At 45.5% G+C, this 288358-nt stretch overlaps 6 protein-coding genes across 8 annotated transcripts; 3 read left to right on the plus strand and 3 right to left on the minus strand.

Annotated features, from left to right (window-relative positions):
- Nucleotides 1-31595: 31595 nt before the first annotated feature.
- Nucleotides 31596-133157, plus strand: asap2a (ArfGAP with SH3 domain, ankyrin repeat and PH domain 2a). Of its 2 annotated transcripts, none has more exons than XM_088626579.1 (28): nt 31596-32265; nt 72565-72637; nt 93241-93386; nt 94082-94156; nt 104477-104526; nt 107393-107522; nt 108404-108489; nt 108575-108650; nt 109609-109695; nt 111233-111336; nt 111762-111831; nt 113113-113200; nt 114191-114239; nt 114414-114580; nt 115303-115436; nt 116228-116322; nt 116770-116959; nt 118682-118767; nt 119025-119140; nt 120420-120487; nt 120612-120719; nt 121841-122096; nt 122801-122953; nt 123622-123790; nt 124307-124365; nt 124736-124824; nt 128549-128668; nt 130165-133157. In XM_088626579.1, the coding sequence occupies exons 1-28, from the start codon at nt 32140-32142 to the stop codon at nt 130237-130239; spliced, it is 3045 nt and encodes a 1014-aa protein (XP_088482705.1). In that variant the 5' UTR covers nt 31596-32139; the 3' UTR covers nt 130240-133157. The 2 variants fall into 2 exon arrangements, with proteins under 2 accessions (XP_088482705.1, XP_088482706.1); XM_088626580.1 differs by having other exon boundaries at nt 121844-122096.
- Nucleotides 133158-135685: 2528 nt separating this feature from the next.
- Nucleotides 135686-145681, minus strand: itgb1bp1 (integrin beta 1 binding protein 1). 2 transcript variants are annotated; one of them, XM_088626573.1, is made up of 7 exons: nt 145140-145681; nt 142200-142319; nt 141147-141225; nt 139348-139478; nt 138079-138171; nt 137293-137442; nt 135686-136332 (listed from the first exon to the last, which is right to left on the minus strand). In XM_088626573.1, exons 2-7 carry the CDS (start codon nt 142269-142271, stop codon nt 136261-136263), a joined length of 597 nt encoding a protein of 198 aa, XP_088482699.1. In that variant the 5' UTR covers nt 142272-142319; nt 145140-145681; the 3' UTR covers nt 135686-136260. The 2 variants fall into 2 exon arrangements, with proteins under 2 accessions (XP_088482699.1, XP_088482698.1); XM_088626572.1 differs by having other exon boundaries at nt 145226-145676.
- Nucleotides 145682-147302: 1621 nt separating this feature from the next.
- On the plus strand, nt 147303-161890 carry cpsf3 (cleavage and polyadenylation specific factor 3). Its single transcript, XM_088626575.1, has 18 exons — nt 147303-147492; nt 148464-148527; nt 148654-148751; nt 149427-149555; nt 150005-150182; nt 150610-150699; nt 151663-151813; nt 151900-152075; nt 152720-152878; nt 153898-154044; nt 155500-155652; nt 156604-156712; nt 156834-156932; nt 157915-158009; nt 158682-158769; nt 159500-159569; nt 159822-159918; nt 161507-161890. Exons 1-18 carry the CDS (start codon nt 147422-147424, stop codon nt 161606-161608), a joined length of 2076 nt encoding a protein of 691 aa, XP_088482701.1. The 5' UTR covers nt 147303-147421; the 3' UTR covers nt 161609-161890.
- Nucleotides 161891-163348: 1458 nt separating this feature from the next.
- iah1 (isoamyl acetate hydrolyzing esterase 1 (putative)) lies at nt 163349-168381 on the plus strand. Its single transcript, XM_088626576.1, has 6 exons — nt 163349-163505; nt 163966-164018; nt 164358-164509; nt 166082-166243; nt 166897-167018; nt 167798-168381. Exons 1-6 carry the CDS (start codon nt 163443-163445, stop codon nt 167981-167983), a joined length of 738 nt encoding a protein of 245 aa, XP_088482702.1. The 5' UTR covers nt 163349-163442; the 3' UTR covers nt 167984-168381.
- Nucleotides 168382-169796: 1415 nt separating this feature from the next.
- Nucleotides 169797-195717, minus strand: LOC148675336 (disintegrin and metalloproteinase domain-containing protein 17-like). Its single transcript, XM_088626577.1, has 19 exons — nt 195308-195717; nt 190461-190593; nt 189496-189629; nt 187585-187673; nt 187267-187447; nt 185454-185590; nt 184287-184373; nt 182596-182706; nt 181431-181575; nt 180029-180117; nt 179238-179390; nt 178320-178519; nt 177200-177303; nt 176348-176482; nt 175636-175769; nt 174421-174499; nt 173784-173872; nt 173509-173565; nt 169797-173011 (listed from the first exon to the last, which is right to left on the minus strand). The coding sequence occupies exons 1-19, from the start codon at nt 195465-195467 to the stop codon at nt 172559-172561; spliced, it is 2670 nt and encodes an 889-aa protein (XP_088482703.1). The 5' UTR covers nt 195468-195717; the 3' UTR covers nt 169797-172558.
- A 7494-nt stretch (nt 195718-203211) lies between these two features.
- Nucleotides 203212-223597, minus strand: LOC148675337 (14-3-3 protein theta). The gene is made up of 6 exons (XM_088626578.1): nt 223439-223597; nt 222057-222586; nt 211921-212044; nt 206692-206855; nt 205535-205630; nt 203212-204302 (listed from the first exon to the last, which is right to left on the minus strand). The coding sequence occupies exons 2-6, from the start codon at nt 222348-222350 to the stop codon at nt 204243-204245; spliced, it is 738 nt and encodes a 245-aa protein (XP_088482704.1). The 5' UTR covers nt 222351-222586; nt 223439-223597; the 3' UTR covers nt 203212-204242.
- Nucleotides 223598-288358: the final 64761 nt, after the last annotated feature.

Below are 288358 nucleotides of genomic sequence, written 5' to 3' on the forward strand. Positions count from 1 at the left end.
ATAACACAGACGCACTTTGTGCATGGACACGTGCCCTCGATGGGAACACTATTAGAGTTCAGTCAATGGAAAAGAGCAGCGGTGCTGTTTTAAGTGGTGCTGGCTTACTACACAACAGAGTGGTATCTTTTTATCACTGTATAGCAAAGGTCATTATTGGTGGGTATTAAAAGAGTTTGATCTTTAAGCCTATTTCTAAGAAACAGTAACAGGTGTGAGCTAGGATTTATTCCATGCTGAAAAGAAACGCAACGTTTTGGCTGTGGAGCCTTCTTCGGGTTCTTCTTTTCTTCTCTTTTCAGCATGGAATAAACCTTTACTTGATTTTTTTTTTGCAGCCTACGCATGCAGACGCAGCTCCCTGCTTGAACTTCTGCAGGTGTGAGCTCGCCAATTAAGGCACTGCCTCTTGTTACAGGAGGGGTTGGAGGTGGCTGATTGTTTACAGCATTTCATTCTGATTCGCTGAATACAGCTAGAAGCCAAAAGCCAGATTGGGAAGAAAGGAAATAATGGTACATGTGTTGGAGTTGGCCCGCCGTTCCCCTGAGCTGAGCATTGTAATATATTTTCAGCTCGTCACTGGCAAGAGTGGCATGGGCATGGAGGCCGCCTTGAATTATGTGCTTTTCTTTTCTGTGCGCTTTCCCTTTGTCACAGTACAGTTCCCAGGGTCTGGTACTGAATAGGAGAGAGAAAAAAAAACTTCAAATGGCTCCGAACGCAAGCAAGGTGACTCAGCCCGTCCCCAGCTGGAAGCAGGGATGAAGCGGGCTGTTCAGTGTGGAGTGAGTCATGGAGAGGAGCTCCGAATTGGGCACTCAGGACCAACTGTGCGCGCGACACACAGACATCGGGGTAGCGCTGACAGAATATTGAGTGTTTTCAGTTCCTAGTCCTTGTTCTCTGCCGTGCAGAGCAGCGGTTTCTGGGAAACTCTTTCAGAAAGTAGCAATGAGGAAATTTTGAAAGGAAGTTTTGCTTTCTGATGTACAAAATCTCTTTGGGCTTTGCTGGAAAGGAGTGTGCAGGGTTCACAATATTTTCATGGAGATTTTCAGGTGTGTGTACCGAAATCAAATGTTCGTTTTATGCACAAGCCAGTCATTTCTGTAAAGCTCCTTTGTTAGGGAAAAAATATGCTTTATCAGTCAACTCACCTAGAAAAGATTAATTATGCAGGATTGGATTCTTTTTGTAAGACAGTTATGTCATAAAATGGTGTTTTCAGTTCAAAAAAATTTAAGTTGCAACTGAAACTTGTTAAATATACACACCTGTATAAATTACTTCACAAATCTGCTATTTTTTCTTCTGAGGTGTTCAGCAAAGACTAAAATTATCCCATGATGTATTGAGATAGCAGTGCCCCTACCTAATTAAATTATGATACTTTCGGGACTCCCTCGCTCATTCCTAGTCGCATTAAATCCAAAAAATTATTTACTTAACCTGAGGGGGTGAGGACTGCTGTCACCCGAGAAAAGAAGGATTTTTATTTAATGCGACGAACGTGATCACAGGTCTGTTATACTTCCCTGTGTGAATGTAAAGACAGATCAGTACAGAAAAAACCTTTCATTTCTACATCAATACACTGAAGGAAAACCTTTGTTAACCGTGAGCCCTGCTGACAAAGAGATTTTCTTTGAGCTACAGTAGCTGTCTTGAAGACCTAATGCTTCTTACATCGTAAGAAATGCAAAGACCAATCACGGCGACTAATCCTCTGACCTGGAAGATGCCGTGTCCCGCGCTGGGCCCTTCATGTTAGCAGGCCACACAGATGAGCTCCTGGGGGGGTGTTGTCCAGTGAATTCCCTCTTTAGCTGGACTGCAAGGAAGAGCAGCACCAACCCGGTGTGGAAACTAGGAGGCAACGAGCCTGTCAGTGGAACCACATCTGCTCCATACTCATCCTGCTCTGTGGAAGCACAGGGACGGAGCCATTACAATGACCCGTCACCTTAAATCTCCTGTTCCCAATGACCCGTCACCTTCATTCTCCTGTTCCCAATGACCCGTCACCTTCATTCTCCTGTTCCCAATGACCCCGTCACCTTCATTCTCCTGTTACCAATGACCCGTCACCTTCATTCTCCTGTTCCCAATGACCCGTCACCTTCATTCTCCTGTTCCCAATGGCCCGTCACCTTCATTCTCCTGTTCCCAATGACCCGTCACCTTCATTCTCCTGTTCCCAATGACCCGTCACCTTCATTCTCCTGTTCCCAATGGCCCGTCACCTTCATTCTCCTGTTCCCAATGACCCGTCACCTTCATTCTCCTGTTCCCAATGACCCGTCACCTTCATTCTCCTGTTCCCAATGGCCCGTCAACTTCATTCTCCTGTTCCCAATGGCCCGTCACCTTCATTCTCCTGTTCCCAATGGCCCGTCACCTTCATTCTCCTGTTCCCAATGACCCGTCACCTTCATTCTCCTGTTACCAATGGCCCGTCACCTTCATTCTCCTGTTCCCAATGGCCCGTCACCTTCATTCTCCTGTTACCAATGACCCGTCACCTTCATTCTCCTGTTACCAATGACCCGTCACCTTCATTCTCCTGTTACCAATGGCCCGTCACCTTCATTCTCCTGTTACCAAAATACTTGTACAGTTGGCACTGAACACATAACTCATTTTCCACGTCAGACACATTGATGCAACCACATTCCCCACAATGACAGAAAAACCAAACCATTTTGGACAGTAACCATTTTGGACAGCTGTTGTAAGGTCCAAAATGAATTACTTCTTTTTTTGAGAAGGATATGATTTAAAACTGCGCAAGACATTTGTAGTACAAAGAAACCGGTCTGTGACTAATTGTGACGTCATCAATGGAGGAATCCCTAATCCTGATCCAGGAAACACTAGTGGGGTGTTTTATCCCCAACTGGCAGCCCCACTGAAGCTCAGCAGGTGTGAGCCTGGTCAGTACCTGGATGGGAGACCTCCTGGGAAAAACTAAGGCTGCTGCTGGAAGAGGTGTGAGTGGGACCAGTAGGAGGTGCTCACCCTGCAGTCTGTGTGGCTCCTAATGCCCCAGTATAGTGACGGGGACACTATACTGTAAACAGGCGCCGTCCTCCGGATGAGACGTAAAACCGAGGTCCTGACTCTCTGTGGTCATTAAAAATCCCAGGGTGTTTCTCGAAAAGAATAAGGGTGTAACCCCGGCATCCTGGCCACATTTCCCATTGGCCCTTACCAATCATGGCCTCCAAATAATCCCCATCTCTGAACTGGCTTCATCACTCTGCTCTCCTCCCCACTGACAGCTGGTGTGTGGGGAGCGTACTGGCGCACTATGGCTGCCGTCGCATCATCCAGGTGGGGCTGCACACTGGAGGGGATCCCCATTACCTGTGAAGCGCTTTGTCCAGAAAAGCACTTAATAAGTGTAAGGACTTATTATTATTATTATTATCATCAACTTTGTAGACTAGCTCTCTTGGCAGGCTGGTGTTGGGACCTGTTTTTTTTCACCAAGTTTCATTATTTTACGCATTCTGGCCCCTATGGTTGGTGTCAGAGCTCAGCGGGACCAATCCCACACAAGCTGCCGTCCCAGGTCAAAATGGTGTTCTGTGGTGTTTGTTGTTGTAGTCTGGAGCTCCATGCTTGTGATGGTGGTTGGAAATATCAGAAAACCCCGAGATGGCATCTCCTGCCTTTCCCCGTGGCAAGGAGTGACGTCATTCTCAGGAGCTCAGATGACGATCTCACAATCTCAAGCCACTCTCCCAGCCCCTCCCGCCTTTCAGCTAAAACCCCTCCTGTCCCCTGTTGTTCTGTTTTACTCATTGACAACTGGAGGATCTCCCTCCTTCTTTCTTTGTCAATTCTCCTGCAGTACTGTATGTGCCTTTAGGAAAAAGTCAAAAGGGTGGAGATAGATATGAGCAAATAGTTGGCTTCACTATGTTTTTTTAATCATGACAAATATTAAAGTGCAGCAGAGTGCAATAATGCAAACAACCAGGACAGCATTGATAATTCTGTAATTTACTTTAGATAACTGCTTATAATTATATGTCACTTCTTCTTATGAATGAGTTTTGCATGAGCACTTTTCTAGTCGGGCAACTGTTGGAAATATTTTCTCAGCTGTAAAAAATCACATTCATATGAATCATTTGGAATACCATCAGGCCCAGAATATTAGAATATTAGATTCTAAGTGCTAATGGTACCTTTAACTCTTTGTACTTTCTAGACTTTTTTCTATATATTAATTTAATACATCTGTTTGCTGTTTTTAATACCAGCAAAACCTTTATTTATCAAAACCTCCATTGGAATATCCCTTGGCCTGTCTAATATTTTATTTTTACCTGTGCTTATTGTTTGTTATATTCCTTATTTGTAACTGGATCCTTTTTTTTATTTTTTTTATAGAGTGCTTCCTTTCTCCTTAGATTTTTCTTAATTAGTTTAAACATTTGGGCTCATCATCTCCTAAGGTCTTTATGTTTGACATGGTGCTTCACTATCCACCCTCAAACACTTTCAAAGATTAAAAATCCTCCAGCTGTCAATATGAAGCCCCTCCCAGCCCTGTAGCTACTCTTCATCCGCTTATCAGCGCATTGTGGACAGTTTCAACAGCTGCTGTTTACGACATGTGGTTTGTTTCTAGTTTTTACAGCTGTGGGGCTGTACTCCCCACATACTTTACTTTCCAAGTATTGCCTCTGGCCTAATTAAGGGGCATCTAACTTGTCCTTGCTCTCGAACGGTGGCCCAGGGCATGTTTCACAAAGCAACATGGTACATTGCAGAAAACACCGTCATCGAGGAGGAAAGTGGTTGGTATTTAAAGTTAACATAAGGTGTTTTTCGGCAGGACTGTGGCTCTGCCTGCTGCCTCACGGCTCTGGGCTGGGGCACCTTTCTGTGTGGAGTTTGCATGCTCTTCCCGAATTCATGTGTGTTTTCTACTTTAATCCCCCTTGCCTGTCGGAGTAGCCACAGTGCAGACCCCAACAGGCTTTGGATGATTATGCAATAAGTAACGTGTTTTTTCAACCAGGCCCTGAACTGGTAATATTTTGAAGGCATGCCTTCTGGGTCTTTTCCCAAGCCTGTCGAAACAGTGTAGAACGGGATTACCTCACTGCAAGACTCTTGTTGGCCAATGTGAAGTGTCATGAATCCAAAACACCCGAGTTAGTTTTTCCTTACTCCCATTGAAGACTGAACATTAAATAATGGTTTGCGTTGGTTGTTATTTTCCACAGAAGAAGAAGTGATGTTCGGAGTATAGCCAGGTCGCTGAAGCAGGAAATTCAGGTTATAAACAGCATTGCTTTATCATTGTTATGGCTACAGCAAAAGGTTAATTTTCAAAACAGTTACAGTATGTTTCTCAGTGATGCTTTGTAATGGTGTCTGTGTTGCAGCTTGCTATGTATGACCTGGTCAGTCCTGTTTTCCACTAGCTTGTGGAGAATTTTGTCCAAGTTTAGGCATGTGGACAGCACAATATTAAATCCATCTAACATCAATGGTTCACTGAAGAAGACAGACAGACATTGTAATGTGTCATTCTTTCATTCATTTTTACAAAAGTATTTGAAATTGTTTGCCATCCAGTTTTACTCTTCCTGAAACAGACAGTATCATTTACTGATGAAGTTATTTGTGGATTGGGCTTGCAGATTGGGGAGTTTAAGGAGGCACTCTGTACTTACATAAAGCACTTGCATGACAAACCATTCAGAATAAAGATTTTATTCATGAATTATCCAGGAAGGGGAACCAGCCAACAAAACTACATTCATAAATGTCTTTGCTGCTTATTTTTTATTTCATTACTTGGTACCCTTCTAACAGTAGCAACCAATTCAATCCACACAGTTAGGCCTCCTGTGTTGCCGTTTCCATAGCAACACCCCTCTGGCTGCTGCTGCTGCTGCTGCTCCTCTAACTCCATTAGAGCAGTTTGCGGTTTTTAATCCCGCCCTCTGTGCCGAAGAAAAGAAAAATCCTGGGAGAAAGACAAAGACCGTCCAACATTAAAATGATTAACATCTCAGATGGAGCTCAAGACTGTGGCCCCACAATGGCTAGGCTCATTATGAGGATGGCTAAAGCCTACCCAATGCAAATGAGTGTTTGTGAGTCAATAGAAGAGTAGCCTAGCTCACGACTACAAAGTGTAGTGGTCTTACTGCTCCCCCCCAAGACAAGACAAGGGGGCGAGGGGGGTGCGGATCTCTTTTTCTCTCAGCAGCTGCTGGCCTTAGTGTTTTCAGGCTGACTTCCACGGGAGTAGTCGCTAAAAAGTTTCATGCTGATGCAAACTCATTCTGCCTTCATGCCAGCTCCTTGCAACCCTCATTTACATTTCAAATCCACCCGTGCTGCCAATTCAGGAACGAGCACCTCTGAGACCTCCTCAGGCCAGTTCACACGCTAGCATTTTCAAGCTGTAACCTACTGTATGATGAGCTCCCATTATCTGAAAATGGGATAACTCCGTTTCCAGCTGCACTGACACCAGAGCTCTTAACCTAGTTACCCTGGAAGGTTGCATGTTCCAATCCCAGGTGAAACACTGCTGTTTTACTCTTGAGTGAGGTACTTTAACCTGCAGATTCAAAACCAGCCGTTATTACAGTAAAAACAGAGGTTCACTTGCAGAACACCGAAGTGTAGCTCCTTCTACACCTAAGCATGTCTTCTTTTTTGTATATTTGTGTAGATTTTCTCTCTTGTTAATATACTGGTCATCTGTGACAACACAGCTAGGGAACGCCGAGAAGAGAGAGCAACATGAACGTCCATCACTCCTGATCTCCCCCGACCACAGTCAAACTGTCTGACTTGACAGTTAGCTGTATAATGAGGAGAAATGTAAATCTGCTTCTTCAGCGAGACCCGCCAATGTTGCTACATTTAAGAACAGCCTGCTCAGATGAGAAAAGATTCCAACCCACACCTAACCAGTTGTCCATCTATCCTTTTTCTCATCTGCTTATCCAGGAGAGTGTCACAGGAGGGGTAGAGCCTAATCTGGCAAGGAAAGAGCACAAGGATGGGTACAGCCCATTACAAGTGTACATTTTACTCTCGTTGTGCTTTGAAATGCACTCTTCAATGCAGATTCTTTCTAACCCTGAAATATAAAAATAGCTTTGGAGTCCCCCCTTTAACCTGCCAGCAACACCTCTAGATTCTGGACTTGGAAAACTGCAAGTTCGTGGGTTCAAATCCCAGCTGAGACACTGCTGTTGTACCATTGAGGTATTTCATCCAAATTGTTCCAGTAAAATACCCAGCTATATGGTATAAAGGGGTGTAAACATCTGTTGCTTTAGATAAAAGTGTCAGTCACTACAATAAACTAGTGATTATGTTCCTCGCTGCTTTCCGTGGCACTTCGGGTTTTGCTAAACTTTAAAGTCTCTCCGGCTTTAAAGTTCTGTCGCTTCCATATCGCGCTCCCTGCGGAACAAACGAGAACAGCCTGAGGCCATTTAGCAGTTTCTGGCCATTACCATAATCAAAATGATCAAACGGCGTTCACTCTCCATGCACACCAGCTGAAAATAATCAAGATTAATATTGCTTCTTAAGAGCGGTTTTGAAAGTGCTATAGACAGTGCATTAGCGTACATTCCTGTTCGGAAATGCTAGCTTTCCGAGAACTTTCTGACAGGGACGGAACCAAGTCTGAAGAGCGGTTTCAGGCTCATCGTAGCCCTGTGCAGCTTAGTCAGACTTTCTGATGTTACCCGTACGTCTGTGATTCCTGCGCTTCTCACACAATACACTAGCTGTCAAGAATCAGTTGGTGGTGAACTAGGACCCTGTGCGGGATTGAAGCTGGGGTCGAGGGAGAGATTGTGCGTAAGATCAGTCCAATCCGTTAGGCAGGTCCGTAAAAAAAAAAAAAGGGGGTCGTGGAAAAGCAAGAGGCGAGAAGAGTTTAGCTCAGGCGAGTAGAACTCAACAGCGAGGATGGAAAGGTGCGGCAGAAAGGTTTAAGTGGGGAGAAAAGGGGAAGGGGGTTGGATAATTGATTAATTGCGGTGAACAGTACACGTTGGAATGCGGCGGCAATGCGTGGATGCGCGGTGACTCTAACAGTAACAGGAGGTGGTGATTTTACAGGCAAGGCCGAGTTACCCGTTACCAAAAAACGCGGCGTCTGACCAGGTCGACGTGAGCGTGTGATTTACCTCCCTGCTCGACCCACCGCGCACGCACAAGCCCCTCGTGTTTCATTTTTCTCCAGCGCTTCATTGCAACAGGAAGCGATCTTGGCGAAGCTCCGAACCACCTTTAAAGGCGCTATATAAAATCAAGTTTATTATTATTATTATTATTATTATTATTATTATTATTATTATTATTATTATTATTATTATCTTCCTCTGGCGACCGTCTCATTATCGGCTAGTTGCAGTCACGGCTTACATCCTCAATACAAACAAAATTGTGTGGTTGGGCTTTCCTCAGGCTTTACCGAAACAAAAAATTGAGTCTCGTTGTACCTGCAGTAGCGACGCGTTACCTTCTACATAAAATCGTTGAAAGGTGAAACAAAAACAAGAGCCGAGGCCCGTTTTTAATTTCTGCAATTGCCTCCCGGGTGTCTGAAGAGTGCTGCTGTGCTTTTTCAGGCTGTTCAGGGAAACACTGATACCTTGCGTCTGACCTCATGTCTGCTGACTGCAGCTCCTTGCAGAATAACAGCTGCACCACAAAACCACATAAGTGCAAGGAGGCAGAAAGGAGGGAGTAAGAGAGAGGTGTTCTGTGACAGACACGGATGTGGTCATGCATTCCTGGAGAGGAACAGGGCAAAGGCTTATATATAATTATTCAATGGCTGAGTCTGGAGCCAACATAATGTACTGGGAGTGAGGTGGTAGTAGCAACGTGTAGTACCTACCTCTTAACATCTGGCCAAAGATGATCTTGTCAGTCAATCTTGACTGGATTTCAGTCAAGTGATCCAGATCATCAACCCTCTCTGCCTCTCTCTCCTGAGCTCTCCTGAGAGCTTTTGGTCAGACTGAATAGATAAAAGCCACAGGCAGTATATATTGGGTGACTCCCTGATCCTGGGGGCTCCAGTATGAGCCGGGTTGTGTCACCAGTCTGAGGTGAGGATTACTTAACCTGGGCTTTGCTGGCCCTCCTTCAGACAGTGACCTCTGCAGCTTACAGTGATGTCAGCGCTGGTCAGCGCTGACTCTCCTGCCGGAGGCTGTGGAGCCCGGAACACAGCAGGGTGATGAACTGGTCTGCAGGGAGCTGCATCAGAGGAGATGTCCAGGTGTCTCATTCTTTCCTACACAGGGCAGGAGAGGTGAGTCTTCAAGCAATTCTTGAAGAAAAAATGTGTGGGAATATAATTTAAAAAATATTAAATTATAAATTTAAGATACAACAAGATACCTGGTGCCGTTCATCCTTTTATACCCAGTCTTTCCTCACATTCTTCAAGGTTTAACTGAACGAATATCTGTTGTAGTCTGTGTCTTTGTTATTGTTGGCTAGGAATTTAAGATTTAGCATTAATTTAAATGAATGTTATGAAGAAAATTATGAGAAGGAAAAGAGAATGAATGGTTTTATGTACCCAGGTTACATTTATGCTTATAATATTGGGATTTGACAGATTTCAAAGTCAGTAACATCATGTTCAGTGTCATCAGATGGACAAAAACAGTGGAAAATACCCTTAACCCTAAGAAAAATGCATTTAATTCTCATCACATAACTCGAAATAACAAAGGATAGAAAACAATAATGCTGTTTTAGCTCTAGCTTCTCAGACAAAATGAAATAACAATAATAATAATATTAAGATCATTAACAGCTGACTCCTCAAAACATTTATTTTACTAAAAGTACAGTTGTATGCAAACCACCTCAGATTATAAATTAATCAAATAGACTGACTAATAGAACTCAAAGGAACGAATAAGCATGAGTGGGCCCTCTAGGAACTGAGTTAGAGACCAGTTCTCTAAACAGTATCTGTGGTTCTGACAGCTCAAATGATGAGGCCCTACAGATGGGCTTTCAGCATTAACAGCCATCACCTGCTAAATGTCTTTCCTTAACACACAATGAATTCCAGGGTCCGTATGCACTCCATAGCAGCACTGTAACCCTGATTTCTGCAGCAAGAAGAGTCAATTTCAATGCCTGTTAGCTGTACATTCTTTTCCTGTATCTTGCAGAAACACGTCACTGACAGCCTCTGTGCCGGCATTTTTATGTTAAGAGGCAGTAAATGTAATCATCTTGGATGAGATTAGTTAAGATCTACATCAAATACAGCCTTAAATAGGTGTATCAAGACAGCTGTCAGGGTGTCATTGAATTACTGCAGCACACTTTCATACAGCAGCTGCATTGCCAAAGAAGGCCTCCATTATTAAATCCATTACACTAATTGGATGAGATGAATGAAGACATCCAGGCCAAGTCCTCTGAGACATAGTTCACCTTCCCTTCGGTGGCTGTTTTTTTTTTCAAGAAAATTCATGGGAAAAAACTAATACTAGCTTGAAATGCAACGACCTGCGACGTAGTGAGAAAAAAAAGTCTTCTTACTGTGGACGTCAGGGCTGCAGTTATACAACAGCGGTCACGCTTTTTGATTCTGGATGTTGTTGTTGTTGTTGTTTTTTTCACAAAGTATAAAACTAAGAAATACAAGAAGTATAACTGTGAGAACGCCCTCCAGCCCATCTTGCTCGTGGGGTTGCTGGGACTTGAACGTTGTGTTCGAAGTGCCTCTCGCTCAGTCCGTTTCTTGAAGGCTCCCAGAGGAATGGGCCCCATCACTCGGAAGCTTGTACTGGAGAAGCCTTGACACTGTGAGCAAACAAACGTTACCTGGCTTTCAGTCGCAAACGCTCTTCCTCTGAACTTGCACTCTAGACAGGTCAGACATCTTTCCATATAACTATGTGTGTTAAGGAGGAAAAAACCTGATTCCAGATTCAGAACTACCAACAATCCACCCAAATACAGGATTATGTTTTACCAGGAGCTACTGAAGCACGGAGTGGTTTTTTTCCCCAATGCTATCATATTATGCTGTTTTAAACAGTAGCATTCTATATTTTATAGAGGAGCAGTGAGGTCTGAATGGAGCTGTATTCTCCATTATGTGAGGGAAGAACGATACTTAAGTCTCAGACATGTCGTGATTTACCATCACAGTTAGCAAGGCGAGAGCAAGAAATTTTCTCACTTCCAGGCTGATGTTCATTCAGGTGCTCTTTCTGTCCTTCAGCTGCAAAAGTTGTCCTGTTAAGAGCTGTAGTAGTCTTATGATTTAATTTCCTTTTTTTTTGTCCTCCTTACTTTGGGGCACATTTTAAACGTGATGTTGCAGGGGCCTTAATCGGGCTGGAGGAGGGATCAATAGACGCCCCCGTAGAAAGGGAAGTTTGAAAATCTTTTAAAAATCGAAAGCAGTATCTTCAAAGAAGTATTGTTCTCTTTTGTTCACTGTTTTAAAACATTTTGAAGAATCACTAGTAAACTGAGACTGTAGCCATGTGTACAGTCCGTTTCTGGTATTTTTTATGTGTAACTATGAGCATTGCGCTGTGACCCTGCTACATGATTTGTGGTGCAGACAAGAAGCGGCATGTCGAGATGAAGTTAAAACCAAAAACACCTAAATATTGTGCAAATGGTTTTAAAAACTAGGCCGCCTGATGAGCATTTACATGAGAATGGTCTCAAAATGGTCTACCGCTGGTAGGTGAGTTGTTTTGTGTGGTAGCAGTTTTTGAATAGTACAGACTGACAAACTCCTGTATAGAGTTTGTTATTTGAATTGCTTCACTCTGCTGACCATGGTGTTTAAGTTGTGCTGCGCTAAAGAACAAACCCTACTGAACAAAATGCTCACTCAAAACATTTCAGTTCACACTCTGTGTATTGTAGGGCTCTGCCCATTCAATTAAACAGAGACCAATGAAGCCAGACAAACCAACACACAGGCCTGGAGGGGACTCTGTAACGACGAACGGCAACAGAAATGCAGTGTGGAAAAATTGAGAGAGAGTACAGAACACTCTCAGAGTGAACAGCACATTGTATCGCCAGTTACAATCCAATGCAACAGTGAAATACACATAGTAAACAAGGTTGATTCACTATTTATAAACATATGTGACAAACAATTGTCTTGTGGTAGAGGAGTTTAGAGGGGTTTAATGCCATATGTACATGTGTACGCTGGAATTCTTATTTGCGCTGATCTCTCAGGACATGCACGGAATAGTAGATGACACAGTACGACAGACAACACCACACAGTGTACACAACACATTACAAAATGGTACATTTGTGCATGTGTTGTGTATGTCCATTCCACTTATTATGGACACTTTTAACAATCAAAAGGACTATTCAAGCTCAGTAAATAAAGCTAGAAGAATCAAGAGTCTCTGAATCTAAAATGGTCAGACTGGTCAAAAAACACATTCCAAAGGCTATAGACTGATAAAGGCAGAGGTTGATTGTAATTCAATGCTTTGTAATGACATGAAGAATTAATGTGCAGAAGATGTAATCTTTATGGGAGACTTCAACATTCCACCCACAGACTGAGAAAAACCTATGGGAATGTAGGCAACAAAATCCAGAATAGTAGACATAGTTAATGACAAGGTATCTAACCCATTTGGCTGGAGAGAAAGCAAGAATAAACCAAACAATAAGAATAAATCAAAGCAAGAATAAATCAAACAATAAGAATAAATCAAACAATAAGACAAAATCAAACAATCAAGAGACTGTGATGCAAACACATGTGAGAGCATTATTGTAGAATTGTGTATACATAGTATTGTGTAGTTTAAAATATTCTTCTGAGCTCTGAAGTATATGTTAAAATTGTACAAGTGGAGCCTAACATACAAAAAACATGCAACTTCCAGGAAGCAGAAGGAGTGAAACAAAGCATAAGAAGTAATAGGGAATAAGATTGATATCCAATTGGTGCATCAGGCAGCAAAAGGACAAGGTTCAGTTTTAAACAGTTCACCTTATCTTTGACTTGCAGGATTTGTCTTGCTTGTCCTTTGCATCTTGATCAGGTTGATGTGTTGTGAACTGAGGTGGACTTTACTGCTTACAGCATATATTCAGCAGTGGGCAATCCACATGCCAGAGCAAACTCTTGATTGGCAGATTTTCCTGACCATTTACACTGTCCTTTAACACCAGACTTTGTTATTAGAGAGGCTTTGATGTCATGTGTAAATCCTAGGATTTCAGCACATTCATGAAGCTTTCTACTTGCGTAGTGTTGCCTGTTGCCAGACATGACTGTCAGGAAGTCAATGCCTTCAATGAAGGCAGATTTCATCAGCAGGATCACAGTTTCAGAGTTGTGCTCTATGTTAGGACAATGTTGAAAAATCCATAATAGACATCTACAACTAGTATATATTCTTTACCTTCAAAATTGTCTGTAGACAGTTTGAAATCATAGTTCTGGCAGATTATGTGACATCAGCAGTTCCATTTGCTGTAACTGTTTTTCCTTTGACATTTCAGGTACTGAGGAGTTCATACTTGGTAAAAAACAGATCTCTCTCTTGCTCTTCTTTGACATGTCTGAATGCTTAGATGACCTTCATTTATTTCTCTAAGTATTTCACTGCACATTTTCTGAGCTAATACCAACCTCCAGGAGGACCATGTTATCTTACCACCTATCCTCTTCTCTGACAATTTAGTAAGATTTCCAATCATTTTGGACTTTTATTTTTGTTACCGTATCACAAAGCTGTAGAAAGCCAAAGATTATAAAAAAATAAAAGAAAGTGAATACCGTTTGAGGATGGGGAAGTTCATCAATAAGGAGTGCATTGTGTATCATAATACTCAGACACTACCTAGGTCTGGATGATTTCAAACTGAGCAGCTGGGCAAGGATGTAGAAACTGGTTAGGGCTGCCAATGTCAGGCCAACACCTACTTTAGATGAGTTTCAGAGTTCAATGGCCGAGATTGGAGAAAATGCTATGTGTTACAGTACATCTAACACTGGCCTAACATGGCTCAACGCCCAATCCGTACCATCCCTGCTGTGAGGGAAGGTGGTGGCGGCGTTATATTAAGTTTTCGATTTTTCACGACAGGGTCCGCTGCCACTTAACGTTTTTCACCCATAGAGGTGTTGGGTTTGAACTCTGAAGATTAAACTAATTTTCGATACATCATGTGTGATTCAAGAAAACATGACATCGTTGGGAGTGACATTCCTTCTGCAAGGCTCCTGTGATATCCTGACACCAGAACTACATTCCTTAGGTACAGGAATGTGGGCATTCTCCATTCTAGAGCAGGGTGGTGTGTGGACTGCACTGAGACGACACTGAATTGCATAAGTATCAGACTTTGAATATCGGAAGAACTGTTTTATATTGCAGTTCAAAAGAAAGCCTAGCTGATCATTGATGACCCCTTCCACCCTCTTCATTCCCATATCCTTGTGCTACCTTCAGGGAGGTGGTTGAGAATGCCTGTAGATAAGAAAATAATATATACAAGAAATCATTTTTCCCTGTGCAATCAGTATATTAAATACAGCAAAGTGACTGTTCCCTTGAAGCCATTGGATTATCTTTAACGGTAGTGACATATGGACAGAGAGAGATGTGTAAGTACTTTTACTACAGTATGTATTTTTGCATGTCTATGACTATTGTTTTTTTAAAATGTGTATTTATTTCCACCCTTTTGGACAGACAATGAAGTTATATCATATCTTGAATCTCTAGATGTATACACTGATCCTACTTTGTATATGGCCAGGAGCCATATCACCCTGCAACTCACAGCTGGCAGCCCCACTGGGGCTCAGCAGTGTGAGCCTGGTCAGTACCTGGATGGGAGACTCCTGGGAAAAACTAAGGTTGCTGCTGGAAGAGGTGTCAGTGGGACCAGCAGGGGGCGCTCACCCTGCAGTCTATGTGGGTCCTAATGCCCCAGCATAGTGACGGGGGCACTATACTGTAAAAAAAAGGCACCGTCCTTCAGATGAGATGTAAAATTGAGGTCTTGACTCGCTGTGGTCCCAGGGCGTTTCTCAAAAAGCGTAGGGGTGTTACCCCGGCGTCCTGGCCAAATTTCCATTGGCCCTTACCAATCATGGCATCCTAATAATCCCCATCTATGAACTGGCTTCATCACTCTGCTCTCCTCCCCACTGAGAGCTGGTGTGTGGTGAGTGTACTGGTGCACTATGGCTGCCCGCATTATCCAGGTGGGGGCTGCACACTGGCGGTGGTGGAGGGGATCCCCATTACCTGTGAAGCGCTTTGAGCGGAGTGTCCAGAAAAAAGCTATATAAGTTTAAGCAATCGTTATTATTGTTATTATTATAATTAGTATTATTACTTTGAAGATATAAAATCACAGCAATTGCCTCCCCACTGCATTGTTGTAAGAGAGTGACAGCACTTAGCTTACTTCGTTCCTGGAATGCAGGAATTCTCAATAAGGATTAAGTCCTGTTGATTGATGGATCCCTGTATGAGCTGCTTGCTGTCTGTCTGACAACATGAGGACCTAGGACATTTACAAAAGCAAAACAGATCAAAACAAACCCCTTGGAGCGATGAACATCATATCCTTAAATCATATCCTGCTAAAGTATAGGAAATAATCTGCAAATGAACAGTGAAACAAACAGACAGAGGTTAATGTCTACAGAACAGGCTTCCCTCTGTCTGGTCCCTGGGACCAGTGACCACTGGTCTTCATTCCAGCAGAGCTCTGGCAGCACTCATCCATGACTTCATTGATCACAGCACTTGTTTAGGTTTTTCCCGTAAATTGGTCCAGAATGTCAAAAATACCCAACTTCAAGGTTCTGTTTTCAACAACGTCGTCATACAGGACTTCACAACCTCCGGTCAGCCTGACGGCTGCTTTATTTCGCTTTATTACTTGGAGACGAACAGACACAGGTGGGAATGACACTTTGTCAGGCGGTTCATTTTGTGCTGCAGAGCTCCAGTTGGCTACATTCCACAGCTCGTGCACCTCAATGGGGGCAGTTCTGAAACTCAGAAAACGACACATTGTTGATATTCATTCCAAATCCCCCATCTGACCCGTTCGGAACTGAAAGCAAAGTTTCAAACGTGTCCTAAATCGAGAACTGAAACCAGCTGGCGTGCAATAAAGATTGTTGTTGCGCTTGCTGTGATTAGTCAGCTGCTGGAGCCGGTTAGCTCGTTTGTAGGTAGATCTCCGAAGACTGGCGGCCATGACGGTCCCATAGGATCTTTAATGACTTCAAGTACTCTGGACCTCAGTGCAACTTCTCACCTGAAGGATAGCGCATTATTGTCCACAGTGTCCACGGTCGGTCTATTGAGACATTGGTTTGGAAATTCTGGCTCAGCAGAAAGTGAGTCTCCTACTAGTCCAACACTTACAGCAGTAACCTAGTTTTTATTGGAGGAGTCTTATTTTAGCACTGACCAGACCCAGTCCTGGCCAGCTCCTGAGATCTGACAGGATCAGGCGAGATGATGGAAGCGCTGCTGTGAGAGAGAGAGAGATCTTTGCCTGGCTTAGAGCCCAGCTTTTGAAAGTAGGCCAGGAAATGAAGAGCTGGTAAAATTCTGAACTCACTGACATAAAATATTCTGTAGTGCATTTTGTGTAAAACAATCACCTCCAGAGTGAAGTTCTGGGAGAGAAATGGACAAACCCATGAAACTGCATCTTTTTTTCATACTAAGCTAACGTACTGTAACGCATACGGCCACCACTGGTTGTGCGAGCCGGCTTACCAGCGCGGCGACGTCACCGCCCTTCCCTGTGAATAGCAGGGACCTCAGCCGTCAGGCTGATGGGAGAGGTCCCTTTGGCTCAAGAGGCTGGGTCCCTGTTGAGTGACTCTGGAGGCCCGAGTTTGAGTCCCTGACGGTGGGGGGGCCGATCTGAGGCGGAAGCGGCGAGGGCGCATACCCACGTGAACCCCGGAGCGTTACAGTACTCTTTAAGATGCATGGAAACTGGTTTAGAGAAACAGTTTCTCTTGACCAAACCAAGGACACTTCTGTGCCCCACTTTTCTCTCCCTTCAGCAGAAAAACTAAACACAATCGAAAGAGTAATAAGGTTTACCATTTTTATAAATTGTAAATAAAAAATGTCCTAAAACTTACATCTGTGATGTAAACAAAGTGTCACTGTGAGCCTTTTTATTTTCACTAAATATTCAAAATTCACTAAAATCTTTATTATCAGACTGCCTAGCCATGGTATACATCTTTCCTAACACGGGGCAGTCAGTTTGTCTACATTTGTCAGCGACATTCTATCATTTTGCTGACTTTGAGCTGATTAAGGCCGACGGCTTGTGTGACTTCTATGGGTCTCAGGTTCGGGCTAAGGACTGACAGTGACAGAGTGACAGTCTCTCAGAAGAGGCCACAACATCCTTAAATTAGCAGGGAGAAAGGATCTCATTTACAGTCTGAAAGGGACAGCAGGAGACACAGGATGTGAGAACCAGAGCAAGCTCAACAGGAAGCAGCCTTTCAAAGCCAAATGAAACAGAAGAGAACTGAAGTATTTCCTTAGGTTAGGATTTTGCCAATACAAGCTCTGCGCCCTTCAGAGAATCTGTGGTATTTGAATGATCTGTTAAGCAGTACATACTGTACAAGATACTGAGCCGATACTTGTCATCTTCCGATACAAGGGAGTTGAACCGAAAAACAAGTTCAGGCGAAATGCCTGCTCATGCATGTCTTGGAAGGGAAGTCTGCTTTCATATTCCTCATGTAAAAGCTACAGGTGAGTGTCAGGACAATGGCATTGACAAAGGTCAAGCCCAACAAGTGCAAGTCTCCTTAGCTTGCGTCATGGCGGAGAAGGGAATAAATGTGTGCTGGTAGCTCAGATAAGACTGGCAAACTGACTTCACAATGACACAGGCTTGGTCTGTGTGGAAGCGCAAAGATTGAATGACTGTTGATGAGGGGTCCTGAATTAGATACTGCATGCTAACACAGAAATCAAAAAAGAAAGATTGTGAATGTGGTAGTGCTCCTCATTATAACCAGCAGAGGAACTGGAACAAAGGTGTCTGTGACCTAATTCCCAACATCAGCAACAGAGGAAGTTGTCAAGGTTACCAGGATAGCAACTGTGCTGGAGTGGGCCCTGCCTATATCAACAGACCATACTGTATATTAACCAAGAGCAAAATTAAACATGTTCCTTGAGTTGAAACACAGCCCACTGTACAAAACATGGATAAACACTATTGCATTGCTTTCAAAATGAGAAAAGTTGTCATAAAATAAAATACAAAGGAGCAAGTAAAGGCTTATTGCATGTTTTTTCTTTAGGTCACCTGAAGAAGGCTCCACAGCTGAAAGGTATTTCTTTTCTTCTCAGCATTAAATAAACCTTTACTTGTTCCTTTGCAGCCTAAGCAGGCCGACGCAGCTGCCCACCTGAACTTCATAAAATTAAAGCAGTCTTTTTGGCAGTACATTTAATTCACAGCCCAGTGACAATGTTTTAATCATCTTGTAAACAGAGGACTGAAGAGAAGCAAAGCTGGCTCTGGTCAGTGCTGGGGTGGGAGACCTCCCAGGAAACCCAGGTGGGTAGTGGACCTGTAGGAGGCGTTCTTTCCTCTTGACCAGACGTTCCAAACCAACGTCCCAGTATGGGAACCACAGGGGACAACTGTGCTTTAAGTAGTTTAGGATGAGATGTTAACACAGGGCCCTGACTACATGGTCATTAAAGTTCTCACCGCTCTGTTCAGAAGAGGAGGGATGTCCACCCCAGAGTCCAGGACCATTTCACCTTTGGGTTTGCACAAGTTGGCCTTCCTTAATTCAATAAGTGAAAATCCCTCAGTTCTCTATCTCACCAGCTGTCCACTGGGGCACCCATGTGCTGCACTTCAGTGGTGGAAGAAGTGGATCCCCTCCTGTATGTGAAGGATACCTTTTACCATTATAACCATTACAGTACAGAAGAGGGATCAGATTGTCCTTGGCCTTTTTAAATGTACAAGGTCCAGAGATAAATAGAGCTAAGGTACCAGACCACAACATGACTGTTTGTGGCAAACAATGTGGTTCTGAATTAAAATACATTTTACAAAAGCAGAAAAGTGACCAGATATCTACACCCACGCTGTGAGCCGGAGGTACGAGGCCATGAGACAGCCAGAGCTCTGCACCAGCCACACAGCCCTGTTGAAGGTAAGGGGGCAACTGGTTGCCGGAGAGAGGCTGCGGGTTCCCAGACATGTCTTGGAAAGGATGCAGCCAACAGAGCTCGACAACAAGTGAGAGGACCTCAACTGGATGGCCGTGCGCCAGAGGATGGCAACCAGAGAGGTCCTCGACAGACACTCGCTCACCAGGACACGGATCGTCAAGGAGACGCAGGAGCACGTGTTCTGGAGCCGCCCCTTCGCCAAAGCGGTGTGGGGCAGAAGGGACAACACTCTGCAACTCCTGGGAGCGGGAGTGGTGCTAAGATACCAGTGCCTCCTGCTGGGGCTGGCACAGACAGGACTGGCCAAAGGGGCACAGTACTTGCTTTGGCCGCTGGTGTCCCTATCAAAACAAGGGCTGGGGAACGTGAGGACCACTCTCATCCAGCCCAGCACAGAGACAAGAGCGAGGGAGCTGGAGGAGAGGATCCTCGTGAACCTCAGAGGGAGGATGAAGCTCGAGGTCGCCAAGTGGGGCCTCTCCACGGCGAAGGAGCCCTGGAAGAGACTGTGGGCCCTGTACAGGGACTAAGGAGGAAAACCCTGTTCCCTGAGCTCCTGCGGAGGACTGGAGAACTGCGGTTTCAGAGCCGGGACAGGGGAAAGAGACATGGACAACAGCAAGCGTATTTTTACTGTGCAAATCCAGCCCCAACATCCACTTGCATGGATTGAAAAGGGACAATAACCTTTTCGATAATGTAGCAAAGATTGTATGGTTAGTTAGAGTGTGTACGCATTGTGAAATTGATGCATATCGTGCAATAAAATTTAGTTTGATAAAAAAAAAAACAGAACACATTACCCAACCATAGTTATTCTTAACTGAAAATGAAATCTCAGATTCCACACAGGGTTTACAACAAACCTCTTAAGCAATACTACAAACATGCAGCAAAAGAGCAGCACTGGAACTTTATAGTTTAAATGCAAAGACTTACATCTGAAACCCAACATAGTGCATCACTCAGTCCAAACCATTATTACTGTCAACCACAACGGTGGCAGAATTGTGTTCTTTTCATCTGCTGGGATTGTGAAGCTTGTCAAGACTGATGGGAACATTGATGGAGCAAAATACTGGTTAAATCTACTTCAGAGTGGGTTCTCGGAATAAGAAGGTAAATGTCCTTGAGAGGCTCAAACAAAGTCCGGATTTGAATCCAGCTGAGGTGAGTCATTGTGAAGACTCTGAACACTGCTGGCCATTAGCAATCCCCAGGCAATTTGAGAGAACTTGAGCACAATCTGCCAGGAATGGGCAAAACATGCAACAAGCGAGTATATAAAGTTAGTAGACACACACCCAAAAAGACTTGCAGCTGTAATTGCTGCCAAACGTGTTTCCTCAGAATATTGAGTTACTGTCCTTTGTTGGACTGTTATTTTTTTTTACATTGATTTCTCCTCTTTTTCCCGGTGCTGCCAATTATTTAATTAATTAATTAAGTAGAAGAGGTGGGAGTGTTTAAAAGGGGAAGACAACACGGCAAACTGGGGGGCCTGAGAGATCGGATATGGGGAACAGAGATAGTGGAGCAGTGTGGGGTTTTGGGGATGGGGAAAGAAGTGTTTTGTTTTCATTTTGGTTGGGTTAGTTAGTGTAGGTAGGTGACTTTTTCTTGGTACGGCCTTACTGTTTAGGCATGAACACCTTTTTTTCCCAGTTCTAGTCTATCTAGTTTATTTTTCTTTTATAGCCAGTTAGCTTTCCTTGTTTTTTTTTTCTTTTTTGTCTTTCCTCTCTCCGATTTGAATACAAACGTTGACTTCTGGTTCCCTGGATTTGTGATGATAATAAAATTGATTTGCTTTCCCAGGGGAATCCGATCTCTCGCGGGTTCTTTTTATGTTGTGGCTTTTGGTCAAACCCTAGACATATTTTTAAGGTCGTAACACAGGGGTCTGATTACTTTTGCAATCTTCTTTTTATTTTTTTCTCTTTTTGCTGACATTTTCTGTAGCTTATCTTATCCCTTTGAAGTCTTCAGTTTGAGAATTCAGTTTTCATTAAAAGAGCTTTAACAAAACGTACAGTGGTAATCATAATTTCACAAAACAAGACACCATAGGAAGTATTTCTCAGAGTATTCCTGCACTTTTGCAGAAACTACACTGGTCAAACTGCTCTTACAAGCAAAACAAATATCTCCCTTAGGAACTTTTGTAATGCCTGTGACGTGAAACGTTCTGGTTAAAACAGTTTAGGGTAAGTTCAAATAATGGAACCACATTCAAGTACTTCATGAGAAGAGGAGATATTTAAGGTTATTCATCCTGTGTAAAACAGCCTTGCATGACAAGCATGACCCCATCATGACCACAGTGCTCGGGACCTCCAGTGACATTCTGAAAGAATAAGGATATTAATAGTTCATTTCTATGGACAACAGATGTTCCCAGTCATTTGTACAGCTGGAGTTCCATAGCTGGAAGTTGACTGGGCAACTAACCCACGGATTCTGAAGTACTGCGTGTGGCAGCGAGACAAAATTAAAAACTCCTTTTCTGGCAAACTTGTCTCGCTGATGTCTTTAAACAATGTGAAATCACTAGCGAGCATCAATTAATAGTTTGATGCCTTTCAAATGTTAACTTTGTATTCTGCCCACTCACATTCACATAGATCTAGGCTCTCTTTTTTTTTTAATATTACATTAGCAATATTGAAAATAGCATTTGTTGTGTTAAAAAAAGGCTTCCCTGTTACTGTATGTATTTACTACACCTCCAGACTCTTGTGAGTTGGGAAAGCCGTTGTGATTTGAGGCCACCACTGTACAATAAACACATCTGAATGGCATTTAACGGAAGGATATTGGAGGAATATCCAAAAAATTAGTTTTATATACTGTAAACCACTAAATATTACTTAAATCATAGTTGTCTATATTTGGGGCCCAATATCCAAAGTTATAGAGATTGATTACTACATATTTACTCATTGCCTTTTGTCACACTTAAAAAATTACCAATATTGCATGTGAATTTCAGTATAGTTATGGCCTGAACTGAGCAATGTGTGCTGTGAATCTATGGATCTTCTAGCCTCTAAATGAGTGCCCTGGTCTGGTTTCTGCTCCCCTTTTAGACAGGTTGTCTTTTTTGTATCATTCATTGCTTTTAGACACTGCATTTATTGACACCGGCACCGTGTCTCTGTTGCTACAAATATATTTTCTGAGAAGTGGAGTCCAGCGCTCAACATGGGGTCTCAGCGGCGATCTCAGCCAAAGCACAATTTCACCATTCACCTCTTGCCCATATAGAGCACGGTATAGAAAGATTCTGCTCTCTCAGGCTGGGGCAAGAAATATCCCATTTGGCAGGGATTGGAGTTGCTGGCTGTTGTGCTATGCAGCTGTTAAAATACGATCCCAGTGAAATATGTTTATGTGCCATTCCATTTACGGCACAAGAGAATCCCTTTATATAGAACATTATGTCAGACTATCACCCACTCGCTGTTCTGCCTTGGAAACGGCAATGCGACAATCCATCCCAGACACAAAGGCGGGACTCTGCCATCCGACTGCATCTCTTCGTGTTTCCCTTTCTCTTCTCCTTTGCAGATACAGTAAAGTAGTTCAGTGCCTGTGCCTGCTGTATATAGGTTACTCCTGCAGATCCCAGTAGCCTCCTTCCACATCTTTTACGGTCAGCTCTGGATTCTCATTTTTACAGTATGTTATACTTGTGTTTTTAGAACACAAAATGCCAAACAACAAAATATAGAGTAGCGTCTGGTTCCAATCAGGGAAATCTTATATTTTCTAACAGATAACCGCTTTTAATTTTATGCTGAATACCGTCTGTGTAAAATAAACTAGGGCTCAGGGAGGCTCCTTAATAATTAAACTGGAAGTGTGAAGTTTGTTGTTTTGTGTTTCTGTGCCAAAGTTGCTCCATGTTTTTGAGAACATGCTGTGCACGTTCTAAAAATATTCCATACTATTTATGATGATAAAAGTCTTTTCCAGCTTCATTGTAGTTCAATCCACTGAGCATCAAAAGGAACTTGACTCATGACTTATGCATGTTTGCTTTTAGAAAATTCAAGTCTTACGCATGGATCCTAACTAAATATCAATTTTTCAATCAATGGGGGAGGCGCAGCGGCACCGGAGACATTGCTGACTTGCAGCCCCGGGGCCCTGGGTTCAATTCCTGACATGGGGTGCTGTCTGGGTGGAGTTTGCATGTTCTCCTCATGTCAGTGTGGGTTTCTTCTTTCTTCAGAGACCAAAGGCATACTGGTAGGTTCATTGGCTTCAGAGAAAACTGGCCCTGGTGTGAGTGTGTGTATGTCTGGTTGTCCACCCCGTGATGGACTGGCGTCCGGTCCAGGGAGTACCCTGCCTTGCACACGTTGCTCCCTGGGCTCCTGATGCCCCCAACTCTTTACTGGAAAAAGCATTTCGAAAATGGATGGTTGGATTCACGACTGACTGTGATACATGAGAGACTTTGACTGTCACATTCACCTCATTAGCTAGTGAGTTGATTGGACACAGGTGATGAGGTGATTTAACCTGTCGAGTGCTGCCTGGTGAAAACACAAGACGAGACCAATCTGGTGTCTGCTCTAAGTCAGTACCCTGTCACTTCCTGTCTAGGATGTTCATACTGTAGCTAACGATCTCTAACCTGCCAAGACGTTACGGTGAAACACAGTTCATAAAAGATCATGGCCTCTTTGGAAAACCACAAGTCACAACACATTGCAAAGTGAGCGGAGGTCTACATTAATAGGGGGAGATACAAATGTGCATGGTCTAAGCAGGAGAGTCGAATTCCTGCAGAACTACACTTGCAGTGATTTGTAGCAGCCCGACCACATGGAGCTGTATTGATCCAATTCATAGACCTTCCTGTATTTAGACTTTTTTTTGTAGCTCTTAATAGGGATTGTGATTGGTGTTCACCCTATGGCAAATCGTGAGCTTCAGAACATTCAGGTGTGCTAACAAATTGGACAAAAGCAGAAAATTGTTTGAAATGTTATCATTCCCATAAGTTCCTGCGTCATAAACTGAGATTTTCAATCAGAAATAAGGGAGAACATTCTTAATTAGGAATTCGAGAAGACTGCATAAATTTCTGTAATCTAAAGTAGTGGAAGCAATGTACTTTAGCTAGGGTATTTTTAGAACTAAGGACTGTGTTTGGAAAAAAGCCTAAATAAGAAAACAGATCAATTGCATGCATCGGTTAGCACTGGCGATTAAGTGCCCCAAATGGACTGAAAACCAGCAGACACAGAGGTCTCCTAGGACCCAGATTGACAACCACTGCTCTATAGTATGCAGGAGGACTGCAATAAGGAAAGAGAATGGGCTGGTTTAATGAAAATAGAATTCTAGAGCAAGCTACATTAGTCACCATGCTAGACTAACACAGTTTCACCTTGCATGACAAATAGCGCCTTCTTCCAGAGCTAAGAGACCCCACATCCATCCTTTCGCCCTCTGCACCAGCTTGGCGTCACAGTTCTTTCCAGACAAGCTGTAAGCCTCAACAACTGTACCCATCTCCAGGAGTACTTGAATATTCTGTGGTCCTACAGGCTGTGTAAACCTGCGTCCGAAAAAATCGGAATTTGTTAGTGTTGACATTGTGACTCTAACCTTCCAGATACGAGGCTGGTTTTCCTGGGAACCCGGCTCATCAATCAGGCCACCCCTCTGCCTTGAAATCACACTCCAGATACTGGCGGCTCACAGAAGCCTGGGTCTGATATTACAGTGCTGTCCCATTGCACAGCTTCAGCCGTATCACAGCCCACTTTGAAATAAGTGGTAAACATAAGGAGAATGGGTGTGCTGCCTTTCTAGACTTGTTTACCTGGTTTCAGAACTGCTGCCGCCCACATTTTCCCTCTCTGCTTGATATTACAATCTGTAACAGCCGCAAAGTCCGATACTTACAGAAAAGCAGTCCCCAAGTTCTCCCAGAGGCTTGACTCCCCTATAAGTAATGAAGGAAATTCAAGTTCAGTTTTACCTTCTGCTGGGTGATCAGTGAGGCTAACTAAACCCCGTTCATTTTGTTTCCTCTGTCCACCCCCACACGAAGAAATATCCTGACTTCTAGTGCCTCTGCATCCTGTGTCTTAAAGGATTTGCAGCTACTACACAGCACAGAAGTAAAATTCCAAAGCAGGGAAATGCTCCGACTGCTCGGTCTTTGTTTCATACTGCTTATGTGAGGGGTCCGTCAGGCGATGGCTTTGAGGGAGTAGAAGCAGACCTCAAAGTAGATGTCAGATTCCGTTTTTTTATCTAGAAAAGCCCATGGTCATTGTGAAGGCAATTTGGCAGTGTTGCCAAAATCAAATTTTCTAACCCCAATACAAAGCATGTGTTGTCCAATACCAACAACAGGAGACAAGAACATCTTTTTCTTTAGAGGGGGGTCCATTTGCTGTCCATTTCCGCCCCTTTCCACTTCCACTGGTGCACTGTGTACTGTTCTACAGGGTTGGAATTTTTTTAAACACACCCCAAACTGCAGGGAGCTTGGAGCAGCTGGTACAGTAAGTCTCCGGGCTGTTAACTAGGGGGTTGTGGGTTTGAGTCCCTGCTGCAGACACTGCTGTTGTAACTTGAGTGAAGTATTTACCCAGATGGCTCCTGTCCACCCAGCTGCATGAATGGGAACAGGCATGGGTGAGGGTAGGGCCTGTGACAGGCTTGTGTCCCATCCAGTCCTCTCCGATTGCTTTACTCCTATTATCCAGGGTGAGCTCTGTCCTGATGAGCCATTGTGTGTGGTTTGAATGGAATTACAAGGACGAAAATGTTCTTTAGGGGTAGATAGCTATTTTGTTTGCAAAAGTCAGAAAAAAGCCATCAACAGCTTTGTGCGATCCCGTCACAAAATCCTTTCTCCTGGGACCAGCACTGTCTTATGTAACAGAAGGATCGGATTTTCCTTCGCCAGCTGTAGTTTTCCTGTGTTTCTAGGACAACAAGCAAGTTCTCGTGATTTTATGTGGGTAGATCACGACTTGTAGCCAGTTACACTTATCAAGCTGTTTTAAAAAATCTGATAGGTGAGAATGTCACAGATCTGACACTCCTACAAAATGACGGTCTTGGCACATCTGACTTTTGAATGACGTTTCCACATCACATGATCAAGACAATCAGATACTGGGCAACGAACGGGCCTAACAGCTATATTTATGAGTACTAACGATGCTTTTACCATTTGTTCGGAATCCGATGGGATGATTTGCTCTTTAGTACTTAGTTTCTCTGACGTTTCTTTGATGTTTTTTTTCTGACTAACTTTTTTTTCACCCACAAAGGCGATGGGTTTTAAGCGCCTAGGTTTTGATGAACAATATCCACTGTAAGAAACATGTTCGCGTCATTTGTAGTTCTGCACAACCGGACCTTGTCGAATATTTTGCAAGGCGCTACATGTGCATGGCAGATGTGCGCTCGAAAAGAGTTTGTATTCTATATACAGGACATTGCGAAGGCTCTGTAAAGAAAGTCAGCTCCGGTTTCTCTCATCTTTCCGAGCCAGAACTGTTACACATCAATTGCCACATGTTCATGGTTTGTGCGGTATGTGAGGGCGAATGTCCCATGAATCCCTGAACAGCAGCGTTTTAAAGGCTTTTTTGGCGTTCTGCAACCTGCTTCTGCACTTGCACCAGGGATAGTGTGTGAAATGTCCCACAGAGGACGAGGCTGGAGGAAACAACAGGACAGTCGGCTATTTTTCATTACAAAGCCAAAGCAAGCGAATCCTTCCTTCTCTGGAGTGACTCATTTCTTCAAACTGCTAAATCCTGAGTGTGGGTAGATTCTTCCCAAGTTCAACTCACAACGGAATTAGGTCTCGTCCACGGTAATGTTTAGCTACCAGCAGAAAAAAAGCACAACTCCCGGGAGACGAGTGCCCCAGACATTCCCAATGGGAATTTAACCCCCTGTAATTCTGATGTGTGCTTCTACAACATCAAGGAATATTTGTATTGCTATCATAAATTATTATTTGGCTCTTCAGGTAAAACACTTTACAGGCCAGCAGCCATGTCACCCTGCAACTCACAACTGGCAGCCCACTGAAGCTCAGCAGGTGTGAGCCTGGTCAGTACCTGGATGGGAGACCTCCTGGGAAAAACTAAGGTTGCTGCTGGAAGAGGTGTTAGTGGGGCCAGCAGGGGGTGCTCACCCTGCGGTCCATGTGGGTCCTAATGCCCCAGTATAGTGATGGGGACACTATACTGTAAATAAGAGCCGTCTTTCGGATGATATGTAAAACCGAGGTCCTGTGGTCACTAAAAATCCCAGGCTGTTTCTCGAAAAGAGTAGGGGTGTAACCCCGGCGTCCTGGCCAAATTTCCCATTGGCCCTTACCAACCATGGCCTCCTAATAATCCCCGTCTCTGAACTGGCTTCATTACTTTGTTCTCTTCCCCCCCCACTCGGACGTCAGCCGGGGTGACGTGCCGGTTGGAGTATGCTTGGTCACACTTAATGGCAACGTCAGCTCAAAGATTTGGCTCAAACCACCAAATGGAGACGGGCGTGCCGACAAGCAGACCCCGCTGATGCGGGATTAACGCTCGGATGAGAGAGAGGTAAAACACTTTACCCTGTACTATCACCATAAATAGAGGCTGCAGAAAGCAAATATCTTAGATAGAGGTGGCAACACAGGTATCCATCTCTGACAGAGCAGTCAATCTCCTGTTACCTGCAAACCAGCGTGACAGACAGTCTATCTGTTGATGGTGTGAAGTACAGAGCATATAAATTTGCCAATTCACCCACCATCTGAGCAGCACACGGGTTGAGAGAGATTTTGTTTTATATTGCCTTTCAAAAGCTTGTTGTGACAGTCAGGTCTAACTGAGAAAAGAGGCAGATATGAGTCATCTGGCTCTTCGCAAACAGTGAAGGCCTTTTCATGGGACAGTACACTCTTTATCAGTGTGACAGACAAGAGGCCAGCATTCTGCCCACGATCGGATAAGCACAGCCTCTGACCACATCTTCGGCAAGCGGAAAGAGCCTGTAAAGAGCCTGATAGATCAGGTCAAGGGTGCTACTGTTCAGGATTTTCCACCCAAACTACATAAATATTAAAAAGATATTCAGCCCTGTACAGTATTCTAACACCATACATTGGACCACTGAAACCATCCCAAAATATATCTCAGAGGAGCTGGGAAGAAAGTCTTTCGTCACCCTGCTTTGCGACAAAAAACAGTTCAATTCCACATTAGTTCGGTCAAGTACTGGAATCAAGATGATTTAGGTATGTTTTCAGGGGGGTGAGAAAAAAATGCAAAGGATTTGGCAGTTTAAATAATGCTTCATACTAAATAAGGACTTTTCATCCCAGCAGAGAGAGTTTGCTCAATGAAAATAAAGGAAACCAGAGGCCGCCATCAGAAATGCATCAATGACTAACAAAGAACTCTCTTTAAGAAACATGACAGCATGACAGTTTTATCTTATCCATGTAGTTCAAATGTTGGCATCTGCACTACTGGACTGCTTCAGGAGTACTAGGCAGCACAAGACTTAATGAGTGTTATTTCTTTTTTGTAAGAACAGCTACAAAGGGACAACCTCATGACAAAGAGGCGCAGTCGGTGACGATAGAGGTGTGAGCGATAAAAATTACAGGTATTAGAGAGAGAGAATAGCGTACGTTTGTCAATGTCAGAGAAGGATCTCTGTAACAAAAGGATATCAAGCTTCTCAATTAAAAAAAAATGACTTGAAAATGATTCCAAAAGGAGAACGAGCCATCCAGACTAATGAAGTCAGGTCTGAGGAGACACCTACTTCTCATACACTGCCAAGAATCTGCAGCTGGACGGACGTCTCTGGAGCAGACAGATGTGGCACAGCTTTCCAGAAGCTACAATAAATGAGTTAAGAAAAGCAGAATGGGGCAGAAGAAAATATTTGCAGTTGTTTAACCGTTTCTAGGACATCTATCATGATCAGTGCTGACTTACACATATAACCCTCCAGAATCAGTGAATTAAAACGAGGGTGGAGTCTAGGGCCAGGATAGTGGTCCAGTCCTGGTGCCGGAAGGCCTGTTGTATGCACAGATTTTCATTTCATGGGCTTTTAAACAACCCAAATTAGCTCACTATTGGTTGAACTGGACCAGTTTAACAATACTTCTCCCAGCTTCAGGACAGGCCAGGACACCATCCTTCTGAGGATCAGGAATGGACAGCTCTGCTCTAATCAATTAAAGAGGGGAACAATAATACAAATGCACTAAAATGAAAGGGTGAATAAACAAAAAAGGGGAAGACATTTGCCTTTTCTGGTGATGTCCGACAAAATTGGCCTGTGACTAACTGCATTTAACTGCTCCTTATACTCTCTAAGCTTTGGACAATTGGAGTCGGGACCTTCTGAATTAACAAGACACTACACATGGCTCATGCACTGGTCAAGACAGACTCGGAGATGAAACCCTGCAGAAGAGCCCCAAGCAGATCTCTTCAATGCTTCTAACGCCTTGATCTCTCTGGGACCTCCCTGATTGCTGGGAAGCGTTAATCCATCGGAAATGGAGCTTATCATGATGTTCGTCTTCCATAAAGCCCATGAAATATCTAATGCACGACTGGTCTTCACGGGTGGTGCAGTCTTTATGTTACACCATCTTTAATGCAGTCGGAGCAGTTGGGAAGGGATATATAACAAGCTGCATCACAAGCTCCTGTTGGAAAAAAAAAAGTATCTGGAATGGCGGTTCTCATTCTGGATTCATACATTTCAATGGGACATGAACAAATCTATACACTTTCTACGGGGAGTGTTTAAAATCAGCCCCGAAGCCCAGTCCATTTCCCGTCTTCCTCAATCCAAGACTCTGCGCCTTTACCTTCGCTGAAACATCCGGGAAAGCACTCGTCCTCTTCATGGAAGACGTTATAGCGTTTTCACAGCCTGGAGGACCGCTCGGTCTTCTGGTTTTCGCTTCAGCTGAGCTCTTCCTTCATGAAATGGACTGACCCTTCAGTCGACCTGTTTCAGCTCTTGAACAGTGAGGCGGGGGCGCGGGATTCGAGTAGGGGAGTTTATTGCCATGTGCGCATTAGAATTCGTTTTCGCGCTGATCTCTCGGGACACACACACGCACACCGCAACAGACAACACCACACAGTGTAGACGGCACATTACAATAAGTATGTAGTCGTGAGGAAAAAAACGTAGCAGGCCACGCAAAAAGTGCCGAGGGCAGATGTGTGTTGAGTTTGATATTAGCAATGTGACCTGCTCAGTCTCAGAACTCCTCTCGCCTAGGATTCGTGTTTCTTCAATACCAGGTAGAATTTAACCCACGAGTACACCAATCAGGGAGATTCCGTATTATTATGGAAATGTGGAACAGTGTCTCTCCCAGCTGTGTCCATATCTCATTAGTTAATAAATTATCGGGATTTGTTTTTAAAAAGTAGGGAAAACAATTTTAAACTAAGGTGAACAGAGACGTTCGCTGCATTTCTTGGACACAGTGTCCAGAAACGAAATTTCCGAAACTGAGATCTGCTGGAGGAAAACTTGAATCAATCAAGATATTAGTTAAATGAACGGCTCAATAATTGTAACTAAATAGGAGCGCGGGTGTAACAAAAGTCGGGATTCTTTTCACCGCTGTGAAACACTGCCCTATGCGCACCGACACAACCCGCAAGTGGATAAGCAGCCGGAATTAGGATGAGTGAACTGGAAATTCTACAAAAGGTGAAACCTGACTCTGGGAATCAAGACCTACAATTTATTCCGCCATAAGTCACAGCTCTCACGAGAAACAGTGATGCCGACTTTGCAATCAGCAGTGAAACTCTAACTTGAGTTTATGCATGAGGGCCAACAATATACATTAACATTAATCTCTCTGATGTATTTCAATTTTTTTTTTTAATAAACGCCACCGGGTTGTGTACGAGCGCGGCTGGACGAAAACTCAGCTTTATGGCGACCGCACTGATACAGTATTGAAGACTGCAACGAGCAGTTCTCAACCCGCAGAGCTGAGCTCGAGGAACGCCACGAGCCCCCCCTCCCCTCCTCGCAGACCAGCGGCGACCCGCCGCTCCAGCCGAGCGCAGGGTCCCGCGCGTCCCCGCGCGCACCTGGTCCGAATGACCTCTGATAACCCCGGACACTCCGCCTTGAACGAGACTCTCCGGCAGGCACGGAATTCCGACGGCGGCTCCGCCTCCCGTGGGCTGTGATTGGACAGGTGCGGCCAGAGCCGTCGCTCCCTATTGGCTGGCTAATCCTCATTGACTCTCCCCCCTTCACCTCGCTCTCTCCTCCCCTCCCTCCACCTTCACTTTGTCAATTTCTGCGCCTTCATTGAAATCCCTCGGTTCTCGGGCTGCGAAGTTTACAGCCTGCGTTGTGGTTTTTCAGTAGGTGGCGGAGAGCGGGGACAGATAAGGGAGAGGGAAGCTCCCTTTTACGCGTCAACTCTCCCAGTGGCGTGCGGACGAACCACCCCCCCTCCCCACCACTATACACACACACGGCCGACGGGGAACAGTGCGTTATTGTTCATTTCGCTGCTGAATCTGGACAGGGGACCTCGCCTGGAGAGACTCCAGAAACTCGCCAAATAGTGTGTGGCCGCGGGAGTTGTGCGACTTGCTCTTGAACGCCGTGGAGTGCAGGGGGTGGATAACTTCTGCTCCCAGCAATGAATCTCTCGGAAGCGCTCGACCAGACTCACCTTTGATGGTTTTTCCTGCGAAAGTGGTAAAGGGGGGAAAAACACTTATAGTTTTATTTGCCTTTTAATGTTGGTTTTTTTTTATTATTTCGGAGTAATTAACAGCCGCTAAAAAAAGGGAGGGGGAATACAGATAAAATGCCGGACCAGATTACAGTGTCGGAATTTGTGGCGGAGACGAATGAAGATTACAAAGCGCCTACAGCTTCCAATTTCACCACTAGGATGTCTCATTGCAGGAATACGGTGACGGCGCTGGAAGAGGTGAGAGTCCCCGTCTCTCTTAAGTGCCGTTTATACGGCGGCTCAGCTCGCTGTATTTAATGAATGCAATTTGCCAGACAAGTGCGCCGACCTTTCCTAACTGCCTGAACCGCTCGTCTCTCCACACTCCGTGAACTGCAGAACTGACCTGACATTGTTCTGCTTGACGCATGTCCCGCGTTTGTGCATTTTGTGTCTGTTTTAATTGGGTTTGCTTTCCCCCTGGACAAGCTGACACCGGAGATCCGTGTAGCTCACGAACTTGCAATCGCGAATTCTTCGGTATTGATGAAATATCGTTTACAAACAGATGAACCAAGGCACTTTATCGGAGAGTCTTGTCCCTGACGAAGCTTTGTGTGGGTGTCTGTGGATCAGACAATTCATGTCAGCTATTTGCGTGTCCCGTCTTAAATCTGAAGGTTTAATAGTTCTATTATGTAAGATAGAAGTTGACGAAATGTTGCCGTGTGTCGTCTTGTCGTCTCTGTTGTGTAAAGACGAGTCTTGTGCCGTGGGTATGTACTGTATATGCACATTATATAAACGACAGGTACACGGGAACCGCTGATTGTGTGAGATAAAAGGTTTAGAAAGCGGCGTATTTCCCTTCTCATGCAAATATGTTACGTCAGTTTGGACCTTTACGTTGTTTAATCCCCTTTTACGCGTTAAAGCCCGTGCGTGCGGCGGACAGTATCTCCGCTCCGGCTGGTCGTTCGTTGTTTTTTTTTTTTGTGCCTCCGAGCGCCTTTCCCTGCAAGTGGAGGATCTCTGCCCTCGAGTGAGAGGAGGAATACACTTCCGCTTCTCCGAGCCGAGCCCAGTGCCGTCCCTCGCGCCGGGCCGGACCTCGCCCCGCGCGCCCCGCGCCGCGCCGCGCGCGAGAGGGGCTGCCCTTCTCCGGCTGCGGTGTCACTGCCGCTCCAGCTGATCGCTCTGCGAACCCCCCCCGTCCCCCCCAAAATGGGTCCGCTTCTTCGAAAGACCGATTAATGCCGCACAGTAATTCGTTTTGTTTGTTTGTTTTACCCCCTTAAAGATCTCGCCTTAACTGTTCCATTAAGGACCTTTGGCGTGCGCACAGAAACTCACTGGACGTCGAGACTGGCACAAGAAACACTGTCTCCCCCACTTTGGCCGTATTTCCGACGAGATCGTGTTTAGTGTCATCGGTTTTTAGTACCCAATATCACCCCCCCCATCCACCACCTTCGGAGTTTCTTGAGGGAAAATAAGAAATATTCCTTCTGACTCGAAAGACTCCAGGCGATTAGCTGAACCCCCTGTGCGATCTGGTCCGTGTCTCAGTAGCTCGGTGTTCTTCCCTTGCTGGGAAAGGGTTCTCGCTGCTGAAGGATGTTGTGTACACTCTGACATGTCTCCGGGGAACTCGCTAACTGTCCTGGAGGAGAGGCAAACCGAAGGACAAGTTGGACCGCGGCTTTGTTGATTTCCTCGTGTTGCACCGCACAACACGTCTGGTGTTGGCGAGCGGCGTGCCTTGGCGACAGATGGACCTCGTCTGAAGACATCTGTGGCGGTGGTGTCAGAAGTTCCACACGTTTCTCGAGCAGCAGGGACGGCATTTCCTTACCGTCCGCCTCACTTTGTCAGTATTCCCAAGCAGGAGATGATACGGATGACGTTAAGTATTAGGCTGCTGACGGGAGAACTTTCAGAGATGATGGCTTCAGTTGTCTGTCGGCCATAACTGCGGAAAGTCCCATCGCCTTTTCATAACCTCATCGCGCCGGGTCCTGGTCGAGCCAGAGCCTATCCCGGGAACAACTGGGTGCAGTACACCCTGGGCAGGAAAACCAGTCCATTGCAGGACACCCACAGGCACACGCACACACCAGACCTAATATTCCCAGAAGCCCGGTTTGTCTTTGGGCTGTGGGAGGAAGCCAGAGCACCTGGAGGAGACATGCCAACTCTGCCCCAGGACCTGAAACCAGGATCCCAACCCCGGGTTAACCACCCCCCCCCCAGTGCCTTTTCTTACACTTATTTCCCGAAAAATGTAGATGACCATCCAAATGAAAATGTTTCTTTTAATAAAGCAAAAAGCACAAGGCCTTTTGAGGTTCACAAGATGAAGCTACCGTATGTGGAAGTGCTTTTAAACCCAAGAACCGGTGGCCCTTCTTTACTTAAAGAGTGGTAGGAGTGTGGGACAAATTACCCATCCATGTTGTTGTAGTGGAGACCCTGGTGTCTTTCAAGGAATGGACGGAGATCCTTGGGTAAAATAACTACTAAAACCCTTACAGGCCACATGACATCTTGTGTGTGTGTGACCTCCTGTATTCTAAAATCTGAGACTTGTTTTTTTAATAGTAATGGCAGACAGTTGATATTTGTAGTTACAGCGCTGGAAAGTTATATTAAAACTTTAGCATGCTGGAACAGGTTGATTCCGGTGCTCATAAAGTAGAAAGAATTTCCTGAACTCCTCTGGGGTTTGCTGTGCGTAAATGGGAGTTTCTGATCCAGCAATCCCGATCGAATTCTTGTATCCCCAGTTCCCGTCCGTGGAATCCCCGGGAACTCAACGAATTTCTCCAGCTTGGACTTCTGAACCCCACACACACTGCTGTAAGACACACTTCTTCTGCACTGGCCATGGTATCGTGTGTTGACAAAACATGAGAAAGCTTGAAACACGTTATGAATAAATTACATGCTGCAGGGTGAATTGCAGAGACACTTTAGTTTTTTTTAATGAAAAAATGGAACTGGTGTAGTATTGCATTTAAATCGGTGCGGTCAGAAATGGGATGTTTTACACAATTTGGATGCTGTGTCAAACACAGAACACAGCTTGTGCAGTCACAAGAGTGCAGTTTCTTCGACTTTTAGAGCAGGGTTTGCAAACACAAGAACTGGTTTTATTGCAACTGAGCTCTTGATCTTTGGATGATTGATCCCTTTAATTGAATTTCTTTCTTGATTCGGCGCTTTCAACCCGTGTCTGTTCCCCGCCTTTGTGTTCAGAACTACTTTGCCGTGCGTTTTTGTGAAGACGGGGAGCAAAACGTGCTCAGCTTCCCCGAGTGCTGGCTGATGCTCTTTCCTGTCTGCGCAGCTCTCGGTAGGCGACTAAGGACGCCTGTTCACAGGTGGGAATGACTTAGTCCGGCCTCACATTTCCATCAACAGGAAGCCAGTACTCTGCAGTGGTCCCATAACAAAACACACCTGGATGAGGGCAGGTGTGAAACCCAGGCACTGCTTCAGCATTAATACCAATTAACAACCCCGTTTAAGTTCTTCTTAACTGGAAAAAAAAAAGATCCCGATCAGATGAGGCTAATTGAGCTAAGTTAAGGAACAGAAGAACAGGGTACGATAATGTTGTGTGGTGTTAGGCTCTTTATTTTAAAATTGGAAATATTTTCAATCTATTCTTTAGGCTGTTTTTTAAGAGCCAAAAATGGGTCAACCAGTTATCAGGTTTATCTCAGGTTCAGTTTAAGAAAACCAGAGTTTTTCATACGCAGTGTAAAGGTCTACCCTATAGTTCCTGAGGTTGGATAATTTCCGCTCAAGAATGCGGTGCAGACTGCAATGTGACGTTTTCACGCGATATTTTATACGTCCCTTTGGAGGTGCTGGGTTTCCAGTTTTGCTTAAATGATTAAGAAGCGGCCCAACATGTTGGCCCCTGAAACATGTCACTGCCGTGGACCGAAAGGGAAATCAAAGTCTGATTTTGGCAGCTCTCGCTGACAAGTCACACCATCGGGGAAGTTATTGCAAAGCTTGTGTCAATAAAACTAGGCCCGAAACCCTTAACCTTTCACAGAGTTGAGGCGGTAGCCTAATATTGATTCAGGACTCTAGGGGTGGAGACTCGCACCGGAGGGGGGGCGGTTGGCGCTGATTTGACCTCCGTTGGCGATCTCTGCCGCGAGCAGAAAATTCAAGCAACCCGGAAGAATATTCATATCTTGCTGTCGATGTTGACAGGCTCAGAGAGTTCAGATAAAAAAATCAAAAGGTGATTCAGGTTTGTGGAATTGCTTTGTGTCGTTTTTCCCTAGGCAATCGAAATAGGTTGTTATGTGAGCTGTACTGAGTAGAGAAATATGCGGCTGGACTGGTTTTCCTAACTGTAACCTCTCCTGAGTGGAGCGCCGAACACAGGAGTGATTGTCTCAGGGAAGAGTACTGCATCTTCCTTCCCAGTGAGGTGCTGTGGCTCTGACGACGGAAGCACTGCCCTAAACGTATATGCGTATCGTCCCAGGTCTGTGCTTGTTTACAGAGCTAAAAAGCAATTGGGAGTTCTGCCAGCTGTCAGAATAGCAAAGCTTAAAGCTTAAAACCTGTGCGATGTTGACATTTAAAATGCTGGGGTCAGGGTGAGGATCAACGCAGGCTTTTTCCCCCCACAATATTATCCAGAACGTTCCAGCATCTTTAGAACAAGTGCAGTCTTTGATCATTTCTTAGCGTTTCCATCTTTACGTGGAGATTGAAGTATTGTGCGTATTCTACTCCTTCTTTAAAGTTCTTTTTGCTCAGCAGTTTGTGTTGGTTTTAAATGAACCAAGCAGAGTAGGGTGGCGCGGTGTTGCCTCGCAGCTCTGGGGCCCTGGCGGCAATTCCGAACCCTGGGGTGCCGTCTGTGTGGAGTTCGCATGTTCTCCTCCGGTCGTGTGCGTTTTCTCTGGATGCCCCGGTTTTCTCTCATACTTTGGGAAACGTTCTGGAAGGTTTATTGCCATGTAGGAAAATTTGGCCCTGGTGTGAGTAGGGTGGGTGCCCTAAGATGGACTGGCGTCCCATCCAGGGTGTACCCTGCCCAGTGTCCCTTGCTTCCTGGGATAGGCTCTGGCTCTCCCTCAGCCCTGAATTGGATGAAGCAGTTAGGAAACGGATGGATGGATTATCGAACAGAACAGTAAGACGGAAGCTGACGGTACCCCGTGACTTCTGGTGTGTTCACAGAGAGAAGGTTTCCGGACCATGTCCTGTGTCGCAGCGCGGCTGACTTGTTGGATGTCCCTCTTCAGAGAGCGACTTCCCTAAGGGCCTGTTAGGCTTCGAGCTTTGATGCCCTTTTTATTGACAGGGAAGCATGAAGCCCCCGCTCTGTATAACATTAGGCATTGTGGACGACGTCTGTGGTCTGTGTCGAGGAAAATGAAGCTGCAAAAAGTGTCCAAGAGGGACGTCAAGGCCTCTCTTATCTGATGTCGGCTCTTCTTTTCCCCCGGTCTGCAGCAAGTGTTGGCAGTGCGCAGCTCCTACTGTAACTTCCATGGGATTCGCCTCGACTGCCATTTTGATTCTTTTAAATCCGTCTTTTTTTTGTTCTTTAAGATTGGATATGTAGAACTGTGGTCGAACCAGGCAGCGCTCTTAATGAGATTCTGTTCGGTGGGTGAACTAGTCTGTTAAGAGAGGGACATTTGAAGGCGGGGAAACATTTAAACTCTTACCCGTCGGTTTTGGGTGGGTTTTTTTTTGTGTCCTAGCATCATCTGTGATGTTCGAGTTTTTTTTGTCCGTCCGCTCGTGCGAAATGAAGTGTAGACTGCCGCGTTTTGTGTAAACAGAAGGGATGCTGAAAGAACCATCTCCAAAAACGAGGATGAACATGAGTAAAACAAGTAAAGGATCATTCCAGGCTGAAAAGAAATGCAACCTTTCTGCTCTGGAGCCTTCTTCGGCACCTTCACACACCTGAAGAAGGCTCCACGGCCGAAACGTTGTTACTTTTCTTCTCTTTTCAGCAGAGAATAAACCTTTACATGTTCCTTTGCAGCCTGCGCATTCTGACGCAGCTCCCTCCTTGAACTACAAGTAAAACAGGGTTTGTTTTAAAACTCCAAAGGGATATGCCTCTCTTAGAAATACACGCTTTCACATTTTCTTTAAACCTCTCTTTTAGAAGGTGCGCTCTCAATCGGAGAGAGCCTGTCTTTCCACATGCAATTGATATTTCAGAATACACTGGCGATTTTTAGTTGTCGGTGACTCACAAGTTTGTCATGCCATCAGAAAAATGCAATGCATCATTGCTTCTAGGTTGGTATTATTCCAGGTGCTGCAGGAAAGTTCGGAGGTCAGCATAGTTATTGCAAGCCGTTGCTTTCCTTCCGATCTCCGTTCTCGGAATTAAAAATTAGTAGCACCAGCCTACAGATCTGAAAGGTGTTAGGCACTGTAAAGATTTTTTTTTCTGAGTTGCTGAACGTGCAGTATATATCCTATGATCTCCACCCATGTTAGGTTCTAGATTTTAAGCTTTATTAAGCTGAGGCTTTAAGCTGTTTGATCATGAGCTGTGAACTAGAAAAGCAAGTCTGGGTTTCGACGAGAAGGTAGGCTAATTACGGTACCTTACTGTGCTTGTTATAAAAGCTGAAGGCTCAGTCCCTGTCAGGTTGAAAACCATTGTTTGTATAATAAGAAGTAACCTGTGAAACTCAATTTTAAAATTCTTGAAATTGAGAGGCGGTGGTTATTCTGTGAAAGTATGAATTAAACCAATAAAGGAAAACACTCTTTTCATGACGTTGTCACAATAGCTGTTCATTAACAGACCGTAATCGATAATTTAATTTCCCATCCCTAACAAAATTCCTGCCTGGAGGCACTGTAACTTGGCTTGGTCGTATCCCTGGGAGAGAAAAGCACTATTCAAACGTACGTTTGTTCGCCAGATAAGGTGTGGGAGAGACTCTGGCTTTTTAACTTGATTCTTGGGGCAAAAACAATTAATGAAACCACCATCCCCACAGACTGTGAGGGCTGTTGATCATGCGCTTGTTAAAATAAGCGATTAATTCTGGGGGTAGTGAATCAGGGTGAAATCTGCACTGACAGATGGTCGTTTTCTCTTTTTTTCTTCACCAGGGTCTGCTGATCTGTCAGGCCTTGTGCTTTCATGATGCAAGCAGGCTGGACAGAAGCTTTTCTGATTTTTTTCTGATTTTCTATTTAAAGAAACCTCTTTGTTATCGACATGCCACTTCACAACGTAAATTAATTGATGCTCTTAGTTTCAGCCTTAATTCTAATCTCCAATAATCACTTAAAACGCAATGACTTGGAGTATACTTACCTCACCTCAAGGCTGCCTCTGAAGTGGAAACGTGTAATTTCGGTGTCCGGTGGTGTATTTCAAGGCAAGCTAGCTGCAGTCAGCCTTGCGTTATATGACGGAATAATTTCTCCTTGGATAACAGACTTGAAATCTAGACAGAAGGCAAGTCCAGTCAGGTTACACATGCTTATAACCAAAGTTCGACAAACATCTAATAAAATCTGAGTTTTTTTTAATTCTGCAATGGCAGCAGAAATGTGGGACTGTTGTGCTTTTTCTCTTTTCTCTCATTCATGATGGGATTCTGCAATGCTCTGCAGACGTTCCTGTGCCTGTACTATACTAGGAGAGCAAATGTGTATTATTTGACTCATCCCATAGTCTTTTTTATACTCTGATAGTTCTGTCTGTCAGTCTCAACTGGGACTTCAGGTTGAATTAGTACTTTTATCTTGTGATTAAAAGATGTGTAAGAGCTCTCTTGAACTCCAAATCTAGCAGTTTGCAGACCACCTTCTTAATGCACACAAGTACGTGTGTGTGTGTGTGTGTGTGTGTGTGTGTGTGTCCTGCAACGGGTTGTGTCGGCTTTTCTCTCACTTATGTGATATGTCGTGTAGATCTTGAATAGAAGAAGAATGAGCTGGGCCATTTTGTCAATGCACGCGTAATGCATGAAGTTCTGTATGTCTACAGAGTGACATGTTGTCAGAAAGACCAGAGGACCTGCTGAACAAAGTGTTTTCAAGAGGACACTGCTGTTTCCTCCAATTCTTTTGTTAAAGAGGCTGCTGCCTCGGTCTTGCAGTGGATGTGAAATTGTAAATATCATGTGACTGGGAACTGGAAGGGCATTCTTGCTGTGCTGTTCATCTTTCTCCGTTAACTTGGTCCATACATTGAGCAGCAGCCCCTTTCCTTGTGTCACGTTGCTGCCATTTGTTCTTCTGCAGGTGTTATAAATATTTTTTTTTAGTCCTTTTAGTACTGCTAAACTCTTAGGCATGGTTTAACTGTATGCAACAGTGCAGCTCATTGGCTGACATACCTGTGAATTCCTGGGGATGTGCGCAGGGTATTCACAGTACCGTCTAGAAAACGCTGGTTAACCTAGACAATGTGTTTGTGAGGCAGGGGGAAATGGGAGCACCTAGGGAAACGTGCAGACTCCACACAGAAGGTACCCAGTCCAGAATTAAACGCAGGACACGAGCTGTGAGGCAGCAAAACAACAACCAGTCGTTGCGCCATGCGGCCCAGAAGGGATCCTGGTTGTTCTGATTCTGGAAGACTGGATCTTTGAGCATTCCGAAATGATTTCCTCTCCCTGCGTGCCTAGCTTGTCAAAGAGGCTATGGAACATGAAAGCGTAGGACATCACAAATTCAAACGTCATCAACAATATGAAAAGAAATGTGCAACTCAGAGCTGCTATATCTTAAGGTGCTGGCTTTTGAGAGACTCTCCGAAATCGTGTGTCTAAGTTGATAGTACGGTAGGTCTCTTACGTGATGAATTTCTTGAATATATCATTTTTTAGGGTGCTGGTAAACAAAAATCTCATTTATGAGATCTCATTTATCATGTGGCATTGGTGCAGTGAACTGAGTCAGTTTTGGTAACTTATAAGTAACTTGGAGTAAAAGTCTCCTATAAGTTTGGAGACTTAAATCATTCTGTGAGCCACGATACTTTAAAACGAATTAAGAGCCTAGAATGATCCTGTCATTCAGAAATGACTTGAATTGTCTATCCATGATCATTTGTTTTTTGTAGTTGTTGGTTTTGAGAGTACATATGAAAGTATGTTTTCTTTCTTCTGAGCTTCATGCTGTAATCTTGAACAGTGCTGCAAAATCAGTAACTGTGACTACAGAAATGTTGATCGATTATTAAGGAGTAACTTTTTTTTTTCTTATTTCCACATTAGAAGTCAGAGTGACCTGGAATTGAGTCCTGAAGTAAAGAAAACATAAAACTCAAAAAACATCCATATGTATTTGTACCACCTTCAGGAACCTCAGTACTTTGCAGTATTTGCTTTTAATGAACACTGAGTTCAGTGGCTCAAGGTGAAATGTTTTAGGCTCGATCGTCTTTGTAGAAGAGCTAGTTGCTCTGACTTGCTTTAAAGAACATCCATCGATTTAGAATTTATACATAGATGTGACAATTCCTACGGATTGTAAGAACAGCAGTTCTTTTCGTGGTATAGGCATACTGTAGTACGGACTCATAACTGGAGGGCTGCAGGTTCAGTTCCCAGGTGGGGCACAGCTGTTGTGCCCTTGAGAAAGATACCGTGCTCAGGGTGCGTCAGGAAACGTTTGCCCAGCTGTAGGAATGGTTACAAATGCAGGTTACTTTAGATAAGAGTCAAATTAAATTACATTTGTTCTTATCTTTAAACACTCTCTGACTAAGGCATCTCAGAATTGCACAATAGGCCACCTCAATCCTACAGTTAAGACAAATAATATCCAGTGAGCTGTGAAATTACATTGAGTCGGGATTTTTATTTGCATGACCATGTCAGGAATAATTCTCTTTAAATGTGGCCTTTGACATTCTGTTTTCTTGTGACTTCCCCTCCTCTCATGCTCCCTCCCCCCTCTCAAAATACTTCTTTTGATCTACTGAGCAGACAGGTTTAATGGTAGCTGGCCGGCTGGGGACGGGAACTGGACCCTGCTTTAGTGTGATCTGCCCGACGAGCAGGGCACGCTGGAAGAGCTCTCCCGCAGCAGACTAGCACCAGAGAAGAAGTAAAGATGATCTAGGAAAGTAGGGAAGAAACCAATACAATGTGGTTCAAAAGTGCAGGTCTGTCCAAACCCATTGCGCAGAAACTAGGAAAAAACGAATGACCATCAGCTTTGAGCCGAAGCTCAAGAAGCTTGAGGCCGGGACATTCAGGACGTGTTTTAAATCGGTGCTCATAAAGCCATGCTACGCTGTTTTCTCTGTGGCTGTGAGCTGTGTGCACAGCAGCACTGGGATGACCAGAGCGTGTGACCGTTGGGGTGCTTTTGTAGAAGCGTCTTTTCAATCGGCGAGTCACGGCCGGGCCTCCAAGGATGAAGACTGAACGGTCCAAATCGGTATTCTTCAGGCTGAATCGTAATCGTGGTACCGTATCTAAACCGTGGCCCAAAGCTCGTCTTCGGCTAAGGTGTGCTTCAGCAAAGCCTGCTGTTCGGCAGGCTGTATGCGCTGGGGTTCATGCTGCGGGGCTGGTGATCACACGAGCTGGCCGTGCAGGGAGTGACTGTACGTCTAATAGAACAGCATTTAGAACCGCAGAGGAAGGTTTATTCCCTGCTGAAAAGAGAAGTTAAGAAGCACAGCGTTGTGGCTGTGGAGCCTTCTTCAAGTGAAGCGTTGGTGAAACGTTGCGTTTTTTTTCTTCTCTTTTCAGCAGGGAATAAACCTTTACTTGTTCCTTTGCAGCCTCCGCATGCTGACGCAGCTTCTGACCCGAATCATTTGGAAACTGCTTTCAATCTGAAAGTCTGAAGCACCAGTGGAGTGTTATAGCCTGTAGAATTAGATGCCACGACTGTACAGCTATTCCTTTCATCAGCATAGATGACGCATATTACTGAATTTAGAAGCTCATCTTTTGCAAGCGTGCAATAATTTACAGGCAATGCGCAAGAACAGGGTGGAGGCGAGGGGGTTAGTGCTGCTGTTTCACAGCTGCTCTGTCCAACCCGTGTGATTCTGGATGAGGGTGCCCTGATGAGGGCGAAGTGTGCAGGTTTCTCTGGCTTCATCTCCCCTCCTGTAGACCTGCTGACCGGAGGTCTCCGACTTGGCCGCTGTCCCCTCTAGAATGTAGTTGCACCACGATCCCTATGTTTCTGGGACGGGAGTCAGACTCCCACCCGCCCCTGGCGGGAATAAGCGGTTTTCCGATGGAGGGCGGGTGTCGGCATGTACCGAGAATGCAGCCGGCGAAGTTGGTGCTCTCCTCGTGTTGCCAGACGGACCGGGAGAGCGGGGGGTGTTTTTGCAAGCCCTGACCTCGCTGTGCAAGATCCGGCACGGCTTTCGTAGGGAGACTCCTGGAGCATTTCGCTGCCGTTGTGCTCGGTGAAAACCTGGCCTGAGTCTGCTGATATTTGCTTCATATCCGGTACTGAAGGCTGGGCTGGAACACTGTTGCGCAATTAAAAACGCGACTGGCCTTTCTACGTATACGTCCGCCTCCTTTTTTGAATCGCCCGTGGGGTTCGGAAAAATGGATCGGGGCGTCCTGGCACAGTGTGACATTTTCACTCCTCACGCGGCTTTTTAGCTCTTGCTTGGATTGCTCAGAGGGGACATCTCAGCAGTGGGCTGGATAATAAGCTTTTCTTCCACGCTGACTGGGTGGAAATGGGCTGGAAACATTAGGGGAATCTCTCGGGCAGTCCCAGCCTCTCCAGCAGCGGTCCGGGTGCTCCAGTTCTTGTTTCTGTCTTGGCGAAGAATGGTCGTGTTCACAACAGAACCGGAAATGTCTGCAAAAATGAGCATGGATGTTGTCAATATAGCTAAATTATCAAAATAATAAGCGGTGTGACACAGTGCACCCCCGGTGTCTCTTCTTACTTCCTCAGTTCTTACTTCTTCCTTTTGTTGTCCCAGATGGGAAATTTGCTTTGCAGGCAGGTGAAAGACAGAACGTGAAACACAATACATTGAACTCAACACAAACCCATTAACAAGTTAAGAGACTTTGCACGTATGATGGAAAAGAAAAATATAAGTATATCCATAAAATATACAATCAGTTGTCCAAATGAAGCAGGTTAATAGCCATTTACTGTTCTTGAATCTGGATTATTTAAATCGACACCCAGATGGTAGGAGCTCCAGCCGTGTAATATCCTGTTTTCTGTACGGTGTAGAATGCAGACTTACTGTAGAGGGGTTTGCCTTTGGGGGCGAGGCAGGGTCTGACTAGGCAGCCCTGGGCTGTGGTTTGCAGAACTTCCCATAATGCATTGTGGGTCATTAGTATCCAACAGCGACTTGCCATTACATCTCGTTAAGATATTTTTCTCTACAGTTATTCCCATTTGGTAACCTGTGGTAGTAAAAAGAGACTTTAATTCATGTTTTCTGTCAACATTGTTTTTAATGGTAAAGAAACTGTTTTTTTTAAACAATTCTTCTTGCATGTTATTTAGAGCAGTGCGCTTCAGGGAATGAAATCCACAAAATGACCTAATAGAACCTTAAAACTGTGGTCCGTTCCACATCTTCTGCTTTGAAAGACTGGATTATGTCTCTTCCTCATTCTCTCCAGTGCACCGGTGCCGCCTTTCCAGCTAACGAAAAAGTGAAAACGAGAGGAGAGCGTGTTTTTCATTTTGCGCGTTGCAGGTGTCTTTTTTTTTTCCCTCCCCCATTCGTTTCAGTTTTCTTTACTTTAACGGAAGTCATTCCCGGGAGGGGGGGTTATGAGGTAGCCGCTCACTCTGTGGAGTGCTCACAGGCCAGTGTGGATCGGGAACAGGACTAGGAAAACAGCAGTCTCCTGTTGACTGAGAACGTTTACGGTTGGGTTTGTAAAACTTCCCATTCCTTTCATCCGGAAACAGAAGATCAGAGCGAGTGCACTAGAGAGGCAGGTCCTGAGAGAATGTGTGGATTCATGTAGTCATTCCCGCTGAAAGGCCTTAAACTCCCTAAAATCCCTGCAGCCCACTCAGGAGGTAAAGATGGCAGCTTGTGTCATTTGTAATGGAGTTCAGGTGGGGAGCTACGTCAGCATGCATGGTCTGCAAAGGAACAAGTAATAGGCTTATTCCATGGTGAAAAGAGAAGAAAGAAAACGCAACGTTTTGACTGTGAAGCCTTCTTCAGGCTTCTCCTGTGAACCTGAAGAAGGCTTCATAGCCAAAACGTTGTGTTTTCTCTCTTCTCTTTTCAGCATGGAATAAACCTGTTACTTGTTCATTCGTGTATAGGTTGGAACATTGCTTCTTTTATCAGAACAGCGTGCACCTCAATTTTTTTGCACGTTTGTTAAAAAAAGTGTTAGATGGTGGCTGAGTGGAGAGAGCTGTCAAAGTGTTAGGCTGTCTTTCTAGCTGTCACTCTGAAGACGACTGTGTTATGTATTTAACTTCAGGAGCCCGGGGCAGAGACTGCGGGAGGGACTCTTGTCACCTTCTAGAGCAGTGGCGGAGTGGAGCTGTGGTTAGGTCTCTGGAGTTAGCCAGAGGGTCGTGGTTTCGAACACTACGTGGCAGAAAGTTTAGCTGTATATAATCCAGACCTTTTCATTGCCAGGAAAATGACCATTTGAGCTCCGTTTTACAATCCCCTTCCAGCAGCCGATGAAGCTTGTGTGCTGTACCCAGTGCATGTCAGAAATGTGAGAGGTGCCATCTTGCAATTCAAAAGGCACAGCATACAGCAGGAGTCTGAAAATCGGTTCCTGCAGGGCCTGGTGTCTTCCAGTCTTTGTTCCGCCCACGTCCCCACTCGCACAGTGGGTATAATTATTCAGTTACATAATTGTAGTACTTCTAATCAGGTCTTGCAGTAATAGGTAACTATAGCTTGGTGAAGTGAATGTTTTGTCTTGTCATCAATAGAAAACCTTAACAACAGTCCAGTACCTGTCCAAATAAGAAAATAATGAGGGTAATTGATGACTCGGGTTGGAACACAAACCAGAAGACACAAGGCCCCCCCAGGACCTGAGTTTGAGACCCTTGATCTGTGGTTAAAACGAGCCAGGTTCCCCCAAACCAGCTGTACAGCTGTGTCAAAATCTAAGAATATGTAAAGAAAAATTGAATTCTCTTATATGGCACTTAGGCTAAAGGTGCCAGCTAAATAAAATAATAGTGATAATGATAATAGTTACTAATATGAACAACACATGACGTGTGCCATAATGCTGTACCCTGTAGCACCCGATGACAGTCATCCCCTTAGGGACTGGAGATGCTGGCAGGCTTTCTGCCCGGCCCAGTGGTGTGTTGCTCCAGAGCTCCCAGGCTGGGCAAAGCCCTGCTGCGTGTGGACAGGCGAGGACCGGTGTGGGTCTGCTCTGTCCGGTCGATTCTCGTTGGCCTGCCTGCTGGAATACAGGTGTGGGAAGAGCCTTTTAACAGACCCCACTCAAAGAGGATTGAGAAACGAGAAACAGTCCGGAGCCCATTGCCTCGGAGCTGTAGTCGGGCGTCTTTATTAGGAAGAGCCGAGGCTGTAGGCCATGTTGGCCTGCCTTTCACCCAAAGAAGCTTATAGCACTTAATGAAATTAAAATTGCAGTGGCTCCTGGCAGGATCTCCACTGTCCTCTCAAAATAATTGTTTTAGCTTCTGCACCGACTGGGGAGCTGTTAGAGTAGAACATTTTTCTCCCCATGCAAGCTAAGGCTTATTTCATCATTTAAACTCAGTGCATCCTTATTGTTGGCATTTCACACTCCTTTCCCCATCTTCTAGAAAAAGGACAAAGAGTTTTTCTTTAATATTTAAAGATGAAGGAGAGCCAGTAAAAGAGCTGGCTAGGAGCCTTATGTGAAATTGAACATCCAAAGGAAAGCACAGGTCCTTCCCTGCCCTTTCTGTGGGAAGCTGAAGAAAATGCAGTGGAGTGCTCTTAATGGAGTTAGTCCACAACACAAGTATCTCTCCAGGGTGTCTGCATTGTTGGAAGGAAGGGCCCCCACCAGGGACAGGGAAGGTCACGTCTCCGTCTGGACGGGTTCAGGGCAGCGCACAAAACCGCTCAAATGGCACAGCTACAGCAATATGCCTCCGATTTGTATGAAGACGTTAAGCAGAAGAGTGAGGAGGAAATCTTGTTAATTGGGTGAGCCACACGGCATTGATCGGGGCAGGTCACCGCTCAGACAACCTTTGTTCACGGCCAAAGACAAATGCGTCTTGTTAAGTGTTGATGTAAGGTTTGAGGCCCACGATTATGGTCGCTGCCAAAATCATTTCAGCGCACATTTTCTCCAGCCTCCTGTGAAGGGGAAAGTAGTCACTCCTTTTCCTTTTTAATGAGCTCACTTATTGATTAGTTTTTCTAAGAAGGGGAAGAAGACTTTCTCCTTTCCCTTTCGAGTTTATTTCTGGGTTTGCAGAATGCACTTCAGAGAGCTTTCCCAAGGGTGCAGGTGTTATTGAGCGTGATGCTCCGTACCGAGCTTGTTGGAGTTATTTTATAATTTCACAGAGATAGTGCTGTTAACTTCTTCCTTTTCAAGCCAGTGCTTCGGCGTGATGCCTCCCAGCTCTGGCAGCTGACTAAGACTTCTATAATATGCTTGAAATAAACCTGATTATCCAGACATACTGTTGCCAGGAGAATTAAGCTTCGATGCCGATGAAGCTCGTGTGCTGTAACCACAATGTGAAGAGATTTTGTTTTTGTTACAAATGCTGTCTTGTTATTCAAAACACACAGTATACAGCCAACTCGTTTCCCACAGGCCCTGATAACTTCTGGTCTGTGTTCCACCAGAGCGCTGATACAGAGCCGGCCTGATTATTTAATAACAGTTCTTGATAAGACTTCTGACCTGGCTTGAAGGTGTTTTACTGGTGACTGTGTGCTTTTACCAAAGTTTGTTTTCTATAATCGGTAAAACATCATAAGAAAAACCCTTAAAATGTAAAAAAAACAATTTAATAATTCTGACTGAAAATAAGCCAAAGGTAAGACAGTTGTTTAATTGACTACTCAGGTTGGGCCACATTGTTATATCCTAAGGGTTTCAGGTTTATTCTGTATACACCCAATCCTATTGATGGGGTATACATTACACAACGTTCAAGGATAATGACAAAGGTGTTTAGAGAGTATAAAGCTCTCCTATACCACATATGCTCTATATTGTGGGGATACCTAGTGCACCATGCAAATCAACATAAACCAAGTAACAGGAACCGAACATAAGAAACCACGACCGATACAGTACAGCACTGTGTTGACTGTTTTCTGTTATAAACGGGAATATTATTAAAGGTGAACGTGAAGTGACTCCGTTATTGAGCGCAGTATCCTCCAGGAACACGTGCTGCAGAAGGAGAGATGCGATGGCAGGAAATGCAGAGGAAAGTATGAGAATTCTGAATTGTGTCACCGCAGATGTTCTAGAAGCTTCAGGCTTCTAAGAACGTCCTAAGGAATTCCTCCGGGGGGCCGGGTTTCTCCTGACACGGCGAGGGGCCGAGTCCACAGATAGGTAGCGAGGGGTGTACAGGGTAGACACAAGTAAATAAACACCTACAACTTCACTGAGCTCCGTTTGAGCCTGGAGCCATACGGGAAACTTTTAGGTGTTGGTAAAATATGGCTGAAATATAAGCAAGACAATTATTTAATGGATAACTCATGTTGGGCTAGCAACCAGAAGACACTAGGCCCTTGAGTTTTGAAAACCCATTCATATATAGTGGGGGGTTTTCAGGTTTATTCTTCTGTGTACACACAATCCTCCTTATTCCCCACACCGGCTATATGAAGGGGATTCGGGGCGGCGTCTTTCTGACATGGCCTGTCCAGTCACTCGTTTCGGTGAGTTTGTACCACCCCAAGAGAAAACCTATCGGGTGCTCTTCCTTGGCTGAAAGGAATGTCCTACTCTGACAGACTAAAAGAACTGAGCCTTTTTTAGTCTTGAACAAAGAGGATTAAGAGGGGACCTGAATTAAGATGCAACCCCGCGACTTTTATCCAGTTGTATTTCCTCAAGATAAGCAGCAAAACCTAAACCAGAGGATGCAAGTGGAAAACTGGAAGTGCGTTCGAAACCGGCCATTAAAAGGGCATTCAGTTCTGTACACCAGGGATTGTGGGATTGTGGATCAAGCAACTTGGCGATTGTTTTTGATACAGATCCTGGCTCCTGACATGAATCTGCTAGACGGGATCCACTGATCTGTCAGCTACTAACTACCCAAAACAGGCTAGGGCGAAATGGCCTCATCTCTTGTGTGAAATCTTTCTCGTGTTCCCATGGGCTGCTGTCACTCAGACCGAGAGGATGGATATCTTTTATACAACTTTTGAATTGCTCTGCTGCCTTCCATAACCTCATTCGTGCCTTGCCAGTGCGGTTCATCCTCGCAGGACAAGCAGATTGTGCTTCATAACGTGCCTGTTGGAGTCCGTGCCTATCGCCGTCCGAGATGTTTTTGGGGTGTGGACAGGTGGGGGGAAGGGGAGTAGTTTGTTCTGGTGACCTGGTTTCACCAATGTCAGCCAGTCCAATTCTGGCGAGCTAGCGATAGAATATTTTGTAGTCTGATCTCCAGGCTGTGCACTAGCCAGATGGCAGACGGACCACAGTACGAAGCTGAATTAGGAGATAATTCTTAATTTTATTCCTAGACATTTTTTTAAAGTTCAGCTTTAGTTTAGAACAGGATTAGGGCTTGATATCAGTTGAAAGTCTGAAGGCGTAATTCTTCCTCGCCTCTGAAGCTGTGGTACGTCGGATAAAGATTTTTAGGAATTAAAGCAGTTGCCTTATTATTAACGTTTGCCTTTTTGAAACTAAAATATTATATTAATATTATATATGTTCTGTTGACAAAGAACAGGAATTGATGTCTTAAGAACGTCATGTAGTCCTGCACCTTGAATCGCAGGCCTAATTTTGGACTGTGGAGTGGAAAACAATGTTCGGACATTAAACCAGAGAGAAACAGGATGTTGACTAAGTGCGAGAGGAGGCAGGAGGATGGAGCTGAGCAGCGGGTTAACGCTGTGTCTTTATTCCGGCAGCCTGTGCGCTCCCCCGACCGAAAAAATAAAACACTGGCACTGAAAGAAGCCAATCCCCAGATCTCGGCGATAAGCAGCCCATTATCTTGAGCTGAAAAGGTTTACTGGCTACACTGTGGGCCGACTGTGCTATTTGGTCCGGGTCTTTTCTTTCCTCTGTGTAAAATTAGCTTAGGCCCCAGGCTTCTTTTGATTGGAGCGCGGAAGTGTGGAAGACTTAGGCGCGGAAGGGCTCGGCCTGTCCTTAATTATTCGTCGATGAACACTTTTGAGCCCAGGTTAACGGAGTGTTACCTGCTCCTCTCCGTCGCGGAGGCTGTGGGCGGTTCAGGTTTTGCCGTCGCGTGAGAGGCAGGACGGGCTCTGGCGCAGAGTGAACCTGGGGGATAGGAGACGCTGAAAAGATATTCCCTTTCTTCAGTTCATTAAACTTTATTTGTCGTTAGACTTACACAGGTGCATGGTGGAATGAAAAGTGTTTCTCAGTAGTCTCTCGGGTGCAGTGTATATATATATAGTCAGGTGGGGAGCTGCGTCAGCATGCGTAGGCTGGAAAGGAACAAGTAATAGGTTTATTCCATGCTGAAAAGAGAAGAAGGAAAACGCAACGTTTCGGCCGTGGAGCCTTCTTCAGGTGTGATCCTGCTGATCTGATCCTTCTTCACACCTGAATAAACCTATTACTTGTGTATATATATATAAAGAACAGCAGACAAGACAATAGACAGTAAAAACAATAGCAATAACAGTGTAAACAACAGGATGGTACCAGTGTGACAGTACCCATATCGGTTAAAAACTGTGCAAAAGTACACAAACGGAGCACATGGCGATGATCAAATAGTACAACTACAATCAAGTACAGTTTTAAGTTTTATACGCTTGCCAGAGAAAACCGGAGCAGCCCTGTGGTTAGAGGACGATAGCGACACGGTGGAGAATCGATCATGAGAAACTGGGTTAAGACCGTGAATGTTGAACTCCTGCCTTGGCTTCATGGGGTGAAGCCCTGGAGCACACCAGCACAAGCCTGCACTGATGCCGAGGAGCTTGTGGCGATTGTGATTGTTGGGCAACAAATGTTGAACCAGTTTTGTTTTACCCCTGACTTTCCTGTCAGGAAGAGAAGTACCTGACATCCCAAGTGAAATGGGCGGTCGGCAGAAAAGCCTTTTTTTTCCCCAATTCTGGGAGAAGGCGTAGCAGGTCTGCTTTATAATGCGGTCGCAATTCTGGCCGGCGTTGGACTTCGGGGGGGGATCTTCACACCCATAAAAAAAAATTGGAGTGACCTAGAATCCATTTTTCGGCAGAAAGCTTGTTTGAGCTGCGCCACGCCGTGTCGTTTTGTTTAAAGGAGGGGCTGTGTGTGTTGGACCTGTTCATTCGTGACCCAAGAATTACCCAGTAGGAAAATTCAAATGAATTCCGCGGCCTTGAGTGCGGAGCAGCTCTCGGACCTGTGTGCCAGCAACGGGGAGATTTTATCAAGACCCCGGGAAGGGCTTACTCTGGCCGCACTGAAACAAAAGCACAGGGCGCAGTTCACCGAGATGTCCTTCGGAGACGGACTGGCACAAGGTGGAAGAAAGGAAATGTTGTACCGCTTACCTCAAGCGATGATTTCCTTGTTAGGCTCGATTTCCGAAGCTCGGGGGTTACAGCCTACAAGGAAACGGATGCCAGGAAGCAATAAGACCCTTTCTGGCACGAATCGCAGTCCGTGCTGTGCACATTTGGCCTCAATTTATATTTCTGTTTCCCCACACAACTCTTTCACTGACCCCCTGCTATTTACAGACTCCACAAAGCACTCCTTCACCCAACTCAAAGCAAATAAAGTGGTTTTGTCTTTCACGCCCATTGTATAGACCGCTTACAGTATTACTTTCCTGGGCTCCCATTTGGCTACTAATACTTGACTGTTTTATCCAATTGTCGTTAAACTCCAAGTTCAGTTGTGGTTTTTTTTTTGTGCATCTTGCTTTAAAAACTTTCCAATTAGACGATTTTAATTTAGGGAAAACACATCGGCTTCCGCGTTTTATTGAGTGTTATTCCCGCTGGAAGGAACAGCTGTGTGCTGTGCAGTTTTATTTGGTGTTGGTGAAGGGGCCCGCAGGTATTCAGAAGCCGTTTGCATGGAATATTCCGCCACCTCCTCCTGAAACGTTTTGTTTTTGAGAAAGAATCTAGGAAAATTATTTGAATATGCTTTATATTTTTATTAGACTCATATGATGAAATCTAACTTTTAAAGGAGTTATAGCTATCGCACCAAAAGGAGAAGCTTAAAGTTGAGTTTTTATTGTGTTGTTCCCGATATACGAGGTTTCAGGAAATTGTAGCTGATCATTTTCATTCCTTGGTTTTGAAGCATGATATCACGCGAACTTCACTTTAAGAGTGGCCTTTGTAAACGGAGGATGTTTAGGTAGTGCTGAAATTGACGGAGGTGTGGATGATAGATTTACAATTCTAAATAGTGCAGAAAATACTGAAATACGCTCTTTCAGAAAATCTTACGAATGCGAGCGGTCTGTTCGTTTCTCGGTACCGTTCAGTTCTGATTCAGTAGCCGGTTCAAGCCCCTTCAGTGTGTTTCCAGTTCCCAGCAAGTGGGCACCCACAGCGCACACCGTGACGAGAGTGTGTGTAAACCAAGTACCTGGGGGAGATGTACTGTTTCTTATTTCATTTTTAAGACGTTGTTTGATATGTCCTTGTGGAAGGGCTAAAGTCTCTTGAAGAGCATGTACGGCTTCTTAATGCCCGTGTGCGCTCGATGGTACCGTTTCGGTGCTCTGTCGTGTCGCCTGCAGCCGGTGTTTTCGCTGTTCCGCAAAAGCTGCAACGATGTTCAGAGAAGACGGGGTGACGCTTCGCTTCTGCCTGTTCCAGGGGCCCGCGGTGCTGTTCCGTCATCTTGTTAACCCCTGGCAGCAGATTGTCTTTGTCGTTTAGCTAGCTGCCCTGTTATCTGCTCATTCTGCTCATTAATACACCACGGGGGCCCTGCCGGTCAGGTCTCTGTAGCTCGGAAAGGGAGACTGCCTCGGGGGCCGGCTGCGCCCTTTCCCGGCCTCCGCCTGCTTAGACAGGCCGGCCAGGAAGTGGGTCAGAGCTGCTGACGGGTTCGGTGCGAGTGCCGAGCTCGGTCCTGTCGGCCCGGTCCCGTCACTGCTGAGCGCTCGCCTGGACGGTACTGGCGCCGCGCTTTAGGCGCTTTGTCGTGAGCGCTGCCCCCTTGTCCTGGCGGGATCGCAGCTCGACTTGAGGGGACCTGTCACGTCTTGCCTTGCTCAGCAGGGCAAGTGATTTAATAGGTGTGGTAAATTTTAATTGTTGCGGAGAGATCTCCTCATCAGAACGGAACGTGTTTGTACTTAAGGAACTGTTTGATTATCTTTCAGTTCCGTCATCTTAATTTCTTAACTTTCTCACTGGAGTATTTCTTTGATTTTGTTTTTTTTTTTTCGCCTCCGAAACATCAATTCTAAGTTTATTAACACTTTATTAACTTTTATAAGATTTTGTCTGTCTCGTCTCACACAGAAATAACAGAAACATGGTGGGTACATTATGTAAACCTGCTCCTATGGTCTGTGCACCTTCTGTTTAGTTTTGACTCTGGTATTTTTTAGCTAGGTTTACTTTTCACAGTTTAACTCTGTTCAGAATGGGGGGGGGGAGACATTTTAAGCACAAATGTATCCGTCCTGAACTTTCAGAAGAGCTCTTTTTTGGAATCTCTCTCTGGGGTCTTGGGGTGAGGCTGAGGTATTGAGGTTAATTGACACTGAAGTTCCTGCCTTCTGGCACTGCTGTCGAGTCAGGAGGCAGGTTCCACCACAGGGCAGAAATGGAACTTTCTCATGACTGACTTGCTTGATTTTAGTTTGGACTGCTTTCCCCTCACTCTAAAGTGCTTATTGTGTTGAATGAGCTTCCATCCAAGCGTTCTGGAAACTGTGTGTCCAGAATATTTGAAGAGGCTGTGCGTTTCCTTCCCTCCCCCCGTTGTGTGTGAAGCGACAGAAGACCTTGGTGTTCCTAACCAGTGGATCTCAGCCCAGACTGTGCGGTAGAACTCAGCTCATGGGGGATCCCCAGTCCTGCGGGTTTAATCGGTAATCAATACAGTCGGCAATGTCGAAGCCCCTGGAAAAACTGGCACCGTGATCAATCAGACACGTGGTGCGTCCAGTCAGGTAACTTTGAGGGCATTTGGGAAACGGACAGAAAATACCAATCTACTTTCAAAGACTGGAGTTCCTTTTATTGAATTGCTTACTTGCTTGATTGGCCAGTAGCTTACGCAGGTGTTGCCCATCTTCATACAGAAGGCAATTTAGGCTGTTTTGGGTGCTGGAGCTCTCTAGGATCAGGATTGGAGACCCTAGTTCATAAAGCTGCTTGGTAAGAAACAGAAAGATGCATCTCACTGCCGTCCGACAACAGGGGGTTGCAGACTCAGGTGGCAGTTATTTGCCCCTGTATGTGGTCGTTAAGAAGCCCTTAAGGCCGGTCCAGCTGGGAGATGATGGACAAGGCCGCCAAGGCCAGCAGTATGTCTTTTCCCTTCCCGATTGGCCACCTAAGCTCGGGAGAGCCCTGTGCTGATGGGACAGCGGTTCGTCGTGTTGGAAGCAGGTCTTTTAACAAAGCGAATGAGCCTGGCGGAAGAAGGTTTCCTGAATCTCGCCGACGTCCTCTCCCGTGTATCCCGTGTTCAGACCTCTGCAGTGAGACTTGGCGTGTCTCCTGCGGAAGGTCACCTCTCTTCCGTGTAGAAAAGTGAGTTCGGAGCGAGGTGGAAGTCTAGTTTCGGCGGGACGCACGCTAAAGGAACGAGACAGAAAAGCTTGGCACGTCCCCCTCGCCAGGGGGATGTGCAGATTTGTGAAGCGTTCCATATCGTTTCCCCCCAGATGGGCTGTGTGGGCCCAATGGCCTCCTCTCGCTCATACCCTTCGTGTTCTCGTGGGGTCGGTGGAGCGATCTGGATGGGAACTCGAACGGGTGTTTGAAATTCTCACTTAAGCTTCCAGTGCAGGCGAATATTTTCACCACGTGTTGGAAAATATTCCTCGGATGTTGCTCTTCGTGACGGACATTGTGCTGTTCTGGTGGGAAACGGAGCGTGCGCTGGTTTTCTCCAGCCGATGTCCCTATGTTGTGCAGCGGGAGGAGTCCTGCTGTATGTCTCGGAGAGAGGCCAGGCCCCATTCCTTGAGGCCTGATATTCAACTCGGTTTCTTTTTGTATAGCGCCTTTCACGACAAGGTTGCCCCAAGGCGCTTAACAAAGCAAGTGACCCTACGTGTTGTGAATACAGAACAGAAGAGACCAGAAGACAAAGGAGGAGAGGAGCCAAAAACTCCTAAGTAAGGAGAAAAAAACCCTCCAGGGGTCCATGGTCAACTGGCTGCCCAACCCCTCTGGGCATGCTAACATTATACAATTATATGATAAGCATATGATCATCTTGGCCAATTCAGTCAGCTAATTGAATTATTAAAGGCTTGGCGAAAACAAAAAAAAAAGAAGAGTGATCTGAGTAGGAAGGCGAAGCGAGGAGAGCTGATGTCTGTGGCGCAGCGCTGGGACGGCGGCGCTGGTGAATAATTCATACTTCCTCTGTAGCAGGCGGGCTCCTGGGGAAAGACGGTGGCGTTGTTTTTCTGGAGATAACTGACAGCGGTCTTGAGGGAGGGGGCTGTCTGCACGGCCGGAGCCGTCGGCCGCCGACCGTGTCCGTGTGTCCGGGCGCGAGGCCGCCCGTCGCTCCTGACGGGGCCGCCCGCGCTCTGAAACACAATCCGGGGGGTTAACGGCGGTAACCTTTGGGCCTCTGAATTGCCAATGCACGACATCTGCGCTCGCAGCTCTCCTGTTTTGCTTCCGAGATGCATCCCGAATGGAAGGAGGAAAGAAAGCCATGCGTGGAATTGTGCAGGAGAAGAGTTGGGATTTTCATCCGTGCGGGTGCAGTAAACGATCTCTCTCAATTATTTTTAGGCCCTTGAGTTTAGAACAATGACATGTCCGTTGCACCTAATGAAACCCTTTTTTAAATAATAAGACTTCGTTGCTGCTTTGCAGCCCTGGGTTCAGTTCTGGACCTGGAATATAGTACAGTACGTACAATAAAATGTTTTATTTATAGGTAATTCCATGAGCACATTTGATCCTTTTAGAATCATTCTTTGTAGTCAGCTCAGTGGTTTCTGGGAGACTGTAAGTACTGGAACTCGGTTAAAGTAAATTTCATTCTGTTAAAATCAGTTCCTCGGAGGCGGTGACTACATGAAGTCTGACCTGCTAAGCTCACCCAACTCGTTTGCCTTCTGGCCTGTCCTGCCCTTGGGCGGTCTGACTTCAGTATTTGTTTTCTTCAGCATGTCTGTTTAGAACAGACCACTGTCATTCTGGTGCCATAGTGAGGTTCCACACAACAAGCAAATGGAAGCATTTTCTTCATCGGAGGACTAAAGCTGACTGTCCCAGTCCTTTTGGGAGGGCACTGTACAGTACATGAGTTAAGTAGCTTTGAGGTGCTGTGAGTGGTATAGAAATGGTTTCCTGTGCTCAGTGGCAGATGGCTGGGTTGATTTAGCACCAACAACATGGATAATACACTGCACTACACCATAATACCCAAACAGCCCACAGCCAATACCAGGCCGAGTAATAGTTGTTGTTTTCAAGGGCTTCTGATGTTTCAAAGTCTGTTTTTCAGTTCTGTAGTGTGAGCCTCGTATGCTTTTCCCCCCCTGGTCTTACCTGCAAGTGACGCTGGACTGGAGCAAAGAGGAGAATTCTGGTCCGCGCCTGCAGAAGGCGGCAAGATATTTGGCTTCTTTAACAGAAGGCTGGATATTTTTTTCTACGCGACAGAAGGCAAATAAACGCGGTCCTCCCATCATCGGACAGCTCGCTCTCCTTGCTCCTGGTGAGGACTGCGCCAATCCGCCGCCCGTCCTGCGGGGTCAGAGGGCAGGGTGGGTCGGCACCCTGGGGTCACAGGGCGGCGAGCGCGAAATGAGTCGCAGCAGAGCGGCCCCTTGCTTGGAAAGGCCCGGCCGTCCGGTTTCAGGCCTTCGAGCTGCCCTTCACTTCAACCAGAGGCGTCTCCTGTGCACACTTCAGCTTTGGCTCCGACAGTGTCCGGCTGTAAGACTACTGCACACTCACGCGCGGCTCCACGCGGGAGAAAGAGCCCCCTTTGACAAGTGCCGGCCCCGAGAGAGAAGAGAGATGCGGAGGTTTAGGCGCTCACCGTTTGGTCTGCGGGTACCGCGTGATCGCGATATTCCAGGACATCTGGGCTCGGCCTGGGCTTGGCCAGGGAAAGGCTCCGGGCTCGCGGGGAATTAAAAGGCTGGAAAGGCAATTAAATGAATTCAAGTTTTACAGTAGGTTAACTAATGAGGAGGACATAAGCTCTTAAGACCAGTTCAAATACAATTAGCTAATTAAGGAATGATGCCAGATATTGAGGCGAAAAGTTCTCTTTTGCGTTCTTGATGGCGAACCCTTTTTCCTTTCTTCTCCTTTAAAGGCGTTATCTGAAGGAAGTACGGTCAGTAATGACCATTTCTATGGTAAGACACCAAAGTATGCTTTCCACAGAGGTCACTGGGAGAACTGACTCCAGTCGCAGTAGCTCATGCACTTGGGTGTAACATTTTTTAGATGGAGTTGAGTTCCAGAGCTGCTGTTTACGGGTCTGTTTTCAGATTTTTTTTTTTACTGACGCCGCTCTCTGTGGAAGAGGATACAACAGCTACAAATAAATATATAAGTCACAAGTAGCCTGTGCGAATAGCTTTGTTGCGTTTCACATATAAAACTATCGAGGCAAGTTGCTAGTGGGTGGACAGTTTTGAAGGGCTTGCCAGGGTAATCTGTACATTGCGGGCATTGTGAAAGTACCTCCCTCTGAAACCTGCTGCATTTTCAGAAAAAACCAGGAAGCGGCTGCATTTGACCCATATTCCAGCTCTCTCTATCCATATTTTACTGCTGTTTAACATTTTTTTATGTGCGTGCGACAAAACGTCCATCGCAGTTCTGTTTCCATGGCTCCGTACAGGAGAGTTCGCCAGGTGCAACTGGTGTCTCTGTATTGAATTTGACCGTTATACAGCTGTTGACACTGCTGTATACAAGCAGTGTTTGAGACTATTATGTTGTATGTTTATATGCCAATAAGTAAAGCCACAACAGAAACAAAGTAGCCCTGTGTTTATGGTACAGTGACTAGGAAATGCAGAGCCTATCCTTGACCTTTGTACTGTTTTTGTTAAGAAGTGTTAGCAGGGCACAAACTTGAGTCGGTTGATATTTTGCAGCTGATAGATGTGTTAGTAGGTTTTGCTGAGGCATATTTCTTTCAGTGAATTATACACGGGCAATAAAGAGTGCTGTACTCTTACCAGTTCGCGGACATATTTTCATTTAGGGGCTGTGCAGTCCTTTCGTCTTTGTTTAATCACATCTAATTTTCTGCATGAGCAGCGCCCAAAACATTGTTGCTTCGTTAATTGTGCCTGATGGGCAAAACTGCGCATCTGGGGTTGTGTGTGCGCAGATATTTGATAGATGCAAATGTTTTTACAAAGACCCTAAAAGCATAAAATATAAAGAAATGTGCCCGTTGAGAGAATGCTGTTGTAATGAAGTTTGGTAATAACCCCCTAAAAAAAGGGTGTTAAGAGTTGCTAGTAAGGCAGTACTCGCAAAGGGAAACTACTTGTTTTTTTTATTAACCTGAAGGCGTTTTCCTTCAGTAAAGGAAGAGTGTGAGCGTTGTCGGCTTTAGCCCTGTGTTGTGTCAAGGGGAGGTTCTTTCATGTTAGTGGCAACGCGAATGTGTGGGAGAGAGACGAGCTCAGTGGTGTGGCCTGTGAGGGCCGGCCCTGTGCCAGTTTCACTGACGGAGCAGGCCCAGTCAGATGGTGCGAGTGAGAAGGACTAACTCTTTATTTCAAACGACAAACATCAGATTAATGGAGCCGCTTAGCCGATCTGTTCTCTTCCGTCATCAGATTTGAAATGCCGTTACGTGTTTGCAGGGATGTAAAAGCGAGACCCTTTTCCTTTCCTTATTTGAGCGCGAAAGAAAAATGCACACCAACAAACATGATTTCTTGTGCGAACGAGCACAACGCACCACTGGATTTGCTGAAGTATTGTGAATAAATACTGTACCTTTGGCGAAGGTACATTGCTTTGTTTTCTTTTCACACTCTAATTTTGAGAAGCTATAAGGGAATATTTTCATTATCTTAATAATAATAATAATAATAATAATTGCTTACACTTATATAGCGCTTTTCTGGACACTCCACTCAAAGCGCTTTACAGGTAATGGGGACTCCCCTCCACCACCACCAATGTGCAGCATCCACCTGGATGATGCGACGGCAGCCATAGTGCGCCAGAACGCTCCCCACACATCAGCTATCAGTGGGGAGGAGAGCAGAGTAATGTAGCCAATTCATAGAGGGGGATTATTAGGAGGCCATGATTAGTAAGGGCCAATTGGAAATTTGGCCAGGACACCGGGGTACACCCCTACTCTTTTCGAGAAGCGCCCTGGGATTTTTAATGACCACAGAGAGTCAGGACCTCGGTTTTACGTCTCATCCGAAGGACGGCACCTGTTTACAGTATAGTGTCCCCGTCACTGTACTGGGGCATTAGGACCCACACAGACCACAGGGTGAGCGCTCCCTGCTGGCCCCACTAACACCTCTTCCAGCAGCAACCTTAGTTTTTCCCAGGAGGTCTCCCATCCAGGTACTGACCAGGCTCACACCTGCTTAGCTTCAGTGGGTTGCCAGTTGTGAGTTGCAGGGTGATATGGCTGCAGATCTGATCTTAGATCAGTTTGCCCTGGAAGAACATGGTGAGTTGATTTGATGGGAGCAAAATATACAAATTATAATCGTAGGAATAATAGGGCCTTAAAGTACTCATATTCAAAGGTGCAGGTTCATGCTTCCCGTATTATAAAAGAGGTTTGTGAGTGCTGGGTTTAATTTAAATGAATGCAAGTTAATCATCCCGAGGTTTAATAACTTGGTGTTTAATTGAAGCTAATCTTTTTACCTACCAGTATGACCCAATCCTTTTAAAGTCCTAAAAATAGCTGCTGACCACAGTATCCGTTTCATCCATCATCATTCTTCCTCAGTTCCCTGGCACAGCGATATTAAGTTTTGAAAAGTGCAGAGCTTTGTGGGGGGGGAAAAGCACGACATAAGCAAAAGTTATGTTTTTTTTTTCCCTCCGCAGTTGCTTTTTGTTTTTGTGAATAAACTGCTGTCTCCGCTTTCAGAGGTGGCCGTGGAGTTTCTTTGGCAGGGGAGCATGTGTTATTTCATAGCTGAACTGAATTTGACATTTCTGGCTGCTGTCCATTTCTGAGCTTAGACTTGAGCTGTTTTTTAATACCTGACAGCTTGGCTCAGCTGATCGGTTATCTGGTTTGAAGTTCAGCCCGTCCCTGTTTAAACAGAGGGAAACAGCCTGCCGTCAAATAAAGTTGTGAATATATTTAGAATAAGTAAAAAAAAAACATACAGCATACTAAATAGCGAATCTGTAGCATATCAAGTAATGTTCACTATTCTGACTTGCTCTTCCTGATGACATTCAGCTTTTTGGAAGTCTTGAGCCATCAAGTGAAAAAACAGAACGTTATCATTAGTTGATGGATATGCTGTAGTATGGTGGCACAAGCAAGATATCAAAAGGATCTTATCAAGAGTACTTGACGGCATTAGCGACGGTTATCCTTTACAATTAATATAACTGAGTGGAGGTAGGCTAGGCTTTTTGGCACATCTCTTCATAATAACAAATAATGTTCAATGGGACGGTCAACCGGACACTGAATTTCGATCTCCAGACGCGCCATGGATGATGCAGTCCGTAGAAGGAGGAAAAAGTGTGGGTTGCTTTGTCTCCACGTGGTCCCTGCTCCTTCTTCACGAGGAGGACTCTCGTGAGGAAAGTGAGCTGTGTGTGAGCTGACTCGCACTGCCGTGCCAGACCCTGAGCTCTCTGAATACAGACAGAATGTGGTTTTAGAAGGTGTAACCTGCTGTTTCTGACAGAAGTATGAATGAGATGACCAGAACTAACAGGAAGGATTAAATCAAGATAGTTCTATCTCTGGATTGTTTTTTTTTTTCCAATTTTCCCTGTAGGAGTAATGTTCCTGTGCGGATATTTTCTTCCTTTCCCTAAGTCCTGCAGGAATCCCGATGAGTCAGAAGTGCGCGCGCTGACCGTGTCGCGGTCGGCAGTTCAAAGAGCACGGCGGCGGGGCGGTCTCTGTGCAGCCAGGGGCGCTGAGTCCACAGAACCGCGCTAGATCACAGCTGCTTTGTTTTTCCACTGGGAGCTCCTAGACATGCTGTCATCAAATTGTTCCGCAGCGAGAACAATGAGGCAGGGTCCCAGCGAGCAGTCGGCCGGAAAAACCTTTGGGAACCGGGCCAACAAAAAAAGGCCCTCAATGCATCTCAACCACTGACTTTCCTCCCTTATTTAAGGGAGATGTTATTGATCTTTGAAGAGTTTATGATCTCATCCCTTCCCTGTCCTCCATGCCCAGTTCGTGGGGCACATGTGCGTGGCACTTTCTAGACGAGTGTTTGGGTGCATCCTCTTTCATCTGTTGTTTCCCTTTGTACCTGAACATAACGTTCAAAGTCACCCTGGATCAGGGAGTCCGCTCGACTAATAATAATGAAAACCAGCTTGGGGATGAGTAGCAGGTGTCAAAACATTCCTCCCCCGCAGAGAATTGTCACTGTAATGTTGTCACGCGACGCGCAAGCTGTTTCATGAGATGGCCGATTCCTACAAAAAGCCTGGTCCTCGCTTTTCCTCTTGAGCTTGCGTGAAAGGTTTGGCTGTTTTTTGTGCCCTTAAAACGGTAGTGGAGTTGTAGAATTTCTCTCCTACTAGAGTTGGGGAAAACGATAGATTTAACCATTTCCGAGAACTAATGAAGATCTCCTCCCCCGTTGAGCCTGGAGAATTGCGTCTTGTTCGGGATTAAATCTGGCCTCTGCCAGGAGAGGGGAACAATGGGAGCACTGTGGTGAGGTCGTGACTGGGGAATCTCCTGGTCAGTTTGCTCTTTACCTCATTACTTTAATGTGTTTTTCAAAATTCGGCACAAGTGCTTAAAGTGCCCAATCAGCCCAGTCGGCACAGAGTAGGAGATCAGAGAGCGGACGTTAAGTGCTGTGTCGGTTTTTGCAGCTGTCTGCCTGCTGCCATGTGAAAGATTGAGGATTTAGGTCAGTCTAAATATTTCAGTAGGTACCCACACTGCCTTCACACTTCGTGGAATCACCGGTGTATGTACAGCCCAGCGGTAAGGGGTTTAAAGCCACTATTATTTTAATGAAGCTAATCCTGCCTTAGGATGGGCAGGGTCTTTGTTTTTCACTGCAAAAGCAGGACTTGTTGCATTCCTCTGCTCTGGCAAAATTGTCCCACAGGACCTGAACGTGTCAGGAGAAGAGAGGGGATGCAGTAAGAAGGAGAAGGAAAGGTAGTAAGAGTTGATCTCTAACTTGCGAAGCTTCTACGCACACTACTGTACAGGATACAGGAAAAAGCAGAGGATAGCTCCATGCTGAGAAGTGAAGAAAAACCGTGCAATGTTTCAGCTGATGAAGCTCATTGACATCAGGGGTTCACTATGGTCTGATATCAGAACAGATGTTTTTTTGGTATTTTGCTTTTTATCGGACTTTCTGAACGAGCAATCTATTATTGTTATTTATTACGACATAGTAAAAAATACACACCCCACACAAATAGCACCCCGGAACCAGAACTGAATCCAGCAAAGCCAACCGCTGTGCCACTGTGCTGCCCTTTCTTCCTCCTCATCCTCCTCCTCCTCGGGTCCACGCTTCTGTAGCTTGTGAGAATCCAGTTGGATTGACTCTGCAAGAGTCCTTTTTTAGTATAATCTACAAACCTGAGCAGATGGCTAACTGTACCAGAACGTAATGCATTAGTATGAAACAAAAAGCTGTGGACCAAATGTAGATCCCTGAGGTACTCCTCTAATTACATCACCCCAATGTGAGCTTTCAGATCTTATCGCTGTTGTTTTCTTTTCATGAATCAGTTCTCAAACCAAATCTGCGCATCTTCCTATCTGCCTACAGCCTGCAAATAGAGACTCCAATATTTTATTGGGAAGAGGAGGCTTTTGAAAATCAAAATATACAATATGTGCTCTCTGTATCTGTTACTGCTATTATTTGTAAAAACAACTCCTAGGTTAAGAGTGCGGAGCTACCTCGGGGTGTGAACTGGAACGTAACAAAGGATAATTCCCAGCTGAAAAAGTAAAAACGAAACTCAGCTGTGTAACAATCACGAGTCCTTTACTAATAAACATATCTACTGCCGCTGTACAGTTGCTAGTGTGAGAAAGAAAAGGCCATGTGTCTTCAGTACTGAAGCTGTTGATGGAGAAATCTGATTTTCAAGGACGGATCTTTGGAGTCATATTTAATGTTATTCAATTACATTAAAAGTCTCAGAAGAGTGGTACAGTACCTCAGGAGGCTTGAATGTGGGGGGAAAAAGTCATCTAAACGACAGCTGGGCAGCTGAATGAATCCAAGCAGGAGCCTGACGCTTCTGCAGACGTGTATAGGAGTGAGCATTGAAAAGTCCGGTCCGTGGGTGGCATTCCTGACCGGAGAAGATTCTCCTTCCTGAGATATCGGGCTGTTCGAACTTTTGTCATCGGGAGGAAAGGAAACCTTCAAGTTGGATTTTACTGTTGGTTGGATGATGTTTGTTTAAAGGACACGCCTATCAAAGGGGTTGCCTGCTTTGTGGTAGTATTTTTCCTCATCTAAGCCAGTAAGCAGACTCTTGCTTGCTATAAAACCAGGTCCTTTAACATGGCTGCGCTAGGCTTGCAGTCTTTCAGCCAATGTCAGGGTGCCCGGTACCACTTGGGTCCAGTTTTCTGTCTGGGGTTTCCTGCCTTTCCTCAGACCTCGCATGTGCCTCGTGTTGCAGTAGGGACTTGCTTGGCGGTCTCAGGAGAGATGATAAGTGGAAAGGCCTCTCCGGGACACCTGTTTGAGTCGTTTTTAAAATGCACTTATCTGGTTGGAGCTGTGAGGAGTGAGAGAAGCTTGATGAATAGTTCAGGGGGCTTTAATTGAAGTCGGAATTGTATTCTCTGTAATGGAGCTGTAAAAGCTCCATTCCCTCTCCGCATGGGATACGGTGTCCTTGGACGAAAGGAATGGATCTTGAGATCAATTTAGATTTCTACTGTTAAAGAGATTTAAAGTTCCTAAAGTAGTTAGTGGTGCATATCAGGAGAGGACTGTCGGCAGTAATACGTTCAGGAAGTTGTCAGACGCATCTCATTGAAACCATTTGCAGTGCTCAACTCGAAACTGTAGGGCAAGATCGATTAAGATCATCCAGTCTAATGGCATGGATACGGATACAGCACTCACTGAGTCGAGATGTGTATGGCGTGTTTGTGACCCCTGGGTCCTGTTGCTATGAGAATTGCTCATTGAGAACTGCTCTCATCAGGTGTGCTGTATAATGCTTCCTGTTTTGTACACCATGGGGAGAAAACAGCTCTGTGAATTAACTAACCTGTATTGGTTAAGACACTCCAGATGTAAAATTAAGAGGGGGATTTTTTTTTACTTTAAACGTCAGTCTTCATTTTTCCCCGTTCTTCTACATCTGATGTATTCGTAAACATGTGTAGGAGATGCCATCCTTTTGGATAGAGGAGGAATGTTAACCCCAGTGTCCTGGTTAAATTGCAGTACGTAGGATGATGGAAATCCTTCCGAGACCAGAGAGAACATGCAGGCTCCGCACGGAAGGTGCACCAGGTGGGATCCAGTGCTGTAACTAAAAGCTGTGAGGGAGCAGCACTGATCGCTATGCTACCCTGCTGACCTACAACTTTGTTAAAAAAAACAAAAGTGCTGTAGTGTGATGGGCCGTTATGCTGTGTAGTGCTCTGGGATTAGCTCTTCTTGCTGTTGTGGAAAGCTAGCCAGCTTACTGACAGCTATTGCCAGAGGTTTGTCATCTGCCCACATGAGTTCTTGCCCAGATGGTTGCATATAATCTTCTGTGGATAAAATTAACGTATTGAAATTAATGTGAAGATCTTTTTTTTTAACGTATTATTTAAAAGAATTTGCAGTTAAAAAAAAAGAGGTTAAAAAGGTATGAGAAAATTACTTTTTTTTGTTAATTTTTTTTTTTACACGTCAAGTCTGTTAAGTTCGAAGGTATTTTTTGGAGCTGTGCTGGCCCGGTGTGGGAGGGAGGTGCAGTGGAAGTGTGTGTGTCCTTCTACATCGGGCTGCAGGATGTGAAAAATGATCAGGTGGGTTTGATACACAGGCTTGGGGTTGGATTGTACCTCCCTCTTGCCGCTGGGTGGAGTGTAGGGGACATGAACTCCATGTCTCTGGGGCGTAGTGTTGTACGATGGCAGAGTTTTATCGTCGGAAGCTGTGAGTACAGGAGACGTACTGCAAACCTTAGCCTTGGTAAAACCCGCCGCTCCTTTTCAGAGTCTTGTCCAGTCCTATCAAATTATCAATATCAAGATACTGCAGTTCTGGGACACTGGAGGAATCTACAAGTATAAATTATTGGCGTATCTGTACGTATCTGCTTACCAGATGAAGGTAGCTTTCCCGGATTTGTACAAAGTAAGGACGTACCAGGTTGTGTTGCTGTGTAGCAGTATGGAGAGCTGGCAGTGTGGCCTGCCTGCAGAATCAAGAACTCGTTGAAGAACTCGTTGGGAGGGAGCTGTGCGTTTAACTGCGTGTTCAGAGTCAGGTCTCGGCCCGAGAGGGATGGCCTTGTCAGCTCTTCCTTGGTAACCAAGGCCCTTTGAGTGCTCCAGTCTGAAGTAATAAACAGTATTAAGACTGGTAATTAAGATCCCGTCATCTTCACACTGGGTAGCTCAGTAGGAGGACCGGGTAATATCTGTAGGCCTTAATCAGTTGGTAGACTTTTTTTTTTGTCAGCTGCATTAGATTATAACTTCAAGGATACTTCAAAGGTGTACCAGCTCACTTCAAGATGTGGAGCTAGTCATTCTGCCTGTTCATGTGCCCTCTATAGTGAAACCTGCTCCTGACATGCGAGGTCTGGGCTGGGCCGACAACCGTTTGTTGAACACTGGCGCCGCTGGCGTTTTATTTGTAACTTTGAGGGATTGCAGAAACGTATTTTAAATAAGTAGGGACAGGATCCCAACCATTCCGGGAAGAAACTGTTTTCCCCCTGCAGTCTGGCAAGCGGTAAGACCCCATTAAAGCACGGACCACTAGACTTAAGAACACCTTCTACCCTGCTGCGGTGTGCATCCTTAACAGCCAACTGCAGTGCCTCAGTACTCACTCAGTACTCAATGCACCTCTGCACTATGCATTTTGACTTGGACTACCATTCAACAGCAGGACTGGGTAGCTTGTTCCGTACTCCCACAATACTTGGCATAAAGAAGTCCCGCCTGTTCTGGTTTTCGGTGTGTTTCCATGTTGTGTCATCTCAGTTTTTTGGAACAGCAGAGTGCCTTTGAAATCAGAAACGAAATGCATATTAAGCAAAAGGAAAGCAAAACCATTGTCTGATTTCTCCAGAAGGATCCGGGAAAGGCTTGATCTATGTACTTGTTGATTTTGGCCCCCAGAGCCAATTTCAGCCTGGAATTTTCCCCCCTTAAACATTGTTATATCTCTGGAGCAGAACATAGCAGAGGCCTGGTTCAGGTGTCAAATTTAAGCTAATCAGTAGGATAACAAGAGACAGGTAAAAGCACTCATGCATAGGATTTTTTAAATATATTTATATAATGTGTGCTTGCTCGGCAGATGCCCTTATCCAGGGAAACCTTCGGAATGCAATATTTCATAAAGTAAATACAAAAACAGAAGTTATTCAAATACAGCAGGGAAAAGAGAAATGGCAACGTCTGTGCAAAACTGAGTGAAGATGCTGTCCATCAAGCAGAACACAACTGGAAGGCAGAAATCATGGATTCCTGTAAAGAAAGAGAGTGCCATTTCCTTCCACCTGTACAATGATTTTCCTTGAAGAAGCCCTTGCCGACGTGTTGCAGGTTAAACCTATTCATCTCCGAAGGTCCTTGCTGCTATGAAGTACTTTCTGGAGGGAGGCTGGGTGTTGACGCAGGTGCACGTTTGTTCCTATGGTTACTGGGGCCTTCAGAGAGCATAGCTCGCGTTGGCGGTACGAACGACTTCTGTTTTCATGAACTGTAATATCTCGCCTCGCAAGCGGCCGTGTTCACCAGTACAGCGAGTAATTTGAGTTTGTCTGAATTCGCATACTCCGTCAACACTGGGAGCAGTAGGCGGTTAAGTGTTAAAGCAGGCCTGTTTCATTAAGAAATGCTATTCTAGTACGATCCAGCACTTCTGTTATAAAAATAGCCTGAGAAACTGACCTCTGACTGCTCCAAAGAGAGCAAGAAATTCTCCGGATTGTGTAATTGACATGTTTTCATGCAGTTTCTCAAACCTGGTTTTTGTTTTTGGGAAAAGTGGTGTTTTAGTGTAAAACTGAAACAGTTTTTTTTTTTTGCTGGAGAACAGTGTCGCTCTTCCAGTTGTTCCAAGCATGAATGTGTTCGAGAAGCTGTGTCGGCTTTCTTTTTTTTTTTAGCGTGGAATTAACCTTTACTTGTCCCTCGAGTGTGAATATTGCAGTCTTGGGTGAATAAAATGGGCGCAGCACTTTTTTCGGGGTACCTGTGTCGTGGATTTTACGGAGTGATTAATGTCACGTGTGACTCGGAGCAGGGCCGGGAGAGCTGTACATACCGATACGGGATCTGCCAGGTGTTCTCTGTGTCCGTTATTTTGCCAAGTTACGATGAGTAGATATGAATGGGATTAACTGTTTGAACGAATAAATGACAATTTCATCAAGAGCTTTATTTCGATGGTTCTTTGAGGTCTGTATACAGCTGCCGGGGAGAATTACCCAAGGACAACCAAAGGGGAATTTGAGTTTTGTTGTTTTTATTCTCCTTCCAGTATCCAGGGTTGTAATGTGTAATGCTGAAGTCTCAGAAGGGCCTGTGTGAGCATATTCTTCCTTTGTCTCTTATTGATTTATCTGAAATTGTTTCATAGAAACATATTGTTGATACTGAATTAAAATCAGGATTATAGAACTGATCCCAGTATAGTCTCCTTTCCCTTGTACAGTACTGTATATGCTCTGTGCAGGGAGCCTTACTGTATAGGTGCCCTGTGACACATCCTGAGATTCTCGGTTGTTATACTTGGAAAAGCAAGTTGTTTTCCCATGTCCTCCAATTCCAAACAAGAATATTCCTACTTCTACTTGTGTTAAATGGCCTCTGACAGAAGCAGAGATCACCATTGTGGGCTGCTCTGACTGCAGCTAAAAATAGGTTACTGTTCATTTATTTGACTGGTACTTTTATTAAAAATGACTTGGATCGTGGTCATGATAGAGCTCGCTCAAGGGTATGAGAGCTGTATCCCTTATGGGATTTGAACCCGCAGCTAGACATCGGCAAGTCCACAGCCCTCTTCCACGCCTCTTGGAGCCAGCGTGCTTTTTCCCTGACTTCATGTGATCCCAGCCTGCTTGGACATTGTCTACATGGAGCATTTTACGGTTCGGATTCATGGAGCCAGGGGGCAAGAACGCCAGTAGGGCTACTGACAGTCAAGTTAGTATTGCGTGTGTGGTGCTGTGCATCTTTAAACAAAGGAAGTAGGTGTTCTTGCAAAAGGGATACCATAAAGCTTCAGAAACACATTGGGGAAAAATACTGGCAAAGCTTTGCAGTCTTTTTGCTGAAATGGGTTATGCTTTTGCCACGGTGCTATTGCTAGCTAACAACCGTGACTAACGTCTAGGTTTTTTTTTCCCCTGCTTGTGTTGGGGGTGAACCATGAAAATTACCACGACATTGCAGAACATCATTATTGCTTTAATCGAATTGAAATGGAGTTGTTTTGCCTTATCCGTTTCATTATGTATGACAGCAGCGCCCCGCTGAAGTCGATACAAACGGGATTGGGAAAATGAAGACGGCACTGCACCCCCTCATTAAGATCGCACGACTGACCAGTGATTCTAGCAAAGTTCAATTAACCTTTCCCTGCTGGGGGGAAAAAAAATGTCGAAATGTTTCAATGAAGATTTCGTTTTTCATAAAGCACCAACATTATAATACTAGTCTTAGAAAATACCGCACTCCCCCCACCATCACAATTTCTACCATGAACATGGTAGGACCATATCCCACAACCTCTTCCACTCCACTGAAGTTCAGGGGCGATCCGTCCTGGTCTGAAAGTGAGTCAGTTTATTAAAAAAAAAAAGTGCCATATTGTTCAGAAATTTCCATTTTTGTCCACTGATGTGTTCATTTGATTGGGGACTGCACAGTTTTGCTCCCAGAATGCTCCAGGGTTTTCAGTTTTTATGTTACAGGGTCGCTATGACACCTGTGAAGCCCGCAGGACTCTCTCTGCCCTGACTGTGCTGGTGGGATTTAAGGTGTATTAGGATGGAGCAGAAGTATTCAAATATTTTGGTAGCAAGCCCTAAAGTGGAATTGGAAATGTACTTTCCCTGATCTGATTCAAATGCAGTCAAAAATACGGCTTGGTTTCCCCAGTCGACCCCAGCAGCCCACGCCTGGGACAAGTATGGAGTTCTGTGTGTGACGTGAGAGCCCTCTCCGAGGTGGCCGGTTACCGATACTGCACTTTTATTAAAACATTCAAGAGTGCTCAACTAAGCATTTTTTGTTTTTCACCATTGTTCGCATCTTTTAACCTGCTGCTGCGTTCCTGCCTACAGAATGAGGGCTGGGCTCAATAATGTTAGAAGTTCCTTCAATGATGAATCATCTGTGGACTGGCGGAGGTTACAGCCCGTCAGAGCAGGCTGAGCTGGAGCTTGTGACGGTGTAGCTATGGAGCTCTGACGGTAGAGCTGTGGAGCTGGAGCTCTGACGGTAGAGCTGTGGAGCTGGAGCTCTGACGGTAGAGCTGTGGAGCTGGAGCTCTGACGGTAGAGCTGTGGAGCTGGAGCTCTGACGGTAGAGCTGTGGAGCTGGAGCTCTGACGGTAGAGCTGTGGAGCTGGAGCTCTGACGGTAGAGCTGTGGAGCTGGAGCTCTGACGGTAGAGCTGTGGAGCTGGAGCTCTGACGGTAGAGCTGTGGAGCTGGAGCTCTGACGGTAGAGCTGTGGAGCTGGAGCTCTGACGGTAGAGCTGCGGAGCTGGAGCTCTGACGGTAGAGCTGCGGAGCTGGAGCTCTGACGGTAGAGCTGCGGAGCTGGAGCTCTGACGGTAGAGCTGCGGAGCTGGAGCTCTGACGGTAGAGCTGCGGAGCTGGAGCTCTGACGGTAGAGCTGCGGAGCTGGAGCTCTGACGGTAGAGCTGCGGAGCTGGAGCTCTGACGGTAGAGCTGCGGAGCTGCGGAGCTGGAGCTCTGACGGTAGAGCTGCGGAGCTGCGGAGCTGGAGCTCTGACGGTAGAGCTGTGGAGCTGCGGAGCTGGAGCTCTGACGGTAGAGCTGTGGAGCTGCGGAGCTGGAGCTCTGACGGTAGAGCTGTGGAGCTGCGGAGCTGGGGCTCTGACGGTAGAGCTGTGGAGCTGCGGAGCTGGGGCTCTGACGGTAGAGCTGTGGAGCTGCGGAGCTGGAGCTCTGACAGTAGAGCTGCGGAGCTGCGGAGCTGGAGCTCAGGCTATGGAATACGGAGCTCTGGTGGTGGAGCTGTGAAGTATGGAGCTGGTGCTCCCTGGGTGTGAAGACCATCATTCCTGCCCTCAGCTGGGAGAGCCGACACTGAGTGACGACTGGAACCAGATCAGCAAAAATTGCTTTTAAGGAAGATGAATGTGTCAGAAATACAATCTGCTGTTGCAAACAAGAGTTGATCGCTTCAGTTGAAAGAGCTGCGGGGCCATATGTAAACCAAGCAGTGATAAAGCCCTCTGTCTTGATCTGAGGAAAGGTGCACAGGAAGATGTGATGCGATAAAAGAGACGTTTCTGGACTTCCTTGGGAGAGTATCTACAAGAGCGTGGAGCGCACAGACCTCTGTTTCTTGAACTGCTCTGCAATACATCTGATTTCTATATAATATAGAAGAAAACTCTGTAATGTGTTGTCAACACATTAAGTGTCAGGATAGTAAGTGATAAGAGTCGTTGTTTGTACAAAGCAATGTATTTATTTCATCCCGCACATTTAACGATGAAAGCTGAAGAAAACATACTGCAAAAAGGTAAAAAGGTATTTAATGGCAGCAGTCTTATCAGGGTTAAAGAAAAGTTTCCACAAATATTAAAACACATCACCTTTCCCTAAATTGAAAGAGTAAATTTTTAATGTCCCCTCACTCATCTGGGGGCAACGCATCTGATCAGATTATCTTCAGCTATTCAACGATGAAAAAATATAGCTCCTTCGCCTTCAGTGCTCAGTACCTGGCTGTTGTCAATGAAGACAAGTCTTTATGGTTCTGTGGTGCCAGGAATCTATGACTTGTGTCTTCTTCGCTTCTCTCCTTCCTGCGTGCTCTGGCAGTTTGTGGTCATGTGAGCTTGATCACACGGCTGGCCTGATCCAGAAAACTCCGCTCTCGAGGTGTTTGGACATGTGATGGCTTCGCTCTGTTGCCGGCCGCTTACCTGATCAGATCACAGCTTAGTATCGGTTAAGGCCCCGGCGGTATCTTATCCTGCTATCTCTATCAATTCCGATAACACCAGTGCCACAGGGGACAAGCTGAGGGCAACTGCCCTCCACATACGCAACAAAGAAAACCAATCATTAGTCCAGACCGCTTGTTCATGTCAAGGATCCTGTTGTAATAGTATGAAGGGTCATCACAGCATTACTTGCTTCTCAGTTATTAATCTCTCGTCATCTTCATTTTCTTCTTTTCCTATAGCAGGCAGATCTCTTCCCAGAATTTAGAATACCAGCATGTCCCGAAAGAGGCCAGAGATGATAACACACACAGTTGTTTTAAAATGGAGACTGCAAGAGGGGGACCTTGCACACGTTATACGCAACAATTTCCATATGGTATGAATGACACTTGGGAAAGAGGATGAGATGAATCAAAGGGCTTTTAATCAATAAAGTCTCTTCTTTTCCTAGATTTCGAGTCCCATCCGCAAGCTGAGATATTTTTGAGAGGCTAAAACCTTGAGATCATTCCCATGGGGTCGACTTCTGTCTGTTTTCGTTGTGTGGAATGAGATCCTGCTGTATGGTTGCTCTATCTCTTGATGCTCGCTGTCTGGTTGGACGCACTGGTAACAGGAAGTGGGGCGAAGAAAGTAAAAGAGAGGTTTGTTTCAATGAAGCCCTTTGTGATTTCTCTTGCAGGCTCTCGATGTCGACCGGAGTGTCTTGTACAAGATGAAGAAATCGGTGAAAGCAATTTATACTTCGGGTCTGGGTAAGAACAAGCAGCCTTTTCTCATCTTTTCATTCACGTGCTCCCTCTGCCTTGCCGTGTAGATGCCGGATTAAGGATCATAATAGAATTAAATGCCGTGGGTAATTAAAAAAGAATGGCGTTAGTCAAGGATGGGATTTCAGACACTGAACGGCAGGTGGCACGTTAAGAGGATTGGAGGGTGAAGGGTCAGATGTGTGGTGTGGTTTTAAAGATATGATCTCTGCTTACCTGGCGCATTCTTCAAATGCCTCGTCACTGACCCGTAACAACAGGTTTGGAGTTCAGGTTGGGTTTGTTTCTTCTCCAATAACAAATTGTTTCTCTAAATGTTTCCTCTGAATGTCCGTCTGGTTTACCAGTGAGTGACCTTGGGAGTTTCGGGTATGAGGTCTTGTTTACCGAGCCGAATGGATGGACCTGCTCTTCATAAACTTTAATATTTAACCGTCACTGAGAATTGGAGATAAAAAGCTGGTCTAAAACCTAAACTCTTGTTTAAGAGGATGACCGATAATTTTTGATAATCAAGAAGCAAGGCAAGAGGCTGAACGTCTGAGGAAAACCCCCCAGTTATCGTTGGCTGTGTGGTGTGAGTGTAATTTGATGAGCCAGATAGTTTAACAACTGTGTTTCCTGGTTAGCTTATTATTCAATCAAATGGTTACTTCAGTCTTTCAGGATTTTTTTTATGTAGTAATTAGCTTTTGCCCATTGAAAAACGAAGACCTTATGACTTATGTGTGCAAAGTGCACTTTACTTCACATATGTATCATTTGAGGTTTACAAAACCTGGTTTCCACACCTCATCAGTATGTTTTAACCAAAGAAAAACATTATAGGATTGATTTCCGTTTTCTGTCATGTTAGAAACTCAGTCGGCAGTATTGTATTCAGTTGAACAGTTCATAGGTAGGACAGTTGTGTGCAAAAGTCACTTTCAGTCAGAAGTCAAAGAGAGTCATGGGATCAGGCCTTTGTCATGGAGAGGGGGGGTGGCGGAAGTGAAAAATGCTGCTTTGTTTTTCTTTGGTACTGGAGGCAGCTGGCCTGTGCCTGCAGTGCTCGGTGGCAGCTGGGGCGTCTGCAGGGTTGTGGCGGTTTGAGAGCTCGCGAGCGGAGCAGGTCTGTCAGGTCCGGGAGGGGCGCGCAGCCCGCCGCCTGACGACACTGTGCGCCATTTGGGCTTCCAGCGCTGCCGCAGAGACGCCCAGCAGCTCTCCCCTCACTGGCTTCCTGCTTTCCTGAAATAGCACTTCCTTACAACTTCTTAATAAAGCCTGAAGCGATAGTTGTTCCTTTGGAAAAACAATGACACCCTCCTGCCCGCAGCCTCTGCTTTAGAAGTTAAGTGCTCGAGTGGAAGGAAGCGTTTTGGCCTATTTTTAATCGGAGGGCTGAGGTTTGGGGGCTGGGGGTTGTTGAATAGCGCTGGATTTAACCCGTCAAGTCTAGAACAGTCCGCCACCAGACCGACTCGCTCTGCTGTGGGTCTCCTCCCCCACCGCTGGCACCACACCTGCCTCCTCCGCGGAGGAGAAAAAAAATCCTTCATCACTGCACGAGGTTTTGAGGTGACTGTGAACCAGATACAATTAATCCTTCGTTCACAAATCGCCAACCTGAAAAAAGTGCAGCACCAACAAAGGAGACACCATATAGTGTGGGGGTCCGTCATCAGCGCACTGCGGGCAAGTTAATTTAATTCAGTCAAGGCCTAACCAGAAGAGGAAGAATCAACCGTGAATGAACAGACATGCTTAGCATTTCATACTCTAGGACTTCTGGGTAATGGTGTGCTGATAAAGCCCATTTTCCTATATAAACAACTGTACCACGGTGCCAGAAAGTTTGTTACATGAATGAACAACAGCAGCGTATCTCGGCAGGTGTTGTGACAGGAAGTGCGATGGTATTTTTGTGACCTAGCTAAGCTTTGCGTGCCCACTGGTTGACACAGTGATGTCTGGGCCCTTTGCTTTTGTGCTGTCATTACCAACGCTCTGCTTTGCATGGTTTATTATACAAAATTGCTTCACGAGATATCTCAGCTATACAGTTGCATGCAAATTTAAATTCTTGTCATGCAAAACTTAAGCGTCTTTTTGTATTATTTGACTAAGTACTGAGCCTTTAGATCTCCTGGACAGTTTATTTAAACCATGGGTTCGCTCCTTCCAGTCCATTGGCTGTCTGCTAATTGCGTTTCATCATAGTGGTGATTCAGCATTTGTTTAATGTGCTGGGAAGAACATCAACTCAAAGTACTCCCCTGTGGCTCTGCAATTCAATTCTTTATTTTTTTTTCCTGCACTAGAGATGTAATTATTTTTGTACGACTTGTAAAGGTTAAATTAACGAACCGGAACCAGACTGTGGATTTGAGAGGCGGCAGGAGTGGCAGCGCATTACCACAGTTATAACGGGCACCGTTGGTCAATCTCTCCTGCTGGAGACTGGGAGATCGATCAGGCAGCAGCGGTTATAATTAATGTACACCGCACAAGCGGTGAAATCTGTCTCCGAGAGCACGTACAGCATCCCAATCTTCCCTACTCTGCTGGGGAGGAAATGTATTTTTATTGGTTTTTGACCTGGTATTTGTTTTTCCTCACTGAAGCCATGCGTTGGTATTCTGTCAGGAGATGCATGTGGTTTCAGAGCCTCTGTGCAAGGAGTAGTTCTTTTTTCCTTTCATTTGCTGATGTAGTTTCCGCAGGTCTTTCCTCCCGGCGGCTGTCAGGGTGTATAACACTGCCCTAGGCTAGGACTGTTAGCCCTTCATCTGCTCCTCTATGGACAGCATGTTTGCTCCATTGTACTTTTTGGACAATCAGTCTGTATAAACCTATGCACATTTTGCACATATTTGATTGTTTTTACAGTGACTATGATCAGCACATTTTGCACACACCTATGTACTAATTTATTTTTATTTATCTTGTTTGTCTTTTGTTTTATAACTATTCTGATGTCTGTTTTGCTTGTCTTGGGCTGGACTGCTGTCACACATCAATTTCCCTACGGGATTAATAAAGTATTATCTATCTATCTATCGTGATGGGGAGAGACCCAGCATGTATGATTTACACCCTGCTTAAACCTGTTTTCAATTCAATTTTGGATCGGGGGGTGGGGGGAGCTGGCACTGGTTTTGTGAAACAGTTCAATCGGATTTGAATGGTTTGGAGCCACAGGTGGCCACTCCTTGTTGTAGCTGTTGTGTGTGACGGACGCGTTGTGCGAGTGCTGTGAAACTGGGAGCCTCGGAGAAGCTGCCGGGGTTTTAGAGGAGGAAGCGGGAGTTGGGCAGACAAGTCGCCCTGATCTGAGGACAGGAGGGGACCTGCTGTGGCAGCCTGGTCAGTCCCTGGATGGGAGACCTCCTGGGAAAAACTAAGGCTGCTGCTGGAAGAGGTGTTAGTGGGGCCAGCAGGGGGCGCTCACCCTGTGGTCTGTGTGGGTCCTAATGCCCCAGTATAGTGACGGGGACACTATACTGTATAAAGACGCCGTCCTTCAGATGAGACGTAAAACTGAGGTCCTGACTGTCTGTGCTAATTAAAAATCCCAGGGTGTTACCAGTCATGGCCTCCTAATGATCCCCATCTCTGAACTGGCTTCATCCCTCTGCTCTCCTCCCCACTGAGAGCTGGTGTGTGGTGAGTGTACTGGTGCACTATGGCTGCCGTCGCATCATCTAGGTGGGGATACCCATTACCTGTGAAGCGCTAAAGAAGAGTTATAAATGTTATTTGATGGGTCCTGCCCCACTCTGAAACCAAACGGACATGTCTTTGCTTTTCTGGGCTGTGACTCATTCTCCTAAAGCTGGTGTTTTGTTGGTCTTCACGGCCACAGCACAGGAGATGAGGCAGTAAGCCATTGGCCTTGGCCTTTGAACCTGGAAGTGATTTCTGTTCTATGTAAGGTTTTGTTTGAGCAGGATAGGGGGGTAAGTCTTGCATTGTCCTTATTCACATCGGCAATCTTATTAGTTTTAGCACCATTTTGTGTTTTGGCTGTGAGGATTGATCTGTACAGGAAGACATATTCAAAGTTCCCTGGTCGCAGATGTTTCAGTCCCAGTTATTGCAGGTTAAAGCGTCCTGTGGCTGTTCCTTGATCAGCTCAAGGCCATACAGTCTTAACATGTTCATGGTTGAGCTGCACTTCTAATTAGAAGTCAATCAAATAAATTCTTTGGGAGGAAATTACAGAGGGAGCTTGTGTTTTTCAAATTATGTCCCATTGATTCGTTAAAATGTTTCTTGCTAGCATGGGAGTTTACATCTGTCTCTCCATTTGCTTTTTTTGCCAGTGCATTGTCGAATCGTTAATGTGAAAAAAGCACGTTTCTTTGCTGGTGCACGCATTTTTGTATCTTCGAAGGCAGTGTAAGTGTCTTTATAATGTGCATCAGTATGTTTGTTTGTTTTGCCACCAGCGTTCTTCTCGGTAAATGCTTTATTGTTAAGGGCTTACAATGGTAAACCACCTTGCTGTGGTTGACCACACAGGACAGCTCCTTTATTAAACCGTCTTGGAAATCCAGCTGTAGTCGAGGGCTGGCAGAAAAAGAGAGAGGAAAATCCCTTGGGCCCATTTTTGCTTCCCTAATTTCTGTGTGGCCCCCAGATTCAGAAATATTATGTCACAGTTAAGTCTCTATTGGCATAAAGCCCTTTAAAGAAAAGATGTATTGAATACAGCTGAGTCTTGCACGTTTTGTCCTGCAGTAAGCTATAATTCATAGGTATTTATATACTGTTTCAATGGGTTCTCATTGAGAGCGTTACTATGACGTGTTCATGTGGGTGATACTGTCTGGCTTTTCCCAGTTCTAACCTCTTTCAAAGAGTTCTCCATTGCCAAAAATGTCTTTGTACTCACATTAGTTGGTCTGAATTCACATGGCACTCTTTCAAGTATTAAAAATATCCTGTACTTCAAAAGCATAAGCCTTTTACATTTTTTTGTTTTTGTGGGCGAGTTTGCCGTACTATACTGTATACGCTATCAGGATATTACATTAAGAACCCCAGCTTAGCTTTTTCAAATGTGAGGAGTTTGTTTTTCGTGCTCAATAGCGTGCTAGATGCATTTTGAATGCAACTATGACACGGACAGAAAAAAAGATAGTATTGAAACTGGTGTCGGTTAAATGGAAAGTAATTTTCCAATTTAATTCCACGTCTTCTGTTGACGTGGCACCTGTGAGCAGCAGTCTTGTGTGACAGAGCAGTGCTGCCCGTTCTCCTTTGGTCTCCATTAGAGCTGTTTGTTTAATGAATTCCCCCTGGAGCTGTTTGAAGGCGGGCCTTGTCGTGGGGCTGTCATTACTAATGAGCCCTCTGCTCCAGGGGCTCTCGGCTCAGCGAGGCTGGCCTGTCAGTCCTCGGCTCCTCATGTCTGCTTCCCAGTATCACGGCCCGCCTTAAAGGGGAACTCTAACCCCGGAATCTAAAAATACAGGGCTACAAAGAATCGTCATCAATGAGTGCGTTTCAAACACCACAACAAAAGCAGAATGTACACGGTAACGTGTGAAACCTCCACTTACAGTACCATGACAAGATAGCCGAAATGCCCAGGTCTGAGCAGCGCCATGTTCTGCGATTCAGAATGAGGTGAAGCAGCCCTGTGACACTGAAAAGAAGCAGTCTTGTGAATCCATCTCTTTTAATCCAGTAGAAACATTGATCTCAGTTTCTAGACAAGATTTTATGTATGTATTTATTCAGTTTATTGCCAACAAATACAACTTACTTGTTAGCTCTTTGTGCAGATCGCAGTGGAACGTTTCTGAGGTGAAATGTCTGCAGAACAGCCTGTACTTGTTCGCTTGTTCATCACATTAGTCAATTACGGTGACTAGTGAGCAGGAAGGGCTGCATCACCTCGCTATTCGTGGGAACCAAACCAGGGGTTTGCGACTGCATGGCGACTTCCGAAACGGTTACAAAATTCCCGATTTTGTGCTTAATTCGTCCTCTGTAACATTTTTCTACCACGGCAAATGAATTTATTTTGTTACTGAGATTCAATGACGGGTTTGAGAAATTGTGGCTGTGGCTCCCCTTTAAACAACACGACTACTTGATTCCCTGGTTGCGACAGGGACAAGTGGAGGTGGTGCGTTTCTGTGAAGGTAAGGGAGCAGCATGGCTGTTATTTATAGATATTGCTGCTCTCGGATTGGTCCAGACCAGAGCAGTCTGATGCATTCCACAGTGCAAGGCCGTGTCCTACGCTAAGACAACCTCAGTGGATTTTTCCAGAATTGGAATGAACACCGGAAATGTAAATTGGTAATTCATGGAAAACCAAGAAGAGGAGCCGCTTTTTTTGATACAGTACAAAGGGTTTGTGGCAGTATGAAAACAGCTACCCAGTCACGCTTTCTAAGCGCACACCCCGGCCTGTGTCAAGAAACAGAGGGATGGGGTTAGGGGTGTGGTTACTGACTGGTAACGACCGAAGAAGCCAGTTGGGCCACATGGCCTTGTGCTCTCCTGTAGAAATCTCGACGTACTCTTAAAGCAGCTACACCTCAGCTCGGTTTCGCGACCTTGAATGTGGTGCTGTCTCCACGGATTGGGCATCCGAGTAAAAGTTCGTCCTTACTTGTTTTAAGGATCAGGAGGTATCAAGTACAGACCGCCCCCCCCCCCCAGTATAGGTGGTCAGAGCAGTGTCACTATGCTCATTAGCAGTCTTTTATTGCTCCGTCGTTCCCCCCTATGGATTTATCATTCTTCAGTGATTTTGCAGACGCTTCTGTCCTATATCTGTGCCTGAATGCAGCTGCGGTTATTCTGGCCACCCAGTGAAGTACCTCACCCTAGGGTGCAACAGCCTTGTCCCAGCTGGGGTTTCTCAGCTCACAGCCTTCCAGTTCGCAGACCCTCGGCACTCCTTCACACTGCTGTCTGTAACCGTTTGTTTGGATACCGGTATTAAAACGAACCTTTTTATTTTTCTCCTAACGCAGATGTCATTTTTGTCTGTGCTTCAAAAGGCCCCAAGCTGTAGCGCTTTGTTACTAATCTGGTATGCGATTTAAATGTTTAAATGTTTGTTTCATTTTCTACAGTAAAAGAATGGACACTTTATGATTTTTATAGAAATAGAAAGAAAATGATCGTCCTGAATGCTCCCCATATTGTGTCTATCAGAAGAATGCCTACACCTTCAAGTAATATCACTACCTTTTTGTTTTATCTGGACAGAATATCTAAATGCACAGTAGAGATGATGGTACATTTCTTTGAGAAAAGGCCAGTTCGAATCCAAAAACCAGTCACAGAACCCTCTTGCCTCTTGCTTCCATCCTGTAAATCGGCACGTCTCAACTGATGCGTCAGGTTCAGACATTAACGGGTATGCCACAGTATTTTGGAAAAATCACTTATGAGGGGGAAAAAAAAAGGTTAAATCCAGTGTTGTTAGTATATAAGTTTATATCTTAATTTTTAGTGTTTCACTGTGTATACACAAGACAGGAGGCCACAATGCAAGACTTCACACTTGATAATATGAAGTTCAATGTCAAGATTGAAGCTCCTGAAAAAGGAAAAATAAAGATCATCTGCTCAGCAAGAGCAAGAGTGTTACTCTGTAATACTGATATTGTGTGTGGCTAGGAGGGCGGTCGGTACAGAGGTTTTATATTTCAAAAGCTGTGCCGTGAAAATGTCTTAACACAAGAACAAAAGAGGTTTCAAACGAGAGAGAGAGACATTCAGCCCGTCTAATGCTTTTGATTATTTTCTTTCAGTAGTACAGAATAAGGATTTTTTCATCTATACAGTATATTTATGGCATTGAGTATACTTTGTAAAATCTGTATTGAAGACTGCAACATAGGATCTTTATTTTAAACACAGCTTTTTAAAAATAGGACGAGAGTCTTAAGATTTGTTTCGGTGTTGATCTCTGCCTAACAAAACATATCAAAGTGACTTCAGTTATCTCCTTTTTTCTTCTGTCAAACCTTACAAGTTTCAGCAGCCAAACAGCTGAACTAAGGAACAGTTAATATTGACCGTTTGCGGAATCCATTTGGGAGATTTACAGCTGACTTCCAAGGCCTGTGAATATACTGTATGGTGAGATTTTACTTATAAATCACTAGACACACTTCTTTAAAAGTTCAACCGGTGACCTTTCCTTTACGGCAGAGACTGGGCTTAAGTGAATCAACACGGTTCAGTGGCAGAGACCACTGAACTGCCCTGCGTCATCAAATGATGACAAAACTGAAAATGCGGTTGTGCAGAAACTATCAACAGAATAGTAAAAAGAGAAACCAAGTGGCATATTTCCTCTTTAGACACTCTCAGACCACAAGCAGATTTTTTTTTTAAGTCTATCAAAGTATTTTTGGGTGTTTTAACCTAGATCCATAACACTGGATGGCTAACAGTGGCAAAAGCTGAAAGGGTGCTTCTCAGTGAAGCGAAGACCAATGGGGAAACTTTGAGGTGAAGGAAGGGGAATGGCTGATGAATGAAATATTCATTTAATACAAGTGTTCAATAAAGAAGAAATTTACAGTACGCCTCAGGCTGAGGAAAGGCATGTTTTTTTTATTAAGAGGAGCATAGGAGAGGTAGACATGTTGCAGATGCAAGAAGCATTTCAATTAAACATCTCCTGGACCTGATGTATTTCTTCTAGCTGTACTTAAGAAAACGTGTGATGTTATTCACTGGCCATTAACGCTCATGTCAGCAGTAATACCTGCTAATATAGAGCCCAACCATAAGGAGGATGACAAGCTTGAACCAAGCAGGTACAGACCTATGCCTTACGTCGGTTACATGTTAGATTATAGGATCAGTTTTTGGAAAAAAACACAGGATCACCAGCATGCCAGCATGATTCTAGGGCTTAGTCATCATGGATCTAAAAAAAAAGTTAACTCTTCCTTATCTGGCACATTGGAGTTCTTTCAGCATGCAACAGTGGTTGCGGGCACTAACAGAATAACAGGGTGTGTTGACATTTTTTCTTGGTGACTTTTTAATAAAGTAACCCCTCGAAGATAAATAATAATTGCTTACACTTATATAGCGCTTTTCTGGACTCTCCACTCAAAGCGCTCTACAGGTAATGGGGACTCCCCTTCACTACCACCAGTGTGCAGCATCCACCTTAAAATACAGGCCAATGGGCAGTTGAATGCTGAAATTGGCTCCTAGTAACTAATTGATCGCCCCAAACGAGGGAGAGAGGCTGAATGGGCTCGTTAATTTCTTTGCAAACCTTGTTACCTAAGCATACAAGAAAGGTTACAAATGAGAAGAGGTTATGCTTCCTCCCTACAGTCCACTCTTAAAACGCACCTCCTACGTTTTGTGTTTCACTCTTTGTTTTCCACTGGTTAAGTCCACTGAGTTGACTGTCAGTGCCATCGAGGATTAGTAATACTTTGATTTTCTTATACTAAAGCAAAAATCCAAACCATATGTCGTGAAGTTGCAATGGCTCTTTCCCACACACATGCAAAGACATTGAACTGAAACCAAGGTAAAGGATGAAATAACTAACTAGACAATTGCTCACGAGCCTATCGTATAGGGTTTTCATACTGCAGTGTGTATAGCGTGCAGGTTCCTGTTGCAATGCATTATACAAAAAAAATCCATCAGACAACCGTAAGCATTGTGCTCGTGTTTCCTGAAGGCTAGGACAAAAATAAACTGTCCTAAATCCCTTCCTTGGCATGTGGAAAGATGTGGAAGGTGACAGCCTCCATTGATTTCAGAGACGTCATTCCCTGTGGGTGCAAGTCATCTTTTCAGAGCCGGTGGGAAACCCAGGCAGCCTGATTGCAGCGTCTTGCTGTTTTCTGAAGCACAGGAATTAAGTCTGCTTAAAAGCTGGACTGAGCTTATTTCCTTTCCAGTACCAGTTTTTCTCGACTAGTGAAGTTTCTCCCTGCTTCTGTTGTGGCATTGATGTGACATGTAGCAAAATCAGTGAAATATTAAGACCTTTACAGCTCAGCTTGATATAGAGTTCTTAAGGAGGCAACAATCCTCTTAAAAATGTCAGTGAATTTGGATTATTGTCTCCCTGTATGCGTTGTTGGAACTGATTCTTGTTGTTGGATTCTTGGTTCCCTGTATTTTTGTGCCAGGCCGTTCTTTAAGAACTGATCTGGGTTTCAAGATGAAAAAGAGGCAAAGAAAAATAAATCAGTTGATTTATACCATAAATGACCTGATTTAGCATTTTAGATCAAGCCTGCATTAAAACACATCTTGTTGGACACCAAAATATAACCCTGAAGAACAGCTAGCTTCACAAATTGTTTTGAAATCTAGTTTCATATTTTCCTCTTTATACAGTCGCTGCAAGTAAAGTGCCTGTTTCTCCATTTTTCATGTTTGTGACTTTAAGATTAAGTCCTGTGCTGTTGTATTTTTTTTTCTTTATGTGTCTTTCACGGTAGTGATCAAATACAGTAGATCTCCTGTTGATGTCCAAATTCAGTATTCCTGCAGCCTCAGTTCAGCCAACATTTTATGTCTGAATTTCGAAGTGATCAAATGTGCCAATACAATTGAAATGAAAAGAAAAGAAATAAATAAAATCTAAGTCTTGGTTATGTCAGCACGTTTACAAAACAGCAATTTTAGAAGCTGTGATAGTTGACTTATGCAGCGGGTGTACTGCACTGCGCTCTGGGGTCTGGGGTGAAGTTAACAGAACCGTCAAGTGTTATTTAAACCGTGGGTGATCACACTGCACATTGTTGTGAGGAAATGTTTGCATGCCCTAATGCAGAGCATGGCAATAATGAGCTTTGATACTTCATGAATTTTAATCTCTACGCTGTTTTTCTCACTGTCACTTGATTCCTATATAACATAACATTATAACAATCTTTCTGTGTGCACAGAGGCCTAAGATATCCAGACCCTTGTGGATGTGTTCTGAGTGGGCAGGGCAGCCACTCGAGAGCTTTCAAACTGCTTACATTGAGAGAAGAGCTGTTTATGTTTCCTCTGATCCCCCGCATGTTCCACTTGAAGAATATCAACTCATGGCCTTAAACGGATGATTTAGAGTCCCTCAGTAAGGATTTAACAAATTAAAGAACCCTTTCATCTTATACTCTATGAAATTGCTCCATCAATAATGCACTAGTGGTTTATGGGCAAACCGGTGGATTATGTGCAAAAGTGAAGGGGTGATGTATAGTTATATACTGTAGGCTTAGTGCAGATGTGGGGGACTGAGTTTACAGGGTTCTGGTGTGGCTGTGAGGAATCCTGTAGGAGTGGTGAAAAATGAATGTGTACTGTATGGGTTGATGTCTGTTAGTATCGTTTCTCTGTGCGTAAGACGTAGCTGCTTTAATGCAAGTTCCTGAGAAATCCGACGACGTATTACAGTATCATATCCAGGGTTTCCTGCAGGAAAAAGCTGATGATCCCTCCCCCTACCCACTGGCTGTCTAACAGCTGGATTACTGTTATAGCTTGCAGACTAACTAGGTATCTTATTATTGTAACTCAACCATATTATCTCGAACAAGACGGTATTGATCACAACTAGTTTGATTAGATAGAATTCATTAAAAGACATAGGCTACCCCTGATGCTGCCTGGGTTCTGTGCTTGAAACACATTGCTATTTTTTGTATCAGGTCATCACTGTGTTCTTTAGGCTATCGAGGAGCTGTTTATTATTTTGTGTTCGTTGAGGCAATAAGTCTTTTTTCACTTTGAAAAATTGTGGCAAGCGCCAGAGGGACGCTGTATGTGTCTGCGACCAGATGATTCAGCTGTGAGCAACCCCTGCACTTTTTTCCTAGCTCTTGTACCAACATCGCAGAAACCTCATGAGTGAGATTGTGTCAAACATTTTTGTAATGATGGTTTCTTTCATTCACGTACAAAAAACACATTGGTCTATCCACAGAATCACGAGTCTCTACAACAGTTTCGAAGTTCTACATTCATTTACATTACCTGACGTTTTATTCAACCTAGACCTGATGCAAACAGGTGAGATTTGGTCCCAATATGTGAGACTAGAGAGCTATGTAATTGTTGTTTTGTTATAATTGTATATTGTAATTTTCTTATCTTGTGTATTCTTCTTATTTACTGTTATTGTCATCCTGTAAGGCGCTTTGAGAAGCCACCTTTAAAGGCGCCATATAAAAAGATTATTATTATTATTATTATTATTATTATTATTATTATTATTATTATTATTATTATTATTATTATCTGATGAGATACCACTGGGGCTGCTGGCTGGTAAATGATCTTTCAGTAGTATTGAAACAGTATCTCAGTATGGATTCTTGTGTATATTTTGTCAGCGTTCGCACATTTGTTTGGCCGGGAGGCACCAGTTTTTAGCCAGGTGGCTCGCCAGGCTTATATACCACAGCGGGAGACCCTGGTGTCGTATCCTATATGCGTTTGCCGAAAGTGTTCAAATCTGTGTGTAGACACATGCACAGTGATGCACATTGCATGAGGAAAATTCACCCCATTTGTTCTGAGAACAGCACAGCTCAGTCTGTGTGTGTGGACTTTACCCCCTCCTGGGGTATTGCACATCCCCATCAACCCTCCATGTTCCCGTTCCTTGTTGGCTGAACCATTTTGGTTCATTTAGAGCAGCCGGAGACGAGACTGCATCACACACCAACTCTGTGGATGTTCCAGTTTGCTGTGTGCATGGTGATAGAGTCTTGCATCTCAGGAAGCACTGATAGTGAAGTTGGGAAGTCGTCCAAAACTATTCCAAAATGTTTTTTTTTTTATTCCGAGCTGCCTGATGGTGCAGTAGGTTGGAAAAGTAAACACAGGCATCTGTGATATCCACTATCAAGGAGTAGCACATTGCCTTTTTCAGCACTGATCGCACTTTGACCTTGATCTGTGTTGCCAAGAGCTGCATGATCTTGAGTGTTTTTAGCTAAGTAATAGTCCGGCATTTTGTGTGAGGTGATTCCTTCATTTCACTGTCGGACAACCCCATCAGACCATTGGGAGCTGAGCTCCCATGCAGTCCTGGGTGCCCTTATAAGGCCAGCCAGCCTTTTCTCTGCTGTTCTGCCAGTGCTGTGTTTCTGCATCAATAATGCGCTGATTTTCAGCAGTGATAGCAGTGTTGATAATTACTTTCATTTCCAGTTCTTTCCCTTCTTGGAATGACCCTGGATGATCGGGGGGAGACTTCTCATGTTTTAAAGCTTTCCAGTCTTGGCTGCTGTGTACATCAAGAGCAAGCCTTGTCTGGGACAGGAACTTTCTGCAACCAAAGCAGTTGCAGAGTGTTGAGTGAGTGTTGCTCTTCACTGTTTTTCCAGAGTTGCGTGTCATGATTAGACACGTACTTTCCCATTTTTCTCCATTTTGGCTGGATCATTGAAAGCCGTTTCCTCGGGCCTGTACTTTTCTTGTACACCCTTACGCCTCTTCTGTTTGCGATATTCGTGATCCCTTCGGTCACTGTACCCGATTTTTTACCCAAATTAGCTGAGGTGATCCTGTTGTTTCAGACGCCCTGTTGTTTGCGTGTTGGATGGTATTTCTCTTTCTGGGGGACGCTGTTGGAAAGGCGCGTCTCAGAAATTGGCGTCGCAGCAGTCTGTGCAGATATGGATGAGGCTCTTCACGCCTTCCTTTTACAGCAGGGCTATACAACTCCAGTCCTTCTGGTTTTCCTTCCAACCCAGCCCTTAATTACTCAATTGAACTCATTATTTGCTTTAGTGGACAGGGTGAAGCTGAGAGATTTGAAGAGACTGATGAGACCCGCGGGACAGTACTATGACACTTAAGGTTCAAGTTTGGGCTCCCCTCCATACATCATTCTTCCCCGAAATCAACGTCTTCTTCCGCGGGACGTACTGGAAAGCAGTTTTTTTTTAATGGGGACATCGCGTCCATCCAAAAATGTGGAGGATTTCTGTATACGTACGAGTCTAAAAAAAGTGCACGATAGTTATCTAAACAAGTCATCTGCTTGTTTAAGTAGGGTGTTTGACATTCTTCCCATGTTGCAGTGCTGTGGAATATTACCTTTTTTTTAAAGGCATTACTTTTTTCTTTAGCGAAGCACTCCCCCCCCCCCGTCTGATGTTTCCGTACAAAATGTGAGGTATTCCAACAGACGCGTTGTCAGGACACTTTTTAAAACGTCGCCGGGGTCGTGCTGCCTTTCGGATGGTTCAAGAATCGCGTGGCGAGTCTCGGACCCCGGTCGTGAAAGACACCGTATAGCGTTTCATCAGCCGGTTCCGGTAGCGGTGAACGGGCTGATCTGTGAGCTCTCGGCGGCGTGTTCTGGCTGTGGAGTCGTCATACTCCTGCCGCAGTCAAAACGGACGACTTTTTTTTATCACTCGCTGCATTCTCTTTTAATTTACCCTAATGGGTCATCACGGCGCATCGTCGGTTTGTGTTGTGGGTCTATTGATTTTTACGTTGATCTTAAATTACAAGGTCAGTCCCAGGCGATTTGAAGAAACCAATGCACTGGAAAAAAAAAACCGTAAAGGGAAATTATTGAATGCTATTAAACCGAACCATACTATGTGTCATCTTAATCCACTCATCCCTTTCTTCTGTGTCTTTACACTGATTCCTGCACGGACCATACTTTAAGAGCTGCACACGGACTGGTAGCGTTTTTAAACGTGTCGCTGAAAGAGCCCTTCGCTTTGATCCAGCGGTGTCTGGGACAAGCTTTTGTTGTGTCCTTCCGTTCTCGGCAAGCTTTGATTCCTCCACTAAGTGCGGCTTCTTTCCATCCTGTTGAGATCAATCAACCCCACAATCTTCCTCCTCCTGTGAGAGGTGTTGGCGGTGCTCGATTTTTATTTCTTCCTCCGTGGTTTGTTTCTAAATGATTTGATTGGGTTGGATTGTGTAGATTTTGAGTGTTTTCCAGTACAATTTTAGGAAAAAGTCCACACTGTTTTAGAAAAAAAAGGTAGATCTTAACTGCTTTGAGCTACTGTAGCAACAGCAGTAGTGGACACACGCACAGTATTCAATATGTTGTACTGTATGTTGGTTATCAGATTTCTTTTTATATTGTGTCTGATAAATGACTCTCCAAGTACAAGCAGTAGACATTTGGGGAAGATTTGGATGGGGATTTGGTTGCTAGACAACAGAGTACAGAGTATTAGTATGCTATCAGTTTGAACTGATGCAGTTAGTAAGGATCTAACTATGAATGCAGCCCTTTGTAATTTATATCAATATCTAGATTCTGGCGTCAGTCAGTAAGCTAGTCATGTTTGCACACAACACTAACATAAGAGGATTAACAATCACTTGTAGAAGTGACCAATGAAATTCGAAAAGATTTAGCAAAAATTTAAGACGAGCAGAAACCTGGCAGTATTTAATGTAAAGGAACAAGTAATAGGTTTATTCCATACTGAAAAAAAAGAAGAAAGAGAACACAACGTTTCGGCCATGGAGCCTTCTTCAGGTGATGGAATAAACCTATTACTTGTTCCTTTGCAGCCTACGCATGCTGACGCAGCTACCCACCAGTATTTAATGTAGACCGGTGCGTGGTATTGCATGCAGGTAGCAAAAACTGAAATTGAAAATGGGAAACGCTGAGCTAAAAGAGGCAGCTTCAACAATGAAGTCATTTTCTTACGTTGGCACATTTACATCTGGCACTACAAAAGGCAAAGAAAATGTTAGGATTGTCGAAAGCATATCATTAAATCAAGGAATGTTATGTTAATGATACAATACAGTCATCAGACCTCACTAACAATACAGTGGTACACTATGGTCAAAAGTGTTAATGGCATTGCCCCTCTGGAATTAGACCAGAGAACAGCAACCAGATGAATTACAGTGCTTGAAGGAATGTCCTGCACTATCGGGCTAAAATAGCTGACCGTCTTTAGGCTTTTACAGTCCTTTACAGAGAAGACTGAGGGGATCTGATTCAAGTCTTCAGAACCCTCAAAGGCAGTGACAGTTGACAGTAAACCCAACCTGTGAACTACAGTTCCTAAGTGGAAATTACGTGAAAGTGCATTTGAATTTGAGAACAGGAGACATCTCTTTGCACAAATTGTTGTGGGAGAGTGGGACAAGCTACTCCGCTCCAACAGCATGGCCAGACCCCCTGGCTTCTTCCAAGAGATGGTTGATAATTGGATCAGCGGCACTTACTGTGTAGAGAGAAAGCTTGTAAACCCATTTGTTTGGTGCTGATTCTTGTCTAGTTTAGACTTAAACCATAACTTGTTTTAAGAACATGCAACGCCAGAAGTGTTTTCTCAGTTCTTCCCCACTCATTGGTGCTTAATGGATCGGTCCTACACAGTAGCTCTTCTACATGGACAGTAGGCTTCATGCTATCTACATTGGGGAAACAGGAAGGAGACTGGGAGACCCCTTCAGGGAACATGTCAGGGCTGTGAGCATCAAAGATCTCTCCAAGCCCAGAGTTTCTCATTTTACCTCCAACAGCCATGATCGTACTGATCTCTCCGCCTGTGTTCATCAAAGATGGGTTTCTCAACTCCTATTGCAGGTACACATCCGGAATTATTCTGAAACTAGGATCACACCTTCCCCCTTCTCTCAACGACAGACTCGTTTTCTTCTAATCCACTCTGTTCACTTTCAGGTTTTGACTTGAAATTCCCACCACCTGAGTGTCCACTCTGCTCCCTCCTCCTCTCCACTCCTGCCTTTTGCTTTCTTTTGCTTTATCAGCTGCTGACTTTCCTCTCTTTCTCACACCTGTCGAAGGCTCCACAGCTGAAATGTTGTTCCTCTGCTTCTCTTCTCAGCAGGGAATAAACTTTTACTTGTTTCTTTGCCGCCCAGGCATGCCGACGCAGCTCCCTCCTTGAACTACGAGTAGGTGTCATGTACGCGCTGAAGAGCAAGTGTCATTGTGAAGCAGTGAGGTGTTGATGGGTGACACAAAAATCTATAAATTCCTTTAAAACCCCTGAGAGAGGTAACAAAGTGTGATGGCCTGATGATTTGTATTTTTATTTATTATAGTTTACCGTATTCTCATTTTAGATCTAAAGTAAATGTCCATTTATTTAATATATATTTCTACCTATAAGGCAGAATAATTCGAGTTTGGCCTTTCCATAATGATTCCGATGCAGTGCGCAGGCTTTGTAAACAGGTTTTAATGGATGTTGTTTCAGGTTGTCAGCAGTCATGACCCTGTGTCTAATGGAAGTAAATCCAATACGAGGAACACTTGTGGTCTTCAGAACCTGTAGGTCTCTGCTGCTGTCTAGAGCTGTGTGGTTTGTTAAGCAATACTGCGGTCCAGCCCGCTGGAGATACAGTAATCTAGATCTCTGTTGGGTTCCCTGGACTCGCTCAAGCCTTCTCCGAGCATGGCTAGCAGCTTCCTGTGAAAGGTAATGAAAAGGAAACCACTATTAACATTCTGTGTATTCTGAATGAAAGTTGTATTCCATTCATTATTTACAAAAAGAGATGGAGTGATGTTTGTCAAAGACTAGGAGGTACTGTTTGCCTTCCTTTCAGCATGTGGTTTCTTTTCCTTTGCTCAGAGGAGCAAACTTGATCCTCTAAGAGGACACATGTTGGTAGAAGAGGAATTGTTACTTAAACTGCTCGAGGTTTATTAGAGAGCAAGCAGTTGCTGTTTGCCTCTAAAAACTAATACATGCTGGCCAAGCACCTGACCAGGGTGAGAAGCTCAAGGGAGAAACGGATCCTGATGACGTACAGGCTCAGTGACCACAGCCTGGCCGTACACTGGACACAGGCTGACCTGGCTGTCCAGAGAGAACAGGCTCAGTGACCACAGCCTGGCCATAGAGACTGAACCCAGACAGACCTGTTGTCCAGAGAGGACAGGCTCAGTGACCACAGCCTGGCCATAGAGACTGGACACAGGCTGACCTGGCTGTCCAGAGAGGACAGGCTCAGTGACCACAGCCTGGCCATAGAGACTGGACACAGGCTGACCTGGCTGTCCAGAGAGGACAGGCTCAGTGACCACAGCCTGGCCATAGAGACTGAACCCAGACAGACCTGTTGTCCAGAGAGGACAGGCTCAGTGACCACAGCCCGGCCATAGAGACTGGACACAGGCTGACTTGGCTGTCCAGAGAGGACAGGCTCAGTGACCACAGCCTGGCCATAGAGACTGAACCCAGACAGACCTGTTGTCCAGAGAGGACAGGCTCAGTGACCACAGCCCGGCCATAGAGACTGGACACAGGCTGACTTGGCTGTCCAGAGAGGACAGGCTCAGTGACCACAGCCTGGCCATAGAGACTTAACCCAGACAGACCTGTTGTCCAGAGAGGACAGGCTCAGTGACCACAGCCTGGCCATAGAGACTGGACACAGGCTGACCTGGCTGTCCAATGGACGGGCTGTGCTCTCACTGCCAGCACGGAGAAACAAACACAGAGATGCACTTTCCTCTGCACTGCAAGAAAAAATCTAAGATTAGACCAACATTCTTCCCTTAAATAAAGAGTCTAATCCAGGAATTCTCCCACCTGCCGGAATCAGAGCAGCTTCCAGTCCTCCCGGAGGAGGGGGCACCTCTTCCCAGGCTGCAGCTCGAGAGCTTCCTCCTGCCACAGCCTGACGGGCTCCCGGAGGCTGAAGGAAGGACTGTTGTTTTCCTGGGGAACGACTTCTGAATGTCACTGCTTTGGCCACGCTGAAATTCATTGGTCATACCAGTAAAGCTGGTTGAATTTTCACATTTGAATTTGTTTGAAAAAATCTTCATCATAATGCCCACTAATCAAACCTAAATGGGTGGCCAAACTTAAAACCATGTGACCCGGAAAACAAAGAAGTCTAGCGCTCCTTAAAAAGCGCTCTTTTTATTTTTCAATAAGCAGCTAGGCAAGAGGAGCAGAAAGCAGCTCTGTGTTGCAGCACCCTCTCCCATCATCAGAAAACTTTTCCAAACATAAAACTTAATTTGTTGTGATCTAATGATTGTGTTTGGAGTTAAGGACAACATAGCAGAGTTTTCTGAACCCTGACCTCGGGATTAATGGCTGTTTTTTTTTGCTGCTTGTACTATGCAGCAGCCTTTACAGTATTTTACTCTTTCAAGAGTCCTCGTTGGAGCTCCTTCACTGGGTTACGAACAGCTTGAGTACGTTTGTAAGTAATCTTGGACTGACAAATCAGAATAATCAATTGCACCTTAGAGCACCTTGGTCAGGCTTTAGTATTGCATTAGTATTTCTTTAGTATGTACATTAGGAGTGCCTGAGGAGGAAATAAACATGATTTGCACTTTGGAAACGGGTCTGCTGGTTTTATTGCACCAAACCAAAGACTCAGAAGACCCTGACAACTGTATTACTTTCCACCCATACTGAGTATTTATGCTAATGAGAGAAACAGATTCAAAAATGCTTTTAAGATGTGAATTCCCATCAAAAACTGCATATAAATGTGTACTTAGTACTATGTAAGCATGGCTCCTGGAAGACAGTTTAGTGAGGAAGGCAAGGTATTAGGCTGGTTGGGAAAGCGCCTTGATGCTCAGTTATTGAACAAAGTGCTGTTTTTAATAGTGTTTTCTTGTTTACAGCTGATGTCATTCCTAATGACTATAGGACTTGTGAGGACTACTACTTAGTTTTGCAGTTATGGGGTGTCAAGGGCTGTAGTAATGGACTGAATCGTACAGCGACTGTGAAGTTGTCGCACTGTTCTCTGCGAATTAAAGTTTGCCATGCAGTAATGAGTCTTTTCTAAAATATGACGTGAGGATTGCTTCGGACAAACATTGCCACCGCATGTTAGACAGACATCATTGAAATCCTCTTATAAAAAAACTTTTAGGGGATTCGCCAGTTTTTTTTTTTAGTTTTGCACTGAGTGGAAATACATGAATGAAAATCCAATCGTAAAAACTGGGAGGTACCGCCGTAGTATGAGGACTGAGAACCTACGCTAGATCAAGTGTTTTGTCAGGTGAAAGATTTTCCAGGGGGGAGTTTTAAGTAGTTCTATCCTGTGCGTATCACTTTGTGAAATGTGTTCAGGTCTCAGTTCATTGTCCACCTCCGGTTTTGTAACAAATGTAAGAGGCCGTTTTCTCATGATGTTGAACTGGGCCTTCTGTAGCGGAGAGTGGGGTTATCTGTATGGCTGGGTGGGGGCGAGAGGTCACATTATTGTGTGAGTTGCCCGTACTGTCCTCCGTGTGACACTTCAGTGATGGAGTCTGTGATCTGCGCTGCAAGATGGCAGCCTAACTGTCCTGGTTACCACATTATCCCACTGCGGCTCTTCATTTCCCTGGTCAGTCCAGCATTTCAGCCGCAAGAGGCTTTGAAAACAGTGGCCTAAAATGAAGATTATTTTTAGTAAAAATCAAATTGCACCACGCCTTCCAATTTGGGTCATATTGTCATATAATGATCTACAGTTTCATAGCGCCTTTCAAATGGAATGGAATACAGCAACACCTAAATTCTCACATAAAACCCAGGGTTTTCCTGACCTGTACCCGAACTGAAGGCCTTGGGCTAGTGTGCTAGTTTGAAATGCCTGTTTTAATGTTCGGGGGCCCCTGCTCTTTTTTTGTTTTTCAGCACATGTGGAGAATGAGGAGCAGTACACCCAGGCTCTCGAAAGGTTTGGGGAGAACTGCGTCTTCAGGGATGACCCCGATTTGGGATCGGCCTTCCTCAAGTTCTCCGTGTTCACGAAAGAGCTTACTGCACTTTTCAAAAACCTGGTGAGCCTTCGGAGAATGAATCCCTTTTCAAGAATCGCCCGCACCCCTGGCAAGCCAGTCACCTTATTCATTCATCCTTGTACTCCTTAGTAGTCCTGCCTTCTCTTGGAGATCCTAGCAGGAGGGAGAGGGTCTGAGATCCCAGTGTCAGTATCCCTCACCCAGCCTCATACAGATTTTGTTCATTAGTTGGCAGACGTGCTGGTCCACAAATGTTTCGGCTGTTTCGACATCTTTTCACTGCGTCTGCTGTCCTTGTTAGCGCATACTGACCACTGAATTTAAAAAACTCTAGCAGTCTAAACACGTTTCAGAAGTGGTCTTCAGTCCACATGATTACTTGATTACATGTTATTTATGTTATGTTATTACATGTTACTGTTATTGCTATTGTGTTACTGTCTGTTGTCTTATCTTCTGTCCTATTTATATACTGCACCTGAGCGACTAATGAGAAACACTTTTCATTGTACTATGCACCTGTGTAAGCTTAATGACAGTAAAGTTGAGTTGAGATGAAGAGCTTTTGAATCCGCAATGTGCAGGAACCTTTTGTGAATTAAAATAGTGTGTAATGAAAAGAGCACTGGGCCACAGTCACACCCAGGACAGATATGAGTAACACCTACAAGGGGTTGTTACATGAAACTCTTATCTCCATCGTCAGTCGGTAACGCTTTATTTTTTTTTCCCAGTTTCAGAACATGAACAACATCATCACCTTTCCACTGGACAGTCTGCTGAAGGGAGACCTGAAAGGAGTAAAAGGGGTGAGTAATCGCAGACATCCTTCTGAACCCACGGTGCTCCTGCTCTTGACTGGTTGAAAGTCAGGTGCTGTTCTGCCACAGTCAGTTTCTCACAAAACTCAAATCCGTGAAGTCTGGCTGAAAGACCTGTCAGGGCTAGGTGCAACTGACGACCGATCAAGTGCCCGTTTTTAAATGTCATCACAGACAATCGGACTGCTAAGAGATTTATTGACACTGAGGAAGTTAGCCGAGAGATTGAGCTATTTTCTTTAAAGCATGTAGGAATACCAGATGTTCTTAATAAACGTCATGTTGTTTCATTGATAAACAAGCACAGGTGTGTCTATGTCCTTGGGTTTTGTGTAGAGCTGCTCGTTCCGAAGGAGCTCCGAGTGCTTAACGTATGAATGGAGACCCACTTTATCCACCACAGAAGTGTGGGCCCCCACCTCAATGGCTCCCACAAATCACTCTGTACCAGGATCCCCAAGACACAGCTCGTCGGGTGTAGAAGTGAGAAACTGTCACCAGCTGAATGGAGGCAAAAATATAGAAAGGCCAGACTGTGCAAAAAAAAAACCATACAGTAACGTCGCCATGGCAAGGAGCTTAGCAGCCCTTTTCCTAGCAACCATCTTTCCTGCAGTGCTTGACACCTGATTGTCAGTTGTGACCGGTCTCCATGACTTCCTGTAACCTTGTACCTTGTTTCTCTTATAATGTGAGTTGTGTCTTTAATGCAAAGCCTGAGAGTTGCTTGTGTTGATCTGACTTCCCTGCGTCGCCTAAGTGAAATGCGTGGCTTAGGATCTTGAATGACCACAGATAGTCAGGGCCTCAGTCTCGCGTGAATTGCGCAGTGTCCTGCCCTGTAACTGTTCTTGGGCACTGGCTCACAGATGTGTTTTGTCCTGGCTGTAGAGGCCCGCAAACCTGCTGGTTCCGGTTTCAGCCCAGCTCAGCTGCACAGTCGAACCCTTAGCTGACTTAAAAATAGGATTCATTTGAACTCTGTGACCATTTCCAGCTCTCTCTTAAACGGGTTGCCTTTTAACTATTGCATTTTGGAAGGGACATAAAATTCCCAACTTTTGGGTAGAAAGAAGATGCACAAACGTTCCGGTCCAGACGCTGAGTAGTTTTTAAGCTGGGCTGAAATGGGTGTGTGGGTGTGTGGGTGTGTGTGGTTCTCTGGGTCCAGGATAGGGAAACCCAGTCCTCTGGTATTCGGCTCAGGAATGTTCTCTGGCACCTTCCATCGAGACCACGGCCCAGCCTGTCTGCCACACCTTCACCTTGAGCACAAATGAATTGTTCTCGGCAACAACTTGCAAGAGCTGCAGCTCTATTCTGTCTGCTGTGGGGAAAAACAGAGCCCCATGATGACAATTATGGAATGATGGTATCCAGCCCTGTCACCATACTGGAGCAGTGGTTTAGATTCAGTTCCGATCTCGAGATAGGTAGAGCGCCTCCTACTGGTCCACCAACATTATTTTTCCTTGGAAGGTCTCCTACCCCAGTCCTAACCAGGTCCAGCTGTGGTTAAATTCTAAGGTGTGAAGAGATCAAACTAGAGGGTGTCAGTGCTTCAGTCTTGTCAAATATAGTTTTTTAGCCAGATATTAGTGTTTTATATTAATCAAAATATACATTTATATATGTATCAATATCTGTTTAAGTTGCCTTGAACAAGCTGCAGCAAATAAATGTTCCATTTAAGGCCGAGTAGAAATGAACTCACTGAAAAACACTGTTTTAAATGTAATTAAATGTTTTTAAAAGTTGTTTTTAATAAAGATGGATTTCACATAAGATTCCTAGTAAAAGTGTGATCAGAATGAGAACACGGCAAAGATTATGGCTGCTTATTTGCACCCCTGCAAAAAACCAGTGAGGTGAATGCATTAAAGGCAAAATCAACAAAACACTTTAGACGTGAAGCTGAAACGGCCGTTTATCTTTTAAAAACACATCAGCAGTTTTCCCATTTGTTGTGTACGAAGACGGGGTGAACTTCTGTGCATCGCGGTGTTTGAGGGCTGATTTATGGCCATTGAAATACACATGGATGTCAATGAAGAGCATTGATCCCTCTGTGACCTAGTGACCCCCGATGGCCTTAATGAGCTCCTGCATGTGGGCTGAGCTCAGGCTTGTCTTAAGATCGCTGGAAAAGGTGCTGGCTGTCAGGCCTTGTAAAGACAAAAGGCCAAACCTGATGAGACCTCAGCAGATTCATAGTCTAAATACCCTTTTCTGACTGACCACTATTAATTCTCACTGTGTAAAATTCTTCTTTTCTGTCACATCCTGTCCCTCACCTTCATTCTTCCATAGGCTGGTCTTGTAAATTGTAACTGGTCTCAAGAGAGAGCCTTCAAGGTAATAATAATCCTTACACTTATATAGCGCTTTCTGGACACTCCACTCAAAGCGTTTTACAGGTCATGGGGACTCCCCTCCACCACCACCAGTGTGCAGCCCCACCTGGATGATGCGATGGCAGCCATAGTGCACCAGTACACTCCCCACACACCAGCTCTCAGTGGGGAGGAGAGCAGAGTGATGAAGCCAGTTCAAAGATGGGGATAAATTAGGAGGCCATGATTGGTAAAGGCCAGGGGGAAATTTAGCCAGGACACTAGGGTAACACCCCTATTCTTTTAACAGTTTCACTTTTTGGGATTTCTAATGACCACAGAGAGTCAGGACCTTGGTTTTACGTCTCATCTGAAGGACAGCACCCTTTTACAGTATAGTGTCCCTGTCACTATACTGGGGCATTAGGACCCACACAGACTGCAGGGTGGGCACCCCCTACTGGTCCCACTAACACCACTTCCAGCAGCAACCTCAGTTTTTACTAGGAGTCTCCCATCCAGGTACTGACCAGGCTCACACCTGGGTTGTCAGTTGTGCGCTGCAGGGTGATATAGTTGCTGGTGTTATTTGAGTGCGTTAACGTAGCCCTGTACCCTGCTTCTCTTGTAATGTGGCTTGTATAATGCACAAAGAAGTTATTACAAATTCCTGCATTTTTGTGGTTGCACTGTGGATCAGTAATCATTCAGTAATGCAAAGCCAGAGAGCTGCGTTCTCCTTAACCTGCCTAAGTTTCCTGTGTTGGCTGAGGGAAATCTGATTACCTGAAAGCCCAAGGCTTCTCTCCGGCACTTCCAGGCAGCCAGAATGCAAATATGTATGGCCCAGGGGATCTTTACACAGTATGGAAGGATGAGTATAGACTAGTCTAAGTGGTATAAAATCAAATTAAACCTAGGAAATGTCAGTATTCAGAATCCTTAAAGCACTATTGACACGGAGACAGGGCCCACCAGACAAGACAAATAAGGCTTTTTAATTGGAGAGGATCTTTCTACTAAAAACACGCAAAAGCCCAGATGATTTTCAAGGCAAATTTTCCTTTGACTTGTCTTAGGATAGGATGCTGTTAGTGCAGTAGTTAAGGGTTGAAGTAGCCAGTTTTTAAATTCAATTTCGGTCAGTACATGCTAAAATAAATCAGCATTTTTGACAGCACCCACCTTTAGCAGGTGTTTGTAATTTTTGTAATAGCCCAAGGTGCTACGAGCCAGACTTGATTTGCTGAGAAGGCTGCCAGACACTTTTAAATAAGACCACAGTCCGGTGTGTCTGTCCTGCTTTTCTGGGTGGTCACCTTGAAAACGAACGACGCGCTCTTAGCAGCAACCTTAAGAGCTGCAGCCCTGGGCTGTCTGCTGTTGAAAAGCAGGGCTCTGAGAAGCAAACGGCAATTATCTCAGGCGAGCTTTTCACTGGTGATACCGTGACAGCTGTCTTGTTTTTTCCCCCCTCTTTCTTTTTATCCCTGAAATGAATCATTACCTTGACTACATCCTGGAAAAGTGTGTTGAACCGCTATTAGGCTTGGGTTAAAAGCAGCTGAATGCAATGTTATCTTAAAAACGGGCATGACACTGGTGTCATTTTCAGCAGTTCTTCTTAAATAAGCTTGATCATTCTCTTTTTTTTTTGTCTTGGGAATTTCTTTTCTTTGGCTCTAGTTACGTGGCCGTTGGTACTCTTCGTAAGTGGCTTCTGCTTTTTAACAGCTGTGTGTTTCCTGCCGCCAGTAACAGAGAGGGAAAGAATTCACAATCGCCCTATGTGCTTGTGTCTGGACACACGAATGCCGGCTCCCCAGCAAGACGGTCTGTGTCAAAGCGCTGTAAGTCCCTTTCACAGCGAGCGGGGTCAGCCATAGCCCCTCGGAGACGTGCATGATTTACCCCCGTTCCATAGCGACAGGCTCTATAAGAAAAATCTTCGTGACCGTGGATGCAAAAGGGAAGTTATTTGCTGCGAGAGAATACGCAACCGGAGAGCTTGCCCTGGGTGATTTTCCCCCCCCAGTGAAACCGTCACTTGTCGATGAAACCAGCAAATGTTTTTAGGGCTACTTAGATGAGGGCCTTGTGTTTGCGGTCCAGGGGCGTTATCGTTTATGTGAGTTGTGCCAGCGTCTTTCTTTAAAGCCCCCTGTGACTTGTGTCTGCAGAGTAGGGGCTTTGGGTCTTGATGCAGTAGTCTGCAGGGAAATGCCAATGAGCTGTACTGAGAACGAAAAATAAGAACATCAATAAACTCGTCTATGTACAGTTACAGGAAACAGGTGCTAATAGGCTACTAGGTAGAATAGTGTCCTACTGTATTTTTAAATCAACATCTGACCACCTTGTCTTCTCTCTGCTGGTCAGGTGTCCAAGGGCTGCAGCTCATGCCCCATAGCATTGTGGGGAATGTGCTTCAGGCAAGGAGCTCCATTTTGTTTGAACCCCAGTCTCCATTTTGTTTGAACCCCAGTGCCCTGTTACGATACGCAGGCTGCTTTCCACCCATGCTGAGGTATTTAAAGCTGTTTCGTGCCAGGGCTGAACAAACCGGCTGGGAACAGTTCCAGATGCAAGCAATTCTCGAGCTCCCTGTCAAACTCGCATCGCAAGTCTTATCAGGTGGTTTGAGGTGTCCCTGGGAAAATATAAATCGGAACTCAACAGACCCGCTTGGTTAGTTCTCAAGTTTGTTTCTGGAGGTTCCCTGAGTGGCTGGTGTGGCACAGGTGCCTAATCCACTCTCGTGCTGAGCTCGGTGATGCAGGCGACACGGGTTCGATCCTGGGTCACGTCACTAGCTGGCTGTGGTCGGGTTCCCCAGGAAGTGGCCCGTGATTGGCTGAATGCCCCAGCCTGCCACCATATTCAGGCAATGGTTTAGATCCAGTTCAAAAGATGGAAGAAATGAGGAAACAGTCTTCCGTTTAGTTATTTGAGGAAATCATTGCTCTAGAAACTATGCCTTTCAATTTACCGTTGTTTTAGACTTCGATCAAATTCTTCTCTTTATGTCTGACTTCTTGTCTTTAAGACATTTACGCTCTTTGGGTTTAATGAATGGCATTCTTGCTCTCAATAGAAGATAAGCATAATGTTCTAATGCATGATAGAAAATGGATGACAGTAAAAGACGTTACATTTTGCATTTTCTGTGCAGTTTTCATTTTCAGAACTCACTGCTGTTCTGATTCTCAGCGAGTTCTGATCCAGGAAGAGCGCCACCTGCTGGTCCCCCCACACCACTAACGCCAGCCTGTTGGCTTTCCTTGGAGGTCGTCCACCTCGGTACTGACCAGCCATGGTTCTCCTCTGAGACGGGAGAGCAGACGACGGGATCCGTCTTTCCGTTTTGTAAAATGCATAGTCTTCCTCTTGTGCAAAAACATTTTTATACACAGCACATCAAAAAATACCTTTCTGTGTATACCAATATCAGTTTAGATTGCCGCCAATAAAGCTGTAGCAAAAAAAAACTTTCCATCAAAGGCCTAGTAGCAGTGAACTCCGACAGCAATAGACATTTTAAATGGGTATTTTTTTAAGATGAAAGCAATGGAAATGCTGTAAATAAAGAACTGATGTGCTATGAAAGGAACTATATAAAGTAGGTTATTATTCATCATTAAAGACCAGGACCTGAAAGCTGCTTCACCTACACCACTTTGCCACTACTGAATCTTACTGAACCTTTTAGCCTGTTGTCATGAGGAAAAGAAGCTGATCTGTTTTTCCGCAGACTCATGTGGTGAGCTGTGGTCTTGCCAGAGCCTGAGTGCAGTGCATGAAACCACATCTGTAGCAGCTGAGTGACTCGGAGAGCTAATCCAGCTAGTGCTCTGTGAACTGTGTAATAGGAAGGAGGACAAGCTCGCCGATTCAGTTCTCGTTAGGTTTCGGCAGCGAGAGTTACTGTTTCTAGAACATGTGCCGCACAGAGCCCTGCCCGGACAGCTTTATTTTTAGAAACCACTTGCGCATTTATGAGCTCTTTCGCTCTCTTTATGTAAATTCCACGGCTGGATGAGCTCTTACTGCAGCAGCTGGGGAAAAAAGAGCTTCTGAGTGCAAATGCATCCGAGGGGTTGACAGAGGGTTATTTTCTGCTCTTTCCTTATGGGCTTTGCTCGTCGTCCAGAGTGAGAGCCCTTCCGTTTTCTCTCTGTTACTCGGCAGCTTCAGAGAGCCCAGTTGATAAGCAGACGATACCTGACGCATGTATTTTATACTGTAGTTATCACTCTGTTCCAGTTATTTGTTTTTCAGGACACTGTGTACGTATCATGGTTGGCCCAGTTGTTAAAATCGAGGAAACTGGGCCACATGTCACTTGACTAACCATGCAATACTGACACCATTTCCCACCTCACAGATTTTTGTTTTAATTTCTTAAATGGAGTACGATGTTAATTCCTAAAAACCCACCAGACCCTCTAATAGTTCGCCTGCATTGTCAGCTGCTGTATTGAACCTCTGCAAAACTGCGACACAGTGAAAATAGTCATGAGTCATGAGTTATTTAAAAACAAACATGAGGTGCCTGAAATCTCATTCCCAGAGGGAATGCTGATGTTGATTCGAACCCTTGAACAAAAACGAATACAAGAAGATAAGGGGGTGAGCTTGAAAATGGTCAGGCGCTGAATTCTCATCCCAGTGGGAAGAGGGCCTCGCCGGAGTGCCTGAGATGTCGGAGGAGTTTCGGAAAAAGGATTCGTCATGCCTTTCCCCCACGGCACGGACCTCCTTTCCGATAAAGGCGACGCGTCTGCTTTGCCCCGTGTTAGGGCAGAGCGCTGCAAGGCGGGGGTGAGGGGAACACGAGCAGCTCTTGCCTGTGGTCCGATACGGTGCTGTGGCAGTGACGTACCTCTCTTTCCGCACCGTTTCAAACACGGGAGGGGGGAAAAAAAGGGGGGGGGGGCCTGAAAAGTTCTTCAGAAAGTGACTCTTGGGGTTCCGTGCACACTGCAGGATCATTCACCGTTATGTGCGTCTGTGGAGCGCTTCTCACCCCCCGCCGAAGCGCTTCACATATCGGAAGCAGAACCCGCTCGTTCTCCTCTGAAACGCAGCGCCCTCCAGAGGGGGGAGAGAGGCGGCGAGCCCCCGGGTAGCTGGGGGGAGGGGACTAGTCGCTTCGCCAGGTGAAGACGTAGCGCTGCGAGGAGTCGCAGCTCGGTTCGGTGAAGGGCTTGCGATGAGTTGAATTGCGCTGGAAACGGCCGTGTCACACGGGGAGAAGACGCACATGAGATGCATTTTCCACTGTGTTCCACAGGGTTTATAGTCTGAGTCCAGCTATGGTCACCCTATTTTCTTTCCACGAATGGGGTGACCATTCCAGACCTGGCTCAGTGGCTATTCCTCATGGTCTCATCCCGCCTTTCAGCTATTCTTCAGACGTCCCGAACAAACGCACCAAGAGGAAATGTCTGTTCACATCAGCAGGCGTTTAAAATTCACACATGCCAGGACAGGAGCAAGAGCCCCAGGACAGGAGAGTCAGAGCTTGACGAAAGTTAAGGGAGAACTTTAGGAAGGCCAGGTGTTTTTCAGCCCTAATGTTCACCAGGACACAAGGTTTTAACACCCCTTCTCTTACACACAGTGCCGTGGCATCGTTATTGGCCAACGAGCCATGACCTCTCATCCCAAGGGCAGAACTCGGTGTCACTCCACAGGAGCGATTTCCGCCAGTTTAATTAAGGGAAGGGAATTGGGAAGGCTGTCCCTCATTGAGCCGAGCTCGGAGATTACAAGGTCACTAGTCTTCACCTGAAGATTTGCTAGTCACCAGTGGAGCACTCATGAGGCCCAGGCGCTGCGCTCAGACCCCGGAGCGCTGATACCCGGGGGGGAATCCTGCGTCAAAGACGATCGACCTGAGGGAGGGCTATAAAAGACGCTCACGCAGCTACTTCAGAGCTCGGCACAGAACCTCGCCTCTGACCTTCGGACAGAGGCGTAGTGCCCGATTTCGTTAGGAAGGAAAAGCTTATATTCATATTTTTCCCTTCTCACGACCCGTACGAAATTGGCTTCTCATCCTCGGCCTTTAAGCCTCACCACAATTAGGGAAGACGTCCCTGTGCCTCTCACTCCGGAGGTATTGACCTAAAACCGCTGTCGATGCCGGACCAAAGCTTGCAAGGAGCAGAAGCTTGTTACAGAGGGTGCTATTAGTTCCAGAGATTGAAGTCCAGAGCCATGTCATTTTGAAACGAGCAGACACTTGACTTGGAGCTGTCGCTTGACTTGGAATGTGTCTGATGCCACAACCAAGCACAACATGGAAATACAACTGTGCTTCAATGGATTGATCGTGATTTCTTCCTGTACGTGTGTTAGTGTTTAAACTATGAGATTGGCTGAGCTGTTTATGGTCTGTATTTCTCTGCTTGTAAAGAAGAAAGTGGAAATGGCAAAAGAACTCCAGAAATACCATTGTGCTGATGATTAAACTGGTTCATTCCCATTTTACTCCGTCTATGAAGGTCACGTTGTTTCTTCCCGAAGCAGAATCGAAATGACACAGTGGACATTTAATATAATGAAAATGAATAAAATGGATTCAAATTCAGTTAATTGCCTCTTAACATAAAATACCTTATTTTATTAATGAGACAGACAAATTGTTCTCCATTCTTCAGCAAACAGTTTTGTAATATGCTATGAATAATTAAATATTTTTCCAAGTAACTCCAATGCCTGCTTTGCTGTGAAAGAGTAGCTTGCCCAGCTTGAGTGTGCATTGGAACTCTTATTCACACTAATTTCTTGAGACACACACAGTACAGCAGACAACATCACACGATGTAGACAGTACATTACAAACATCATAAATAATACAACCAGAATAATAAATCCGTAGTAGTGAAAGGGGAAAAAACCAACATGAGGCACTGGAGAGTTGGCTGTTAAGGATGCACACTGCAGTAGGGTAGAAGCTGTTCTTGAGTCTAGTGGCGCTTTCACAGTGCGGTGTTGCTTGCCAGACTGCAGGGGGAGAGCAGTTTGTGGCCGGGATGGCTGGGATCCTGAATGATGGATTGGGCTGTATTGCGACAGTGGATGTTGTGGATCTCACCGATTTGATGCTGAATCACGTCCTATAATCCTCTGTGCTGTTGCCACAACCCCTTGTAGTTCATCTGTGTTATGCATGGTAGTATCGCAGTACCGCCCACTGATACCACTAGTAGTGGTATCATAATTCCCCATCCTGCATTTCTTTAAGCCTCGCACAAAGTGAAGTTGTGCCGTTGTGCCTTTTTCACACTGGCGAGGAGAAATTATAAACCGTCCTAATTAGAGTCTGCAAATGAGATGGGGGGGAGGGTGGTCATTTGGTCATCTTTTTGTTTGTTTGGTAGTTTAGTAACTGAGTGAATCTAAAATTCCGTGTAGCCGATTTCTAAAGGTGCTCAGAGTTTGGGCCTCAAACACCCGGCTGGGAATCCTCTGCTCTTCTCTGCCCTTGGTGAATTCTCCTTGCGTTTCCAACGGTGACGGGAGTGTGGAGTGTGACACAGTCCCTTGGGTTGAACCTATCTACACCCCTTAGGATTTTGCACACCACATCTCCCGTCAGTCTCCTTTGCTCAAGATGGAAGGGCTTCACCTCATTCACACCGGCTGTGTCCGGCAGCTCCCCAACACCAGGAATCATTTTTGTTGCTGTTCTTCGAAAGGCTGTATATCATATTTTCTCTGTGATATGGTGACCAAAACTGAGTCTTCTAGAGGAGGACTTTTTTTTTTTGCTTTAAATGAGCAACAGATATTTATTTTATTTTACGGTTGTGGAGAACTTTCCACGTCTTTATTATGTTTAGTTTAAATTCCAGGTGAATTTTTCACTGCTTTATTCTGTCATTCTAATATGCCTTATGGGTTGTTAATCATTGTAAGCTATGCTAAATGACATGTATTAAAACACTGTTCTTTTTTTTTTTTACAGGATCTGAAAAAGCCTTTTGATAAGGCCTGGAAAGACTATGAAACAAAAGTGTAAGACCCTCTTTGTGCTTCTCTTCATTTTGTTTCAATAATACATGTATTGCAAATATCAGGACTGGTAGGAAACATCTACAGACTAAAAAACACTGTGCTCGTTCTGTGAGTCTAACGAAGGGGCAGCTGAAAAACTAACCAGTGTCTAGTGTGTATTGCTGGGTTTCTTGGTTTTGAAAGGGAGCTACAGTCCCAATTTCTCAGGCCAGTTACTGAGTCTTGGTAACAAAACAAAGTAATTGACATTGTAGGAAAAAAATTAGAAATCTTGAATTTTGTGAAAGTACTGTAAATCGCCATGTTGCAAAGCCCAAGCGTTGCCACAAGCAAGAGAGTTCGGGCGCATAGCAACGTGATGCGGCCCTTCCTGCTCACTAGTCACTGTAATTAGTAATGTAATGTGATGAACGAGCGAATTAAGTGCAGTTTGCGCAGCAGGTATTTTAGCACAGAAAGCTCCCATTGTGATCAGCAGTTAACAAGTAAGTTCTATTATCAGCAAACCTGTCTTGAGGTTGAGAGCAATATTTTTATTGGATTTAAAGAGATGTCTTCACAAGCCTGCTTGTTTACAGTGCAACAGAGCCGCTTCACATCACTGGAAGTTTTGTTGCCTCGTTCTATAATCGCCGAGCAAACATGGCGCTGCGCACACCTGGAAACTTAGTCTGTTTTGTGACATAAATGGGAGGTTTTACAAGTTACTGTGTACATTTCACTTTCAAACTTTGAAAGGCACCCATCAATGCTGATTCTTTCTGACCCCGAAATATAAAGATAGCCTTGCAGTACCCTTTTAACCCACTACAGTATGTTACGAAAAAAAATTAATTTGTTTTTTGCTGTAGCAAGATCTGTTCTTTGTCAGTGAACTCCTCCCCGGAGACTCTTCCTTACTATGAGCAAGAGGGCTGAGTGAAGACATCAACTCTTGTAGTTCCTGTTCAGCTTGCACTTTATTGTATTGATTTATACACGATGTCTGACTTTGCTCCTTACGTCTAAATGTTTTGCATTTTTATTTGCTGTCTGTTTTATCCCATGATGATATTGATCACGATCGATGTTTTACTCATAAATCATCGCTGCCTTTTCCAGCCACCGTTTTCTGTGTCAGCAGAACAAGCCTTGGAAAGTCTGATTTATTAACGTTGAGGAGGAGCTCTCGCAAGGATTATGGATTGATCAAACGTAGTTTTTCTTTCCTCATCAGTGTATCTTCAGCACAATGTGTTTTTCTCAACCCTGCTGGTGGCCCTGGGCCATTTTCGACAGGCAGGTGACCAGATCCTTATATAGGTGTGAAGGCTTCTCGGCTCTACGGCCAAAACATTTAGTTTCACCTTTCTATCTTTCAGCAAATAGTGGAATTTTAGCTTTACTTGTTCCTGAACACAGTAAACATCAGAGATCAGGAACAGACCGGCATGGCTGTGGTCCAGTTTCATATCCAGTTTCGATATGTTCAGGTAACTGAAGGGGTTGGTAAAGGCAGCTGCACACAGGTATCCGGTTCTGGGAAGGTTGCTTGGATTTTTCAGCCAGAAGCTTGTTCAGATGACTAAAGTGGACATTCTAAAGAGAAAATAGGAGTTCTATAAAAAGAGCTGTGATTCCAATATGGTTCACCCAATATAGACGTCAATACCCTCAAATTAAAGCTGCCATTCTGCACTTTAACCTCATAGTCATTGTTTCATTTCACATCCAATGTGCTGGAGTACAGAGCCAAAATAACGAAAAATGTGTCACTGTCCAAATACTTACAGACAACACTGTATGTGACCATGTTAATCCTAATCGTGAAATAGATTCAGAAAGTACTAATTTGTTTACTGGGTAAGTGGACAAGGTAAGGGATATGTACACGCTACAAACTATCTCTCTCAGGTTGCTTACTGTAAGACTGCCCAAACAAATTAATGTGTCGTAAAGTATACATATTCATTTTGTTGTACTTTTGCGTTGAATGTTGGGCAAGTTATTTTATAGCTCTTTGTGTATATATTTTACAAGCTGCAAAGGACATTCTATACTGAAAGGGTAATTTTCCGTTTCCTTCATCAGTCTGTTAATTTATGCTGAAAATGTATATGAAGATCAGATTAAGGAAATGAATTCACTTTCACAGAAGAAAACACAATTTACTGCATATGGGCTGAATATTACAATTAGTAACAATGTGTACTTCTGTGTACTCATGAGTGACCGTTTTTCAAAACAAAACAGAGTGACTTGCTTGAAGGAAACGGTTTTGGTACGTGAATCACGGTACTAAAAACGACAAATTTGCACACCGAAAGAGGCGTGTGATCTTCTGTCATGGTTGTGTTGAGGTCCTTCTTCAAGTTCACTCAAATGGCTAAGCAAGACATGCGCAGTGGTGGCTATAGATTTGTTTTTTAACTAGTACTTAAATATGATGCACGGAGGCTGCTTGTGACTGGTAGCGTCTCGTTTGCGAATGGCCTTGAAGCCTCGCGGAATCGATTCAGGTTGTGAAGGGTTTGGGCGAGTCGGGCTGCTGCTCTGCTTTAAGAGCCTTATTAACCTTTTTCACGAACAGCCGCACTGAAGGTTAATAGAGCTGTGATGTGTGCATGTCGGTATGGAGTTCTGCTTTTTTTTATTCCTCTACAACGTGGGGAAAAATACCGAATTTTTCTGGGGGCTCCTGGAGAGTATGGGCTCTTCCAGGAATGTCCCAGATTTCCCTGATGATGCTGCATGGGATATGTCGGCACAGACGTGTTGTTCTGGTTTGGCCGCCGCGCGTGTGCGGTGTCGGTCCTCTCGCGGTCCGGCTGACCGCCGCCGTCTCCCATCTCTCTCTCTCTCTCTCTCTCCCCCCTCCGCCCCGCAGGACGAAGATTGAGAAGGAGAAGAAGGAGCACGCCCGGCAGCACGGGATGATCCGCACGGAGATCAGCGGGGCGGAGATCGCCGAGGAGATGGAGAAGGAGCGGCGCTTCTTCCAGCTGCAGATGTGCGAGGTGTGCGCGGTGGGGGGGTCGAGGAGACCACAATGTGCTACGCGCACGGCTTTCTTGAACATTGGGAATAATAATCCTTAGATTTACACAGCACTTTTCTGGACACTCCACTCTAAAGCGCTTCACAGGTAATGGGGATCCCCTCCACCACCACCAGTGTGCAGCCCCACCTGGATGATGCGACAGCAGCCATAGTGCGCCAGTACACTCCCCACACACCAGCTCTCAGTGGGGAGGAGAGCAGGGTGATGAAGCCAGTTCAGAGATGGGGATTATTAGGAGGCCATGATTGGTAAAGACCAGGGGCGTATTTTAATATTCTGGGACTTTTAATGACCACAGAGAGTCAGGACCTCAGTTTTACGTCTCATTCATAGGACGTTATATCTCATTCATAGGACCAGTATAGTGTCCCCGTCACTATACTGGGGCATTAGGACCCACACAGACTGCAGGGTGAGCGCCCCCTGCTGGCCCCACTAACACCTCTTCCAACAGCAGCCTTAGTTTTTCCCAGTTCACTTGCTCTGACAGAAGGAAGATGCTCATTAAACATGTTTAAAACAGTGAAATTTGAATAGTGTTGATTTTATTAACTCCTTTACGTGAAATAGACTCAGAAATCGGTAGTTGAAATTAAAAAATAATCCAAATATCCCGAGGATAAAAATCAGTGTAATATTGAGCAGTTGATATTCCTATCTATCATTTCAAGCATAGTTAGTCGAGAGTAAATGTTCTGATGCTTCTGCATTTAGCCTAGTGGTGAGCACGGTCTTTTCTGAAATCTTCCACCGGGTTGCGAGTTGATGTGACTTTGAGCCAAGCAGCCGAGCTTCAAGAGAAAATAAAGGCGCTTCTTTCTGGCGACTGTTTTTCAGTACCTTCTCAAAGTGAACGAGATCAAAATCAAGAAGGGGGTGGACCTGCTCCAGAACCTGATCAAGTATTTCCATGCTCAGTGCAAGTAAGCTCATCGCTCCGGGGGGGCCCTGTTCGAGCTGCGCGGCGGGCTTCGGGGGTCGTTGTGTCGCTGAGCTGTGTGACTTCAGTTTCTTTCAGGATGGACTGAAGGCGGTGGAGAACCTCAAGCCTTCGATAGAAAAGCTCGCGACTGACCTGCACACGGTGAGCTGATCCGGTAGTTCCCTTTGAATGGGTGAAGCCTGGCCTCTCGAGGCAAGATGCATGTCTCTGGCTCGTTGGGTGCGTGCATGCCCTTTCGTTTATCGCCTCGGTCTTACAGTTGCTCAAACGTGCAGGGAAAGCTAAAGGTTATGGATTAGTACTACAGCAACGTCAGTGTTGGCAAGTAAAAATCGTACTGCAACTGCAAAAATAATACACAATGTACAGAATTACAGCATAAAAATAATGTTTAATTATTACAGCAATGTAATTGAGTCATTTTATGGGCAGCATCTGGGAAGATTGTTCCCTCCACCTACAGCTCTTTGTAATGTTACTTTCTGTTTCTGCTGCGTATGCTCTATATTTAAATTTGAGGTTTTCCCTCTATTTTTTCATCCTGACTTTTGTCAATAAGTCTAAATAAGTCACCTAACTGGGTGACTAAGTGTAAATTAACTCCAATAGAACTGCAAAATAATAAAACGAACTTCCTACAGTGGTGCTTGTGGCAGGCCGGTTTCTTAATAAGCTAGGGCAAGCTGAATCTTGTTTAACAAGTAGATGGAATCCAAGAGGGATTTTGCAGGAACGATGGGGTTTATGGTGTGGATTGAGAAAATCAAACATGGGCAGTGAATTTTAAAACCAGAGTCTGGGTTTTACGTCTTTGTCAAATCCTTCGCCTGCTATTTTAAATCCCAGAAGTGCGCCGTTTAGCACGAGCCACGGTTCTGCAGCTTTTACGGCTGTTTTTAATCCTAAAAGAAATCAAACGGGAAGGACTTTGGGAGTGCTGACAAAAAACCAAAACCCACTAAAAATACAGTCCGGAGAACTGAGCTAGAAAGCCAACCGGAAGACCCTGCGGGGACAGGTTTGTCTCCCTCGGGTCCCTGGGTGTACTGCGCTGCGCTGACTGACAGTGTCGGCATCGCTCTGCCATGCCCCTCCGCAGATCAAGCAGGCCCAGGATGAGGAGAGGAAGCAGCTGACTCAGCTGAGGGACATGCTGAAGTCGTCGCTGCAGGTGGAGCAGAAGGAGGTGAGCGCTCGTCCCTGCTTTGCTCTGTGCTTCTGCCCGCTGAAAGGTTTCTTAACCTCCCGAGTTTTGTTCTTCTATCAGCATCATTTTAGACGAAGAATGAAGGTGAAAGAACAACAATCCCCTTATGTATATTATATCCCAAGGGCTTATAAAGTCCTCTGTATATTATGTTAATCATGCCCCCTGCATGAGCAGTTCATTTTAAATCTGCGTTTTCAATTTTTTTCTATGCAATTTTAATGTGGATGTCAAAGCACAAAGTTATTTTGTGTCTGATTAAGTAGTAGTGGAGTACCCTTACGAAGGTTTGCCATAGTATTCCAGCAGAGTGAAGCGAAGAAGTGTTTCTTTAACCAGGGTCCTAGAGAAATCTTGTGTTTTCTGGCGTTTGTGCCTGCCAGTCTCTTAATTACTGAGACTAAGTGATCTCTAATTGCTTTCAAGATCTTTTTTTTTTTTAATTTGCAGCCCTTTAAAAGTGGAACTTCTTATTTATTGGTTAACTATTCGGTGTGATTTAGACCACACCGAGTAAGGAAGCAAACACTTATTAAAAGCTAAGACGAACCCGAACAGAGTTTGTTTTGGTCAGGATTGTGAGAATGGACCACCTTGAACAGTATATTGTTTAAACCAAAGAGTAAAAGCAGAAACAGGTCAAAAAGGTTTAATCAATCAAATGAATCAATTAAAGGGGTCATGTATTCTCAGTATTTAAGAAATCAGCAGCCATTAAAACTGGAGGAGGCAAGCCATAAAAAAAGAGTATTGCAGTATTTTCCCTGGAGAACCTTTTGAAAAGGTAGCATTATTGAAATGCAGTCAACACCAAATGTGCTGTGTCGTCACTGTATCTGAAGAGTGTTTTCTTTTCCCTTTAAATGCATTCCCCCTTTGCGAACGAAGTCCAGGAGAGTAAGTGTATTTGTGTTCTTGGCAAATGCTTTTCCCCGTTATGTCTGTATCCCTGTAATCCAAATAACCTTTTGGAAACATTGCTTCAGGCTTAAACTGTGCATCTGCTTTAGATGGTCTCTGGGTTTTACTTCTTGAACAGCCAGCATTGACTTAAACACTATCTTAAAACGCGTGAGATCTCTGCCTGGGTTTTTGGAGTGTTTGTGGTCATTTTTCTTTCATTTGGTTTGCAACAGCAGGTACTCTGTGTACACCCAGGCTGTTCAGTGAATCCATTGGTCATTTTTAACTTTCACAGAAAAGACAATCTTCCATATAATTACAGAAACTCCAGATTTGCCTTCTTTTAAATTACACTCCCCCTTATAATTTAAATTCACCAAGCCTAAAAGTACCGTGGCACAGTTAAGTCATTAAAGTCCTGTCAAGTCTCGAGCTCTTGGACGTACTGTACTTCATTCTTGTCATTTGGTAGCTAGAGCCCTTGTCCGAAACAACCCTGACCCATCAGAATGCCTCCAGCGCTCCAGTGTTTCGCACAGTCCGGACAGGAAGGTGTAGAGAGTGCTTGTGTCTGTGGGTACTTATTGGATTTTGTGCTGGACTGTTGTTGAAGGATTCTCAGGTGCGACAGAGCGCCGCCTACAGTTTGCACCAGCCACAGGGGAACAAGGAGCACGGCACCGAACGCAGTGGGTACCTGTATAAGAAGAGCGATGGGTGAATATCCTTCTTTTGCTTCCGATAACGGTCTGCCTCCTCTTCCTGCTCTTCAGAGGGGTTTGCTGCGGGGGCTAATTGTGATGTAGAGGCGTGGCTTCCTCGTGTACTGGGCGCATCGCCTCGCGTGCGTCTGTAGGTGCCTGTGAATCAAGGCCCATAGCACCCGAAAGCCTGCGAATCTGACCAGGCTCGATCTGTTGAGAGCCTGTTTTCCTACGAAGCGACTCGCCTGTTTGCAGGGGCAAAAGCAACCGCTTTAGAGCCGAGCTCCAATTTGCAAAAATCTAGAGAAGAGCGCCTCACTACTCTGGCCAGAAGAGGCTAGAGCATTTAAGGATAGTTTAATTTTTTTTTTCCCCCCTCCGTCTGATCCGGTGCCTTTGGCGTCTGATTTCGGCATCGCTGTGTCTCGTGTCTTTCAGCCTCAGGAAGGTTTGGCAGAAGAGGAAGTGCACAGTAAAGAATGGTTACCTGACCATATCCCATGGCACGGTAAGCCCCCAGCTGCTCCTGTTAGAACGGCTCAGTTACAGGGCGTCAGCAAAAGTACAGGAACGGGTAAAGGTTCATTCCCAAGCTGAAACAAAAAGAAAAGAGGCACAATGTTTTGGCTGTGGAGCCCTCTTCAGGTGTGAGGGAGAGAGGGGAAACCGGCAGCTGAAAAAGCACGGGAGAACCCAAAAAAAGACAAGAGAATGAGACGGATGCCAAACAGTCTTTTCAGTAGAACAAATTGGTAAAAATGCCAAGGTGAGGCTGTGTGGTCCGTGGCTTGCGGGTTCAAATCCACACCGCTGGCCGAAGAGTGGCATATCAAACAGGAGTGGGTTGAGAGTTGGTGGGTGACTCCGGGGGCGTAGCCGCCTGACTGCGGACGCTCCAGTCCTCTGCCTGTTGCGGTGTGAAAACAGCCTCGCAAGCTTGACTGTACATCATTTGGAGAATGTGCAAACCTTCATTTCCAGCTCTCCCAGTTAAGGTTGTGATCCGTGTTTGAGAACCGACGAATCCGGTTCGGGATCTACAGGAAAGCCAGTCCGCTAGTCTAGATGTGTTTTTAGTGGTTCTTGCCTCCAGGTGACTGCAATTGGAGAATTAAACACTTTTGTGCTTCCCAAATAGTTTAAACCTGATTTTGACCGGTTAGATTTTTTTTCCTTGGGTATGGTTGAATTTCCCTTTCATGCTCGAGATTCACCTGCGACTTGTTCACATTGCTCTCAGCTGCCTGTTACCTCCCTTTTTGCAGAGAGAACAGAGCCCATGTACTTCCATTAGAGCTGTGTTTCTGCGTTCCCCGTGCTGTGGGACTGTGCAGCGAGACAGGAAGGAGTGGTAGTTATCTCGTTTTGGAATTAGTCACCTGGCTGGGTGTTTTTTTTTTTCGACTCGGAATTAGCCACAAATTCTGGCTAAACGGCCACTGACATTTTCTCTGAGTTTGAATATGTCATATTTTCTGTCCCTCTTAATGGGAACATAAATATAAACTGTATGTTCTAGAAATGATGCTTTCTGCATTGTAATTTCTTCTCAAGCTGACTCTTGAGCGGGGAGACGGACAGTGCCAGTGTAACTCTGAAGGATATATCAGTTTTGTTGATGAATTTTTACTATTTAAACACGGATTTGCCCCTACTGCTGTTTTCCATGCCGCCACGCTGCCAGCTAAGAATGAGCGCTTTATCTAACTTCCTGCGGCGGTGGGGAAACTTTGCATGCCGTTTTTCTCTGTAGTCTCTTCATATACTTATTTGTGCTTCTTTCACCCAGGCTAACAGACCACCAGCGAAGCTCAACCTCTTAACCTGTCAAGTGAAACGCAGCCCGGATGAGAAGAAAAGCTTCGATCTCATATCACGTAGGTTGATGCAGCTTTCTGCCTGAAACCCCAGACCTCCTGTTCTTCAGGTTTGCTTTGTGAACGATGCAGGAATCCTTAGGAAGTTGCTCAGCGGTGCAAGAAATGCCCAGAGCACCTCCCACATATCTACCTGTGTGTCACACTGCTTGAAGATGTTCGCCTTTTGGGCTGAGGATACCTTGCCTTAAGCTGTCTAAATTCACTAAATCAATGGAGCAAACCCCGTAAAGATTTGTAAATTTTTCACTTCAAATTTCTTTCTCATTGTATAAGATCATCCTTTTTTAAAAAATAATTATTTTATACAGTATCCATAATCCGTGTGTCCAAGGAACTTTGGTTCAAACGGATGCTTTTAGAAATCTTTTTTCAGACCGATGTCTTGAGTGAGTCTGCTTTCACTCTTGCTAAATTCTTTTTTTGTTGTTGTTTTTGTCGTGTGTTCCTCAGTATAGTCCACCCGGAAAAGAAATCTTAAAGTGTGGGATTTGGACAGCAGGCTCTTCTCAAGATTCTCTCTCAAATTTAAGAGAGCCAAAGTCTACAACAGCCCTCCCTCATCCTGTATTTTCACGAGTCCGTCGCTAAGTGGTTCTCTGTTAAAAAAACAAATATTCTTCTGAATTCACGGACATAAAGCAGAACAGAGAGCTCATAAATGCATGGTCGCAGCAGCAGTGCTTTGACAAGAGACAGGGCCACATTGTTTACCCTTCCTTGTTGATGGAGGGAAAAGCCATAAAAAATGGGCAGACTTGTTTTTAAGTTTGTTCATAGTTTTTATTTAGTCCTGAGACATGAAGGAAAGAAAAACCCAATTCAGTATTAAATGCAATTAGCCTGTTTATATAGAGAGCTCACAGCAGTAGCAGCAGGAATGCAGATGCCTCCTGTACTGTACGCGAAGTGTTCTCATTCAGACTGTTTGTTATTCCCGTTCTTTCTAGATGTCCTCTCCTTACCTCTGTCCTTCCTCTCTTCCCACAGATGACAGAACGTATCACTTCCAAGCAGAAGACGAGCCGGAATGTCAGATGTAAGTGAGGCGCCCCTGCAGACCCGATGCACCCGTAGCCGAATCCGAACGCACCGGGTACCGGGTCTGGCAGGCCCGTTCTGTGGCATCGCCCGTCATCGCTGGGACCGCCTGCGCCCCGCGGAGTTTCTCTGCCCGCGTGCTCGTAGAGACGCCCGCCTGCTCTGGTTTCAGATGGATATCCGTGCTGCAGAACAGCAAGGAGGAGGCACTGAACAACGCATTCAAGGGCGACCAGCACGTGGGGGAGAACAACATCGTCCAGGAGCTGACCAAATCCATCCTGGCGGAGGTGAAGAGGATGACGGGGAACGACGTCTGCTGTGACTGCGGAGCCCCTAGTGAGTGAGCAGGGGAGAGGGGGTGGAACAGTGTGACTTACAGTACACCCCCCAAATAAAAGCAAGACTCTAGAAAGTGCAGCAAGCTGGACGCTTGCACTGGAAACACACTGTAACAGATGTAAAGGGCCTGTAGCCTGAAAACTGTTCACTACTATAAGTATTCATTAATAACTAATACTGATAATAATAACTAATACTGACGTGTGAGCTACTGCAAAGCTTCTGAAGAAGCAGTAAATGCAAAAAAAAATCTGCTGAGCAACTTTCAGATTGCCTTTGTTTGCTTTGCAGATTTAAAAAAAAAAATTGCAAAAGAAAAAAAAAAAGTTTTGAATCTTAAATCGTCCTCTCTCTGTTTGGATAGGGTAGGCCCGCATACAAATTTCTCCATTTTTTTTGGTCAGACTCGGCTATCACGCGCTTTCAGAAAGTCACTCGCTATTTTTATCCGGGGTTTATGTAACTGCTGTAGATGCACTGAATTATTTATTGGGGAGACGGTGTGGTCACGGCTCATCTTCTTTCCGCGAGAGATTTAACACATCATAGATGAAACAAGCTTGTGTGTAGAAGCTCAAGTAGATAACCCCCCCCCCCCCGCCAAAACCGAGGTGAAATTTAGATCGCTTCATAAACAGCTCTCCTCATGCAACAGGAAGACGTGTGTTAACCTTCCTCCCGTTTAGCTCTGTCTCACATTTCCCAATGTGTCTTCCCAGATCCCACATGGCTGTCCACAAACCTGGGGATCCTGACGTGTATTGAATGTTCCGGAATTCACAGGGAGCTGGGTGTCCACTATTCCAGAATCCAGTCTCTCACCCTCGATGTCTTGGGAACATCTGAGCTCTTGGTAATGAGCAGCAGGTGCACTTCTGTACAGCACGTCGCAAAACCAGTAACAAAGTAACAAAGAGTTTTATGCTTAAACTCTTGGCCTGAAACTCTTGGCCTCATTGTTTATGCGCATTGTTTTTCATGTTTGAGACTTGGCAGAGAAATGGGGGTAGGTGTGTAGGGCACAATGTTTTTTTTTTAGCATAGTACAGTGACTTGGGGATTCCGGTGATTTGATTCAGTGAATTACAGCCATATGAGTGCTCTGCACACAAGTCCGGACTTTCTGTCATTCCTTGTGTTTCGCAGTATCCGAACGCGGTCGGAATTTAGTTCACGGTTCCAGTACGGGATTAAATTAATTCGATTAATTAATTAATGACTCTGCATGCAGATGTTGCAGTACAAACATAACATAAAATGTCAGAGTGGCTCATTCAGGCCGGTTTATCCTCGTTTCCACTGCCGACTCAGGCGCAGAGAGGTGAGAGAGGGTTTCGTTAATGAAGACATCGAATTCGGTTCTACGTGGGTGCCAAGCTCTGCTGTTGGTACTAATACATGTGTGTACTGTATACAGCCTTTCAAGGCACATTGTCTCAAGGGACTGTACAATAAAACAAAAGATCCAGGTGTGCACAGAGTACAACTGTAAATTTAGTCAGGCCTTGAAAAATATTAAAATCGGACACAGCAGGTTTCCTTTTTGAAATGAAAATTCTGTTTTTCCTCTTCTTGTTGCTGTTCGCTGCGTCATCTCGGCAGCTTCCGGTAGTTAAGGGCTGACGTGTTTCTGCATTTGTGCAGCTGGCCAAGAACATTGGGAACGCTGGTTTCAACGAGATCATGGAGGCCAGCCTGCCCGTGGAGGAGACCGTCAAACCCACACCCTCGAGCGACATGTAAGTGGGAAGTCTCCCACTGGGAGGCAAGAGGAGCAGCTCGGGTCCGATAAAGAGGAGGTCACACTCATCAGCAGTGAAATACCGGATGAGTTCAATGACACTCTGGCCTTGTTGGGGGGGGCGGCAGCTTCTGTTCACTTCTGTCACCTTTAAGCCACCGAATACATTTCGTGTTCAAGGTCCGAGTGGAAAAACCTCAAATTAAATGTCAATTGCAAATGAACACGAGACGCCCTGTGAGTGTGGGGTGGATTTTACCATTGCCATGGTAATTATTATTATTAGGTGGGTAGCTGCGTCAGCATGCGTAGGCTGCAAAGGAACAAGTAATAGATTTATTCCATGCTGAAAAAAAGAAGAAAGAGAACACAACGTTTTGGCCGTGGAGCCTTCTTCAGGTGTGATTATTATTATTTATTTAAATCTCCCCGATCTCCCTTCCAGGCAGGCCCGGAAGGACTACATCACCGCCAAGTACACAGAAAGGAGGTTTGCCCGCAAGAAGTGTGCCGACAACGCCGCGAAGCTGCACAGCCTGTGTGAAGCCGTGAAGGCCAGAGACGTTTTCGCTTTGGTCCAGGTCTACGCTGAAGGTGTGGACTTGATGGAGCCGATTCCACTGGCAAATGGACACGTAAGCCCTGCTGTCGCTAAGATGGCCTTTCACAGCTCCCAGAGGCTCCTCGGCCTCAAGGCTGTGGGAGGAACAGCTCTGCGTGTTGGCTGTAGAGAGAGGAAACGGCACCCAGCTCAGTCCTCATCTCTTGCTCTGAGAGAGGAGGTGAAGGCCACCCTGTTAGGTTGTAAATTCTCTTCGTTGAAGGACGGTGGACTTCAACATGAATTCTATCAGGTTTTGAATGCCCCTGCATTTTGTGGACGTCTTGGTCGGTCGGCTATATGTCTCCAGAGATGTCACTTTGTTTCTTAAGAGTTACAGAACAAGCTACCCAGCCATTTTGTGGAAGTTGACCGCCGCGACTTCTTTCAGGAAACGACTGGATGAGATCTTTGGATCGAGAAGCTACTGACTACCAAATGAGTTAGCAGGGCCTCTTCTCCTTTGTAATCTTTTTATGTTCTTCAGCAACTAGTTATTAATGTACTGTAAGTGTATTGAGTCCTGTCATCGGTAACACTCAAAAACAGCACAGAAACTGGAACGTCAGCTTACATCACTTTCAATAACTGCTTTAGGGTCACAGTGGCCTAGAGCCAATCCCATGAAGCATTGCGCACAAGGCCGGATAAGCCCTGGACAGGATGCCAGGCCTTCGCCGGGCAAACACAGACACAAACACGTTCACACTCGCACCAGGGCCAATTCTCGCAGAAGCCAACTAACCTACTAGTATATTTTAGTACTGTGGGAGGAAACCTACAGGAACACAGGTAGGACATTCAGCCACACAGATAGCACCCCAGGAGTTGAAACCAGGGCCTCCGTGCTGTGAGGCAGCAATTTTAAACCTGGAAGTTATCTTGAACAAAATTAAAACTCGGAATCAGTCGTTCTCTGTTTAAACATTTGGAAATAAAAACATTTGAAAAGCTACAACACCGGTTTCCTTGAATTTGACAACAGAGCAAATTATATCAGATTGGTTTCATTGGTAACCTTTTAATAATCCATAAAGACCTGGATATTTAAACATTTTAATTGTGATCAATTGGAAACTCACACCACTTTACTTTATGCTCTAAATATAGGGTGTCATTAGACGACTTTTATTATATTTAAAAAAATAGAGCAGTTGTGCTCAATTCATATTGTGTACTATTTCCCTTTCATGTAGTTTATTTAGTTCTGAGTCAGATTGCGCAGCTATATAAATTGAGGCTTGAAAGGGGAAAAGTGCATTCAATTAAAAAAAAAAACTTCCCATTCTTTTATGGTTCGATTTTATTTTGTTTAAGCAGTAAAATCCTAGTCTGTTATTAATCTACTAGAACATTATAAAAATAATTTGATTTGACATGATTAAGTGCATCTATACCCGTGTGCGTTTTATGCAATTGCTTTTTTAATAGCAAAGCAGAAGAGCAGAATTCCAGGACTAAATACATCTATAATAATAACGAGGAAAATTATGGGCTACAGTTTAAAAATGATTTATATTTATCTGTTTCTTTTAGATAATGGATACATTTTAGAGCCGTATTGTTAGCACAAGAAAGTGTTCTTCAGACTTTTCTTTAGGAACTCTTTTGATGCAAAAGGGCAATCATGTAAAATATTATATGCAGGCAGTCTGTTTGCACTGTACGGTTCAATTGCATTAAGGATATCGTGTTGTATCCCTGCTGATATATTGGTTTTGACATGAATCCCACTCCTTGCTTGTTTTCTTCTCAGGAACAAGGGGAGACAGCACTTCATCTGGCAGTCAGACTGGTAGATCGAACGTCTCTCCACATCGTTGACTTCCTGACTCAGAACAGGCAAGTAGTTTTGAAACTAAGGAAAAAAAACCCAAATAAGCTCTGCTTTGCTTACCAAGTGAGGTTTGATCAGAGCGAAAGAGGAACATAAGCCCAGTAAACATGAGAACAAGGATATTCCTAGCTTCTTTATTGCGGCGAATTACCAAATTCACCTTGAGGAGCTGTTACCTTTAATATTTAATGGTGTCTGGCTTATCAAAGCTGCTCTCAGCAGTTGTGTGTGTTGCTCACCAGTGTCTGGTCTGTTTTCACAGTGGGAATCTGGATAAGCAGACTGCGAAAGGCAGCACAGCTCTGCACTACTGCTGCTTGACAGACAATATCGAGTGCCTGAAACTGCTGCTGAGAGGGAAGGCTTCCATTGAGATAGGTAAGCCGCAAGTGAAGAGGAGAGGAAGGCTGGTGAGCAGTTTTAACATTGGCTCAGCTGGTAAGGCTGTTTGTCTGAGTGCTCTCTGACCCAGACTTCGCAGGTTCGAGGCCGGGTCACGTCGCTAGTCGACTGCGACTGGGATTCCCCCCAGGGGCGGTTACTCACCGGTCGGGGGGGAGTCTGCATGTACTTCATTTTCCCCTGTGTGCGTATGCGGGGTTTCTGGTTGTGAGCCCACATGTGGGAAAAAGCATATGATTCGAAACAGCTGTGACACTCCTGGTCTGGCTTAATTCACACCTGGAAGTGCCTGGAGTCACTTCCTTTCTCGTTTGTCACTGGTGCTTCATCCACTCCCTCATCTTTGTGGATCTGTGACGGATTTCAGTTCAGGCATGGACTCTTCTGATAAGTGAATGAAATATGCATAGGAGATGGGGCCCATTTTTAAATTGTCCCTAAAATGGTGTACCGAGTGTAGGGGAGCTAGTTCCTTAATAGGGCTGAGAGTAAATATTAGTGTAAGGGAGGAAGCAGGATTTTCAAAGTCCTGCCCTGCTCAGTAGACAGGGGGAGGCCAGGGACCAGAATTCTCGTTTCTACTGTGAAATCCTTCCTAGACTGCTGACTAAACCATGTGCAAAAACTGAAAACCTGTAGAACTATCTCCAAGACTTTGGATTATTTTCCTTATGCACAGAAGTTTAGAAAGATAAGACGATAAAATTTAGAACTGCAGTGTGTGTGGGAACATACATTAATTAAATATCTCGTTACAATCAAGTTAGAGCACTAACGGAAAGCGGGGGACTGGAATGCATTTCTTGGCTTATAAAACGCACATGATCTAACCAGGCTGTTGTCTGCCACTGGTCTTGGTCTCCACCACGCTGAGCACAAGGACACGGTATGCAGTCATGCTGCAGGTCATGCGTTGCCATGAAGAGCTCTTTACAGTCGTGAAGCAGACAAAGGGAGAGAAGGAGGCTGTTGTTTTTTTTTTCCTTCTTTAAATCCAGACCCAAGGCGGACTCGCGTCCTGAACTTCAAGCAGAAAAGCTCGTTGTCATTACAGAGTAAGGGAAGGAGTCAGACTTGGAAATGTGGAGCCGTGTTCACAGATGCGTGGTGGGCCTGGAGGATGGCTCACATGCGCGCGCCCGCGCGCACACACACACACACACACACACACACACACACACACACACACACACACACACACACACACACACTGCACTCTTGCCGGTCGGGTTGAAGTTGTCGTTTTCCTTCACAGCCAACGAGGCTGGGGAGACGCCGCTGGACATCGCCAGACGCCTGAAGCACACGCAGTGTGAGGAGCTGGTAGGGCTGGAGGCCGTCTCTCGCACCCCCCCCCCCCCCCAGGTGGCTTGAATACAGAGTTGAACAGGACACGGTCATCACGCTCATCCTTCTTGTCTCTTTGTCCCCCACCCGCCGCCTGCAGCTGACCCAGGCCTTGTCCGGGAAGTTCAATGCCCACGTCCACGTGGAGTACGAGTGGCGGCTGCAGAACGAGGACCTGGACGAGAGCGACGAGGACGTGGATGAGAAGGTGGGCGTTCGGGTCGCGCCCGGGCTGTGGGGGACGGGTCACACACGCGGGTCACACACAGGTCCTGCTGCCGGCACGTTCGGGTCGCGCCCGGGCTGTGGGGGACGGGTCACACACAGGTCCTACCCATCACGGGCCCACAACCCTGCGTCTGCTGGTTTCCCTTCCAGCCGAGCAAGTGGTGCGTCTTTAACTTAACTCCATTGGTTACTTTGACCTTTTTTTCCCCACTTTGTAATCAAAGAGAAGCATGAAAGTACTTCACGATCACAGGAACTAATATCACTGTTGACTTGGTCTGTAAGTAGATAGCCAGTCAGTTACTTTCATTTTCTTTTTTGCATGAATCTGCATTTCTTTTACTCGTGGTTCAATACGTGCGGTATTTGAGTAATCACTTCATGCCTTTTTAATGCTGGAGAGCGTTGTTCACCTGTAGCTGCAACATAAAACGAATTGCTTTTCTTTAAAATGCCCAAATGTGCTGATCGGATGTGATGTACTTTCTACCAGGGTTCGTAGTGTACGTTTACATATGTTTTTTAATGTGCTACAACACTAAAAAATACTTATCATAAGTGTACAGTAGTTTCAGGGGTGTAAAGCCATTATAGAGCTGTCTGGCCCAATTTGATTAAGGACTGCGAGCTCTTGAGTAAATTGTATTATGGGAAAAAAAGGGGTCTATTTAGTGGTATTCTGTTGATTTCATGCACCATGTCTGCTTAAGAGTTTGTATGTTCTCCCAGTGTTCGCTTGGATTTCCTCACACTGACCAAAGACTTACTGCTCGGCAGTGTCGGTTCATTTCTTACTGGGAGGTTAACAGGCTTCTGGGAAATTTGGCCCTGGCGTGAGTGTGTGTGTCCCTGCGATGGACTGGTGTCCCTTCCAGGGTGTATCCGGCCTTGTCCCCGTTGCTTGTTGGGAGAGACTTCCGTTCCCTGCAACCCTGAATTGGAAGAAGCAGTTAGAAAACGGAGGGATGCTTTTTGCGATGGACTAAAATAAAATGCTGTAAAAGCGTGTGGATTTGCCTTCTTCGTAAGAGGTTACGGCTGAACCAGGAGGTACTGAACTTCTTCCCTTCGCCCCACTACCCTCTCCCCGCCGTGTGCCAGCAGCCCAGTCCCCTCCGCCGGGACGAGCGCCCTGTCAGCTGCTACCAGCCCAGCGCCAACCAGCTGCAGCCCAACATCGCCGCCCTGGCGCGCGACGCCGCCAACCTGGTGAAGGACAAGCAGAGGGGCTTCATCCCCAGCCTGGTCAACAACGAGACCTACGGCGCCGTCCTGAGCTCCAGCCCGCCTGCCGGCCAGGCTCCGGGCCTGGGGACCACCGCCGCCCCCCCGCTGCCTCCCCGCAACATAGGCAAAGGTAAGGAGTGGGAATGCTGGGGCCTGGCGGAGAACCTGACTACTCCTAATGCAGCGCCGTGCGGTACACTTGTGGGGAACACTTGCAGCCAAATGGAACGCTTAGAATCGATTGTGAGGTCACAAGGGAAGTTCAAAAGCACATTGAGGTGTGTCAGGCAGCGTAATTAAACTACTGCATGTCTGCGTGATCAAAAGCCAGGGCACCTGCTTTTCAAAAATCCTTGTTCCTTCAGAGGTGCATTTCTTTTGCTTCTCCGTATGTAAATTCAGGAGCGGGGGGATTAATTTCTCGCACAGGCACGTGTTACGGGACGTTCAGCTGGCGTAGCTGGGCGGTGTCGGTTCATTTCTTCAAAGCTGCTTGGAAGTGGGGGAGAAAAGGCAGAGCTGGTCTGTCCAGAAACGCACATGGAGGGGGCGGCTGGCTTCTCAAGAGTGTCTCGCACGCTCGTCCACACCATCGCTGGCTGGCGATGGCATTCGTAACGTGCCAGCCAGGGCTTTTGTAATCGGGGCTGATGAAAACCAGGACGGCGGGAGGTGATTAACCGCCAGGCCTGCCGTTCTCCTGCTGGCGTGCGGTGAATCTGAGAAGATGGTGCAGCGGTGCGAGACTGTAGGCGCGCCGTGTGCTGGCCTCCTCCTCCTCCTCCTGCCCCCCCCCTCCCCGGTCTAACGCTCCTCCTGCCGCCCTCTCCACAGTGCAGCTGTCGGGCCCCGGTGTCGGGGCGCAGGCCCCCGGCTCCGCCGTGTGGAAGGCCGGCCCCCTGGAGCCGGGCGGCAGGCAGAGGTCGTCCTCGGACCCCCCCAACATCCAGCCGCCCGTCCCCCCGCTGCGCGTCACCTCCACGGCCCGTGAGTAACCGCCTCGGCCCGGCCCGTTTCACGCCCATCTGGCGTTCGCCAGCCGCCGCGGGGTCTCCAGTGTGGTCTCTGGTAGTGGTTTAAGAAGTCATTCCTGATCGAGGCGTCTTGTGGCTCGGCTGCGGAAGTCTCCCAAGAAATGAAAGGGCTTGACGGACGCTGATGAAATATTTGTGCTCTCCTCCCACAGCAAGCCGTTCCATGTCTGTATGGGAGCCCGGGTCGTCTTTGCTCGATTTTGAAGGCTGGAGGGTGAAATCGGGTGTCGTAGCGACGAGAGACTAACTTCCTGCCCTCTCTGTCGATCGTCCACATTAAAAAATACACTTTGTTTTTAGTTACTCTAGAAGAAAAAAAAACACGATGCCGTTTCATTCTCTTGGGAATAGGTTGTTTCTGAGCTGCATGAACCCACGAACCGCACGAGCAGTTCAGTCCGTTTTTACCGCCTGGCTTGGCAGAGCCCTCGTTCCGGCCGCCAGACAGGGCCAAAAGCCTTTCGTCAGATTAGCCCCGCTTGTTTCCCCAATAGCCCGGAGGTGTTTGAATAGCAAAGACGACGCAGACGGGATTCACAGTTGCCCTGTGTCGGTCAGGCTGTTGCCCCTCTACCAGCGAAGACGTCCCGTTTCTAAAAGCTCCCCGTTCCATCCCCGCAGTCCTTCCGCCTGCCACCCCGCCGCCCCCTGTTGCCAAGACGGTGAGCGTGATGGAGGCCATGAACCTGCAGTCCAAGCAGGCGGGGCCTCCCCCTGTGCCGCCGGTCAAGCCCCCTCCTCCGCCTCTGCCTCCCCAGCCTCCCGGCAGAGCCCCGCCCAGGTCTCCCAGGTAACCCCGCGCTTCCGCGGAAACCCGCTGCTCGCAGAAGGGCCTTCTGGGATGCGTCGGCCCCAGGATGGCCGGAGGATCCTAGAATCTGAATCTCCATTCAAAAAAACAAACAAACATTTTATGAGCATGTGGATAATTGGATTGACAGTCATGCGCTTTATGTTCAGTATATAGTGTCCGTGTCCTAGCTGGGTGTCCTGTTTAGTAAAGGTTCGTTAATGCCAATTAGTATCCCAAAGTTTTTGCTTCTGCTTTATTAGCATTTTCAAGAAGTCTGGTTTCCATCTGTAATATATTACACCCAAAATGCAGAACATTTTAGAATTTTCTTTAAAAAAAAACAACTTTCTTTGAAGTATGTGAGAACAAGTGAGACTTTACTCAGCATTAGGATAGTCTGTAAGTCTTACAGCTAATGAGGGGAAGCAATTTTTTTTAAATTACATTCTCTCGTTCTTTTGTCATCCAGCATGGTTTAGTCATTAAATTTGATTTGTATTTTGTGATTTGCAGCTCTGAAAAGACATTTAACAAAGGACTCCGTACAGGGCTGGGATGTGCAGAAAAACAAGGTACATTATTCTAAACAACTTTAACTGTGCTAAATCCATAAAGTTGTGCTTCAGGCTTTAAGAATGGGCTTCTCACACGTGTTTTAAAGTATGTGATTTTAGTTTATTCAGGAAATAATGGTTTCAGGCAAGATAATTCACTTGATGCTTTAATTGTTATGCCCCTTCACATAATGTAGTAATAATAATAATAAATTGAGATTCTAAAATGTTGTTCTTTGAGCTCCCTCTTGGCAATCTTATTAGATACGTGTTAGCTCTATAATGATAGCACATGGTTGTTTTACGACCATTTGAAGCATTTACATCCCAACCGACACAGAGAATAGAAAATTCTCAGTGTGACTTTGCTGTGTGTCCTCCTGAGCAGATAAGGACGCGCCTGGATCCTCAGGCTCTTCCCAGAATTCTGTGGGCCAGGTTCCGCCCCCAGCTCCCATGCCCAGGAAGACCTACCTGGTGAGTTCCCGCCTGCTTCAGGGCCCCGTGCACACCTCTGTCCACCGACTGGTTCACTTGCGCCTGCACAGTTCTCTCCACTCTGGTAAAGTAAGGAGGAAAGGGCAAGCTAAGCTTGGCTTAAGTTCCTGCTGTCCACATTTGCGGTGCTCAATAAGTTATTGTTTTAGTCTGTCTAGATATTAGGTTGGTTCCTTTCCTTTACCGGTCTCGGTGAGTGTATGTAAGTGAACGTGGCTTAATTCTGACATCCAGGAGTTATTCGATGTCCTCCAGCTATGTCTCAGGCTTTCTGTGGAAGAACCATACTTTGTTTGGCTGGTTCTAGACTCCTTAACATTTTATAGACTTCACATTGTACTTTAAGACACCTGAGCTTTTCCAGTGACAGCCTCTAGTAGACCATACTAAAAATACAGCTTACGTTTGTGTTTTTAAGTCTTCCCTCAAAACATATTTTTTTCAGTGGCCTTCAATACGCAATCTATTTTAGATTCTCAAATCTTTTTGTTGTAAATTGTGTTTACAGTGTACTATCTTTTTTGTAAAGGCTTTGAGAATGCTCTTTATTGAAGGGCACTCTATACAAATAAAACTTTGACCTGCACACTTCTTTTCTAGAGATTAGAAAGGGGCTTTCACGATCAAGGCACGCTGTGTAGGAGCTGGGGGTCCCGTGACAGTGCACGAATAGCACAGGCGCACTCTAGCAAAACGTTTTGTACCCACTTTTAAAAATGTCTAAGGGAGGGGTTATAGTATTAGAATTATCTCCCTCCCCCTCCTCTTAAATGACGTGCCCGTCTTCTTGCGGCCTCCTGAGATACTCGGGCTTCTGGTATCTCAACCTCACTCTCCTAACCCTTCCCGCGCCAGTGACCTGCCAGGCGTTTTCAGAGCGCCGCGATGCAGGCGCCAGAGACGTGAGGCTCAGCAGAACAGCGTTAAAGGGCCGTTCCATGCCAGAGGGCCTGGTTATTGCAGTGGTTATTATGTGAGCTGTAGCTCGTATAAACACCTAAAAGTTTTAAGTGGCTGAAGTCCCAGGTGATTTATTCCCTCCCTCTGCAGAGTGGGCCCTGCAGAATGCCACACAAACACAGAGCAGGAATGAAATAAATCCCTGCCTGCGCCTCCACTGAGCGCCTCCACTGAGCGCAGCAGAGCAGAGCGCTTTCCAGCCAGGGTTTCAGCATTCTGACCCTCAGTGGACACAGGGTTCGCTGGCAAATGGAGAGATGTTTGGAGGGCAGCTGCAGTGACAGCAAGTCCGACTCCTTCACGAAAAGACGTCGCCGTTTGTGAACAGAGCATGTACCATAGCAATCAGGAGATGATCCTTGGGTAAGCTTTACGGACGCACGGAGGTCCGTCGTCTTGCGGTGTTAATCCTGCTGTCCGAGGCAGTATCCTCGAAATTTGCTGCAGTGAGTAAAAGCACCTGCGCTCCAGAGGATGAATGGGAAATTGGGCCTGGAGCCAGGAACCACAAAGTGAAACACGGCAGGAAAGGATAGGAGATGAAAGCTGAACTCGGAGAGTCCAGGAAAGAGCTCTTCTGAATCCAGCGTTTTCCTTTAAAGAGTTTTCGTTTTGAAAAATCTGAATGCTGGAAAAACGGACGTTGTTTAGAATTGAATTCTGCTCAAGATCCTCCGTCTGTCTCCTTGCCATTTGAGAGTACCGAAGGCAAGGGCAAGGCGACACCATGGTAACCACATCTCTGTGGATGTCTTTTAATTGACGACTAATGTGTCTTTGTTCACTTTCCTTGCTAGCATGTGGGTGGAAGTTAATTTTCAATTTCATTTCAGACCTAGAATCCATTTTTTTATGAGATTTGTATGGAGACATTGTAACCCTAAAGCAGTTTTAATTTCCTTCCCATACTCTTGAAGAACAGAAGAGTTTATGATGTGCAGAAGAAAAACATTTCCCATATAATTATGATCTTTTGAGGGCTTTATGGTGTTTTAGCATGGGACTGCCGATACTAGATACTTGAAACCATGTTAAAGAAATTAACCGCACAAAATGCAGTTGTGCAGATCTTATAATGATGACTTACTGCAGGACCATGTGAAAAGTCATGTATCTGCTGGTTTCCAGAGTCTCTTTAAAGCACCAGCGCCCACAGAGCTCAGAGAAATGATTAAATTGGTCCCATTCCTTCAATAAACAGCACAGTTGGAATGGAAACTTGCAGACACACTGGATAGATAGCCCTGACCTACCACACATTTTACCTCTTGATCTTCACTGAAATGTAAGCAGGCCACCCCTAGTTACCTGGTACCCCTGCTGACACGACAGATTTGTGTAAAGTATGGTTCCCAAGAGGCACAATCGGAAAGGTATTTTCCGGGAGCGCGGGTTGATCCCACTGGCTCTGACGTCACTCGTGTCATTAGCTAGCCCAGGATTCAGTAACTTCCAGCAGGTCATTGACGGAGCTCCACTGGGGAAGGTGGGCGATGACAAGGGACATCTTGGGGTCTTTCCAGGTACATCTCCGCTTTTGCAGGAAAGTTTGCAAACAAGGGAAGGCCATTCGGCCAGTTTCACTCACTTGCTTGTTAGCAGGTAATTGATCCAGGATTCTCACCCTGCCATTTCTTGTTCCAGTCTCCCACAGCTTTGTGTAAAAACAAAGAAAAGGCACCACCTGTTCTCGGTTTTAAAATCGCTCCTCCATAGTGCTGTCCTCCCTTTTGCCTCATCTTGTCAAAAAGGCAACTGCTGCAACCTTACTAAGGCACCTGCAAGCTTGCATTGATGTCCATGAGGTGTACTGCTTGTCCAGTCGGCTTGCTCTCCTGTCGGGGCTTCAGCACGATGAAGGAGGATTGGCGTGGTGGAGGAGCCAGTCCCTAATCTCCATGTGAGACGGGAGACGGAGCTGCCTCCTCTGGAGCTGACTGGCGATCCCAAAATTGGGTCAGCGTTCAATGAACGCAAAGTCAGAGAAAGGGCCTCCAGGGCAGCTCAGCTGTGCTCACGCAGGAGCAGGGTGAATTCCATGGTCAGGGGTCCGAGCCTGGGTCATGTCTGTGACCTGGATTCCCCAGGCAGAGACGCAAACATGGTTCAGTGCCGCCAAGGGTCTGGAGCGATTAGTCAAACCCCAATAGGTTCTCAGCCTGCTAGGCGCATACACCGCCTGCGTTGCTGTGAGCGAGGGACGCGCCTCTCCTCCAGTCGGCACTGTACGGGGCCATGTGGCCTGTGGTGTGTTAATAGACGAGACGCTCGAAGGCAGGAGAGTCAGAGGAGTCTGCCCACACCTCCTCGTTCTCCCCCGTGTGCGGATGCAGTGTTTGTGACCACGAGCCAAGATGTGAAACGCAAGTAATTGGCTATTCCCAATCTGGTGGGTATAACAAAATGTAATTGGCGATTCATATTTTTTAAATAAATGTTAAAATGGAGGCAAAAGCAGTTGTCCAGGTGCTTTTTTCCAGCATTTGACCTGCTGTTCATTTTAGTGAGTTTTTAATTGTCATTGAAACAGTTCTAGGTTTGTAAAGACAGTTTATCCGAAGACCGGCATTGTAATGATTTTTCGTAACTTGTGACAAAAGGGCCTCAGGACTGTGAAACTCCTGTTCAGCCCAACTGTTTGCCTTTCGAAACCAGGGAAGAGGAGAAGAGAGTGAAGCTGGGGAAAAAGAGATCGTAAGACAGGGCCTGAATTGTATTGGTCTCTCTCTCTCTCCTCCCCCAGAAACACAAGCCCAAGAGGGTGAAAGCTATTTATAACTGTGTCGCTGACAACCCCGACGAGCTGACGTTCTCGGAGGGGGAGGTGATCGTGGTTGACGGAGAGGAAGACCAGGAGTGGTGGGTAAGTGCGCCGGTGCGGATCGGGAGGCAGGCTGGCCCTGGAAGCCGGTGGGAAGAAACGCAGCTCGTCCGAGGGCCTGGAGTCCCGGCACTCTTTCCGCCTTCCCTCCTTCCTTCCTGTGCGGGATGCGTTTTCCGAGTGGGACCAGCCGCGACACGTTTTTCCCTGAAGTCTTTTTCAAAATCTGCGAGCGCAAAACATTGACCGTGCGTCGCTCCTTATTCTCAAAGGAAGTTCATCGGATACGATTCCAAGCCCTCTTGTTTTGAGTTACCATTCCTCTTCCAATACTCATTTCCCCCCTGTGATCTTGTTTAATACTACTGAGCTCATTACGTACAGTATGTTATGGTTCTTTTCAAGTTTCGAGTTCCACCATGGCCTCTTGTGCTGGACTGCTGTTACACCAAACTAAGGTCAAACATGAATGAGAACAACGTTTTGTGATTTAGCACGTAACTAGTTTTTATATAGACCAGTTACTAGTATGTTATTAACACTCTATTGATGCTGTTATATGCAGGTTATTCCATTCAAGCTTCGTGATCCCCAAGGGGAAATTTGTTTTAAGGCAGAGTGGTACAGCAGTGTCTTAGGTGACTTTACATTCTGAGAGCGAGACTGCAGAGGGGATGAAAGATTTCTTGAGAACACTGAGGCATCTCCCAGATGGGAACAGTGTAGATTCACAATGGAGGGGGTGAGACACACACTCCATAATGCTCTTAGTCTTCATTTCAACACTCTGTAGAAGACATTTGGTTGATTTCATTGCTTATCCTCACTAATTTTCCCAGCCTGTTAAAATGAAGGGTACTGTTGTTGCCACACCAACAACCGAGACGGTATGTTAAAATACTTCCAATGGTGTGACACCATTCCCATAGGGGAAGAGGCAGGCCTAGAAAGAGATGGATAGATTGTGTGAGAAAAGATATGGAGGTTTGTGAAGTGAGTGAGGAAGATGTGGAGCTGTAGAGTCCGGTGACAGATTTCTTGGATAATGATGTCTCCCTCTCGCCTGTTTAAAGAGCTGAAGGTTCAAGGCTGTTTCCTAGGCTGTGCCTCCATTCCCTCAAGAGGGCACCAATTGAATAATAAAGTAATAATTCCGTACACTTAAATAGCGCTTTTCTGGACACTCCACTCAAAGTTCTGTACAGGTAATGGGGACCCCCCCCCCCCCCCTCCACCACCACCAGTGTGCAGCCCCACCTGGATGATGTGACAGCAGCCATAGTGCACCAGTACTCTCCCTACACACCAGCTCTCAGTGGGGAGGAGAGCAGAGTGATGAAGCCAGTTCAGAGATGGGGATTATAAGGAGGCCATGATTGGTAAAGGCCAGGGGGAAATTTAGCCAGGACACCGGGGTAACACCCCTACTCATGATTTTATGAGGTCAAACACCAGGTCACACACCAGGTTGCAAACCCACTCTTTTCTCCGACTGCCACAGCTGATCTCCCTCTTCCCCCCCTTGTCGTTCCGAACAGCTGGGCCACATCGAAGGCGAGCCCAAGAGGCGGGGCGCTTTCCCCGTGACGTTCGTACACTTCATCGTGGACTGACGGGCCTGCGGGGGCGAGGGCCCGGAGAGACTGTCCCAGCGCCCGCCATCTCCCGCCCGCTGGACCCGCGCCGGCACCGGGGCTGCTGGGCCAGGACCTGCCCTCGCAGGAGCTCGTGCTCCGGCTCCGGAGTGCTGGCGCGCGCCGCTCCACTGTGACGTCACTCTCGCGGACTGTGGCGGGAGTTCCGGGGGGGAGCGTTGCTAGATGGGTGAACGATCTTACATTGACTATTGAGCAAATCTCACAATAAATGCACTTTTTCACCTGGGTTAGTACTATTGCGGTCCGCAAACGAAACGGGAATCGAATCGGCAAGGACATCCAGCTGAAGACAAGGTCAAGCTCTTGTTTTAGAATACATTTGATTATTTTACAGAAATACTTTAGTGCAAGTGTTACTTTTCCCCCCACCTTGACTTCAAATAAGTGTAGGCTTTCTTAATGTTGTATTTGTTGCATGATTTGAAGAAAATTAGCAAAAAACCTTTTTGTACCGAGGCAAACGACATTAAGCTGTATAGGACCATACGCTGAAAAGTGCTGATAAGTCATTGTCTGTTTCTAATGGTGCTAAACCACAAATGTCCTGGACGTAGACGGCACACAAATGGAGGTCTTCTGCTTGAACTCCAATGTCTTCATTTGGAAGGAATCTTTTTGAGTTGACAGAGGGCCAGTCTATGAAATGTAGTTCTGCTCTGGCACACAACTGAGATGTGAAAGTGGAGACCTGGAAAACTAAGAAAACTCCTGGTCTTTGGTCTAAACTACTCCTTAAATAACAAATGGCCTTTTTTAAATGTACAATTCACAGCTGTTTTTAAGCCCCACCTCCAGGATCCCGGCCTGTCACGTTGTGTGTGTGTGTGTATGTCTACCAGTTAGAGAAATGTCCCACCTTTGGATTCGCTACAGTGCTCTGCCGTTCCTGAATTTAGTGGAGACACTGAGCATGAAGGAGCTCGCTGAGCATGGGTGCCAAGGTTGAATGCTGAAAAAAACACCGCTGTTAAATTTAAAAAAAAAATCAGATGGTGTTATACCAGTTCTACATTATAAGAAAACACTACGGCACTTAAATTATCTGACTGGGGTCTTGGAAGAATTGAACGTCGCTACCAGAAGAGTTCTGACACAGTGCGGGAGCCAGCCAGCTTGAACATGGCAGTACGAAGGGCACTAAGGCAGCTGCTCACTTTCCCCATCTCATCCGCGGGCCAGACCAGCGCTCCGGCTTCCTGTTCGGCATCATCTAACACAGCTGGGCAATTATCTGGACAGTTCTGTTGTTCACACATCCTGCACCCAGACAACATGAACGTTTTCTTTTCAAACTGGAACTCGGCTCTAGGTTGATTTAAAAAAAACCAACAAGGTCAGTCCTTTATTTACTACAAAGAACCAGTGGCTCTCGGCGGGAGATCCCGAACATTTTACATTCCTTTCAAATCAGCTTGCTTCCCTCTTACAGCGATGTTGAATTTTTGGTCACCTCCTAGGAGGCAAATCGTGCTTTTTCCTCGGCTTATTGTTTCTTTTCCCCAGTCGACAGGAAGTCCTTTTGTATCTTTCAGATTGTGATTCGTTGACTGTCTTCTGAGCAGGTGAGATCCACACAGATTTGACAACACGGTGACATGTGACTAAGATGCTGGAGAATGGCTCACTGAAAGCACAGCTGTTGCCATTGCAGCCGTCCTAAAGAGGGACAAACAAGTCACACGAAGCAGTCTCCTACATGTGCAGTGCACTGGAAAGCTGATTTGGGTCCGTTGTTTTGTGCCCTCCACTTGGCAAGACGTCTTTGACACCTTGAAGAAAAGTCCTCCTGGAGCAAACATGCTAAATATCCTCTGGCATGTAAGCTCGGAGCTTTGCATGCGTGTCAAAAGTGGCAAACGCGCCCATCGTTGCAGAACCAGCGGTGGTGAAGAATCCCAAGTTAACCCATTTCTCGCACACGGTTCTGCCGTGATAAAATAGTGGCCCAGTTTTCCAAGCCCAAAGGACTTTATTTTTTGTGCTAAACCACTTTCAGTTGATGTAGTGCAGAACGACAAACCGCCCTCCATCCCCGTCTTCTCCAGCGTCGCACAGGTCCACCGGTTAAACCCCAAAGAACTACCTGTGGCCGTGTGGCCGGGAGGAAAGGGCCAGTCTGCCTTGGGGGCCTCCTGCCTGGTGAGCAAGCGCGGCACGGGACACCGCTCTCAGGAAGGGGCGAGTTTGGATCCACTCTGCGAGAGCTTCACAGGACGCCTACCCTGAATATCCCCCTCCTTTTAGATCCCCGAGGGCCTGCGGGATCTTTCTGGCCCTCAGGCGGTACAGAAAATGGTCATGAGTGACGCCAACGCAGACAGCTAAAATGATATCCCACGAAATCTGTTAGGCGCTGTTTTAATTCTACCGGTGGCCACTTGAGATACAGGTAAATATTTTGAGGCTGTTGTTAAAGAGCATTGAATGTAATTAATTTGATTTTGGTTGCAGAGCAACTGTATATATATAGAATAACATTTTATCCTCCATGAACTATCCCCTTGATCTCATATGGACTGCAGCGACCTGAAATTAAAACACGCATGTGTAATAACCTGCAGTATGTACGTGCCACACTATTCCCATTTGATCCGTTTACTCACTGGAAATGGAATCTATTACTGTAAATATATCGACACGGGTTTGCCACTGTTGGTGTGTCCCGGAGAGCTAAGCTTGGCTCTTCCTGATGAGAGACGATTGCAGAAAAGTAGCCAGTGTTGGTGTGGCAAGGCAGATCGAACGGTCTGAGAGCAGTGGATGCATGAGTTCATGTTCACGTTAGATCACTGAGACTGCTTCGAAATGAATGAGATTGTTCAAATACATGGGAAACTAACTGGACTAAATAAAATACTATTCATATCAAAGAATCAGTAAGGCCTCTGCTTTCATTATTGTCATGACAGCTTTTAAAAAGTTATGTTTTTAACTTTGAATGCTGGTATGAAGGTTTTTTTTTAACAACGGTATCAGTTACCCAGACGTCTATTCTCATGCTGAAATGTGACAAATTCAGTATTGCTTTTTGCCAGTTATTTGATCTTTAATAGAAACTCAAGACTAGGCTTTTTCTACAAGGATTCTTGTTTCATGTTACTGCAGGAAGCACTGTTTTGATAGACCCAGGTGAGATATTCTCCTAACATATGACATGCATCCCACTTGCAGACTCAAGTGTGTTTCCTGCTTTTGTAAATTGTGTTGTCCATCCATTCATTTTCTAACTGCTGCTTCAGTCCAGGGTCGTGGGGGAGCCAGAGCCTATCCCAGCAAGCAGTGGGGCACATGGCAGGGTACACCCTGGTCAGGACGCCACACCACCCCAGGGCACACACAGACACGGAGACACTCGCACCAGAGCCACTTCTCCCACAAACAACTTAATTTACCAGTATCTTTGTGGGAGGAAACCCATGCAAACACAGGGAGCACATAGAAAAGTAAAGCCCAGGGCCCCGGCACTGCGAGGCAGCGATGCCAACTGCTGTGCCATCGTGTCTCTCAGAGTGTGTGGGCAGTGCAAGAGAAATCATTAAATGTGCACAAAACCATTGTTTTGGTTAACATTACAGCCAGACCTTCCATGAACCTTAAATAATTCAAGGAAAACGGCACCCTTCTGGCACCGGCAACTTATGTTGCTCCGAGTTCTAGTTAACACGGAGAGCCTGCCAGTGGCTATTCTGAAATGTAGGAGAAAATGGTTCAAAAGCGCCCTCTGCTGGGCAGTGGTGAGAATGGACTGTGAGCAGATCTGCACTGGTATCGATGGAAAATTAGGACAAAAGGGCTGCGTTGGTCTACTCTATGCTGTATGTGAAACAGCGGTGTTCAGGTGAACAAGCAGATGCTTTGCTGCATGTTCAGTACTATGTTGTGATCAGAGGGGTGAACATCTGACCACTGATCTGAAGGCATTAGGGGTCCATTACTAGATTTAAACTAGTAATGGACCCCTAACCCGGTTCTATTACTAGAACCGGGTTAATAATAATAATTGCTTACACTTATATAGCACTTTTCTGGAGACTCCACTCAAAGCGCTTTACAGGTAATGGGGACTCCCCTCCGCCACCACCAATGTGCAGCATCCACCTGGATGATGCGACAGCAGCCATAGTGCGCCAGAACGCTCACCACACATCAGCTATCAGTGGGGAGGAGAGCAGAGTAATGTAGCCAATTCTTAGATGGGGATTATTAGGGGGCCATGATTGGTAAGGGCCGGGGTTACTTCTCTACTCTTTTCGAGAAACGCCCTGGGATTTTGAATGACCACAGAGAGTCAGGACCTTGGTTTTACGTCTCATCCGAAGGACGGCGCCTGTTTACAGTATAGTGTCCCCCGTCACTATACTGGGGCATTAGGACCCACATGAGCCGCAGGGTGAGCACCCCCTGCTGGCCCCACTAACACCTCTTCCAGCAGCAACCTTAGTTTTTCCCAGGAGTCTCCCATCCAGGTACTGACCAGGCTCACACCTGCTGAGCTTCAGTGGGCTGCCAGTTGTGAGTTGCAGGGTGATGTGGCTGCTGGTTATATCATTTATTTAAAATATGATGTCAGCATGGTAAATACTAAAGTATTTGAATTAAAGCTAATACCATTTTGAAAAAATGATTTAAATTTGGTAAGTGACTTTTAAATTAAGTAAAATTCACAGCCGAATTTGACGGGAGTGGTTAGGGCTCGGTATCATAAAGGTTGTGTTAAAAATCTCAGGTGGAGCACTGCTGTTGTAGCCTTGAGTGAGGTACCACAGTCAGACGGCTCCAGTAAAATCCCTAGCTGTATCACTAGTCACAAATAAGTCACTGTGGCCAAAAGCGTCCGCTGAATAAATTAACAATAATAATCCAGCAATTATATAAATTACAAACTAATAATTTCTGGCATCTGATATATTGTTAATTTATTCTGACTTCACCACCAGACATTTTTCTTCTCAGAGGGTAACATGGGTAGCTAAACCTTTGCTGAAACACCAGGTTTTAAAACGATTGCAATGTTTCTCTGCTAAAGCGAAGGTGAAAACAGCTCGGCAACATGGTGTTGATATCATAGTCCTCAGGAGACAGCTTCTGTAGGTCAAAAAGAATGTTATCTGTGCTGTTCCACAAGTCAGAGGGCACAAGTGTAAACAGTGTGGAAGTCAATAAACACTAAGAGCAGTAGACACTTCTTTATCCAAACAGTGGTGGGAGTGTGGAACAGGCTACCCAGCCCTGCTGTTGGAAGAGGATATCGATGAGATCTTGAGTTCAATTTGCTACTAACGGGGTTAGAGGGGCAAAATGGCCTTCTCTCGCTTGACAGCTTTCTTCTTTTCTCTAATTTTAATTGTACTAAACTGGACACAGAACGCCACCATGGATCAGACAAGAAAAGAGCTTCCGGTCAGCTGCAACATCTCACTCTTTACTGTACCGTATTAACACGCATCACAAATGGCTGGGGAAACAAAAACAAAACACTGCCGACGGAGCCTGGAGAGAAAACGGTTTGATATAAATACCTTTCGGGGTTGTTTCTAGGTAACAAAAAAATGTGTAGCAAAAAAAAATGCCAGCATTCAGATAACAAACCAAAAAAAATACACAATTACAGCATCTTCATGATCACAGTGGCTTTGTGCTTCAAATCCGGACCACATGGCCAAGCCTGGGCAGCGTGCCCCAGACCTGGCACCTTCCACTCAAGAGCGCCAGGAGCCTCCTATGAGGGCCGTTATGATAAAAACGGTTTCTTCATGTGGCTTAGCAGAGGAGGGCACCCCTGACGCCTGAGCTCTCACCGAGAATCGTGCCTTGAGGTTTGGTACTTTACATTAAATAAGTTTAAATTAGCTTCGCTCAAAGTTCGTACAGACGCAGCGTGGCTCCGCTCAGCCGCAGGGCGGAGGGCGTGGACAAACTCCCGCGCCGCGGCCAGCGTCCCCTCCCGAGGGCCGGCCGGCCCCCTTCGTACGAGCTTCAGGACTTCCCCGAAGCGAGGACGGCGTCGAAGGCCCCGGACAGCACCTTGCAGATGGCTTGGGCCTGTTCCTGTGAAGATAAACCAAAGGACCCCGACTCGCACGCAGAAGACCAACTGAAGATCAAACAGCCGGTCTTAGCCGGGGCTGCAGTGTTGAAAGAGTGCTGTAGCCCCTCCTGTGTCCAGGCCCTCCGAGAGGGGGGCCAGCGGGGCCATTTGGCCTGGGCCTCACCTCACAGGGGGGCCTCACCTCAGCCCAGGGTGCGTGCTCCTCCACTTGAACCCTCTGGCTCTGTTTCCCCACTTGAGTCGAATCTGGAGCATTTACCACATACTGTGATTCTCGGCTAAAGCCCACGGCTGTGAAGAAACGTCCCAGCCGAATCTACCCTTCCTTAGGAGTTTCAAAATGGTGGCCTTCATCTTCCCATCATGCCATTCTTTACATTAAAGTATTTTTTACCCCTCTTCCCAAACAATGAGGGGGCCTCACAGTGTGAGCCTGCCTGTGTCCCACAACGGGGGTCCGGCAGCCTGGAGGACACTAAAGCAAAGACAGGCAGCAAGCTGCTTGGTTTGCTGGGGGGGTGTCCTCCAGATAGCACACAGCAGAGGTCCCTGTGCAGGATTCAGGCTTGTTGCCTGGTCAGCGCAAGGTGGGCATCTTCCAGTCTTGATGGCAGTAAAGCCATGTATGCAAACTCTGCGCTCTTCCGGCTGGGGAAAGCTGAAGAGTTAAATTTAAAAGAAATATTCCAATTTTAAACCAGTTAATTTGACCAAACTGGCAAAGCTGTGGTCTGTCTCAGATCCTAAGGCCTACTGTTCAGGTTCCCTTTTCAGATGTACGGGACTGTGGTCATGTTAAGAGGCAGCTACCCCGAGCTTGGAGTCTTCCTCCGAGAGTCAGGCTTCTAGAAGGCCTCATGAAAATCCTTTACAGGGTGAGCGCCCCCTACTGGCCCCCACTAGCACCTCTTCCGGCAGCAACCTTGGCTTTCCCAGGCCCCCCCGAGGGAGAGACTCACCGAGCTGTTGCACTGGTACACCCAGATACTGCACTGCTCCTGCTCGGGGTCCGTCGTCTTCAGGGCCAGGAGGTTTCTGCCCGCGCCCAGCCCGTCATCGTAGCACAGCATGCGCACGATCAGGTACAAGGGGTGGCGGTGCAGCACGTCCTGCGGGGCAAGGGCAGCGGTGAAGCGCTCCGCGAGAGCCGCGCGCCTGCTATCCCTACAGAACTGCTGCGCCACCTGCGGGACTCCGCTAATACAGACAGGGCTGCTGACTGCTGAGTGCATCGTGACTGCATCCCATCCTCCCCCCCCAAAAAAAACCCTGGAGCCCTCCTCCTCCCCCAGTGGGCTTGTCTGTCTGAAAGTGCCCAACGGCACGTTTCTGCAAACGCCCGCACCAGTTCCGCCACTTTCTCAGGACAGCAATCGTTTTCACCTGAGCTCACTGAACAGCACACATAGAAGACCACGGGCTTCCCTGCGGTCGATTGCCCCGGCCATTTCTTGGAAACGTCGTTTGCTGCTTGAGCAGCCCGTTATCTGTTAGCGTGACACGTTTCGCGTGAAACAGAAACCGTGCGTTTTGTAGCACATAACGGAAAAACAAAATGACAGGAATGCGTAGCCAGCGTAAGCCGTGAAGAGGCAGCATTCCAGCTGGTAGGTGATAGGATCACTCAAACAACCACGCCCTTCGGATCTCCGGCAAAGCCCCGGTTGAGGACTGGTGCCGAAGAGCTGGCGCGGCGTGGGCGTGGTGACGTGCTGTCCCGAAGGCCAACAGGGCGAACAGCTTACACACTGATCCACAGAGGAGACTTTCACGCCGTTCTTCGACACGCCGAGGACGAGCTCTTCATCCGCAGGCACGAAGGGCAGCTTTCCGTCTTGCTTTGAGGGAGAAGAAAAAAAATGAATGACTTTTTGGGGGGGGGGGCAGAGGAAACAGGCACCTGTGATCCTCTCGGGGAGGGACTGTCTGTTCCACTGTGGTGATGGTGTGGTGATCTCACTCTTGGTCCCCCTCGTTTTTCACTGGCTGCCTCTGGATTCTTTTAGCAGGGGTTTCCGGCAGTTGTAAACAGGCCAGGCGGGGACGCCGACCAAATGTACACACGAATCCGTGTGGAAATACCGTTTCGTGGCGATACGCTGCATCGTCTGCCAGCCAGCGGCCACGATGGTACGTAATCACAGTCTCACCACCAGGCCTAAGCTTCTTCCTGTGGGAAACCCTGCTTAAGGATTTTTTTTTGTCACTGTTCCTTTTAAGCCAGATCAACGAACGGTGAAAACACAAAAAAAAGGTGGGATGGCCTGTGCTTTTCCCTCCTTGTATGACCCCAGAGGAGGTCTTTCATCATCTCTACTCACTTGCTCACAAGATATTTTTAAGTCAGGATCTCACTGTGTTATTGTGGACTGGTGTTGTACAATTTGCTGCGGTACTAGTTGTGGTACTCTGTATGTGCTTTGTGTCTTGTGGATCCAGAACAATCCTTCTTCTTTGTTGTTCCTCCACGTTGTGTCATGGAGGCCCTGACTCGGCTCAGGTTTAAAAGGAGTCAGAGCTGTCCATCACAGCAGTCAGGGGAGAAGCTTGAGGTACTTTTGGCCCCGATACTCATGTCTGTTCCTGGTTTTCATTCCACTCCAGACTCTTATTGACTTCATCTGAATGATACTGTATATGCAGTTACGAGATCTATATTTCCACTCCTTCCAGGTCTTTTTCCACACTTGAGTGTGACAAGTTAGCCATGATAACCCTCCAGGACTGGGAGTAAAAATCGTCTTGGTCTAGCCTTTGTGGTGTTTGGTATTCTCGCCTGCATGCTGTTACACAATTTGGATTTATCTTAGGCTAACATTTCTTAAACTGTCAGTAGAGGGTTCCCTGGAGAAACTATTTTTTTGATACTGGTTAAATGTTTGTCTTTTTCATAGCAGGAAGAGCACCTCAAGTGAACAGTCCCTGGCCTATATCTTTATGACTTCCGCGCCCACCCAGGGTACCCCAGAGATCATGTAGATCACCACAGTGAGCCAGCTCCGCCAGGCTCTTACCTGTGCCACATCAATATAGTTTATCAACTCCAGAGGCTCCTGCAGAGTCCTGCACATCTCGAACTGCAGTCTCTCTATCGCACCAACATACTTCACCCGGAATTCAGCGCAGGCGTCTGAGGTGCTGTTACCTGAAAATACAACAAGTGCTTCCGTTTGGTACTTTTGTTCTTGTTTGTTGGTTAAATTCTGTTCCCGTGTTTCCTTGCTTCGTGTAAATCCGAAATATGAGAATGAGATTCACACAAAAGAAACGGCGGGGGAATTTCTCTGAAGGCATTTTGAAGAAAAATCCAAGACGAACTCTTACCCAGATGGACAAGGAAAGGCAAAGAGAAATTAGTGTGTCGTTACCAGTTCTGTGAATGCAGATAGATGTTTCTATCCATCCATTTTCTAACCACTTTTTCCAATACAGTCACAAGGGAGCCAGAGCCTACCCTGACAAGCAGCAGGCACAAGGCAAGGACACACCTTGAATGGGCCGCCAGTCGCAGGGCACACACAGACTCAAACACAAGCACTCTCAGGCTGACACCAGGGTCGAGTTTCTCAGAAGCCAATTAACCTACCAGCATGTCTGGACTGTGTGAGGAGCACGGAGCACCTGGAGCAAATCCATGCAAACAAAGGTAGAACATACAAACTCCACACAGATGGCACCCCAGGAATTGAACCCAGGCCCCCAGCACTGTGAGGGATGTTAACTAACACACACTGTGCTACCCCAACAGGGACAAATCTCCACACTTAAACCTCAATCATGAAAGAGACCAGCATTATGTCTGATTTATCTGAACTATTGTTTGGGGATCAACAGAAACAAGATATCTCTTCTAACATTTTCCAAATAATTACATCCTTCTTATAAAATTGCATCTGCTAAGATTCTATTTTCAAGGAAATGTTATTTTTAATTGGTTTGAGAAAAAAGGACTAACAAATAAACAAAAATAATATATATATATATCTATGGCATTTCTCTGCTAATTAAATTCTCTGTGATGAGAAGACTAACTGAAATGACTGAAGTAATACAATGCAATAACTGTTCAATGATTATGTACTGCATGGCTTAATGCAAAACTATATTGATGTCTTGAGTGGGGGGCGATTGAATTATTGGTTAAAAAAATCCTTCCATTTTCTAACCACTTTAAGGAGCTGAAGCCTATCCCAGCAAGCAACGGGCACAAGGCAGGGCGCACCCTGGATGGGACGCCAGTCCATTGTACAACACACACAGACACACATACCAGTTCCAACATTCCCAGAAGCCTTCCGGTATGTCTTTGGACTGTGGGAGGAAACTGGAGCACACAGAGGAAACCCGTATGAACACGGGGAGAATGCACCAACTCCACACACATTAGCACCCCAGTGATTCAACCCAGGACCCCAGTGCTGTGAGGCAGCAATGCTAACTACTGCGCCAATGTGCTACCCTAGAAAAAATACCTGACTGTACAGATAATGAATAGCAACTAGCAATTTCTTGATTTAGCAGTAGATGTCATATAAATATGTATCCATTCACACATTGCTTGTATATTTAAGTTCTGATTTTGCACTGCAAGGACTAACTAGTGTCTAACTAGAAGTGGAATACAGTTTCTCATCCCTGAGCCAGACAGGAATAGGTCAGCTAGTTCTCCAAGGAACTGACTGTAAACCTTATAAATACATATATCACAGGTTTACAGCATGCTTGAAGGATCGTAGGCCAGAACATGAAGGGGCCACAAGCCTTTTCTGCATCTTAAAGGGCCTGCTGGTGGTGTGTCACTGGCGGGACTTACCCGAGCTCTTGGTGGAGTCGGTGTCGAGACTGGCGACCGTGCTGGATCTGGAGAGCCCCCCCAGGCTGGAGTCTACAGACTGAACACAGGGACAGACACTGAGACACAGCTGTTTCTGCCCCCTGCTCCGCTGGCGTACCCTGGGCTCGTGTGCTCCGCCCCTGCGGTGGCCCACGGGCTGTTCCCTCGTCGAGCCGAGCGCGGGCACACCTGTGAACGCCCAGCCCCACAATCCATCTGGAACGGGCTCAGTAGCGAGGGGTGGGAAGAGAGGCCGGCTAACGCACAAGAGGGCAGGAATGCGGGAAGCTTGCGATCACGACTTTGTAATCCTGCTAGCGGAGTTACAGGCATGTGAACATGTCGACTCATCTCCTCAAAATGAACCTCTGCCTTGGTTTTCTCTCACGCAGTGCGCTTGTGCGGGGACATCAGAACTAGAATGTCTGATCACTGAGCTTGTGCCAGTTTGTGCACAGAAACTGGTGTAACTAAAGCATTACTTCACATTTAGAGAACAAAGAATAGTCAATACAAGAAAGTCCGTCCGAGATATTTGTCCATTAAGGTTATTACAGGACATTGGCTAAAAACGCTTACATGCTTACTCTTTTTCACTCAGCCTCTGGATCAAATGAACAGTAAACGAAGAGGTTTCCTTTTTTTACCACTCCACCCAAATGAACTGATTACTGAAGTGCCAGTGGCCCTCCCTGTGGTGCTGTCAAGCCTGAGACTGCATTGCACCGCTGGATAAATTTGCTGGCAGTCCCAAACACGGCGGCACGGCGACACGTTCATATGCCTGTAACTCCACTAGCAGGATTACAAAGTCTAGATCGGGAGCTGTAGAGAAGGTAAGAGTTTCACAGGAACCTTCTGACGTGATATCTTACTACTCATCTGCGTCATGTTTTAATTGATTAAGGATCCAGGACATATGCACTGAAAAATATTCAGACATCGGCAACGATAATAAATGTCTCCAGGCACACCTGCAGCGCAGGGCTGTGCTTAAGCAGCAACACCCTTCCCCTGTTGAGGCCCACCCACCTTGCTCTTGGTGCTGATCTCACTGCTCTGCGAGCTGCTGCTGCTGTGACGCTTCTTGACTTTCCGGAACATTCTTCAACATGACGCCAGCGCTTCAGCTCTCCAGCAGGGGGCAGAATCCTGCGCAGGACAGACAATCAGCAGAGGCCCAACGGCCTCGCGTCTTTTACTGGGACAAGGTCCAGATTGCCCCTATCTTTCATTTCACGTCCTGAATGTGAAGCAAATATCCGAGGGCCTTCATCATGCTGACACACACTGACCTAACGCGTATGAGGACACCTGTATTTCTCTAAGCATTAATGAGCACGAGTTCTAGAAGAGGAAACTGAAGTAAACGTGGACTCCAAGCCCCCACAGTTATAAAACATTCTACAAAGTCCTGACCACTGAAGTGTACTTCATCATCCTGCTGCACAGTTTCAAAAGAAATAAAGGCATTACGCACATCTTTATGGTTACTGAACCTCTGCTATTTTATTAGATTTGTCTGGAAATTATGACATTCACTTGGAGATTATTTCCAAAAACATGAAGATAAATCGCATAACTCTCAGATGGTGTTAAACCTGTATGAATAAGGTTTTCTAAATGATAACTGTCCCAGACTGGTAGTGTCAGACTCAGTTCCTGATGAGCCTTGTGTCCTCTGATGTCCCAACCTTATGTTATCAATTGTGTCCTATCTTGTGAAATCTTCTTATTTATTGTTGTAGTCTTCTTATTTATTGTTGTTGTCAACCTGTAAAGCTCTTTGAGAAGCCACCTTTAAAGGCGCTATATTAAATAAAGTTTATTATTATTATAATTACACAATGAACTTATTTTCTTATGTACCTGAGAGGACATGACCTGCGGTACCTGGACCTGGGAGGTTTTGGGCAGCATAGTTGCCTGGGGAGTTCTCTGTGTGGAGTTTGTATATTCTTCCTGTGTTTGTCCTCGTTTCTGACTGGTGCTTTGGTTTCCTCCCACAGTCCAAAGACAGTTATAATAATAAAAACTGGTAATAATAATACTAATACTTTACACTGATATAGGGCTTTTCTGGACACTCCACTCAACGCACTTTACAGGTAATGGGGATCCCCTCCACCACCACCAGTGTGCAGCCCCACCTGGATGATGCGACGGCAGCCATAGTGCAACAGAACACTCCCCACACACCAGCTCTCAGTGGGGAGGAGAGCAGAGTGACGAAGCCAGTTCATGGATGGGGATTATTAGGAGGCCATGACTGGTAAAGGCCAGGGGGAAATCTGGCCAGCACGCTGGGGTAACACCCCTACTCTTTTCGAGAAACGCCCTGGGATTTTTAATGCACACAGAGTCAGGACCTCGGTTTTACGTCTCATCTGAAGGACAGCACCTTTTTTACAGCATAGTGTCCCCGTTACTATGTGGGAATATGTTTTTCTTTGATAAAATCTGTTGCAGTTGATTAATGACAATATTCACTTTATTCAAGTACAGTTACAATATCAGAAGTATTACCATTATGCAAGATAATTAAATAATTAGCCCCACTAAGTAACTGAGAGCTCGGGTGGAATAAAAACCAAATGGCCCTTAGAGTATGACGTCTGCCCTAGTCAGTCCGTGGTCAAAGGCGCACTGTAGAAACTAGAAAAGGGCTCCTGGTCTGTCTCACTGTCTCTGTTGTTGAGCTCCAGGTGTAGACTGCCCAGCCTCCCTGGAAGGATTTGAAGGTTGTGGAGGGCTAGGAGCCCCTGCACACAAACACAGTCTAAAAATGTGTCTCCGTTGAGAGCTCATATGTCTGCTAGGGTCTGCAAAAATGAACATCCTACTAGGGCTGCCAGCCAGTAAATAAAGAATAAACCGACACTGTCGGACGTAATGGTTTATCACACTGCTTCTAATTTAAAACTCATCCACTCACATTTGAGCACGAATCACCTGACAGCTGAAATACCTGCTTAACAGTCCCTGGGGAACACTCACAGTCTACACTATTATTACATTTTAAAAAAATCTTTACTGATGCTATTTTGAGGTTTTTTTTTCTAATTCATCCTGACTCTTTGCAAAAAGTCGATTGTAACAGTCAACTGTTCACACCACCACTTGTCTTCCATTTAGAGGCAATATGCAAGACTTGTCCTGCCTCTCAATGAAAACAGCTCCTACTGCATGCGGATGCCGTTTGAATTTCCTGTTTCCTATGCTGGAATGTCTCTACATGTTCTTCAACCATTAACATACTGCCTATTACTGTCTCTGCAGGGGTTACAGCCACTACGACCCGACTGACAATCCTACAGCAGCTGTCTGTACGGTCTCCTGAGGCTTTGCGGTCTCCATCTGTCACTCTCCGGTTTCCTCTGCTCGGAGGTTTGACTCGTGTGAATTCGCTTAACATTTCTGAACTGCAAAGGCGTGAGGCCGAGTTTTTTTTTTTCCTTTCTGTTGCATCTGACAGGCTTTTAAAACAGTCTTTGTGAGAGAGAAAAGAAAAAGAAGTTCGGGACAATGATATAGGTGCACTCATCTGTCTCGATCTTCCCGCTGAGCTTGCCGATACGAGAAAGAAAACGAGAACAAACGGTCCCAAACATCAAACTGAAGCACCTTAAGTAAAAAGAGCCATACTGAGTGGGATGCAATTTTGTACAGCCTCGCAATCGGGCTGACATAAATAATCCTACCGCTCTCTCTGCCAAGTCCACTTTCGCACAACTTGCCTACAATGTAACTTTGAAGCCAGCGCGGCGTGAGAAACGCACAGCAGGTGAATGACACACGGAGGCGGGTATCTGAGAGTCGAGCTCACTGAGAATCTCAACCCACCGTCCTCAGATCGTTAATTAAAAAAACTCCCAGCTGAAGTAACGGAAACCCGTTGCCAGGCTAAACTCTCCACCCCACCCACAACCCCCTCATCGCATCCTCGTTTCATTGACATTTCTTTCCAATCACCTTTTAACCGCACAGCCCTTCACCGTAAATCAGAAAACTGGCAGGTCGGACTGATGAGATAATTCAAGCAGCTGTTCAACTCATACCTCGTTTTATACGTGTTTAACGAGCCCGTTCGCGACGGGGCTGGGCGTTATTTCAGCCAGGCTTGTAGTCTCCGGGTCTGTGTTTTTGGCGAGGCTCGGGCAGACACGTCACTTCCTTTGGGCTCCACCCACACCGCTTAAAGGAGACGCGACCCACACAACCCCCCCCGGCGAACCGGGCCCGAATCGCGGGTCGTCACGGCGCTGTGTTTGTGTGGTGAAACCCCATTCCTATTCCCGGCGCCGTGTGGCGCAAACGCCAGGCAGCAGGAAGTGTGTTTATGTCTCCATGGCGACGGTCACAATTGGAAGGGCGCGCTTCGTTGCTTGTTGTAAGACGGACGAGTCCAAACCCGAGGCTCTCAAATTGAAACTAAGAGCGCTTTATTCTTTGGCACGGCCGATGAATTACAGGGTGGATGGACAGCGAGGCCGGTACAATTAGCACGGCATTTACAGTAGCTCCAGAGATGATGGCGTGGGAACGCAGGTCCTGATTCACGTCACTGTCTCTCAGTGCGTGTTCCCGCTACTACAAACTCGCGGGAATCGCGTCACACTTTAAATCACCGCTTTATCCAACTGAGGGTCGCGGGGCGTAAGGCAGGGTACGACAGCAGAGCACATACGCTCACACCAGGGCTAATTTCCCCAGGAGCCAATTAACCTACTACTACGCTCTGCACAGACAGCACCCCAGGTCAGGGATCGAACCCAGGCCCGCCTGGTGGACGCTGTGAGAACATACATACTCCCCCCAATAAGGTGACCCAGACCAGATCTAACCCAGGGTCCAAACGTTTGTGAGGAAGCAACAGTGACCTTCATGGCCCATTGCTGCCCTGACATCCTGCCTGCAAGTGATCACAATTAAACTGCTCCAGGTCTTCAGAATTCCCATCTACCCAGATTTTTGGATTACTTAATAGCTATCTGTAAAATCAACAACACAGAGCGCCTAATACCACTTCGAATTCAAGGAAATTGATTTGCAGCCTTTCCATTTTTTATTTTCTGGTGTTTAAACGGATAATTTTAATTTTAATTTTAATTTTAATTTTCTTTACAAATTTAAATTTGTTTAAGATAAGTTTAAGCTTCTACTATATGTTGTTGTCTGTGTGTATCAGCGTGTTACTGTTAGCAGGATTGAATACTGATATATTACCAACTAGTTGTCTAACATAAGAAAGATTACAAATGAGGGGAGATCATTCAGTCCATTTAGCTTGTTTGGTAGTTAGTAGCAACTTGATCTAGATTCCAGATGATTTAGTGTGTGGCTTCTACACCATGGCTGAGTAGTTTGTTCTAGACTCCCACAACTCTTTGCGTAAAGTTATGCCTCATGTTCTCAGTTTTAAATGCACCTCCATGTAGTTTCCACTTGTGTCCCCTGGTTCATGTTTCACTGCTCATTCTGAAGAAATCTGCTGGGTTGACTTTGTTGAAGCCTTCGAGAAGCTGGGATACTTGTATCAGGGCCTCTCAGAATCTCGTCCATTTAAGAATAAAAAGGTGCAGGTCTTTTAGTCTGTCAGTGTAGGACATTCCCAGAATGTATCGTGTTGGTCTTCTCTGCAGCCAGCCATGTAACGGGAGCAGGGCAGGATACACCCTGGATGCGGAAATCCTAACCACTGCGTCACCCTGCCACCCTGCAATTGCAGCTGAAATCTTTTCATTAAAACTGCTGATGCTTCACTGAAAGCTGGCTTATTGAAATTCTATTCTTCGAGTTTTCAGAACACATCACGTTTAAGTATTAGTAGTACTTTAAGAAAAATGTTACTTTAACAGAGAGCGTTGAGTAAGGAGAGGACGGATGTACATTTTGATGTGAATACACCCATCACCGTTGGATTCTATGTCCCAGATAGAAAAATATGTTTCAAGGAATATTTTGCGGTTTATTGAAATACTTAGTGATACTCGAAAAGTCGAAACTGTAGTAATGAAGAACTATACTCTCTAGAGTTTTTATGCAGTAGGTACACACAGACTCACTGCGTGTATTCCGTTAGTAACAATGATGTCGGAACCATAGATCGATAGGGATAGTTTCAGTAGGGACGTATTTTGCACGCAGAACCGGAAGTTGCCCTGTTTCGCGCAAGTGATTATGAGGCAGAGTGGTGCTCCAAGTTTTTGCTGTTAACATTGTTTCATGACTTATGAAATAGAACGGGTTGTTTAATGGCTGCGAAGCGAAAAGCCGATATTTTGGTACCAGCGGAGGAAAGCGATCAGTTATTAATTAGACCCCTGTAAGTGTGCTGTGGTTCGCGTTTGTGGGTTACAGTGAGCAGCCATGAGTGCCTGTGTAATGTGTCGCGGGAGATTCAGTAAGGAGCAGTGCACCGGTATAGAAAGTAGTATGTCCAGTTGTGTAAGAGTATTTCCCACGGAAACTATTAATTTGGTGCAGACGAACGCATACTACATTGTCGGCTACTCGAAATTATTTTTGTGTTGATTTTCATTTATGTGTATTTTGTACGTAATACAACGTGTAATTGTATGTAATTGATTGATACAAGTTTTCTAAACATCACAAAGACCCTTATGTACTCTTGATGATTGGGAACAAAAACAGTTCGGATACATTTCATTATACATTGGGGGTTTATCTATACAGGAATCTCAACAGAGAGTTCTTAGGTCTCTTACAGTTTTATTCATTTATTTAGTAGTCTAAAATAAATGTAGACGCAAAGGAAACCAGACTGATGTTCACATCAGTAAAGTTCATTAGTCTTAGTATTATAAGATATTTGCTTGGACCAGTACAACTCAGTTTTCTGTAGCATATGTGGTTCCAAAATCTATTTTCCAGATGTATATCATTTTAATAGTTTTAAAAAGACAGATTCTCAATAAATAGGGTGTGCAGACTTAACCAAGAGATTAAGAATGCTTCATTTTACAATGTTTCTCTGGTGCAACAAATCCTAGGTTCCTTACTTAGATTTCTTGAAAAAGAGAACGCGCGTTTGAACTTTGTGAACATTATCTATTGGGGGACTTTTAAAGCTGTTATTGTTTTTTTCATGCTAAGCTGCTTTTTACTTTTGAATTCCCTAAAATTGTTCGTTTTGTAAATGCGGTGCATTCTTTGAGTTTACATTGTGCAGGTTTGGAAATTGAAAAAAAGGAAGGCTCTGCACTTGCTTCATGCAGTTCCTCCTCTCGAGTCTCGAATTAAAGAAGGGTGTTCTGTTTTTCATGGTCCCCTCAGTGGCGCCGGACAGGAAGTGGGAAGATCATGCATCATCTTGGAGTTCAAGGGAAGGAAGATCATGGTAGGACACTGCCTGCTCTGTCCAAGGCTCCCCCTGCGGGGTGGGGCAGACACTCGGTGTCACAGTTCTGTGGCGGGTGGGTGACACCTGGAGAAGAGGTGCCATGCGCTGTCTCTCTTTCCCCAGCTGGACTGTGGTATCCACCCGGGCCTGGAGGGCATGGACGCACTCCCCTACATCGACTTGATAGACCCCGCGGAGATTGACCTCCTCCTGATCAGCCAGTTTGTACCACCCGCCGCTCCGGTCGCCCTCAGCCCTGGCCCCAGAGCACCCCTTTGTCTTTTAGCCAGTCCTAGCCTTTAATCGGGCAGGCTAATTCTTAGGAACAGCCACTTCCTGGGTTTCAAGCCCATTTCAGTTCCAGTGTCGAATGTAAACAGTTCAACTTGGGCAGAACACAGAGGTGCAAATATTGCACGGATCTTTTCTCTTGTTTTATGGAAAGAGCAAAACTTGATGGGATGGTCTGATACAGTGTTGTTCCCCTCAACACAGTGTTGTTGACGCCTTGAATTAGGCATCTAATAATAAGGGCTTTTTAGATTTGCATAAACACTTAATAGGTCGCTGCCTCTGAATATGCAAGGGGAAGAGAGGGGACAGCACTCTGTCTCCTGTTTTGTTTTTGTGTAAAAGACCTGCAGAAGAGTATTTTTAAAACTGAAGAATGAGCATAGAGGAAGGTTAAAAAAGTCGGACCAAGCAAGAATTTCATTTACAGATGCCATCAGCTGGTCTTGGGTGGTTAAAGGCTTCGCTGAAGTGAAAACATGATAACACAGGGGAGCTCCAGGACAAGAACTGACAGTCATCCTTCTGCCCAAAGAGACATGTGCCTTTATTGAATTAAGACGTGTGCCAGTTCGTTATTGAAACATGCATATTGTGTCTGGTAGTTTCCACCTGGATCACTGTGGCGCTTTGCCCTGGTTCCTGCAGAAGACCAGCTTTAAGGGGAGGACATTCATGACTCACGCCACAAAAGCCATTTACAGGTGGCTGCTGTCAGATTATGTTAAAGTCAGGTGGGTGATTGTTTTTGTTTTTCTTCTTATGACAGGAAACCTCAGCATATTACTGTATGTGGATTGAAAAATGTACAATGTGTTATCAGAGTTTATACCAATAATTCATTGTTAGACTTGGATGGATCCACGTGCGAGAAATTGTTAGATGTAGTGTGTTAGATGTCTGTCATCCTTGTATATTTGTCCTTCATCTCGTTCATCCTGTATGTGACTTCTTTCGTTTCCTGCTATGTAGTAGGGTGACCAGAAAGCTGCTTTTCCAAAGTCAAAAATTGACCTTTTTGCCAAGATTGATGTTTATGTGCCACAGAAATATAAGATCAAAGGGAACATCTGCAAAAACAATGCAGTGTGACTTAATTACCTCAAGATCACTTCAAGTATCCTTTAAATGTCCGATTGCTGTTTCTGTTTAAACACTTCCTGCCTGTTCTCTTTGACCATAGCAACATTTCAGCGGATGACATGCTGTACACAGAGACAGATCTGGAGGAGAGCATGGACAAGATAGAGACGATCAACTTCCACGAAGTGAAGGAGGTCGCAGGCATCAAGTTCTGGTGCTACCACGCAGGCCATGTTCTGGGGGCGGCCATGTTCATGATTGAAATCGCTGGTGTGAAGGTGGGACTTTGCCCTATGTTACACTGCTCTTTAACTGGAGCTGTTCGGTGCGGACGAGATTGTATTTTTAACTCCTGAGCCCTAAACACAGAAAAGCTGTAGTTCTGCTAGAGTAGATATGTGTTTTTAAACATTAAGATATCCTGCATTTTTCTTCAGTCTAGTAATATGATAGACTTAGTTTTCTGTAATGTCGTGGAACTTTGTCTTTGGCCTTTGTTTGTTCTGTTAAGGCACTGGCTTCATGAGACGATTCTTACAAAGGGGCACACTGAACCGACCCTGGTTACAGAAGAGGCCTTAGGGATTCGTAATTTCAGTGAATTCGAAAAAATCAGTCCTTGATTATTCCATCGCTGCCTCGGTGTAAATGTGCTGTCAGTATGTCATGGATGTCTGCGAGAGAGGTGTTCCTGTGTCTCTCCAGTTGCTGTACACCGGAGACTTCTCCCGCCAGGAGGACAGACACTTAATGGCAGCAGAGATCCCCAGCGTCAAACCTGACATTCTCATTATCGTAAGTCTGTCCCCTCCGTCTTGTGCCTGTCTTCCACAATTTGCCACCAACTGGCTTCACGACAGCTTGAAAAACTTTTGCAGTTCCTTTAAAAAAAGCCTGTGTGAAACGTCTGCGGTTGCTGAAACAGCCCGTTGCAAGTTTGAGGCTGTTAGTGGCAGCTGTGCCGTCTTGATCACATCAGATCTTGGCTGCTAAGCGAGGTTGCGCCCGGTTGGTACTGGGATGGGAAACATCGAAAAGGAAGACCAGGCTGCTGCTGCTGTGGACCAGTAAGTGGCGCTGTTTCTCCACCACTGCCCCAGTACGGTGACGGGGGACACCGTGCTGGAGGAGTTTCCCTCCTTCTGGTGAGAGGCTAAACTGAGCTCGTTGTGTTGAACTGAACATTTCAAAGGAGTAAAGTGCGTTAACCCCGGTGTAACGACTAAATTACACCTTGGGCTTGCACTGTCTGCTCTTCCTTAAGCTCACGTTGATTGGTGAAACATTTTTCTCACTTCTCTGTTGTGCACTTTAGAGGTGGACGAAGTGGGTCCCCTCCTATGTGTTTAGGGGTGTTTTGGGATCTTTCTGGGAGGAATAGTATTATATACATTTAAGAAATGATTCCTCCAGTTGTTACTATTTTGTTCTTTCTTTTGTGCATGAGAAATAACAAAAGGCTGTGGTGCCTTATCTTCACATGCGTAAGCCCTTTTTGTCTTCATAGATAAGTATCTTGGGCATTAACGATGATGGGATGCGACAGCAAACCGTTGCATGATTCTGTAAAATCAGGTTCTGGTCAAGAGAAGCGTTTATAGGGAATACAGCTATAAAATGCCATTCCTATGTGTTGTTTTTTCGCCTCTCCATGTTGTAATGCATCAGCCCTCAGTTTTACCCGATGGTGCAGGCACGACTGTTTAAAAGCAGGCTCCTGGTGCGAACCTCTCTCTCGGCTCCTCTAACCTCCCCCAGGAATCCACGTACGGCACCCACATCCACGAGAAGAGGGAGGAGCGCGAGGCCCGCTTCTGCAACACGGTGCACGACATCGTCAACCGAGAGGGCCGCTGCCTCATCCCCGTGTTCGCCCTGGGGAGAGCCCAGGAGCTCCTGCTGATTCTGGGTGCGTGGGGGCGCCCGCCGTTGCCGAAACTCCCGCCCGCATGAACCGGGGGGGCTGAGGTTGGCTTTTGGGTTTTGCTTTGGCAGACGAGTACTGGCAGAACCACCCCGAGCTCCACGACATTCCCATCTACTACGCCTCGTCTCTGGCGAAGAAGTGCATGGCGGTGTACCAGACCTACGTCAACGCCATGAACGAAAAGATCCGCAAGGCCATCAACATCAACAACCCCTTCGTGTTCAAGCACATCAGCAACCTCAAGGTGAGCACGTGACTCACAAGCTTTTGGTGTGATAAATAGCAAAACTACTTCCTCCTCCATGGCAGCTCACCTGTTATGAGGCTCCACCCAGAGTGGGGGATGAGATCTCCAGGCAGGGGCGTGTCTCGTGCTCGGCCATGTGCTGCCTATGACCTAGAGCCTCCCACACCGTTAACACCTAAATCTGGTTTGATTTGAATACAGGCTTGAATGTTGAACTTCCATTACACTCTGCACCACTCTAGTCCATTTCATTCCACTCCAGTCTAGTCCATTTCATTCCACTCCAGTCTAGTCCATTTCATTCCACTCCAGTCTAGTCCATTTCATTCCACTCCAGTCTAGTCCATTTCATTCCACTCCAGTCTAGTCCATCGCAGTCTAGTCCATCGCAGTCTAGTCCATCGCAGTCTAGTCCATCGCAGTCTAGTCCATCGCAGTCTAGTCCATCGCAGTCAAGTCTAGTCCAACCTAGTTCAGTCCATTCCAGTCCAGAGTGAAGGGCATGTATCCGTTAAAACTCTAGAATCACAATGTTTAATTATCTTATATTTCAAGTCCCCCTCAGTCTTGGCTGTGCGCTGTAAGGGTTCAGGGAGTGGCAGTGAGCGATGGTTTCAGCCGGGGCTCTGTCTTGCCCGTAGAGTATGGATCACTTCGATGACATCGGCCCCAGCGTGGTGATGGCCTCTCCGGGCATGATGCAGAGCGGCCTGTCTCGGGAGCTGTTCGAGAGCTGGTGCACCGACAAGAGGAATGGCGTCATCATCGCGGGCTACTGTGTTGAAGGGACACTGGCCAAGGTGAGGCTAGATCTAGCTGGGCTGCAGAAATAACAGTGGGCTTTGTTGGAGCCTGTGGTATCTGTCCTGTCCCTTTCCATCTCGGGTAGGCAGACGGTGAACTGTGTCTTACAGGCCGCAATTTGTACGCAATGCGAAGAAACTCTTTACCAGTTTGGAGAAGATCCATCTTAGGAGTGACTTTTGTTGGCGTTTATTTTTCTCCCTTTTTAATAAAAGCCCCGGTGTAATAGCTGAATTCATGTTGCTTTTCATGACCCTCGGCGCTGTGTTTTCCTGTCCTCTCGGGACACTAGTGCAGTGGCCAGGTCCACACCTGCCTGTCTTTTTGTGTGCGGGTCATGCTTGTCTCGCACGGGTTCGATTCCCATTTTCTTGAGAAATGGAGTCCTACCTTTTTTCCCAGTCCTACCAGGACTGTTTAAACCCTCCCTCCCACCCCCATAAAAGCTTTATGATAGCTTGATTGCAGTCAGTTAAGTAACAAAAAATCTGAAACGATAAAAAGACACCTGTGGCGTACCACGCAGTTTCACTGGCTACCATTACTGCCTCGCGGCTCTGGAGCCCAGAGCTCAGTTCCTAGGGTGCTGTCGGCGTGGAGTTTACATACTGGTAGTAAGTTAATTGGCTTCTGGGAAAATTGTCCCAGGTGTGATTGTGTTTGTGTCTGTGTGTGCCCTGCGATGGACTGGCATCTCCTCCAGGGTGTACCCTGTCTTGTGCCTGTTGCTTGCTGGGATAGGCTCTGGTACCCCCACAACCCTGAATTAGATAAGGCGATTAGAAAATGGAGGCCATCTGAGTAATATAAAACTGGGGGGGATCACAAGGCCAGGATTTGAACACTTCTGTCCCATGTCATTAAAATAAATACGCGGTGGTTTTGACATTTTAGCTCCAGAATGTCCCAGAACACTGAGCTCAGTGTCTAAACTGGGGATGCTGGGGCGACTTTGGTGCAGTGAGGAAGGGTCAGGCTCGGTCTGGCCTCACGGGAGTGTCCTTGTTCTGTGCAGCACATCATGTCGGAGCCAGAGGAGATCACCACCATGTCCGGCCAGAAGCTGCCGCTGAAGATGTCTGTGGATTACATCTCCTTCTCTGCTCACACCGACTACCAGCAGACCAGCGAGTTCATCCGCGCGCTCAAGCCTCCCCACGTGGTAAACCCGCTCTCTCCCTCGCGCGGCGCGTGCACGGCCACGCGGTCCCCTGCGAGCCTTGTCATCCGTCCTCGGGGGGGGGGGGGGGATTTGTTTTTATGGCACAGTCCGGTACAGCAATACATGAAAGACAGACATCGCCAACAAAGCAGACAGTACAGTAGGGTTACAGGAAATAAGAGAGTTATTGACATTGTTTGAGAGGGAGGTCGCGGGGGGGGGGGGGGGGGGTTGAAAGATTTCCTGTGTCTTTTACCGTTACATCTGGGGACACAGAGGTGTGATTTCACAGTGGAGGGGGTGGGACACGCCGCATAATGCCCTCTTTACAACCCCCTGTTGGTAGGGGATATTTAAGTTGATTTGATTTGCCTCTATTATTTTGCTACTTACTTTCACTCATTTTCTCAACCTATTACAACTGACGATACTTGTTGATATGTTGCCAAGTCAACAAGCGAGACCGATATTTTAAGATGTTTTCAATAAATGACTCTTGAAAGGTGTTCATATAGTTCTATAGTTTTAGATCTACCTTCAAACGGCTCAGTTTCCCAAGAAAAATGAATCTCTGTTGACCATTTTTTATAAATGGTGTGACCTCTGCACATTGTCCTTAGAGAGTTTATAGAGAGAGACACAGTGCCTTAGAGAGTTTATACTCTCTTCCCATTGTAATGTGTTTTCTGACCTCACACCCTGAAATCAAGACCTGTTCAATCAGAAATTATTTTACCTTCATTTACACATTGTAACACATGATCTCTAAGTGAAAGAAAAATGCTCAGACATTGTGAAAAGTAATTCTAAATTAAAATCCAGAAAAATGGGTTGGGTAAGTGTATACATGCCTTATACTTATAGTTATAGCAGTTGTAAATGAGCTCTAGTGTAACCACTTGCCTTCCACAACACAGAAAGGTTTCCAAGTCCTGTGTAGACTTGCTGTAGGCACTGTGTGTATCTTTGTAATGCAACCCTAACTAGCATAGCTGTCTAACCTTGAGCATATGTTCTGGTGTTGACTGAGCATCGGTTCGAGAAACCCAAAGATAGATTTCCTATTGATTGCACACCACCCTATTTCCGCCTGTGCACTCCTACATCTGCTGCAGTAAATATCTTAAAATAGACAAAAAGTATATTTGTTTATGTCACAATGAATTGATCAACAGCACGTTTATGACACAAGGAGTCTTATAAGAAAGTCCGCACACAAGAGGGGGGCCCGTCTCATTCAGCATAACAAAGTTCAGCAGTTAATTCAACATTTCATGCCCCGTGTATTCGAGTGTCTTCAAAGCCATTATTCGCTGTGGGGAGCGTTGTCACGTGGGAAGTCGACTGATTCTAAAAGGGCCGGGGGGTAGTGCGCCCTGTTCCAGTTTCTCTTGCTGTGAGCTCCCGGCTCGGGCCGCAGGGCCGGTCTTTGGGTGAACGTGCTTCCGTCTGCAGATTCTGGTCCACGGGGAGCAGAACGAGATGGCCCGGCTGAAGGCGGCGCTGATCCGAGAGTACGAGGACAACGACGAGGTCCACATCGAAGTGCACAACCCCCGCAACACCGAGGCCGTGGCCCTCAACTTCAGAGGGGAGAAGCTGGCCAAGGTGAGGCCTCCACTGCGGGAGAGGCGGGTGGCATCGCGTGTCTCCATATCGCTCAATAAATCAATCCGCCCCTCAATCCATTATGTCCTTCAGCGGCATTGTCAAGACACTTTCCACTTTCCTTTCACCAGCTGACAAAGTACCGTCAGCCGCACTAAACAATAAGATTTACAAATGTGTTGTTAAAAAGATGGATTTAGAATTGTAGGCCTCGGAAAGTAAGTAAGTTTTGAGGTGAAAGTTAAAGGCGTTTTAAGAGGGTGGTACTATAGTCAAGAAGATCATTCCAAAGGCGAGGGGCTGCTGCTGAAAAGTACGGGACGTACGGGATCTGTGCCTGTGACCGGAAGGTTGCCGGTTCAAATCCCGCAGCCGGCAGTGGAATCCTACTCCTTTTGGCCCCTGAGCAAGGCCCTCAACCCCAACTGCTCCAGGGGTGCTGTACAATGGCTGACCCTGTGCTCTGACCCCAAGCTTCTCTCTCCCTGTCTGTGTGTCTCATGAAGAGCAAGCTGGGGTATGCGAAAATACAAATTCCTAATGCAAGAAACTGTATATGGCCAATAAAGTGATCTTATTTTATCTACGACATGAAGTCCTTGGAGCACAGAGAAGTCTAGACCAGCTGAAGGAAGAGCTCGAACGGGGCTTGTTCCCGTAAACCTCCGAAGGGGACTGTTCTGTGACTATCATCTAGTGAAAATAAATGTTAAGACCTGCTTCTTAAAACAGGCATTGAACCTAGTATTGTTTAGAAATGTAGAAATCCTGTATCTTCCGCAGTACAGCATGATGATGCTTAAAATGGTAATTGGTGATGTGCCACCCAGCTTCGTGTCTGTCGGTCTGGTTATTTAAAGTAGATGATGCGTGTTTATAGGAGCTCAGATGTGAAGTCTCACTTTAGCGTGTCCTTGTTTTTTTTTTTTTGTTTCTAACCTCTTGATATAGGTTATGGGCTGCCTGGCTGACAAAAAGTGTGAACAGGGGCAGAGGGTGTCAGGAATCCTAGTGAAACGCAACTTCAACTACCACATCCTCACGTCCTCCGACCTGTCCAGTGAGTAGCGCCATGATCTGCCAGTGGGGAGGTCACTGCTGACGTGGCCTTTTCTCATTTCTTTTCACCACTACGCTCACCGCGCCGGCCACGGCCACTCATGCGACTTCTTGTCTTTCAGATTACACAGATCTGTCTGTGAGCACAGTCAAACAGACCCAGGCCATCCCCTTCACAGGACCCTACTCGTTACTGGTGAACCAGCTCCGCAGCCTGGCAGGTCTGTGAGCTTACCCCCCAAACCCTCGAGCACTTACAGCAATGCAGCGTTAATCTGGGGGGGGGGGTACCGCGTTATCGTTTTCCATGTCAGGATTCCACAAAATAAAGCTGTGACTAAGGCCTCAGTTTAAAACTTCATGAAGTGCTGCTGGTGGGTCCTTATTTGAGCTGCTGTGTGAAGGAATTTGAAAAGCAGTGTTCGAGATACTGTAGGTCTTGCAAGAACAAAATACAGAATTTCCTAAATGACTTTTGTAAAAGTTTCTTTACAGTGGTAAAGTAGACATTTATGTCATAGATTAAAACAGCCTGTGAAGTGTGTACCCCAAAAGAAGAGATTTTGAAATAGTTCCAAGGCCCTTTTTAATTTGTTTTTTATATTGTCTTTACCTTTTCCCACCAGGATTAGTTGTTAGGATTCCTTAGCAAGGGTTCAGTGCTGTAAAGCTCTTCACACCCAGTGTCCTGGTGGATCGGGATTTAGTAAGTGACGCTGTGGGGCACCAGAAGTAGTCTTTCCCTGTATTTCCTGCGTGTGGGGAATCGCACTCGGACCTTGATGAACCCAATTCACAGGGCATCTCTGCCGATAGCCTATTAGAGCTTGAGGTCCAACATCTAGGTTGCTTGTTTTTTAGAATCTGGTTGATCTGAGGACCACTGATGGACAGACCGTGATACAAGCCTCAACAACAGTGCTGTTTAATTTCTTACAGCCTCCTACAAGACTCCTTTGTGCCTTGTAAAAACACAAGTCGTTTTACATACGAGAGGAGACCAGTCAGTCTCTCTGGACCGTCGAGAGCTGGTGTATAAAAAACAAAGTGCCCCGTCCTCAGTTTTAAATGAACTTCCCTCTAGTTAACTTCTGCTGTGTAGTTTCTCAGCGGCCGTGTTTGGCTTTATACATATTTCGTCTTGCTCTGCGGTGGGATGTCACGGTTTTCACATGACGTGATGTCCCATTTCCTCCGTGTCAGGGGATGTGGAGGAGATAGACACCCTGGACCGGCCAACCTTGAAGATTTTCAAGAACATCGTCTTAGTGTACGAGGCAGGAATGGTGGTACTGGAGGTGAGTATGGAGAGGCGGCTCCTACAGAGCTTTATTTAAATAGTTAAGTCATTATGCAGTTGACACTTCTTGAGCTTCACTCCTTCCAGACTAAGGACTTATTGTTTATAGAAGAATGTCTGATGTTTCAGAATGCACTGTCTGTGTAGAGCCAGGCTCAGAGAAAAACGTTTTTATGGTGTTTGCTTCTACTTCCAGTCTTTTTAACAAAGCTTACAGCAAGTCTTCTTTGTCATTATAAAGGCATTGCCTAGAACATCAGAAAAGTGAGCTTTGCATGAAGCTCGGTGTCCTGCTCTTGCAGCTGTGCTTTGTCCAGACCGCTAAAAGTGCAAGCAGCAGTCCGTTTCTTCTGCCTGCTAGCCTTAAAGTGATTTACTTTTAGAAAAACATGCTCCCTAAAAGAGCTCTCTATGTTTTTAGGTCTTTCTTGTATGCAAACTAGATTATCACTGGGAAACCAGTGTCTTCAGAGACTCGCCAGTGATTCACGATGGTTAGCGAATGTATTTTTACACGATTGATATCCCCTCATTTATGTGGAGATGACTGCTCTCAGTCAAGGTGTTGCGGTGAAGCCTGGGTGGGAAGAGCCCATGTCTGACCCAAGCTAGCAGATGGAAGTGATACTTAAATAATTGAGAATTTTTGTGCTTGTGTTTTCTTTTTCAGTGGCTTGCAAACCCATTGAATGACATGTATGCCGATACGGTGACTACTGTGGTCCTGGAAGTTCAGTCCAACCCCAAAGCTCAGAAAGGTCAGATTGACTCAAGAGTGTCCTTGAAAATTGTCCATCGAAATGTGTCGGTGTGTTATTACCGGTCTCCTCCGTGTTTGATTGAGCTCGTGTCTCTTTCTTCCGGGATGTGAAGAAGGGTGAGTTTTCCCGTCTTTGGGGAGCACACGACTAAAGCTCCTGACGGAAGGGGAAAGGGAAAGAAGGAACAAGGAGAGGAAAAGAGAAGGGAAGGAAATTGATAAGGGAAGAGAAAAAGAAAAAGTAGGAAGGGAGAGGACGTAACTACAATGAAGTTATTGGAACGGAAGAGGTGTATATATTTTTGGGAGGTTCTGGGTTCTGTGGCTGGTTTGGCTGGTTGTGGAGAGAAAAGGTGATTTTGCAGTGTGGGGTTCACAGGGAGCCCGTAACTTGTATATTCTGTTTTTAATTCCGCTAAGCCAATAACAGTTTGTTTTGCTAGTTGAGGGTGGATGGGGGAGAGGACAATGGGTTTATTGGAGAAATCAAGACAATTGATTTTTTTTTCAGAATGGACGTCAGTTCTAAAAAAAAAACAGTTTTGTGGTACAGGTGTGGATTTTAATGAGCAAGTCTGAAAAGGTGCTGGCGTTCCTGAGGGAATGGCCATCAAGCTTTGGTTTATCCTACTTTGTGCAGTTTTTTTTCCCCAAGTGCCTCGGGGGTGCCGGGACCTTGTGATTGTACTGCGTACTTCTTTTCAAGAGGTGGTTCTTTTCATCCACAGTTTTGGAGACCACTAAAAGAGGGAAGGTAGACATGGAGATTTACCAGAAGAGACTGGAAGTCATGCTACAGTAAGCAAACACTTTTTTTTTTTGTACAGACGAGGGTCTAAATAAAAAATAAATCAGTTTTAAATCATTCCTCCTTGTATTCACGTTCAGATTTCCAGTTTATCTACCAGAGCTGGGTTGCGAATGACACATACACATGCAAATGACATGTGGAATTGTGCATTTCCTCTTGAGAAAAGACTGAGAAGCTGAGCCTGAAGCCTGACTTTGCTGAGGGGAATTCTTTTTTTGTCTTCCTTATTTGAATCGCAGGGACATGTTTGGAGATGACTGTGTTGAGGTAAAAGAGGACAAAAACGTGGCCGTGACCGTGGATGGGAAGACGGCTTACATCTCGCTGGAGACACGAGTGAGTCACTTAGATTTTATGTTGAAGGCAGGAGGCGCAACCTTTGAGCTAAGATTACAGATCACCTACAATGAATTGCACTAGAGATTATTTCTGTATGGAGAGAAACAGGCTAATCGATTTTACTTTTCTACATCAGGTATACTTTTAATTTGCTTTCATCTCTTTAAATTTGGATTTGTTTTTTAAATCCCTTTTATGTCTTTGTTATACCTACCCTCTTTTGGAACAGCACGTGTGTGTCTCAGCTAGTAGTACGAACCCTGTGACCACCCACACCCACAGAGAAGAATGTGGAAGTTTAGACAGTCTCCTCTGACCCAACCCGTTTTTAAGCCATTTTTAAAATACCCACGGCCGAATGCTGGAAGTACAATATATGGTCCAGCAGGTCCCCATGCCAGGAGAGCCCTGGCTGACTAATCCCAGCCTGCCAGTGGCAGCACCCAGCCCATTGCACATGGCTGCATGGGGAAGCCCAGTCATGGTCGGGCAATCCCAGTCACAGTCAGCTAGTGACACGACCCGCGATTGGAGAGCTCGGCTTACAAGTGCTGGTCCTGGTTGAGCCCCTCGATATTTGGGTTTGATATCAATCCTGCTACGAGTTCCAGAACTCCTGTCATTCAGGCTTGTCGCTTGTTGAACAGAAAGGAGAAACAAAAACACGCTGAGGGAGTAGCTGATTCGGAGTCTTTCCCATCGGTGTCTCTTCATCGCCAGTTGATCACCTATTAAGAACTGTTCTAGACGGAAATAAGAAAGGAATCTCTGAATCACGTTGAGGGGACGCTGTGTGCTGAAGTGAGGTTGTTTTTAGAACCAAGGACCGAGTGTGTAAAAAGAGAAGCTAAAAACAAAAAAGCAAGAAGATAAATACAAAAATGCTCAGCATGAAAATCAAAGACTAGGGCTTGTGAAAATAAAATATAAAAAGCTAAAATCCTGGCATTTCACTGCTAATATAGATCAGAATTCCACTGAGCACTTACACTCGATGTATTTTGAGGATATAATCAAAACTACATACACATTCAGTATAAGGCATATGTTACGAGTATAAAACAATTTCCCCCCCATAGTTAATGATATGGAATAAGTACTGGATAGCATTCTTGTTTTCTATAGGCTTACTCTTAACCTATCTGAGACCTTCCTGTAAGACACATGGCACAGGGGAAAGATACTGACTTTTTGCACTAAAGTAAGTTATATTAATAAAGAAATGGGGAAAAAAAAGATATTGCAGCCGGTACAGGGACAAAGGATCCCAGAACATGTACTGCACTGTTCATGAAGGGTTAATTCATTGTTTAATTGCAGTACGAGAATTTTGCATGTTTGGTTCCATCCAGAGACTAGTAGCTCGTTTGGAAAGCTCATGAAACGGCGTTCATCGGCGGTGGTTCCTCTTCACGGGGGATGGAGGAGAACGGTCTGGGTTTCTGAAACTACGGTCGCTGGCAGTACAGGGCGGCAGAGTGCCGCTCCATTGATCTCGGAAAGTTTTCCGAGATCAGTCGCGGCGGGTGCGAAGGCGCGCCCGTGTCTCAGACGCCGTGTTGCGCCGCTGTCTCCTCCCCCCCAGACGGTGACCTACGAGGAGGGCAGCGCGGAGGACGAGTCGCTGAAGGAGATGGTGGAGCTCGCCGTGCAGCGGCTGTATGACGCCCTCAACCCCGCTCTGTGAGGAGGAGGCCGGCTCTCTGGCCGCGGGCCCGAACTCCTTTCTCCGCCGGAGGTCCGACCCTCAACCCCCGCTCCGCGGCGTCGGGCTGGGGCGGCAGCCGCGTTTCACGGTTCAACACCTCATAAAGCCTGTCTCAACTGCCTGTTTTTTTTTTTTTGTGGTGATTTTCTTTCACAAAATTCATATGTTGCGTTTTCAAACAGCAAGAATGTTGTTTAACTATTTGTTCGTTTTTGTTGGAAATGTTTAAATTCGTAATAAAAAGTTGGCTTCTACTTATAAGATACTTGATTTTTATTCATTTCGAGCCTTGGACTACATTTTTGATTTTTCAATAGTGTGTCACCGGTACTGATAAGAATATTTTAAATACAGTATAGAGTATTTAAAATAAGTTTTACCGAGGCTGTGTTCTTTTTTACTTTTTTAATTTTTGGTAATGGTTTCAATGCAGATTGAAAACGTGAAAAGGTAATTCCTGTTTTTTTTAATAAGTTTAAGCCTTTGCATATTAAGCAAAAGATTGAAAGAAACACATGCAGCTACACTGTGGTCTCTATTCTCTCTGTATTCAGTATTATATGTCCACACAAAGTCTGCCTCATCAATGGCTTTTATCATTAGACTGGGTTTATCTCTATATGTAAGAGCAAAGTGTTCATTCTTACCTGCTGAAAGGAGGTAAATTTGGTGTTTCATATACAGAACTTGGCTTTCATAGGGTGGTGCATGTCCATATGAAAACATTTGGAGCTCAACAGGAGGTTAAAGCTAATTAGAGAACTTTAAAATAAAAATGTTATGCTATGAAAGCAGCCATATCACCCTGCAGCTCACAACTTGCAGCCCCCTGAAGCTCAGCAGCCTGGATGGGAGACTCCTGGGCAAAACTAAGGTTGCTGCTGTAAAAGGTGTTAGTGGGGCCAGTAGGGGGCGCTCACCCTGCAATCTATGTGGGTCCTCATGCCGCAGTATAGTGATGGGGACACTATACTGTAAAATGGGGCCTTTGGATGAGATGTAAAAGTGAGGTCATGACCTTCTGTGGTCATTAAAATTCCTAGGGTGTTTCTTGAAAAGTGTAGGGGTGTTACCCTGCAGTCCTGGCCAGAGTTCCCCCTGGCCTCCTAATTCATCAATTCATCACTCTGCTCTCCTCCCCACTGAGAGCTGGTGTGTGGGGAGCGTACTGGTGCACTATGGCTGCTGATGCATCACCCAGGTGGGGCTGCCTACTGGTGGCGGTGGAGGGGAGTCCCCATCACCTTTGAAGTGCTTTGAGTGGAGTGTCCAGAAAAGCTCTATATGAATGCAAGGAATTGTTATGTGGATAATATGCAAAATCATTTTTCATTGTTTCATTCTTTTACGCGGGAGTCAAAACTCTAGTTTTCTCAAAACAGAACAGTTTCTTGCATCCTGTTCACCATCAGAAAAATGCTTATTTCTGGCAAGGTTTGTAGCAGCACGGAGCCTGAAATCACAGAAGCTCAGGGCCCAGGGCAGGACTACAGCCTGAAAGGGGCAGCAGGCATGGAGCATTCAGAGACGCCGATCTAATCGTCACGTTTTTGGAAATAAAGGAGAACCAGGGCACCAGAATTATGCCCATGTGGACACAGGGAGAGCACAGAGAATCCACCCCGCGCCTTTTCCGAGTTGACCTTATTTGATATGTATATGAAGGAGTGAACAAAACTGCAGAGGGAGCTTTGAGGCGATTGTCGACCTCCGTGCAGTAGATGGCGCAAACGATGCAGAAGGCGGAGAAAGACGGAAGAAAACCCCAGTGCAAACAGTACCTGCCGCCCGCCGGTATCCTGAGTTTTAAGTCATGTCTAAAATCAAAAACATAGTGTGGCCCCAGGTTATCCTGTTTGGCGACTCGATCACCCAGGTAGGCTCTCAGTGTGATCATTTAAGCCCGACAAATTTCAATAGAATATGTGTGTGTCCTACATTTGGGAGTGTTTACTCTCGTACGTGACGTGTGTGATCTCCACCTAAACAGATCAATGTGTATCTATAAATATAATGTGATTGGTGTGTCATCCCGGGAATCCTTTAAAAGATGAAAGTGCTGTACCTTAAATCAGTGGTGGTGGTATGAGGTGGTTTTCGTAAGTATTACATATACATGGTATTGTTTCAAGACAGGAAGTTAACTTTGATGGTCTTTACTTCATTCTTAAATGCCCCAGACATCTGTTCTCTTCACATACTGATAAATCCCCTTTCCTGGTATTATGGCTATATTTTTAATAAACTTTAACTGTCCGAGCCCTCCAGGCTGTTTTTTAGTTTTGTCGGAGACTTGATAGACGGAGGTATAAACATCAACTCTGTCCTCTTCGTAGTTCTCCTTCGAACCCAAAGGCTGGGGCTCCGCTATAGCCAACAGACTCGCCAGGTGAGTTTCTGCTCGGAGGCCTCGGACCCTTACATGTGGGCACGGTGTTGGGTAGTGTTGTATATGCCTTCAGCCTGGCTGGTTTGCTTTCAGACTTTTTAACTGCAGAATGTTGTTTTTTTTTTAAAGTAAACGTATCAGTAATATTAAAAACTTACTGCACAGTGTTTGTGACTGGTATCGCTTACGGTCCCGTTATTTCAAGGACGCAAAGCGGATGATACATTAAAAAAACCGCGTCCTTTTAAGGTCCATACTTCATTTTAAAATCTCTTCACTCTTATCTGTTCTTGGTTCTTTTTTTTTTTTTTAATATTATTCCTTGGATTTAACGGAAAGAAAATGCGATGTGGTCAACCGTGGGCTGTCGGGCTACAACACCAGATGGGCCAGGATGGTTCTGCCGAGGATCGTCAACAGCAGCACCGTGGACGCCAGCAACATCGCTGCCTTCGCCATCTTCTTTGGCGCCAATGACAGCGCTTTGAAAGGCAAGTGAACCTTGATTTAAATCCGGGGAAACTTCTGCTGATGCTATTAAAGTATCCATTTGGCCACTATAAATATTTTTTTTAAGTGTAATCCAGGATTTTTACATTTATTTTAACTTTTTATTTTGAACAACAGAAGGAAATACAATAGAAACGAGAGTACAGATAACATATCCGTAACACCGTCAGGGGTTCATATTATTCAATGGGGTTGAAGTTTAACATAACGTCTATTTCTTGACAAATAATATCAGTATTGGCCTCTTTTTTTAATATAAATTTGCAAATCAGTCCAGATTTTTTTTTTGGACAATGGGACCTAACCAAAATAAATGTTGAATGGTTTCAGGGCTACTTTTGCGATAAATTTGCCTGTGTTCTGGCGTGCTTTCGCTGTAGGGGAACCAGGAAGGGTCATTCAACGCTGAAAAAACTGAAACAAGAAACGCAACGTTTCGGCGACCAGGGCTTCTTCACACCCGACAATCTTCCACACGCAGTGTTTGTCCTTTCTATTTTTCGGCGTGGAATGAAACCTTAGTGGTCGGCCTGTGCTGTATGATCCATGATAATTAATTATTATAGGATAAACCATCGCAGAAACGGGTTTCAGAGTGTCTGGTAATGTCGTCTCGTTGTAGATAAGAAGGTGAGCATGGTAGCGCCATTTATTTTGTTTTCGAAAACGTGCTTCAAAGTGTCCAGTAAAACCGACTCACAGTGGAAAAGAAAGAAGAATATGGAAATGATAACAAGAGGTCCTGTAGCAAATTTACTTTCAAAAAACGTGCTTCAAAGTGTCCAGTAATACCGACTCATTGATGAAAGGAACGGAGCATATGAAAAACAAGAAGAACGTGAACATCGTAGAAGATTTACTTTGGGTTCTGAGGAAAAATGATCGATTGCTGAATTAATGTGGCCCCAGTGGCCAGGGCTCCTTTTGTGCGCGGCGGCCCCTGCCGGACAGAAAGAAGGCTTCTGCAAAGCCGCCGCCCCGCTCGGTCTGGGGGGTTGTGTCCAGCGCTCCCTCTAATTTTTAATGGCCTGTGCGCGCAAACATTTCAAGTTTTTCCCCCCAGTGGCAAAAACTTGTGCGCACTAAATTGAGTGCCTGTAAAATTGTAAACCTGAGATCATGTTTTTGGTTAACATAGTCATCCTCATATAAACACGGAGATCCAAAAGACCGGGACGGCGATTCAGCGAGCCCAGTCGTAGCGGCCGATTGCCGAGCGAGCGTGAGCAGTGAGGTCCGAGACGACGAGAGCAGAGATGTCGATGATCGACTAGCGATTATAATGCACACAGCCAAGTTGGGCCTCTCGCAGCCAGTCCCGCGGTCAATTTAGCATTTTTCAATCGACGACCGTGTTTTATTATTATCTTTTTCTTAAATTGTGATGTTTTGTGCGCTGTTCGGTTTTCTGCGTGCGCCGGCTTCGCACACGCGCACAGCCGAGAGGTTGTGGGAGTTGCGGGAGGCGGTGTCGCTGCCCTGCCTGGGGCCGGACGCGGCCCGTGGGCGCCGTGCTCACTCCCCGCGCTGCGGCGCGTGTTCCTCGTGGGCAGAGCGGAACCCCCAGCAGCACGTGCCCCTGCCGGAGTACCGCGAGAACCTGCGCGGCATGGTGCGCCACCTGGGCAGCCTGGGCGTCTCCGCGGACAGGGTCATCCTCATCGCCCCGCCGCCCCTCGACGAGCCCGCCTGGGAGGAGGAGTGCCGCCGGAAAGGTGACCGCCACCGCTGTCGCTGCCAAGGGCCTGGGCGTGCGCGCGGTTTAATGGGATAATCCGTGTCCTGCCTCCGAGTAAAAGATCTGAACTCTTCCTCCCAATTCAGACCATTAAAAACCACACGGGGCATTGCTCTTACCTGCAGTGCTGGGTGGGCTTCGAGGGTTCGTGCATTTGCGGTGATGCTCTAATATTTCATGCATGAAATAATCCCAGTTCGCTGTATCTGGTGTTGTTTTGTTTTCCTACTTCCTACTTTGCATGTTGTATTCTAAGCTTTTTTTTGGTTACGCCAGTCCACGGTGAAATTTAAGCTATATCTATATTTTGTTTTTACAGTGCAGGAATATGTTTTGAATGAAATGAGACATGAGTTAAAAAACAGTGAATACGGATGTAGGAGCCCCCACATCCAGCACAGACACTGCGATACAGTCGCTTAATGTTTAGGTAGACACCGTGCACTGATGGGCTGGCCGGCCTGTTCTTCTCTTTAACTTTTGACATCTCCTTATGTTTTTTCAACAAGGCAAAACCCCATCCATTCCAGGAGCAGTGTCTGACTCTGGTAGATGACCCTGTCAGTGAATATTTTGTCATCTACGTGTTGTTCATACTGAAACTGTGAGGTGTCCTTTTTTCCTCCTTAGGCAGCCCTCTGAACCGCCTCAACGCTGTGACTGGGCAGTATGCTGAGGCCTGTGTCCAGTTAGCAGCAGAGTGCGGGACTGACATTCTGGACCTGTGGACTCTCATGCAGAAAGACGGGCAGGTGAGCTCACCCGAGGACAGTCAGTAACAAACTAAGGGCTAAAGACAGGATGATAAGCATTCTTGATGTATGCTTTACAAAAGGCTGGTCCAACTCTGGAGGACGGGTGTTTCAAAGTCTCTTTGAAGGAACAGCGCCTGACAGTTAAGCCAGTAACGAGCTGATTTAGCTAAACAAGAGAGGAAAAGTGCAAGATAGGCAAATGCATGCTAAGTAGGATGAGAGTTAGACCGACCACAGAGTTTTCAAGTAAGATTCTTTAAGAAAGGACGTTATTTTCAGTGTTTCTGTGAGAATGTGTTTGCCCTTTTCTAATAGTAGGTGGTATTGTGACAGGAAATTGCTGAGTTTGCCTTGGCTTATAATGGGATTTGAGCCATGCCTAGGCCTGCCTTCAGAGAGGCTCCTGCAGAGTGTGGTTCCCTGAGGGCCGGGTGTTTTTTGGCTCCTGCCCCCCCATCTCCGTTCCACAGCCGGTCTTATCATTTCCTTAGCTCCATCACTGCACGACCTCTAACCGGACTCCAGGGTGAGGAAGAAAATGTAGTGTGGGGGGGAAAAAAACCCACTGTAGAAGACCTGGAGAAAACTCCGGCTCCCCACGAACAGCCTTCACGCTGGGGCTCAGTACCGGAGATGGAAACCCCGCTGCACCCCGTTGTCCAGCGGTTCAGTGGACGCTGGGGGGGCAGGGCCCCCTTGTGGGACGCTGGGGGGGCAGGGCCCCCTTGTGGGACGCTTGCGCTGCCCAGCGTAACGGCGCCCCCGTGTCCCGCCAGGACTTCTCCTCGTACCTCTCGGACGGGCTGCACCTGTCGGACGGGGGCAGCAAGTTTGTGGAGCTGCAGCTGTGGCGCCTGCTGGAGAGGCGCGTGGCCCCGCTGCCCCTGATCCTGCCCTACTGGGGAGATGTGGACCCGCTGAACCCGGAGAGCAGCCTCCTGCCGGGGCCCCCGGCGCAGTAGCGCAGCGGGTGTCCTTCCTGCGCAGGCCGGGAGGAAGACCCAATACTGGCTCCGCTCCTCTTCGCTGCACTGAAAGCAGCCGTACTGTATGTGATGCACCGGGGAGCTAGGCTATACTTCGGAAAAACGTTGTTTTTTTTCCCCGTTTTTCCTGGAGTTCATCCACCAGCCATTACAAGGTCTAGTTAAAAAGCAATGTAATTCTACCTTTCAGCTGTGTAGGTGGTCACATGCGTCTGTACTTCCTTCAGATGATTTTTCTTAAACTGCTGCTTTTGCTGTACAGCATTCCTCACGCGGTCTCCTACGGTCTCGTTGGCTGGCGCGGAGAAGAAAGAAACTTGCGGAGATTTCAGTGTTGATTTTGACAAGTTTATAATAAATCTAACAGAAACACATTTATAGTCAAATAATTTTGCTCAAGTCGTTTGCGGTAGGTATTTGGAGCAGTCGTGATCAAACGTTCGATTGTGTGTTTCCCCCGTTTCTCGCCTCTCGGCGATGCTGTCAGTGTTCCGCCTGCTCTGTGATTCTGCTGTGAAGAAGTGGAAGACGACGTGACAGGAAGTACTTCAGAAGGGTCACCAATGACAGGAAGCCACTCAGCCCCCACTAGCGATTGTGATTGTTAGTGACCCAGGGGTTACTTTCGTTCCCATGTTTTCCATGTTCTTGAAAGGAGACAGAATATCAGGTTCGACAACGCATCCCCACTGCCCTAGGAAGTGTTCTCGGTTTTATTTTAAATGCACTCCCCCCCCCCAGTTTCCACTACTATTTTCTGCTTTGTGGTTCTCTAATAAGAATTTGGGAGGGTGCGTGCTGGCCGTCTTCGTCTCTCCTGTGCCTGTATCAGTGTCTCGGCTCGCGCTGATTAGCAGTCAGCAGTGGGGCAGTTCTTCAGTGTGGGGGGGATAAAGTGTCGTGCAATTGGTGTCTTGAGCTTATCCACAACATGACTGTATCAGTGTTGAACATGAATATAAGAGTGTGTATTGTGTGTATCTCTCCAAAACATAAGAAATATGTTCTAAATTTAAAAGTAAATGACAGGGTAACTAGGGGAGAAAAACCTGCAGTAAGAAGTAGGAATACATGCCTGATATGCCCACTGTAGGCCACAATTGTACACTATTTGGTTGTGGCACTGCACTACAAGCTGTTCCATTAGACTGCAGGTTCACGGGAAGTTCACTTGACTAATTCGAAGCAAAATTAGCCCCAAGAAAGCAATGACAAACACCAGGTGCTGTGGTTTCACGGGTACGAGGCATAAGGATGGTATTTAAACTGCTTCATGGAAAAGGAGCAAGTTCTGAATGTGCCAGAGCCCTCAGGTTTTCATGTTCCATGTGGAATATCAGCCCCAGGGTACTCCTTGACAAGGAAAATGCCCCCGCAAATTTCTTGGAAACTCTAAAGATAACTCACCAGTAACTGCTTGAGTAGAGTACGGATTGCTACAGGTGAGGAGTTTCTTTATTATTTTACCAGCTATGTCATTGAGTATAAAAGCCGATTCGGACTCTTACACGCTAAACTCTTTCAGTTAGCCCTTAAATGGCACAGAATGGAGGCAGCTAACATTAGGTCATTTTTTTTGTTTTTTTATTGCAAGTCATCAGTACTATTCAAAGAAAGCAAGAAGCATTGGAAGAGAAATATTTTGTCAAACTCTTCCTGCCTACGGAACCCGTTTTCTGAAATCAAGGCATCAGTGGAGAAAAATAAATCCTTTGTGATTGGCGTACTTTGCAACTGCACTGAAGATGTTTCAGGCACGTACCAAAATGAAGAAGCAAGACCACCGACGCTGTATAAAACAAAACTTTTAATAACATTGGGGCATATTTTATTAATACAATTGAGACGCATAGGAAATGGCGTAAAAATGTAAAAACGTTGGGCTGCCAGAACAGCAGCCTTCATGCGATCGAGCGCTCAGATCCAGAAAGCAGCGCACAATGTGCGATCCGGTCCGCGCCAGGGCGCTTGGCACCCGGCTCTTTTCACCCAGGAGGAGAGGTGGAGCTGTGCCCGGGGAGTGTAAGTGAAGAAACGTTCTTCCTGCAGGACACCCTGCCTCCCGGACAAGCACCTCTTGGGGAGGGGGAGGGGTTTGAATTAGAGGCGTTCAGTCATAATGCCACAGGTGGCAGCTTCACACCGCTGGCTCCTCGGACAAGCACAGGCCCTACAACTGTCTGATCCTCCGGCGTGGCGCAAGCCGTGTGAAACGGGCCCGAACTCTTGACTGGGCGAGCAGTTGCCAGGAGCGGGCGGATAGGCACAATCCGGAGGGCTCGGACAACGACGCTACTCAAGCACTTTTAAAACCATGAAGAGGGGGCACTGCTTGCTGCAGAGGGACGTGGGAGAGAGGAGCACCAGCCATCCTGCCTCGAGATGAGGCTGGACGTGGATCGATCAGTTACTTAACTACGCTAGGGGCTCGATGGGGCGGATGGCTTGCTCCTCTTTGTAACCTTCATGGTCCTATGAGATTAGCGGTCTGTCCGCTACATGGGATGCCAAGTGGGAAATTTTAAGTTTTGATATGGCTTAAGATCATAGAGTAGTTATACGTGGTACATCATAAGGGGACAGTAGAAAAACAATGAATTTTGACAGTCTGCATGTCTCTGTGACCTTACGAGTCCAGTTTGTTATAAAGTAGAAGTGTTGCAGTAGAGAATACGGTCTGTGCATAAACACTCAGCATAGAACCAGTACATTGACCTTTAGCTAAACGTCAGGTTTTTTTTTAATGCTTATAATTACTTTTTCATATGTTAAAAAGCAATCGTGAAACAAAAACATAGGGTTAGTGATGCTGATCAACAGGAGGAGGACCGGAATTATTAACAACGCAGTGACACACACAGTCCAAATGTCTATCGAATAACCTCCACAGACCATACAGAGAGGCAAAATGGGAAACCTCTCTCTCCACTATGATAAAAGAGGGTATTTTATCAGCAATTCGTTGATCTGTAATTGGACCACAGCTCACATATCTACTGTATATTTTAACCTTAGAAAAGTTCATACTGTAAAAATATTTTTCAGTGAGTCACCAGTTCCCCTAGAAGACAGAATGGTGACCATTTCACCTTTACTCCTTGATGGCTTCTTTCAGTGTTGTAATTTCATTAACGTTTTTGCTGGAATTGTATAAAGGCACGAAATGTAGCTCCTGACCCTTAATAGCACAAAATCAATTGTACAGCACATCAGAAAGTACATAACTAGCACACGGTCATCTGCATTAAGGATAGTTAAGGCAAAACTGTTAGGTCTGAAAACCCATCATCTGCCATTAAAATATTCACAAAACAATGTTTCACTTTCTACCCAAGCAACCACACCAGTTATGGTGATTGTTTTGGCAAATCTAGCAATAATGAGTCCCAACTAGTAAGCAGACTAGTAGCTGCTAAATGTGGCTTATACTGCCCTTGATTGCTGTTAAGTCCAATCAATCAGATGAAAGCACCTCTTTGCAATTCAGTCTACTGCTGACTTTGAGCCAGCAGATCTGTACAGTACCTCAGTCTGCAACTTCCAAGTGCTGAGGCTCATTGCACAGAGCCCATATGTTATATAAAAATGTGTCCATTTTCAGCACTAAACAAGATTCACAGTTACACTGCTACTGAGCAGATATTTTAGAGTCTTAAAACTTTCCTATTTGGTAGGACCATGAAATCTACTTTGATAAACGTAAAATTGAGAACGGAGTGTTGTTTATTTTAGGTTCTGCTTCCCTGCTGCATCGAGGATAAGCTTCTGAAAGAGAAACGCATTAGACGAGAACTTCCTCTTCGCAGGAAGGCTCAAATTCTACCAAAAAAGTAACGAGCTCTCGCCGTCAAGATTCAGGTTTTGAGGAAAAACAAACTGAAAAAGTGAAAAGTGGTACTCAACTGCTTAACTAATTATAATTTTCAGACACTTCGGAAGCAATGGCCGTACCAGGCAATGCTCAGAACAGATTCCTTTCGGTCCTCACTGGGGGGTTTTATATTGTCCAAGACGGCGAGGTCCGTCATCGCACTCCACTCGGCTGTGACCCACGCATTCCTCCGGTCAGCCCATCAGGCTGCCGGACACGCGGGCCCTGGGCGGCCTCGCGGAGTCCGCCGCGTGCCTCCCGAGCAGCATGTCCAGAAGCGACCTGCGGAGAAGCCGAGAAGCTCGTGGCGAGAGACCAGCCTGAAGGTGAACAGCAGGGCAACGGTATGGCCCACTGAAAGCAGCCCAGAACCCACCCGGGAGGTGCCTCCTCAGAGAGCAGTTTCTAGAATTCATCATCCGGGTAACCCGAACCAGGCTTCTTTTCTGGTAAAAAAAAAAATGTTCCACTTTATCCCCACCCCCCAAAATCTAGTAATGTCAGCGGCGGAACATCACTCCAACGTTACAGGACGTCTATTTCAGTTCCGGCTCCTTGGACTGCCCTTCAAGGTGCGTTAGTTTGAATTATTTTTTTTTAACGCGTATGAACCCATCTACAGACGGCGGGCGGCCGCGTCACGAAAACAGTGTTGCTTTCCCCGCCCCCGGCAGCAGCGGCTAGCACTCCGTCTCCTTGCTGTCGACGCGGGCCTGCCTCTGCAGCCTGAAGGACAGGGCCTTGTCGCTGCGGGGGGCGCCGTGCCCCGTCAGGTCCTCGAAGGACTTGGCGGCCGTGCCGCTGCTGGGGAAGTCCTCCTCCAGCGCCTCCTCGTCCAGGTGCGAGTCGCTGCTGGGGTCCTCCTGGATGGTGGCCATGCGGGGCGGCTCCAGCTTGGCTGCGCCCGCGGGGGCGGCGGGGGGCGGCGGGTTGGGCTGCGCGGCGTGCGCACCGTGGGAGGCGTGCCCGGCGTGCGGGGCATGTGGGGCATGTGGGGCATGAGGGGCATGAGGGGCATGAGGGGCATGAGGGGCATGAGGGGCATGAGGGGGTGGGAAGCGGCCGGCCAGCAGGAGGGGCGGCTTCACGATGCGCACGGAGGCGGACTCCAGGCTGCTCAGCATCTCGGCGTTCTGCAGCACAGGGAAACGAGCAGGGTCTGAACTGTTACAACGGCATTTTTAAAAGGACTAACACAAAATACGAAATATTTTCTACACGTCAGTATATGTCTACGTAATACATTTGTGTGCCCCTCTGAGCATTCAACAACTTTGAAACTGCTGTGATATTAACCCCTTCCTCTTGCATGAAATCATATTTAGAAGGAACTACTGCTTCGACAGCCACTCGTAGCAACAGTAATCCTTATTCTTACACGTTAAGGATCAACAGGAGCGCGTTAAAACCCAAGAACGCGGGGCACAACTTTGCCCAAAGGGTTGTGGGAGACTGGAACAAGCTGTTGCTTTCAGCAATTACCCTGGCTTCTTTTAAGAAACAAACAGATGAAATCCATCCAGCTTCCAAAGAAGATAAGACTGGCTAAAGGTCTCCCGTTGCTCCTACCCTTTCTTATGTTCAAGGGGCAAAGCGGGAAAATGACCCAAAAGTATTACCCATCACTTACACTGGGGTAAAACAGAGACTTGTTGTTCTCTTCATATTGCTGGTCAAGCCTTTTGTCCTGAAAAATTAAGCACAGGTGTAAAAATATCATCTGTACAGGTGATGTAAAAAAATATCAGAGGTGAAGTTTAAAAACGTGCACTTCTGAGCAGGACAGCTGAATGAATTATTTCAAGAACACTTCAGAAGTTTAACTATGACTCAGGCAGCTGGTTTGGAGAGCGCACCAGATGAACACAGGAAGCGAGATCGCCAAGGCTCCTGTGCTGTACGTACCACGCAGTGGACCAGGATGCTGAGGGGAATCCAGAAGACGAGTGAGAAGACCACGACTGAGCCCACAATGTTATCAGCAAGGAACTTCCCTGCGGAGAGCAAGAAAACATTCACCTGTTCCACTTTGTCTGGAAACCCTGGTACGAGAGCTTGAAACAATTTTCTGAAATAAGTATTAACAACGTTGAGTATGAACCCCAGATTTAAAAAGCCCAACACTTCAGTTACAGCCCCTTAAATCTGGCAGGAATACGATCCTCCCAAAAACCAGCATGCTAAATGGGACAGATACTAACTCGTTAACTGTTTCGGCCTACTCGCTACTGTGATCCTCCCTGGCCTCCCCAAGGCCAGCACTCCTCTCCAAATGAGCAATCAATCCAGCTTTCAGTTCCTGGTTATCCCGGATATACTGAAGTCAGGAGTCACCCTCGAGATAAACAATTTCCCAGAGTCAACGCCGACTCTTGTGAGCGAATGTGAACCAAAATTGCTCCACATGCCTCAATACTGTACTAATTAAAAACTTGAAACCTTCCCCCTCCCCCAGCTCCCCCCAGTTGTCTGAGGATACAAGACGCTGCACCTCTCGTACAGTATAACAGCCCTTTTGTATTTCTCGGGAGACGATGCTCACCAAAAGTGTTGATGTCCAGCTTGTCGATGAAATCCCAAAGCCGCTCGATGGCGTCCTGAATTTGTTTCATACATTTCCCCTGGAAGAAGACAAAGGACGTGCCAGTGCCAGAGCAGGAACAGGAGTCTTTGCGTATTTTAGTGGAAGCAGCAGAAGTATGGATGAAAAAAATACTGTACTTAATTTCTTTTGTTTTTGCCCCCCCAACATGTTTAAATGGCAGTAAAGCAAGGAAATGTTTACTGTGTCGTCTTTCTCAAGGTCATTATCTTGACTCTGTTATCATTAAAAATCTCAGGGCGTTTCTCTAAAAAAGTAGGGGTGTAACCCCAGCATCCTGGCCAAATTTCCCCCTGGCCTTTACCAATCATGGCCTCCTAATTCATCACTTCCTCTCACTGTTTACCGCCCCACCGAGAGATGCTGTGTGAGGAGCATACTGGTGCGTTATTGCTGCTGTCGCATCACCCAGGTGGGGCTGCACACTGGTGGTGGTGGAGGGGAGTCCCCTTGACCTCTAAAGCACTTTGAGTGGAGTGTCCAGAAAAGCGCTATATAAGCGTAAGGAATTCCTTAATTAACTGAGGGACATCGGATGTAAAACCTTTACAGCAGGGGCTCCCCATCCTAGTCTCGCAGCCCCGCACAGCTGCTGGATTTCATCCCCACTGAGCTGAGCTTAATGACTTCATGCAAGCCCTAATGGAATTAACGAGCTGTACTGACTGTAACGTTTGCAAGCATTGGTTTTTGCGACTGAAAAGAGTTTGGGATTTGATTTTAATTAGGCAATGCAACAGTTAAAAGCCTGCCTCCAGCAGGTTTAAAATCTGAAAACAGTCACGCAGTGCAAATTAATCCTGTTAATACGGCGATTACAAACTCAATGGCGTAACGGACAGCCTGTCTGGAATAAAAGCTGACAGGTGTGCGAGTCTCCGGGACTAGGGCTGGGAAACTCTGATCTTACAGGAACATCAGTGTGCCATTTGCCAAGTAGCATCAGCATGCAGAAGAAAAAGGCTGGTTCACATCGCTACGTAAAAGCAGACTCGGACGTGGACACAGTCCCCTGCGGTGACCGCCACCCTCCTGCTTTCTGCTTGTGAATTTGTCAAAAACCCTGGAGGTCCGTACTGTCCTGGCACGGTCCCACGGCAGGACGGGGTCTTTTCACCTGACGAACGAGCTCTGACGCCGTGCCCCGGCACTTACATTCTCCTCACAGAAGCCCACGGTGCAGGGCTTGCCTTTGCGCAGGAACAGAAACTGCCCCGTGGTGGAGTTCTTGTACGGCACGCACATGCCCTCCTTGTTTCTGCAGCACACCTTACAGGAGTCGTCGGTCTCTGTTGGCACGAGAGACAGAAAGAAGAACGGTATCGGAGAGGGTCCAGAGTAGCCGATACGGTTATTTTACCAGCTGGGCGCGAGTCCGTTCCCAACAGCGCCCCCTGCCCACCCATAAAACAACCCAAACAGAAATGTTCCTCTCTGGTGGAAAGAGACGTTCGTGCCACAGAGGAACGGATGAACTAACACACCAAGGACACGGCAATCTCACACATTTTAAATGCCGGCGGCTTGAAACGTATTCACAGGAAACAGACGAAAATCCATCAGTTCTGATTTTACCCCGAAGTACACGGAGCGTGGGCAATAGAGGAGCACCGATGAGAATGTCCTGCATCGCTTGTTAAACCAGCTGATGAATGAAGCGGGGCGAAGCTTAAAGAAGAAGGAAAGGCCGCGGCAGAGAGCGGCGAGATTCGCCGACGAGGAGGCGAGAACACGGGTCGTGATTCTGCGTGTCACACACCACGTGCAGCCTCAATAAAGGACCTCGGGCGGCTCGCAGCTGGTGAGTCCGGGTGTGAAGCATGAGCCAGCGGACGAAAGGGCTCAGCCGGCGCGCGGGAGGCCTTACCGTTGCAGGCGCAGGGCTTGCGGTTGGCCACGGCCTCGCAGAAGGGGATGCACTCGCCGGCGCGGCACCGGCCCATGTCCACGCAGGTGGTGCCGTCGGGAGCGTTGGGCGGGGCGGGGCATTCGCTGCTGCTTCCTGGAGTGCACACACAACAAACACCCCAGGGTGAGCCTCGGGAAGCTCCATCGGAAACCGAGCCCCTGGGCACTCGGGATCTAATAATAATAGTCAATGATTTCTGGACACTCCACTCAAAGCGCTTTACAGGTAATGGGGATCCCACCAGTGTGCAGCCCCACGTGGATGATGCGACGGCAGCCATAGTGCACCAGTACACTCCCCACACACCAGCTCTCAGTGGGGAGGAGAGCAGAGTGATGAAGCCAGTTCATAGATGGGTATTATAAGGAGGCCATGACTGGTAAGGGCCAGGGGGAAATTTGGCCAGGTCACCAGGGTAACACCCCTACTCTTTTCGAGAAACATCCTGGGATTTTTAATGACCAGAGTCAGGACCTCGGTTTTACATCTTATCCAAAGGACGGCACCTTATGCCAGTATAGTGTCCCCATCACAATACTGGGGCATTAGGACCCACACAGATCGTAGGGTGAACGCCCCCTAGTGGCCCCACTAACACTTCTTCCAGCACCAACCCTAGTTTTTCCCAGGAGTCTCCCATCCAGGTACTGGCCAGACTCACACCTGCTGAGCTTCAGTGAACAGCCAGTTGTGAGTTGCAGGGCGATATAGCTGCTGGGATCTCTTTTTAAACAGGTTTTCTGTGTCCCGGTGAGCAAGATCCTGTATCAGTGCGGTCGACAACTAAACAGAAAGGCGCAGTGCACTCACCTGTGCAGGTGGACTGCCCCTTGCAGGTGGCGCTGATGGGCTCCTGACAGATCTTCCCAGCCTTCTCAAACATGCAGTCCTTACAACAGGGGCTGTTTCTATCACTGAACCAAACACAGAAAGAACAAATCCATTATTAGTAAAACAGATGAAAGTAGGTGCCTAGTTTTAAACAGACGAGGTCTGTTAACATAAGCATATGTTATTTCTATATGTGATAAGGAAATTTCTCAGTCCTGTACAGAGGAAGAAGAAGAATTCCCTAACTTAGCCTTTTCAGTTACCCTGTTTCTTCTGCCTCACTGCAATATGTTGTGGACAATACCCATAGCTATAAAACAAAGACAGGAGTCCATCTGGCCCACATATTCGGGGATCTAATTCATCAGAAGATCTCGCCCAGTTTGTTTTTTTAAAGAAGCGATGGCACAGTCTCCATGGCCTGCCTGCTCTCGACAAAGAGAGCCCTCTCTGTACTCTATCTACATTCACTGTAGTGCAGTACAGTGAATCTGAATAGGATCGCCCCCCCCTCCCCAACCACACTGTCTGGCTCTTATAAAAAAAGCTTGCAGTTCCCATTAAAATTTTGGGGTTAGGAAGAATTGGCATTGATGAGCACATTTCAAACCATAAGAAAAGTAAAATGTACACGGTAACTTTGTTAAACCTCCAATTTACATCACAAAATAGACCAAATTTCCAAGTCTGCACAGCCCCATGTTCTGTGATTCAGAATGAGGCAACACTGTAAAGAATTTGGCCTGTGAATACGTCTCTTTAACACAATGGAAGGTTTTGGCATTTAACAACGCACTTGTTAACTCTGCATGCAGGTGACGTTGGAACACTTCTGCGGCGAACGTCTACTGCGCAACCTGTCTTTATTCGCTCGTACATCACAGTACATTAGCCATTACAGCGACCAGTGAGCAGGAAGGGCCGCTTCACCTCGCAAATCGTGGGGACTCCAAGGCGAGTCTGTGACAACATGGGCGACTTTTACAAAGTTCGCGGTTTTGCGCTTAATTCAGAATTGGCCCATTTCTTCCCATAATGTCAGTTCATTTATTCTGTCAGCGAGATTTAATAACTGCAGCCTGAGAGACGCGCTGCTCACCTGCAGTTGACGTGGGGCCTGAACTTGCAGCTGGAGGTGCAGCAGGGGTCGTCCTTCAGGTGCAGCATGCCCGGGTCGCACTGCTCCTCCTGCTCCACCCGCGAATTGCCGCACAGCTGGCTGTTCCTCGGCTTGAAGCAGGTGTTCGCCTTCTTCATCAGTGTGTTGTAAATCGATTTTTTACTGCAGGTTGAAAACCTCTGGGGGGGGAGGGGGGGGAGAGAGAGACGAGCGCAGGTGTCACGGCAGCGTCTGACTATACAGACGTCAAGCTGCATGTACTGAACTGTCCTCGGCCTGCGGGCATGAGACATGACGCCTTTCTGCTTGATCCCGGTGGAGCAGCCAGCAGCAGTCGCAGAGAAACACCCTTGACCCGCCTCACCTATTTTAGAATACACAATGAGAATGGAGGCCGGACAAGACCTGCGTTTATTTAAGAATCCCAGGGCGTTTCTCGAAAAGAGTAGGAGTAACCCTGGTGTACTGGCCCAATTTCCCCCTGCCCTTTATCCATCACGGCCTCCTAATAATCCCCATCTCTGAACTGGCTTCATCACTCTGTTCTCCCCACTGAGAGCTGGTGTGTGGGGAGTGTACTGGTGCACTATGGCTGCCGTTGCACATCCCCATTACCTGTGAAGCACTTTGAGTGGAGTGTCCAGAAAAGCACTATATAAATAGAGTAGTAGTATACAGCTTCTGGGAAGCTTGGCCCTGGTGTGAGTGTGTGCATCTGTGTCCAGGTGTCCAGTCCAGGGTGTTTATGTGGCAGAAGTCATTATTATGATTTTTTTACATATATATACACCCGGTAGACGACTTTCCTTTTACGAGCAACTCCAGTGTCCAGAATTGTGCTATAGAAGTGTAAGGAATTATTCATTTAAACAAAAGCAAACCGTAACAAAAAAGCACCTTGTTGTTCTCATGGTCTCCGCTGACAGCGATGGGGTACATTACGTATTTGCCCCCCTGGTCATCGTTGGGCGCACAGACTTTCACATTGTCTGGATCGTGCTCAGCGCCAAAGTTGTGGCCCAGCTCATGAGTGGTCACCAGATCTGCCTCCTGCCGAAAACACAAGGACACCATTATGGACGGGACCCGTTTCCTAGCATTACATTCTGCGATTTACAGTCGTGTGCAGAAGTGGCCAGACTCCTTGTTTCGCAGAAAAATCTCTAAGTGAAAAGAAGTTAACACAACCTATTTTTGCACACGTTAATGCACAATTACTATTTATTTGCTGAATTTACCAGACTGAAAAAAAATAAAACAATGAATGCACTATGTGCAAAAGTTTGGACACCAGTCGATTCATTAATACTTTTTTGGGAGAATAAATCAGGGAGTGTGGCCTGGGCAAAAGTTTGTTAAACATTTGCAAAACGTGTTAAACTAATCCCTGTTTCTTATAGCAGCTCATATACTGTATCTGTGGATTGCAGAGAGGTGAACTGGTTGTAGCTACAGAGTCTAAATTAAAATCAAAAGGTTCTCAGCATGGCAATCAGCCATCAGTGCAGGCACACTGCTGAGCTTGTCCTAATCACTACCTCTCCTTCCTGTTTCCTAACATAACTTATAAAAAACAACGAATTCCAAAGCTAGATCTCTGACCCAAACATATATCAAATTTCTCTCTAAAATTCAGGTTATTTTTCACGATTCTGTACTATTTGACTAAAAAGTGGATTTTTACTGACCTTAGTTAAAATGGTTTTCCCATAGTTCTTTGTGCTGGTTAATCCAGTGTTCAAATAAATTGGTTTGGCTGAAGATGAAGGTTTGTACGCTGCAGAAGAGTAAGAATTTAACAAAACAATGGCCATTATGGTGCAGGTTTTCGTATCTATATCCACAGTGCAAACATTTGGCTAATTTCAGCAATAGTGTTCATTTTTTAGATCACCGTAATTGACCATCTATTAAAACTAAAACTGACTCAAAGTCAGTTTCTTCATGTTTAACGTACAGTACAAGTCTGCAGTCACAGTAATGCAAACACTGTACTCTAGGTTCCTTTAACACATTCCTCAGTTTTTAAACGGCTGTTTCAAAAGAATCTCCTGTGTGATCAATCGAAACCATCTGGCCTTTGCAGAGACTATTCAGAAATGCGTCTCCCCTTAGCCTGCAAATTGCCTTTAAACCACGTTTGCCGTATGTCTGGGATCATCTGCGTGATGGAAAAACAAGCCAAACAGAACAATTTGCAGGATCTAATTGTCCTGTTCCTAAGTTGTCTTACAACCCCCCAGCACACCTCTAGACGGGAAATCTTCTGTTCCCCCGTTTCACAGAGAGCAATCTGCACCCTTCCTCTGAACAAAACGCACAAGCGTTCGGTCTGGAACTGAAACTTTGGAATCTGCACCCATCATTAGTACTTCCTGAAATCCGACTTCATAATTTTAACATCAGAGCCAATTTTTGACATTTCTCTACTTCATTCTTTTCATGACATCATTTCCAGCTCCCAGTGAAGTATGCACACTGGTTTCTTGGGAGCAGTCCATCCCTCCAGCCCCTCCCTGGCCGGAGCCGAGGACACTCCGACACCCGACTGCTCGCTAAAATGTTTGCCCGCGAGCTGAGGCTGTCTTCCGTGGCCCTCCTGCCTCTACGGACCTGGCCTTGGTTTTATTTCCAGGTTAACACATTTAAAGGGGTTTGATTTTTTATGGTTTATATATATAAATATATTGTTGGAATAGTCAATTATAATAATAATAATAATAATAATGAAACAGTTTCATTAATGTTCTGGGTGCAGAACTCAAATACTTGAATAATCTTTAAACCTGTATGCTTACATCACTTTCTGTTTATCAAAGCTCAAATCAAGAGGCCGGGAAACCTAGTCTTTGCAGTCCACTCGTCCTCCTCAAGCTCAAATTAGAACAAGCGAGGAGCAGGAGTTGAGAAATCGCGATGTCCAGCCTTGTGGCAGAAAGGCGAGGGATGTCTTAATGAAGGCGCGGCTCTGGACTGCTCGTACCCGCGTCCCTCTCCCTTAGGAAGGGCAGCCTCTGCTCACGGCGCGCATTGCAGAACTCACGACCAGACACACAACCCCCCCGGCGAAAGCGCAGGAGCGGTCCTCACGGATGGGGCAGAGGCCGCCGAGGGCTTCCTTCTTGTGCGAGCCGACGTACGCCAGGCCCAGCGTCCCGTGCTCGAAGTCCTGGTAGGTGAAGAGGTGAGCGAGGCAGACTTTGGAGGCGTTGTCCGCGATGTCCGAACTGAATTGCTGCGGGCGGAGACGGGAGACGCTCTCAGTTCCCACGCCTGTCACGGTGCGCTGCTAACCGAGACGCCGCACGGGTTCACGTCCTCGCGGGACGTGGACAGTCCCGCTTTTCAACGGCTTTAACGACAACGACTTTAACGACAACAACTTTTAATATTTCTTATTCTTTTTCTGGGCACAATTCTCTTTAGTCATTTCACTGCTGTGTGTTATGATCTCCAGCAAACCTGGCTTCTGAGGAGTCCTCTCAAAGCGGCCTGTGAATGAAGCTTCTGGCTCCGACACACCCCTGTCCTCGCTGCCCTAACCTCATCACAGCCCTATAAACCTGTTTCTCCGGAAGACAGCTGGAAGGACCAAGGTACTAAGCAGAAACAATGACAAAAAAAATGAACACTAAGGAAATACGAGTTAGACAAGGCATTCAAATCACGTCAAATGTCTACATTCTGAGCTTAATATTTACAGCCGTGACTATTTTTAGGCCAGGCGGTCATCCCTGGCACAGGGGATCAGAGGACAACTTCTGTCCTTTAAATTAACGTAATAATCTTTATTAAAATGCAGAAATGCGAGCTTCAGCTTTCCTGCTCGGTGGCTGCCATAACAACTAACAGCGAACCAAACAGTCTCTGAAACAGCGTAGACCAGCCCTTAGAAACACAACGTGTCATCACTGACCTGCCACTGGAAAACAAAGACACGACGCGTCACCAACAAAAAAAAAACAAAAAAACAACACTTTGCCGTTACTTGTTGTTTAGTTGTTGGATGATGGAAAACCTTTCTGTTCGCCTATCGATAAGTTAAAAACCGGTTTTGGTGCAGGACGTATAAAAAAAACCACCTGAACGCTGCATGAAGCTAGAAAAGAGAGAGAGGCGGACACTGCGGCGACTTTTGTGTGGGGAGGGTGGTTCATCAAGGACTCCGGGGCCGGACGAGACATTGCGGTCCGTCCACACGGGGCCAGAGGTCTTCCCTGCCCCCCTGCCTGGCTCCCGCCCGCACCCCACCCACCTCCAGCAGCTTCTTCACATCCCACACTTCCTTCCCATCCGGGCTGTCCTGCATGTTGTAGTGCTTCCCGCGCTCCGCCAGTGGCACAGTGGGCTCCTTGTTGACGATGACCTGAAAAGACCGTGACGGGTCAGAGCCCAGAGGCCCAGAAAGCACTGGGCACAGGGCACGCGACAGGCACCTCGCCGGCTCGTCGCAGACCAGGCCGAACCAACGCCATGGTGAGCGTTAAAAAACTGTGTTGAAAAACAGCAAATGAATACTGTATATATATATAAATAATACATTGATTGACTACTGTGTAAGACAGGAATGACCAGCACTGGCGTCTAGTTCTGAGTCATGCAGAATGAGCAGACCAATGGTGTTCTGGCGTAATTAAAATCAATGGAGGAAGAAAAAGACAAAAAACCTGAATAACCTACCAAAACGACCTCATTGCTTTAACAGATGATGGTGAGAAACCTGCCGTTGAACGTCATTTCAGAGAGCTTGGTCTGCCAGCACAGCTACTGTGAGGCACTCTGGGCTCTGGTGCCTACTTTTAAAACATGCGGCGCTACTTCGGAAATGAACCACTCGATGATGTGCGTTCCCATGCCAGAACAGTCAATATCTGCTAATTACGACACATGGCGAGTTGACTTCAATGAACATCGCGGCTCAAATGCCCGTCACGCCTGAAGCTCAGCCCTCCACTTGCTCGGTTTAACTTCGGCTCTGCAGCAGTTCATGGCTGTGTGTTTATTTTCGGCTTTTAATGCCAATTAATGTGTGTTCCCACAGAAAGGAAGTACACTGCACAAACTGTACAATAATACCCAACACAATGTTTCAAATCTTTATAATAAAAAACTAGAAAGCATCCACTAGGAAGCAATTAATAATTTCCACCAAATATGCTTCGGGTAAAGGCTCTGTAAATTTTAATTACCATCTGTGCGGACAGAAAAATTACCCGCTATACGTGCAACTGGTATACGAGTTTTTGTTATTCCTACCTGTTTTTTCACTTACAAGTCTGGCTCTCCTAAAGCATTGCAGAGATCCTACTTTTCGCTTATCTCAGATGAGAAATTTTCTTTTCATTTTTTTTATTACTTTTTAATTTTTTTTTATAATGAAGGCTTGTGTGTTCAAGTTCATAAAGAACAGGATAACACCTGATGTTTATGCATTTGCCAACAACTATCGATGTCGGGACAGCACTGCGGCACAGTGGTCAGCATCGCTGCCTCGCACTGCTGGGGCCCTGGCTTCAGTTCTGGCCCTGGGGTGCTGTCTGGGTGGAGTTTGCATGTTCCTGTGGGGTTTCCTCCCACAGTCCAAAGCCATAGTGGTAGGTTAATTGGCTTCTGGGAAAACTGGCCCTGGTGTTGCATAGGAACAAGAAAAATATTATTATTCCTTGCTGAAAGGAAAAGAAAAGAGACACAACGTTTCGGCTGTGGAGCCTTCTTCGGGCGAGGAAGAGGTATCGGCAGTATCCACAGCCGAAGAAGGCTCCACAGTCACAACGTTGCATCTCTTTTCTTTTCAGCATGGAATAAACCTTCACCTGTTCCTTTACAACTGACGCAGCTCCCTACTGGAACTTCTGAAATCTACAATTCGCCGAAGACCTCACGATCCCGAATAGTTCGGGGACAGAAACTGTTCTCCGAGCAAAAGTCTCGTCGCACAGACTTCACCTGGTTGATCTGCACCCCGTATCCTTCCATGTTGTTGCCCCAGGACGTATTTCTATAGATGTCATCCACCCGATCAATGAGTTCAATCTGAAATACATGTTGAGAGCACCATAAAAACCCTGCATGCAGCGGATTATGAATGAGTATAACCTGTCAAAACCTAGCAACGAGGCTCCTTAGCACTTCCCCGACCAGTTTCTTCTCGCCCTTCTCCTGTTTAGGCTGCTACCCTAAACATGTGCAACTGCTTATGCTGTACTTGGCCCTGTGAAGCATGTTCCCTACTGAAAGGGACAGACTGGGTACAGAAGAGGTAACGTCCTCAAGGCAAACACTGTGTTCACCGCTTTCGGCACCCTGACCTGAACTGTAAAACACCGATTCAGCCCTTGTCTGATGGAGGACAGACACTCACTGCAGATGCTACTTCAGAGCAAGGAAGACAAAACTAGCTGTGGTCGATGAATTTAGCTCAAGGTCAGTGAGCACCCTGCGGGCACACCTCACAGATGCAGGTCTCACCCTGCCCTCCAGGTCGACACTTAGATACACTTATAAAGCGCCTTTCTGGACACTCCACTCAAGGCACTTAACAGGTAATGGGGATCCCCTCCACCACCACCAGTGTGTGGCCAGAAGATGCCACAGCAGCCATAGTGCACCAGTACACTCCCCACACACCAGCTCTCAGTGGGGAGGAGAGCAGAGTGATGAAGCCAGTTCAGAGATGGGGATTATTAGGAGGCCATGACTGGTAAAGGCCAGGGGGAAATCTGGTCAGGAGACTGGGGTGTAACACCCCTACCCTTTTCGAGAAATACCCTGGGATTTTTAGTCAGGACCTCAGTTTTATATTTCATCTGAAGGATGTAGCCTTTTTACAGTATAGTGTCCCCGTCACCATACTGGGGCATTAGGACCCACACAGACTGCAGGGTGAGCGCCCCCTGCTGGCCCCACTAATACCTCGTCCAGCAGCAGCCTTAGTTTTTCCCAGGAGGTCTCCCATCCAGGTACTGACCAGGCTCCCACCTGCTGGGCTTCAGTGGGCTGCCAGCTGTGAGCTGCAGATTGTCCTTTTCTCATTTGCCATTTGTGACATGGGCTGATGGCCCTGTCATTTTCCACTCAACGAGCCGCCAGGGAGCGGCCAGAATGATACCTCACCAAGTAGTTGATGGTGGTGCTCTCCTCTCCACGGCCCATGTGTGTGAAAAATCGGTAGTCGGCCACCACCAGCAGGGGGCAGGTGTTCTTCGTGGGGTCGGGAACATCTCTGCTCCTCGCCTCTCTGTGGAGGTGCTCTGGGTAACACAGACGACAGCGAAGCAGCCAGTAAAGCAAGGCAGCTGATGCAGGTACAACCTCAACCCCAGCCGCCACGTACAAAAAACAATCATAGCTCCTGCCCGCAGAAGTCACGGCCACGAACGGCCTTAAAGCTTGTAAGAACATGATTCTGCAGTTGATGAAAAGAGTGGTTTCCAATCCTGGGCACGGGGACCCACATACCTACTAGTTACTGTTCCAGCTGAGCTGTCAGCTCCACAACTGAGCTCTTTAATGACAGGATCGGGCTGAACTCTATAGTTCTTAAGCTTGTAGGAGGATGCCTATTAACTACTGTGTTTCATAATCAACTCAAAATCTGTAGTTCTGAACTAAAAATGTTGGTTGTTTTTTTTTGCAATTTTTTTTTCCCACCAAAGCAGCACAGGGCTTGACTAGAAGAAAACACGGGAGGTAGGTGTCTTGGTCCTCCAGGGACCAGGGCTGGAGACCCCTAGATTAAAGCCCACGGCCAAACCGAACAATCAAAGAACACAAAAAACTGGAATGAAAATGATATGGTCGTGCTAATTCAGGTCTTGCCTGAATTTTACTGTGGCTCTTTAAAGGTCAAATGGGATCGGAAATGACTATTTAACCCTGAACCGAGAGCAGGGTAGGGGAATTCATATGTACATGTGTACACTGGAATTCGTATTCGCACTGATCTCTCAGGACACGCACAGAACAGCAGATGACACCGTATGACTGACAACAGCACACAATGAAGACAGTACATTACAAAACGGTACATAAGAAATAGCGGTGGTATGTACAAACAATAAATACATGGTAGAGAACAATAAACACATGGTAGTGAACAAGAACACATGTTCAGCCAAATTCAAAAGTCCATAGTGCAGACCTGCATTGAGTCTGAGGCACTGCAGTTGGCTGATAAGGATGCACACAGCAGTAGGGTAGAAGGTGTAATTGAGTCTAGTGGAGCTTTAATAGTGTAGTACCGCTTGCCAGACTGCAGGGGGAGAACAGTTTGTGGCCGGGATGGTTGGGATCCTGAATGACGGATCGGGCTTTATTGCGACAGCGGATGGTGTGAATCTCACTGACTGATGGTAAATCACGTCCTATGATCCTCTGTGCCGTTGCCACAACCTTTTGTAGAGCGTCTTTGCCACGCATGAAAATATCGCTGTACCACACAGCGATACCACTATTTCAGTGGTATTTGTGTGGTACCACTGTGATTTCTGAGATTCAGAACTACCCTCATTCAGATATGCCTCTACAGATGGAGTCAACTGGACCTCAGCAGAGGGAAAACATTCGCTCACTGTACGAGTGTCTGACACAGGCTCATTCCCACCGGTGTCTGCTCATTATCAACCAACCAATAAATTAGCAAGAGATATTCAGTCAGAAATTATGAAACGGGGAGGAGAGCCCCACATGAATTTCCGCATGCTGCCATTATTGGAAACAGACCCTTGAAACCGGGTATTTCTGACTCAGGACTGACCGAACAAACAAGTTCAATAGAAGTTTAAACAAGGCGGCAGATCGAGTCATCAGCTACTGTAGCAGGGGTGTGATGTCTCGCGGTCTGTCTTTTGAAGGGGGGGGGGGGGGGGGGGGGCTCTCAAAGCTTTGAGGTGTGTCAAGCTCGCTGCCAGGCCCCCCCCCGACTCACCTTCCTTGCCCGCGTCCTCCGCCAGGGCCTCCTTCAGCTTGTCGGGCAGCAGCTCCTCGCCCCCGGGCCGGACGTACCCACAGACGCCGGGGGAGCGCAGGTGGGCGACGTCCCGGATGTCCTGCGTCCTGTACGCCAGCAGCTGGCCGTTCGCGGCCGACGGCGTGAACCTCCACAGGGGCTGGAGCCAAAAAGGGAACCAGAGCCAAGTTTACCGCCAGGTTTTTCGGAAAGGTACAGAACCCGGGCCCCCTCTCTCGTTCCGTTTCCCGAAAGCGACGATGACGCAAAGCCCATAAGGAAGTCGTTTCGGGGTACCTCAATGATGTACTCTCCTTCATCCGTGTGAATGCGGGCCATGAAGTCGGTGTCGTCGATGTGCGCCTGCACGCGGGAGTTCTCTTCCCCTTTGAAGAACAAAGGTTTCGTTAGCTCGGTGCCGCGAAACACACCCGGGCTGCGCGTGACAACGGCCGTCACAGAAGGGACCGTACTCGCTGCATCCTGAAGGCCCACAGCCGCCACGCTGTGCATCACCCTGTGCACGTCCTTTAAACACACTCCAGTATCGGCCTGGCCCGTCTCCAGAGATTAACAGCTTTGAGCAGCACAATGCAGAAAATGGTACATGCACCTCCATCACACCCAGACTCTCCCGTTATTGAAGACAGCATTTTTTAAACATGGACTTTTCTAATACCTTGTATCTGCAGCTTTTTAGATCAATATATCTGTCACTTTAATACTCATTTTGGGGACCCTGTGGTTTTTATTTTTTTTCCTTAGAAAAGTTGTGATACCATGTTTTTTGTAACCAGTTTTATTTGCAATGTCCAGCTTAAATTGCCTCCATTTTGGGATGAATAGGTATTTTGAATTGAACTGAATATTTACTTGCTTAGAAGATGCTTTTACCCAGAGACTACTTCACATAAAGTGTAAGTACATTAGGTAAAAATAAGTGAAAGTAAAGTTGCTAAAGGGACAATGCAAACATAACCTGGAAGAGTAACAGTGTGTCCTAACTAAATGAAATGTTGAGAACTAAAACATTAATGTAGATACAAGGCAGTACTATAAACAACCTGTTGGTATTACATTTTATTTCTACACTATCTGTACACTAAATCACTGCTGAAATGTATCACTGTCCCCAGAAAAAAATTTAAGCAAATAATTCAAATCTATGATGCGCACAAGTATTCAGTGTCTGTGGTTCCTGTCAAAATCTGTATGGTGAGCTATGTTTGGCAAGACGTTACTGTTATAATTCAGTGGTCGTGTAAATACCCTTACTTTATAACAAGAAATATTAGTTTTGTTATTTAGAGCCGAAAACCCATCTTTGGCTTTTGCAAATCGGATCGGTGCGAGGGCTAGGTCAAACAGCTGAAGAAACAAGATTATCTTCTCAACGCTGGTTTGACAGATAACAGGGATGTATCGCCAATATCCACTCTTGCACTTTCCTCTGGAAAATCATACAGCAGTGAGGATTAAAAAAAGAAAAGAGATGGAAACTCTTACTGAGTGCAGCCCAAATGCTGAGGGCTCATATAAACAAGCAATCCTAGCCCAGAGAGTGGTTGTCCCTGACCCAGCTGTGCTCTTAACACACAAAAAAGTACATTAAGAGGGTTGCAAGACAGAAGCCATCAATAAAAGCTCTTCAGGGAAGAAGCAAGGGCCTGTGCTCTCTTCAGAGCTGGGCACACACTGCCAGGGTCTGTGGGGCAGTTGGCACGACACATTGCCCATTTCCTGTGCAATGTGGTGGCATGGTGGTGCAGCAGTTAGCATTGCTGCCTTGCAGCTCTGGGGGCCTGAGCTGGGGTGCTCAGGTGCTGTCTGTGTGGAGTGTGTACGTTCTCGCCGCCTTCCTGTTGGTTTCCTTCCACCATCCACAGATATACCGATAGGTTAACTGGATTCTGGGAAACCGACCCTTGTGTGCGCATGTTTGAGTCTGTGTGTGCCCTGTGATGGACTAATGTCCCGTCTAGGATGGACCCTGCCTTGGGCCCATTGCTTGCTAGGCTCTCCCGCAAGATGGATGGATAAAGACAAACGACACCTTCAAAATGTATCTGTAATATTAAACATAATGCATGGATGTTCTCAGTGCTTAAGAAAATTCAACAGCCTCCTAAATTAACCTTCATGACTAAGACCTCTCCGGAGATGTCCCTTCTTGGCCCAAAACACTCAGCTTGCTGAACCACGTCTCACCTACTACATGTCCCGTGAAGAAGTTATTCCTCTGGACTTCAAAAACATCTTCTCTCCCATTCTTATCAACAACAACCGCCTTGAAATCTTCAGTAAAAAGGTCCATTTTTGACGTCAGGTACAGTTTGAAATTTCTGGAGAACGAAAAACAAAAGAGAAGAGTGTATAAGCACCCCACTTTTGAAAAGTCTCACCCAGGCAGACTAATTCATTAACGGAACTCAAACTGGGAGGGAACTGAGCCAAGGTTAACTTAACAAAAGCCATTTTCCTTCAGGTTTATCTTTGTGTAAATGAGTGTTTTAAGCTGAGGGAAGACATACCACTTCCCATTGTCCGGCAACCAACTTGGACGATCTTTAGGTTGGCCTTCCTACTTGAGCTGTTGCTCACCTGCTCTCCGTTTACATTAGTTGAGCTTAGTGCCGCCCGAAAGCAAGTCCTCTAGGCCAAATTCGAGGGACTGAGCATCTGTATGTGCGACAGTGCTTCCCCCGGAACAAAATTCCACATCAGTTTACAGGGTTACAAACAAGAAGCTCTGCAGTCCTTCAGGAACTTTGCTGGATCGGGGTGCGTTTCCCCCACTGTCAGAGGTTCTGTTGCAGAAACCTGACTCCGGCCCTGGGTCCTAACTCCAGACCATGGCTTGACGCCTGCTGTTGTAGGTGGCACCTCAGAATTAGCTGAAAGGGGGGGAACATCATCATCATCATCAGGAATAGCAACTAGGGGAGAATGGTCAATCAAAACCCCCACTCATGGTATTAACACAGGGTGGCCATGGCTGGACTCTGACTCTGTGGGACATACGCCTTGTACTCCGGAAGCGGCCATTTTCTTCACGATCAAACTCACCTCACACCTTCACCGGTCCGCGCTGTGACTCCTTGCATCCATACAACGTTTTCTAAAAAAGGAAGGCGGTGATGCTCGTTTCACCCACTAACGACACACAGCAGTACCTGTTCAAGGCCGCGAAACTCATCATCTGCTCCACCTGGGATTCAGGCTGCAAATCTCTCTTCCTCACAGAGTGCCGTCGCACACTGGCCATGGACAACACCTCGTAGTTGGACAGCACCTTGCTGAGGGATTCTGGGGGAATGGGATAGGCCGGTATTAGCGCAGCTGCGGAGCGCAACGATCCCAGTATTCCCCGATCTTAAATCAGGTCGACCACAGCACATGCTGCCAACCACAAACACGATGACGTATTTAAACACTTAGGACTTACCTGCTACTGAAAATCTTTATTATGTTTTTCCGCGATGATGTAATAATTTAAAAGCCAGGATAATATTTAAAAAAACAACAACCTAGAAAGGACTATTTGATTCCCCCTGAGCCGTGCCAGGCAAATGTCTGCACCTGGCCCCGCTCAGTGCACGATGTGAACTGCCAGTGGCGATACTGGAACACGATCAAAACCCTGAATAATCATCACCAGGAATAGACGCTCAGAAGCAGAGAAGGAAACGGCAACCATGTGGAACACTCATTATCAGAAGGACATAAGAATGGTTACAAACCAGGCGCCTTTCAGCCTCTCTAGCTTGTGGGGTAGTCAGGTTGTTAGAGGTTAACTGATTCAGGGGTCCCATCCCCCTGTTTCTTGGAAAAGCCAGGGAACCGGCTTCAACAACACAACTGTGCATCTTGTTCCAGACTCCTCCAGGCTGCAGCACTGACGTCGTACACAAGTGTATTTCATTTGCGGTTTCAAAGAAAAACTCTGCTTCATAAGGCTCTGACGGGCTGCGTGACTTTACATCACAGGCAGAAATCAGTCACTGTTCGCTGCCTCACGGGTTGAAGAAATAAACCGCAACAACAATTTTTCTGCTTTTTTAAATTGTTACGGTTTAATCAAGTACAGTCAGTAAAAACCATTGTGATTACACACCGATACACGTAAACAGAGCACTGTTCAGTACATAAAATTCTACACCCCCTTTCCAAATGAACACATTTTGTGATCAGGCTGAAATCAAGACACATTATAACAGAAATTATTCTACCTTAATTTACAAGTTGTAGCCCACAACTTCCTAACTTCACCCTGTCCCACATCCTGACCTTAATTCCAGCACCATCCCGATCTTCAATCCCAACTTCACCTCTGTCCCACATCCTGACCTTGATTCCAGCACCATCTTGATCTTTAATCCCAAAATCATTTGCATGGGGCCTGCAGTAGCCCGGGTCCCGAGACCTCTCATGGGATGCTTTTTGCTTTCAGGTGACAGGACAGAATTGCATCAGCTTCCTACAGAAGGGCACCCTTGCTCCACAGCAGGCACCCATCAAGGCTAGACACTTCTCTCGTGTGCCCCCTCGTTGCGACCCTACTTAGCACTGCACCCATGAAAAAGCCCGAGCTGTTTGCCTTAATCACTACCTGGGCACCTTTGAAGGAGGTTTAAACATGAATACTTAGGGACCCCTAACGTGCTGCGGGGAGGTCTCCACAGTCTTTGCCATGGAGGCAGGAGAAATTCCTGATGTTTATTAAGTGTGACTCAGGAGCTCCATGTGGCTCTTCCCAGCCCTGACAGAACTAAACAGTGCATTGCAACGAGCACGGATTTCAAATTCTCCTCAGAAAAGTGAGGGCAATTACTTCTCTTTCAAACTGTAGATTGTGTTTTGACTCAAAGTAATCTTTAGTTCTCGCCACACACGTTCCTGAGTGTTTAAACTCGGACGTTTGGGAAGCGGTGGCCTAAAAACGGAAATGAAAAGCTCGGCTCCTCAGTGGATTAGGCTGCCGGCGAGCAGGATCAGTACCCATGTCAGCCCCTGGAAAGGCACACATTAGATATTCTGTGAAACAACGCTCTGATTCCACCTTAGAAATACTGCCCTTCTATTATTCCATTTCTATCAGTGTCTAATGTGCCTGGTTCATTCATTTCTAACATCGAGGTTTGATGTTTCTCTAACTCTTTACTCTGTGGGCTTCCTAACTCTCTTCTCAACAAGTTGCAATATGTCCAAAACTCTGCAGCAAGAAGACTTACTCCCACCAGACCCTGTCAACATGTTACTGAAGTCTCTACATTGGTTGCCTATAAAGTCACCTATTTAATTTAAGATTTTGTTGCCAACTTTCAAGGCTCTGATAATCTGACTCCATCATACATCTCTGAACTCCTCCATGTTTTCACTCCCCATTTTACAGATGAATAAATACCAGTCATTGTTTTTCCAGGAAAAAACCTCTCCATTTGTCTTCAGCCAGTCAATTTATTATGACAACACAAACCATTAAACAAGCTTGAAATCACATGTCTAAACTTCAGAGTATTTGTAGCAGTATAGTTCCCTTTAATGAAAATGAAATCCTTTTAATACAGTACTTTATGGTGCAACTACACTTGGCCTTTCTGCAGCTGTTTAAACCCACTTCTCTGTTCAGTCTCAACTTGCTCTTTTGCTCAACACCTGATTATCATCTCAATCAGTTCTTCACAGATCTAACTGGATTATTTAAGCCCATCACCCACCACACAACTAAACACCACAGCAAGAAATACCAAGTGCATTAACATAGAACCCCACTTTTTTAGAATAAATTCCCAGAAAACTACAGAGCATATTCAAAGCTGACTGCTTAATCTTTGAGATCTCTCATTTACTTATGCTCTCCAAATACCGTCCATAAGAATACAGCAAAAAGGCACTAACTCGTCCAGAACCGTCTCTTGTTTGCCTATGAAAATGGCTGTCGTCACAACTAGGTTATCCCACTGATTGTCTATTATGATTTTGACATGTCTGGTTCAAGGCCACGCGTGACTGGAACCAAAGGAATTTAAGGTCAGAGTTGCGATTTGTATTGAGTCTGACTTCCATCTTGAGGACTGCAGAAACTGATCTAAGCCCCCGTCCCTCTCTCTCATGTTTCATCACCCCAGAACGTGCTGAAAATGGAAGCTGCCCGTGTGGGCTTAGTGACCCTTCACATAATTTGTTTTGGGTCTCTATTCTGTGTCTCCAGTGAGCCCCCAGACTGACTTGACTTAGCCAGCAGCTATATCAACCTGCTATATCAAAGGAGTGAGCCTGGTCAGAACCTGGATGAGAGACCACCTGGGGAAAAACTAAGGTTGCTGCTGGAAGAGGTGTTAGTGGGGCCAGCAGGGGGCGCTCACCCTGCAGTCCATGTGGGTCCTAATGCCCCAGTATAGTGACGGGGACACTATACTGTAAAAAGGCACTGTCCTTCGGATGAGAAGTAAAACCAAGGTCCTGACTCACTGCGGTCATTAAAAATCCCAGGGCGTTTCTCGAAAAGAGTAGGGGTGTAACCCCGCTGTCCTGGCCAAATTTCTCATTGGCCCTTACCAATCATGGCCTCCTAATCATCCCCATCTCTGGACTGGCTTTATCACTGTTCTCCTCCCCACTGAGAGCTGGTGTGTGGCGAGTGTACTGGTGCACTATGGCTGCCGCATAATGCTGTCGCACTTAAAAGAGACCCGGTTTCTCACAGTAGTTCACGAAACACCACGTGAAGCCACCAGAAATATTCATAGTCTCAAGAAATCGCTCTTCTGAAGCATCAACTCCCGCAATCCTGGTATGTGTTTCATCACAAACCACTCCTAGGAGGAACAGGCAAGTAGAATCCTTCCTGTGCTGTGAAATAACAACAGATATTTCTTTAAAGAAGCTCCCAGAATCCATCGCAGGGTCAGTGGTTTATACCCACAATCTACTTGGAAAAGATCCTCCGATGGAGATACAGCCAGGATCTAACAAGCAACACTATTCCTTCTTCAGAGGAAGCAATGCTGTAATGATAAGTGACTGTATTTATTGCGCTTTTCTTCTCAAAGTATCCTGAACTGCTCATGTATGAGAAGCCCCCCCTGCATTCACCCGTGAATGAACAGCCTGAGTGACAGCACACTACATAACACATCAGGGTAACGAGTGAAAAATCGCTTCACTGGTTGATTTAATGGGAAACTCTGAGTGGAATTTAGCCCGGAGACCGGGGTTAACAACTCTACTGTTTTACAGTGCCGGGATAACTTCAAACACCAAGATGGCTTCAAACCAGAACATCACTGGTCACCATGCTGGAGCAATGGTTTGGATATTCTGTTGCAAGGGGAAGAGCACCACCTACTGGTCACATATCACCTACACTCCTGGTTTTCCTTTGAGGTCGCCCACCCCGGTACTGACGAGGCCAGGTCTTGAAAACGTCTGAGAGCAGACTAGGAGGTGGTAGGACTGCTACAGACGAAACGTGCAGTGTAGAAATACATTTCAATTCACCAGCATACCTGCTGCGGACTTGAAATGCGTTCTGTACCTTTCTAAAACCTAACATGGATGAATTCAAATACAAAATGACATTTACAGTACTTGACATCGTAGAGACCAGCTGGGGTCCTATCAGTGTTGGCAGTGACTTCAATATTGAAACCTGAGTAAGGAAACCTTAGCAAATAGTGACACCGGGTTTTGATTTCCTAAACTTTTGAACGTAAAAATATGCTTCCAAAAGGACCGAAACCGCAGCAAAACGTTTCAAACATCCTGTTTCATGCTTCAAAGTAGGGTGCGTGGTTAAGAACACCTGGCTTCAGTTACAAAGTTATAGACTGGGGACACCGATCAGCATCATCAGTTCAAAAAATAAAGTTGTTTTCAAGTTCAAGAGCACGCTTTTGCGTGAGCAACATTTCTACCCCATTGCGCGATCCCATTCATCTGCCGTGCCGAGCAACCCAAAATAAAACGGGCCCGAGTTCAGCCAAGGAAGACAAAACTGCTCCGACCAGCATCTACTCACCCAGTTCGGGGTCATTTTCCACTTTTTCGACTTCTACGGGCTTCCTGGCACCGTCCACCCAACAGAGAGAAACTACGAGCAATAAGGAAGTTAAAAGTAGTCTCATTTCGGCGATGGTGACAAACACGACCCCGCACGAATCTCGGCTGGATGTCAACATCGCGGATGAACTGTAACCAGGCTTCCTCAAAAAGTGGACTACCGATTGTAAAGAAACTTGATTTCCTGTTTTCTCTTTTTTTAAAAAAAAAACAACAGATACGTGAAATAATCTATCACCAACGATCGCTTTTAATTCCCATGGCTGCAGGGAGGGTGAAAGAGAGACGAGGCTAAAAAGAAACTGTTACTCGGTTGGTCTCCATTGCAGCCGCCCACATCCGGAAGTAGTTTTGTAAAACAGGGGGAATGAGACACATCCTGTGCAGCTGAGGAAGCAGACCTGCCGCCGAAACTACGGGCGAAGTCTTTACAGTGAGTTCGACATTAACAAGGCCACGTATAGCGAAACCGTACAGATGCCGAGGCAGCAAGTCAACGGCGTCGTGTGTAATGGGATTAAACTGCACTTCCAGGCGTTTTGCTCAGAAAATGTTGTGTGGGGTTTTCCCAGCGACAAATTCCCAGAGCATTCCTCTCACCTTTAGAAATGATGCTCGTCATTTGAAAAAGTAACAAGTAATAGGTTTATTCCATGCTGAAAAGAGAAGAAAGAAAACACAGTGTTTTCTTTCTTCTCTTTTCAGCATGGAATAAACCTATTTCTTCTCTTTTCAGCACGGAATAAACCTATTACTCGTTCCTTTGCAGCCTACGCATGCTGACGCGGCTCCCCACCTGAACTCTTTGAAAAGGTAGCCTACTCTGCGAAAACACTGCGTTTCTATTGTTCAGATAAATATTTTTTTCGATGTCAACTCATTTCGTCTAAAGACGATGCTGGGTAACAACAGGGGTGTGCAAACGTTTGGTCAAATTGTATGTTTCCGTGCATCTCTAAATGTTAACAACCTCTGCGTGGTACTAACTTATGTCATTTTTAATACACGATTAATATTTTATTCGCTGGTTTTAACAGATTGGAAAAAAAAAGCCCAACCTTGCTTAGCTTCTGAGATCTGAGGAGATCAGGCTACAAGGTGGTAATTCTGCTGTTCATTTTCAATTAAAATGGATTTAGTTTCCAAGGGTGGTCTGAGACCTCAGAGGAGAGCTTGGCTGCTGCTGTACTTCTCAGCCACAATTTCTAAACCAGTACCCCAGTATTGTGACGGATGACACTGTGCTGTTATGGAGCCATCCTTCAGTTCAATCAAGGTCCTGTCCACTTGGTCATTAAAGACCCCATGGTGGTGTTGAGTGTTAACCCCACTGTCCTGCCTTAATCCCACATTGTGTCTGTGCAGTTTGTCTTACTCACGTTTCCCCATTAATTCAGTTGGTCAAGCTGTTTCCCATTTTGCCAAGTTCTCCTGGTGGGTGCTGCATTTCTGTCTTGGATGAAGGGAGTCTCCTCTTGCCTAACATCATAAAATTGGAAGGAACCGTGCCAGGAAACATAAAGCAAAAACACGTTTCATTACTCGGTATGATGTCCTCTCCTTGAGGGAGAGTTTATGCAGGCTATGAAGTGAAAAACAGGTCTTGCTGTCTAGACGTGAGCTGTGAGGGAAAGCTAAATAAAATAACAGCTAAAAAAGTAAACACTGGTGTGGCTTATTTATTCAGCATGAGATCCTCCCTTCCAAGAAGTTCAAGTTCATGTTTATTTGTCATTCCAGCCATATACAAGTAAACAGAGGAGGGAGATATAGTTCTCCAGGTCAATGGTGCGAATACAGACAGGACACTGAGAAGACAACGCTATAGACAATGTAGACAGACATTTCTGACAGGGTACAGGGTACATAAAGTCCGATGTGCCTAGTGCAATTGACTTGATAGGATTGTGCAAAAAATACATCAGTGAGTATGCCTGAAATTAGGCAAAACAGATCTAAGATTCCAGATTTGGAGTAGGTGCAGTAGGTACCAGGGTGTTGAGGAGCCTGACAGCCTGTGGAAAAAAAGCTGTTTCGGAGTCTGGTGGAGCTGGCCCGTATACTGGGATACCTTTCACCAGATGGTAGGAGGGCAAAGAGGTTGCAGGAGGGGTGGGAGGGAACGTCCACAATACTGGAGGCTTTGTGTGTGCAGCGTTTGTGGCAGATGTCCTGAATGGACGGAAAGGAGGCTCCAATAATGTTTCCTGCTGTACTGACAATTCGTTGCAGGGACTTGCAGTCTCAGACCTTACAATTCCCAAACCAAACAATGATACAGTTTGTCAAGATGCTCTCGATGGTACTGTACCTCTATAGAATGTGGACAGTATGGGGGGAGAGGAAGGCTTGCCCTTCTCAGTCGCCGCAGGAAGTGGAGACGTTGTTGTGCTTTTTTAGCTAGGGAGGTGGTGTTGATGGTCCCAGTGAGGTCATCTGTGATGTGCACACCAAGAAACTTAGTACTTCCAGCTGTCTCTGCAGGGGAGCCGTTGATGTGCAGTGGGGAGTGATCAGCGCAGGCCCTCCTGAAGTCAATGATCATCTCTTTTGTCTTATCGACATTCAGAGACAGATTGTTGTTTAAGCACCAGTCCGCTGGTTGCTCCAACTCCTCTCCGTATGGTGCCTCATGGTTGTTGCTAATGGGGCCCACCACTGTCGTGTCATCAGCGAACTTGATGATGTCGTTTGCACTGTGCAGTCATCAGTCATCAGGGTGAACAGGAGTACACAGCCCTGGGGGGTTTCGGTGAACAAGCAGATCTGTTATTACTGCCATGCCTTTCTTGATCTTGGCATTCATTTTAGAGATACAAACCAGATTTGTTTCTTTAAAAAAAAACCTCAAAGCTGCAAACTCGCAGGTTCATCCTTTTTCAGAAAACTTCTTACTCCTGGTGAGGGTCATCTGGGGACAGTCCACAGCCCATCCCAGAGGCCCAGTGTTCAGGTCCAGGTGTTCATTGCCCCCTGGTGGTCAGGTGCAGGTGTTCATCGCCCCCTGGATGGGAACCCAGTGTATCACTGAGTGCGCGCGCGCAAACAAACACATATACACACACACGCCAGGACAATTTAGAGGCTTCAGTTACCCTAAACAGCATGTCTTGGGAAGGTAGAAGACGACCCAGCGGTAACACAATGAGCACATGACAACATGCAGTCTCCACACGGAAAGCCTCCCAGCCCAGATTCAAAGTCAACATCCTGGAGTTGTGAGGCAGCAGAGGTCGCTATTACACCACTATACTGCTTAGCCTCAGAGAGGATAATCACCTTGGGTTACCATCAGGATACCGTGAATGGCATGTACAGTGCTGTTTGTGAAGTGGTCAATGTAAGCTATGTCAGCCTCCATGCTCTACGAGATGATGGCCACTTTCAGGCTATTCAGCAGTAAATAATAAGATGGCAAACTCCTTCCTGTAAATGTGTTCGGTATGATCATACGACAGGGCAAAAACGTCCATTTCCAGTGCGTTAACAGTTTTAACCCACCAGGTCCACTTTACTGAAATCTCCATTAAAGGTTCCTCACAAGGTGGTCCAAGGTGGGGGGATCATTTGTACATGGACTGGGAAACCGGGCATCTGATAAACAGGAGGTTCTCCAGCTGCATCCCGAAGATTTATATCTGAGCACGTGTGTTCCACTGCCTCAGCTTTAACTTGATTTTGATCTCCCCGGAAATACAAACAGTATACAGCGCCCTCCAAAAGTATTGTAATAGCAAGGTCAAACCGATCAAAAGTTTTGCTTTTCAGTCAAGCAAATTGCATTTGTGATTCTGAGAATAATACAAACACTAAGTACAATGTATTGTATGTTTTACTTTCTGGTAATTCCATCCAAACATTTAATCATGCTAGACCTAAATATACTTTGCTTCATATCTTGAATCATTGTTGTGCTGCATGGTGAAACCCCACACATTGAACCAAGATGTTTCTGTAAACTTCAGAACTTATTCTGCTGCCACAATCCTGTTACCCTTTCTTATATTCTTAGAGTGTTAGTAAACTAATTCCTGGTCTGAAAGATACATCATACACAGTACTACATTATAGGAACTGAAATGCTTTAGTCTTGAATAAAGGGGTGTCCTTCCTGTCTGTTCAAGGGATTTTGTAAGGATCTTCACTTTCCACAGACTTCTTAAAGACACGCCGTTTGAGGTTCGTCTACTGCTCTTAAATACATAGAAAGCTGGATCAGCATTATTAGGTATTTTCAGTAAATAATGTCATCTTAACAGCTGCACAAGAAGAGGAATGTTTTTTAAGAGGGTGGCCAAAAAAGCTTTCTGATTATTTCTGAATTTTATGGATTAAAACCTGGATTAAAGCTATCTTTCTGGATTAAAGTCTGGTTTGGATTACTGCAAGGAGCCAAAAGTTAGGCAACATGTCTCAGCTCAATTTACAAACAATCTTATGTTGTGTTTGACATGTTCTGTGGTAGAAAGTCACAATAGGGCAGTATGCAAGATATTTCTATTAAGATTCAATTCCTGATAGAAAACCTTAATTCTTTCGACTTCAAAACATTTTTTAGGACGCTTGTTTTGGAAAACTCAGATTCCTCAGTATTAAGAATGCCTTGTGTGTAGATGTAGATAATCGTTTAGTACTGTGATGAAAGTGAGACATTAACTATCCAGAGAAATAACTGCATCGAAGTATGAACAATTTCATTAGGCTTTTAATTTTGTTCATTATATTTTAGGCTACAAAAAGCCAATAATTTAATGAGTGTGGTGACCCAATTTCCTTTTGTTCATACTTTGTGTGAAGTTTTCATACAGCAACCCTGTCCCTCAGATATATTCTATTCCCACTGTGTTTAAATAACCCACTTTGAAAACCAATTACCTACATATTTTAAAACAAGCAATGAGCAGATGTTTTTTTTTTTTAAATCATGTTCTTCTGGGTGTAAGTCATTCTGCTTTTAAAATACATTGCTCTTGATAGAAATGACAGAGGACAATGAAGAAATTAGGATTCTCAGGGCAGATAAGATGTTCTGTCTCAAGCGCTAAAGGAAATACAAACACCATCATAGAAAAGCCAAATCAGCACTCGAGTTCACTTGAGTTCTGTGGGGAGCTCACCACTCAAATTAAGAAAAAACTAAGTGCACAACAAACATACAATTCCCTATAAATGTAAAGAATAATACAGCTGGAACCAAGTATAATGCTGTTCTGTTGCACAAAGTCATGTGGTCTGTGGTCATTAAAAATCCGAGGACGTTTCTCAAAAAGAGTAGGGGTGTAACCTTGGCGTCCTGGACAAATTTCCATCACTCTGCTCTCCTCCCCACTGAGAGCTGGTGTGTGGTGAGAGTACTGGTGCACTATGGCTGCTGTCGCATCATCCAGGTGGGGCTGCACATTGGTGGTGGTGGAGGGGATTCCCATTACCTGTAAAGTGCTTTGAGTGGAGTGTCCAGAAAAGCGATATATAAGTGTAAGCAATTAGAAGTAGGTAGCTGCGTCAGCATGTGTAGGCTAGGCTGGAAAGGAACAAGTAAAGGTTTATTCCATGCCGAGAAGAAAAGACATACGTTTCGGCTGTGGAGCCTGTAACTATTTAAAAAGTCACATACTAAGATAAATCAAATGGATTTGGGTGAGGGAGTTATTGTAGTAATAATACATTTTGAGTCATATATATAGTCTATGACTTCAAGATTGCAGACGTTAAATTGGCACAAAAGCTGACCTGTTGTATTTTAGATTTGCTGGGAGGGATCTGTTATTTTTCAGGCTATATTTATCCAGATAAGTCAACTGAGAACAAACCTACATTTGCAGCATGAAGAGGACCCACTTGTACAGAAGGGCCTTTGTTAAAGCAACCTGAGCTACACCTTACCCGAGAGCTGGACCCATGATCCTCTATCTAATCTGAGCTGCAGAGCCCTCATCACTACTCCTCACTCGTGTGCACAGTTCTCAAGTCGAAAGTTGGCAGACGCTCCCTTCATATTAGTCAATGATGTCCCTTTAAGATGAAAAGCAGGTTGGGAGTATAAGGCAAGCTGGGATACCAGCTGATTTTAACTGAAGTCACACCGGCGGACTGCTGTTGCAAACATTAATAACAGTTTTCAATTAAATCTGTCTCTTCATTTATTTCACTACAACTCTGTTCTTTTTAGGGCAGGGAGGGATCAGTAGCTCCAGGCTTCGTGGGACCTCGACTATAAATGTGTCTGAGATTAATTAATTGAACTAATTACATGCTGAAGTCAAATCACACACCTTCTGTGGGTTTTAATCAGTTACTGATTGAAAAGTGGAAAAAAAAACAGCTTTCTTGGTCTAGCATTTCTCATTTCTTTTACCGAAATGGGATATAGCTTCACACCATTTTATTAGTTTGAAACGGCTTTCTATAAAAGATTCTTCAGTTGAAAGCCTAGTTTTTTTTTTACTATTTTGCCGTCTATTGCTAAAGCTGCTTTATTATGCTAATTGCTTCTTTCAATTTGGGGTCTATTCCAAGGATCTTATCTCAGTCAGCAATGGACACAAGGTAGGGCGCACACACTGGGGCCAGTTTTCCTAGAAGCCAGCTAATCTACCATTATATTTTTGCATTGTGGGAGGAAACCAGAGTACCTAAAGGAAACCCACACAAACATGGGGAGAGCATACAAACTCCACACAGATAGCACAGCAGGTCCAGGATTGAACCCAGGCTCCTGCACTGAGGCATCCATGTTAATCATTCTCATGGGATACAGGCCCCTGCTCCCCCACAAACCTATTGGATAAAGCAGATAGAAAAGTCTTTTTAGATTGCTTTTTAAAGGCACTATGTACATTAAAGTTTCATCTTCAAGATCCTCTGTGCTCCCTCTGGCACTCGTCAAAATTAATTTCTTAGTGATACAGCATTTTCCTCCTAAAGGATCCCAGAGTGCTCTACAGGTTAACCCATTTCATCTTCCACTGAAGTTCAGCACCTACTAGGGCGATATAAAGCAGCTCTGCTAAATCGGATGACATTGCTTCACGAATTCAACTAAGATAAAATTTCCGGCAGGCCAGAGGAGAATTTAACCAGGTCACCAGGGATTATCCAAATTATATTGACCTGAAACTAAGAATCGAGTTTCCACATTCAGTGGCTGGTGCATTCTGCTGTAGACAAGTTGGTGAAAGTCCTCCCTCCCTCATCTTACACTGGCAACACAGCAATCTGCTAGGAACAATCCCCTACCCCCAACAAATGATTCAAATAGAGGATACATTTATACTACAATTGCATTTTACCTTTTGGGGGACAGGTTGGCAAACCAACTGGCTAGAAACTAATGCCCCCAGTGTAATCACCATTCAGTGTGTAAGATAATATAATGTAGCCTACCACTAACAGCTAATAAAACCCAAGAATAGTACAGCAAGTAATGTCTATTTAAAACCATTTTAGTTACAAATGGAAATTCAGAAAAATATTTCCATATTACCCAAGACTAACTTCAGTGATTTATTGGCTGTTGACTAATTTAATCACTCTAGTACCTACGCAACCAATGATATTTTTATGGGCAGCTCAACCACATAATTGGCTTGAAGACTTATTTACATTTTATTAAACCAGCTGCAGAACATTCAAGATGGCCTGTTTTAAGTAGATTAAGTAACCTGGCAAGGTCAACAGATGAGAGAAAACAGGTCAACCAATTTGATTGGGTTCCCTCTAGAAGCAAGCCTCTTTATTATTTTAAAACTTGATGAGGGAAAATCACCACACTGGGCAATCCTGATTTCTTAGAACCAATGTTTATAATACCCACGGACAGTCTAATTGGCACCAGTTTCCAACAACAGAGAAACAGTGGACAAGTTTTGCTTTCAGTTTATAAAATGTCATTTTTATTCATGTTACATAGCTGTTACATAGGGCAATAAACATTTTCACAAGGCTTTTGGGGACTACAATCAATGATTAGCAAAACACAATAGTGGTCCAAATCTCTAATGACAATCACTGGACAAACCAAACACCCTCTTACATGTGCACAAACCTGCATTGAAAAGTACTAAATAGAATACTTGGACTTGGTGTATATAATAATATTGGTTCCCATTCCAGGGTGCTTAAAAAGGTCATGCATGTAGACTATTTTTGGTATTCAGGAAGTGCCACCTTTTAAATCAGACATGCTAAGAAAGTAACATTTAGTGAATATCATTACTAGAAAGGAGTGTTTGCGACCTTCGAAAAGGAATTACCTCATAACCAATGAAAAGCGCTTGGCTGTGAAATGCTTGTTGCCTCAGTAGATTTAACACGCACTGACCTCTACCGCAGTAAAGAGCAGGTTGTCTTTGTACATTTGCTAGCATGTGCAGGGTCAGTCGATCAATTAATTTGCCTGTCAAAAGTTACAACTGCTGTATGCATTCAAGACAACCGCAGATCAAACAAATGATGCAAGGGATGTATGAAGAGATGACCTTACCTTTTAACAAACACAAATTCCACCTTGCAATATAGGACTACCAATCTTTGTCATCAGAATTTCAACATTCCCTTGAAAGGTTCTCTCCAAAAATACACAAGTCCTGTATGTGTTTTCTTTCTAAATTGGAAGTTAATGTTTATATAAAGAGAAGCTATTAATACTTTTCTACAGCAGTAACCGCACACCAGGAAGGCCAGGACAAACAACACAAACCAAGGAATGGAGTTTTTCTGTTTTCCAAAAGCTGCAGTGTGAAAAGACTAAAATTGTTGAATTTCCATATACAGCTATTCAGTAATGATGGGTTTTCAATTGCTGCAATATTTTTTTTTGAGTGGAGCAATAAGGAATGGAGACGTGTAAAAAGGTTTTTCTGTAAATTGTTTTGGGAGATGACTCCATGTGCATTTTAATTCTCGCCGCCTTCTCCGCCCTCCCCTTCATCTGCTGCGTTGTCTGATGTCCATAACTAAAAACAAAAGATAAAGCAGTTAAAAACAGTCAGAAAAAAATACATTCTCCAAGTTGTTCTCACTACCAAAATGATTTTATTATATTGACTATATTGAATAAAACATTAACCAAGGTACAATACACTAACCTCATGTCTTATCTTAGGCTTCTTACTGATTTAGCCTAGCAATTACACAAAGGGTAATGCCTGTTACTAAGATTTTAATTGAAAACCATTACACATACACCCAGAAAACCAAACTAGCACCAATTCACAGCATTAGATAGTGATACCACTTCAATAGAGCATTTAATTGCACTTTGGAACATTTCTTGTAACTTTTCAGCAGATGAAAATGCTGTTAAGCACACAAAGAATAAACATCTCTCTTTTGAAACGCAATGGTCATATTATACATGTTTAAAGGCTATCCAGGATCAAACAGTGTACTCTTACTAGTGTAAACAGGCATTCGTGCATTGTAGGACTGGTCATATACAACAACCCAAGATGGAACTAATGCTGTGATACCATTTATAATAAAAGACCAACATACCTAGAAACTCATGATTTTAAGGTATAATTTCAACACTCCCAGAAAACATTTTAACTTGTTTTTGATTTGGAAGCATCAGTACCATTAATTGTACCACATTGAGAAAGTTAATGAACACAAGCAGCAAAACTATTCTGGCAAATCAAATATTATCTACAGAGTGTGGAGGTTAAGAGCATTTTGGGAGGGTGAGCCACACTATTTGTGAATTTATACTATTCTAATCTGGGAGATGTCCGTGTCCTCAATTTTTCATCCCCTATGTTCATCTCCAGCGAGCAAGAGTAACCTTTCTCCTGAAAAAACTACTGAATGGTCCTCTTTATGGTAACGTTTTTCTGTCTTGGCTGTACTGGACTGTGCTAAAGAACCCCCAAATCACCCCCAGGAAATGAACCTTGAGATGAACTGATTGTTGCAAGGCCTATGGGGTATATATTTATACATCAGAAATATGAACAACTTGCGAATTGGGTTTAATTGATGAGAAGTTGAAAACGTAGCTCCAGAATCTGAGAACATTTGTACATCTCATTCTTCAGATTCTTAACTAATTCACATTTTCACAATGGCACAATCTCAGATCGGATAAGCAGCAAAAAGTGACTTCACTTTACCACCTGGACTAATTCTGGATGAATTTCAAGTTCTCAAAGCAGATGTAGGAGAAAGTATAAACAAGAGAACGTACTGTTAGGTTGTCTCTAAGCAACTGCATGATGAGGGTACTGTCTTTGTATGAATCTTCATTCAGTGTATCAAGCTCTGCAATAGCTTCATCAAAAGCCTAAAAAGAATTTAAAAAGATTAATGAACAGCATGTAAAACGTTTGATTGCACATGGTCTTCATAGACCGTTACCAAGGCCACTAACAAAGATAATGGTCCAAGCATGGCAAATCAAGACAAACCTGTCTACCTTATTTGGCGATATTCAAATACTTCTGTATTTCAATGAATCTGCTTGGACCATTCCCTTACATTACAGGTACATTACTTTGACCAGGAATGGCAAAGGAAGTGGAACAAATGCTACTTAAATCAAACCTAGAGCACAACACCGCTCATTTTACACTACCTCATCTAAAACTAACTTGCTAGGCTACAACCACCTCAACTACTCAAACAGGCTGCAAACATTAACAATGAGGTGTTATCAAATGCCTGTAAAAACCTGTAACTAGGCAGTGTAAATTCCTGTCAGCAGGCTTTGTTCTTTGCCAGCAGGGATTCCTTTAAGAATCTTAGATAAACTGGTACACAGTGTACCTTAAATGGTCTGCCAGTATGCAGTAATTCCCATGGATAGAATCTGACTTAATTTGTAAAAATCTCTAGAATTTTAAATATACATAAAAGTTTAGGGTAAATTAGATCCAGACCATATAATGTGAAATACTTCTACACAAAATGTTTCCACTAGCAGATGTCTTAGTTCAGCAATAATGTTTTCAACCAAAAACAGCCTCTCCATATCATAAGTACTCGCATCATTTGTACTGTTTTACAAAGAGCTGGCTGTTTTAATGAGTCTAAGGAATTTAAGCTTTAATATAGTATTCTGCTAGTTATTTAGTAATACAAGAGTGACATGCTGAAAGTTTGTTACAGATAACGTGAATGGAGAAAATCTCTGGCTATATTCTTGCAGACAACTGTGCAGCACACTTCAGTATCAAAGAGCTTTCCCACTGACTTCACTGTGCACAATGGCCTCAACACAAAATCCAGAATTCAAGGTTACTTGTTGCAGTTTTCTAGTTTTTCCTGACAAATGTGGAACTAAAGATGTATAAACCAAGGAAAAAGTATTCTTTCATAGCTCTTATGCAGTAGTGTGAAACATACTTGTTTTGCCAATGCACAGGCCTGCTCTGGGGAGTTGAGGATCTCATAGTAAAATACAGAGAAGTTGAGGGCGAGTCCCAAACGGATTGGATGTGTGGGCTGCATCTCTTTCTTGCTGATGTCAAATGCTTCTTGATAAGCTCCCTGAGAGTTTTCTATCGTTGCTGGAAAACAAAAAAAAAAGTTATGTACACAAAACATTCAGATATCAAGCAACTTGAATATTAATACGAGTTTTATGATTTTACCTTTGAAAATGTAAAGACCCCACGCATTTTGACAAAGCCATCAAAAGAAAACTTGAAAACTTTAAATGTTTCATATTTAATCGTACTTTAGAACTGTCTATGTACTTGATGGACTGCAGTGCTGAAGTCAAAGCAATCGCAGTGAATTGAGAACATGGCAATACAGAATGTGATAATCATCAAACCAAGTCTGAAGTACAGAAAAACAGGAGGTGAGAACTACTGACATATGGATGACAGACTTATTTGTAAAAACACAGCAAAATTTGTCCTGCAAAACAATTACCCTGTGCTCTTAGATGACATAAGGTTAGTTAAAAAAAAACTCTTGGGGTACCGTTTGCATTATGATTAAACTGCTGAGTTCTTACCCATCTGAACATTTGCCGAAAAATGCAATTTTACAAGCCCAACATGTACCGAGTTATAACCAAGGTATGAAAAAAAACATCCAGCTGTACATTAATGATCTATAGTGTTACTTCTGTTAACCTAAACATGAACACTGATTAGTGCAAGATGCTCTACTCAAGGATATCCATAACAGATTAGCGCTTTACCAAAACTGAAGGTGGAAACATGCTTACAAGTGGTAACAAACAGATTTCCTCATCTTAAATACTACAGTTTTGGTTATTGACCTGTTACCTTTGCATAATGATACATAAGGATCTGATTTCTACTGTGAGGATGTACAACTCAGTGGCCAAACCAGGATACAAGTACTTGTCATAAAGCATACTTTAACAAAAGCAGATGAAACCAAATTCAAATCTAATGGCTCATTGGTTCATTTACTTGGCACAGAAGATGTATAAAAAAAGAAATACAATAGAAAGTGACCAATTACTAAATGATCACTACACTAACTTTAACATAATTCAGATGGTTATGATGACTACACTGAATGTCACTAGTTTCACAATGTGAATTTCGAACCAAATATTGAAACGTCACGTTTTGAGAATAATGCATATTGTAGGAGCAGACCATTTTTAACACTTCACTTTCATTCATAATTCTCATTTTATGGGGTGTCAGCTTGCAAAATAGTCACTCCTATGATCTGAAATTCAGAATAAGATGTTCGGAAAACATGTGGCTTGTTGAGGTAGATGCAATATCCTTAAGACAATGACCAAACATTCCATTGCTAAAAAACTTAACATGCGTCTACTGCACTGACCGAAATCCATGAATCTATAACCTTGTGTTCAGCTTCACAGCTCCAATGAAGCGCAGGTTGTCTCTTGTACCTGGCTAGCATACTGCCACCAGGTTTGTCAGCAGCCCCAATACACAGCAGATCAGCTAAGAAAGAAAAATTAGAAAGAGCGCCAAGGATTCAATGACTAAACAGCCATGGCCTCAGCCAAAAGACAGCATCAGCCTGTTGCCACAATGGGGCTTTGGGTTGGAAATTCTGGTACAGAGGGAAGAGCTGTGGTTTCAAGGTGTTGAAAAACTAACAGAGCTGTCACTAGTAATGAGTGTGTATTGGGTAGTTTTGTTTACAAAGATTATGTGCATCAGGGCCACAATTTGTTGATTTTGTACAGAGTATGTTGCTGTTACCCTGCTTGAATGACAAATGAATTTACTGTTAGCCTATATCACAGAAAACAATCCAAACTCAAAACAACCTGTCTAAAAATCACTCCATTCTTCTTTGTAAAATGATAAAGTGTTTAATCACCCTATTAATTTAACAACTAAGACCGAGGTCAAATCTAAACAAAAGCAACAATTTTAAAGCCCAAATCTGCATTTGTCAAAATTAGAAGTGAAACTAGAACTTCAAAAATCATGCTTACCTCAAAGCATTAAATGAAATTAAAGCACTACACCAGTCCCAAACCCATTCTTAACAGAACGAAAATTGACAATGCTGCACAACATCCAAATAAAAATTGTTTAAAGAACTACACATTTCCACTGCTACTATTTCCTTAGACTTAACCCTTTCTCATTTAATCTATTTTCCATTCAAAAGGTACAAGAATTAGAATGGCTTGGTGATAGCACTGAACAAAAAAAACACCAGATCAAGATTCCCTTAGTAAATGGTCATTTATTTTTATAACTGAGTACTTGGCATTGATTTTTAAAAGAAATGCTTCAGCCTTTCAATGGAACTAACATAATGCAAGTGTTCAGCTATAGAAGTGTTATATAACCCCATGAAGTAAACCGCAAAAGCTGCAACACATACAAGACTTTAGTGATGAGGTAATATCTTGCTATTTGTATATAAAAATAACAAGAAGGGAGGAGACCTGGTTATGGAGCTACATAAACCCAGAAAACGACGGATAAATTTGTAAAAAAACTACAGCCAAGAACAACTTTAAAAGAGGGGTTCAAGTAAGGAGCTATATAATGAGAGAAGCAAAGAAACAAGCACAGGTTAAGGACCAACACTTGAAAATGTAGAAGCAACTTCTTTGCAGAAGTAACCAAGGACTACAAACACAAAAGGCAAGGAAATACTGGGGAAGAGCGATATCTACTGGTCTGACATGAACTATAGTGTCCCAGGAGACCTCGCACCGAACAGGTGAAACAGAATATTCATAGTCCGCTAACAATGACATAGAAGGGCCGTGTCAGGTCACTCTGCAAACTGTTCCTAGATTGGCAGTAACAAACACATTGCACCCTGTGTTCTTGAGAGGTTCAGGTGACTGAACGTACATCTAAACTGAGGTTATGCAGAACTGCTTGTAAATTAAGACTATAAGCTGAATGAATGTAAACCAGTGACAAATTTATCAAGATAAATTTATCAAACTTAACAGTTATAGTAAGTGTGATTGATAGGTGTGCCAAAGACATCCTATGACAATGGTCAAGTTTCCCTACTAGCTATTTTATGGAAATCACAATCATAATGAAGTATGAGAGTACCGACACCTGAACTAGCCTGCCTCAAGGAACATGTAAATTGAGACTTTTCGAAATAAACAAAACCAAGTCTAGAACCAACTTGAATTTGGAATTTATCAACATGTTCTGACCATAAAACCACCATCCAGCCAGCTGCTCAAGTATATATTGACTGACATGTTCCAACTGTTTTGCTTAAAGCAAAAATCAGTATTAATCCAAACACAAAGACAAGCCACTCGTGGTACTTTGACTAGAAACACAAAATATGCTTAATGAATTTCAAAGGCCTTGCACAAAGTAATTAAACTCACTTGCATGGAAGCCACTTTGATCCTTTTGCACTCTCCTGCTTCTTCCTGGACTGAGCTGATGTTTAGTTTCCACAAGCAATTTGTTCAGTTGTTGAGGGTGTTCAAGTTATCTTTTCAATTAAAAACTGAAAATGCTGCAATAGCAACTATCAACACGGCTCAGAGGCTTACAATTTTCTGCCTGCTGTTTCAAGCAAACAATTTGAAATTCAATCATCACAATCTCCTTCAAACAAAAACAGAAGACATTTAACAGCACCTGTTATTTACATACCGCCTAGAGCCCTTTTTAATTTAAAACAAACCACTTAAGCAATATACGGATGCCTTGCTAAGACTAACAAACTTGTGGACTAAATCCTATTCAGTCACTAATTACAATAATGTCTTACTGGTGCTGAATAATGAAAGTAATTTTAATTGTCATATGCGCAGGATTTATACAGGTAGTATACACAATTTAGTGTCGCAAAATAGGATTTTAATCATTTCAGAGAGTTCTATGATGTTTTCCATTCTGCCACAATAATGAGAACATTACTATTCAGATCCTGGAAGTATTGTTCAGCATTCTTTTCCATCACAGAGCTCTGCTGACTGGTCAATGGGGATAATTAAACCTACATTTAAGTGCCAAGTTTGAAAAGTTGGCAACCAAAGCAAACATTTAAAAACTCTTATAAGGGCGTATTAAAGATCCTAGAACTCTAGCCACCTTGGGGCGACTACATTCACCCAAACTAGAACACTAGGTAATCTGGCAGCAAAAAAAAAAATGTAATTAAGGAAAATATTTTTTCTACCCAACCAAATATCAGCTGTTTAAGTTGTTTTTTCAAAACAGCCATACAAACTTAATCTCTTACTACAATCACTAGCACAGTTGCTACTGTTTTAGAGTTGAGGGACGCGAGACTAACTGGTTACACTGTGCTGAAGAAAGTGTTCTACTGGGACCCCGACATATGAAGAATTTCCTGTTCTTGACAAAACATCGCAATAGCTCCAAAACTATCACTATTGTGTCACTATGTCCCAAGCAAGTAAATTTTAGTCAGAATTAATGTTGTCCTCATTTGACATTAAATTAGCCTACTCATGGATCCTGTAGAGACTAACTCCATTGCAGCACTGGGCCCTGAGTGAGGCTGGCTTGCTAGACAAGGATCATGCAATATACACTGACAATCACTACACCTTCCCAGCCCTCTTCAAGACCTTGTACAACCAGAAGACAGTGACTCAAGTCCAAACACGTTAAAGACTGCAACTGGTAAAAGGGAGTGCTGACCAGTGAGACCAGCTGAGTTCACACTTTAGCTTTCAACTGATTCATGAAGTCTTACAATCGGCTGCTCCATCATGTCGGAGAACTCAACGTATTTACCAAGGGGAGCACAAAAGTTTAATGCAACAACTGCCACAGTCACAGCTAAGCCAGATGTGCCAGCACGCCTGACCCATTGGTCAGTTTGAAAAATCAAAGCCGGAGCACAAGTGTGCTCATGCAGAATAAACGTGATTGGTGGCAGCATAAAACAAAGCAGAACAACACGTGCTGAGCTTTAGCCCACATTGGGAGACACAGCTAAAACCATACAACTCTACATTTTTCATCATGGTGCAATATGAAAAAAGTTAACCTTTAGTCCTTCATGATCTGTGCTCCAACAATTCACCAAACACTTTTAAAAGTAAGACATTGAACTTTATTAGACTGAATTAGGAAACACTTTTGGAATAATTAATCTTGAAGACAAGAACAACATGCATGCACTTACATTTCTTGTCATCCCCAGCGGCAACTTCGGCAAGATATCTGTAGTAGTCTCCCTTCATCTTTAAATAGAAGACTTTGCTTTCTGGGTTTGTAGAGTTGGCGATTAAATATTTGCTCAGCAATCCCTGGAAAAAAAAGTGAATGATTTTACTGCTGACCATGGATGCTGCATTTCCAGTTTGTCTAGAAGCAACAAAGATCAAACTAGAACTGGATCGTTCAACACCCCCGTCTATAGAAGGAGCTGCAAACTAAATACTGGCATATTCGGAAACTGAATTCACTGTCCATTTCCACTAATCCTTTTTATATTTTTTTTATTAAGCTAAACCAATTAGTGAACTGTTTCAACAGTGGAACGCACACTTTTGGAAGCAACTGAACAATTACTGCTTGAAACGAACGCATTAGGGAAGTTCTAGGATTAAAAATGTTCAATCGGAAAGAGGCCACCTACCTGATTTGGTTAAGCAATTAACTAAGAATCTGACCCAGATTTTTCTTGAAAGTTATGTTTTGCTATATTTCTTCATACAGAGGCCGCCAATATTTGCAGGTTTAATTTATGTTAAAGCACAGTGGCTTCCAGAAGTATGTGGACCCTTGTAGTTTTCACATTTTGGGACTAGAAGCTTCTAATCACAACACTAAAGCAGCAGTTATATACAAAACCTACTCCACACATGGTTAAACCTAAGCTGAAATATGGAAGAAACCTTTTCACAGTTCAGCCTTCTTTCAGGTGGGAAAGAGAGGAGGAAAAAGCATAGTAGGTGAGAATAGACAAAAGGGTGTCCAAGTGACGGGAGATCTGGGGGAGCAGAAAATGAGAAAAGCTGAAATGGACAAAGGATTTTAAAATCAATAAGATCTTTATATCCTGTCCTTGGCTCCCACAACTAAAGAGCCTCGTTTCACACTCGTTTGTGGTTGTAAATGAACCAGAGGGCAACAAGGCAAACTGCACCAAGGTGCTTCCACCATAGTTGTTGCTCACTGCATTTACAGTAGCTTATTAGCCTTCAGTTTCAGCATTGAGGTTTGAAATGGTGTATGCATCATTTTATGATTTTACCAAATGGAGCACCATTGGAAAGGTCTGAATACTTTTGCAAGAAATTGTTTAACAGTTCAGTACTAAGCACAAGATCACAATGACCGTACATGACAGTACTTAAATAGCAAGAATAAAGATAACTGTTGTAAAATCGGGAAACCACACCGTCTTGTCATGATGACTTTAGGTCAATTCCACACTACAGTGCTCGATACTGACAAAAACATCTAGCACCTATTTCTCGAGCCTAACAAGCTCTTCAGTAATTCTAGGTACAAGATGTCTGCACAGTAAGACCACGTCTATCCAGGTCTATCCATGGCCTCAGACCAGTGGTGACTAAACTTGGGTGAAGGCTGCCACTCAGGCTTTATGTAACTTTCCAAAGAATTTTGCAAACTACTTTTAAAACCACAATTTAACCTACAAGTCTAAAAAGACTAGGTTTCAACCACTCTTCAGTAAATGGCATGAAACCCTGCTTGAGTCACAATCTAAAACTGGACCATAAATTCGCACTTCAGCAGGATAACGGCCTAAAGCACATAGAAAAGTATGAAAAAGACCTAACAATAGTGTGAATGTCCATAAGAGGCCTACTCCTAACCTGAATTCCCAATTTATATTTTACTTGAAAAAGGAACGCACACACAACACCAATCCACTATGCAGAGCTGGTAGGAATGTATCCAAGAAGGTTAACAACAGTAACCCCTGCCACCGTGGACTGATGTAGAGAGCTGCTCATTTATGTAATCAGTTCCAATTGATACAAGTTCCAACCAACAAGTTCGCCGACATTTATCCTCCTACACACTGTTCTGTTCATGTTAAAATTTAAATTTTATTTAAAAAGTAAACTAATGTACACATTGCAAACAGGAAAAGGGGCATGTGATTAAGTATGTCATTGTTTCTTCCTCTATCGAAGGTCAAAATTCTATCAAACCCACAAGTTTCACACTAAAATCACAGTGTCCTTCCCACTGCTTCAACAATAAAACAATCACTGTGCCTTTAAGCCTGTACATTAAACTTACTAGGATGTTCCACCTCAAAAGCTAGGTTTATTAATGTTGCTCGTTGATTAGGTGCCAGACCTTTTTATTCCACAAATCTTCTGTGGATAAGTTTAATTTACACTTAAACTTTCAAGAATAACCAAGCTGATAAAGGGCAGGTGCAATGCAAATTACTTGGATATTTATAAAGCAAATTAAGCTGCACAATTTACATAAATTAGATCACAAAGACCGCAATTACAGAATGAAATGACACAAGAACAAGATGCAAATATGAGACAAAAGAATTAATTGAAAGACAAGAGCTAGTTTACCAAGTAATTTAACAGTAAATATACTAGGCTTCCTTAAATGAAGTGACCAAAGTCAGGCATCATCTTCTTATGTACTACTGAACAGACTCATAGGTACTAAAATAAGACTGTTGAAGTATTACATGTGTAAAAACCGAGTTAAGAGCATTAGCTATTTGTACAGGTGACCTGGATTCACACAAATGGACTGTCCTTATAGACTAGACACTTTCAAATGTCAAATGAGTGCATTCATAATGTGAATTTAAGGATAAGGATTTTCACAAGAAAGCAACTTCTACATAATAAAACACCATCTTCATTGACAACACCTGTGACAGCTATATGGCCATACACTACAGCAAACATCCAAGTTAATGTGTTCATATTGATTATGTGGTTAATTTCCAAAACAGAACCTTGGAGCCATCTACAAAAATAACATCTGACCTAAATGAATTTCAAAAAGGTAAAAAGTACAAATTCTTACCTTAAAAGCAATATTAAAATTATCAAACATCACTGTAAGCTTATCTGTAACTTACACTAAACATTGCCAATTTAAAAAGCTTATGGAATACACTGGGAGAAATGGAAAAGTTAAAAGGTGAGAATGCATAACATTCTCCCTTCCTCCGAGCCAGCGGCAGTAGAATACCCCGTTAAATGACATCTGTACAAAGAGGTCAACTGGTTGCCAGTTAAAGATCTAAAGCAGCATCAGCTTTTTCTAAAAAAAATCCTAATCAAAAAGAGCCATTATGAAATACGGACAAGCAGACTGATGCTGTGCTGCCAAGGCATGTGGAGTTAACTGGGGCTGATTTTCCAACACCTGTTGAAAACAGCAGACCCTTTCCTTTCACACAAATGTGCACTAAGTGCTGTATCAACAGCACACAGAATATCATTAAAGTGGATGTATGCAAACAAAACCGTTTAAACAAAGCAACAGAATAAAAAAAAATATTTTCTCAAGACAGAACAGTATCAAGCAAATAAACACACCTTTGAATGACATCCTGAATGAGCAAATGCCAACCACGCTTGTTGATTTTATCTGCAAGCACTGTGCACACAGCAGGAAACAAACTGTAGATAGTTGCTCTCCAACACATCTACATGCTATTTGGAGAGGTTTTGACCTCCAGGTCATGTTTGATTTTGGATCAGACCAAAGAAATCAACAATTGGTTGACAACTGTCTAGGCACTGGAAACCACAGTCTCATTTCAGTATTATGTGGGGTGCAAGCCAGTTCAGTATTTTCTCCCTTGGTATTGACAACAATAGTTCAAGAAATATTGAAAAGAGACTAATATTTGAATAAAGAAACCTATTTCCATATAGGTTTCCATCTATTCAGTGTCAAGGGTCTTTCACCTTTTAAGTGCTAATCAAACAAATCAAGGATAATAAATCAAAGCCCTCCTAGGTCTCTGAAGGTGAACAAGGACATTAGACACTATAGTATATTAGACGGCATTCAAATGCAATCAGCCATCTGCACGAATGTTGGGGGCGACACTGGTATAGCCATGAAACTTTAAACATGCATCAGTCTGCAAATTTAAGATGCCAGAACTGTAAAAGTTGATTTAGCAAATAAAATGCAGCTGTACAGAACACTTCAAAATGTTCCAATGTTAATAGAGGGTATGATTTGAGAAATTATCACTACACAATTACCGATTCTAACCAAAAAAAAGCCTTGTCAAGGTTCTGAATAGGCTCAAACGCTAACAGCATTTGGTCAAAAGGAGCTGCAAGTTTGAGTTTTGAATGTTATAAACCAATAATGCCGGGATTTCCCCAAGGAGCAGCTAACCACTAGAAGAGCACTAGAAGAGCTGGAGGTTCTTGAATTAGGAAGGGCGTCTTCTTAGCAGGCAACATCAATGCCCGGAACTGGCAAGTCACAGCCCAACCAGTTTTGAAATGACATCTGATGATAGTCGAGTCTCAGCCTTCAGCGCTCATCTGAACACCACTGGAAAGAAGTGCTCTCAGACCGAGTGTAGATCTGAGGTCGCAAGTCTTAAAAAGCAGTTTAAAATTCATAGACAATACTGAACAAAAACAGTACAGGTCTTTGACAACCAAGTCCTGCAAAAACAATGTTCCATTACCTTTCCCCTCATAAAAAGAAATTGGCAAAGCCATGTTCCAACTGCTGCCTAATGTAACAGACAGGGTGTTCAACAGAAAAATAAGGATGTTAGCTGCACAGCACACCTGCTCCTGGTTTTAGACAGCTATCTTCTACCAAATTCAGTTCTTCTACAACAAATGGTGACTTTTCCAAAAATACCCTATTAACAAGAAATGACTAAAAAAACAGAAAATCCAGACTGCAAATTAAAGGTCACAAATGTTATATGGTCTCCGAGTGATTCTGTTAAGAGAAAGCTCCTCGCTGTCCACGGAAAGTAGGAGGTATAAGTCATCTGTGGTGCATGCCCCACTATGCCTTTCATCACCTTTTGGTGCTGGACAATTCCCAAGTCTTGTATTAATCACAAATCAATGGCATAGCGCGGACAGTTCGATATTAATAAATTACAATCAAGTTCCAAGTCTGTTTTATTCTGTTATGCTACATCTGTGAGACAAGTTCTGAAAAACATCCAATGGTAAGAGAGAATGTGGAGGGTCTGGGTTAATCCAAAGTTCAATAGCAGATCAATTAAGGCAAACACCCATCATAACATAGGCTTGGCTCTCCCATGACCCTGTATTACATCAAGCAGTCAGAAAACTGAGTGATATCCATCCTAACAATCAATCTATGGGCATCATATTTATAAACCGTAATATGCATGCATTTATAGCTAGAAAAGCTGTGAATCTGGAGTTTGAATGAATTGCTTTCATCTCTATAAGAAATTGGTTTCTTCTGTTTATACCGGAGCGGTGGCACTGTGGCTGGAAAGGCAGAGGAATCCTACTCCGTTGGGCCCCTGAGCAAGGCCCTCAACCCCAACTGCTCCAGGGGTGCTGTACAATGGCTGACCCTGCGCTCTGACCCCCAGCTTCTCTCTCCCTGTCTGTGTGTCTCATGAGAGCAAGCTGGGGTATGGGAAAAAGACTAATTCCTAATACAAGAAATTAGTATATGGCTAATAAAGTGATCTGATGTTATTACACATTTTCATCAAATTTAAGTGTCAATTAGTTGAACCTCAGTTACATTTAACTTTATTTTTGAAAAGTGTTCATTTCCCCTTTCCAGTTCACCATTCTTCACTCCTCACAGAGTTTCAGATATTTGGCATGCCACTCGTGCTTGGAAGGTTTTGTAGACCTTCGTGAAAACAGAAACTGCTTGCCAACATCGCAAGGCAGCATCACTGTAGTCTTTACTAAAAGAAAACTTGAAATTTCCCCATCTGTCAACATGACAGGGTTAGGCCTTACCTCTTCAAAGGAAGCATACAAATGTAGCGAGATGAGCTGCTAACTAAAACACACAAAAGCCTTCTCCTAAATTTAATCTGGTCTTGATTTTTGGTTTTAAATTTCAACAACTTAAACCCATCCCAATAATGAAATTAAATCAACTACCTTTTTCCAAAAAGATTATACCAAGCAGAAAATGTTTCCAGTAAACTTATTAAAGTGGGGGCAGGACAAGCAAAACCGCAATTACAGTGAATTTGTGTTATGACAAAATACCTAACATAACACTTAACAGCAAGTTAAGACATGACTCAGGGTGAGTAACGCCATTCGTCAATGTTTTTTTAACTGGCAGTGGCACTAGAGTCTCAATCAAGTCATGAAAAGTGACCTTGATTGAGACACTGAATTAAAGTTTATATGTATATCAAATCTTGTGTCCAAATGACCTCAAACTTTAAGCATAAGGGCAATGAATATTAATCATCCGATTTCTGAAAACATGTATGAACTACTCGGCACTTTAAAATCCACAGACCTAAACCTACTTACAGTATAAAGTTTACCGTATTAATTTCAGCATGCATGAAATTGTTTTTTAATGAGGACTTGATCCAAACTACTTGCGCATTTAAAGATTAACACCAACAGAAGGGCACCTAGGCTATCAGCCCATGCACACTGCCTAACCCTGTCACTCGTGGCTATTGTGCACTTTACAGCACCTTTATTGCCAACACTCTCAAAAAGTGGGCAGAGACTATTACATTTCTCATTTTAAACTTCTACCGTAAGAAAAGGGCCTTTACAAATACCTTATATTCTAGTTTAAATGCTTTTAAATACAGACGTGTCAAAATACTGCTATCAGTATTCTTACCATGTTTCTACTATGATTTGGAAGTTGATCCTTTTTCCTTAAGCCAAAGCCAACACCTGCAACTAGCCTCTTAGCACTCAGTGAAAAACATCTTTAGAAAAAAGAGGAGAGTGATTGACCACATGCATTTTATTCATATATCCATGTTTAAGTCTTAATATACAAGAGCTCTATTAGTTTCAATAGATTTAACAAGTTAAATTGCTAAGCAGTGATGCTGGACAGTTATCAGGTCAAAAATTAAACCCTTATAACGGGACAGTGTTTTACAGGACTTTTTGTGTAGCAACAAAATTTTGAAATACTCAAATCCATCTGTCTTCTAAACGCGTCATCCAATTCAGGGTTGTGGGGGAGCCGGAGCCTATCCAGGCAAGCATCAGGCACAAGACAGGACACACCCTGGTGAGGACACCAGTCCACTGCAGGGCACAAACACACCAGGGCCAAGCTCCCCAGAAGCTGATTAAGCTGTCAGTATGTATTTGGACTGTGGGAGGAAACCAGAGCACCCAGTAAAACCACACCAATGCAGGCAGAACACGGGAACTCCATGCAGACAGCACCCCAGGTCTGGAACTGAACCCAGGGCTGCAAGGAAGCAATGCAGTTTCACCACTGTTCTCCCCATGTTTACATGGGTTTCCTCCCTGAGCCCAAAGACACACGCTGGCCATGGTGCAAGTGCGAGTCCATCTGTGTGCCCTGCAGTGGACTAGTGTCCTGCCTTGTGCAAATTGCTTGCTGAGATAAGCCCTGGCTCACCCCCCCCCCCCAACCCTGTACTGGATAAAGCACTTAAATTCTGGATGGATGGATATATGACATCATTAGAAATACAAAGGAACGTCAGTACTTGTGAAGAATTGTGGTAAACTACATTTTAGCTGTCTGGCAACACTGCTGCCAATAACCTTGATGTCTTTCACAATTATGAAGTACCCTTTGTATTGGCGCCATAAGTACATAAAACTACACAGAGGAAGGACTAGAGGATTTATAACCTGTCAAATTTCAATACTGTATTGAAATTTCTCCACAGAACCTTGAGGAAAGTGAAATGCACTTCAATAGTTTGAAGCAGTAAGAATTAGGAAATAAACTGATAGCTACTTTGACTGAATGGTGACAATGTTCTGGAAGAAGTGCTATCCTTTAGATTAGATCAGACATTACACAGAGGTCACCACTTCATTAGAAGTGGGGTAAGAGTATGAATGTTGATCCCCCCCCCCCCCACTGTGTTGGCAAATTTGCATTTTGGTTTTGCGCAATCTAATGTTCTCCCCCTTGCCCAACTGGTTAATTCCTCACGTCCACCCTATCTGATGTGTAGTGGGGCTGCTTGTGAATAACAACATAAGTGTTGCTTAATTGTGAGACTGGGGTGGTGCTACACTTCAGTGGTGAATGAAGTAGGTCTCCTCTAATATGTATAGAGCTTTGGTATCATTGGCGATAAAACATTTTTATAATTCAATGATCATAACCCTAGTGCACAACATGCAATAGTGAAGGTTAGAATCAAACAGGTTCTGAATACTGACTTTCATCTTACCCAACTATAGAATCTGCTCATCCCAGGCCATAAAGTCACACTAACAAGCTTAGAGAAAACCTTCACGTTAAAAAAAAAAGTGAAACCATTCCCTTTGCAATTATTGTTAAGCCTTTAGGCTTCATTTATGTACTCAGATTTTCAATGAATCAGCATTTCACCTCTAGGAAGTATGTTTCTAAAATTTAAAACTGATTTTATAAACTATTATAAAATACTCCCAGCTCTTTGGTTGTAGATTTAGCACAGAGCCTTTGGGTATTAAATATTAGATCAATTACTTTTTATCAGGTAAGTACATAGTATTGATTTACCAGTTAAATATACACATTGAATGTAAAAGTTCAACTGTCCATTTAGTATGAAAACTGGAGACTTACCACAAAAGTCACAACCTCTCAACAGTGCCAGTAGTCAACTTAGATAGGTCACGAAGAATTAGCCTTTATAAAGTTTTGAGATATGAATCAAATATGTAAATGTGAAATTTAAATCCCACGTTTTCAACATGTATTTTAACGGTTACTCTGTATATTAAACATTAAAGGGCACTTTTTTTTCCCTTCCCAATTTTTTAATTAAAAAAATATAACCTTACAAAAATGGTTCATTACCACTTCAAACCTAATAATAATCCTAAACCGGTGTAATGTACCCGCCTGAGGTAACACTTCAAAGCCCTTCATGTATGAAAAATGTACACACCCTGATATTTAAGGTATGATCCACTTTTTTCCTATCCCACTTTAAAATCTATATTACACTGAAAACATTGAGCTATCATTTTAGTGTAGCTTACCAAACACCATTTAATTGCATTAAAAGTGCATTTTAATACCACACGACATAGAACCCAGGGCCTGGTACAGCTCAAGAAAAGGGAGTGAATTACACTTCAGACGATATAATGAGGATTCAGATGAGTACAATACTTACAATTATCTAACAAAAAATCTTAAAGCACAATTAATACGTCAACAGTAAAACTCAAAGGATACAAATTAAAATACCAACAACCCCAATACACCCACTTCACAATACAAGCACAGTCCTATCACATGTAATTTCTATTGAAGATGTGAATCTCTGCTGAAGGGACTAGGGTAGAAAAATATGAAAAATTAACCTATGAAAACGTCCTTTAAACTAAACCACCACAGCAAGTCATAAAACAATTCAAATTAAAAGAAAATCTGACCCGTTTTAAAGTTCCTCAGACCCATCAATAGAATTTCTTGGCCAGAAGACTTGCTGTGCTAATAGCGGGATGCAGAGCTCGGACACCTGCCATCAGGCCCCTGTGTAGCCCACCCAGTGGTGCCCTCGCTCACTGCTGCCCCGTTCCAGTCCTGCTCCTCTATCAACGTGCTGCTCAATCCCCACAGTGTCGGTCAGCCAAACGAAACTGCTGCATCACGTATTGATCTGTGGGAGGCCTGGGTAGGCGATCTGCTGCAACGGGCCGACGACGCCCTCAACAGCCCAGCCTCCCAGCTGCAGTTCAGCACGGCCCTGGGACCAGAACTCGGGACTGGCAGCTTCTCTGCTGGACTGGGACTAAGGGCAGCATCGCTCTACTCAAAACACACGACCTCACCAAACACCTCGGTCCCCTGCCAGCCGCTGCATGTCTTCCCCAGCCTCTCTCCACATCCCCCGCCGAAGGATCAGGGGGAACTCCCACCTTGTGGGGGCGTTCTCCCCCTGCCCTTCTCCAGCAGGGCCACGGATGAGAAATGAAATGAAACCAGGACGGGACTGCATGCTCACCCCACCCCTCTTGCTGCACTACACATTCCTATTAATAATCACCTGACCTCACCCCACCGCGGCGCGCCTGCGAGCGGGCCCCCGGGGTCCGGGGACCCGGCTGGGGGCTGGGAAGGTGATCTGAAGGTAAAGCGGGCAGCGGCGGCGGCGGGTCTCACCAGAACATCGTTGCAGATCTCCCGCAGCTCGGACTCCACCTTCTCCCGGTACTCCTTGACCATCTGCAGCTTCTTGTCGCTGCCCTCGGTCTTCTGCTCGATGCTGGAGATGACCCTCCAGGCGGACCTGCGGGCACCCACCACGTTCTTGTAGGCCACGGACAGCAGGTTCCTCTCCTCGTTGGACAGCTCGGCCCCCTGCTCGGTCACCTCCTTCATGGACGCGGCCATGTCGTCGTAGCGCTCGGCCTGCTCCGCCAGCTTGGCCTTCTGGATCAGCTCCGTTTTATCCATCGCGTCCGCTTCCGATCGTGCGTGTGTGGGAGGGGGAGTGGGGCTGAGGGCAGGATATTCTCTTCGAGGCGCAGTGTTTCAGGACGGGCCGGGTGACCAGCTGCGGGCTGGGGGGGGGGAACCGGGATCGCCGGAGAGCCTGAGCGCTGTCGGTGGTGTCGATGGCCGGGGACGGGGGGACGCGGGGCAAGCAGGTGAGCAGACAGCAGTCGTGCAGGCGACGTCCTGTGGGAAGCCTGCGAGCCGAACGGGAAAGAGGTGGGCAACTGAGGCTGAGCTGCACGCAAGCTACACGCACACACGTCGCGCAAGCATCGAGCCCAAATCCGTGCGCGTCGATCGTACGGTTGTCAAGAAACCCGTCGGGCTGAATCGAGACTGCACGTCTCCAGGCTGACGAGAAACCACCAAAGGACCTGCCATCTTTTTTTTTTCTCTCTCTCTCTCTCCAGTACTTCTAACGTGACCCAGGGGCGGGGAGGCTGTATCCAACGCGCACACACGCAGGTCCCGTCTCCCTTGAAGAGCAGGGAAACGGGCGGCGGTCAGTCTCCCCCTCCCGGGGCTCGGCAAAGGTTTGCTTTCGGAACAAGCAGCAGCGAGCACCACCCGCAGAGACACGACATCGTACTCCGCTACCCACCCCGGCAATTTTGCAATAATGGCCAGGAAATTCCCCCCGTTTCTTAAGAGGCGATTTCGCCATTGTGTCAGCGCCCAGCTCAAAAAGCGAGACGACACTCGGGTCTCCCCGCCACCGCTGCTCCTTAGCGTTTCGACCCCATTCACGAACCACGCAGGCAGTTATCCGAATAACTCCGCGTTTAAACACAGATTTAGATAAAATGGCGGCTCCTATTAGCCGAAAACCAATTCCCGAGACAGTCTTTTTTTTCCCCCCTTGTGTGACAAAATGGATGCGGCAAACCCGAACCGCCATACACGCCAGGTCCGATACACCACACGGTTATCGGGTTCAATAACCGCAAGCCCTTCAACAAACGGCACATTCACGTCGCTTCCCCCAGCACAACCCTCCTTACTGCGCCCCTAAAATACGAGGGAAGCAGCGCCAAACCTCCGCTTACCTCCGTACCGCTCCTCCGAGCTGATCCGCTTTAGGGCTGAAGAGAGGAAAGGAGCCCAGCCGCCAGTCTCAACCGAGCACGAGAGCCGAGGCGGGGCCAGGCGAGCGCGAGCCCCAATGAGAGAGTGAGTCCCGCACCGCTCGACCGTTACAGTTCAAAAATGCTCGCCAGTAGCACCGCAGCGCGCGGAAGAAGGCGGGCTTTAAATGGGCAAGTTCGACTGGCCTGTAGGCTGCGGCTGGGGCCACGGGGTTTCCTCCAATTAGAGCAAGGGAGAAGACGTCACCATTGCCATGGTTATCCAGCACCCCCCCTCCTCCTCCTCCTACTCCACCACCTCCACCACCACCACCGCTGAATGTAGCACTACTGTAGTGAGAGTCGGCATCAGTGAGGCCCGGGAGCGGGCGTGGTGGATGAGTGTGTCTCACTCAGAGGCTGGCGGCACTCATCTCTTGCAAGCGGGGAGCCAGCCAATAGCCCCCCTGTGGCCCTCTGACCATGCCCACCCCTATGATTGTAGCTTCGCGTATTTCATTCCCCCGGCTTTGAATGAATAGATGAGCGGTACCATATTTATTCAAAATAAGAGGGCGCTCAGTCGAGCGAGGGGAGACGTGAGAGGGGTGGACCGCTGGTGGTATTTATACTATAATCATTTATATCGCATACCTGTTCAGAACGAAAACGGGGGGGAAATGCGTTTCAAGATATTTGAACATTTCCTCCGGACGGATATTTAAGGAGGACGTGTCCGGTGACATTCGAATACAAAATTTCGGATTACAATTCTTAAACCCTAAATTATCGGAAAGTAGGTTTCAAATGACGTTTAAGCAAGGAGCTGTCATATTCTCACGATTCCATGAAATACAAGGATGGTAGCAGGTAAAATCCCAAATCTGGCCTCAAGACCAGGGTGCAGTAAGTTTGGGGGGACTCCAATGTCCTGTGACAAACAATACAGTACTTCCTAATCATAAACACTGTGGTTTGAGGGATTTTCGCTCAAGGAGGTAACTTTCAAAAATATATTTACATTTTCTTTGCCGCGTTGTAGCTGTTTGGTGAGAAATGATCATGCTAAATAACAGATAATAGGAACAATACATTTGTATTATAGTTGTAATAAAGTTGGTCTCACAGAAACTCTACGCCAGTCCGAGGGAGTCATTTCCAGTGCTAATCCTACAGGGACATCCCCACCAGTTTATACAGAATAATAGTCAAGGATCCAGAATCTTCCCCAGTTTGAAAACTCATGGCTTAAAGCATTTCTGCTATGGTCTGAAGGTCTGCCTACGAGGATTTCCAGTAGTGTGATTAATAGCTTGTTCCAGGATCTGTGGAGTTATTGTGTGACACAGCCGAACTGAGAATATCGTCAGCACTTTTTTTCTGCGGAGAAGGTGGCACCTGCAGCAGCACAATGGCAGTTGAGCACAACTGACTTTTATTCAGCGCTTCACCCTCTCTGGATTAGACGCTGTTAGACGCCCACCCTCCCCCGTGAGCCCTCCCATGCCATAAAGGAAAACTGTCATCTGATATTTCCTCACCTGTGCTCAGCGGGAACGAGTCGGACGTTAATCATTAGCCCTGCTCGAGATCTAAATTACACTCCTAGCTGTTGGCCGAGCAGGAATCTTGACCAATCCCAAAACACCAGTGTGGGGACAGGATAAAGCTTGTTTTCACATGCGCCAGACCTGCCCTTCGACTCCTCGTCGACAAAGGAGCACCTGGGGTGTAAGAAGAAGTGGACTGATGAGGCATGTTTTAAATATCCTGTTTCTTACAGTGCTGGATTCAGATCAGGTTGCTGCCATTACAGATCCAATTGTCCTCCAAACATTTTGTAGTCTAAACAAAAAGCTACAATTTAAAAGCTGCCTTTAGCTTTAGCTGAGGAAGGGTGAGATGCGTGTTGGAGGTATGATAACTAATACTTTTGCAAACAAGTTGAACTAAACTGTTTGAAAAGCCTGTGACGCACAGCCTCAGAATGAGACCCAGGAGGTCCCGTTGGTTTTGATAATCACATTGCAGAACAGTTTGATTAAACGCTCTCCCCTTGACCCACGCGTCACGATAGCTCAGTCTGTAGGCACAGAGCTCCAGAATAATCACTGCACTTGTTGCTTAAAACAAAATGGTGATTGCCTTCCTTATAGGAACATCTGAAGAAACCAAGCTGCAGATTTCAGATTTGCTGCCATTTCCTCTGCAGGAACAGTACACAGATGAATAACACTATGAAATTAATCTTAATAACTCATGTTTTATTGGTATATGAGAATGGTGTTTAATTGGGCTTTATGATTTCATTTATTGTGAGCCATTCAGCAAGACATCCTGTGTTCCCCAGTGTCCCTGTCAAACAGTATGCACAGGTGGTAGAGAAAACTGTGATTTTCTGTTTAATAAGACTAACATAATTTTTTTAACAGAACATCCATTTTGTAGTGATTTATGGGAATAAAAGTCTCTTGGCAACCGTGAAAAGGGATGATTAAAGGTTTGCCAACCCCTTTCTAATATGCAGGTATTGCTTGTATAAACCTCCATTTCTGTTAGTTTTATTCCTGACTTCAGAGGAGATAGAAAGAAAGAGAACTTCCTAAGAATCACAACTCTGGTTCCTTGGTAGTAAGCACTGCTTGATGTGTAAAATGTTCATTTTAGGGGCTTCATGATTCTGAGCAAGGCTCAGTCAGCCCTATGTACCTCAGTGAGATTTGCTGCTGTTCTCTTGACATCAGTCCAAGCATTCCCTTTCCAAACTACATTCATAATATTGCTGGCAGAGGCCCTTTTGATTACAGATAAGCATATTTAGAAATGCTTTGCCTGACAGAGAACTTTGACTCCTATTCAGTGAACTCTGTATGCAAAACTCTGTATCTTGGAAGATTCAAATGGTGCTTTATAAAATGCTAGATTTTGACAAAAGGATTTAGATGGCAGGCACACTTTCCCAACCTTCCACACTCATTATGATTTAGCCCACGTGGATTAACTGGTAAGACTCTTCATCTTTGGAGGAAGAAAAACGTCAGAACTGTCTTATAGGCAGCCATGGTGAGGGTTATGAAGACTGAAACTCCTTTGATCTCCCTATTGTTAGATGAGGCAGGAGGTTCTCCTCTTGACAGTGGCAAAATGAAATGGTAAAATTCAAAATCACAAACTGACTGTCATTGGTAAAGGCCAATGGCGAATTTGGCCAGGACACTGGGGTAATACCCCTACTGTTTTCAAGAAACCCTGAGATTTTTAATGACCACAGAGGGTCAGGACCTCAGTTTTATGTCTCATCCAAAGGAAGGTGCTTTTTTACAGTATAGTGCCCATCACTATACTGGGGCATTAGGACCCACATGGACCACAGGGTGAGCACCCCCTACTGGCCCCACTAACACCTCTTCCAGCAGCAACTTTAGTTTTTCCCAGGAGGTCTCCCATCCAGGGACTGACCAGGCTCACACTTGCTGAGCTTCAGTGGGCTGCCAGTTGTGAGTTGCAGGGTGATGTGGCTGCTGGTAGGCAGCTAGGGCTGTTGGAGGTGCAAAAACTCTAGATGGGGCAATCGTGTGGTAACCTCAAGCCAGGTACAGTACGTCACAAGGTAAGCAAGGTAAAATTCCAGGCTGTATAAACTTTGTTCGTGTGGGCTACAGGTGTCAGTCAAATAATAAAAATAAGTTGTGGGGTGCGTATTTCGTGAGTCTTCAAGTTCGGATTCGCCAGCTGCCAGGAGGTGGCGATTTGTGCTGCCACGATCCAACATGAACTCCTGCCACCCTCTGGTGAGAGGCCTTTTTTCCATTTTGCTCTCAGAGAGGTCGCCCCTTTTAGAGAGCCATTATATTTTTACCGTCAAACCGAAGCAAAGGGGCATTCGTCCACTCAGACGACCGTCTTTAAAAAAATCTGAAAAGGAGCAGCGCTGATACCAACAAAGACCTCTTCCTCTTAAGTTATTACCATAGCAGTGCGCAGCCATGGCAACCTCAAGTGAGTGGAGCACTGCAATGCTTTGTACGTACTTTCCACAGCGCAGTGATATGAGTGTCACAGACACAGCAGTACCAAAGGCAGAGACATAAGAATCAATGCGTCCACGTTTAGTTTCAGATTCGTTTGTAAAGGATCAGGGTTTGGTTTGCAGAACACATAGCGAGGAAAAAAAAAAAGCTATCTCGGCGATTTTCTGATCCTGGCAGCCGGTTAGTAGGCAGAGGAACAAATGGCATTCCCGTAGGATGGGTGAAAAACACACCGTTCCCACTCTCCTGCAACATGTGCTTGGCCGGTCTTTTTGCAACTGTAGTGCTTCGCTCTGAAACATGAACATGGCCAAGGCACCCTTCAGGTGAGAGGCGCAGAAAAGGAATGTCTATTTACCCAACATCATGGTGGCCCTAAAGGCTTGTGTAGCGGACCTAGTTCGGACACGGTGACGTCATCGTCCCTCACTGCGCGTAGCGGGGACCTCAGCCGTCTGGGCTGGGGGAGGTTTCCTTTAGCTCATGCGGCTGGTTCCCTGTTGCGTTATGCTGGAGACCCGGGTTCGCGCCCAGGTGTTGCACGACGGAATGGGGTGGCAGAGGGCATGAGGCCGTGCGGAACCACAACAGTCACACTTGCACACATAAAGACAGCAGACCTTGTGACCTAAACCAAAGATTAATCCATCCGTCCATCTATTTTCTGACCGCTTTGTTTCCTATCTGGGGTTGCGGGGGAGCCTATCCCAGCGAGCAACAGGCAGAAGGCAGGACACACCCGGAATGGGCCAGCGATCCACACATTGACGCAACAAACACAGACGCGCACCCACTCACACCAGGGCCGATTTTCCCAGAAGCCCACTAACCCGCCAGTATGCCTTTGGACTGTGGGAGGAAATCAGAGCACCGGGAAGAAACCCACACAAATCTGGGGAGAACGTGCAAACTCCACACAGATAGCTCCTCAGGAACTGAATCCAGGGCCCCAGCACTGCGAGGCACAGATGCTAAACACCGCGCTGTTATGCCACCCCTGAAAATGTTATATATACTCTAAATGTGGGTGTGGAATCTCACTGATTTTGAGATATCAAACAGCATCGCCTTGGTCCTTTACATTAGTAAATAAGTACGATATTTTCATTTACTCAAGAGATAACTGAACAAGTCCCGAGACACAAATGAGAAAATATAATTACGGATGACATCATTGTTGAGCTCTAATGCTTCTTTTGTGAGATGTGTGTTTTATCTCTTTTTATGCCAGATTTCGAAGGGCAGCAAATGAACCAATTAGTCTCTTTTTACAACTGCCTCCCTGTTTCTCCTCCCTGCCCCTTCTGCCCATTTGCTCGACTGGCAGTGGTTTCCACGTAATTATGTTTAAACTCATATAATCAGATCACATGAAACACATAAAGGACATAACAGATGAAAATGAGAAATGCGCCTTTTCTCCCAGCCCCCAGGACTCTAATGACGCAGAAAAAGAAAATAAAACACATTAAAACAATTTAGCAGTTATCAACCATATATCCATGAATACTAGACCTGAGCTCCAGAACTTAAGCGTAAACATTGTGAGAGCAAATTCCCATGCATCATTTTAGACAGCTTTATGGGAGTGCAAAAGAGACACGATTGGCTCAGACAGAATTGAGATGATTAACATTTTCCCAGGCACCAAACGACAGACTGTTAAACAACTCTGGAGACTCCACGGATAGGTACAGACAGAACAACCAAGAGTGCCGGAAAAAAAAAGGACTCCCGAAGAACTGAAGCGTACAGAATCTGTTTTTGAGAACGACTCTGACACAGCGGTCGACCTGTTCTGCCTCGGGACACTTATCTGGCTGTGATGTTTCGTCTGTAATGTGGCAATGTCACCAGTATCGAGCAAGCGGACTATGATCGCCAGCCCTGGCTGATCTTTCCTGAGAACTGGCTGGTGATCGCCGCTGTTCCGAAGATTAAATATTAACAATTAACCTGCAGGCCCCAACGGAAACTCATAGCTGATAACGTTCTGGGCAGAAAGTCCTGTTGATTATTGGGACAGCATTACATGGGGGCCTTCTTTCTCAGCATTGTAGACGCAGGAAACTGTTGAAATACAAATTAGAGCAAACAAACCACATTTGTTTGGAACTAGCATTCCAACAGCATTATATCTTATAGAATAAAAAAAACACACACACACATACAGTTCACGAAGTAGTATTTCCTTCACTGATCACTAAAGAAACGCCCTACATGGGTCCTGTGTCATCAGACATGATTGTAGCTTCTCACTTAAAAAAACTGACAATCTCACAACCTATTCTGCCAGAAAAAAAAATAGACTTAATAGTAGTAGTGTATTTTAAGTTATTGTTTAAACCAGCAGAAGTTACACCAGCTGGATATTATTAGAGAGTTTTGGAGTCCTCAGAGGTGTTCTGGACTCTGGAGCACATTCAAGAATCCCAGTTCCCAGAAGAGTTCCATACTGGTCTGCAGGCTGATTCCCAAAGTCTGCAAAAGAAAACGTAGGAAGTGATCGCCGTGTTCAGTCCTCTGCCGATGACCAGATCAATGCCATCCTTATTACCGTTCCTGTAGAAGTGTTTAATTGGCTTCTACAGTCACAGCTTCGTTTCTGTGGCCGGAAATAGCACCAGAGCTGTTGAACGCAGTGAAGCGACAACACCACCGGCAGGCACTGATGAAATCAATCTAGCAGAGCTCTACCGAATGAACAGCGCAACACGAGCCAGAGAGACCAGAGAGCGCACATGTGCAAACTCCGTGGAGGTGCATTTAAAACAGCAGCAGGTGCTTCTTTACACAAAGTCTTGTGGGAGAATGGAACAAGCTACCTAGCCATGTGGTTGCAGCTGATATCCTGGTGTCTTCCAATAAACGACTGAAAGAGACCCTTGGAACAATTAACTACTAACACCGAAATGAGCTAGATGGGTCGAATGACCTCCTCTTGCTTGTAACTGCTCTTCTGTTCTTAGGAAGTTGTGTCCTGAAAGGTATATTGGCATAAAAACTATCCCTACTGCTGCTACTGCTACTACAACTACTACTACTGCTACTAATACTACTGCTGTTACTGCTACTGCTAGTACAGCTGCTACTTCTATTAATACTACTGCTAATGTTACTATTACTACTACTGCTATTACTGCTGCTACTGCTACTACTACAACTACTACTACTGCTACTAATACTACTGCTAGTACAGCTGCTACTCCTATTAATACTCCTGCTAATGCTACTATTACTACTACTGCTATTACTGCTGCTACTGCTACTACTACAACTACTACTACTGCTACTAATACTACTGCTAGTACAGCTGCTACTTCTATTAATACTCCTGCTAATGCTGCTATTACTACTACTGCTACTGGTTCTGCCACTAATGCTCGTATTACTACTACAAGTACTTATCTCATTTTCCAAAAATATAATGATAGTAACAGGAGAAGACTGACCGTGGAATAAACCATGTAATACAGCAGGTGTGTCTGGTGGGACTGCCCTCTTGAAACCAGTCCTGCCTGCCAGCACCAATGGAAGAAAGTCTCAGGGAGACAGCTGGGTGGTCACAGCTTCGGGTCTCTGGCTCGACAAGGCATCGCTCAGCGACGCAGAGGAAAACCGAAAACGAAAGCCCAGGCCAGGCGCTGACAGGCTCTATCCCTCCTCGTAACAATGAACACACAACAAAAACACATCAGCTTTGTGTGGCAGCTGCTAGTCTGACCAGGCCAGCGAGTAAACATTAAGGGTCTCATGCAGCTTTTGGTAACAAACACTCTCAGCAAAGTAAATAAAACCTGCCTGTCGGGTTTTCATCAATGTGTAACGGCTGACCCGTAAAAAACAGATAGAAAGGTTTTATAAAAGACAGATGTTTAAAATACTCTGGATACACCCGTCAGTGACAGATCCTGATACCTCCTGTATATTTATAAATGAAGACTGAAACCTTGTTTATTGTCCATGCCGGTAGCCTCTCTGACACAAGCCGAGACAATGGGCTCTGCGGAACCTGTGGCTTCTGTTTCCGTTCGCTTCAAAATTCCATCCACCCCTTGTCAGACAGCTGACGCCTCCTGGCAGCCGGGAGCCCATGCTGGAAGCACAGCGCCCACTGCAGAGCCCTAGACCCAGTCAGGATGCCAGTCCATTGCTGGACACACACACACATGCAACTCAGAGGCGTCAGTTCACCCACCCAGCATTTCTTCCCGAGGTGGGGAGACACCTGGCCATCTTGAGAAAGCCCGCGTGGCCGGAGGGACCGTGCAAACCCCCTTACCGCAGGATGCCCAGTCTGGAACTGAGCCCCGGGCCCAAGAACCACGAGACAGAAACAATAACTGACGTCCAACAATTTGTCTGTTATCCACTTCTATTCAGTATCATTTCTATCTAGAACTGTCAGCAGGAGCCATACCCAGTGTAAGTTAAACACCACAGTTCTCTGTATTTTACAGCCCATGTGATACTGCATAGAGCCGTACTGCGGCGGTTCTCTTACACAGCCAGTGGACAGCAAGGGCAGACAAGGCATTGTCTGCATTAACTAGATGAACCTGGCCGAAGAAGGTGAAAACTGGATAAAAAACGATCCTGAAATCGGATCCACGCTGCCTTGTCTTCCTTGGCCCCCCATTGTCAGTAATTCCCTTCGCTCTCTTATAGCTATAAGAGGCAGAAACTCCTTTTCAGTGTCGTACACCCAGAAGAGACTCCGGTTTGCCAGGGCTGAGACCAGGGAGCTCTGTTGAGCAGAAGGAGACAATTGTCCCCTATTGAGGACATCGCCCTCCAGTGACCAAAAAACCTTGAGGAGTTTTTCTGTACTATTCCCCCCTGCAGGCTGGAGTCTGAAGCCCGGCTTCTGTCTTTCTTCCCCACTCGGGGTGCTCATGTCTCAGAGAGACACCCCCCTGCACTAATGGACAAGACGAGGCTAAGCCCGAGTGAGGAATCTATCTTTTTCGCGGCTTGCAGGTCAATGAATTATCAGGCTGTTGCTGCTTGCTCTTATTCGTAATGGCGAGACCTTCCTCTGTCCTTCCCCTCTTTGGACTGCTGCTCCCTGGTCGGATCAGTAACGCAGAAAGACAACCCCCGTCTCAGCTCTCATGAGGGGAAGATTTTACTGCCTGTAGTGCGGAATGCGAGGTCTAAAAGTATTGTGTTCACAATCCCAGAACTCTATCAAGAGCTTTATATTTTTTTTCAATATGCTATATTGTAACATGTTGTAAATCAGCACTTCTAGCTGAACAGGGCAGCAGTTACCAGTTACCAGTTACTAGGCGGAGTGGGGGCTCTGTGGCTAAGGATCTGCGCCTGTGGCTGGCAGAGGAATCCTACTCCGTTGGGCCCCTGAGCAAGGCCCTTAACCCCAACTGCTCCAGGGGTGCTGTACAATGGCTGACCCTGCGCTCTGACCCCCAGCTTCTCTCCCTGTCTGTGTCTCATGGAGAGCAAGCTGGGGTATGTGAAAAGACGAATTCCTAATGCAAGAAATTGTATAGGGCTAATAAAGCAACATTATCATTATCAGTTATTCAGGTGGGGAGCCGCGTCAGCATGCATAGGCTGCAAAGGGACAAGTAATAGGTTTATTCCTTGCTGAAAAGAGAAGAAAGAAAACACAACGTTTCGGCCGTGGAGCCTTCTTCAGGTGTGAGGTGAAGAGCCGAAACGTTGTGTTTTCTTTCTTCTTTTTTTTTCAGCGTGGAATAAACCTATCACTTGTCCCTTTGCAGTTACCAGTTCTGATACATTTCATTGTGTGTTTCCTTAGAAAGCCATCAGAGTGAATGGCAGTTCCTGGCTATCGCGAGCCGGTGTGAAGAGTCAGGTCTGTGCAGTGACGAGCACACCTCTTCTCTGATTGTTGATGCGTAGGCTTGTGTTTTAGAGGCACATCTTGACGGGGGACGGGGGTGGGGAGGGGCGGAGATGAGGGCTGACTACAAGAGTGTTAGCTTAACATTTCTGCTGAGTGGTTTGAACACGGGTCAAAGCAGACCTGCTTACACCAGCAGTGTCTGTGGCAGCATAAATCCTCCTGCCCTGCAAAAATCAATGTATTGATTGCTGGACTTTGCAAAGGTTTTTTTTTTTCTTCCTGCATTAGAGGGCCGTTTGATGCAATTAAAGTAAGCAAATGTATAATCCACGGTACATATTTGTGTTTCTTGAGGCTGAGAATAATGGAACAAGGGAGGTGCCCAAGACAAGACAGAACAGAGGTCAGCGTTATCTCTTATCTCAGCGAAATGCCAGTGATGTTTGTGCGTATAATACCTTTCCACAACATCCTGTTCTCACATACGACTTCATATCATATTATTTCACGGAATTAAAGAGATCTCTATGAAAAATTAACAGAAATGTATTTTGTAATATGGGCAGCACGGTGGCCCTGGGTTCGATTCTTAGGGTGCTATCTGCGTGGAGCTTGTACGTTCTCCCCGAGTTCAGGGGTTTATTCTGGGTCTCCAGAGACACACTGGCAGGTTAACTGGCTTCTGTAATAATATAATAATAAACTTTATTTTATATAGCGCCTTTAAAGGTGGCTTCTCAAAGCGCTTTACAGGATGACAACAACAACGATAAATAAGAAGAATACACAAGATAAAACACAGTTACAATATATAGAGGAGACCGTAGATGGTGGTAATAAGAAAAGCAGAGGGGTGAAGAAAGGAACCAGTTAAGTAAAGGCTTTTCTGAAGAAGAGATTTTGAGTCTGGATTTGAAGGAGTTTAGAGAAGGTGACTCTCTGATATCCTTGGGGAGAGAGTTCCAGAGCTTGGGGGCATAACAGGAGAAGGCCCTGTCGCCCAAACAATGTAGATGGGCTTGGGGGACAGTATGTATGAATGTACTGTATGAATCGGCCCTGGTGTGAGTGTGTGCGCGTCTGTGTCTGTTTGCCCTGTGATGCACAGGTGGCCCATTCCTTGCTCCCATTGCTTGCCTGGTTAGACTCCGGCTCAACCCCTGACTGTAGGCTGGATAAGCAGATTAAAAATGGGTGGACATGTTGTGATGTCTCCATTACTCTTGTGTAGGAATAGTATATCCACAGGAATTCTGATGTTAGTTCTGCAACAGGAACGGAGATGTTTAATTGTAAGAAAAGCAGCCATCATAAAACAATGCAATCGCAGTATTAGCCAATGCTGAAAATCCTATTCTTCCTTACGCTACAGGGACTTGAGTCTGATAAGCACCCTGAGACGGAGGTGCCCCCACTGCCTCACTGCTACCAAGGAGCTGCCAAACTGTTGCCCGTGTCTGTTGTTTTTACCTTCGAAAGCTGGAAGAATGCTGACGGACTTTTCATTGCAGTTTAACAGCATTCGCTACCCGTGCTCGATTGGCGGCAGTTAATTTGATGACCAAATCCCGTCTCCTTTCTGAAGAGTCCCCGCGGTTTGTTGTAAAGAGGAAGACCCGAAACAGGAGCTTCTTCCCTTCGTCGGCCTCCCACGACAGCTTCACTTCCCCGTCGCCGAACGGCCGACGTCTCTCCCGCCGCGGGTTGTATCCGGAGGGCACGCTTACCGCAGCCAGACAACGTCCCGGCACTCTGCAGCCTCGTGATGTCCGCTCCTTTCTCAGACATGATGATGATGTCAGATCGGACTCTCGGCAATTCTATAGGCCATCTCTCGCCACGCTTTCCGGTCTCGGACTTTCCCTTGTCGAGCCACCGCGTTCTTTGGCCGCCTCGTCTTCTTGTTCCGCTGACCAGTCCGAGCATCATTGCTTTCTCCAATCAAATGACCAAAATAAGTGAGCCGGAGTCTGGTGATCTTTCCCTCAAGCGACATTTCTGGCTTGATGCGCTCCAGAACCTCTTTATTGGTGACCCTTGCTGTCCCTGGTATCTGTAACAGTGTTCTCCAGCACCATAGCTTCGAGAAGTATGCATTTTCAGACATACTGGAACATTATTTCTGTTTCTTGATTACTAGACGTCCGAGGCTCACCATAACTCTCATTTTTATACTTCTAGTCGCGATCCTCAGAATTAAACAGAATATGTTTTTTTCTTATTTCACCCTGGGAAGCCGGTAGTCGTTGAACTGATACGTTACGTTACCCGTAAATGTGAATGATGAAAACTGGAAGAACAGTTGCTGTACAAACCAGAGGAAGCCGTTCATCCCCTGAGTGTCTCCAAGGAACTCCTCCAGTCATTTCCTGGGGGAGGGAAGCGTTTCAGTTTCAACGATGTGGCTGGGTTGCTTGTTCCATACTCCCACAGCCCTTTGGGTAAAGTATTATTTTTACTTGTCCTTGTCGCACATGGACGTGAGGCTGGGTTTCCTCTGTACATGGTAATAATCATGTATGTAGTATAGCGCGGACCACGGTCCCACCCAGAGGGGGCTCTTCTCTGTGGAAACGCTGTGGAATCCAGAATGAGCTCTGGCCCAGTGAGCCTCAGTGGTTCTGGTGTGGGCTTTTCCTTAAAGAGTATAAAAGAGTAAAGGAGGAATTAGGGTGGGTATTTACAGATGGAGAAACCAAACTATTTCTTCAGGTAACAACCCCGCTGCGGGAACTGCAGAAGCCCTGAAACAGCAGCTGTTTCATCTAGGTGTGTCGAGACAACGCCCCATTTTTCAGATGCCTTGTGGCTGTGACTGCTCACAGGGAGGGATGGGGGCAGCGTTCGGGCCTGGTTACAGCGTCTCTCCGCCTCTGCCTGGCTGAGGCACACCCAAACCCCTCCTGGCTCACAGGTCTGACATCCAGGATCTGCACAAAGAGAGAGGGAGAGTGAAAGCCGAGAGATATTTGTCATTGAATAGCAAATAGTGAAACGGTCTGAGTCAAGACCCTTTCGCAACATTCAACAGGTTATCGTACGGGACAGTCTAAAGGATCCACAGTATTGAGCTAAAGGCAAAGCGATGGGACACGGTTTTGGTTTGAAACAGAACACACACCTCCCTGCTGTTGGAACTGTGTGTAAAATGATTGGCCAAAAGCGAAAGCCCAAATCTATTTCTACCTTAAACATTGGCCCGGTTCATGAGAAGTGTACAATTTGGGCTCATGTATGAGCCCAGCACTCAGGAAATCCCTGCCATTGTTTGACAAAACATTACAAATCACAGTAGCCATTCGGTTTATCTGAAAAAAGGACCTGGAGATACCAGAGATTGGACCTGGGACCTCATACATGCAATGGCCATAGCTGAAACCCTGACCCTGGTTCCAAAAGCAAAGCTTGTTTTACTTTGCTTGTTAAGGTGAGCTAGCCAATCAGTGCTCCACCTGTTGCTTGAAACGGTGGTTTCCATTCCTGGTCCCAAAGGGTTAGAGGTTCAACTGCATAAAAGAGAACTTCATTGGAGCAGGTGTGTGACCCTCCAGAACCAGGATGAATGGAGAACACCTGGTCAATAGTAACTCTTGCTCTGTGATGGACTGGTGTCCCATCCAAGAAGCCGTCCAGTGACTGCACCACTGTACTGGACTAGGTGGTGCTGAAATAGACAGATAGAATAGCTCTTCCTCACAGAGCAGCTGTGATTGCTCTGGCCTGAAGGCTACAGACATTTCGTACGTTACCTCTGGCAGCATTGATCAAGAACTGGACAAGCCCAACATCAACCTGCTTCCTGAGTCGGTTTATCACTGGGCCCGTCCCCTCCTCTGTACCAGAGTGAAGAGATAAAACATCACTCGGATATCACTCGGGCTGGATAAGACTGGATTACGGTGGAGCCACAGATGTGATGATGATGACGACAACGGCAAAACTGCAGGAAAATATGCATAATATATCTAAAGTCCAGGGTCGTCTGCTCCTCATCTTGGACAGTCCAGTAGGACTTCAGGTGGGGAGCTGCGTCAGCATGCGTAGGCTGCAAAGGAACAAGTAATAGGTTTATTCCATGCTGAAAAGAGAAGAAAGAAAACACAACGTTTTGCCGTGGAGCCTTCTTCAGGTACCTTTTCAGCATGGAATAAACCTATTACTTGTTCCTTTGCAGTCCAGTAGGACTGATAACGTTTTAAGGACCTGCAACAGTTCAAGTGTGATTAATTGATCGATGAGGCAATGCATTAATGTTAAGTCATTTGGATACCATTAAGGATTGTCAGAACAGTTCTAAGCGAGAGGAAGGCTTTTGGCACAAGTTCAAGGCTTAACTGATCCAAGCATCTCATCCAGCTGGTTCTTGAAGGAAGCCAGAGTATAGGCTTCAACAAAATAGCTGGGTATTTTGTTCCATAACTCCCACAACCCACCTGGTAATCGCCTCCTGTTCTTGATTTTAAACTCACTTCCACGTAGTTTTTTACTTCTGGCCTTTGGTTCGTGTTTCCCCATTCGTTCTGAAGAAGACACTCGTGTTGACCTGATAGGAATATTCCAAATCCTCTAGAGCTTCAAAGATCTATGAGATTCTGAAAATTTGTATCAGGTCCCATCATAGTTCTCCCTTGTTCAAGACTAACAATGTCCAATTCTTTCAATCTGTCCGTGTAGTGGACGTATTGGTGTAGCCCCAGAACGTATTGGTTGCTCCATTCTGGACTGATTCCAGAGCTGGGACATCTTTTTTAAAGGTGGTGACCAAAATCATACACAATATTTTATATGAGGCCTCACCACTGCGTTATACAATTTTAACACAACTTCCCTTAAATTTAAATTCCATTATTTTCTCTATGACATTTTGTTTGCCTTTTTATTTCTACTACACATTGTCTAGAAGACTAAAACGACGACCCAAAAAAGCCTTTTTTCATAAATAGTCCCTTCTATCTCAATATCTCATTTTGTATAAATAGTTTAAGTTTTTGTTTTACTTGTACGCACTTGTCTACATTGATAGTCATCCGCCAGGCGCTTGCCCAGTCTTGAATTTTATATTAATCTTTTTGAATTTAATTAGCTACTTCTACAGTGTTTGCTTATCCTTGTACTTTGGTGTCAGGCATTCAAATTAATACAGTCTCTGGAAATAGGTGAATGCAGGTGACCTGTAATTTACTGGATTGGGGCTCTCTGTTACAGCATGTGTGAAAAATGACTCGTGGCAGAATTTCATTTTGTGAAACAGTGGGTAAAATTAAAAATCCAACCCGGGATCTCAGTCCTGGTATATGCTGTGTTGTAAAGGCACAAGTGAGGCAAGCTGGAACTGGTCTGGAAAACTTTATTTCAGTGAAGACATAAGCCTGTTCTTCCTTTTGGCCAAAGGCTCCATGTTAACAATAAAGCTGAAATGAAATCGCGGATCCCTAGGGATTTATCCCCTCTGAGGCATGTTGAATTGTCAGGTGAACAATGTCTGGGGCACACCAGAGCGATCCTTTACAACAGCTTTGCTTGTTTGCGGAGTATCAGTTACAGGTCTGGAATGCAGACTCTAAACCCTGTACCGGTAATGCTAAACTTCTCTGGCATGAGACGCTGCGTTGGCTACCAATAACAACGGAGTGTGTCTCTCTTCCTGCTTCTTCTTCCTCTGTGCTTCTGCTTTTCCCTACAACAAATGCCACTGCCCTGTCGAAATCTCGATCGCTGACAAATTCGCACAAAGTCAGCTCTTTGGTTTTTCCAAAGAGTGTCCGTTTTTCATTCCGTTTTTTTTTCCCCCATTCACAATGAGCTGCCCCGTGAGGATTTCACACCTCACACTGGACTCTCTTGCCGTTAAAGTGAAAGAGGAGGAACGGAGTGGCGCCGGACCCCGAGAACTGCAGCTGAAAGACAGAAAGGAGTGGCCTCTCGTCTCAACCGGAGCAGCTCCAGAGGTAGTGGTGAGGGTTGTGCTTAAATGGCAGAGACGTCACACCGAGAAGGGAGAGATGGACAGTTGTTTCATCAGTTGTGCTACCTGTGGATCTAGACCTGATTCAAGAACTGCCCTTCTTTTTTGAAGTCTTAATTTAAAGGTCAAGCATCACACTTCTCTCTTTCTCAAATTGTTCTCCTCAGGGCCAGTGGACAAATGTCCATTGTTCTTGAAGGAGCCCGTGAAGGAAAAAACATTTGAATAGAAGCAGTGATGGGACGCTGGTGTTTCTCCCCAGAACCTTACTCAGGAGCTCAATTGGTAATGAAAAGATGTATTACATCTTCTAGAGTTTGTATGTTCTCTGGGTGTGTGTGTGTGGGTTTCCTCTGGGTACTGTTTCCTCCTACACTCCAAAGATGTACTTGGCTTCTGGGAAAATTGTGTGAGTGTGCATGTTTCTCTCTGTGAGTCCTGTGACGGACTGCCATCCTGTCCAGAGTGTACCCCGCGTGGTGCCTATTGGTTGCCAGGACAGACCCTGACTCCCCCCCTGACCTTGTAAGGGATGATGAGGTTAGAAAATGGTGGACACCTTCCTCACCCTGTCACAACAAACACAAACCAACAACAAGAGCCTCGCACCAGTGCCCCCATACAGGAGCGGGGGAAGACTTCTTCGACGCGAGAGCGCGGAGACAACATGACCCTGAAAATGCTGTGTGAAATGATTTTTGATTAATTATTTCTAGAGCTCTGAAGTACGCACACACACCCAAAAAAAAATCAATAGGAATTGATACAGTTTACACACTTCTCAAGCCAAAACCGGTTTTCTCGCTCTCTTTCTCAAGTAAAGCACACATTACACACTCTACAGAGGTGGCCTGGCAGAAGAGACAGTCTGGGGATCCTCAAGTCTTTCTTTGAGGTACCAGCATTCCCGGGCCTTCAGCGCAAATGAACCAGGTCTTACTCCTGTCGGGCAGCTTCGCACAGGGCGGGCTGAATGAGAGTCCATCACAGAGTGCGGTCAAAGGCAGCCCTTCAGACGTTACAGTCCCATAAAGCCTTGGGAAAATACATTGGGTACAGCTGTGTTCGGGCTGATGAGCCCCACAGGGAATCTGAAAAACAGTTCCCTGTAGGAAAGTGCCGGAAGAAAGTAACGCAGGGGGAGCGACCTTGAAGACGCAGAGCGACATTCTGATGGTCTCCTGCTGGCGCGGACAGCACGAGCTTCGGGAGCGGTGGGACTCTCGAGGGTATTTTTCACTGTAAGGGAGCAGAGCAGTGGGCCGTGAAAGGGCCCAGCATGTGGGTGGGGCTCTTCAAGCCTTGCGCCGGCTTCAGGCAGCGCCGTGGGAAGAGCGCTGCCCGGCATTAAGATGTGTGGTGACCCAACGGCTCAAAGAAAGCTGAGGCGTAGCGGCTTGAGAACAAAACCGGCTCTGTGAGACCTACGACATGCCCACAGGAGGAAGAGCTGTCCTGTCACTGCTGCTGAGATCCAAAGGAGGTTGCGCAGCCTGCTGCTCCAGTTTCTGAAGTGGCAAGCTTATATAACAACCTCGTCCTGTACGAGTGAAAAAAAAAAACACACACACGCACAAGCTTCTGGGTGTTGTCTCCTGAAACCTGCCTGGTAACAGCTCCGGCTCGTGCCTGCACAACCCCACAGCCACACTCACACCATAGCCCAGCTTTTCAGTTCAGAAGGCAGGGAGTCCATAACGCAGGGAGCGATCAACCCCCGAGCTTTTTCCTCCTGGAGAATAACAGCAAAAAGGCTTGTTTTCTACCGTGGACAATTCTTTTGTCTTCTCTGAAAATCCAATTAACAAATTGAACACCCAGAAATAATAAAAAAACAATCAGATATATTGACCTTTATTTTCTCCATTACCAATGGAGAAATTGATGTATTGATATATATATACGGTATATAACCAGACAGAAATACTTCTCTTACTGTCTCTTACTGTTTCATACACGTCACTAAAGAGCACTCTCCAGAGAACACACTGTGCTTAACTTTACACAGTAAATTAAAAAAAAAGAAGTAGCCCTGGTCTTTGAAAAAATGTTCTTTCAGATACGGCAAAGTTTTAATAATAATAATAATTGCTTACACTTATATAGCGCTTTTCTGGACACTCCACTCAAAGCGCTTTACAGGTCATGGGGACTCCCCTCCACCACCACCAATGTGCAGCATCCACCTGGACGATGCGACGGCAGCCATAGTGCACCAGAACGCTCCCCACACACCAGCTCTCAGTGGGGAGGAGAGCAGAGTAATGAAGCCAATTCATAGAGGGGGATTGTTAGGAGGCCATGATTGATAAAGGCCGATGGGAAATTTGGCCAGGACGCCAGGGTACACCCCTACTCTTTTCGAGAAACGCCCTGGGATTTTTAATGACCACAGAGAGTCAGGACCTCGGTTTTACGTCTCGTCCGAATTGTATTTAAAGCGAAGCAAAAGATGCCGATGAGCTAGAGATGTTTTTGATCTTGTTTAATATTAACTGCCCTCATTTGATTTTAAGGTTTGTTCAGGCTGACATGCGGAGGGTCTCGTGGAAGGAGACATCCGGCTCTGATGTGTGTGTCCTGGGCTGGATGGCTGGAGAGACATGTTAAGAGGCATGATGGGAAGAGCAGCAGGACTGCCCCCTGGAAGAGAGGAGACGAGATCGGGGCGCAGGCTGCAAACGCAGGCCCTGAGGATAATTAGAACGGACGGAAACGAGTGAATGAATTTCTTTTTTTAGCCATGTCAGGGACGAACAAATAGCGCCAGTGGAGAGAGTAGAGAGTAGAGGAGTTTATTGCCCTATCTACATGTATGTTGGAATTCTTATTCGTGATGATCGCTCAGGACTTACACAGTACAGCGGACGACACAGTAGGACAGACAACAGCACACGATGTAGACGACACCTTGCAAAATGGTACACCATAAAGAGTACCAACTGGTAGCAATAAATACATTGCAGAGAGCAATATTTGTGGTAGTGGAAAAAAAACATGGTAGTCCAAGTAAAAAGTGCAGAGGTGCGTCAAATTCTGAGGCACTGCAGAGTTGGCTGTTAAGGATGCACACTGCAGTAGGGTAGAAGCTGTTCTTGAGTCTAGTGGCGCTTTCACAGTGCGGTGCTGCTTGCCAGACTGCAGGGGGAGAGCAGTTTGTGGCCGGGAGGGCTGGGATCCTGAATGATGGATCAGGTGTTATTGCCACAGTGTGAATGGTGTGAATCTTGCCGATTGATGCTAAATCACGTCCTATAATCCCCTGTGCCGTTGTCACAACCTTTTGTAGTGCGTCCTTGTCCTGGTTGTCCTACAATCTGCAACGTGTGTGCCGTAATGGGCCCCACTGCTGTCAGAGGACAGCGATGGGGCTCTGTTTTACTGATAAGAGTGTGCAGCTTCACTGATGGAGATGAACCGAGAGTTCCCGAAACGAGTTGTCTAAAAAAAATGATTTTGTCAGGTAGGACCAGGGAATGAGAAATTAAAATGGTTGGTGTTTCCTCTTCCCTCACCCATTTTTAGGATCTACAATCTTGCTGTGAAATATACCCATTCTGTTTTCTTATCATTTCACAGAGCGCTCTGCACAGGGGAGATTTAAAATGGGCTGGCAAATGTATTATATCTGCAGCTTCATTTCACATTTCCAGCAGCATCAGAAATGTTTCCAGTGCTACTGTACTGTATGTAGCTTGATCTTTGCGACAGAAGCAGAAACGAAACCCTACCATCAAAAAACTTTCAGATCACGATATTCCCAAATGGTTCATCTTTTGTTTTTTTGTAACAAAGTTCTGTCTTATGCTGTCCATGACTCAAGGGGTAACCTCAAATGATATGAGCAGCCGCAAATTGCCCCCGAGATATTAAAAACACAAACGTGAAATTCTGTGGGAAAGAGAAATAATGTGCTGTCCTGTTCAGTTTATGCAACCAGCAGTGGCTGTATGTGGCCCATTGTTAACACAAGCCTTTCATCTACTAGTGGGCAAGTAGAAGTCAGCTGGAAAAGCTTGAGTCTCATGATAATGACGGATGGCTTCCCCCATTTAAGCATCAGCTCTAGTCTAGAATTTGGGAGCTGTATTTGATCCTCGTCTGTCTTTTGATTTTTGGAAATAAACAAATTGATTTAGCAATTATCAAAAGCATTCGGCAATTTCTATCAACGACTGATGCTTATTCGTGCATTTATCACATCAAGGCTTGATGTCTCCAGCTCTTTACTCTATGGGCTCCCTAAGACTCTTCTCAACAAGTTGCAATATGTCCAGAAACCCGCAGCAAGACTTTAAACTCACACTAGACTCCGGCAGCATTTAGAGCATGTTACTCCTATTCTTAAATCTCTTCACTGGCTGTCTAGAAAGTCACGTATTCAATATAAGATCTTGGTACTGACTGACGAGGCTCTAAATAGTCTGGCTCCATCATGCATCTCTGAACTCCTCCATGCTTAAACTCCCTCTCTGTCCACTTGAGGCTGGTCCTTAGCCCACTGTACCCAGGACTCGGACTAGCATATCGGACTGTTCGTGACAGTGGTTTTTCTGTCGCTACTCCTTTGTTATGGAGTGCCATTCGCCCGACTCTTTGAGCATTCCTCCTGTTTCCAGGCAGGGTTCACCCAACAAGACGCTGGCACAGGAAGAAAGGCCTTCACTGGCCTCATGGAGGGAACGAGTGCTGAGGTCCGGCCCCACGCACACGGCCGAGAGGCAGGGAAAGAGAGGTACGAACATGCTTCGGAGTCACGAGGAGACAGCGAGTGCTTCGGGCAGGCCCACTTACTCCCAGCCTTACTCTAGAGGCCAAGGAGGCAGAGAGAGAGAGTAGGAAGAGAGAGGTTGCGGAGAAGGTCAGGCCACGCCCACTCACCCCGAGCTGGGGGCAAGGGGGCGGAGCTAAAGAAAAGGGGAGGGGAAAAGGAGAAGCTGCTGGTTCCCCCGCAGCTCAGGTGCTGCCTGGTCTTAACCTCAAAGAGGTACCAGCTCAGGCACTCTTCAGGGGTCTTCGATCACCTTCTAGACCTCAGGAAAAGCAAAATAATATCACAGTAAAAGCATAAATCAGAAAGTATTACTGACCAAAGCAAAGTAGATCCATTCTACAGCCCAGGTGACAATAGGCAAAGTAAAATTTTCCAAGGGTGGACAAACTGATAAAATGACAACATTAAAAGAGATTGATAGATTGAATAATTGACTCTGGTGAGTGGAAGGGTTTTTGTCAGCCTGGAGAAAGTCTCCTTTCACTCGGGTCTTGTGTCAGTGTCATTTTACAGTGTGCATTTCTTCCGCTACACATGAGCGGAGGAGAATTTGTTCATCTTGATTTATCTAAGAGGGTGGGGTTTTACAGCTAAACTCCGTAATCTCTGATAATCCCTGTTGTGAGAGCCCATCCCTAATAATTACTTTTCTTAGTTTCTGAAAACTACTTAAAGTGTGTTTGTGTTACTTAAAGGACTGAAGACTTAAGCCTCTAACCTCACCTTTACCATGACAAGAATATTAATTCCATGCTAAGGTATAGAATGCGTTAGTTATGCTTGTTTAGCTACTAAGATTCCATATTTCTCTGATTTTTAAATAACCTCAGTGGTTTTAATTGTTGGCAGTACCGTCTCAAAATGGAACAATCACGTCTCAAGATCAGGGTTTTATAAACACCGCAAAACCACAGAGGATGTTCAGTTCCTCAACACTGTGCTGGCTGGATTTCAGAATCACAAACTAGACTCCTTTCAAGGGTGTATCCTGGGATATGTTTTTACGGAGGCATGTTTTAGACATGGTTGAACTCTTGTAAGTCTTTTCATTCCTGGGGGAGGGGGGTGCCACTTGCAACTCTATGCACCCCACCAACAGGCAGCAAAAACCTGTGCTGAAGCAATGTCCTCAGCTTCTTCAATGCATGATATGAAGCTATCAGTGTACTATTCTGACTAAACAATTTACCATGGCAACATGGCAACCGCCATAGCTGCCTCTAACACAGTATGTGCATCGCAAGTGAATACATGACAATCTCAGGGTGTTCGGGCAATAGGAGCTTTCAGACTGTCTGCCATGACTTTTTTACAAAAATGTTACAAATGTGATAAAGATTTCCACTGCTCGTTCCATGAGATTCTACACACAGGCAGCCAATTCCATTCAAACATTCTGAAAGAGTGACTCTGTGAAAGAATTATTGAACACTGTGGCACTTTAAAATAACAGCTGACTTCATACCTCTGCCTTAGTCATTGCAGTCAACATTCCTTCAATATTTTACCAGAGAAAAATCCATTAATGAACAAGTGAGCACTTGGTATCTTTTTCATGACACACAAGGTTACTGGAAAAAAAGAGTGGAGGGTATGTTTTTGCACAAGGCTTTTTAGAAAATATGTCTAACACAAATTTTTGAATACAAACAAATTTTATTTCGTATTCAAAGAACACACAGTCCTACTTCCAGTACTGATATAAAGGCCAGTGTGTAATGTGCCCTGTTGCTCTTTTAAAATCCTCAAAAGGCTCAGGAGTTTATTAACTAACAGTAGGAAATGTCATCGGAGCAACTGTCTGAGAACAACTTTCAATTATTTTTCTATAAATGTTTAGAAATCTGATCTAAACAATGCAAGGTCATAAAGTAAAAAGTTGATCAAGAAAATGAGAACTTCCTGTTCTGCATCCGACAACCAAACTAAAAAGGCTGTCGTTTCCTTTCTTACCTCCCAACTAAACTGTTATTGTCTGAAATGGTACTATTGTCCTGCTTGGTTTAAGTGTTTTTAATAGATCTAACAGAGCTATGAACTGACTTACTAATGATTTAATTTCATTTTTTGTCTTTACCATTTCCAATGCGGCAGAAATAACGCCAGCTAAGCAATTCAGTGTGCTGGGTGCCTTTCAGCAACTAAACTTTTCAGCCCCCTGTTCCACATTGGGGGATTCCCAACCCTAGAACTGGAGGCAAAACTCAGGCCAGCTGGGTTTCATTCCAACTGAACTCTCAGCTACGAGACTGAACCCTTAAGGGATGAATTTTTGACTGATTCATTACAGCTCCTCAAGATGTTGCCTTCCAACTACTGCCTTTCGCAAGGAACATAAAGTCTCCAACTGTGAAGGGAACAAAAGGTGCAGATATTTCAGTCCAGTCACTTGTTAGTTCGATTAGAGCTCGAATTGGGTAACGAAGCTCAGCTGGAATGAAAACTCTCAGGCCTGGTTTTGTTTCCAGACGCGGTACTTGGACTCCAGGCACCGAGACCTACTGTAACTGGACTTTTGTGGCTGTGCTTTGTCCCCAGCATGACTCAGGAAACAGGGAGTTTCTTCTGCATGCTGGGACAATGCCCATGTGCATGAAGGTGTTAAATCCGCCTACTCTTCTCTCTCACGGCCTGCTCAGCGCACAGTTTGTTTTTTCAACGCCGTTGAGCCGTTGAGGAATTCCAAGGTGCTGAGCTCAGGGCGAAAATCCGACCCGGGCTGCAGGGAGAGCTCCTGGACGCCCGGAGGTGGGGTTTCAGGGAAAGGAAATTGTGCCCAGCACCGTAAAGAAAACCTGTGAGAGGAGTCCACCAGTCCTGGGAAACGTGAACACAACTGTCACCTGTTATTGCTCGCTGCAGCCCTTTGTGGACATAAAAAACCTGTACAAAATTACATCATCTACACTGCAATGTTCTCAGTTGACTGTGTTATATCTATATTTTCAAAAAAAAGCATTTCTCTGAACCATTGAGAACTATATACCATTGAAAGCTCGAATTTCCCACAGCTTAAGAGCGTTTTGCTTGGAGCACTGGTCTTTATTAAAATGATGGTTTGGGAAGTGTCCTGTCGCTCACACAAAGGCTTAAATGAGTCTGATCGCTCAGATGGCAAATTCTAACCACCTCTAAATACACCGCTCTCGGCTTGATTTTATTTCTTTTGAGGCTACAAAAGAAACCGTGAAGTGAACACTGTTGCTTTCAAGTAAACACTGTAATAGAACGTATGTCGTTCCAAACTGACAGCGCAGTTAAAACACAACAAACTGATTTTAAGGATGTTGCATATTTTGTGTTGTGACACGAGATGCTCCAAAAGCCAGGAAAGGTGTCGAACAAGAGGTCGCCATTCAGCCTATCTGGCTTGTTTTGTGTAGCCACACAGCTTGTTCCATACTTCCACTACTCTTTCTGTAAAGAAGTGCCTTCTGTTCTCCGTTTTAAATTAACTTCCCAGCAAGTTTTCACTTGTTCCCTCAGGTTCGTGTTACAGATGTACTGTATCAACATTTCATCATCTAATCTAATCAAATGCCTGATCAAAACAATCTAATCAAAATGCCTAACTCGTTTTTAATAAGTACCTTCTACAAGCTCAGTGTTTCCTATCTTACATGTCTAATGTTTTTGCTACCTGAATCCAACACATTGCATCTCATCAGGCAGGTGTTTGCCTCGTCTTGAATTTTGTTTGCATCTACAATACAAATGTTTGAATTTCCATTGCTGCTTCTCAGAGTGTTTGGTTTGACTCTTGTGTTATTATCATCTGTGAATTTATCTAGTTCATAACACCGTTTGTATTAGAGGCTAGATCACTGATGGAAATAAGGAAAAGGAGCATACCTAAATCTGTTCTCCACTTATGACATTATCCCAATTTAAGAATTTGTCTGTACTCTCTGTTTTCTGTGCATTAACATTTTCTCAATCCAGAAGACTGCATTTCCTTGAAACCTACCAATGCATTGCAGAATTACAACTTAATGAGGAACACCCCTCAAAGTCTTCTGCAAATCTCAATTTACCACATCATATCAAAAATAAGGTACCATATCTGTTTGTATCCATTGCTGCTAACGAAGGTTTCCCTTTTTGCTGCCCAAAGGTTCATGAAAAGATCTTGAATCATTGACCTTATGTGTGTTTCATAGTTTATGTGTGTTTGCATCATGATTTTTTAAAAATAAATCATACTGGAGAGACAGCATGGTGAGTGATGCTAGTTATTCTGTTGTTGTTTTTTCATTTGTTAAGAATAAGTGACAGGTTTCAGAAGGCTTTAGGCCCCCTGCTTAAAGTTACTCTTAAACAGAAGTCAATAGATGGAAAAATCAGCTGAAACTAATTAAGAAAAGCACTTACCCAGCATATAAGCATTCTTTCCTAGGAACAAGTAAATAATCACAAATGAGCCCAAGCTATTGGGGGGGGGTGGATTCTCAAGGTTGCAGGGGTAAAATTTAAAACTGAAATCTCCCTACCTATCCTCCCCAACAGCAGTTTAATAGTAAATCCCACTACGTCTGTTAGTTTCCTGCATATGGAGTTCAGGTGGAGGTCAGACCCTAATCTCACCCATTTCCACCTATTTCAGTATAAATATCACGCTTTTTCACGACTCGCTTGTCCATTTCATTCTCGCAGCCCCCCCTCCGCCCTGTCCTCACCCTTGCAGCAGCTCCCGGGCTCGTCATCGCTCATTGAAACTGAGGAAGGAGGAGTCCAACGGCTCTGTCCTCACAGACGAGTCGTCTTTCCCCTCAGCCAGGCGAGATACCCCTCTAAAGCTCAGTAAGTATTCGAATCACACCTCTTCTGTGCCTAAATTAGGACCAAGTTAATCAGGGAGACCGAGGTGCCGATTCATTCATTCTACATAATCTTTACTGTCTTTTGGGTGAGATGTTAAACTGAGGTCCTGACTCTCAGTGGACATTAAAGATCCCTGGGCATTTCTTGATAAGAGAAGGGAGTAGGGAGTTATCCTGGTGTCCAGGCAAAATCTCCCCCCTCGGCCTTTGCCGTGGCCTCCACATCGTCCCCATGTAGGATTGCCTTGCACTGGCCCTGCGATGGACTGGTGTCCCGTCCAGGGTGTACCCTGCCATGCGCTCGGTAGGCTCTGGCTTCCCGCAACACCGTATGGTATAAAGGGGTTTGGCAAATGACATGCCGTGACATATAATCTTTAATTGAAATGGAATTTTAAAATGAAATTAAAATGACTGAAAGCCGTTTCTGAGAGCTTTATCCTGATGGATGGTTGGCCGTTCTCCTCAGCCAGGTGAGTCACACCAATAACCCCTACTGGATGGGACACCAGTCCATCACAGACACTTCATTACCCAAGGGGCTGTGGAAGTGTGGAACGAGCTACCCAGCCATTTTATTGAGGCCGCCACTCCAGCTTCTTTCAGGAAACAGCAGATCACCAGATCAAGAATTAACTACTAACTACCAAATGGGCAGGACAGGCTGAATACCCTCCTCTCATTTCTGCCTTTTCTTAATGTTCACATCTGGTAAGCTGCTAGTATTAATTTGGCAAGCTTTCCAATTATCTTTTATATCCTTGCATCCTGAGGTCCTACATGTACGACACCCAGGATTCCCCCAGGAATAAGTCAGGTGACAGTGGAGGCAACATCTGTGTTTGGCTTCTCCAGATTTTCACAGCTAGAATGTAACATCGGGTCCTCAGCAACACTTTCAGACCCCGTAGATGGAGAAACATATAGGAACATGACACCTAAAAAGCATCAAACACCAATTCCAGTTAGTACCGGCTTTCTCCACACAGAGAAACCCCTCAGGCGCTAACGAAGCCCGGCCACATTGGTGGTCCCCCCAGCCTGCTGTGGGCGGCAGAATTGATCTTTTATTCAAATGATGAAGCGAGTTGCGCTCCCAGACGTAAGCGGCTCCACTTTCTTTCCATTGGCAATCACAACCGACAGCCAGTTCTTGCGCAGAAACACTGGAAACTGCCGCAGCTGCCCTCTGACCTCTCCTGCTCCAGATTTCCCAGGATCACTCCAAACGCACATTGAATCCCACTCAAATACGAGCAAGACAGCCACATGGGCACTACGCTTTGCCTAATGCTCAGTCTCTTTCTTTTATTTACAAGAGCATCCTAATGCAAACTTTCGCTGCTCAGTTGGGTTGTTCTCCTTCTCTGCAGAGAAATCAGGGTAAACCAAGCCAGGCTGTAAATGTTTTTAATGAGCAGAGCCCGCAGCGTCATCACTGATGTCACAGGCATCACGCCACGTGCATTCTCCATATCTGCAGCGCCGGTCTCTGCCCTTGAACGTGCGAAGGGTGAGCTCATACGCGCGCAGTCCCCGAGATTAGCTGCCTTCTTGCCACAAAATGTCACACCCGTGCCCACATGAGCCACGTCTCTTTCTTTCCTCGAGCTTCTGAGCATTTCCGTTCAGCGATAACGCCCCGTTGCTTTGCAAGACGACAGAGCGTTCATCACATGTACCTCAGCTCCATTCTCCCTGGGAAGGAAGTGCACTGACCTAGCGGGTCCAATCTGCACACGTTGAAAATGAGCTGTGGATGACTGCGCGCTCCCTTTACCCCCGGGTATGGCGTAATACAGCCGAACGCTGGCTTTAGGGATGTAGCAGATCTACTCGACACGCTGGCTTTCCCACGGCTATTTGATTATTTTGTCCTCTCTTTCCTGTCTTTGCCGCGGACAGTCATTGTGTGGCCGGCCGACCGCGAGTCTTCGCTCTTTTTCCCGCGGCGGTGTTGACCGCGGCCCCCCCGTCCTTCCAGAGAAAAGACAGAGGGGGTCCCCGTGCGGGCTTCTCGGAGCAGAATGAGAAGAAAGGTCGGGAGGAAATGAAACGGGGGCCTTTTGGCACTCCCCTGAACACTTCCTGTCAGAAGGCTGTGTGACAGCTTTTCTTGGCAGCCTCGCTATGTACCTAGTCAGCTTGGCAAACTGACAGAACAGCAGAAACCAGACAGAATCACACCCAAGCAGAGACGGTTTAAAGTCCAGCCGTCAAGACGTCCTTTGCTGGCATCACGACAAGCCTGAAATTGCCTGAGAAGTTGCTGGTTTGCTGGGGGTCTAGACAGCCCCAGCCAGCTGGTTGTTTAGGGAGCCCCAGTTACACGCAGCTGGTGACATGGCCCGGCTCAGACCCACAGTCAGATTCGCCTCACACGGATTTTATTCTCATTTAGAATATCATGTACAATTGTGGTCACCGTGTTTCAGAAAGACAACTGTATGTGCTCTGGAATTAGTTCAGTGCAGAACAATCGGATGCCTTCCTGGATTTAAAGAAATATCCCGCATTTTTCAGCTTTTAAAAGCCAACCTAGCTGATTTCTTCCGAATGAGCGGAGAAACGAAACACGGGACGCAAGTGGAAACGGCGTGGAGGTGCATTGAAAACTGAGAACAGGAGGCGCTTCTTTACCCAAAGGGTTGTGGGAGCGTGGAACAAGCCACCCAGCCATGGTGTTGAAGCCATTACGCTGGTTTCGTTCAAGTCACGACTGGATGAGATCCTCCAGTCAGGACAGGAGGAACGTCTTTACACCAAAGAGTGGTGGGAGTATGGAACAAGCTGTCCAGCCATGGTGTGTGTGTCGATACGCTAGTTCCTTTCAAGTGATGGCTGGATGACATGCTTGGATCAATTAACTAGTGACGACCCAACAGGCCAGGTGAGCAACTGCCACCCTCTTGTTAAGTTCCTTATTTGCTCAGGGATCACAGAGCACAACCTGCATTTGCTGTGAGAACCTCCACTGCTTTGGTGATTTGGAGTCACATGTTTGAATACCTCGTAACTAAGTGTATTTCTAGGGATAACTGTGCACTCTGGTAAGCCTGATCCCTGCTGAAGTCTTCTCAGCACCTCTGCGACTTCACGAACTTCACAGAATAATGACCATCCCCAAAACGCTTTAAAGAAGTACTACCACAGCCAATGTGGTCCTCGTCCTGAGGTTCTCTTCCTCACCCACAACAAACTCAGATGCAGAGAAAGAGTACAGGAGCTGCAGGAACCTTTCCTGACCTCCAAGGATAAGACTTTCAGGGCCTGCTGGAGTCTAGTCTGTAGCTTGGTTTGGTCACCTAAATACAGGCCGAGCAGGATTGTGAAGTCGGCCAGCAGACCTATTGGTGCACAACAGCTACAGCTTTCGGACATCTACAGTACTTCAAGCAAATAGCATGGAAGGCCCAGATAATCCCTGACTGTCATGACCAACCCTCGCACAGTGAATCTGAGTACCTTCCATCTGGGTGTCGATTTAGACTGCCTTAATTCAAGAGCAATAGAACTAAGCTATCCTTTATTTAGCAATAAACCTGATCAATTTGGACAACTGGCTGTATACTTTAATTTATATATATATATTCTTTCTCGTCATACATGTATGTCTATTTTTTGTTAATGGGATCATGTTGAGTTCGATGTATTGTGTAATGTGTTCTGTCTTTTACCTGCCTCCAAAGCAAATTGCTCCTCTTGGACAATAAAGTAAAGTCAGTCAGTCTTGCGGGACAGAGATATTGAAGCAGTACATCCACCCCAGTCTCGTGCACTTGTTCTCTGGGAACATCTCACCCAAGTGTTTCATGAATCTGCGTCCTCAAGCCACAGGCTGAGAAAAATAAATTGGCTGAGCAACAGGGCGCAATTGGACTCACATGAAATGTGACGTCATGTAAACTGAAAACAGTCCCTAATTACACTTAATTGTACTGTGAAGGACTTAATGGCACACTGTGCATCTCTACCCAGATTACATAGCAGTCAAAAAGTACCCCAAAAAAAGCAATCCACGGAGATGAAAACAGCTTTAAACCACACCAGCAGTGAGACCGTAGGACAGAAAAACCTTCCTGCCTGGCCTCAGCAGCAGCCAGGGCGCAATACAAAGCCATCTGTGTTGAGACACTGCAGCAGAGACAGCCCTGTGCTTTTCCCAGCCTTGTCATCAACTCTGCTCTCACACCGCTTTCGTCCGCTGTGATCTTCCCATAGGAAAATCCTCCTTTCCTTTCGGAAAGTTTTTTTCTCTCGTAGTGCTTTGTTTTCCGATCGCGTCGGCGGTTTCTTCGGTGCCACTGTCTGCGAAGTCTGGCACCTCCTGCGTTGCCTACAGAGAAACCAGCTACCAAGAATGACTGAATGTGTGCTCACCACGAAGCTCTTGTGCTGAGGAGAAAACAAAGTTGGTCCTCAACCCAGTGAGCGAGTTCATAGAATTTCTCGGTCTGACATTAAATCCTTATACCTTCCAATTTCACTCCACTGCAACTAAAGTGCTCAGAAGGCAGTACAACACATTAATGTTATTTTACTTCGTCCCTTTTATAAGATAAGATCACTTTATTGGCCATATACAATTTCTTGTATTAGGAATTGGTCTTTTCGCAGACCCCAGCTTGCTCTCCATGAGACACACAGACAGGGAGAGAGAAGCTTGGGGTCAGAGCGCAGGGTCAGCCATTTATACGATACCCCTGGAGCAGATGGGGTTAAGGGCCTTGCTCAGGGGCCCAACGGAGTAGGATTCCTCTGCCAGCCACAGGCGCAGATCCTTAGCCACAGAGCCACCACACCGCCCCCACTTTATTCAAAGCGACTTATATTTGTACCCATTTATACAACTAAGCATTTCACAGGATCAAGCCAGAACACAACAGCTGCAGTGTGGGATTGGAGCCCAACTTTCCCGGTACAGGTTTTCTGTCCTCACCGCCACTCCACACTGAAAGGCTTGTGCTGCCTCTTTTATCCTTCACTTCAACACAGACCTGCACAGCGGCACTTTATGGCTTCTGGGAACATTACTTCATTGTGAGGACGTGGTTTTTAAAATGATTTCGCTTGTGATGGTCTTTTCTGGATTGGCTTTTCGGACCCAAAACACCCATTTCTCCATGGATATTTGGTGTGCCAAGATCCATCCGTTTTCTAACCCCGTCTTCCCTTTCAGGACCACAGGGGATCCGGAGACTCTTCTGACCGGCGATGGGCGCAAGGCGCAAGGCAAGGAACCCCCTGAAGTCCACACAGACACACACTCACACCAGGGCCGCTTTTTCCCAGAATATAATTAACCTAACAGTATGTCCTAGGACTGTGGGAGGACACCATAGCACCCGGAAGAAATTCCCCCCCAAAAAAAAAACACAGAGAGAACATGCAAACTCCACACAGACAGCACCTCAGCTCTGAAACTGAACCCAGAGCCCAGGCGCCGCGAGGCAGCGACGCTCAACGTTCTACCACCCTGTTCGCCATGATTCTCATTTTTCTTGCTCGTGCAAAGGCTGTACAAAATTGTGCTTGCAATGCCATGAAATGTTACAAATCGTCCAATAAACATGGACTGAGAAATCCCTGGTAGCAAGTCCTAGTTTCTTGGAGATTTCCTGGAAATGAGCATAATGTCTTCCGTAAGAGCAGTTTTTGAGCAACGTTATCAGCAGGAAACTTATTTCAGCTCCTTGGGAGATCAGGACTGAAGAGTGTCGTTCAAGCCAGTGCCGATGTGACAAAAAAAATGCCTTGCCTAGGCGGAGTAGTTCTGAAAAGGGGAACATGAACAGTAAAGCTGTAGAGGATTGCTAAAGGTATCGGGAATGAGTCTACGTGCTCCCCACGGACAGCCTCGGCCTGTTCCTTGAATAATTTATTTAACGGTTCAGAAACATCCGTGTGGTTTTCTCATCTTTTTACCAAACCTTAGTATTCTAAAACAAGACCCAGTCCCAGAATCCCCCCAGTCTGACCAGAACCACAATGGCTTCCTCTCGACCTTGGGGAGGGAGGAGGGAGCTCAGGAGAGCTGTCAGCGCAGTATGTGATCTCCTGTCTGAGTAAGACTGTATGATACAAACACTACCGCTAACAAGCTGAAAGTTGTACATGTCGGTAAACGTTCCCTTTGTTGTTACTGTGTTACTGCTTTGTCAGTGTATTTATCAGTCACGCCAATACTGAACCGAAATTCAATACTGAAGACTTTGAATCTGAATATGAAATCCCTGCAAACAGACAAGGCTCTCTCGGCAAAATTAACCTCCTTAGGCGGTAGAACTGTGATTCATTCTGTCCTGCCTAGTTTTAATTTTCGTGGGAAAAGCCCCGTTCTCTTTCAGGAGCTGCGACGGTCTAGCTTTGTTTGACGTCTGAGATAAAAAGAGTGCAGGATGGCAGTTGTCACTTCAAGGCAGAGAGACTGAGAGAGACCTGGCGGGTGTCTTTGCATGAAGCAGGCTGTGAACCTCTGTTTTACTGTCCCAGAAATTACACAGCTGTCCCACAGAATCCAGCCCAGCTCTTGTCCCAGCCAGGTGAAACAACTGGCTTTGCTCCAGAGCAGTGAATCAGTGACCCACCCAGAAACAAGGGATCTGTGCCAGTTTAGGGCACCAGTTATTCTTCCCCCAGACGCAGAAAACAAGGAAGCAACATACCACAGAGTGAAAGTTTGACCTGGAGGATACTAAGCCTCTAGACATTGACAAACTCCACACGTATATTGTGTGGCTCAATCTCAGCTGGTGCACATTCTGTTGAGATACTGGGGATTTATGTAACGCAGTTTACCAAAGGAGTTTATATTGCTCTCATAGCAACCTCCGTTAAAACCCATCTGAGCACTTCAGAGGGACATAAATCAGTTCCGATTTAGAACCATTCCACGCTGCTGATTAAAGTCTGGCTTATCTGAATTTCACAGGGAGCTGCCAGACAAGTAACTACAGTACCTGCATTCGTTTTTCACATCTCGCCAAGTCTCCCCGAGTCATAAAGACATAGGATGTCCCAAAAAGTAACTGAAAGTACTCTTCTTATCTCTGATAACGCGCCATGAATTTGAAGCGTCCCTGAAAAACCAGCGCATTTGAAAATGCCTGGCTCATTTCAGTCCCTTGAGCCTCCGTCCGTAGATCACAGCCTGAACAAGGGATTACTAATGAAACACTAATACTGAGAGCGCTACTCACCCCAGACAGGGTGACGGGGTGACCAACCAGCTCCCAGTGACCCTCTTTTAGGTTCCCAGTGGATTAAAAACACACTCTCTGCTCCATTTAGCTATGTTTTTATTAAGCCAGGGCTTCAGCATCAGAGTTTGCAGCAGAGGCATGCATTCTGAAGTTAACGCCACAAACATGTGGTCTGCTCTGAAGCAGAGGAGATCAACTCCACACTTATTTTCCACATAGGCATCTCCATGCAGCAGTGACAGTGACCCCAAGCACCCGATTGCCGATGCAAGCAAAGAGTTCACCAGGAGGGACAAGTGAACAATTTCAGATGGGCTAAGACATGCTTCAGGTACAAATCTGATTGAGCATGCATTGTACACGCAGGCCGGAGCAGGCGAGAGGCGTCCAATACAGGGTCATGGGGGAGCTGGAGCCTGTCCCAGCAAGCAACAGGCACAAGGCAGGGCTCACCCTGGACAGGACGTCAGTCCATCACAGGGCCCACACAGACGCAAACGCACACTCACACCAGGGCCAGTTTTCCCAGGAGCCTGTTGACATACTGTACCAGGATATCTTTGGACTGTGGTTGGAAATCGGAGCACCTGGAGGAAACCCCAGAGCCCCAGCGCTGCGAGACAGCAATGCTAACCACTGCGCTATCATGCAACACAGAGAGCACGTTAACTGCATACAAAGGCATTCCCAGGCCAGAACTGAACCCAGAACGCAAGACGTCAGAGCACTGCGACATCACCACATCACTCAGCATCTAAATCAGTAAAAAACATTCACTAAGAATGATTTAGAAGGAATTATTAAGGGAATTGTGTGATCAGGAACAGAATGTTCATGTTAGGCTGACGAAATCTCAAAGAAATGAGGAAGACTATGCCGAAACTCAGCAGTGAAAGAATTTGTTTTCTTCCTTTTTCTCTCCATACTACATTGTAAATATATGCACGCTGACAGAACAGGGCATTGCCCTCAGAAAAACGATGGCCTGATTGTCTCTGGAGCTGGGACGTATATAACCACATATTTCCTGGTCGGAGGCTTGAAAATGTAAAATATTCCTTGTTGCTATGAGCGTGTGGGACGCAGATTTTACCTGCTTCAGTTTGTTGAGCACAGAGCATGGTTTCAAAAAGCTGAGGAAGTTTCTGGTCTGTAACAGCCCGCCTATATAGAAGTGCGACCGATTTGTTTCTCTCTTTTTTTAAACAGTTCTGTTTTCTGAACTGGGTCTCTCTCTCTCTACGACTGCGAGCTCCCGCCAAAATAAACGCGTCCTGCGCCGTCTCGTTTTTCCATCGGGCTAGGGTTAGGGACCACGGCAAACGAACGAGACGAGGATAAAAATAAATGCGTCCCGCGAAAACCGGCAGCCGAGAGCTGCGCAGTCGCACAGTAAAGGCACGGCAATAAAATGACATTTTCCAAGTACAGTGCAGCGGAAGCATGTGGATTATTTCTTTATGCTTAGCTTGACTAACAGGGGGAAAAAAGGCGGAAAATGAGAAAGAGTCTGAGCGTCCAGCCTGCGAGAAAAGCAGACGTGCCCAGTCCCCGCTTGCCTTGCTCATCTCCGAGAGCCTTGTTCAGCGATAATAGGGAGGCGCTGGTTGTGAAGATACCGCAGAACAGGAAAGCGTTCTTGAACACAAGGCTGTAAAGCATGCTATTAATAATGCAGATTATCAGTCTCTTCGTATACATGTACAGCTTTTATCTTTAAAAAAAATCAATATGACCCCACCCCTTGCCTTACTGTTTAAATGAAATATTTTCATAACAAGGCACTGGGTGTTTGTGGGGACCACAGTCTCGTTAGACTCCTTTCTCTCTTGGGATTCTTTGCCAACACTGATGGCCTGGCTTTCCGGGGGCTGTGAGGTCTGGGGATCTCTCTCAGTGCGTGGTGGGAGCGGAGTGATCGTCACCGCGTAGGCGAGCCGGTGGGGGTGCTGGCTTCCTGCGCCCCACGCGGGCCCGGCCGTGGCGGATGTAGGTGGCGTGGCGCTCTGAGCGGGTGGGGGCAGCAATTAGGCCTTTGTGCTTCGGTTCAGCATTCTTCCGTCAGCTCTAATTACGGGCAATTATACAGCACGAGCCCCGCGTATGACACCTACTGAAGTATTGTTCCTACTTTCACCCTGATGGAGGAAAAAAATAATTACCAGCGAAATCACAAATGTGAAGGGAGGAAAGAATTTTAACCAGGCCGGGTTCCTCCCTGATCTCTCTGCCTCTGATTATTCTCTGCCCTTCAGACGCAGTGTTAACGGAATGCACGATTTGCTACCCACCTGAAACCGATAAAATTCCCAAACTGGGGGGTCGGGTCTTGTTTACAATGTACCCGGAGTTGCAAAGAGCAGCGATTCTCTTTCTCCGAGAACAACTCTTTTAAGAAGGTCAACCCGGTTCTGTGAAGAATACAGACGACGTTTATGCTTGTAACAAACTTGTAACTGTGTTGCAACTAAAACACAACTGTGGATTGAGATTGAATATGTTTTTAAAGGGAGATTTTGGAATGAGGAGACAGAAAAAGTGAAGCCGTTCTCATCACTACATAAAACAACATATTGCCGATGCAGAAAAAAAAACCCACTATAGACATGAAGAGCAGTGAGTGCCAAACGATGTCAAAGCTAACAATAGGTTTATTCCAAGCTGAAAGGAGAAAAAATAAAACACAACGTTTCGGCTGTGGAGCCTTCTTCGGGTGTGTGACCAATCACTTGCAACATCATTCACATAGCTCCACAGCCGAAACGTTGTTTTCTTTCTTCTCTTTTCAGCATCGAATAAACCCGTTACCTGTTCCTTTGCAGCCTACGCAGGCTGACGCAGCTGCCCACCTGAACTAATGTCAAAACTAGCCATCTAATGAACATCTGCCAGATAAGTCGGAATCAAAGGTGCTTGAAGATAACAGCACTGTGTGCTAAAATAATTCAGTCTGATCAGGCTTGAAAGGAACTTGTGCCAGACATACAAGCTACAACGATGCCAATGGTTATCAGTTTTCATGAAGAGCAAAGCCTTCCGGTTCTTTTCTCCGTGTAACACACCATCCCTAAATCTAGGTTTAGCCGAAACGTCCTCTTCGAACAAATAATTTATGGGCATAAAGACTGAAGGAGCGATGCAGTGCACCAAAAACGGCAGCTGTGCCAGTTCATTGCGGGTAGCTACAGTATGCAGTAGGAACTGCGGCTGAAAAGAAATAAAAAGCTTTTATGACCCGTGCTGGTTGCAATCGAAAATGTTCATTATGACCTCAGAATGTACAGGTGGAAAGGTGTCAATGCGAAACCCTTTGCCCGTCTCGATGCCTGCCTGTGTCTTCTCCGCAGAGCCGACGGGAAGCACCGCTCGTGTGCGCCTGCCTGTGTGAATAATGCAGCCCGTTAAGGATTCTCCTCAGCGCCGAGCCGAGCCCCGCGTCACACAGACAGACCGCTCCCGGGGTGGTGTGGGGAGGGTGGGAGGAGGCAGCCTGCGCGACCTTGGTCAAGGTGAGCGGACTCATTCTGCGGCGGAGGCTGCTCTCCGTTCTGCCGGACTCCTGAACGCTCCGGCCCCCAGCCCCAGTCCCAGAGTCCGTGCCAGCACTGCAGATACTCACACACACACCTGGCTGGCACGACGGAGGGCGGACATGCCGACTCCCAACTGCTGAGGCGTGAGGGAAAGACAGAGCAGCCGAGACAGAGCCCCGATATCGGGGCCCAGCGCAGTTCTGCTGCATCCCACCTCTCCTCTCTCTGAACAACTGCTCTTCAAAGCGCAGGGCTGAAACGGGGTCACCTCCAAATTTATGCGCAGCTTTGACGAACTGTGATGATGCAAATAAACGAAAACCTAAGACATGCCTGACTTTCAGCGTCCTGCACGTAAACAGACTACGCCCAAAAAAATTCTATATCTTGTGAATCTGTCTTCTCTAAACCTCTTCTGGCTTTATGAACCACAAGGAGGTGCCTCTGCAGCCGATTTAAAGGTTCTTCAGATCGTCATGAGTGATATTTGATCTCCCCTGCGTGCAGACCCTCTTCAGCGCTGTGGGCTTGAACAGCCTGTGCTTTCTTCATAAGAACATACTGTAACAACAGTTACAAATGAGAACAGGCTATTGGGCCCATATATAGTGTAGTGTCCAGGACTTGCATTCAAGGCTGAGCTCATGAATCCGGTGTCTGTGGCTGAGCTCCATGGCAACATAAATTCTGCTCTGCTTCAGGGTTATTTATTTTATTCTCTGGTTCAAGTGTCCTAATTAGAACTGAGTGACAAACAGAACATTTTAGCCCAAAGCTGGTCTTTTCTGTCAAGGATGTCGAGCTTGGTTGCTAATGGACTTTACTGTAGTGTAAACAATACAAAGCCAGTATCAAACTGAGTGACTAAATGGTCTAGAGAATTTTGGAATCTGTGTTCTTAACTGGTGTTGAAAATGTAGTGTTTTGGTTAAGCACTGTTGTCTAACTATTGAAGTATAAACAGGTTGGCCTCATTATGCCACAGTATCCTCCCAAGCCACTTCTCTGACCATGGATTTGGGGAAAAAAACCCTTCTTATGTTCTCTTTCGAGTGGAGCAGGAGCCTGGAGTTCCTTCATGATGGACCGCATAGCCAAAACTGAGACGTCTCGAGGATTTGTTTTTTTATATAAATGTGTCAATAGCTGCTGAAGTCAATCCTTGGGCAATAGTCTGCCGTTCCCCTGACGACGGGCAGCCGAGATTCTCGCCTCTGTGTTCGGCTTCCTTCAGCACCCAGGGGCAAAGAACTTGACTTCCAGAAACTTCTGTGAACGCCCGAGGCTTTGTGAAACTACCAGATGACTGCAGCATTGATTTAAAAAAACATACGGGGTACGAGTAGATTTTAACGTTGTGTACTTAAATTAATATCGAAGTAATCCTGTTTTGCATTTATGCTGTTGATCTAGTATATTCTGGTATGTATCGGTATGGATGAAAAAAACAAGAGAATGGAGCTTTTGGTTGGACCCATTAAGTGAAGCTGATTTTACAATGACCTCTCTCCATCGTGCTTCATTGAGTATTGTTTATTTCACTTAATAGTTTTGCTTAGTTACTGGAAGGGCCTTTGTTCTGAATCTGTGTGTCACGGCCCTGTCCTCTAACTTGAACGTGTCAGTTTCTGTACAACACATCTGTTTATCTGCACTAATCCCCATTTATTTCCAGATACAAGGATTAGAATATCTAATGCAAGTCTAACAGGATCTATTCACCATATACTGTCATTTGCACTATATTAACATATTGTGGGTTTTGAAAAATTGTTGCTGTGAACATCTACATTTTCCTGATTTTAAGTACTCATGCTACTGTGTTTTGTTCCCAAAATTGTATTAGAATTCTAACCTGATGTGTGCCTTTACTATACTGTCTTTGTGCTTTGAGAAACAAAATGATATCGAGATTATATTTATAAATTAATTCTTGCGTCAGTTGCTATAGAAACATTTGGCAGTCACAGATGAATTAACACAACCTCTCACAAGTCTAAAATCTTGATTTGGGTAGGCAGTACCAGTGAACGTCTGGGGGGAAAAAAAAGCACAGAAGCTTGGTAAATACATCTGAATTATTCTCTGAACTATGACAATACAAAATGCCGACTTCGACAGATTGTGCTGGCTTGCTCCCATTTTTCTACGATTGATTTGGAGCAAAACAATTTGAATGGAAAGAAACACATTTCTCTTCTGCAACGTTCAGCCTTTGATCGGAGGAGATAATTTTCTGCAGTTTTTCTGAGTCAAGAGATGTGATAAAAGCTCACTAAGCACAGGAGGTAGGTGCAGACTCACGCCACGCTTGTCCTTCGCCCGCACCCTGCAGCAGAGCTCAGAACGCAGTCGGAGCATGTGCCAGCTTCCTCTGCAGTGACCTCATCCCGCCCGCATGCCAGAGCTGGGGAAGACGCATTCCAGGATGATCCCACCTCCTCTGTGGGCTGCAGGTGGGCTCTCTCTCCTGACCTCCTCCTCCTCCTCCTCCGCTCTCTGCCTGTCTGCACACACCCACCCACACACACACACACACACACACACACACACACACTCTCATCTGCTCCTGCCAAGCTTTTGTTCCAGATCACTGCGGAAGCCCAGCGCAGGTTCTGCCAGGGGCTCCTTTAGTGAATGGCTCGATCCAAGTCGAAGACTGCATCCTTCATGGGATGGAGAAGGAGCGAGCGCTCACAGAACTGCTGCCTTCTAGAGTCCCAGGGATGTTCCAATCTCTCCTTGAAACAGGAGTTTATTTTTTTTGAATAAGTAATGTGCATTTCTTAAATGTAATCATCATCATCATACTTCCTTACACTTATATAGCGCTTTTCTGGACACTCCACTCAAAGTGCTTCACAGGTAATGGGGAATCTCCTCCTCCACCACCAGTGTGCAGCCTCACCTGGATGATGCGGCAGCACAGTACTCTCACCACACACCAGATCTCTGTGGGGAGGAGAACAGAGTGATGAAGCCAGTTCATAGAATTGGTTTATTAGGAGACCATGATTGGTAAAGGCCAGAGGGAAATTTGGCCAGGACACCAGGGTAACACCTCTACTCTTTTCGAGAAACACCCTGGGATTTTTAATGACCACAGAGAGTCGGGACCTCGGTTTTACGTCTCATCTGAAGGACAGAGCCTTTTTAAAGTATAGTGTCCCCGTCACTATACTGGGGCATTAGGACCCACACAGACCGCAGGGTGAGCGCCCCCTATTGGCCCCACTAACACCTCTTCCAGCAGCAGCCTCAGTTTTTCCTAGAGGTCTCCTATCCAGGTACTGACCAGGCTCATGCCCACTGGGCTCCAGTGGGCTGCCATTTGCAAGCTGAAGGGTGATATACTGACGTTGAGGACACTTGAGGGTTCAGATGATACACATGAAGCCGGGAGTGGCCCCTCAGGTCGGGATTGGCCGTGACGGACCAGATATCACGTTGATTATTGTGTGCAGTTCCAGTCACCACGTTATTGAAAGGCTATCGCTTCTCTGAGAGATGGGGCAGGGTGAGCATCATTGTATTGACCAACAGCGGGGAGAGCCGATGCACGATGTTGCCCACATCGCACTGGGAAGTGAGTCTACCCTGGAGAGCAATAGGTTCGAATCGGAGTTGAACATTAACCACACCCCACGTCATCAGCCCTTGTCCTCCAGACCGGTCCTGCTCGACAGCACAGCTCCTTGGGAGCTGCTCAGTGGGTGGCCTCCTTTGACTCAGCTCAATGCTGGTGTGCATATCAATGCTGAGGAGTGAGGATCTGGAAATTATAAGGCCTTCAGCACTACATATGATTGTTTTGCCAGACGTCCTTGGACCATTCTGTCACTATTTAGCCCCTTTGTAGACTGAAATGGATTGAACTCCATCTGTCCTGTCTTGCTGTGGTGACTCTTTGAGTACCAACCACTGATGTATACTAGCTGTAAACATTTACAAGTATAGCAACATAAGACACATACAGTGCTGGAAGTTCACGTAGCTTTGCTATTCAATCCTTTCTTTTTCAATGCCGTCTTATCTACATCAGATGGTGTGAGCTCATTAAGATAACCATGCTAAACTAGGGTGTAGTTAGGTATAGTTCACTGGTATGTAAACACGTATACATACAGTACCAATCACTCACGAAACCAGTCATCCTAAGGATGGGTGGACACGATAACAACATGCAACTGAGTTCTATGTCGTTTCCGTGCTCACCACAACAAGAGTCTGGTTATCACTCATACCTGATGTACACCCATCAGGCATTGGGCGGAGCGGTGGCTCTGTGGCTAAGGATCTGCGCCTGTGACTGGAAGGTTGCTGGTTCAAATCCTGTGGCCGGCAGAGGAATCCTACTCCAGTGGGCCCCTGAGCAAGGCCCTTAACCCCAACTGCTCCAGGGGTGCCGTACAATGGCAGACCCTGCGCTCTGACCCCAAGCTTCTCTCCCTGTCTGTGTCTCCATGGAGAAAAGCTGAGGTATGCGAAAAGATGAATTCCTAATGCAAGAAATTGTATAGGGCTAATAAAGAAACATTAACATTAAAATTATACATGCCACCTTGCTTCTGTCCTCATGAATGGACAGACCTGTTCACAGAGCACGTGTATTGTGACAAACCATCGTCGAATGACAGGAGGAGTCATACGCCAGACCATATCTTTAACTCCTATTGGTGACCAGAATGATCAGCAGATTTTTTTTGCACAATTTCCGTTAAAAGGATGTCATCGCAGATGTTTTGCTTCTTGAGCTGGTGCATAAGAATTGAAGTTGTTCCAGACTTTGCGTTGATCATACTTTGGCACGTGGAGGATTCTAACGGTTCAACAGAAATCAGGAGTTTTCAGCCTCATGTGGAAAGAGGAGAAACTGCTCCCGAGAGAGGCACCTGTTTGATCTCTACCTCGCAATGAAATGATGTAAAGAGGCTCTTACATATCGTTGAGCAGTTTCGCTGCAACAAAGCAGTGAATTAACATTTACCATTTGTATGCCTGCGTTTGTCATGGTAAGGGGAGATTAAACTAACATCTTTGTTTTTGCATTTAAAATATCATCTCTCATTATGCTGGCTCTCTAATTTAAACAGAAGTGAACAGCTGGTAATTAGTAGTTGTGCCTGTATATAGAGTATGAAACCTGGAATCATGCTGCCAGAGGGGATTCAGAAAACAACTTGGAACAGCTCTTCAGGGAAGCTCTCCTGAACCTCTGTGAGCTCTCCTGAAGCTATAACCTGTTTGTTTATAATGTAGTTCACAGTAAACCTACAATTAAAGATAAAGCAGGAATGCAATTGAAGACTGCATTCACAGTGCTGATCTCTTCTGTCTTACTCTTTCCTCTTACCTTTTCCCAGTAGAGTCGGCATGGGAGCAGACCTTCTGCAGTCTGGATGAAGGTGGAAAATCCCCCATTTCCCAGTCCAGGACCAATTGCAGCTCCTTGTGGAAGGGGTGATTGAACCTAGCCACTCGCCATACTATGTACTATGTCACTATTTCATATGTGCTATGACGATGGCGCAAACTTCTTCTGTGGTTTAACCATAGATTAATCAAAACAGTACGTTTTGACAAAACGCAGCTTCTGTCACAAAAAAATACAATGTAAAACTAACTGTACCTTTCATGATTTTTTAGTTTTGCCTGAGTAGTTAATATTATTGCAGAGAACTAGTTTTCTGTAACACTAACTAAAGCTTTTGATTTTTTCTAATATTTCTAGTGTTGCTTTTTCAATGAATACATTATTTGTTTAAAATGACCAATGTTTTTAAATCAACGTTGCTTCATTTTGCGCAGTTTTTTGAAATGTGAGAACCTTATGAATCAGATTTTCAATGATCAGTTTCTATTTCTGTAAATAGATGCACAAGACTGGAAATATTTTTCTGGTACATACAACATTTAAAGTGTTGTTACTTGTGATGGGGATATTGTGACTTTAATGACTAATTAAGTACTTAATCAATCCCAGTACCTCTTATCTTTAAGGAAGACAATGGGCTTACAATGGTCTTTGGAATGTTTGCTCAGGGAGAGTGGAACTTCACAGCTGCTGCTTATCTTATCTTTTGAGGAAGTCACAATAGCCAAGTAGCTAAGCAATTTTCATGGAGTTTTTAACAAACCTTCAGGCATAGCAGCAAAGTTCTCTTTCACCTCTGCTACTCAAACTTACAATCCTCTGTGACATCACTTTCCAAATATCTGTTAATACCATAGCAAGGCTCTCTCTCTTCCTTGTTTTTATCTCTCTGCACACCTTCAATTCCACCTTTACCTCTGCAGCCCCTCCTTGGTTAATAACCTCTGTCTCTACTGGGTTACTAACTTCCTCATCTTATGGCCAGATTGTTGACCCTCAGCCAAGTAGGTTAAGTTAAAACATTTTATGTTTGACATCTCAATAAACATCCCTAAATGCATGTTATTATTGGGTATGGTCATTCCTCACGAGCTAAGAATTAACAATGACCAAACCGTTTCTGGTAGATTATTGAAATCAGCCTTCTGGATATACTGTAGTAAAAAAAAGTAGGTCCTGATTAGACACAGAAAGACAGCACAGTCACAAGATAGAACTTGAGACAGCAATGCAGGAAGAAGAAGTACAACAGCACGATGAGAGAGTCCCTCCTTTCACAGACCACGGAGTATGTGCATGTAATTTGAGCACTGGAGAGACCACCTTCAGCTTTTAAATAAGGGGCTGCTGACTTACAGTAGTAGAAAGATTTTTTTTTCTATTTTTCCATGTTATCTACTGATCTAAGGGAAACTCTTGCTAGTTTAGCGACGCACTTCTTGGAAAATGGAAAAAAAGGTTCCCATTTGTTCAGCATATCTTGAGGGTGTAATTCAGTCCTGCAAAGCGTCTTTTATTTTCCTTCTTCCTCTCCACGTATTTGTGCCTCAGTTGCTGGAAGGCTGGGACCAGGTAGTCACTGTTCTTGTACATTTCTGTACATAATGGTTGTAAATATTGTGCACTCATGTTTGTATGTATTTGTAAATGAATAATAGTTTCTAATGTTTGCTGCCTTGTTTGTTATCTCACTGTACTGCAGAATAGAGGAATCGGGTATGTGTTGCCATTCATTTATATTATCTGACAAATGTGGGGTGTGTAATTGCTGACAGAATTTGCTTGTGAGGCAAGCTGGTGTCAGGAGCCAATTTTGTTTCCTAATTTCAACCTTCTCTAGTCAATTTTACACGCCACCTAACTTGTAATCATAAAAATATAGTAGTTAGGTGGGGAGCTGCATCAGCATGCGTAGGCTGCAAAGGAACAAGTAATAGGTTTATTCCATGCTGAAAAAAAGAAGAAAGAAAACACAACGTTTCGGCCGTGGAGCCTTCTTCGGGTGTGGGTGTCATAAAAATCCGTCTACATTTCAAATGTGCCAATAGTTGCGAGAGAAAAATATCAAATGGTTCTGCATAATTTCTTGAAACCGTAGGAAAATATTGCAACGTATGCTTCTACACAATACATGATGTATTAACTATAAAGTTCTACAATCATTTTAGAATGATTTGCATAACAGCAGAGCGGGCAGAGATTCTGGTTAAGTTATATTTTGCTTTTTAATTAAATTGAAGATCTAGCCATCTCAGTTTGACTAATTATTTAATTTAACTGGATTACATGGGGAAATAAGGATAGTATTTATATCTGTATTACGTGTGCTTTCTGGGTCCAACGGAGTGTTTTGTTTGATGGAAATAAACAAGATGAATAAAATACATCATACATGAGAAATATAGTATTTCCCCCTTTATAGGGGTGAGTGAGATGAAGTGAGACTGCTGCTTTGTCCTGACTTGTCTGGGTTGGAGATTTTCCACAGCTGAGTCATGTACATCGGCTCCAGATTACTCACAGGCATCTTGCTCACATAAGCCTTTTTGCACTTTTTTATACAGTGCTAATCCTTCACGCATCCTGAGAAGAGATTTATCTGGGGATACCTGCTTCTGCCCTATACACTAATGAAAGGAGAGAGGCAAGCCTTTCATCACACACAATGTAATGAACATTGTATGTGACAAACAATCTAGAGCAGGTTTTTCTACCACCAGAAGATAGTCCCCCTATGAAATAGCGAATGACCACAATTGTCAACCTTTTGTATAGTAAATCAGATAGTTCGCAGTATTTTTAACCACCAGAATTATATTAAAAATAGAGATGGGAGATACAGTGTATGTCTGAGCCTCTCTGGGCATCAGATTTTTACATGTTACTCAAACCTAAAGGTATGAGTGGGAAACAATCAAGACCGTTGATTAAACCTCTTGCCATTAAATGAGATTCAATAATGCTTGGTGACAACTGGTAATCCCAGTGACTCAGTTTTGAGATATAATTACCGCACACTGCACTGCGCCACCCAGTCCCCAGAGAGTTTCTGAAAAAAAAAATTTCAGATTGTACTACAAAACTACCCGTCCTGAACCTGACTTGGGCTCCAAATCCTGCACTGATCTTAAAAATTGTGTAAGTAGTGTGTGAATACTAATCCTAACCCTACCTGGCGTGTCAACTGAGCATTTCCGCGATCTATATCTGAGCCTCTCTGGGCATCAGATTTTGACATGTTCCCCAAACCTAAAGGCATGAGTGGGAAACCATCAAGAACGTTGATCAAGGATCTTACAATTAAATGAGATTCAATAATGCTTGGTGACAACTTTTGATACCACCGACTCAGTTTTGGGATAAAAGTACCGCACACTGCACCATCCAGGCCCCAGAGAGTTTCTGACAGAATAATTTTCAAATAAGACTACAAAACCACCCGTCCTAAACCTGACTTGGGCCCCAAATTCCAGCGCTGAGTTCAAAAATTGTCTAAGTAGTGTGTTCTGTTTTCCACACAGGACCCCCCCACACACACACACTTATTGAGTACCACGTAATTACAGTAAATTTTAGCATGACACGACTTCCTCTTGTTCAACTCCAGCCAATTACAGAACATTTAAACATGACTCTCCTCCCACTTGCTCGGATCCAGCCAATTACAGAACATTTAAACACAATGCTCTTCCCACTTACTCAGGTCCAGCCAATTACAAAAGATTTAAACACAACTCTTCTCCCACTTCCTCGGGTTCAGCCAATTACAGAACATATAAACACAACGCCCCTCCCACTTGTTCGGGTCCAGCCAATTAAACACTCTCTTGATGATACTGAAACAAGAGGACAAGGACTGTAACGTAGACAACATGAAAGATCAACAAGATTCACAAACACTATTGATCAGGATATCATAGGTGACAAAACAATACACGATAATTGCAATATTTAACTGGATTTTAACAACATTTAAAAGTATATAAATGGGATTTAGTGCTCATTTTGTGTCTGAGCACATAAATCAGTTTGTCAGTTTTGATTTTGACAAACGGTTGTTTTTTAATTTTGTCTGCTGCTAAGTGTGATCCTCCTTTCTTTATCCGCAAGCCTGCTCTGTAGGCCATGAATTGGGAGCTGTCGACGTGGGGTTTCCTGATCCATGTTTTGTGGGGGGTCTTTCTTGTTTGGACTCTGGCGTCACGCTCCTGTGATTGTAGAAAAACGTGAAAAGGCAATTACTTGGTCCAAAAAAGTTTTTTTCGCTTTCCTTCGGCCATTGAGGAGCAACTGTGAGACATATTTGGTTTCACATGTTCAGTGTTCAGTGTGTGGTAATTTCTTTGGTGTGAGTGAAGTTTTATTTAATCTCTGACCCAGGGAAAAGTGTGGTGTGGACAGTTGGGGAGAGAATGCAGGCTCGCGCTGTGTCCGTTAATTTGATTCTTTGTTTTTCTTCTCGCTTGATCGGCTAGTTTACTTTTTTTGTTTTACCAATAAAGTTTGATAATCAGCCAGTGAAAGCTCTGTTGTCCTTCACCTGAATGCCTGAAACATTTTACCGGACCCAGGATTTTACACAACAATGACCTCCTGGCCCCTGAAGACGTGAGCCTCACATTGCTCATGTTCACAAAGCACAAGGCGCTTGCGTGTTCAAACCAGTCTGTACACGCTACACTAGGGCTGTGACTCAGATTGTGCCAGTCAGCCACTGAGATGGGTGTGGAGTACAGAGGGTATTCTGGGGCCTGCAGTGCGCAATGAACTTAGTTATGTTATTAGCATGTTGTGAAAGATACCGTGTAAGAGTGGGTATCTTTACCAACACAAAGAGGTCGTTTTCTCCTTGTTTCCTCTTTCTATTATGTGACATGGCAGCAGTTTGTATCCAGACAGAGTCTGTACGTGCCACACTCAGAGGTCTGGAAAGAGCTTTTGTTCATATCTAATATTGTTTCATACGGGACACCACATGAATGGCACAAGGACTCCAACTTAATTAGGTGGAAAAGTCCTCAGGAATTTATGACTCAGTCTTTCATCCTGTATGTGAATTACTTCAACAGATAATCCTTCACTGCTGCTGGTTAAAAAGGCAGCAAGAAGATGTGTTGCAGGTAAACGGGAGGATTGCAGAATTGCTCAGTCTCTGGTCTGTACAAATAGGTCAAGCCAATGAACTTTTTGCTCAAAATACAAAAATGCCTTTTACAGTCGTTTGAGAGACGAACTACCATCAGTCCTTTGTAGCTTGAGACTGTTCCTTCAACGCTGAAGTATTAACCTTAATGTGGAATAATCCATTTCTTTAGTAAAGCTTAATGACAGAAAAGTAAATTAAAACTGCAGGCAGCTCTGAAAACCATGTTCAGTAGCCGTGTGATTCTGACACAAATTCATACTTTGCAACAAAATATCTACAATAAATGTAGCTAAGATGACTTTCCTCATACCAGCATTTGAAAGCTGCCCTGCTGCTCCTTTGGATTCTGTGTTTTTTGGTGGGAGAGTTTTCAGACCCATACCAGTGTTCTTATCAGCTTCATTGTGTCGCTCACTTTTTGTATCTTGTCTCTCAAATTCAACCTTTGTAGATTTCCCTCTTGCAGTGCATGGCCCGGTTTCCCACTGAACACAAAATGTTGCAACTACAACTCCAGGAAGGCTGCGCTGCGATCATGTTAAATTAAATGTTTTGCCAAACTTTTTATACCATTACTGTAAGGGTGCAACTGAGTAACATCAGATCCGGACGTACTGTTGTCACCACATTAAGAAAACATAATAATAATTTATAATAATTGCTTACACTTATATAGCCCTTTTCTGGACACTCCACTCAAAGCGCTTTACAGGTAATGGGGACTCCCCTCCACCACCACCAATGTGCAGCCCCACCTGGATGATGCAACGGCAGCCATAGTGCGCCAGAACGCTCCCCACACATCAGCTCTCAGTGGGAGTAGAGCAATGAGTAATGTAGCCAATTCATAGAGGGGGATTATTAAGAGGCCATGATTGGTAAGGGCCAATTGGAAATTTGGCCAGGACACCGGGGTTACACCCCTACTCTTTTCGAGAGGCGCCCTGGGATTTTTAATGACCACAGAGAGTCAGGACTCTCACCCTGCGGTCACCATCCGAAGGACGGCGCCTGTTTACAGAATAGTGTCCCCGTCACTATACTGGGGCATTAGGACCCACATGGACCACAGGGTGAGCGCCCCCTGTTGGCCCCACTAACACCTCTTCCAGCAGCAACCTTAGTTTTTCCCAGGAGGTCTCCCATCCAGGTACTGACCAGGCTCACATCTGCTGAGCTTCAGTGGGCTGCCAGTTGTGAGTTGCAGGGTGATATGGCTGCTGGCGTATAAGCCACTTACACTGTGTGTATGTTTTTAGAGGCTGCTTGATCCCCTTGGGGATGTTTTATATTATTAAGGCGTCAGCATGTAACACAATGTAACAAAATCCCCAGCTGACAAATTAAAGAAATACAGCATCTCTGCGTTAAGAAAATATTTTGCTTGTGACAACCCTGTGAAAAATGTTTTATGACAACAGCCCTGGAAGTCTACATCCTCCCTAGACTTTCTGCATTGAGTGGCAACATTTTTAAACAAAAACCCTTGGTTTTGATTATTTTATGAGTATGGGTCAGGGACACAGTGGTTAGCATTACTGCCTTGCATTGCCAGAGCACAGAGTTCTTTTCCCAGGGAGCCCTCTGTGTGGAGTTTGTATGCTCTCCCTGTGTTTGGGTGGGTATGCACTGGGTGCTTCAGTTTCCTCCCACAATCCAAAGGCATGCTGGTAGGTTAATGGGCTTCTGGGAAAACCGGTACAGGGGTGAGTGTGTCTGAGTGCCCTTTGATGATCAGTATCCTGTCCTGGTGTACTCTGCCACATGCCCCTTGCTTCCTGGGATAAGATCAGTAGTCAAAAACGGATGAGTATGGATTTAGATGCCTGCATTTTGTTGTTAACCTCCACAATATAGGGAATGACAGCTGCGCATTGAAAAGAGCTTCTTAAATTTCTCATCATTTTTTATCTATGACCAGTACCAAATACTTGTAGGCATTGGCATCCTCTACAGCAGGAGTGCCCGACCAGTCGATCGATCGCAAGAATGTTTGGCAAAAAATAAATGGGCTATTTGACTGTTTCTTTTTTTTTTGATAGCCTAAATATTCATTCAGATCTGAGCATGTAATGTCGTACGTTTTACTGCCCTTGTGTGTGTTTAACCCTTGGGGAATGGGTTGTGAAAGTCTCTGCCCTGACTGCTGGCTGAACTGAAAAAAAGGCTACAGGAGCTCCGTGAACAGAGAGTGTTGTGTGTGTGCGCTACTCAAGAACGGTCTCTTGGTTATTGCAGCACGAACCCCACATTCGTTACAGCGCATAGTGGAGCGAAACAGACAGGCCGTGACAAATTCGCCAACAGTTCGATAGGTTTCAGTGCCTGTTTGATAGTTGCAGTGTTTGAGCGAAAATGATGACGCAAAGAGACCGAAAACTTACCGTTACCACAAGGAATGGGAGCATGAGCATTTCGTCTACGCGAAAAAGGGGAATATAGAACAACAATTCAAAACCGCACACAAAACGTATGGTGTGGACTAATAGTGAGTGACGAAAAAGAAAAGTGGACAAACTAAAATCTCAACTAGCAACAGACGGTTTTCACGAGGCCTAATACAAGAGGGGAAGCAGCAATCATCGCATCGTTCCGTGTGAGCCACGTCATGGCTCAACACAAAAAGTCATTCAGGGATCCAGAAGTCATTAAAAAAGCGTTTGCTGATGCTGTTGACTTGCTGTTTGGAGATTTAAAAAACAAACATGTCTGGTGAGGTTCAGACAGCTGTTGCCTGAAATCAAGGAGTTTCTCAAGTTGTCTAAACATGGTGAATATGCCCAGTTAGAGGATAATACTAATAATAATTGCTTAGACTTAAATAGCGCTTTTCTGGACACTCACTCAAAGCGCTTTACAGGTAATGGGTATCCCCTCCACCACCACCAGTGTGCAGCCCCACCTGGATTATGCAACAGCAGCCATAGTGCGCCAGTACACTCCCCACACACCAGCTCTCAGTGGGGAGGAGAGCAGAGTGATGAAGGCAATTCATAGAGGGGGATTATTAGGAGGCCATGATTGGTAAGGGCCAATGACCAGTGGCTTCTGGATTTAGCCTTCCTCACAGACTTGACTGGACTGCTGAATGAGCTGAATGTCGAGCTGCAGGGACACAATAAAAATGTCATCGACATGATCAGCAGTCTCAACACGTTAAAAAAAAAATTACAAGTGTTCTCAAGCAAGCTTCTCAGTGCCAATGCTCACATTAAGGTAGGATATTCTTTTTTCGAAAATCGGGACCATTACTTCTACACTGTAGCATGAGTCACTTGCTTTCATTTTCTGTCATTTTAATGATGGGTATCGTTATTGTTTTTCCTAGATCAGAGCTTCGAAATTCACAGTGGTAGATCACGCTGGACTGGCAAATGAAAAAGTAGCTCTTACATTAAAAAGGGTTGGGCACCCCTGCTCTACAGGCTAGACCCATTTAGAGGGGATTGGAGGAAGAGTACTTTTTTCCTAAAATCAATGATGAGTTCTTCTGTATTCAAAACATTTAACTCTAAAGACAGCTCGTCACACCATACAATTTCCTCTTCCAAGCATTAATCGTGACCAGGTGTTGTGCAAGTAATCACATAACCCCTACCCTGGAGTCCTTACACTGGCTGCCTATCAGGCTTTGTGCCGACTTCAAAATCCTCCTGAACCTTTACGGCTCTAGATGGCCTGGCACCTCAGTACATGTCTGCGGATCTTCCTACATCCCACCTCACAAAACCTTCCTCTTCAGAAGGGTTTTTATTTAACTGGTTCTCGTACTGTATTCCAGACCCTTATTGTGATCGTGTAATTCTACTGCTCCTCTCACTGTGTGCTTTTCTTACGGTGAAGTGCTTTGAGAAGCTATTTTTCAAAGGCGCTACATGAAATAAAGCTATCATATGTTGTGATTTGGTTGTACAGAAATTTACAAGAAGAGGGACAAGACACAGACAGCCCTGCGGCCTCAGCACAAGGGCTCACATTCATTTATTCCCTTGTTAAAGCCACCAAAGCAATAACATTCACATTCCCATCCAGCCATGCTGTTTCTCCAGCACATAAATAACAGAAAAATGGCCGTTGTTAAGCTGGTCAAGCGCAGGGGCTCTCTATGCTCCAGAATGTTAAAGGCAAGTTTCCATTGAATTAAAAATATTTCCTGGGTAAAAATTGCAGGCTTTGTAGAAAACACTGCTTAGGCGGCACACAGGTTCCCTCTTGCTCCCTTCCATTGCTGAGGTGTGAGTGAGACTCCCTTCTGTCCTCCTGCAGTGAGAGTGAAAGATGTAAATATTAACACTGCCACCCAGCTCTCAGGCACCTCGACGAATCTAGAGCAGATTGCTCCTCTGGTGACAGCTTATGGACACAGGAAAAGCCTTTTTCATGAAGTCGACACAGTAATACACGCTTTCAGTATTCCTGAAAAACAGCCCAACAGACACACCTGATGCTTGCCTGTAGTCCGCTGGCTGACCCACCAAGGTTGTTAAACGCACTTTCACTTTGAAACGCACTTTCACAAGATTCCTTCCAGCATCGTCCACAGTTTGACCCCTGACTGCACTCAGGGTTCACAGACAGTCAATCTCATTCGGAGCCAAAAAATGGGACTGGGTGTTAGTGGGATTACTCCCACTGCAGCGTAAAACAGGAGACTTACGATTCCCGCCGTCGGCTTTGTCATTCCAGCTGCTGGGGCTTAACAATAATTATCCTTTGGGATGTCAAAACCGATGTAAGGTGGCCCTGCTGATTCTGCTTCACGCTGGTGTAGGTGAAGGTCTCCGGATTGCAATGTGTCCTGTCTGCTGTCATAGAAGCACCTCCAGGGCTATAGTCTGTAGGGTCCTTTGTTGAACAAATAATGGGGGTAATTCATGGCTTTCAGGTGCTTTTCAGTAGAATTTGCTAAGTAAGACCCCTCTCCTATTTCCAGCACATCCTACCTCTGGTTCCCTGTTTCTTTTAGGGAAGCTCCGGTCTCCCTCTGCTTCTTCTCTGTCCCACCCCCCTGCCCCCTGCTCCCCCTCTTCTAAAGCCTCTTCCTGTGCCGGCCTTGCCCTCCCTCCCCATGGTGCCCAGCTCTGCGTGTACCCAGATTCTCCCACTGCGGGATGAGCAGCGGAGGCAGAGCACTGACACCCTGGAGCACAGCAGGGGGAGCAGGGTGTGTGAGCTGGTGTGTGTTCACATAGAGTGTGTGTGTAGAGCCCTGCAGTGTGTGTTCATGTGCAGTGTGTGTAGAGCCCTGCAGTGCGTGTTCATGTACAGTGTGTGTGAAGAGCCCTGCAGTGTGTGTTCATGTACAGTGTGTGTAGAGCCCTCCAGTGTGTGTTCATGTACAGTATGTGTAGAGCCCTCCAGTGTGTGTTCATGTACAGTGTGTGTGTAGAGCCCTGCAGTGTGTGTTCATGTACAGTGTGTGTAGAGCCCTCCAGTGTGTGTTCATGTACAGTGTGTGTGAAGAGCCCTGCAGTGTGTGTTCATGTACAGTGTGTGTAGAGCCCTGCAGTGCGTGTTCATGTACAATGTGTGTGTAGAGCCCTGCAGTGTGTGGTCATTCACAGTGTGTGTGTAGAGCCCTGCAGTGTGTGGTCACATAAAGTGTGTGTGTAGAACCTTGCAGTGTGTGTTCATGTACAGTGTGTGTGTAGACCCCTGCAGTGTGTGTTCACATAGAGTGTGTGTAGAGTCCAGCAGTGCGTTTTCACATACAGTGTGTGTGTAAAGCACTGTTATGCCAAATTTAATCTGTAGTTACCAATAGCAAATTCTGTCAGCCTTTTGTAGATTCGGTAATTTACTAATATATATCAAATTAATCGACATAAAGGAAGCCCAGCTTATGGAATTAATATTAGAGGTGTAATTTCTTGGTAATGTTCTTGGGGAACAGTGTAGGAAAGGTACAGGATATATTTCTTTCAGTAAGGAACTGAAATTTTAACATCATATTTAAAAGCCAAGGAAAAATGTGAAATGGCCCTGAACTACAGCTACACAAAGCTGTGCTATTGTGCGGAGGAGGGGGGATGGAGCGTTATATAACAGGTGGGTGTCTTCCCACTGAAGGTGTGGGATTTGATTATGTCTGTTAAGCGCAGTTGTGCTTTTCCATGACTCTCTCTTCCTCCTGGTGTGAGAGGTGGACTTGTGAAGTGGTGTGTGCGCTGGTGTGTGTGTTCTCTCAGGGATTTCTGTGTGCCAAACAGGAGCAGTGCTGGGCTCCAAACTTTATTCAAGAAATGCGTAGCGTGATAAAAGCATGTCGCACTTTTTTAAGCCTGGGGTACGCACGCTGAAAAAAACAAGCCAAAGACCAGCACATTGGAGGGTTATAATCAGTACAAAAAAAAGACAAAAGCTACCACTCTGTAGATAGGAAAAGCCACAGCCTGACAGTTTTCTGTTTTGACTATTAAAATTCAATTGACAATCTGTGATGCTCCGGATCACATTACACATTACATCACACTACATGGCCGAGGTCGTGAAAGTTACAGCAGGAAAAAACCTCGGTGTTTTTGTCCCGTGGCAGTGTAGTGATGGGCGAGACACTTCAGCGCAGAGATACGGAATTCCAGAGCTTGGGATCCGGCAGGTTTTCCGTGTCATCTGTAAATGGCAAAGGCTAGAGGCTGTGGAATAAGGACAAACTGGAACAGCTAAACCTTTAACCCTGCCAATTCATCACTTCGCCCTGGTAAAGAGAGCTGCTTCCAACTGAGAGGAGACATACAAAACCTGTTGGAGTCCCAGTCCCAGTGTTGGGAATGGGAAGATGCTCAATTATGTGAAATTTATAAGATAAAGTGTGTGATACTGGCTGTCTGCTAATTTAAATGTCCCTCAATACTCTTTGTGCTAATCCATGGGTAAGTCTCTATAATGAGGGAGGCTGAACACAGCTAGGTCTGGTGGTGACCCTTTGGTGGTATTAACACGGTGTCTGTGTTTTCTTATTTTTATGCCTTTTTTTTTCCTCTTTTCTATTCCCTCTTTCTTTCCCTTCCAGTCTGTGTTTTTCTTCACATCTTCCCCCAGACATGATTATGGTTTATGGCTGTGTTGTCCCGCTGTCGGTGTTCTTTAGCAGAGTGTGGGCTGCTGTGAAATGTTCCTGAATTTGTTTCAACAAATCAAGCAAAAAGGGGGAGTCTCGAAGTACCGTCCGCACATGCGTGGTTTGGGGGCGCTGCTTGCAGCCAGACCGGTTCAGACTTCAGATGCCTAGCAAGGCCGGGTCTGGTCGGGTCGGGGAGGGGAGACGTGCGATTAAAAAAAAAATAGCAAGTTTCTGCTGTAGGTGACGTGGTTCGACCTGTAGGTGGCGTTCTTCCACATGGATTAAACTTTGCAAACCTGTGCAAAGTCTCTTGTATGGTGGACACAGCACGAGACGCTGAACAGAGGTCCTGACTACTTTGATATTAAAATGCCATAGCACTGTTGAAAGAGTAGGGGTGTTAATTCCAGTGTCCTGGCTACGTTCCACTTGCTTGTAAAGCCCAGCCTGCGAAAACTCCGCCCTTTGTTCACTGGGTGAGGAAAGTTCCCACAATCCCTTCTGAACTGATGTGCAGTGGGGCTGCTGCTGGGTTGTCCTGGGGGTTAAAGCACTATGGGACCCTTTGGGATAAAAAGCCCTGTATAAAAGTGAAGAATTATAATTATTAGACCGATTTCTTGGATATTGTGCAGTGTAATCAGTCATACTGTCTGCACTTTTCTAAGAAGGATGGATTATACTGAAATGTTTGGGTGTCGGAGCACCATATTTGACATGCCTGTGTGTCATTTGTTCGCCCCCTGGCTCGGACTAAGAGGAGGACTTAATGATGTTTTATGAGACACAAAACCCCTGATCTCGCTGCGCCACTATCCTGCACCAGCTGAAGTCCATTACTGGGCGACTGCATTGGCGCATCAGCTCCTTGGCTCAGTTACAGGCACACTGAGCCTTTGCTGGTGCAGTCCCTCACGCAGGGGCTACTCCCAGGAACTGGCTGAAATAACGCTGCTGTCCTCACCTACCTGGATACGTTGCAGGGTTTCACGAGGAATGACAACGCCCAAAACCGAAGTGTAACGAACTATTGTGGAGCGAGTGTTTAGCTTAACCCGCTTGGCTGAGGGCCGACCTCCTGGCCACAGGACGAGGAGGCCAGGACCCCCACGCTGGGTAACCAAGGGGCAGCTGCAGAGGTGGAGTTGGGGTGGAGGTGGGATGCAGAAGTCGCACGCGAGGGAGGGAGATATCACGTTGGTATTTATAGCGTTCGGTGGAGAGAGGACGGAGGGAGTGATTGCTAATCACTGATGGCTGGGAGTGATTGAGCGAGGTTGTCGTCATCCCTCCCGAACTTAACTTAAATAAACTCCATTACAAAGCGGCAGCAGGCCACAAGGTATGTTGTTTCATGCGTACAGGCCTACGAACCTCTTTCCAGTTTAGGAGGTGCACCTTCTAATTGATTTAAACACTTCTTTGGCAGAGCCTTGGAGATACAGGGACCGCACAGGGATTTCCCAGTACAAGTAAGATGCATGAAATCACACGAACATTCATCTTGTGTTACTAGAGAACCCGTATTTATGCTCGGTGAGTCATCCTTCTTTCAGTGCCTGCAAGGTTCACATGCAATTGAATTCATAGCGAAATTGCAATAAGACCCTTTTGTTTTCTAAGTGTTACTAGGAGTTGTAAGTGCTCTTTGGTGCAAGGTGCTATTTACAATTCACCAGGGATGACGACACCCAGGAATTAAGTGTACTGGGAAAGTTTTTTAGTCATAGCAGAATTTGGCTTACCCCTCTTGGCCCCCTGACCACAGGATGAGGCACCTGGGACCCCCCTGAGTGAGGGGTGACCAAGGGGCAGCTGCAGAGGGGGATAGGGGGTGGAGGAGGGGTGCAAAAGTCCCATGTGATGGAGAGAAGGGGCAGACAGATAGTGTCAACCATGCTTTTAACATATGGAAAGGACATCAGGAATTATTACAAATAAGGGCAGCAGAGGCAGATTTATCTTGGCTGTTGCCTTCCCTCCCAAACTTTTGTTGTCAACTACGTTATACAGTATCTTCTTCCTGTTTTGTGTACTGTAGTAGTTCAAGTAGGTACAGTATTGTAGCTGCGTCAGCATGCGTAGGCTGCAAAGGAACAAGTAAAGGTTTATTCCCTGCTGAAAAGAGACGAAAAACCCAATGTAGGCTCCACAGCCGAAACATTGTGTTTCTTTTCTTCACACCTGAAAAAGGCTCCATAGCTGAAACGTTGTGTTTCTTTTCTTCACACCCGAAAAAGGCTCCATAGCTGAAACGTTGTGTTTCTTTTCTTCACACCCGAAAAAGGCTCCATAGCTGAAACGTTGTGTTCCTTCTCGTTTCAGCGCAGAATAAACCTTTTCTTGTTCCTCTATACCTTAGTCCAGGCAGTTAATATCTAACTGTGGTGACAGAAAGTACTGTATATACGTGACCTCTCCTGACCTCTCCTGCCTCTGTGTAACGCCACGCCCCCGGAGGAATCTGCATTCCACCTCACATTCCAGCACAGTTCCCAATTAGCCCTTTTCCCAGCCTATTGAATGCTGCCTCACACTCTTCCGGGTGCTCAGTATTAGGGTCTTCCTGGCTAGAACTACCCCCAGTCTCATCGTTATTCACTACTTGCTTTTTGACTTCCTGACCCTGGTTTGTTCTCCGTCTGCGTCTCCTGGTTTCCGTTTTGGTACTTTTGCTCTCGTTCTGGTTTTGACTCTCGGCTCCCTTACGGATTAGGGCTCCGCCTCTGGTTATTTGTACTTTAGCACCGGCTAGTTTACCTACTTTCTGACCTCGGATTGTTCTTTCGCCTACGCCTTTTGGAGTTTTCCCTGGTTTTCTGCATAGGGTCCTCACTACTCATTCCTAACACTGCTGCTCTCCCTAGATAGTCAGAACACGGGTGAGAGGGCTATGCAGCGGTCACCAGTGAAAACAATTCCCATCTCAACGGTAAACCATGTGCTGGGACAACCATTTCCCCAATAAATGATGTGAGCAGTTTACTCACTTGATAAAACGATAAAATACAATCAATCCAATACAATCAATACGAAAGGGAAATTGGCAAGGGGACAGCACGGAGTGCGGGCAGAGGACGCAAGGTGAAGACACATTCGTTAAAGGAGCACTGGGATGCCGTGGAGGGAGACAGGAGTGTAAAGGACTGAACTCTGACGACGACAAGTGTGCTGCTACATCCCCAAAGGGCCCAGGCCTGCCAGCAAGGCAACAGCACACCTTTACTCTCCAGGCTCGAACCCTCGTGGCACGGCGCTTCCAAAACCCGTTCTTATCAGGTGGCGGCGGGTCCAGAGCTCAGCTGCTGGGCTGAAACAGAAATCCAGGACCAATCCAGGGTACACCCTGGGTTGCGGGAAAAAAAAGTCAAAAACGCTACTTCTCCAAGCTGAAGGGTTGGAAGGGTTCAGCTCCTGGCTGCAGCGAGCTCTTAACTCTCTCTACGCCCACATGTCTTTTGTGTTATTTGGCTGTCTTTCAGTTCCCAACACGAGGCTCCCAGGGCTGCTAGACTGTGCTTTCTGTTCTGCTGCTCCAAGGTGGTGGAACAGTAGGGTAGTTTGCAAGCCTTTCAGCCCTTTTTTTTTTACATACCGCCTTAAAACTGGCTGATAATTCTGCTCCCCTTCCTGCACTAACTTGTGTTTATCTGTCTCTCCGGCTGGCAGTTTTATTGCAAGGTGCTCTCAGATGGCGGACCGTGAAAGAAGCTGTATTATTACCGGGGATGAAACACAGGTGGCGTGGTGTTTTAATTAGCTGGCCACTAAGGAAGCACTTTCGGATTTGTCCTGTTTAAACTAGGGTGGTTTGTTCACTCTAAAGTGCCCTTGATAAGTGACATAAGTACACTAATCATTAAAGTGTATTTTGGTACCTTAAATGCATTGATTAGAGCTCAACAAGGTCACCGCTTTTTTTTCTACAGAAAGATGCAGACGGGAAAATACAAACTGCACAAAGAGAGGATCCACAGAACTCAGATGGGAGCCGTACTGCTCTGATATCACCCACCCACACAGGCAGAGCAGTGTGATTACCGAGGAATTAATGCTGAGGGCTTTCGTCAGTGGATGTGAGAAATCTCATTTAGTGGCCGACAGAGACTAAGTCCTATCCCTGTGCTAGGAAGTGCTATATAGGCAGAGCAGTGGCTCTGTGCCTGTGTGTAGCGGACCTAGTTCGGATACGGTGACATCATCGTCCCTCACTGCGCGTAGCGGAGACCTCAGCTGCCTGGGCTGGAGGAGGTCTCCTTTAGCTCATTCGGCTGGTTCCCTGTTGCGTTACGCCAGAGACCCGGTTTTGCGCCCCAGGTGCTGTGGGACAGAAAGGGTGGACGGGGGGCACGAAACCGCTCAGAACCGTGATGCTCACATGTGGCTGGAAGGTTGCCGGTTCAAATCCTGCTGCTGGGAGAGGAATCCTACTCTGTTGCGCCCCTGAGCAAGGCTCTTAACCCCAGCTGCTCCAGGGGCGCTGTATAAATGTCTGACCTTGTGCTCTGACCCCCAGCTTCTCTCCCCGTCTGTGTGTCTCATGGAGAGCAAGCTGGGGTATGTGACAATTCCTAATTTAAGAAATTGCATATGGCCAATAAAGTGATCTTGTCTTATTACAACAGATGAAGGGGATGACATACTGTTTCAAGGTAATTGTGTCATTTTCTGACCTATCTACGGCAAACTGTTGGTGGATAGCTCCCAGAAATGAGCAGGTGCGCTCTTCGGAGGCAGGCAAGAAACAAAGCTGTCCCATGAGGGCGGAAAGAGATGTAGGGGTGAGTGTGTGTCACAGGACTGGGCAGTTCAGTGGACCAGGAGGATTCCAGGCCTGGACACTGAGTGTGTGTGTTGGCCAGGCTGGGACTGGACAAGTGTCACCCAGGAAAAATCTCACACAAAAAATCTTGAAATTTGTCTTTGATTTTTTAAACATGACAAGAACTGAACTAACAGCCGACGAGTAAGCCAACACAATAAAATGCAGAGATCGGAGGGGAGGAAAAATGCATGGCTTACGTGTTCCTCTTATGAGGAAAGAGGACAGGAGTAACGAGGCTCATCTAAGAAAGATAGTCCTTTTTTTTTACACCAGAGCAGTGTAATCGGAATGTATTTTTCTCAGCAAGAACAATTTGTGCAAATAACTGCAACTAGAAGCTCTTGAATATCTCAGCCTCTTCTCTAACTCACTGAACGGATTTGTAAACAGCTATTACACCCAGCACTCAGCCCTCCAAGACAGACAGCCCTTTTTATTTAACATTTTTAGAATAAAAATGATAAAACAGCGCTTTCACCCCCAGGACAATCTCCCCTCTACCCTCGGGGGGGCTTGCGAACCAGCCAGTGCCCCAGTGCAACACTCCCCGCCCTTCAACACCACCGCCCCGGCGTTCAGGGCGGCGTGTCCGGAGGACGTGCGAGGGGACGCGCCCTCTGTCGGACAGACGCCATAGCGCTCGCAGTCCGACTCTCTCCCCCGACTGGCCGCCACGGCGGGCACACACTCGCACTGGGACGCCACGCTGATCCGCCAGCTGCTGCCTGTATTGCGCAAGACTGCAGCGATTACAGTCATTTCAGCAGTGCGGGTCTCAGCCTGCTATTTATCGCCGCCACATTTTCACGACGAAATGAGCCGTCTTTTGTCCTGCCTTTTTTTTTCTTCCTTATCTTGACCCCTTCCGGTCTTGTTACCGATTGCTTCATTTAAAAAAACAAATTGTGTTCGTTTACGCTAACATGGCAAGTAAGTGCTACATGTGCCTGTCTTTTTAATTATTTAACTTAAAAAACATCAATATCTGGTATCTTTTAAAATGGAAAATAGTTCTAAAAAGAAATAAAGTTTAAAATGCTGCAGAAAAAAAAATATTGGTAAGATGCTACACGGCTGGGACATTTTGCGTCGTTACTGATACCCTGTCTCGTATATCGCAATTGCAATTTACTCTGTGGTACCATTGACTGTGTGCAAAATACTGACGGTTCTTTTTGTGAGTGTTGAAAGAAGTCCCGAACATGCTGTGCTCCGACATCAAACACACATTTCGTGTTCCAGCCCCTTGGTGTTGCTCTCAGCTGTGCAACGCTCGGGAGAGGTGCGTCCACTTGGACACCAGCGAGAGCAGTCAACCTCCCAGGTCGCCCGGCATGTGGGTGATCTCACACACACACACACACACACACCAGCGACTCTCCCCCCACTGTGGCGCAGAACACAGGCAGCCAAGCTGCCGCTCCCCCGTCAAAGCGGGAAATCCCACCTGACGACAGATGGTTCCTCCAGGCTGGCCTGTCAGCCACGGCGGTCCTCCGGTGAGGAAGCGTCACTACGGTGATCTCGCTGGGGGGGCTGCTGACCGCGATACCCCCTGCAGGCGACACCGGTATTCTGGTCCCGGAGCCGATGTTACAGGTCGGCTTTCAAACGGCAAAGGTGTCCGAAATATTTATTCAAAGAAATATCCAAATAATTCCTAATTCTTTACACCTGTATAACTCTTTTCTGGACACTCGAAGCTCAAAGCGCTTCACAGGTAATGGGGACTCCCCTCCACCACCACCAGTGTGCGGCCCCACCTGGATGATGCGACGGCAGCTATAGTGCGCCAGTACACTCCCCACACACCAGCTCTCACACCAGTGATGAGGTCAATTCATAGACGGGGATTATTAGGAGGCCGTGACTGGTAAAGGCCAGGGGGAAATTGGGCCAGGACGCCAGGGTAACACCCCTACTCTTTTTTCGAGAAACGCCCTGGGATTTTTAATGACCACAGAAAGTCAGGACCTCGGTTTTCCGTCTCATCTGAAGGACGGCGCCTTTTTACAGTATAGTCTCCCCGTCACTATACTGGGGTATTAGGACCCACACAGGCTGCAGGGTGAGCGCCCCCTACTGGCCCCTTTGATATACAGTTCATTCAGTTTATTTGTCATACAGTATGCACAAGTGCAATGAAATGCTTATTTGCATGTATGCTCCAATACAAAGACATTAAGGAAACACCAAAAACATCAACACAGAACAGCAGCAGCAGCAACAAGTTAAATAACATAAACTTAAAACTTAAAAAAAGCAGCAGCCTTAGTTTTTCCCGGGAGGTCTTCATATCCAGGTACTGACCAGGCTCACACCTGCTGAGCTTCAGTGGGCGGCCAGAGACCTCCAAACACCTTTAAAAGTAATACAGCCATCTTTGCTTCTCCATTTTTCCCACAGCTCAGAGATGACTATCCATGATTAAATGGATTAACATGATTACAATTCTTCTCTGCATTAGTCTACACAATCACGTTGTGAAATTTCTGCTCTTAAATAAACATTTCCGTTGCAGTCATACGTGAAACTTCACTATGGACGGCCAGCTTTTGACATCCCTGTGCTTCCCCCTTTCAGCTTTGATACTGCAGTCCTGACGTGCTTTTTCACCCTTTCTCTCTGCTGTGGAAGAGCCTTGTTTCCTTGGAGAATCTGGGTCAACCTCCAGTTGCCACCCGTGGATGTACATTACATTACATCACTTTATTAGTCCCATACAATTTCTTGCATTAGGAATTTGTCTTTTCCCATACCCCAGCTTGCTCTCCATGAGACACACAGACAGGGAGAGAGAAGCTTGGGGTCAGAGCGCAGGGTCAGCCAAATACTGCGCCCCTGGATGAGCTGGGGTTAAGGGCCTTGCTCAGGGGCCCAACAGAATAGGATTCCTCTCCCAGCAGCAGGATTTGAACCAGCAACCCTTAGTTAATTAATCCGCTCCGGATTATACATGAAATGTTCCCTGCCCCCACTTCCACTCATGAATTTAAGAATAAAACTCTGCCAGAAAACAAAATTTAAAAAGGATCCCAGCACTAGGGGTCTGTATCTTGCCACAGAGGTGTTACTGACCATATTTCTACTTGATTGGATCTTGATTGGGTGGGGGAGGGTGTTAATTAGATACTATAACTCATTAATTTCCTGTTGGAACAGAACAGAACAGCCTCCTTGGTAGCTGACACAGATAAAAGGAATTAAAAAAAAAATGAAACAAGGACCTTTTAACTGTTAGAAAGCTGGCGTCTTCTGAGAGAGAGTTACAGCAGTTGACAGAAGGCGTGACCTGAATCTGAACTCTGAGGCAGCGGATGGGCGTCAGACAGCCCCGCAGCCCGTGGCCACAGGGCGCTCCACACCTGCACAGACTCATCTTCATCTAGGGCTGCTGCCGCCAGACAGACTTCACGGGCTGCATGCACTGGCATGAATCAAACGTGCTGTGTGGAAAAAAAAGGACACCGTGTGCTTCAACAGAGCATTTTTAGTTGGTTTTATATTATAAATAATAATAGTTTACACTTATATAGCGCTTTTCTGGACACTCCACTCAAAGCACTTTACAGGTAATGGGGACTCCCCTCCACCACCACCAGTGTGCAGCCCCACCTGGATGATGCGACGGCAGCCATAGTGCGCCAGAACGCTCCCCACACACCAGCTCTCAGTGGGGAGGAGAGCAGAGTGATGAAGCCAGTCTTGTGCTCCTGTGTTCTCACGATGAGCGATAAATAGGCTTTGCAAGATGTAAGATGTACATTGGAAACAAAAAAGCTTTTGAAAACAGAGAATTTATGCCCAAACTGCTTTGGTAAGACCCAGAAGCATGGTAGTGTGGTGGCTAGCATGGCTACCTTGCAGTGCTGGGGCCCTGGGTTCAATTCTGGACCAATGGAACTATCTGGGTGGTGTTTGTGTGGGTCCCTTCTGGGTGCTCTGGTTTCTCTCCCAGTCTGGAAACCTCCTTGTAGGTTATTTGGCTTCTGGGGAGAAACTGGCCCTGGTGTGTGTGTGTCTGCAATGTGTTGGACCAGTTACTGGTCTAGATTTGCAACCCTGAGTTGGATGAATGTGTTAGAAAATGGGTGGCGGGGATTGTAAGGTTTTTAACTATTAGTGTATCAGTTTGGGTGCCACTTTACCCAGAAGTCATTAAGCCCAGGGATCAATTCCAAGAAGGATAACAAGCCAAAATTCCTAAAACCAAACAAACCTTCTACACAGACAGGTTAGAGAACGTGTTGAGATCTCCCCAGTCTTTAGCAGAGCAGGCTGCATAAGGGCGTTTACACAGAGATTTGAAATCTCAACAGATATCAACACAGTGGAGGTTTCGAGCTGTAATTAAGACAGTGTGCCTTTAGAACTGAAAACACAAAGGGTGCTGAAACAAGCCAGCAGACTCCCCGTTGGGAAACAGCTGGATGAGGCCTTTGGATCAATACACCACCAGCAGGTATGTTGCCAGGCTACAGTCACCATCATCTGAGATGGATGCAGCTCTGTGCCTCTTTATTTAGCTGCCTCCCTCTCTTCCCAGCATGCTCTCAGGAGAGCCCGAAGAGCAACTACTGGATGGCACAAAGGAAGACAAAAGTGCCAGCCGGCATCTGCTCACACACTGTTTCCCGGCTGAGTCTCAGTGCTGTCTTTTGTCATCCCTCCTTTGTGAAGTCGTCTAGGGGACAAAGGTGAAGACTCCCCATAAGGTGCTTTGTTTTCCCCTTTCTGCCTCGGAGGCACCAGCTGCACAGTGTTGAAGTAAAGACGTCAGTGGGGCAGTATTCCAGCTGCTGCTGAATGATTCTCACAGACACCTGTTGCATCTGTCAGCAGCAGCCACATCCATAACCAGCGAGAGAGTCAGCTCGCATTGCTTCCACTGGAACTCTTCCCCCTGCGGCTGTTCGGCTTCCAGCGAGCATCCCTTTAACGATCCTGTTTCCCAACTGTAAGCTTTGTCATCGTGATTGTGTTGTTCTTGCCTTTTCCGTTTCGAATCTGCCTTCTTATTTTAATACCGTGTGTGGTGTATGTCTGCTCCATCGGTGTCCTCTTGCCGCACCGAAAGCAAATTCCACCAACTGTTCTTGTGCGGCAGCAGAGAATCCTAGTAAGAGCACAAGAAGGGTTACAAACGAGAGCAGGCCACTTGGCCCATCAAGTTTGTCCGGTAGTTACTAGCTAATTGATCCAAGGATCTCCTCCAGCTGTGTCTTGGTGGAGGTCAGGGTATTGACTGCAACAGCATGGCTGGAGAGCTTGCTGCAAGCTCCCACGATCTCTGACATACAGAACTGCCCCCTGCACCCGCAACACTGCTACGGTCGACATCCCTCCTCTAGAGGGCGCTCTAATTGGCTAGCCTTTGGACTTACTTGTTCCCTGGTGGGTCTTGTTCACACTCTGTTCTCTAAACCCTGAGCCCTGGGTGTTTCGGGGCTCAGCATTGGTAGACGGATGCCCGGAAGCCCGCCTATCACCGGGTCCAGGAGAGACCCGAGGGCGTAGGTTTCGTCACGGCGTCCTGACCACTGAGGCTGGTACTCGGCGTCTCCAGTCCCGTTTCCCGTTCTGTGCCTACGTGTTCGCCGTCCTGTTTCCCCCCTTCCGGGGATTTTATCCTGTCTTTGTCCCGGACGGATTACCTGGCCTTTGGATTTTGGACTAACTTCCTGACTACCCTCCTGGACCTGCCCGGACTCGGATGCCTATAGTTGCTTTCCCCTGCGCACTGGATCACGAACTGTAACCGTTCACTGCCTTCATGTTAAACCTTGTGTGTCTTTTCCCTGAGTCCCTCTCCTGTTCCTTCCGGATTGGACCGTCGCGCATAGGGTCTTATCGAACACCAGGCGGGAGGCTAACTTGGCTCTCGGAACCAGACCAGGAGCAGCATTTGTGTTTTGCAGCACATTTGTATGGGTACACATATGGTACACATTACAGGTCAATTGGGTCATCAGCTAGGGTTACGGACTTAATCGTATAAATCTACATTTCTGAAATGCTCCAGCTTTTGTGGTGCAGATAATGTCTGAAATCGATTTACAGGACTATTCAAAAAGCAACAGAGGCAGAAAAGAATCGAAAGCAGGGTCATGGATGTGGAAGAGCTTCTCCTGAAGACTCGAAAAGCGTGATGTGTGGCCGTCAGAGCCTGTGAAGTTGAGAATCCCGGTCGGCTGTCTGTTTGGCTTGTTTTCAGAGCGCCAGGCTGGTCTTCCTCCCAGTGGCTGTGCAATGAGATACTGATGTGTTTCTTACCAGGGAAACGAATAAGTTAAGGGGTGTTAGCAAGATGTTCTATAATCTGTTCCCGTATAAATA

This window comes from Lepisosteus platostomus, chromosome 3 (genome assembly GCF_059453375.1).
Source record: "Lepisosteus platostomus isolate fLepPlt1 chromosome 3, fLepPlt1.hap1, whole genome shotgun sequence".
In the NCBI taxonomy this organism is placed as follows: Eukaryota; Metazoa; Chordata; class Actinopteri; order Semionotiformes; family Lepisosteidae; genus Lepisosteus; species Lepisosteus platostomus.

Bases quoted from the DNA above. Each gene is read 5' to 3' on its own strand.
- asap2a (XM_088626579.1), top strand. From the start codon at position 32,140: ATGCCGGACCAGATTACAGTGTCGGAATTTGTGGCGGAGACGAATGAA. The intron at 108,490-108,574 runs GTAAGCTCATCG...GTGTGACTTCAG, and splicing joins TATTTCCATGCTCAGTGCAA to TTTCTTTCAGGATGGACTGA. The intron at 124,825-128,548 runs GTGAGTTCCCGC...CTCCTCCCCCAG, and splicing joins TGCCCAGGAAGACCTACCTG to AAACACAAGCCCAAGAGGGT.
- itgb1bp1 (XM_088626573.1), bottom strand. From the start codon at position 142,271: ATGTTCCGGAAAGTCAAGAAGCGTCACAGCAGCAGCAGCTCGCAGAGC. The intron at 139,479-141,146 runs GTAAGTCCCGCC...TTGTATTTTCAG, and splicing joins CGACTCCACCAAGAGCTCGG to GTAACAGCACCTCAGACGCC. The intron at 136,333-137,292 runs GTGAGTCTCTCC...TTATCTTCACAG, and splicing joins TGTACCAGTGCAACAGCTCG to GAACAGGCCCAAGCCATCTG.
- cpsf3 (XM_088626575.1), top strand. From the start codon at position 147,422: ATGGCTGCGAAGCGAAAAGCCGATATTTTGGTACCAGCGGAGGAAAGC. The intron at 151,814-151,899 runs GTGCGTGGGGGC...TTGCTTTGGCAG, and splicing joins GGAGCTCCTGCTGATTCTGG to ACGAGTACTGGCAGAACCAC. The intron at 159,919-161,506 runs GTGAGTCACTTA...CCTCCCCCCCAG, and splicing joins ACATCTCGCTGGAGACACGA to ACGGTGACCTACGAGGAGGG.
- iah1 (XM_088626576.1), top strand. From the start codon at position 163,443: ATGTCTAAAATCAAAAACATAGTGTGGCCCCAGGTTATCCTGTTTGGC. The intron at 166,244-166,896 runs GTGACCGCCACC...TTTCCTCCTTAG, and splicing joins GGAGGAGTGCCGCCGGAAAG to GCAGCCCTCTGAACCGCCTC. The intron at 167,019-167,797 runs GTGAGCTCACCC...GTGTCCCGCCAG, and splicing joins TCATGCAGAAAGACGGGCAG to GACTTCTCCTCGTACCTCTC.
- LOC148675336 (XM_088626577.1), bottom strand. From the start codon at position 195,467: ATGTTGACATCCAGCCGAGATTCGTGCGGGGTCGTGTTTGTCACCATC. The intron at 187,674-189,495 runs GTGAGACGTGGT...TGTTCTTCAAAG, and splicing joins CTTCACGGGACATGTAGTAG to GGGAAGAGAACTCCCGCGTG. The intron at 185,591-187,266 runs GTGAGTCGGGGG...TGTGTTACCCAG, and splicing joins GGAGGACGCGGGCAAGGAAG to AGCACCTCCACAGAGAGGCG.
- LOC148675337 (XM_088626578.1), bottom strand. From the start codon at position 222,350: ATGGATAAAACGGAGCTGATCCAGAAGGCCAAGCTGGCGGAGCAGGCC. The intron at 212,045-222,056 runs GTGAGACCCGCC...TTTTTTTTCCAG, and splicing joins AGATCTGCAACGATGTTCTG to GGATTGCTGAGCAAATATTT. The intron at 206,856-211,920 runs GTAAGTGCATGC...TTTGTTTTCCAG, and splicing joins CGCTGGGGATGACAAGAAAT to CAACGATAGAAAACTCTCAG.